Genomic DNA, 288358 nt, shown 5'->3' with positions numbered 1-288358 from the left:
GAACAGAAAAAGGACACTAGGTAAAAAGTAAGGAAATCTAAGTAAAATATTGACTTTACTTGAAAATAGTGTATCTGTATTAATATTGTACAAATATTTCATACTTGCAAATTGTTAATAATAGGAGAAACTGGATATGGGGCATGTGGGAACTCTCTGTACTATCTTTTCAGTTTTTCTGTAATTCTAAAACTGTTCTAAAAATAAAGTGTATTAAAAATACATTAATGTAATTTACCATGTTAACAGACTGAAAAAGAAAAACACACAATTACCTGAATAAGATGTAGAAAAACAGTTTGACAAAATCCAGTAGCCTCCCTTATAAAAGTTCTTAGGAAAGTGGAACTAGAAGAGAATTTTCTCAACCGGATAAAGAGCACTGAAGAAAATTCTACTTCTAAAATCATACTTAATGGTGAAAGACAAACCAATTTTCCCTTGTGATCAGGAATGAGGCAACGTCAGCTCTCACCATTTCTGTTCAGCCCTGTTCTCAAGGTTCTAGATAGTTCAATAAGGAAAGAAAAGAAATAAAAGACATCTAGATTGAAACAAAAGCTATAAATATATCTTTATTCATAGAGCACCTGATCATTCATAGAGAAAATCTTAGAGAATCCATAAATATGTTACTTGAACTAATAAATGATTTTTGTATCTTTGCAGGATAAAGGATTGATATCCAGAAAGTAATGTGTTTCTATGTACTAGTAATGAACAATTGGAAATTCAAATTAAAAAATACAGTGCTGTTTATAAAAGCATATAAGATATGAAATATTTAGGGATAAATTTGTCAAATTATGTGCAAGATCTGTAAACTATGAAACATGGTTGAGAGAAATTAACAGAGGCCAAATTAATGGAGAGATATATTGTATTCATGGATAGGAATCCTCAATATTGTTGAGATAACAATTTTCTCTAAGTCGATCTACTTATTCAATGTAACTCCAAACAAAACGCACTTAGGACTTTTTGTAGAAATTGACAAGCAATTTTCTAAAATTTATATCCAAATGAAATCATCTTAGAATAGCTAAAATAACTTTGAAAGAACAGACCAAATTTGGAGGACTTGTACTACCTGATTTCCAGACTTATTTTAAAACTACAGTGATCAAGACAATATGGTATTGGCATAAAGATAGACAATAGTTCACTGGAATAGAATAGAGTGTTCAGCTAAAGACATATGCTCAATTCAGTTTTTCACAAATTTGCCAGGCAATTCAATGGAGACAGATTAATCTTTATAACAAATTGTGCTTGAACAAGTGGATAGCCATACGCAAAAAAGAGGGCCTCAATCAAATACTATATACAAAAATTAACTTGAAATTGATCACAGACCTAAACATAAGAGCTAAAATTTTTAAAGTTTAGAAGAAAACATAGCAGAAAAAAATCTTAGTTACCCATATTCTTGGCTAAGATTTCTTAAATATTACACAACATTCACTAACTATAAATGGAAAACACAAATAAATGTATTTCATAAAAATTAAGAACTCTTTGATCTTCAAATAGCATGGACAAGAAAATATAAAGCAGGCCACAGACTGGGAAAACACATTTGCAAAATCTATATCCAACCAAGAATCTGTATCTAAAATATATGAAGAGCGTTTACAACTCAATGAGAAGACAATCAAGAAGCTATTTTTAAAATGGCCAAAGATTTGCTCAGATAGTTCACCGAAGAAGATATACAGATGGCGAGTAAGCGCACAGAAAGTTGCTGTTAGCATTACTAAATAGGGAAATGCAAATTGAAACTAAGAGAAGATACCAGTATACTGCCACTAGAATGGCTACAATTAGAAACACCGACCAACAAGAGCAACTAGAAGTCTCATATGCTGGGACTATAAAATGGTACAAACGTTTTGGAAAAGAGCTTGGCAGTTTCTTAAAAAGTCAATCATATGACCTGGCCATTTGATTTCTAGGTATTAACCTATGAGAAATGAAAGCATATTTTCATACAGAAACTTGTTCATAGCTTTATTTGTAGTAGCCAAAAAGTGGAAATAACCCAAATGTCCATCAATAAGTAGATAATTAAATTGATATATACCCATACAATAAAATTTTGCTTATGAATAAAAAGAAAGGAACTGACATACACGACAACATGGATGAATCCCAAGATAATTATACTGAGTGAAAGATGCAAGTATACATACCGCATAATTGTATTTATATAAAATTTCAGAAAATGGAAAATAATCCATCTTGGTAGAAATCAGATGATTGGTTGTCTGTGGGAGTGGGTGGGTTTGGAAGGGAAGGAGGAAGAGCTTACAGAGGCGGGAGAAAACTCTTGGGCATATGGATGTGTCATCTTGATTGCGGTGATAGTTTTAAGGGATACACATTTGTCAAAACATATCAAATTGTACACTTTAATATGTGCAGTTTTTATGTCAATTATTCCCTGACAAAGCATTAAAGAAAAAAGTAGAAGTGTGTTTTGTCTTTTTATAGACTTGTTATTATCAACTTGAATTCCTGTTACTTATTTGCTCAGTTTTCTCTTTTTTAGATCATAATATTCTTGAAGTCAGGAACTCATTCTATTTTTCCTCTAAGAGTCTAACACTGGGGTTATTGAATGCATATGTAACAAAAAACAAGCAAAATAGTATAAATCAATCAATGAGTAAATATTGTTGACCACTTCCTACAAACTCGTGTCTTTGGGAAATTTCTTCAATCTTTATTTGAGATGATCATGTCTTGGGAAATGAGAAAAGAAAAAAATATTTGTCTATAAATTTAGAAATGTGCACTAGAGTAAAATAAGCAAAAGTAACAATGCACTAATCTGAAAAACTTGACCATAGTGATATTTTAATTCCTAATGTTAGCAAGATTGAGGCTCAGCACAGTTGACTCTGCTTCCTATGTATGCACCTTAGATTAAATAAACCAATATGAATTAAGACCTCATTTCTGATGTCACCGCTTGAGGCAAATGGACCACTGAGAATCAGGCTGAATGGGTTCAGGCAAAGTAAGAGTACTCCTAGAAGATTCAATCTTAATAGTACGAATATCCTCATTTGAGTCTCGGAGTTGTCCTTCTTCGTTCAGTGGCTAAGTGATAGCCCTTTTCATTTTTTTAAGGCCCTGGAGTTTAGCATGTGCTATGACTGGTTGATGTGGTTTTACCCACCCCCTCACCCTCAATCTCTAACTGCCCCCCCCACCCCCCCCACCACACACACACACACATTAGTTTTTCTAGGTACCTCTCAGAAACACAAGCACTGTGCTTTGTGCTACAGGGGATATGAAGAGATACTGTCCTGAAGGAGTTTATCATCTAATTAGAGAGAGAAACTATCAAAACATGACAAAAGTAGCGAAACCACCAGGAAGTGATAAATACCAAAAGAGAAGGGAAGACAGAGTTCATAGTTGGGATCTGCCTCTTGTCTAGAGAAGCTTCAAAAAAAAGATGGGATTTTAGCTCAATCAGATAGGATTACAATAAGCTAAGGGGATGACAAAGAACACTGAGAGGTCGGGGACGGGGTAAGATGAGGAAATAGGATGGGAAAGAAAATATAATTTAACAAAAGTAAGCAAACTAATGAAATAAAGCTGAATATTGCCTTTGGCCAAACATCAAAATAGCATCTGATAGTTTTAGGAGGGAAGAACAGTTTTAAAAAACTGACTCAAAATTATTTCCTATCCTTCAAAACGACTTATATATGTATGTATATAGTGTTCTTTTACTTCATCAATTATAGCTTGAGCAGTGGTGTTAGAGTTCTCTAAAATTTAATTTGTGACACATAATCCAGAGGGTAGAGATTATAATACTTAAAAACTGAGTTCACTAATTGAGTTCTATATGAGGAGACTTTCAGTGAATCTGTTTAGGGAAAGACTTATGTCAAGCTGTTGAAAATGATTCTTTATTTAGTCATGTGCCGCATTACGATGTTTCGGTCAATGATGGACTGCATACACGTCAGTGGTGCCCATAAGATTAGTACCATATAGCCTACGTGTATAGTAGGCTGTATCATCTTGGTTTGTGTAAGTACATTCTATGATGTTCACACAATAATGAAATTGCCTCATGATGTATTTCTCAGAATATATCCCCATCATTAAGTGATGTATGATTGTATCACTAATGTTATATATGTACATACATACTAGGGCTAGATTTGTCAACTATATGGACATAGGACCATTAATACGACTGAGCAGTTAATGTTTGGCCCATGCTATAACTGAATCATAAATAATAATCTAATTCAAAGAAGAACCCTAACACTAGTATAAAATATATTATGAAAAATTAGCTACTTGAGATGCCTGAATCAGCTCATAGTAAACTTTCCTCTGTGCCAAGTTGAAGTTTAAGCCTATCCAACAATATACAGTTCCTTGGAGAACATCATCAGCTCAAGGTAGCTGACGCTGTGAGACAACCTGTCTCTCAAGAAAGGATGAACGGCTTCTGTAAAACTTTGATATCAGATTCACACCATCTTTCTGAAATTATCTTCCTGTAGCTATTACTCCTTGAAATAAAATGGGGCTTTCACAATGACAGTAAGATTTGGGGGGCATTCTGTCACTACAGTAACCTTAAAAATTGAAACAAATTGAACACTGGTAAAGAAAACAGTGTTTGCATTTCACATGGAATTCTACATTTCCCATGGGTCCACTAAGCTCAGAAAATATCTTCAGAGAAAAAATAGTTCTCTTTTTTAATACAGAGAATGTGAATTATAACTTAAATCAAATGGATTGGAGATGACAAGGTCATTTAAAAGTACTTCTGTGACTAAATAGTCTACACTCAAATTGTATTGTGATAGATTTTAATAAATGACACCTTGACTGAAAAGTGTTTTATTTCTGTCAAACTTTTCTGCAAAGAAAGCGTGCTGAAAGAACATAGTCTGGTGTCTCACTCCAGACTATGTTCTCTCTAGAGAAAACTAGAATAAGATGCATTCTTATACATGAGAGGAAATTATATAGTTTTAGAGCAAGAAGTGATCTTAGAGATCATCTAGTTCAAGCATCTTGTTTTACAAATGAGGAGACAGGCCTAGAGGTCAAGATGAGATTGATGTTTAAGGAAGATTAGTCTGGCAGCATAGACATGACACTGTGGGTATGGTCTCAGGGGCTAGTCGGGTAGGCCTGGGTCAGGCTGTGTTGTTTTCCCCAGTGGTTGGAAGTGAATATCATTAGAAGAATAACTGTAAATTGGAGCTCAGGTTAAGATGAAAGGGGCAAGAGTCTGGCATCAGCTCCAAAGGAGTGATGGAAAAGATGCCATAGCTGAGATAAGAACATTCTGGGAAATAGACTCCAAGGCTCTAAGAGGTTACAGGAGGAAGACCAATAACGACACAGCCAAATTTCCAAGGACACATTGTCTTATGAGTTTTGCTTATGATGTGGAAGAAGACTTGGCATCCAGTTTGGGGGCTCAGAGTTGGACTGCAAAGAAGGAGTGCAAAAAAGGTTCAATAAAATTGAGTAATTTAAAAATCTTGAAAAACCTGATAAACTCCATTGGCCCATTTAACTCTTCTTTTTCTAGATTCATGGAAACCACTCCCGGTTGTTGTTACTTTCCTTTGCGGGCGTTTTTGGTTACAGCTTTCTGAGAGACCTTGTAAAACTGGGAAGATGGTGTGCGACCTTAGAAGTTGACAAAGTGGGATTTGATTCCTGGCTTTGATGCTGACGAGAGAAATGACTTCGGACAAATTACAAGTTCTCTTTGAGCTTATGTTTTTTCATCTGCAAAATGGAGATGACAGTAACCTCTAATTCAAAGGGGTTTTTTGGAGAATAATCTATCTAAAATTCCCAGCACAGAATATGCCTTCAATAAATAGTGTTTTCTATAATACTAGATTTGTTTCACAAAATTATAACTTCTGGAGAATATACCCTAGTTTTGCTCTTCCTGAGAATAGCCTGATTCGTCCACTAAGTGGTGACCATATAATTTGACTCTCAGAGAGATACCATTATCTACAAGTTCTGAGGCATTTTACTATATCCCTCTAAGTACATGGCTATAAATTATAGACTGATCAGCATAATCTAAGGTTTGGCATACGAATTATTTTTACATCAGCATAGCTCTTAGTTCTTTCAATCCAATAACCGGTGTCTACATGATGATCCGATGCTAAGAGAATGTAAGAAACCAGCCAATAAGAAAAAGCCAAGGAGCTGTCTCCCTGTGAAAAGCACTGGGGAAGCTTAAACCCATGTAATGCACCAATCAATCTTACATTCAGGAAAATTTATTCCTAAAAAAAAAAGGTTAAGAGAAGATTATGATTGTATCTGTACAATAGCCCCATAGCATTTTGAAAACAGAGGAAAATTAAGGAGAAGGTTATTTGTTGATTATACTAAAATTCAGTGTGCCTTTCAATGGAGTTACGAACTTCCAGTTTTGCTGTCTCTTTTTCCTTTGGCTTAAGTTTCCAGACCTGCAATCGGAATGGATATTGGGAATCTAAATGGTGACAATAACAGAAAAAATCTTTGGGCTCCTAGAGCTTAGAGAGATGATTTTAATACAACTTTTCAATTTATAAATAGGAAATTAAGCCTGTAGAATTACCCACTATGGTGATAGGCAGTGATTTCTAGACTTGGATTTCACAAGCCAGTACATTTTTTTTTTTTAATTAGGAGGTACAGGTAAACTTGCTTTTTGTTGTTTGTCCTTTGGGTTTACCATCTAGTATCACCATTTCTTCATCCTAGGTGGCCACTAATTGTTGGTTGGGTGTTTGGGAACTACTGTTGTAGTTACTGAACAGACTTTGAATTAAGCTTTAGTAATAAAGGGAAGCATCTTTTCTTTTTGGTGAGGACGATTGGCCCTGAGCTAACATCTGTGCCAATCTTCCCCTCTTTTATGTGGGTGCCGCCACAGTGTGGCTTGATGAGCAGTGCTAGATCCATGCGCCAGGGATCCAAACCTGCAAATCCCTGGCAGCCAAAGCAAAGCGTATGAACTTAACCACTACGCCACCAGGCTAGCTCTCAGAGGCAAGTACCTTTAATACAATTGGACCCCATTGGGGCATCTATAAACTTTATTCTAGTGTAGGCCTAAACTGAGATGGGCCACTTACAGTGGACCATGTTAACTGAGAGGACAGTAATCTGGGATAAAAGAAGTCCTGGATTAGAATCAACAAAGACAATATCTGCATGCCTGTGTTTGTTTGTATGATCATGGCTAGAGAATTAAAACCAGCTCTAGGGCCTTAGACAAGTCATATTACCTCTTTGAACCTAATTTTCATTATGTATAATATGAAAGCAGCCCACCCACAGACAAAAACTATAACCTGGAAAATACAAGGCTCTGAGGAGTGAACAAAGGGAGGCCAGATGCTGAAGGGATGTTGAGATCTGGATGAAGGAAATGACAAAGCATTTTTTACTGCTTTTAGCTTGAGGACAGGATGCAGTTAGCATACATGGGGCAGCTAAGCTGCTATAGAAGCCTTTCATCTTTCTGGCATGAAGAACCAAAAGACAGAATTGGGGCAATCACAGCCACTAGAAAGGGGGAGGAAATCCTGGGAAGGAAAGAGCCAAAGACGGTGAGCAGCACGCTCTATGTACACATTCTGTGCAAATCTCTAACTCCACCCTGCACCATACATGTACAGGGCAGACTGCAAGCAGCCCATCTATCAATCAAAGAACTGAACAGATATTTGAGTTGCTGCCCAAGAGAGAGAGTTTTCAGTTTGAGGCAAGTCAAATTACCCACTAAAACAACAATAAAATAAGTAATGTTTGCAAAAATATAACATAATCCAGAGTTCCCACAAAAGAACTTGTAATATCCAGAATGCAATTCAAATTTAAAAATCTGGAAAATACGATCCGTTCTCAAGGGAAAAGACAGTAAGCAGAGACTTATACCCCAATTACTAAAAACCCAAATGTTGGAATTCATATAGAAGGATTTTAAAGCGCTTATTATAACTGTGCTCAATGACATAAAGGAATATCTGCTCATAAACAATGAAGAAAGATAAAATAAATGTGTTTATTCATTTGTTCAGACAGTCTGAAGCTATTTATTCAATGCCTTCTTAGATTTTATAGTCTAATAGAATAATCGATGTTGTATAACGTGACTTTAGCTGTACTATTTTTTCTATACATCTATGATCCCACAAATAAGGAATACAGGAGAATCCTCAAAACGTACACATATATCCAGACACCTCTGATTTGTACAGCAGGGACCCAGTGAGTTAAGGCCAGAGATATTAATTTTATGTCATAATTTGTACAAGCAGTGTTCACAAAGGCAATAACACACGAAGTCTGTTCCTGACACCTGTTGACAGACAATAACAACAACAACAAAAGCAGCAGCAATAATTCCAATAGTTATAAATAGCTCATGTTTGCATATCACTTAACGGTTTACAAAATGGCTTGCACTTTTATGAAATTTGAGCCTCCCAACCACCCTCTCAAATAGCCGGGCAAGTATTCACATCTGAGGGGCCATTTGGAAATAACAGTAAGGGGAGTATATCCACATAGAGTTTTTCTTTTCAAAGACAAAAATGGACTAAATAAATTGTAGCAGTCACCAAAATCTTCACTTTATAGGAGGAAAACAAGCTTTACCTGACACAAAAGCAACAATGAACATGTGGGACTATCAAAGCATTCTGGCAACTGTCTTTTCCAGAAACCTAGCTTAAGAATGAGTTGCTCAGTGATAATTAGAGAGTGAAACGCACACAGCTTCACATTTCAATGCTCCTTCCCAATTTGAATGGCATTAGAGTGAAAATGTAGCCGTATAATTGTATGAAGAATAGATCTAATTTTCTCAATGTCACTGCAATATCACCTTTTGGGACTAACAGCATTGAATGATTATGCATATCATTTGGTAATTGTATTTTTATCCATTCCACACTGGGAGCTGATTTTTAAAAGTGGACATGCAATTAGATTATAAATGAACACACATCAACCAGGCCTCAGAAGATAGCAATATGTCAGCATTAACCCAGCAGCATTTTTAACTACTGTCAGTGACAGTGTTTGTGGCTTGTCAACACTCAGCTGTGATGAACATAGTCAGGGATTCTGAGCTTGGCCTTTAACAATAAAAAAGAAAGTGGCTGAGAAACTCTGAACCCAGGGAGAGTGGCTTTCACAAATTGCATGCTTGGCTGGCTATTGGATGTAACTTTAAAACAAGCTGTGATAGAGGATCAAGATTAAATGCCCACCATTGCTGCTAGGTGCTAGTCTTTGAGAACTACAGAGACAGTGTGCGTTGATAGAGAGGAGCCTATCGTTCTGTCTTATAGGCTGCAAAACAGATAATCCCCGGGAATAAAACGAGCTCTGAAGTTCCAATTAATCATGGTGTATATTGCTGGAAATATTTCAGGTTAGGAGTAGAAATTTATACAGCAATCTGCATTTAAATAGCAGTTTCTAAAAGTAAAATGTATAGACGAAGGTGAAGTTGAGGCTGTAAGTTATGGCTTTGAGACCTCCTGAATACTACTCAACTCTCTAATGCACAATCATAAATTTTAATAAATACAATTATTTGGTGTGCAGTTGAAGTCTCATTATCATACTAACCAAAGGCAAATTTGTGGACCAGTCTGATCCTTGGACTTGATTGGGAGCAATCACAGGACATTTAAATGAGGGTATTTTTCACATGGGGCAAACGATGGAAAATAATTTTGATTTGCCTATCCTCACAACATGGCAGTTAGCAACACGCTCCCCCTCATTATGATGGAGTGTTCACTCCATGGGATGGAAATGTCTGTCAATAACTCCATTCTCATTACCAGAGTTGTTAATGCAAGCTGATGAAATGCAGCATTCCTGCATAAGACCTAGGCCAGAAATCAAAGCCTGTGACATTTCTTGTAGTTTTTTGTGAAGGCCTACTGTACTTTCTTTAAAGTTTCAAATGTCAACAGGTGGAGGAGCTGTGGCTGAATCTGCACATGCAAGAAGGATGCTTTGAATCATTGCCTTAAAGTGTCTTTCCCCTCCTAGAGGAACACGGCCTGTGGTGCTGGATGCAGTTCTACGGCATGTAGGAAGAGAATCTCCTACTTCTCTGGCTGCAGTGGGTGAGGTTCAGAGAAGCCCAAAAAAGGCAGTATCTGGGGAGAACTGTAAATTAACTCCACCCCAATCACCAGTCTATAAGGCCCCAGACAGAGCAGACACATGGAAATATGAAATAATGGTATAGAAAAATGGGGAAACCTGTTGGAGAATTTGAAGCAGAATGTGGGAGGGAGAGCCTGAGAAATTCCCGAGGAGGACTGAAGAGGTGATGCCTTTACTTCTGAACTTCCCTTCCTCACGGTTCCTCCTGCTTTAGCACTCAATCCCTTGTATTACAGTTGGTTACATCAAGGATGGTCTCACCTGATAGATTATATATGTCTTGAAAAACAGGATTATGATTAACATTTCTGTATCCATGGGTGAAGCATAAAATAGGGTCTCAATAAATATTTGGAAAGGCTTCTTTTTTTCATTTAGACAATGGTTTCCTACTGCACTTAGAATAGGACCGAAACTTCTTACCATGGACTATGATAGGAGTCATTCCTGCCTCTAATTTTTTCTCAACCTGCCATCTACTTTGTTGAATAGGACTTAGCTAAAAATACCTTTGTTTAATTTTCTGAATGCCCCAAGCTCTTTGTAAACAAACTATTTCTTTTGCCTGGACTTCCCTTTCCTTCCTCTCTTCGTATAGCTGGACTTTTATTGTTTTTCTTCTTATTTTTCAGTTCCCAGCTTAAATGATACCTCCTCAGAAAGGTTTCCAGGCTATGCAATATAAAGTGTATCCTCTGTGTTGTTCTCTTTTATAGCACCCAGCTTTTACCCCTGTAGAGTGATCAACCATCTCTGCCCAGGAATCAGAGGTTTCCTGGGATGCAGAGCTTTCAGTACTAATACTATGACAGTCTTAGGCAAACTATGGTGGTTGGTTACCCCACTTGTAGAACTAACTTAATTTGAACTGTATTTTTGTTCTCTTGCTTGTTGAGTATCTATTTCCCCATTAAGCATTGAGGTCCATGGAGGTGGAGGCCATGTCTTTTTTGTTCAACATTGTGTACCCTACACCTCTCATAGAGACAGACACTTAGTAGACACTCAGTAAATACTGAGTGAGTGGATGAATGAATAAATAAATAAAGCAGATCCTGGGAGTTCAGAAAAAGAAATTTACATTCGGAGTTGGCTTTTTGAAGTTGTTAGATGAAGAAAGTTCTATAAGGAAGTAGAGAGTCACAGATGCTTTGTTCTTACATATGGGTAGTGGGAAGTGGGGACATGGCCAGAAGAGAAAACAGTGATCAGAGGATAGGATCATGTAAGAGAAACTAAAGTCATTTCAAGAATGAGGTTGCTTCTAGATTTATTTTGTTTTTATCATCTAAAGGTCCAGGGATCATGCATTTTAAGGGCATTTGTCTGGGCACAGATTGATAGCTTATAAAGAAGCCACATTGGTCATATAAGATATCTAGTCAGAGACAATTATTTTACAGAAAGAAAGATTTGACAATTGTGTCAAATCAAGAAGCAATTTACAAGATATCGAAGACAAAAGAAGTTAAAGTGGGGAAAACCAGTTCATTCATCATCCACCCATACATACGTCTAACTATCTAGCTATAATATAATATATAAGAGGCAGTAGGAGAGTCATAACTATGAACATCTTGACATTTGCTTCACCAAGAAATATATTTCCAAATACGAGAGAATTTTGGATTAGAGTAGGAAGAGAGAAGGCTGGGGATAAAATACAGTCCTTAATTCACAGCAACATCAGCCCAGATCTAATCTGTGATTCTTTCTTCCTAGAGTGCACAGGGTCCTTGCTAGAGTAGTTGAGTTATAAGGAACCTTAGATACCCTCTAAACCATTGTTTCCCAAAGTGCAGCCATTGAAAAACTCTCCCACAAGATGTCCAAAGAAAGAATTCCGTGGTCGAAACCATTTGGAAATCGTTGCACAACATTTGGGGATTCATAATGCATATCCAACTTAAGCATGGCATTTTGAGAGATTTAAATACTTTTTGCCTTTCTGGTAGCTTCACATTTCTCTCGTTGAATAAGGTCCTGTGGCTCACTGCCTCAGGGAGGGTCGTGAAAGGTGGAAAGCAGAAATAACTCAGAAAGGGAGGAAGGCTTGGAGTTATTATCAAAACGCAAAAAGAGACTAATTTCTCTGTGAATTCCCCAGAACTTGAGAAGGCAGTGAAATGTGGTGATGGTGTTGGACACATTTAGAGGGATCTGGAGATCTTGTAAGAAAGAGAATCTCTGCCCTGTTTCCTGAATTGAGATGATGTTGTGATGCTAAGACCTCAAGAGGGAATGGCTTATGGGTATGTCTAGGCAGATGGGAGTATACACAATCTTGCCAAGGTTCCTATGACATAAGAATGGCACAGAAGCATTGAGGAACCAGTCATTTAGACCAGAGGGTGGCGAACTATAGCCTGCAAGCCAAATCCAGTTAGCCATCTGTTTTTTGTACAGTCCACAAGCTAAGATTGGTTTTTACATTTTAAAGTGGTTAAAAAAAGAAGAAAGTTTTGTACAAACTATATATTGTGTATGGCTACTTTTATGCTACAGTGACAGAACTGAGTAGTGGCAGAGTTGAGGAGTTGCAGCAGAGTCTGAATAGCCTGCAAAGCCTAAAATATTTTCTATCTTGCCCCTTACAGAAAAGTCTTGCTGATCCCTAATGTAGACAGTCCCAGAAACAAACTTTGTGGATTGATGACTCAGGATGAGATGGGCTACCCATAGCCTCTGCCTATTGAGATTCTAGAATCAACACGACTGAAGAGAAGATTCTCACCAGTTTGGCAGGATGGGGTCTAGAAAGTGTAGTTAATTTTATTGTACACCAGGATTTGCATCTGAGATTTGTATTTATTAAACATGTTAAGATGATAAAGGCTCTGTGATATCTTGCTCTCAATAAACATATTTAATTGATGTTTTCCAAAGTTATTTAATAATGAATTTTTGTTAGATCTGTTAATGTCCTATGAAAGAAAGTATTCTTTTCTAAAGAATACACTTTGGAGAATGCTGCTATAGTCTAACTCCCTCATTTTATAGAGGGAAAGACTGAGAATCCAAGCTGGTAACTTGGACAAGGTCACACAACTGGTAGATAGCAGAACTGAAACCCAGTATTTCTAACCCCAGTGCTTCCCCGGGTATATTTTTAAGCCTCTACAACCCATTTTGACTTAATCAGGCAAAAATTCGTCAAAGTTAGATAGTTGACAAGTGCAATAGGGATTTCTGGATGGATTTGACTGATTGACTGGCAAATCAGTCAAAGCTACGTAGTTTTTATGGGATGCAACAAAACTCACAAGCAGCAGGGTTTAGAGAGATTCCACATTTTAAAACTTTAACCATTTTGAATAAATTGATCAGTCAATCCAATGGAAAACAACATTCTGCTAAACAATACACTGGATTGAATTTTGATGGAATTGGCCATCTGTTTAAACTGTCAGGCCAATTCAGATTGTGTCTAGAGGACAGTCCAAAATAACTTCCAAGAGTAAACAGAAAACTTTTTTAAAGTGCAGGAAAAATTAAATTTTCTGATCAGGCAGGAAAGGTATAAACTTAGTCAATCTCTGCCTTCAAAGCTGTCCCTTTGCTGAAATTGACAAATTGGTTACTTTCATCAGTTTCAGCCTCTGTCAATTTCAGCAGACTGGAATAGTCCCACAAACACATCAATTTCAGCCCTAGAAACTTGTCTCTTTTGAAATTGACAGGAACTAAATTGAAGGAAAGCCAAAGTGTCAGGTTCTCTGGAGGCTTTGGGAAGCCACTGATATTGAGTGACCTCTTCAGCAGGCCTGGCGTTCCAGAACCCTGATCCTGCCAGCTTGATGTGTTGGCTCCACACCAAGTCACTGCTCCTAGGATACTGTAATGAAGGTAGTTCCAAAGGGGACACATCCTCAAACTTAGGTCTTAAAGTCAACTGCAGCTCAGAGTAAAATTGACATAGTACAAAGTGTTATGGTTTCAGAATTTGAAATGAGAGTTCTGGGGCCACTGCTTAACAGGCAATGAAATTGTTTAATTTTTGAGGTTCTTTTATGATCTGTAAATTATAGTTAGTTATATCTATGCTACTAAATAATAATAGTGACACTAATAATCATTAACATTTATTGAACATACTATTTCCCATGCATCATCTTATTTCCTCTTTGGCCAATCTTATATGATAGCTTTAGAAGAGAGAAGGGAGAGAAGTTAAGTAATTTTACCAATGTTACGCAGGTAATAAATCCTCACTCCCAGATTAATTATCCTGTTAAGGGTTAAATAACTGGATTAATTTATCCTGTTAAAGATTAAATAATGATATTAAGTTGTTCTGGAAACTATTAGGTGCTGTGTACTTTAGGTGTTATTATCATTGGTCATTGTAATTCCCACAGAATTTACTGTATCTACTGGTTTACTTTCACATTGCAAATGTGTTATCACTGCCTTGTATAATCCTGCATAGTCAGTATGCTCACACTGGATTTAAGGAGGGGCGTGACTAAAAGAGTGATCTGATCCAAGTTAAATGTCCTGCACTGCCAAATGTAGATCCTCATTCCAAACACCTGAGGTAAGAACTACAAGCTGTTCAAAGAATTTTAAGCTCTCTGGGTATGGCCTCTGAATAGGCTAAAACTCATTCTATTTTGCCTGAAATATTTCCATTTCCATTGTCTCTTTATGAAATGAATTTCAAGACCAAGGGTGTGCATACCTGTCTATTCAAATGTCCTTAGACACCATTCAATGACATCCTTCCAAACATTGTCAACATAGATACATTCTCTTCTGCTTCCTCCTAACTCTTTCTCCTCATCCTTTTTATGTAGTGTAGAAATTGTTTAGACAGCTCAATAAATTTAAGCTATCGAGGCTTCTAAAGAAGACATACAGAAATAGAAAGGTGCTAAAGATTATTTCTCCTCTTTTGGGTCCTCTCTTTCTCTCCTTCCTTCTTTTCTTCCCACATTATTTATCTCTCTCCTTCCTTCTTTTTTCCTGTCCACAAATATTTACTGAGTTCCTACCATGTGACCGGTATTTTGCTGAGTGTTGACGCAAGATATATCCAGCTTCTTTCTTTGTGTCACTCAGAATTTAGTGAGGTCTGACGGACAATAAATGAAAATTATTTACAAATGACAATGCTATAAGTATGCAGAGAAAAATGCAGAAAGTTTTGAGATAGAATAACATGTTCCTTATCTAGACTAGGCAATGAGGAAGGCTTGAACTGGATCCTTAGATTGTTAATGCTCCTTTGATGTGTATATAATTTCTATGGTTTTAACATAAATACCAGTCCACACTCATTTCCTTCTTTTGATGACTACACACAATGAGTGGGATAGTCAGCCTTGGGTTTCCAATTCCATCATGAAAATGGACAGGAAAAAATTAAAGTCTACCATTTCTTAATCTAGTTGTCTTAACAGCCAAGGCTAATAAACAGTTTGGCAATTCAATTAGTTTATTGGACAAAGATCTGGAAAGAGCTAATCTTATCAATTGTACAAATTTAATTTTAAACTCTGTGCTTCCATTTCACTTTCATTTTGAAGTTTCACAGTTGGCTGTGTTACAGATTTGGAACATTAACAAACTCAGGCTTGGAAAGAAAGAGAAGGGAAGGGAACGGAAGGAGGGAAGAAAGAAAGAAAAACCAGCTGATACATGACAAGGCCCCAGAGCACCAGTGTTTACCATGCCTAATGCGCTATGGCTATCTAAGCTGACCCATCAATTCAGCTGCCTCTTCAAAATTTGGCATTTTTTCTCTGAAAGGAAAGAGGTGAGTGTACTCTCATAGCCTTCCTGAGACTGATTTGTTTAAGAGCTAATTTGTTACATTGAGAATTCTCTTCATCACTGTCCCCTTCCACCCCCCCACACTGAGAGCCTGTGGCCCTTGGCCACCTTGATATATTCGCAGCATCTGTATTCAAATAATTTATTCATGGACTGGAATTGCTAATCCCGGTTTGGGTGGAGAAATGTTTACTTGCTCACTCACACTCTGTTAGGCTGAGGCGTTGAAGCGAGGGTCACTCACAGCTGTCCTTCCCCATACAACTTTTGGAGCCACGTATTGCAAACCGTTTTATCAAAGAGCCACGGGTAGCAGTGTGTGAGTACGTATTGGGAATCAGCTAATGGACAGAAAGTACTTGCTCTGACACATTAATTCCCTTCCCTGTCAGCCTGCATCATTGTAGAGCATGCATGATGGGAAGCAAGGTCCCATCACACCATGGCACCTGCTGCTTTTCCATCTGCCGAGCGCAATAGCTCCTTTGATTGCCCATTTTTCAGCCTAATGGCTTATTCCTTTTCTTTTTGTAAAGTTTTTACATTTTTTATTGTGATTTTAATAGTCATTTAAAAATTTTTCTCATCTCTGTTTGGCACACCAAGGATGTTGATAAAAGAATAACACAAATACTATTCTAAACCATACCCAAATTGAGATCGCTCCAAGAGCCGCATTTCAGTGTTTAGTCTGATAAAGTTGTCATGGCGATAATGCCCCTGAGAATAAAAGTGCCATGTGCATGGTTGATTAAAGGAAATAGCTCAGATGGTAAACAAACTGGTAAATATTGAACCTATGAACTATTATACTGGCCATATTTTCATTTTGCTTCTTTTTCTGCTTGGATTTTTTTTGAGCTATGCTGTGCTCAGTTTTTTGGAAATAGTCTGATGATTCACATTTCTCTCTCTCTCTCTTTTTAATTTGAGGATTTATATTGTTCAAATCCCTTGGAATAGATGTTGGCTGTACTCCCAAACTGGCCTTTGGATTCTGTCTAAAGCTGTTGATTTGGCTGGGTTAGTCAAAGCAGCAGATCATTATTACATATTGAACATCTGTCAAAAATAGCACTAACAATTATCAGATACATTCTCTCTCATGAAGATTTGGACTTGAGTATTTGAGAAGAACTTTCTGTAAGTCGAAGTCAATAGGACTATTTTTACTCAAGACAAAAAACAAAATTAGAACTGTCTTTAATTAATGTGAGGATAAAAGGATATGCAAGTTGTATGTGGGTATTTAAAATTAGGATAGATTGAAGTTACTGTTTTCTGAGGGGTTGGAGCCAACCCATCTTCCTATGTCTCAGGTAAATGGGAGAGAAGAATGGGTGATTTAGGGGGGAAATGTGAGTCCTGATGTTACCCGGAATTTATAATTTTTCTTTGTTAACATATTAATTTGATAAATTACCTATAGGAGACAAAGCTTTGTGATCTATAGGTTTACATGTGACACTAAATTCATTGGTGGAATGAAACCTCAGGATGCTGCAATATAGGGTAGGGGGATCTCATAGCCTGTGGGAATGAGAAGATACATAGCATGCAAACTTCTGGGAGAACCAGTGTGGGAAAGCACTTCCTACACTTAATGGTGTCTCTACTAACCTAAAATCTACTAACCTCACTGCAGGGAGGGAATCCTATAACTGTGAGCCATGTGGCTATAAAGATCAATAAGATGGCAGACATTATAGTAGGGCTTAGAAGGAAGCCGGAATACAGCACCATTACTGATGGACAAAACAACAGCAATCTGCAGCTCAAGGGTTCCCGAAAGTTCTAGACCCTGCCAGTGGGGAATGTCTGGAAAAGGGATGTTAAAAAGGCCAAAGAGATGGAGGAACCTCAGTACAAGCAAGGGGAGAATTCTTCATTTTGCAAATGTTTACTCTAGCTGCTCAGTGTTCAGACATTGGGCTAGGTACTGTAAGGAGAAGGAGAAAGAAATATAACTTCATCCTTATCAATAAGGAGCTTGCAATTAAACAGAGGAAGGCCATGTATATACAGCTAAACAACGCAAGAGAATAAATGAAGGAGCAGGCAAGTAGAAGTGCTGTGTGTGTTGAGCCTAAGGTGAGCTAACTCCAAGCTTCTTGGAGTGGAGGGGCCAATGTTAATGAACCATCATGTAGGTGTCGTCAGTCTAAGCAAAGTTTGTCCTGTACTAGAAGCAGGAGGGCAGGCTCTATGGTTAAGTAAAAAACTTAATAGCGTGGAAAGCCAAAGCCCAAGAGAAGATCTAAGCAAAATTCCTAAAGACAACTGGAACAGATTGAGCAGAAACTTCTTTCCCAAATAGAGAAATGGAGAAGTGCTAGGGACAGGAAGGTCTCCTTTGAGCAATACATCAGCATCCGCCCCAAATTAAAGTAAAAAAAAGAAGGGAATAATTAAGGGATGGAAAAAGAGAAGAAAGGAAAAAGAGAGAGAGGTAGGAAGGGAGGGAGGAAGAAAAGAAGGAAGGAGAAAAGTTCTGCTTTTCACAGTGAAAAGTAATCTTCCAGAACAAGTTGCTCTAAGTTGGTATGGGTTGCTTATGTTGTGTGTCCCAATACCGTAAAAGTATTTGCATAGGGGCTGGCCCTGTGGCCTTGTGGTTAAGTTTCATGTGCTCTGCTTTGGTGGCCTGGGTTCATGGGTTTGGATCCTGGGTGCAGACCTACACCACTCATCAGCCAAGCTATGGTGGTGACCCACTTATAAAGTAGAGGAAGATTGGTACAGATGTTGGCTCAGGGCTAATGTTCCTCAAGCCAAAAAAAAAAAAAGGAAGATTAGCAATAGAGGTTAACTCAGGGCTAATCTTCCTCAGCAAAAAAAAAAAAAAAAAGAAGAGAAAGCAAAAGAAACAGTGTTTGCATAAATTCATGGATGGCAGATCCACATTCATTTTCAAGAGAATCCAAAGTTGAGAGAGGCAGGATGCTCTAGTGTAAAAAGCACTGGGTTGAGCGTCATGAGATTTAGGACGGAATCTGCCTCATAAACTATGTTGTATGACTTTGGGCAAGTTACATTACCTCAGTTTTCTCATTTGCAAAAAGAACATATAATACCTATTTCACAGGATGGTTAGAGTAAAGGAGACAATGGATACGAAAGACTTTTAATAAACTTCTTGTTAGCAGACACACATTCGTTGAGACTGATGTTAGAAAGGACAACTTTATCTTTCCGTTAAACGGTTCCCCTTCTCCTGTGTGGTAAATTCCACTCAAATTTCTAAACAGTGGTTTTGGTGGGAAGCAGAGGACATGTAAAATGGACACCAAGGTTTTTGTTATACCTGATCATAGTGCACGACTGCCTTCCCGTCTTTAGACTCTGCTTCAGTGCAAATTCATGCCTCAGGCAGTGACGCAGGCATGCTGCCCAGCAGAAGTCAGAGCACTCAGGCCCAAAGCACATGCAGGAGGCAGGCCAGCTTCGTGTGCTACACGGAGACTTGCGTAGATTGGCAAGGCCATACAAAGTCTCTTCCTTCTAGCCCTCCTCATTTATAAAGCAACTTGGTCTATGTATAACAATTTGACAAGTTTATATATTATACCAAAAATAGAAAATAAAATAAAATTTAAAAAACTCCTAAACTACAGACAGGGACTAGAATTATCTCTAATGGACAAAGACAGCTATGACCCACTGTGGTACTGTGATGGAGAGCTGCTGGCTTGACAGCTCTAGGCTGTTTCAGATACACTGACAGGCGTGACAGCAAATGACTCCTTGGCTCCACCTTTCTCAGGCGGCAGAACAGCGAAAGGAGGAGGCTGAGGTGCTTCTTACTGTGCACAGGGGCATCCAAGAACAGCAGATGCATTTATGCCATTAATTGTTAGAAAGACAATGGCAAAGGGCTCCTCCTCCCCTTATGGCTACTCTTATGTATTCTTTGATTAAAGGGTAGAAAAGAGGGGAAGTTTTCCCCCAAAGAGCTATGCATTCTCTGGGTGTGCAGCTGTATATGAAGGCGATGTTAGATTGGTCGGAGTGCAGTATCCCGAAAACCAGTGCTTTTAGACCTAACAGGTTATTCTCCCACCAAATGTTCCATCAAATCATCAAATTGAAAGGTTTATCTGGCTTCCTAAAGAAATTTTATACCAATTCATTGATTTTCCTTGTTTCGGATGACAGACACTTTGAGTTTTGTTAGCTGGCTATCACTAAAATCAGATCCCTGGAAAGAGATGGCTATCAGTAGTTTAAGGCACAACTCAGCCATAGCCAAGCCCCTTCACTCTGTGTGGCTATAACTGAACTCCAAAGTGAGCACCCGGTATATTTGGGGGAAGTATTTTTGTTCCTCCTTAACAACCTACACGACAATTAATTTAGGATATTTCCTTAAATCTATTCTTCCAAGGGCACCTGAGCCAGCTTTTGCTATCAACTGGGCACATTTGCAGCTGCTCAGGATTAACTCTAAGAGGGGAAACTACTGCTTTCTGCCTTCTAAGGAAGGGCAGGTCATTCAGTGAACAGGCATTTTTGCAAGCTCCCAAATGAGGCGGTATCTACCCATCATGAAATCTCATCCTTTTCTCCTACTTTTCTTTTCTGTAGCACCATCCTTCGGGATGTTCTCCTGTGGTCCTCACTCCCTAGATGAGTCAAGGCTATGTCCCCTGCACTTGTCCTCATTCCATTTCCAGGAACAGAATAAAAACTGTGTAACTGACTCTTAAAGCCTAACCTGGAATTGAACTAGATCTTTGAGGAAACCTCAGAATGTCAAAAATTCTCCTGATGGATAGAGGAACGCCATTCTAAATCATGAAAGGCAGGCACCTATAGGTTAGCTGGGCTGGAAATTGTGGGTACACATAAATGGAGTTGAATGCCTAGAGGTTGATAGCTAAGTTATGCACAAAAAATTACCTTAAACTTAGCTTAAAAGAAGATATAGAGATGGCAAATAAGCATGTGAAAATATGCTCCACATCATATGTCATCAGGAAAATACAAATTAAAACAACACTGAGATTCCACCATACACTTCTTAGAATGACCAAAATCCAAAACTTAGACAACATCAAATGCTGACCAGGATGTGGAGCAAGAGGAACTCTCATTCATTGCTGGTGGGACTGCAAAAATGGAACAGTCACTTAGGAAGATAGTTTGTCAGTTTCTTACAAAATCAATCATGCTTTTACCATACAATTCAGCAATTATGCTCCTTGGTATTTACACAAAGGAGTTGAAAACTGTGTCCACACAAAAACTTGCACAAGAATGTTTATAGCAGCTTTATTGATAATTGCCAATACTTGGAAGCAACAAAGATGTTCTTCAGTAGGTGAGTGGATAAACTGTGATATATCTAGATAATGAAATATTATTTAGTACTAAAGAGAAATGAGATATCAAGCCATGAAAAGACATGGAGGAAACTTAAATACATATTACTAAAGGAAAGAAAAAATCTGAAAAGATTACATACTGTATGGTTCCAACTATACAGCATTCTGGAAAAGGCAAAACTATGGAGACAATAAAAAGATCAGTGGTTTCCAGGGTCAGGGAGAGGAAAGGGTGACCAGGTGGAGCACAGAGGATTTTTAAGGCAGTGAAACTACTCTGTATGCTACTATAATAGTGAATACATGTCACTATACATTTGTTCACACCCATAGAATGACAACACTGAGAGTGAACCGTAATGTAAACTATGGACTTTGAGTGATTATGATGTGTCAATGTAGGTCCATCAATTGTAACAAATGTATCGCTATGGTGGAGGATGTTGATAACGGGAGAAGCTATGCATGTGTGGTGGAAGGGAGTACATGGAAATCTCTATATTTTTTGCTCAGTTTTTCTCTGAACCTAAAAACTGCTCTAAAAACAGTCTCTTTTTAAAGAATATCTTACAGTAAATATTGATATTTTTAAAGCTGCAAAAGATAAAGGCCAAAAATGGAAGTTCTGTAGTGGAAGAAACCTGATGCATCTGGGTTGGCTTCAGAATTTACAAAGAAGGTGGAGCTTAAACTGGTCCTAGAAAGATAAATAAGTGGAGAAGAGCTAGTTGGAAAAGCATGGCACAGGCATTGGAGTGGAGAGGTGCCATGCGTGCTTTTGAAATAAGTGAACAAACCAAACTATTTTCAGAGGTGGGAAGAATTATTATAAGGGAACACAGCATGCTTTTGAGCAGGTGAATGGGAGAAGCAATCTGGTCCCTCTGAGTTTGAGTAGGTTTCATTAAGGATGGAGAAGAGGAATGGCAGCAGGAGGGATTATGAAAGATGAACTGTCAGACTTCTCAAGTGGACTGGTTGTGGGGCACAAGCAGCAGGGACTCTCAAGGTCAACATTTTGTGGAATATTAATAAGTCATTCACCCTTCAGTGGGATAGGGGCATGCTTCATCCTCATTGAAGTTAAGAAAGGCTACTCAAAGATGCTACTCAAGGTAATTTCTTATTCTTGTGGACATTTTTTTGTGGTTTGAAAATAAATGCCTTTTTTTGAAATGTTAGATTTAGTGACATCATGGCTATTGAATGAATTAAAACAATTTTTTACTTTTTAACCATCAAATTAGCATATGCTTATTAAATAAAATTCATAAAGTATGGAAAAATAGATTAAGGAAAATTTTCCCACTCAGGCTTAGCCCTTAAATGCCTTTTTTACAAAAGCATTTTATCATATTTGTCTTTAATCTTTTCTCTATATGTATTTTGGTTATATACTTCTAATCATATCACATATGGAATTCTATATACAAATTTTAAACTGTACTTTCTTATTTGTGTTGGATCAAGTGCACATGGAATATTCTCAAGGATAAATCATATGATAGGACACAAAACAAGTCCTAGCAAATTTAAGAAGATTGAAATCATAACAAGTATCTTTTTCTACCATAATGGTATGAAACTAGAAATCAAAAATATGATGAAGGCTGGAAAAAGTATGTGGAAACTAAACAGCACACTGCTAAACAACAAATGTGTCAAAGAAGAAATAAAAAGGTAAATCAAAGAATATCTCTAATGAAATGAAAATGGAAGTGCAACATACCAAAACCTGTGGGACACTGCAAAAACAGTTCTGAGAGAGAATTTGATAGAGCTAAATGCATATATTAAAAACTTAGAGATCCAGCCCTCATGGCCTTGTGGTTAAAGTTTGGCACTCTCACCACTTTGGTGGCTCAGGTTTTGTTTCCTGGTCATGAAACCACACCACCCAGTTGTCAGTTGCCAGGCTGTGGTTGGGACTCACATAGAAGAACTAGAAGGACTTATGACTAGGTTATACAACTGTGTACTGGGGCTTTGGGGTGGAAAAAAAGAAAAAGAGGAAGATTGGAAACAGATGTTAGCTTAGGGTGAATCTTCCTCTGCAAAAAAAAAAAAAAATCTAACTTTACACTTCAGGGAACTAGAAAAAGAAGAACAAGTTAAGCCCAAAATTAGCAGAACGAAGGAAATAACAAAGATCAGAAGGAAATAACAAATAGAAGCCAGGAAAACAATAGAGACCAAACAACTAAAAGCTGGTTTTTTGAAAAGATAAGCGAAATTGTCAAAAGTTTAGTGACATTAACAAAAACAGAAGACTAAAACAAAGTTGGAAATGAGAGAACAGAAATTACGACATACGCTACAGAAATACATAGGATCATAAGAGATTACTATGAACTATTATATGCCAACAAATTAGATAACCTAGAAGAAATGGAAAATTTCCTGGAATCATACAACATCCCAAAACTGAATCAGGAAGAAATAGTAAGTCTGAACAGACCAATAACAAGTAAGGAGATTGAATCAGTAAGCAAAATCCTGCCAACACAGTGAACCCCAGGGCCAGGCGGCCTCTTTTGGCAAATTCTAACAAACATTTAAAGAAGAATTAACACCAATCCTTCTCAAAGTTTTCTAAAAAATTGAACAGAGGAGAACACTTCAAATCTCATTCTATGAGGCCAGCATTATCCTGATACCAAAGTCAGATAAGGACACCACAAGAAAACTCTAGACCAATATTTCTGATTAACATAGATGCAAAAATCCACAACAAAATACTAGCAAATTGCATTCAAGAACTTTTTATACACAGTGGCCAAGAGAGATTTATCCCTGGGATGCAACAATTCTTCAACATACGCAAATCAATAAATGTGATATGCCACATTAATAGAATGAAAGGTAAAAGTCATATGATCATCTCAATAGATGCAGAAAAAGCATTTGAAAAAATACAACATCCTTTCGTGATAAAAACTCTCAACAAATTGGATATAGAAGGAACATACCCCAACATAATAAATGCCAAATATGACAAACCCACAGCTGACATTATACTCAATGGAGAAAACTTGAAAACTTTTCCTGTAAGATCAGGAGCAAGATAAGGATGCTCACTGTCATCACTTTTTAATATTTTTTTGGTGAGGAGGATTGGCCTTGAGCTAACACCTGTTGCCAATCCTCCTCTTTTTTGTATGTAGGTTGCTGCCACAGCATGGCTCGATGAGCAGCGTAGGTCCGAGCCTGGGATCTGAACATATGAACCCTGGGCTGCCGAAAGGGAGTGCACCGAACTTAACCACTATGCCACCAGACTGGCCCCTTATCACTATTATCAACATAGTACTGGAGGTCCTACCCAGAGCAATTAGGCAAGACAAAGAAAGAAAAGGCTTCCACATCAGAAATGAAGAAGTAAAATTGTCAATATTTGCAGATGGAATAATCTTATATATTGAAAATCCAAAAACTCAACTAAAAAACTGTTGGATCTAATCAGTGAATTCAGTAAAGTTGCAGGATATAAAGTCAATACACAGAGATCAGTTGCTTTTCTATGTACTGAGAATGAAACATCCAAAAAAGAAAGAAACTATCCCATTCACAATAGCATCAAAAACAATAAAACACCTAGGAATAAATTTAATCAAAAAAGTGAAAGTTTTGCATAATGAAAACCATAAAACTTTGTCAAAACAGATCCAAAAAGACACAAATGGAAATACATCTCATGTTCATTGGTTAGAAGAGTTAATATTGTTAAAATATCCATGCTATCCAAAGCCCTCTATAGATTCAATGCAATTCCTATAAAAATTCCAATGATATTTTTCACAGAAATAGAAAAAAACAATCCGAAATGTTGTATGGAACCATAAAAGACCTTGAATAGCCAATGCAATCATTAGAAAGCAGAACAAAACCAGAGCCATCACACTTCAAACTATACTACAAAGCTATAGTAATTAAAACAGTATGGAACTGGCGTACAAATAGACACAAAGACCAATGGGACAGAATAAAGAAACTAGAATTAAATACCTGTTTGCACGGTCAACTAATATTCAATAAAGGAGCCAAGAGCATCTTATGGGGAAAGGATTGTCTGTTTAACAAATAGTGCTGGGAAAACTGGATATGCTGAAAAAGGAAATTGGACCTTATCTTATGCTATTCACAAAAATTAATTCAAAATGAATGAAAGACTTAAATATAAGACCTGATACCATAAAACTCTTGGAAGAAAACATATGGAAGAAGCTCCTTGGCATTGGTTTTGACAATGATTTTTTGGATAAGACACAAAAAGCACAAGCTACAGAAACATCAAGAAGTGAGACAACATCAAATTTAAAATCTTCTTCACTGCAAAAGAAACAATTAACAAAATGAAGAGACAACCTATGGAATGGGAAAAAATATTTTCAAACCATGTATCAGATAAGCAGTTAATATCCAAAATTTATAAAGAACTCACACAACTCAATAACAAAAAGTTCAATTAAAAAGTGGGCAGAGGAACTAAACAGACACTTAAAGAAGACATCCAAATGGCCAACAGGGACATTAAAAAGTGCTCAACATTACTAATCATCAGGGAAATGCAAATCAAAACCACAATGAACTATCACTTCACACTTGTAAGAATGGCTATCTTTAAGAAGTCGAGATAAGTGTTGGTGAAGATGTGGAGAAAAAGGAAACCTTGGACACTGTTGGCGGGATTGTAAACTGTTTCAGCCACTATGGAGAACAGTGTAGAGGTTCTTCAAAAATTGAAAATAGAACCGCCATACCATCCAGCAATCCCCCTTCTGGGTACATCTTCAAAGGAAAAGAAAACAGGTTATTGAAAAGATGTATGCACTCAGATGTTTATTGCAGCATTATTCACAATAGTCAAGACTTGGAAGCAACCTAAATATCTGGCAATGGATGAATGGATAAAGAAGATGTGATATATATATGCACACACAAATACACCGAGATGGAATACTATTCAACCATGAGAAAAAAGGAAATCCTGCTATTTGTGACAGCATGGATGGACCTTGAGGACATTATGCTAAGTGAGATAAATCAGAGAAAGATAAAATACACTATAATATCCCTTATATGTGGAATCTAAAAATCTCGAACTTGAAAAAACAGAGATTGGAATGGTGGTTACCAGGTGCTGGGGGTGTGGGAATGGGAGAGATGGTGTTTAAAGGTACATGCTTGAAACTAGTAGAATAGTGAGCCTTGGAGATTTGATACACAGTACAGTGACGATAGACAGCATGTATCATAAACATTTAACTTGCTAAGAGACTAGATCTCATTATCCCTACCACTAGAAGAAATTATGTGATGTGACAGAAGTGTTAGCTAATAGTACAATGGCAATGATATTGCAATATAAATGTATCAAATCAATATGTTGTACACCTTAAACTTACATAATGGTAGATGCCAATTACATCTCAATAAAAATAGTTTTTATCACACAAATGCACACATATGTATACATATATTGTGTATACATCAGGTATATTCCTAACTATATTAGGTTTGCATGAGTGATTACATTTATTTTCTCTTTTATTTTGCCTTCTATGAGTCTGGAGGCTATATTTTCCATATCCATTATTTTAGTAGTTCCTCCAGACATTTTCACATGGATACTTAAAAAATCCAATGTTAATCAATATCTTTGCTCTTCCCAAATATAAAGATATCAGAATGCTTTGCATCTAATCAATCTTCTTTCAAATTGTATGCTATTGTTGTCTAATATTTGGTTCTTTTTTAACTTGACAAACTAGACATTATTATTTTATATAGTCAATATTTGTTTAGATTTGCCTACATATTTACAGAAATCTTTGCTCACCACTCCTTTCTGCATCTGTGACTTTCCATTTGTATTGCTTCTACCTGAAACTCATTAGTGAGAATCATCTTTAATAAGAATCTATTGGTAGTAAATTCTGGTGTCTTGTTTTCTTTTAGCCTAGATGTGTTATTTTTTCCCTCTTATTCTTGAAAGATAATTTCACCACATAGTCTATTGTAAGTTGACAGTTATTTTTTTTGTCTCAGCATTTTAAAATATCACTGTCTTCTGGTTTTCATTATTGTAGAAAAATCACTCAATCGGGCTATTTATAATGCATTTGTAGGAACATCTTTACTTCCTAGCTGCTTTACAGATCTTCTCTTTGTCTTTAATGTTTTCCACTTTCACTGTCATTTATATCTAGATGAGAATTTCTTTTTATTTATAGTGCCTGGAATTTTTTGGACTTGCCAAATCTGAGGATCAGTGTTTTTTTTTTTTAAACATCTGGAAACTTTTGGCGTTCTCTCTTGAATTATTGCTTCTAAGTCATTCTCTTTATTATTTCCTTCTGAAACTGCAATTGACTTATGTTAGAACTTCTCACTCCATCTTCAGTGTCTCTTAATCCTTCTCCATTTTTTTCCTTTTAACACTGTACTGCATTCTGCATAATTCATTCAGATCTGTATTCTATTTCTCTGATTTTTTTCTCAGTCACAGCCAAGAGTTAACCCATCCACTGAATTTTTTACTTCAATGATTATATTTCTATTTCTGGAAATTTGATTTAGTTCTTTTCACATCTGTTGTGTTGATTTTTATGATTTTTTGTTCCTTGCCCATATTTTTAAGCTTCTTTTATTTCTTTAGATATGTTAGCCAAGCCTTTTGTATACTCTCTGATAATACCTGAATTCTTTGCAATCCTGATTCTGCTGTTAGTTTTTTCCAGTTGGCAATTCCTCATGGTGTGTTGTGATGCTTGACTGCAAGTGCATATTCCTTGGAACTTTATTTGCAGGAATTGTCTGAGCATTGGTTTGAAGTTGAGTCTCTTCAGATAGAAGTTGTCTTTGCTTCTGATGTTGGCTGGGAGACCAACAACCAGCAACTCAAATGATTGCATTTCTCAGCTTGACGTTTTTCTGACCATCAACCTACGTGAAAACTGGCTTGTGCTTATATAACCTCAATGGAGATTTATTTGCCCTCTACCTTGCTGGTATTTTTTTTTTTTTCTGCACAATGGTTTGTTTCTCATTTACCCTCACACTGTGAATGTTGACCTTGGGCTTCCAGCTTAACATTGGAATCTCCCATTAGATTTTCCTGCCTAGGTGGGTCTTAGGCTTCATATGCTGTCTCTCATGAAGGGTGACCCTGAGCAGCTATTAAATCAGAAGCTCAAGGTCAGGAGGATTTGGCAGGTGCCACTAGAGCAAACACTAAGCTACACATTGGCTTACCTAGCAAAGATTGCCTCTTTCACTAGTTTTGGTATCTAAAGATTCATTAAAATAAAAAATTTGCATTTTTATTGTTTTCAGGAGGAGGGTTATTAAGAAAATCTAATGCACCCATACTGCCAGAATCAGAAGTCAGATCAGAAGTCAGTTTTTGGCTTTTTAAATTACTCAACATTATATCAAAAGTATTTCACATAATATTTATAAGCATTATTGTAACAGCAAGTGGAGATGCTTAACCGTTCCCTCAGGATTCGACATTTACATTATCTTCAATTTTTTACTACTATTTTTTTTTTTTATTTATTTATTTTTTTAATTTTTTTATTAATGTTATGATAGATTACAACCTTTTGAGATTTCAGTTGTACATTTTTGTTAGTCATATTGTGGGTACACCACTTCCCCCTCCGTACCCTCCCCCCACCCCCCCTTTTCCCTGGTAACCACCGATCAGATCTCCTTCTCAATATACTAATTTCCACCTATGAGTGGAGTCATATAGAGTTCGTCTTTGACTGACTTATTTCGCTTAACATAATGCCCTCGAGGTCCATCCACGTTGTTGTGAATGGGCCAATTTCGTCTTTTTTTATGGCTGAGTAGTATTCCATTGTGTATATATACCACATCTTCTTTATCCAATCATCAGTTTCTGGGCATGTAGGCTGGTTCCACGTCTTGGCTATTGTAAATAATGCTGCGATGAACATAGGGGTGCAACGGACTCTTGAGATATCTGATATCAGGTTCTTAGGATAGATACCCAGTAATGGGATGGCTGGGTCATAGGGTATTTCTATTTTTAACTTTTTGAGAAATCTCCATACTGTTTTCCATAGTGGCTGTACCAGTTTGCATTCCCACCAACAGTGTATGAGGGTTCCTCTTTCTCCACACCCTCTCCAACATTTGTCGTTCTTGGTTTTGGATGTTTTTGCCAATCTAACGGGGGTAAGGTGATATCTTAGTGTAGTTTTGATTTGCATTTCCCTGATGATTAGCGATGATGAACATCTTTTCATGTGTCTATTGGCCATATTCATATCTTCTTTTGAGAAATGTCTGTTCATGTCCTCTGCCCATTTTTTGATCGGGTTGTTTTTTTGTTGTTAAGCCGTGTGAGTTCTTTGTATATTATGGAGATTAACCCTTTGTCGGATAAGTGGCTTGTAAATATTTTTTCCCAATTAGTGAGCTGTTTTTTTGTTTCAATTCTGTTTTCCCTTGCCTTGAAGAAGCTCTTTAGTCTGATGAAGTCCCATTTGTTTATTCTTTCTATTGTTTCCCTCAACTGAGGAGTTACAGTGTCCGAAAAGATTCTTTTGAAACTGATGTCAAAGAGTGTACTGCCTATATTCTCTTCCAAAAGACTTATTGTCTCAGGCCTAATCTTTAGGTCTTTGATCCATTTTGAGTTTATTTTGGTGTGTGGTGAAAAAGAATGGTCGATTTTCAATCTTTTGCATGTGGCTGACCAGTTTTCCCAGCACCATTTGTTGAAGAGACTTTCTTTTCTCCATTGTAGGCCCTCTGCTCCTTTGTCGAAGATAAGCTGTCCATAGATGTGTGGTTTTATCTCTGGGCTTTCAATTCTGTTCCATTGATCTGTGGACCTGTTTTTGTACCAGTACCATGCTGTTTTGATCACTGTAGCTTTGTAGTATGTTTTGAAATCGGGGATTGTGATTCCGCCGGCTTTGTTTTTCTTGCTCAGGATTGCTTTAGCAATTCGCAGTCTTTTGTTGCCCCATATGAATTTTAGGATTGTTTGTTCAATTTCTGTGAAGAATGTTCTTGGGATTCTGATTGGGATAGCATTGAATCTGTATATTGCTTTAGGTAGTATGGACATTTTAACTATGTTTATTCTTCCAATCCATGTGCAAGGAATGTCTTTCCATCTCTTTATGTCATCGTCAATTTCTTTCAAGAAAGTCTTGTAGTTTTCATTGTATAGATCCTTCACTTCCTTGGTTAAGTTTATCCCAAGGTATTTTATTCTTTTCGTTGCGATTGTGAATGGGATAGAGTTCTTGAGTTCTTTTTCTGTTAGTTTATTGTTAGTGTATAGAAATGCTACTGATTTATGCACGTTAATTTTATACCCTGCTACTTTGCTGTAGTTGTTGATTATTTCTAATAGTTTTTCTGTGGATTCTTTGGGGTTTTCTATGTATAAGATCATGTCGTCTGCAAACAACGAGAGTTTTACTTCTTCGTTACCTATTTCGATTCCTTTTATTTCTTTTTCCTGCCGAATTGCTCTGGCCAGCACCTCCAGTACTATGTTGAATAGGAGTGGTGAAAGTGGGCACCCTTGTCTTGCTCCTGTCCTCAGAGGGATGGCTTTCAGCTTTTGTCCGTTGAGTATGATGTTTGCTGTGGGTCTATCATATATGGCCTTTATTATGTTGAGGTACTTTCCTTCTATACCCATTTTACTGAGGGTCTTTATCATAAATGGGTGTTGGATCTTGTCGAATGCTTTCTCTGCATCTATTGAGATGATCATGTGGTTTTTGTTTTTCATTTTGTTGATGTAGTGTATCACATTGATTGACTTGCGGATGTTGAACCATCCCTGTGTCCCTGGTATAAATCCCACTTGATCATGGTGTATAATCTTTTTGATGTATTGCTGTAATCGGTTTGCCAAAATTTTGTTGAGGATTTTTGCATCTATGTTCATCAGTGATATCGGCCTGTAGTTCTCCTTCTTTGCGTTGTCCTTGTCAGGTTTGGGGATCAGAGTGATGTTGGCTTCATAGAATGTGTTAGGGAGTTCTCCATCTTTCTCAATTTTCTGGAACAGTTTGAGGAGAATGGGTATTAAGTCTTCTTTGAATGTTTGGTAGAATTCTCCAGAGAAGCCGTCTGGTCCTGGACTCTTGTTTTTGGGGAGGTTTTTGATTACCGTTTCTATTTCCTTACTTGTGATAGGTCTATTCAGATTCTCCATTTCTTCCTGATTCAGTTTGGGGAGATTGTAGGAGTCTAGGAATTTGTCCATTTCTTCCAGGTTGTTCAATTTGTTGGCATATAGTTTTTCATAGTATTCTCTTATGATCTCTTGTATTTCATTGGTATCTGTTGTGATTTCTCCTCTGTCATTCCTGATTTTATTAATTTGCGATTTCTCTCTTTTTTTCTTGGTGAGTCTGGCTAGGGGTTTGTCAATTTTGTTAATTCTTTCGAAGAACCAACTCTTTGTTTCATTGATCCTTTCTATTGTCTTTTTTGTTTCAATATCGTTTATTTCTGCTCTTATTTTTATTATTTCCCTCCTTCTACTGACTCTGGGCTTTGTTTGTTCTTCTTTTTCTAGTTCTGTTAGGTGTCGTTTGAGGTTGCTTATGTGAGCTTTTTCTTGTTTAGTGAGGTGAGCCTGTATTGCGATGAATTTCCCTCTTAGGACTGCTTTTGCTGCATCCCAAATGATTTGGTATGTCGTGTTCTCATTTTCATTAGTCTCCAGATAAAATTTGATTTCTTCTTTAATTTCTTCAATGATCCATTGTTTGTTGAGAAGCGTGTTGTTTAGTCTCCACATTTTTGCACCTTTCTCTGCTTTTTTCTTGTAGTTGATTTCTAGTTTAATAGCATTATGATCAGAAAAGATGCTTGATATTATTTCAACTCTCTTGTATTTATTGATGTTTGCTTTGGTTCCCAAAATATGGTCAATCCTTGAGAATGTTCCATGTGCACTTGAGAAGAATGTGTAACCTGCTGTTTTTGGATGAAGTGTTCTATATATATCTATTAAGTCCATCTGGTCTAATTTTTCATTTAATTCTATTATTTCCCTGTTGATTTTCTGTCTGGATGTTCTGTCCATTGGTGTTAATGGTGTGTTGAGGTCCCCTACTATTATTGTATTGTTGTTGATGTCTTCTTTTAGTTCTATTAAGAGTTGCTTTACAAATTTTGGTGCTCCTGTGTTGGGTGCGTATATATTTATAAGTGTTATGTCTTCTTGGTGGAGAGTCCCTTTTATCATTATATATTGTCCCTCTTTATCTTTCTTTATCTGTTTTGCTTTGAAATCTACCTTGTCTGATATTAGTATAGCGACACCTGCTTTCTTTTGTTCGTTATTAGCTTGGAGTATTGTTCTCCATCCCTTCACTCTGAGTCTGTGTTTGTCTTTGGGGCTGAGGTGTGTTTCCTGGAGGCAGCATATTGTTGGATCTTGTTCTTTGATCCATCCTGCCACTCTGTGTCTTTTGATTGGGGAGTTCAATCCATTTACATTTAGAGTGATTATTGAGACGTGGGGGCCTTCCACTCCCATTTTGTGTCTTGTTTTCCGGTTTTCTTCAGTTTCCTTTGTTTCTCGTCCCATGGTTTAATCTGTTCTGATGTAGAGCTGCTACTCTCTGTTGTTGTCCTTCTACTTATCTCCTCTGCTCTTGGTTTTGTAGCCCCTTTCCTTTTTTGGATTTTTCAGGAGTGAGGGTTTTCCTGAGGATTTCCTGAAGAGGAGGTTTTGTGGCAATAAACTCCCTTAATTTTTGTTTATCTGGAAAAGTTTTTATTTCTCCATCGTATTTGAAGGATATTTTCGCTGGGTAGAGAATTCTCGGCTGTAGATTTTTGTCCTTCAGATTTTTGAATATATCATTCCACTCTCTTCTAGCCTGTAAAGTTTCTGCCGAGAAATCTGCTGATAGCCTGATGGGGGTTCCTTTGTAGGTTAGTTTCTTTTGCCTGGCTGTCCTTAATATTTTCTCCTTGTCGTTGACTTTTGCTAGCTTCACTACTATATGTCGTGGAGTTGGTCTTCTTGCATTGATAAAGTTTGGAGATCTATTGGCTTCTGTCACCTGCAGATCCATCTCCCTCACCAGATTTGGGAAGTTCTCAGCCATTATTTCTTTGAATAGGTTTTCTGCCCCTTTCTCCTTCTCTTCTCCCTCTGGTATACCTATAATCCTTACGTTGCATCTCCTAATTGTGTCTGATAATTCTCGGAGAGTTTCTTCATTTCTTTTAAGTCTTGCTTCTCTCTCCTCCTCTGCCTGCAACAATTCTATATTGCCATCTTCCAAATTGCTAATTCTTTCCTCCATATTATCGGCCCTACTGTTCAGAGCATCTAGATTTTTCTTAATCTCCTCTATTGTGTTCTTCATTTCCAATATTTCTGTTTGGTTCTTCTTTATCGTATCAAACTCTTTTGTGACATAGCTCCTGAACTCGTTGAGTTGTCGGTCAGAGTTCTCTCTTAACTCATTGAGAATCTTAATGATGGCTGTTTTGAAGTCGTCATCATTTAGGTTATATATCTCATTTTCTTTGGGATTGTTTTCTGTGTATTTGTTACCTTCTTTCTGTTCTGGAGATTTAATGTATTTTTTCATATTGCTTGATGTTGTTGATTTGTGCCTCCGCATGGAGATAGAGTTTAGTTGCTCCTTTCACTTGTTTCAGCTGCTGTGGTGGGGGGGGCCGCTGTTTATACTTCACCTACCAGGAACCCTGTCCGTAGTTGCTAACTGGGCCTGGGCCCCTCTTCGTAGCCACAGTGGCCCTTTGTATTCCCTCCTCTGCCGTGGGGGCCGTCACAGGGGGGCTTCAGGCTGCAGGTGCCTACTGTTGCAGCCCACCTAGATGTGCTCTCTCCTTGGGGTCTGCAACGGTGTTATGGGCTTTTCCAGCGGCCAGGGGTGGGATCACTTATATTTGTTGCTCCGTTGCTCTCTGCACCCACCAAAACTCACTTGTCCTCTATGGGTCGCAGGTGAGCTATTGGCATCTTCTACAGTCTGTGGTTAGTACACCTAGCTATGCTGCTTTTGCCCTGGGGTCTTCCAGCCTTGTGGCTGGCGGCTGGGTGCCTTCTACAGGTGCTGTGCAGAGGCTTTCCCTAAGGCTGCTGTGAGCCTGTAGGGTTTCCCACTAGGCTACTAAGCTGGGTCTCTGGAACTCTCTCCAGCCCCAGTCCTCTCTGAGATCTCCGGCAATCCCTAGCCTCACGGGGCGGGCAACGGCAGCTGGGGGTTGCCCCGCCCTCAGGGCTTCTCTCCCGGCCTCTGCCGGAAGCCCTGAATGCTGGGCGTGGCCCCTCTGCTAATGGCAGACAGAGAGTTTTGTCTGCTGCCTGGCGGAGCTCCGGCGCTTCCCCTCCGGGTCGCAGGACCGGCCTTTGAAACTTCCCCCCGCCCCGGTCTTCTCCGAGATCTCCGGCAATCCCTAGCCCCACGGGGCGGGCAACGGCAGCTGGGGGTCGCCCCGCTCTCTGGGATTCTCTCCGGGCCTCTCCCGGAGCCGTGACCGCTCAGCGTGGCCCCTCTGCTAACGGCAGACAGAGAGTTCTGTCTGCTGCCCGGGCGGAGCTCCGGCGCTTCCCCTCCGGGTCGCAGAACCGGCCTTTGAAACTTCCCCCCGCCCCGGTCCTCTCCGAGATCTCCGGCAATCCCTAGCCCCACGGGGCGGGCAACGGCAGCTGGGGGTCGCCCCGCTCTCTGGGATTCTCTCCGGGCCTCTCCCGGAGCCGTGAATGTTCAGCGTGGCCCCTCTGCTAACGGCAGACAGAGAGTTTTGTCTGCTGCCCGGGCGGAGCTCCGGCGCTTCCCCTCCGGGTCGCAGAACCGGCCTTTGAAACTTCCCCCCGCCCCGGTCCTCTCCGAGATCTCCGGCAATCCCTAGTCCCACGGGGCGGGCAACGGCAGCTGGGAGACCTCCGTGCCCTCCGTGTCTCTCTCTGGGACCCTCCGGGCGCCCCGAGCACCAGGCTGGATCTCCCCGCCAATGGCGGGGAGAGACTCTCCCCGCGGGCTCAGGTGTGCAACTCCAAAGTTTCCCTCTGCGTTTAGGAGTAATTGCGGGGGGTTTAGGTAGGGTTCTGGTCACCTGTTTCCACCGTCGCTCCTCTGTTGTGTTCTCGCTCCTGGCCTAGATGTGTGTGGATCCTCTGGGGGCGTCCGTTGGAAGAAAGCCGCTTGCGGGTACTAGGCTGCCCGTCGGGGTCGGAGAGTTTTCACCTATTTCCACATCCTCCCGGAGGAAAGTCCATTCGCCTTCCGATGTATAGTCGCGTGGGTGTCTCAGACGTCCTGAGATGTTGTCTGGATATCCTTTGTCAAGCGATAAGTGTCCAAATAATTGTAGACTCGAAGGGTGAGAGACAAAGAGGACTACTCACGGCGCCATCTTGGACCAGCCTCTCTTACTACTATTTTATAACGAGTGCTACTATTAACACATTTTTAAATAATGTCTTTATGTGTTTAAAGTTATTTTCATAGTCCATATTGCCAGTGTAGCACTGCTGGACGAAAGGGATGCCGACTTTTAAGGTTGTTGATACAGTTCACAAAAGTGCTTTTCAAAAGGGTTGTAGCAATTTACGTTTTCATTAGTAAAAATCAGAGTGCTCTATATCCTCATCATTATTGGGTATTATTGTTAATTTAAATTTGACCATTTGATAAGGGACTTTTCTTTAAAAGCATAAACACGCTTTTTGCCTATTATAGCTATTTGTGGTAAAATTTTTAAAGTTTAAAAAATCCTATGCTTTCTAAGTTTGCGTATTTATACATATAAGTCTACCATTGGGAATAAATACAGAAAAGATAATCTCCTGAGATAGGTAATAAAAATAAATGTTTATCAAATCTGAACTATTTTGGTTCTTATCTCTCTCTCATTATTTCTCCCCACCCCCACCCCACTTCCCTTCTGGTGTTTAGGAAAATATTTTTAAATGTATAATATGCCTCATCTTGAGAGTGACTCCTTCTGGAGTGTCCAGAGGCCACCCAGTGTCCCCATGTCATTCCTGGTGAACTCCTCCCTTTAATCCACTCCATGCTGGGAAAAAGCCAGTTCACTCCTGGTCACTCATTTTTCAGCTTAACAACAGCAACAAAAAGGCAAAAAATGTAAGAAGACACATATCTTATAAATGTGAAAGCTCTATTTTGCCTTTGGGATTTTTTCTTGCCTCTAAGGTCAACATACTTTATGTATACACAGAATACTTTGCGCAGGTAGACGACAGCCTGAGAGAGAAGACTGAGTGATCAATATGTCAAATTTTTGTCAGAGAATAAACAGACTTTTTCCTTCTTAGAATAACTTTTATGTGCAGACAGTGTGAAGCCTTCCCTCGAAGGCGAGTCTTCATGGCAGTAGCAGAAGGAGGAGCCCGCCTCTCTGCCTTCAGCTCCAGCAGCATTTACAGCCTTGGCCTTGGCTTCCGGAGGACCTGCTTCCTCCACATCACCGGAACCTGTCTCCCCACAGCCCCAAAGCTTTGTTTCCAGGACAGGTGCCTCTTGCTGCGTATCCCCTCCCACATGACTGGGTGCCTCTCAAGCAAAGCCGTGGGCAGTCCTGATGGTGCTTCTCTCGGAGAGCTCTCCAGCAAACCCGGCTGCCGACAGCTTTTCAGCTTTGTTTCCCTGGAATAACTGGTTTCAGATCAGCAGCTGCCTGCCTGGGCTTGCATTCCTTGTGTCCCAAGTGGGCCAGCCAGGCTCAAGGATGATCCCCACACAAGGTTGCAAGAGGTACGACAATGACCACCGTGTCTCCTAGCATCGCTCTTTGAAAGAATTGTTATTTTCTATTTAAATTCATTTTTTAGAATATCCTTAAGGTTGTTCTATTCAGATTCTGACAGATAGATTAAAAAAAAATTTGGTGATAATTAGCCAACTGTTCTGTTTTTAAAGGTCAGGTTTGGCCGATTTTACACAGAAGGATCTCTGCATCTTCTGAGGGAAATTATTTGAAGTTTGAGTTGTTAGTAAGTGTCCAGTTTATCTTCTGACAGCCACAGCTCCCTACCCACAGCCATTGGCTGTCCTTTGGATTTTATAACTTCTCTTAGTTCAGGATGAAGAAGATTATTTCAATTCGCTCCATCTGAGACTAAGTCAATCACTTTAGCAACTCCCAGTACTGGGAAGGGCAAACCCAGCTTCTCCCTCAGGTCTGGGTTCATCTCCCCATGACATTACTCAGCACGTGGGTTCTATGCCCATCTGTGACTACATAATTTAAGAGGGTAAGCATTAGGCATTAGGAAGTCTCTAGGCTTCCCAGCTGGACTCCCCACTCCATACATTTTACCTTTTCTATTTCTAACTCTTCTCCCCATAATTATAGCCAATCGAACATCCTATCTTTTATTTTTGAAGAGGAGAGTAAAAGTTTGTTTCCCAAGGAAGTATAGAAGTAGGAGAAGGTGGTCATTCAGATTTCTGACATGCTTTGAAGCATGCTTTCTACAGGATAGGTCACAACACACTCAATGTAGCCAGAACCCATTAGCGAAGGGCTTTTAGCTGGACAGAGCTGAGTTGAAGTTCTAACCCTGCCACTTCTTAGCTGTGTGACTCTGGGCCTCTGTCTCCATCTGTAAGATGAGATGGTGGCTACCAGGTACCCGGCCACCATTCCCATCTGCAGAAGTTATGGTCACTGCTCCACATGTTAGAGAATTATGTTCTTAGGAGAGAACACTTTAAGATATTTTCTCTTATAAAGGTCCTTAGAATATTAATTAGCATTCTCAAAGTGCTTCTTATTTTCTTACGCATTTGGAGAAACTTGTAGTTAAAACTAACAATTTTTTTTGCATTAAGAAAAAGGCCTTTAGGTTATAGGTTCTTTCCATTTTTCAAGCGCAATAAAAAGTCCAAGTAGAATATTCTTATGAAAAGTGATCTAGGTCCAAAGTCTGGGAAATTTAAAAGGGAAAGGTGACTTGGGGAGTCACAGGCGAGCATATGAGGACAGAATATATATATATATATGTAACTTCCCTCCTGTGATTTATTTTACTTAATGTATTTTCATCTCAACTGTCCAAAACATACAAAATCTTGCTTTTACCTCCATTTCCCAGAGTCTAGTCTCAGTGTTAGAGCTAGAAGGCTGTTTTAAAAACATTGTCAGTTCATGTCACTCCCCTGATTAAAACTCTCCAAGAACTCCCATCCCCTCCAAATAAAAGCCTTTACAATGACATACAAAATCCTAGGGGACCTGGCCCCTGGTAAATGTCTCATCTGTCTCCCCATGATGTGTTGAGCTGTAGGATCTGGGCATGAAATCTTCTCAGGGCCTTTGCTTCTACTATTCTCTCTGCTCAGATCACTCCCCCGCCTCCTCCAGGTACCTGCATGGCTCCTTCCTTCTTCTTCATTTGTCGCCATTACAGTGAGGCTGTCCCTGATCACACCATTTAATGTGAGCCCCCTCCCCCTCCCCAACTCCCCAGTCTCCTTCCAGGCTTCATTTTTCCCTGCGACTTTTATCACCTTCTAATACACTGTATAACTTAATAATTTATGATGAGGATTATTTTGGGCTGGTTACTTTTGAAAACTGCAGATAGGAAAGAGGCTCTGAAAAGTGGAATTTACTTGCCCTTTGTTAAGAGATATTTACATTTGTAAGGGAGGTCTCCATCTGTGGGGATGTCTCCCTCTCTGCACCGGGAAGCGGGGGATGACCTTATCTCTAGCAACGCAAGGACATCCTGACCTGATCCGATCTGATTCTTATCTAAAGTTATAGGACTACCCAATAACCAGACCCCACCAGCACTGATACCATTTTAACGAGGTTTTTTTTACTACTCTTTCCTTTGTCTTGTAAAGAGATAACTCACATACCTATGCCTTAAATTTAGCCCTACCCTCAACCGATGCCTGCAGCTCTTCACTGTCCTGTCCCCATGCTATTCCACACTATTCTCTGAATAAAAGAGTGCTACTGCCAGACCGTGAGAGTCCAAGAAATCTTTCTTCTGACTCCTTGACTCACCGAGCCTGCATTAATTTATTTGTTTCGTTATTTGCCCTTGCCTTGCCTAGAGGCAGGGGTTTGATTGATTTTGTTAGGGAACAACTCCCCAGCTTGTAGAACTGTGACTGGAGCATAGTAAGCCCTCAAAGAATATTTGTTCAATTAATAAGGGAGAAAATTTAGAAGCATATGATGGATTTTAGAAGATGAATTTTTTCGACCTAGTCAGACAAAATAATTCTTTTTGTGAAACAAGGTAAAACTTCAAAAGGGATTTTACTTAATAATCAAAGGAAAAAGAAAGGATGTTGATTAATAGGGAAAATACAAGCAACATACAAACGGTTGAGTTTGTAAATAAAGGGTTTCTGAAATGACAGAGGCCTAAGACCAGGCACCCTCTTCAATTCTATTTTCACCGTATGTGAAATATGGTGCCTAGAAAGACGCCCTTCTTCGATTGTAAGCGACGCCCAGTCTGGGTTTTGTCCTCTCTCTTATGGTAAGGGGTTGGGGCAGAAAGTGCCAGTAGAAATCCCGGTTCCCTTAAAAGGACAACAAAACCGTCCACATCCTGTGAGTCCTATACAATTTCCAACAAACCAGGTCTGCCGTGAAGCTGAGGAGCGTGCGAGCCTAGGTTTGCCAACCCTGCATTTCCTGTGTGAAGGGCCTTCAGTCTGCATGCTTTCTCTCTGTCCGCCTGCTGCCACACAGCAGACTCACATTGCCTACCTCACAACGCCGCAGTTCCCACGAGGGACCCCACACTCAACGCGCTGAGCGGCTTCCAAGTCTGCCTCCCGTTTCCAGGAAATGCCATAGCAGGGGCTGCTGCTCCTGGTCCCGGGAGATTTTTTTCTCTCTTTGACAAAGTGATCTCAGCTCACAAAATAATTAGCTCCTTAGTGCTAATCCATGTGCATTTACAAGAGTGCTTTCAGGTTAGGAGAAATAAAGCCTTGATTAGATCTTTATCACTGAGATGTAACACCAGGGAGCTCTTACCAGCTAGTTGTATTGGCAATAAGGAGGCCCAAGGCTCCTCAGGTTTGCTCGCTAACCTGCTCTCCTTCCTCACTTTTAAAAACATGAAAAACATGTGGAACTTGCAGAAAACCCTAGAGTCACTGGTTGATTTTCTCTAGAATGTTATTTAAATTACTTTGATTGGGCTTTTGGCATCTCTCCCTTTGTTCTTAGAAGTTCTATAGGCTGCAGTTAAGAGCCCCACAATCCTTCCAAATATTTTGTGACCCAGACACTTTACTTTGTCATCTAGGCCCCTTCTTTCCAACTCTTCCAATCAAAGAGACTTGGGTATGGGTCCCAGGCTCTCACATATTAAAAGAGGAACTGAGAACGCAGAAATAAAGAGAGGACAAATTTATGTCAATGAAATCCCGTGACAACTTACTTGCATTTAGAGATCATGCACACTTTTTCCTCGATGAAAGGGTTTTTTTAAGCTGTTCTGAAAATGCTAATGAGACAAGTTTCAAGAAATTGACAGTAATGGAAAACTTGAATGTTACAATGATATCTAAAGAGAAAGAAATTATTTCACTCATCTTAATCTTGCTGGAGAGGAGAAAAAAATGTGAGCAGAGAAATGAGACAGCTGGCAATTGCAGCCTTGGGATTCCGAAACCTTCTCTTTTGTGCTCCCAAATGAACAAGGTTTAAGCTGCCTTCAAGAGAAAGTCAATCTAAAGTCCAGGATGACTTTTCAAAATGAAACCTTAGGGGGCTTTTAAAACTACAAGCTTCAGTTCAGCAAGGTCACTTTCTAGAGTGAAAATTCTTTTTAGGGTAACAATTCGGGGGTAGGAAAAGGAAGGAGGGTGTGGTGGCATGGCTAGGTTTGAGTTAAAAGCCATATCATGGATTCCTCAGATGTAGAAAGAAATGCTGCTGTCCTCCCTGGACGGATCACAGGGAGGTGCACTGCCCAGCTAGGTGCCAAGCTCCCTGTGGGCTACTTTTGCTTTCCATCTGCTAAAAGAATCCATGCTGCTCACTGGTAGTTGCTGATCTCTATTGAAAGTTAAAGCTCTGGCCACTGGACAGATTGAATTGCCCTGGGACACTGTCAGCCAGAGGAAAGCTCAGCTGTCACCAGCCGTCCTAGAAAATAGCCCAGATTTATGCTAAACTCCTTTGCACTCTCTCTGCCTCTTTGTTCAGTCTTTACACACATTTTTTTGCTTATGAGCTGTCATGGTATTGTTAGCTGTTGTTTCACAAATGTGTGTTTTGAATTCCTGGTTACACTGAGAGCTTCTAAAGGAAAGAGGTCAACTTTCAGATGCTACTTCTCTGTCCTGCCCTGCAGCTGGGAGGGGAGGGAGCAGTGGCCCAGGGCTGGACTGGAGGCTGACCGGGCAATGTGAGCATAGATATCTGGAAACTGGGAAGTGAGTGGAGGAAAATCTGGGCTAGCACATCGGAGGGCTGGTTTGTCAGGGGAGGTAGAGAGGAGCTAGGAAGCCCAAGCAAGTCCAAGTTCAAAGTTGTGACAAGAGCAAGGGAATGTGACAGAAGGCTACAACGAATCCTGCCAGATGTATGCCACAGCTGCCTATATCTCTGCCCTCTCCAAGGAGGGTATCTACCTGCCCTTCAAAAAAATTGGCAGCGAGGAGGCATCAAGAGGCTCCCTCTATTAGCATCCATCTCTTGTGTTCCTGTTGGTGTCCATGTCCCAGATGGTCCCTGGATGCTGGCTCCATTACTTCCTGCCAGAGCGACCTTAGGCACATTCCTTAACCTCTGCCTTTTTATGTCTACAAATAAAACAATGAAATAGGAATCCAAATAGGGATAAAACTGTCTGTCATTAAATGTAAGTTAATGCTATAGGTTTGCAGTAGGGACTTGTTTCTTCCCTCCAACATTTCACATGCTCAGAGTAAGTCAGTAACAAATATTTGTTAAGAAACGTTAAGTTGATGTTGAGTGGAGTGTAGCAGCAGTGGGGCTGGAATGCCTGGGTTCAAACACTTTCGATAACCGGCCGTGTGACTTTGCACAAGATGTTCAGACTCTCTGTGATTCAGTTTTCTCAGGATGAGAAAATAATAGTGTCCACTTGATAAGGTTATGGTGAGGATGCAATGACACGATGTATGCAAATGTTCACATGATGATGATGAGGAGGAGGAGGATGGTAGCTTTCCGGACCCTCAGCCTGGCTGGGTGCATCTCCCATCTCTCCCTCACCTGCGCCACATGTTTCTATTGTTCAAGTCCAGATACGACACATCCCTTCCCCAAACAATTAAATGGACTCTAGTTTTCATGGAAAAAAAAAGTGAGAACAGAAAAGAACCTTTGAAACAAATGTCACTTGATTTCATAGATGACGTGTTTTTAATGTTACCTGGGGAGAGGTTGTCAAGGTAAAAAGCCGACACTGTGGAGTGTGGGAATTCTTCCAGAATGGCTTTACGGGAAATAGACGAGGACTGTTGAGTTGTGTGCTGCTGAAATCCTCCCTTTGCACATTCCATAAAACCTGCAGAAGAACGAGCTACGTGCAATCCAAACACTTCTGGAATGAAGGTTAAGATCTCAGAATCCCTGCTCTGGCGGGGCCCCACATGGCACCTTCCAGCAGCTTCATGTGTCCTCTAGAGCGCTGACCTCAGGCAGACCGTTGTGTTTGTGCAGATCTGCCTTGTAAAGTGTCTTCTTTGTGGAGGGGACATTCTGGGGAAGAGTGTTCACTGGCTGGAAATTGAGGTCTGTGATGGCTGCTCTGAGCAATACTTTCCATCTACTCCATGTGTAGTGCTGTCTGTGGCAGTTTTGCTGTGCATTACCAGAGAGGCCTAAATTTCCTTCCTAAGAGCTCTGTGCTGCCACCTGAGCGGCAGGCTCTTTGATTCTGAAGGTGGACAACATTCATCCAAACAATGCTCACTTTTAGGGACTGCAAGCAGTGCATCCTGAACATTCGTGTTGTTCTTGCAAGGTGTTACCTGGCCAGGTGACAGAAGGGAAGCCTCAGGGACTCACGGGGGAGAATGGACCACAGCATCTCTAGCCTTAACCTTTTCAAACACAGACAGTCACGTGGAATTAGGATAGAAAGGAGGGTGGGTAAAATTGAGGAATGGGAAATTCCATTTGGGGTCTGAGTGTATGTGTGTGTCTCTTGGAATATAACTTCTGTGTTAGGAAAAAAAAATGTATAAATGAATCATATGTTCTAAAGAACACTAACCATGGACTATTGTTTTCCTCCAAAGTGGGTGTTTTAAATTTATAAGCCACAGAGCTTTAGAGAAGCCAGGAAATTTAAGTGTCTCTGTTTAGGAAAGAGTGTGTGGTTTAGAATGTGGACCTCAGAGCCACCTGCCTGGCGTAGAATTCCAGCTCTTCTACTTACTGGACAGATTGCCCAACTCCTCTGAGCCTCACTTTTCCCATCTGTAAAGTGGGAATGACAGTAGTACCTATGTCATGGAGTTATGAGGATTAATGATATAACACATGTGAAACCTTTATAACAGTACCTGCCATACAGTTAGCACTAATAAGTAATAGCTATCTTTATTGCTGTTTTTCTTTTTATTACTATTTTTAGTTACATCTATAACCAAACAAAGTTCAGATTTACTGCTCTAGAACTTAATGCAACAAAGATGAATTTCTGTAACATCACCAGTTAGCATTTTAACACACTAGCCTGGTAGCATGAGGCAAAACCGATCGTACCCTGCACTTAGTGACTGAGAGTTTACACAGTCCTGTCGTAGAAATGTTCCTCAAATTTGTCCTCGCAGTCACTGAGATGGAGAGCATTACCCCCGTTTTACAGATGAGATGATTTGGCTCAGGGAGAACAAGTGACTGGCCTGACGTTGCCCGGGAGGAACTGCAAAACCCAGGCTTGTGCTAGTTCTTGCATTGGTGCGCTTTCCTTTACATGATGCTGCCTTCTGTATGCGAGAGATGGACATTCTCGTAATTAGACTATTGGCTGCATATTATAAACAGTGTAACTAATTTATTAGGGAAAACTGAGGGATTTACAAGCAACACTGCAGGTCCCTGGAGCGGTATCGAGTGAACCTGTACGTGCCTGCCATTCAACACCGCTCACGTTCGCTTGCCAGGCTCTCATTAGCTCTAGATTCCATGGAACGCTCCACACTGAGCCAGCTGAACGTGGATTGCTGTCTGGAGAGCTCTTGGAAATAGATGCTTAGAGAGAGCATTCAAGAAATTCATCAAAAATGGAGGACAAGATGACAAACTGCAAATTCAAAGAATTTATTTATAGTCTGTAAAACCTAAGTATGCAGCAATATTAGACCTTGAACATATTGCTTTGGCCCAGCCCCCAATTTGACCTTTAGGGTAGTTCTGGAACCCTGTAGCTGCCTGAAAGATTTACTCACTGCTCCCCAAACCTCACCATGTTTCCTCCCCATTATTTTCCCTCTATTTAGCTGTCAGGATATATTCTCCAGGCCATGGACGATTTGAATGCTACCTATCTTTCAGATCCACCTCAAATTTTACCTCCCCAGATAGAGCCCACAGGTATAATACCTGCTTTTGAACAACTAGAAAAATAATTTTCTAAATTAGTTAATTTGCCTTTAGCTTTAACTGCTCACATATTCTTTTCATATACATGTACCCTATCCTTCCTGCTGAACAATTTTTTCCTTGAGGACCAGGAACACATTCTTCACTTCTTTGTATTCCTTGCAGAACCTCAGATCATGCCCTTCACTACTAGAAACACAGCAGACCCTCGGTTGTCAATTGATGACATTAAAAGTTTGATCTATACATACATATCAGCTATGTACCCAATTAAAATTGGAAAAAAACAAGAAGATGCATAAATCTGCAAAAAACCAGAAACAACTAAAAAGTTGTTTAAAAAGTGCCTATAATGGGATAATATTTTTTCTCCTAAAGTTTCACTGTTTCTGCTATCACCCAAGATCTGAATCTTGGCTCTTTTTCGAGGACCTATAGGTGCCCGGGATATAAAAGGGGTATGTGAGCTATCAGTTGGTTGGTGCCGTTATCTAATAGAATAAGACCAATAAAAATGAGAAGTTCATCTGTAACCTTTACCTGCAAGGACTAACATTCTAAAAGAAAGCTAAAGGAAAGGGCCCAAAAGGAAATGTGATTGTCGCTCTTACAACTTTTCCAAATGCCTCTCCTGGAAAGTGATTTCTGATGGGCAGGTTAAGGTGAGAAGGGAGGTTAGGGAAGTTGCTAACTAGGGGGAGGGAGAGTCCCCTCAGAGGTTCACTTCATTGGTAGGGGTAAGGGGGCATCCTGTGCAGAGCCCTGGGTCCTCATAAAGAGGAAGTGATAGAGGGTGAGCTTTCATATGCTCTGGGTGGGAGGGAGGTGAATGAAAGAAAACTGGGCCTGGGCAAGGATTGCCTTTAGTGCTGGCTGGAGGGAAGCTTTGCCTGCCTGAGTCATTGAAACCCTGACTTGCAGCCTCTGACATCAGCACAGATCACGCTCCGAGAACTGTGTCTGGGGTTTCAAGCTATCTGAAACTGGATCATCATTTTTCTTCCATCAGATTGTACCCACTTCATGGATAGGGACTCTATTTCTTATGCCTCAGTTTCTAGCCTGGACTACTTTGTGTGTGTGTGTGTCAGCATATATATACATGCAATGCCATACTTTTAATTAGCATTATGTGTACAACCCCTCAAACGTTCACTGCTGGAAGCCCTTTGTCAATGAGAATGCATGTGTAGCTGGTTGCATCGTGGCAGTGGTGACAGCGGAGATTAGTGTTCAAAATATAAAACCTCAGCAGTAAAGAGAAGGAAATATGATTGCAGAGTTGTATGCTTACAGTGACGCTGGAAAGCCAAAACAACGGCAGCAGGACTAGTCCGCCTCAGTAGTGCTCCTGGGCCCCGACATGAGTGTTTTACACACTGTGGTCCCAACTCATTAGTGACTCCTAAAATCAATGTAGGGGGCTACATCCAGATTTAAGGAAATAAATATAATAGCATATTCATTTAAACTAGAACAGAAAATATCAGACTATATTGGACACTGTAAGAGTGCTACTTTGGGAACTTTTGGTTATATAAAAGTATGTCCTGATTTAAAAAAAATTATTAATTTGGGTCATGGTCAAAAAAGTTTAAAACTCACTGCCCTAAAGTATAGAGAGGCGCTCCTTGATTTAATTGTACAATAGCAGATGAGGGATGGGCTTTAATGGACTGTGAATGGCTACTTTCGCCTGGTAGAAACAGATTTTAAAAAGACATAAAAACTACTGAGAAAAGAGAAAGAGCTTTCTTCTCAGAAAAAAGAAGTGGAAGTGTGATCAGTCAAAGGTGCTGTCCCGGAGAAGCTGTGGGCCAAGACGGGGAGACAGTCAAATAAATAAGCAATGACCCTCGGGGTACTGGCCATTCAAGATTGCCTATAACAGCAAGCTATTGGAAACAACTTACAGGACCCACAAATAGAGGCTTGGATAAATTAATTAGAGTACATATTGACAATCAAACATATCCACCCATTACACATGAAGGTAAGGATCTACATTCACTGGCTTGGAAAGAGGAGACATATTGTTGAGTAAGAAAACAAAGTAGACTACAAAAATAGTATAGTAGCGGATGGTGCTATTTATATCAAATTATGTGATTGTGTTTGTTTGTGAAGAAATAAACAATTGTCTGGTAAGATGTTTGCCAAAATAGTAAAGACGCTGATCTCTTTAGGTGGAGTGACAGTGCATTTTTTTCCTGTTTAAGTAATATCCATTCTATAATTACACATTAACAAATACAAAAGAAGAATGTTATAACAGAGTATATGTAATGTGCAGTGGGAGCAAATAGAGGCAAATAACTGTTGAAAAAGGATCAGGGAAGAGATATCTCCTGAACTGAGTCTGAAGGAGAAGCTGCGTTCATTAGTCCTAATGAGGAATGATAACCCAGTTTGCAGCTGCACAAGCAAGCGAGTGGCGGTGTGAGAGAGTGTGACCTCTGGGATTCAGAGGTAGAAGACCATTTTCCAAGGATGGGTGAAGGACAGAGTTTGTAAGCTAAGAGGAGGAGTTTGCATAAATCCGCAGTTGGTGAAAAACTGCAGAAAGATTTTAAGCAGAGGAGGATCAAGCAGATGCTGTTAAAGTCTTGCCTATTTCCCACTGCAATCTCCATTCTACGTGCCAATGGCACCTGTAACTCTCAGCCCAAAAGCTTTCTTGGGTTATAGGAGTGTACTTGGCCCACATACAGCACAGATCGGAAATGCCAGGGAGTTAACCACCTGGGAGCAGCTCTCAGCTAAATATGAACAAAAGAGTTGGTGGATAAATACCCCAGCTTTCTTGCCCTTTGGGTGAACTCAAATGCATTCTATATAGTCTCCCATATATCTCTGGTGGAATTGAGCCCCAGTGCCCATGGCAGTAATTTGCTCCTTAATGTACCCCTTTTGGCTCTTTTCCTCTCCTTCGCTGACATTCCCTGGCTCATACTGGTGCTTCCTAGAATAACCTCCCAAATAAAATACTCCTACTCGAATCTTTCACTCAAAGTCGACTTCAGGGGGAACCCAACTTAAGGCACCAGCTTGTGTTGTGTAAATTTCTTTCTGTATGAACATCAAAATAGCTGGTAGTTGTCTCTGGGTGGCAGAATTTTAAGTGGTTTTTCTGTTTCATTTTTAATCTTTGTTTTCTAAAATGTCAATTTATTTCCATTACTCTTGTAACAAGTAAAACCAAAAGCTATCTATTTTCTAAAAAAATTTTGTTTACAGTGTGGAACTCATTGAGGTAGCCATTGACATAATTCAGATGAGAGATAATAAAAATGAAAGCTTATACCATAGAGGTAGGAATAGAGATAAAGGGTTAGATTTGAAAATTCTAGAGATGGGAAGGGGGAAGAAGAGCCAAGAGGGGTCAAGAATCAAAATGCTTTGGGGAAACTTTAGCAAATATTGATGACACAAAACAAGAAACGTGTTAACAGAGGATGATAATTTTAGTTTGGGCACACTGAGTTATAGTTTTTAAAAATCATTTGGGTGTGGGGCTGGCCCTGTGTCCAAGTGGTTAAGTTTGTGTGCTCCACTTTGTTGACCCAGGGTTTCACTGGTTTGGATCCTGGGCGTGGACCTAGCACTGCTCATCAAGCCATGCTGAGGCAGCATCCCACATAGCAGAACTAGAAGGACCCACAACTAGAAGATACAACTATGTATTAGGGGGCTTTGGGGAGAAGGAGAAGGAAAAAAATGATCCAGGTGGAGATGTCTAGTAGAAATTAGAAATATGAGTCTGGACAGAAAGTTGAGTGAGAGATGTAGAACTGGAAGTTATTGGTTTGTGTGTGATAGAGCAGTCCATCAAGGTGTTTAAGATTGTCTTGTAACATCTACAGAGTGAATAGAAAGCAACATGAGAATGCTAACCTGGGGACATCGATGTTTATGTTCTGGGAAAAAGATAAGAAGCCATTAAGAAGACTGAAAAGAAATGGTCAGAGCTATAGGAAAAGGATCAGGAGACGGAGGTGGTGTGAAAGTTAAAGGAGAAGTGGGAAACGTTCTTCTATGTCAATGATTTAGCAAAGGTAAGTGCAAGCTATCCAAGCTGCCTACTCTGTCTTTTCCTTCCCTGTCATCACTGGTCCTGCTTGATCTGTTTCCCCATAGGCTTGATCCGTCTTGGTTCAACCTTGGTTGGGTAATTCCAAGAGCAAAGCAAGACATTTTAATAGAATCAATTCCATGCCACCATTTAAAAAAGATAATTGTTTCTAATTACTGAAAAATACGCCCAACAAGCATCCCCAAGCTGCACATCATCTCTAAATAGTGTTAGAGTAATTGGACAAGGAGGCCATTGGGCTGATATGGTTCTGATGCCTTTGCAGCCTATGCAGGCAAACCAAAACCTAAGCCAGAGTCAATACACTTAAGAACAACCTATCACAAACAGCCAATTAGACTTTCCCAAATAAGGCAACTGCTTAAGCTATAGCCAATCAAATAATTTCCTTGCTTTGCTTCCAAGTCTTCTCTATAAAAACCTCCCCTCAGCTCCTTCCATGGAGCACTCAACCACTTTCAGTTTGGTACTGCCCAATTCACATTGGTGTTTGCTCACATACACTCTTGAAAATGTTAATGTGTCTCAGTTTATCTTTTAACACTAGGATGAGGAAGGAATGATACTACCTATTTAAACACAACTGAATATTTAATAACTTGTATTTTTTAAAATCTTGCATCGCAATGTCTCTGAATCGAAACAGGTGAATCCCAATGGGCTCATCAACATGAAAGGCACCCTTCTAAATTCTGAGTGGGACTTCCTCTCGTGGTTACCCAACTCATGTTCCTCCCTCAGGGAACCTTGTGGTGCTACAAATGGTCCTCAGTCTATAATTCACCCAGATAGTTCACCCCCAGGAGCTCCCAAACTCTGTGCTCTTCTTATAGGTAATCCCGGCTCTAGCCTAGTTTGGCTCACAGGTGGGACTGAGTCACAGTTAATCTTGGGAATAAAGGCAGCCTTGGGGTCTCGGGAGGAAAGACAGAGAGGTAAAGATCTGGCTCGTGGCTCGCCCCCTATTTGAAGTAGAAAATTGCTTCGTATTTAAGCCTTCCCAATTCCTGGAGGTGTCTGTTTAGTCCAATATAGTTTAGGAGCTACAAAACCAGAGGAAACACTTTTGAATTAATATAACTTGAGTGAGGAAAAAACTGATTTTACTTGGAAGACTCAGAAAAATAAATCATTAAAAAAATTGTAAGGAGTTAGGGTTTTCTAAATTTGAAGTTGCTCCTAATGATTTAACTTAGCTGGAGGGAAAATGAAGTCTTTCTGTCAACGACAAGTTGTTCAGCCAGGGAGGATAAAAAGGCACACACAGAGAAAGAACAAAGTCTAACGTTGATGAGAAGTGATGGTCTTTTCCCAAATGAAGTTCCAGCTGAAATGTAAGAAGTCAGCTAGAGGCAAGGATTCCAAGAGCTGTTGAAGGAGGCATCAGAGAAGAGGGCTAGAGGTGCAAATTTCAAGCTGTCTGTACAGCTTCAACCGACAAGATCTAGAGTGAAGAGAAGCTATCTCCTCTAGACTTCAGAGCCTGTCCATCCGGAAGTTTAAAAGAAAAAGTTAGGCGGAAGAAATAGACAGCCCAATCTGGTGGATATTTTGAGCTATGGCCAGAAAAAATTTAGCCAACTCCATCTTCCCTGACAAAATCCAAAGAAGTTTCTCCCTTGCGCCTTACACTCACCTTCACTTTCTCCCTCAGGTAAGTTAAGTCCTCAGACAGGGTCATCCATCACCCCTTGGTTTGTGAAGGCAGGCATTTTCTAAGGAATTCCCTGTAAGCGTAGACAGTGTGTGAAGTAGATAAAAATGTATCGCTCTCTCTCTCTCTTCCTTTATATGTTTGAAATAAACACACTGTTCTTTTTCTTTTTAAGGGTTTTATTGCAAAACACTACAGAAAAATAGCTAGGGGAGTAACAAAAATAACCACACTGGCAAAGTTAATCTTCAAAGAAATCTTCAGATCCTTATTGTCTTTGTCCCTGTTCTGAAGTGAAAAGCAGAGGCAGCCAGGCAGCTTTGGGCCGTCAGATACATGCCAAATTTTACTTTAAGAATTAGTCCCATTAAACCCTTCCTGCTAGACAGATGGTTCCCATCCAGTGTTGTGCACTGTTGCAACTACTGATTATTGACTCTCCTGTTCATCAGTAAAGTGGCCTTACCTCTAGTTAATTAGCTGTTTGGGACCTTCTACTTGGCCAGGGTTCCCAGGCAAGGATCCAGGCATGTTCTGGGTAGAGTTGAGGGTTAGAGCACTGTCTGGAATGTGAAGATAGCCCAAGGGAGGAGGTGGGAAGCAAATATGTTCAACCATTGAATGAGAAAGTCTAAATACACAATACAAGCACACACACACACACACACACACACGTATATGACAAGAACGGAAAAGAAAGGAAACTGCTGTTTCTCCATTTTCCTCCCCCGGGACTTTCTCTTAGTCTGAAGTCACACTTGGGGCTACGGGCAAGTGTCTACAAGTATGTCATGCTACGATCCAGGAACTCTGACCTGTGCCTCTGTCCAATTGCTATTTCCTTTGAATTCTTGAAAATGTCATAACCCTAGACATTTTTATTTACATGTTAAATGGCTTGCTGGTGCTATGACTTTTGATCTTCCCTGCTTAGACAAAACCTATGTAGACTCACGGGTGATTAAGCCATTAATAAAAACTAGCACTTATTGAGCACTTACTATATACCAGGCATTCTGCTAAGGGTTTCATCTGTAATAATCGAATGAGGTAGGTTTTGTTATTATCTCCATTTTATAAAGGTTAAGTGCCTGAAGGTAGTTAATAATTGGCTAAATAAGATCTAGATATAGGAAACCTGAGCCCACAGCTGTGTCTTCCACACTCTATTCATGGCCTTCCCTACACACCTCCCATGACTTCCTCTCCCGAATTTCAGTTTGCCCCGAATTGTCTAGAACTTCCCTCCCCTCACTCCTCAGGACATTCTAACTCCATCCCGAGCTCTGTTTGCTGCATTTTCTTTATTTTTCCTGTAACATATTCACTATGCGGCTATTTTTCTTGGCTTTAGCTTCTATTGCTCTAAGTCAATGGCTCAGTCAAATACAACATACTGCAAAATTTTAAAAAGTGCCTCCAGAGCCACTGTGTCAGTTTTTTCATCTGTAAAATGGGATTAGGATACTATCTATCTCCTGTGAATACTATGAAGATTAAAGACGAAACATATGTTACACTCAGCACAGTGCGTGGCACAATATGAATGCTAACTATTTTTGTTAATTTCTTACTAAGGTAGCTCAGAGGTAATATATTCATTTTGTGGATGTGAAAAATGGAGCATAAGTGGCTAAACAACTTGGCGTAAGGAAATAATCCTCGTAACTGGCAGAGCTGGTGGAGCCTGTATCTTATCTGTCTCCTCCGTCATCTGCCTGCAGAGGAGCTCCCTGCACAGATCTATCAGCTTCCCACATTGCAAGGGGTCCCATCACCTTTCTGTTTATGGTTTGGGGGTCCCTTTATATTCTCAGTTAATCTGAAGAGCAGAGATCACTGGTGTTCCATTTCAGATGATCAAATTCTCGGGTTCATCCTAAGATCATTCGGGGGCCGTCTGACTTGGGAGTGGGATCATAGGGAGAGGAGAAACACAAAGGCTGACTTTGGGTGTTCCTGGGACGGTGTGTCAGTGTTAAAGGACATCAGAAGAGGGCGACAGAGAGCCTAAAGGCAGGCAACATTTGAGGATGTTCGCTTGGTTGTGTGGTTCACTTGGATGATAGAGGAAGCCAAACACCCGGGAGTCGGGGAACCAAGACGCATAAGAAGTAAACTGTTAACAGAGAAACCTGGAAGGTTATATCAGCTCCATGCCACGGTCGCAGAGCCGGGGTTTTCCTGGAGTCGGGCAGCTTAGCCAGAATCAGATATATCCATGAAGAGAGTAGGTAGACACCCTGTTCCAGGATCAGGGACAAGCTGTAAAGGACAAGAATTTTAGGTAAGAAGCATTGTGGAGCCAAGCAGAACAGAGCAAGACAAAGTGCACCACCTCCACCCCTTCTGGAAATGCACCCTGGGCCAATGCTCTGACTGAATTTAAATACTGGTGTTCCTAGAAACGGCTTGGGATAGGTGGGTTTTGCCCTAGGAGAGCCTTTGTTTCTACCTTAAAAATGACTGGCAACATTTCCGTGCAAGGAAGAAAAAGTGACAGTGCTTCATATAAGATTCTCTAAGGCTTAGAGTTTTTTCTAAAGATGAGGAAAAGCAAATTATTTTCTTATTTACATTTATGCTGTCACCTACACACCCAGCAGTAGTTTAAAAATGTAAGAGGAACTCAGAATAATAGGGTAAAAATCTGCTGCAACGCCTGATTAAAAATGCAAATTTGAATTGGCCAGTGATCTTCTAGCTAAGCAGAGTAAACACAGGGGAGGAGAAAGGGCAGCTTGAGGTTGGTTAGATCTTTGAAGTGATCCTATGTGCCGAAGGAGGAAAGAAATGTGTAGTCTGGCCTCTGAAGAATGCCGGGAGACTGGGGAAGCCCTGGTGAATGCGGGGAGAAAAAGTGAAGACTCCCAGAAGGATGCTTAGCAGGGTTTGGATTTGATTCCCATGGACCAAAGCAGTGATGCTTGGAGGAAATCCAATCAGCAGATGCTAACTGAACACTGACTACGTGCAAGACGTTATGCCATGCATTTCCAGAGCAATTAAGGAGACTAAAGAAGATGAGATGCCCTGGCAATGTAACAATTAAACATATAGAAAGTTAATGAAGATAGAGAACTTATACACCCTGAAGAAAATAAAAGTATGCATGTATAATTACAAAATAATATAAATGCAAAATAATGGTACACCGGAGAAACACTGGGGAACTTTGAGCAAGAGGTGGCATGGTCAGGAAAGTCTTTTGGGAAAGGGTGGTGATTCCATTAAGTAGAGTACAAATAAAGGATGGGAAAGATCATGGCTGAGACAATCACTTTTATAGACTCAAACATTATAGAGGCAACATTAGTGGTGACAACAGTATCAGAGAGTCCTGTCATGTCACTTGTTAGTTTAACTCCGGTTGTTTCCCCCACCCCACCCCTTCACTGTCTGGGTCTCCCCAAGGAGATGGGGAACTTGCAGAGGGGGTAAGGCATACTACTTGACATGCGTGAAGCTGGAGGCGCCTTCCCTGAGTTAGTCTGAAACACTGCTGGGATGGGATGCAGGGGCAGAGCACAGTGAGGAAGAGCCGTTTATCCTGTCTATGGGTCACCATTGAAGCTAGAGTGCAGAACTCCTAGTGAGGTGAAGGCTGAGCAAGTCTGGAGATATGAGGTCCAGCCTGAGAGCAAGGTCCATTTGGGAGGTTCAGGAACTGCTGGCTTAAATGAAGGTGTAGACTTCTATGTGGGGTCTGCTGGGGGCAGCTCCTTAAAGGAGACTCAAAAATTATCTACAAATTACAAATACGTCATTTAATATTTTCCATAACATGACCCAGGTTTTAGTTCACAAATCTTACACTTTACAGTCTAACGAAGGATCTCTTATTCACTGGAATCACCAGGAAAGGTTGTCAAAAGTGTAAGTAATCAGGACCACCCAGAGAGATTCTTATTTAGTTGGACTGGAGTGGGATGCAGGGAACAATATTTCATACATCCTTCCAGCTAGCACTGGGAACCACTGGTTTGGCCAAATTGGGATTCTCTTTCCTTTTTAAATAGGTTCCGTCCTCTACGCTTGTTTCATGATTTTCATTCTGTTAGCAATGAAATTCTGTTAGGGAGGTTCTCCTTCGATGTCTCTGTTGAAATCCCCAATTAAAAAAAAAAATATAGGCAGTAGATGCCCAGTTCATCTTACTAGTTCGATCCACCTCCCAGGGTTCTTAGGTCATGCCAGGTTTGTGATGATCTAGAACTGGTTTTGGTGCTCCAAGGGCTGATGTGAGCCGGTGCTAACGGATGCCAGGAGAGGGCAGCAGAGAGCTGGGAAGCCCTTTGCTACAGGCGAAAGGAAGCAGGCTGAGCAGGAGAACGCTGGCAGGTAGAGAAGAAGGAAATATTTGATCCTTTATGAGGCGCGGGGTATGCCAGTTGTCTGTGTTCCATAAATTAGCCGAAGACCAGAGTCATTACTCAGAACAGAAACTGAAATCAATAGGGGATGCAATAGGGAGAGGCAGGTTTAAAACAGGAAGAGATGAAAATAGGCTCTGAGATATTGCTGGGAGCCTACAAAGGCAAGCCAGCTTGGGGAGTGACGGTGGACCCATGAGTGCTGGTGAGACCCAAGGCCCCAGTGAGTCTAGGCCTCGACACAAACCCAAATCAAGAGAAAAAACCCTTATTTAAGGTCTGATTCAGTCTTACCAACCTGGGGATACATGTGAACAGGAAAGAGAAGAAAATTTTAGGATAAGATTCCATGGAACTGGAGCGGTCCTGACATTTAGAAAGGGCATGAGAGATCCCTGCAAGGTCAGTGCCTATGCCATAAGGAAAGAAGTTTCAGAAGGCCAGGCCAGGACCTAGGGGTGTTATGTGGACAGAGGCATACAGGAAGGACTTAAGGTACAGGCCAGGACCAGGGAGGGTGAGCGAAAGCACCACATCTAGAGAAGGTGTTTCAAAGTAAGTTCTTCAAGGATTTCAAAACCCCACAAGATTTTATTTCTGGTAGTGCCAATTTGACTCTACCTCAGGCCAAAACTTCCAGAATGGGGTTTAGCACCTTGTTAGTTCAAGCATGATCTGCAGACCAGCATTATCAGCATCACTTGGGAGCTTATTAGAATTTAGAATTTCAGGTCCCCCTTCAGACCTATTGAATCAGAATTTGCATTTTAATAAGATCTCTAAGTGATTCTTCTGCATATTAAAGTTGGAGAAATACCAGTCTAGGAGCAAGTCCGGGTAGGGCTGGGTGGCATTGATGCCTATAGAAGATTAATAAGGGCATCCTGTAATAAGGAAGTGAGGGAGATTAGCTGCATTTGAATGAGAGTGGGTGCACCTGTTACCAATAGGTAACCTTGGTACTTTCATTTGGCTTATTTTTGTTAAACTCTATTAGATTCCTTATAGTTGCACATGGAATCAACTAACCAACCTCTTTTTCAGTGGCTTGGTGGTGGGGAAAACTGTGTCCTCTTGCAGTCTGAAAGAGGATGCGCATCAAAATTGAAGGCATCACCAGAGGTGAGCGGGGGATTTCTCTAATGGTTTTTGCTATCTCCGGTCCAGGGTCTGCAAGTCCAGAAACTAGAGTTTAATATATTTTTTAAGCTAGCTAAAAGCAATTAGTCTATTAGACAAGGTATGATTAGTACTAACATTAGAAGGCAGTTTATGTTTGTATTATTTTCTTATTGCTGCTGTAACAAATTACTACAAATTTAGTGGCTTAAAACAACACAAACGTATTCTCTTACATTATTATTACATATTACACATTCTTTTGCAGTTCTGGAGGCCAGAAATGCAAAATCAGTTTCACTGGGCCAAAGTCAAGGTTTTGGCAGGGCTCCCTCCTGGAGGACCCAGGGGCGAATCTGTCTTTGCCTCTTTCAGTTTCCAGAGGCTGCTGCCGGTGCCCGTTGCCCTCTCTGGCCCATGGCCCTTTCCACCATCTTTGAAGCCAGCAGCATAGCGTCTTGCTTCTGTCATCACACTGCCTTCTTTTGTGTCAAATTTCTCTCTGTCTCCCTCTTCTAAGTACACTTGTGATTATATTTAGGTCCCACCTGGATAATGAAGGATAATCTCCCCATCTCAATACCCTTAGCTTAGTCACATGTGCAAAGCCACTTTTTCCATATAAGGTGACCTTCATAGGTTCCAGGGATCAGGCCCTGGATATCTTTAGGGCCCATTATTCAGCCTACCACAGTGTTTAAATCAGAATGTTAATTAATTAAGAGAGAATATAAAATATGCTTTCCCATTGATTAAAGCAGCCTAACTTCTTTCTTGGTATTGGGCAGTCAAATTAGTGTCAGAAAATGACTTGGACAATAGAGGAGGAGGGCATGAGGAAGGGTCATTTCATGTAAGCCAGAGTAGCCTTGCAGCAGCACCCCTGACCACAGCATTCTGTCCTGAGTGATCACGCCTGTGAACCCGAGCCTCTCTCCTCTGCCCTCCCATCTTATATTGTCAGGATTTGCTCTTAGACTTCCATGTTCTGCACTGCTCCCCCACTTCAGATGGCAAATTCTTCCTTTTGGTGTATGATATGATAGATGAGCCTCAGGTTTGGGGCTCATGGACCACTTCAGAGTACCCTCTGCCCTGGTCCAGGGAAGAGAGCAGCCGGGGCAGGAAAACAGGTAGTGGAGGTAAAGTGCTAATGGCAAAACTTGAGAAGATTCTGGAGCTTGAAGACAATTTAGAAATTATCTAGTCCAACCCTTCATTTATTGATGGGAAATAAGTCCCAGAGAGACAGTCGCATGTCCAGGGTCACACTTTGATTTATTACAGAGTCAATGAAAATTCATAAAGCAGCTGCCATGTGGAAGGGGTACAAAGAGGAATAGAATGTGAAAGAAAGAAATAAAGGATGGTGACCACGGGTCTAACTGGCAGGAAGCCCCAACTTGTCCACTGGAAACCAGGCTTTGGGAATTTCTAAATTCAGACTTGAATGCTCTGTAGGTTATGGGCAAGTCTGAAACCTGGTGCTATTATTCCATCACTGATAAAGTAGAAAAGTAGTATGGGTTTCCCAGTACATATCAGAAAAATAAAGTCTGGCTCTCTCTTTTTCCAACTAGAGAATAAGTTTTCTTACCTCCCCAGAGGCAAGCTCTCTCATGGCTAGGTAGCAACCTGCTGCCAGCCTGGCCTTCTGGGAGCCAGTAGAGTAGCAATAAGCCAGTCCCTTCCACTCCCACGGGCATCCTACAGGGATGCGTATCCGAGCTGATGGATGTGATTGCTACAGTGATGTGGATCAGCGTGGAGGAAGCTCTTCTTCCCTCACATGGAGCATCAATGTGCCTGAGCTGAAGCGAGAACTGAACTGACTGTACCCCAAGGGGTTTGGGGCTGAACAAATGATACCATTGATTCTATTCACATGCACCCATACATATCGTTACCATATGTCTGCAGGCCCGGTGTTTCTTACTCTATGTCAAACACATTCAAAATCTTTTTTGCAGCTCTCGGAATAATATGCTTGGGTACAATATGATCGTGGTGGCAAAAAGCTGTGAAGTTCTGATTCATCAGTCTTCTGTTAATTAAAGTTATAATCCAGTGATTTTAGGTTTAAATAAGGAACATATACATATGTTTCAAAATACCTCAAATAGAAAGGGACTTCTTGGGGTTTGTTTATCTGAGGAACTCAAAAGAGATTAGTCTTTTCATAGTAACCATAAGACCATCCAGGTAGCCTAACAGAATCCACAGGCAAATATGAAAATGTAAGTTATTCACCTTTGTCTGGGGGTTGAAAATGCAGGCTTTGCATGTCTCCTTTCGGGAACAGTTCTAGCTAGCTAGCCTGCTTTCTATTGTGATTAGAAGGACCTCTCTTAAGAGTTACAAGACTGGCTGACACATCTCCTCAGCACAGATGGCTCAGGAGGCCTGCAAACCTTGGCTCAGCTTCTCAGAGGTGCTGGAACAGGATGGCTCTCACTAGTCCCTCAATCCTCATATGACTGTGCCACACATGGTCCCTCCAGTCTGCTCATCTGCTCACCTCCCCACCCACGACTTGTCCCAACTCATGTCAGCCCACCTCTCTAGTGACCCTCAATCAGACTTGCAAGGGGTAGACAACTCTGATCTCCCATTCTTTCCTCAATCGATCGTTTTCTGATAAACTCTATGCTTAGCTCCCCTCAAGTCTTCTGCTTTCACTTTAACTGCTGTTCATCGGTCAAGCAGACTGAAGTTTGCTGTTTACTGTGTCTTTACCTTCCTGTTATAAGAACCCCAAATCTGCTGGAGGCCATGTGGATTTCTCTAAGGAAAGACTCAAAGATAAGAAAGCACAAGAAAGGAAAGCTCAAGATATTACCAAATGCATAAAGGCAAAGAAAAAATAAGTGTAAAGCCATGTATCAAAATGTTAACAGTAGTTATTGCTGAGTGTTGATCTTTTTTCTGTGTAATTCTCTATATTTTTGAAATTTATTTTTATCACAAACCATGAATCAGAAAGAAAATGATATATGTTGTCAGTGAGAACAATTATGCTTCTCTTTGTAACTAGAAGGTAGAGTGTGAAAAGACAAACCACAGAGACTTCTTAGGTCATTGCAATGGGCCAGGATTGTGTTAGGTAAGTAAAGGCAAGAAATTTCCAGATGCCTTTTGAGCAAAGCATAAAATCAAACTAAATTTGATTTCGTAAACAAGATGCCCCAAGGCCAACTCTACTTAGTTTTACTTTGTATTACTTCACATAGACATGGCTAAATGGGTCCTCAATCACCCTCTGGACTAATTACACTTGATTAAGGGCTTCCTTAAAAGCTCTTCTTTCACCGTGAATTTAAAATGACTGCTAACCTCCATTGACAGATGCCGTGGGATCACCCATGAATTGATTAGGTAGTGCTGCATTATCCCCTTGGGATACCAGTTCTGTGGGGCCTCTGGAACCCTGGCTCCATAGATCAATGGGTGAGGATGGTAATTACAATATTCTCTTGCTATTTCTGTGCTGTAGTCCCCTCCATGTGGTGTAGTCACTATTTTCCCTCAATCCAAATCGGCGGATCCTCTGCTCATCTGGTTTTGCTTTACACTTCTCAGTGGTATCTTGTTCATAGCTGTTTGTTCAACCTAAGGCCGTTAGCTCCCCTGTGTTTTATGCCAGAGGGTTTTATTTTATAGTTTTATGCCTACAGAATGGGGTGGCAGGAGAGGGTAAGGATGGCTGAAAAGCAAATGGGTTGAACTATTAGAAATGTCAATTAAAAAGAAAGAGAAGTAAATGTCCAAGAGAAGTCTGTGGCCGACTACTCAGAATTTGTTTTTGAACAATGTTGGAAACATAATATGAATTGCAAACAGAATGTGATTTCTGGGAATAGTATTATATATATATATATATATATATGTATATATACACACACACATATTTCAAATACATTTCAAAAATAAACAAATGCTTCCATCTAACAGTCTTTGAAGTAAAGAGGTCACTTTTTGGTATGTAGATCTTAATCTAGATTTAGCTTTGTCTCTCTCTTAGGTCTCTTGCTCCAGCTGTGACTCACACAAAACCCGAGAAGAGAGAAGGGGAGAATGGGAGAGGGGGGAAAGAAACCAAGTCTCCCATCAGTAAAGCTCACGGAAACATAAGTTTCAACTAAAGAATCCCAAAAGAAAATAGGCTCTGGGAACGACTATGCACCCAATAAATGTGGTCCTCTGTGAGGAGGAGAAAATTTAATTTTACTTCGTTAGAAGAATAGAATTCTTTTAGAGGGTTTAGCTGTTAACAAGCAGGTTCCACCGCTTTATGCCTGTGTTTTGATCCTGGCTCCTCTACAAACTAGCTGTATGACTTTGGGCAAATTACTTAACCACTCTCTTTTCATCAGTAAACTGGGTTAGTTATAGTACTACCTACCTCATAACATTATTATTAGGAGTCGATAATCTAATAAGTGTAAACTGCTTAGAATCGTGCCTGGTTCATAGTAAGTATGCAAATAAATGCCAGCTCTTGTTATTTTTATGCCCTTTATCTTTAACCAAAATTTTGTCAAAACTTTCTTAAGATAGGTTAAGTGTTGGTATTAGACATTTTGTCTTAAGTTTGAAATTATTTTCCTTTGTCCTAGGTTTATAGCTGTTACCCAGATGCTGCACTATATTTTGAGATTTCTTTTACGAATTCAAGATATTCTGGCTATCATCTTTTCCAAACATTAAGTCATTGTTATTAGAATAATAATAATAATAGCAAATATTTACTGAGTGCATTTACGTGCTAGGCAGAGTTCTAAGTGCTTTACATGGATTAATGCATTTATGCCTCATAACAACCCTATAGCATTATCCCCATTTGACAGGTAAAAATCTTGAGATACATAAAGGTTGAAGTATCTTGCCAGAGCTTGCCCAGCTAGGAAATGGCAGAGCCAGTGGCCAAGCTGGGCAGGCTGGCTCCAAAGGCACACCTTCACACTCTCGACTGAAACTACAGCTACCGACCATCAAATTGACTGCCTTAGGGTATCCTTTGGCTAGTATAAGAGCTCCAGACTTACTGGGGGATTGGCAACTAACCAGAATTTTTGAGTCATTGGCTCATCAATGACGTTAAGAGATATATTAGTAGAATTGATCAAAAGCATGATTCTTTCCAATAATCAAATTAACTAGAGACACAAATGTTTCTCTAGTAGTGGTTCTTGCTGGTGCATCTCCATGTGATTTATCTGTGAGCTGCTTTCTTTCTGTGTTAATGGCTTCACACATAAGAAGGGAACATAGCTCACATTTTTAATGCCCCCTGGTGCCTACTATAGGCTTAGATGAAAACATAACATTGGAACCTTTGTTTCTTCCATTCCTTTGTTTTCCTACGTTGAATTAACTGCTGAATATTCTCAGTTCATCTCCTTATTTTGTGTAGGACAGACTTGCTAACTTGCAGGACCTAGGTAGAAAAATTGGCTGGAATTGTGCCATTGGAACTATTTGTCAAATGTGTAGAGAAGCCTAGGTGTTGGAAATGAAAGCCTTCTTCCTAAAGGACAAATCTCTCAGGTTTCCTTACCCCACTACATTTGCCCGGCACCCCTACTCTTGATGGTGGACCCTCTAGAGTGAAGTCCAGCCTGAGAAGGAAGATGTGTAGCAGGGTGACTGCTGGAAATCAACAAAGCTCAATTTGTCCCAAGGGTTAACTCCGAGCTCGGCAGGACTTCTTCATTTTTCTATCTGGTTTTAAAGGGTGTTCTTTCAGCTGAATTCTTTAACCTTAAAAAAATTATATTCTTAGTGTACTCATTTAGTCAATGTTTACTTATTTACTTTAAATTTCTTTAATCTTTTTGTTTTATTGTCTTATCTTTTTACTGTATCTTATATAGCCTGAAGTTTTAGTTTGCTATTTTATCTTGTTTATTTTGTCCTATATTGTCTTCTTTTATTTAACTTGTGTGTATTTGCTTTATATGTGTGGTTTCAATTTTCTTTACACTTTATTTTATCTTTAATGGCAAGACGAAGTGCAGGAATCAGGTGAGCCGCTGGAGGACAGTCCCTAACCTAAACAAGAGCAACTGGATTCCTTGTTTTTCTGAATACCTTGCTAAATAGCCCTTTAAGTTTCCCATTGTATGTTTTTTCTTCTTCCCAATAATGAAATTTCAACAGAAATTATATCAAGCTAATTATGGAGATTCATCTGTCAGCTTCATTTTCTCTTATGTTTACCCTATCGTCCCAGGATAATAATTTTTAATTTTAGTGCCAGTAGCTTGGAGTTAGAATTGTGCCATCTCTTCATGATATTGGCCCGAACTTTCTAATTGCTTTCTGATCTAAATTTACAGTTTCTATATTTTACAACTGCTGGATATTGACTAGGCCTTGCATACAAATTGTGAGCAACTGAGAAAAACACAGGTGGGAGAGTCCTTCAGGATAGCCTCCCACTGCATATTTAATCTTCCTCTAACATTACAGCTGTTCCCTCCTTTATTTCTCATGGTCTCAACTCCATTAAAAGCCTTCACTACCACTTTGGACCCCTGTAAGTGCTGGATAACTGGACACCCCAGCTCAAGTCTCTTTCCCCTTGTTTCTTCCTGGTGAACGTCTTCCACATTGTTTTTCTTGAAGTACAGCCCTTTTTTCAAATGCCTCCACCAGTTCCCCATGGCCCATGAATGAAGTCCAAACTGCTCAGCCCAGCATTCAAAGCCCCCAGGTTGTCCCCAGCCTCCTTTTCCAAACATCTCTCTAATTCTCTCCCTCATGTTGGACAAAATAACTAAACCTGATGGTTTACGAGTCTTCATTTATGGCTCAAACGTTTCCACTTGGAATGTGGAGTTCAAAATTTCCGTTTGAAATGTTTGAGCCATAAATAAAGTTTATGGCAAATTTGGCCAGTACTGTGTTGTTTCTGTGCTCACTCTCTTTGTTTTTTAATGTATTTTTTCCTTAATTTGTGAATGTCAATACTGCCCTCTTTAAAGCCCTTTTCCCGCTTCTTGACTTCTCTAGATGAAAATAATCAACCTTTCCATGATGTTCCCAGGAGAAATACTCTTTTATGGATTTAGCATGGGTTTTGACCCTAGATGGACCTCAGTCCAAATCCTGGCTATGCTATATACTAATTATTGGACCTGAGGCAAGTTATTTAACTTTTTGAGCCTTGTTTCCACTCCTCTAAAATGAGGTTCATACAACCCATCTCACAGGGCTGTTAATAAAGAATAAATGGTATGAAGTATGAAGTTCTGAGGTCTTTTTTAGTTAAAAAGCTTGATGGTGTGATTCAGTAGTTGAGGAGAAGGGAAGGAGAGGGCTCCTCTGTTACAGTAACAGTTATAGAGTCATGGGTTTTGGAGTAGGGGGGTGTGAGACACACACATACACACACAGACAACCCCTCCCCCCCCCCAAGGGGTTTCAACTCCTGAAGCTGGAATTCTCATTTGATATAGTCAGGTTTTCTAGCTTTTCTGATTCTACCTGGGTTTAAGAGTCTTTTTATATATGGAAATACACTTCTTTTTGTCTAAGAAATGCCAAGGTAATCCTAGATAGACCATTTTGAAAACAAGTCAATTCACATAAACATCCTTTCTATTATTGAGGTCTGTTTGTATCTGGAGCAATTTCAAACTGTGCAAATATACTGATACCAGGATATCAAGTATTTAAGATAAGCTAAAAACATTGAAGTATACAACTAAAAAAAGCCTTGGAAGTGATGTTACCTGAGCAGGAAATTCCAACATGTGGAGGGAAATCGAGGGGACGGGGCACTTTTTATGGGAGATGTAGAGAGGTGAACAGTTAATGACAGGCTTGTGAATAAACACATCCATCAGTGCAAGGAAAGCGAGGATAACTTTTCCTGATTATTCCATTTTCATGATGGGGCTCTGTCATCAAAGGAATTCAGCTAATAGGGCACAAATTGACAAGAGCACAGTCGTTCCAGTGACAGCACAATCTGCCTAAAGCTATAAAGGCAGAGTGAAGTTTGAAACTCACGAGAAAGAAGAGACAGTGGTATTTCAAGTGAGGACTAGTCAGGGGTGAAAGCTGATTTTAAGTGAAAAGATACCTCTCTCTGATCTTTCTAAGTTAACATCACTTTAGGTTGAATAAAAACAGACTGGAAGGGACAGACATATTCTGAAACATATTTGTTCTTCACAGGATGTATTAAAGAGTGTGGAGATTTCTCTGCTTTCCTCTCTTCCTTCCTAGGAACTGAGGGACCAGATAGGCTGTCAACTTCCTTAGCAAAGGGAATGTAGAGGAACTTGTTATGAGCTGAGATGAGGAGGAGGAAATGAGGCAAAGTGACAGAATGTCAGAGACTGTGGCTTTGTGGGGAAAGTCCATTGTTTCATTTGGAACATTTCTTTAATATCGTTACTGAAACCAAAGTGGATTTGCCTCTTGACAAGTAAATCAGACTCTCCACCAGAAGCAGTTGTCTCACAAAGTACAGTGTATTTGCAGCAAATAGGAGACCATGAAGGATCATTTCCAGAGTCATGGCATCCCCAAATAAAGGGAAGCAGAGACATTTATTTCGGATGGGGAATGAATATTCAAAAGGGAGAGGTGGGTATTCGCTTGCACAGGCTCAGTTGGAAAACATGCTTCCACATACACTGCAGGTATAGTAGTAAGGCCTAAGCTCCTCCTGGAGAGATCTTAGAATTAAAAATAAGGCAAAGGTCATAGGTGTTAGCTCTTTTGGTGAGGCTTGGTCTGGTTCAGGATGGCTGGTGATTGCATCTCCTTAACATAATAAAAGGAAAAATAACAATTTGGCAAAACAGTTAAATGCTTCCAAACCCAACCTTCAGTTCCTTGGTGGTGACAAAATCACTAATTATGGTGTTTTATATATGTCTATACGTAATCAGACTAATTATAAGAATGCTACATATAGGCCTACTTACATATATGGTATGCTATATAATTTTAGTTTAATGATAGTAAATATATTACTGAGTGCCTAGTGTACACTAGATTATTAATGTTATCTTAAATGCTTCAAGTGACTCTGTAAGGTAGATATTATTTCAGTTTTAACAATGTAGAAACTGTAGCTCCGGGTGCTTAAGTGACTGAATCAAGCCAGCTCTAAGTGGCAGAGTCCTAACGCAGAGTCACTATTGTGGGATCTCTGATTAAAACAAACAAACAAACCAAAAAACCAAAACCATGCACTTTGCACAATACCTAATCATCCAGAAAAGTTTAAACAGTGTAAACTTTATAAATATCATGTGTACCAGGTAGTTTTGCAATTCTTATCACTTGACATTTTAGGCTTAATTATCATCATGTGGATCCGAATAGTGTTGGTTTGTAAATTGTCTAACTTTGGTTTGTTGACTGAAACTATTCTCTCTTTAATTCGTGTTTTCCTTGTGATTCTCGTTCAGGCAAATGCCGAAGTCGCCAGGCTGCTCTCTCTCTGCTCCCGGAGCACCCGGCTCCTCAAGCCCCTGGCCATGGCAATAACCAAGGGGGCAGGTATTGCTTTCAGTTTGGCTTCTGAAACTTTAGATAACGATAAGCACAAAAATGGTCAAAACAGGACTAGATGATGCAGTCGTTGGCCCTGTGGTAAGCAGTGCTGAGTCTTAAGGACTGAGACTGAAGGCCAGGGAGTCTGGCCCCGGGGCGTGCATTGTGCTAGCTCAGCAGTCTCAAGCTTGCGCTGGAAGAAAACACCCATAAATCTAGAACCAGACAGGTGGTGAAAAGAGCCAAGAAGGGGAGGGCCGGCAGCAGGGAAAGAAAGCTGAGTGAAGTGGGGAAGCTAGAGGAAAGCAGAGACTCCAGGGAGAGGAAGAAACTGTGCGGTGGGGCCCGAGAGGATAACATTGCCACACCTGCAAACGGTCATGGACATACCACAGCTCCTTTGTGTCCTTAAATTGGCGGGGCCGTGACACGCACCTCTGAATGAACTGTATGCTTTCCTGGCTTGATTTTCCTCATAAAGTCAAATTATTTTGTGAGTCGAGACACACCCTTTCTATAACATACCTGTGACACGAATATATGCTATATTCTCCAAAATTGAATAATTCATCCTTTTTAGGATTGGTGTCATTAATTTTAATGTTTGTGTTTGATAGAACAAACATGCTTTATCTTCATTATATTGAAATGCCGTTCTCCCAACCTTTATCAAAAACACCTATCCATTTATGTTTTCAATTTACTTTGTGCCATTTTTCAAAAAGTCGGGTCAAGACCTAATTACTAAAGCAATCTTAACAGTGTTTTATCGTTCACCAGTGACTTATATGATTAAGGAATCCATCAGGATTGTTTTTGTTCTTTCTATAGCATCTCCTTTGCCAATATCTCATTCTCTGTGGTTTGCAGTTCAGCATCTTGAATAAAAATTCATACAAGAAATGGTGCTGTGCTTTAGAAAACGGCAGCTCTATTTCAACAGCCACATAATTTCTTAGAATTTGTGCTTTCTTATTGTGAACTTCAATCATCTAAATATAAAAAAGCATTCAAATACTTAAATATAACATCTACCTGAGATTAATATGGCACCATGATTTTCTTTCAGTCATAACAATGGTACCCAAACATTCATTTCTAAAAAAGATTAAAAATTCAAATAATTCATCAAAAAATAAATGAGACTGAAAGGTTGATACTCAACTACTAGATTATTGAAAAGCCACTTTGGTGGGAACACTATGGAAGTTACTAAGATGTGAGGAAAGAAGGCAAAGACTGTGACACAGCCATAGCTCCCATCTGCTTTTAGAATGCCAATGAAGAGCAATTCAGTTCCAGGCTTAGAAAGTAAAAATCTTTTTTAAGTCCTCAGTTTACTGGTTGCCCACATGCCTTGCAGCAGGTTTAGAAGGGAAAATTGTGTTCTTAACAGGGCAGTAAACGGACAGAGGAAATGGACTTCTTATTAAGGTAAATGACATTCATTTAGCATGCATGTTAATGGCACTAGGACATGTGGAATCAGGAATGACCGTGATATCTGTCTTGTTATATCTCATGTGCTAAAGCAACACTGACGTGGAAAACATGAGAATATTCTCACAGTGAAGCAAACAACCCCCATGATATACAGATTGAAATGAACCGACTATAAGACTTTACAGGTTAATATTTTCCTCAATTTCAAATATTGTCTTAAATCATATCATGTAATAAGCCAAAACTGAGTAATAGCTAAAAATGAAAATATTTTAAATTTGCTGTAAATAAAGTAAAGGCTACAGTTCCATAAATTGTCAGTGCCTAGAATTGACCTTCATAAAGATAATGTATTAGTTGAACTAATTCTGTTATGCTGCTAGGTTAAAGAACCGTAGACCACTGACGTGAAAAGGTTGAGTGTTAAACATATATACCATCAAATATAATTTTTTATCATGTCTTTTACAAAACATTGTTCTAAGTGAAATAGATTAGATAAAATAATCTCAAGTGACTAAGATTCTTTACTATTAATAAATGAAGTGAGCAGATATATATTTAGCATTAATAACAGTATAAATCAGTCATTTACAATTGGAGTATTCATTTGGAAAAATGCCTATTAAATTTGTTTGCTTTTCATTCATTCATTCATTCATTCGTTTGTTCATGTATTAACGTCTTTCTGTTTCAATTTTTTAAAATAAATATTTCTGGTAACTTATAAGACTATATATCATAATTTGGAAAAATATAATTCATTGCCCATAGAAAGACCAGAAAAATTTAGAATAGGGAGAAAAATATTTCTACAATTAGTTTTTAGAAGTAACAGAGCTTCCAAGCGGCCAGAGGAAAAGAAATGAAGATGTGTTTGATTACATAATTTGTATTCTTAAGGCAAAAAGTCATATCAGTTTCTGAGGAGAAAGATTTTCCCCCTTGGACCTCGGTATGAATTATACTTATTGAGTGCATGTTCTCAAATGGTCATTGAGTCACGTGTGGGTAAATACCGTTAGCTATTTAAACATGGCACAGGCAGTACCAGTTTATCTAGCATCTAGTGATTTGATCTCTGTGTGTTTCAGCATAGTCCTGGTCCTGTGGCCACTCTTCCCTAGTGACATTTATCACTTGTCCTATGTCTCCCATCTTTAGACAAGATATCAAGTCCTCTCTCACATTGTCTCTCTTTCTCTAACTTTTCCTTAAAAATTTGTTCATTATCCAAAGGTTATATTGCAACTCATGAAATGCATGCTAACTTTTCAAATGACAAAATGACATCAGAGAATGTGAAATCTCTTCCTGACTGTGAAAAGGTGATTTTACTATATAATTTAATTAATCAAATTGTTACATTATTAATAGCAGATTCCTAGAGAAAAAGAAGTATACTGATGATAGAGGGAATTAGGTCAGCTTTAGGTCAGCTGGGCTGGCAGTTGGGAAGGAAAGCTGGAGGTGAAGTGGAAGGAGTGAAGAGAAGCAGGAACCCATGAAGACAAACTGGAACCCACATCTGTCTCTCTTCACTTCCAGCTTAGTGATGCTGGTGACCTATGGGAGAAGCTAGTGTCTTAGGATACACTATTACACACGTGTCTGGACCAGGACTTGGGGAGCTGAGCAAAAAGATCTGCAGGGAGATAGAGGAGTTGTGGGTTTGGGTGCTGACCACATCAACAAAGGGAGCCAGTAGATGAATGAAAGTGTGCAGACGTGGCCATAGTGCCTACTGTTCTGCACTAGCCTTCAGAACATAAAAATTACTGCTTCTTTACTTCTGCTTTCCAAATCCTGGATAGATTATCATACGAGGTAAAATATTACACAAGGTAAGTGGCCAAGCCTAACCCATAATTGCATACAGAAGAGAAGTCTGGAACATTCAGTTCCAGTTTAGCTACAGTGACACAGCACCAAGCCGTCACAGTCCACTCTTTGTCAATTTGGCGTCTCTCTGCACCTCTTTTATTCATACTTCAATTCCTTACTAGCCTTCTTACAAAATAAGATATAAAGTCCCTCTATCTATATTTGGGGGATGTTCATTCCTCTTCTAGCTGAGCATACCTGCATTTAATTACCGAAATATAAAGTTAACTGCTTTTAACATACCTAAGCGAAATGGAAAAAAGGAAGAAATTGATGAATATATCCACACATTTGTTCATATCAAAATAAGGAAGACATTAATAACAATTACAGTTCTTGTTTCTATCACTGGTCACTTGGTCATAGCTGGAATTTAAAACTATCTTCTCCCATTATCCATTCTGTATTCCCTGTGTTCTCAGCAAGCACCTCAGCTGATAGTGGTTCCCTGACTAGTGGGATGACCCAAGACTTAATTCTGGAATGGCATGAGCCAGTAGCAGTCTGACTTATATTGGATTGTTGTACTGTTATGGTAACTTTTATCACAGGACATGGAATTATTAAGATGCTCCTCAGGGCATCACCTGTATTCCAAACATACTCATTCATATTCCCATTGTGGAATAGCAGCCCAGTTGCCCCTTGAAAGTCAAGATCAATCATTCCAGCTGACAAGATAACTCCTCTCTTTGCCTGTTGATAAATTGGCATGAGTAGCCCAAACTGGCCTGGTGGCAGTGTCAACTTCCAGTTTTAAGAGAACCACAGCTGTGTCCTCTGGTGGAAGCATTCTTCCCTTGGGAACTAAGCCCTCTGGACTAGCAGAGCCAAAGTTGTGGGTTTGGAGTGAAAATATTTTGCTCGCTCATCACTAGGGAAATTGAAAGGAGCTGCTTCATTTTTATCCTTATGCTCAGAGATGTAATAAGATAGATTTCTATATAATGATCTCTAGGATTTATTTATTTAACTTTAATAGGTATAATTTATATAGAATAAAAATGCATAAATTTTTAACTGTATATTCTGATGAATTATCACAAATTTATACACTGTGTATCAACTCCTACAATCAAGGTGTAGAAAATTTTCCATCACTTTTCATTTCCTGAAAGTTCTCTTATGTCCTTTCCCTGAAAATTCCCCCACTCCCTGGCCCCAGGCAACCACTGATCTATTTTATATCATTATAGATTATTTTTGTATTTTCTATACTTTTGTAAAAATGGACCATAGAGTATTTGCTCTCTGGCATCTGAACTTTTTCACTCAGGAATCTTTTTTTCGTTTTTAAGATTCATCCACCTTGTGTGACACATCAGAAGTTCTTCTTCTTTTGAATATTACTTTTTTGTATAAAAATATCACAACTTGTTATCCATCCCTCAGTGTATGAACATTTATGTAGTAACCAGGTTTTGGCTATGATAAAAAAGTCACTATGAGTATTCTTGTCCTGTCTTCGTGTGGACACATTTCCATTTTTCTTCAGTAAATACCTAGGAGTAGACTTTATGGGTCATATAATAAGTCAAAATTTAACTTTTTAAGAAATTGCCAAACTTTTCTTAAAAAGTTGTTTATTATATTACGTTCCTACCAAAATTTTATGAGCATTCTAGTTGCTCTACATCTCTACCAACACTTGGCATTATGAGTCTTTTTTGTTTTTTCCATTTTAATAGGTTGACAGTGGTCTGTCATTGTGGTTTTAATTTGCGTTTCTCTTGTCACTGATGATGTGCATTTTCCTGTGCTTATTGGCTACTTGAATATCTTGTGAAGTGTCTGTTCAAATATTTTTACCCATTTTTTTATTTTTTGTTTTTGTTTCTTAATACTGAGTTGAAAGAATATTTGATATATTCTGGATACCAATCCATCGTGTATGTATGTATATATGATATACATAATTCTTTGGCTTGCCTTTCCATTTCTTAACCATGATGTTCCAAGGGCAAAAGCTTTTAATTTTCATGAAGTTAAATTTATCAAATTTATGATTCATGATTTTGGGTTTTTTCCTAAATAATCTGTCTATTCTGAACTCAGATTTTCCTCTGTAATTTCTTCTTGAAGTGTTAGAGTTTTAGTTTTACATTTAGTTCTATTTTCAGATAATTTTTGCTTATGGTGTGAGATAAGAATTGATGTTCATTTTTTTTTCCATAAAGATATCTAATTGTTCCAACACCATTTACTGAAAAGATTCTTCTCTCCTTATTTTGTCTAATATTGATGTTGCCACCTCAAAATTCTTGTCTTGACTATACAGACTTGTTTTCTTGCTTTTATTTTCAACTTCTAGGTCTTTGTATTTAAAGTGCATTTCTTATAGATGGAATACAGTTGGTCTTGCTTTTTGAGCTAGTCTAACAATATCTGCCTTTTGACTGTAGTATTTAGTCTAACAGTAGAAATTTTTAAGTAACATTTACAATAGCATCAGAAATATAAAATATTTTTGAATAAATTTAAGAAAATACCAGTAAAATCTGTATAATAAGAACTGTAAAACTAAGCTGAGAAAAAAATGGAAATACTGAAATTAATATGCCATGTACATGTTGAACAGAAATCATGTTTTGTGTGTGTGTGTGTAAAACAAAAAGAAAAATTCTTATCTCCATAGAAGCAATTTTTCCACGGTCTTATACAACAGTTAAATGGTAGATCTGTAACCTGAATCCAGGTTTGTCAGACTCCCAAGGCCGTATTATTTTAAATACATGATATTACCTTCCTGTACCTACTTATCATGCTTAAATATTGCCTAATTTTCAAGACCTTCTGGCTTGTTGAGCTGAAAGAGAATGATTCATTGGTCACATAACCTGGATCAGTTGGAGTTGGCCCAATGCATTGACCTTTGCCTAATTCTTGCCTAACACCATGTACTCCCAGCTAGATAAGAGATGGGTAAGGATCATTTCACATCTACCTGGGATTATACTTTAAACTGATTTTTTCATATTCCGGAAGGATCCCAGGAAGTCTTCCTTGAATCATTTACCACAAAAATCAAGAATTATAAACTAGGAGACATGAAAACTTTGGAAACCTCAGAGATATCTGTGACTTCAGCACATCAGTTACAGCCGTCACTCCCAGTCTGTTTCCACATAGAGTTAGTGAGAAGCATTTCCCATGAGATAGTCCAGCAGGCCTGTTTCATGGATCGCGATGGCAGAGGGAGCTGAGAAAATGGTCTCCTACTGTGACGCTAGACTTGGAAGGAAATAACCTAAGCAATAGTATGAAGAACAGCTTTAAAAAGCAGAAGAAAGGGGCCAACCCTATGGCATAGTTGTTAAGTGGCAGCCTGGGGTTTGCAGGTTTGGATCTCGGGGGCAGACCTACACGCCACTCACCTAGCCATGCTGGGATGGCGTCTCACATACAAAATGGAGGAAGACTGGCGCCGGTGTTAGTGTAGAAATAATCTTCCTCAAGCAAAAAAGAGGAAGATTAGCAACAGATGTTAGCTCAGGGCCAATCTTCCTCACAAGAAAAAGCAGAAGAAAATTAGCTTCAGAAAAAAAAGGGAAAAGGGTACAAGGTGAGCCAAGATGGGACTGAGGACCCACTTTAGTTTTGAGGTGGACTCTTATCTAGGGACGATTTATGATTATTTGGCAACTTGAAGAAAATTCAGACTGTCAAAACTGTAGCAGGACTGTACATTCCTCAGGCTAAACTGTAGTTCTTAATTTTTTCATCTCTATAAAAAATGGTCAAGTGAAGAATATTATCATATTTTTTTTTTTTAAGATTTTTATTTTTTCCTTTTTTCTCCCCAAAGCCCCCCGGTACATAGTTGTGTATTCTTCGTTGTGGGTTCTTCTAGTTGTGGCATGTGGGACGCTGCCTCAGCGTGGTCTGATGAGCAGTGCCATGTCCGCGCCCAGGATTCGAACCAACGAAACACTGGGCCGCCTGCAGCGGAGCGCGCGAACTTAACCACTCGGCCACGGGGCCAGCCCCAGTATTATCATATTTTTTATGGAAAAAAGATTAGTTGCTTTTCATTCTACAAATACTATTTGACAGCCTACTAAAAATTATCTTGGCAAAATACTGAGGGTAAATAAATGATTCAGTCATGGTCACTGCCCTCAAGAAATGTACTGTTTATGGAAAGAAATACACAAAAAGACATTTATAAAGTAAACACTATATCAGGTTATGCTAAGTTATGCAGTGGTTAAACAACAACCCCAAATCTATGTGGCTTTGCGTGACACGTTTTTATTTCTTTTTCATGCATTGCCTGCTGTGGGTCTGAGTGCCTCCGTGCGTGTGTTCATTGTTCCAGCTTCTTCAATCTTGTGGCAATCCTACATCAACAGGTGATTTCAGGATCACCATGATAGAGGAAGAGAGAGCCAGAGAGTAGAGCATCAGAATCAAGCATTCTGTTAAGGAGTGGCACTTGTCACTTTCATTTGTATTTCATTGACCAAGTAAGGTGTATAGCCATTCTTAATTTCCTGGCGGGGAAATTCAACTTCTCCATGTGCCTGTAAATAGAGGAGAATCAGGTATTAGTGAAAAGTGCTGGCAGCTACAGTATCCTATACAACAGAGGTTTGGTCAAAGGATCATGTGTCACTGGTCAGTTAGTAACAGAGGGTAAAGTGGCCATTGCTTGTATTTTCCTCTAGTTGTGGGATGGAAAACTAAGTTGGTAAGTTCTGACATATATAGTAAAGGGAAAAGATAGGAAATCATTAAAATGAGGGTCTCTCTGTGCACTCTAATCTCTAATCTAGACATCAAAAAATATGAAATTTGCACCCACTTGTGTAAAGTCTGATGCAAAGTGCAAAATAAATAGAAGATATGATTCTGGCTCTTAAAGATCTTACAATATAAAGGGGCAAACCTAAAGAAATGCAGTAAAAGCTGATCGATCTGATAACCTGTGAGCTCGAAATCTTTATTACTTCCCTACATATATAGGACAATAATAATGATAACCTTGAGACTCTGCAAAACCCTAAAGTGCTTTCAGAAGACTCTGCACAACCCTAAAGTGCTTTCAGAATCATTAAAGGAAGATTAAAGTATTTTCAGTATGGTTTAGGTTTGAGGCTATTATTGAATTTTAATACAATTGAATTCAATACAATTGAATAGACAATTAGTCATTCATGCACAGTGTATATTATATATCTCTAGTAACTTGAACTAGAGTACCCCATTCTCTGATCATTTATAAACAAAATTAGAGAAACAGATAAACATTTGCTTCTAGCAACATCTGCACAGAATTGCTTATGCACATTGAGCAATCATGGTGATTTATAATGGGAGTGAGATGGAAGTGGGTTAAGTAGGAGTTTGTATAAAAAGTCTATCTGAAGAAGATGAGTATGTTTTTCAGGAGAGGCAAGAGGTACTTTGGTGCATAAGGAGATAAAGGTGGGGAAAGCATCTCAGAAAAAGAAGTGAGGTAGTTTAGAAACAGATATGAGGCTTGGTCACAATAATTGTGTTTGTGCAGCCAGAAAGGAGTATATAATGGAAAGTAGCAGGGGGAAGAAAGTCGTAATAATCAGTGAAGTCTTAATGCTTATGACCAGGAGTTTTTTCACGGTTCAAAGTGAAAATTAAAATCCATTCAGGTTCTCATTAGGCAGGTTTGGAGATACAGTTCCTGGATTTGTTTGTAAGGTAAGTTGGATAGGGAGAAGTTGCCAAAATGGTTGGTGCTGGAATACAGACATGGATGCCCAGTAACTTCCAGAACAGAAGGTGAACCTTAAAGACTATAGGGAAGAGCAGTAGATTGGGTATTCCTTAGGTTTCTGTCTGAGATTCTCTTATTTCACCATTTCAGTGACCATATCCATTGCAGAGATGTCAATTACCATCTATATGCTTATAATTCTTATCTAGAAATAAAATAGAAAAAGCATCATATAGTAGTAAAGCGTGTACTCAGTAAGTGTTAGCTATTATTATGTCTGCCAAGATCTATTTATTCTGAACCAAATTTTGTATATCCATCTGCATTTTGGCTATGTCTATTTGAATACCCAAAAGAAAGCCCAAGCTCAACAGGTCTAGAAGTATCCCCTCTCTTGTGTTGTGTTCCTTTTCATTTGGCCTACTGAATATATCTTCAACATGCTTATCATTGTATATGCACATTGTTTACTACATAGTACGTGCCCCAATATATTAGTATGAGACTATTCCATGTGAATAAAGACTAGATAAGAACAATGAAGGAGCTGAATTTTGAGTACAACTCTAAGGTCATAAACTTAGGTAGAAACGCAATTGGGAGTTGTAGGGAAACAATGTGGACATGAGAGTCATGGCTCAATTGTTGATATTACTCGAAATCTGCTTTACTTAGCAAATGCTTTATATTAGCAAAGCACAAATCATCAAGAAGCCCTTAGAAAAGGAATTTTTTCAACAAGCAGTCCTTCATTGCCTTCAAACATTTCCACACCTCACTGATTTTCTCTTCCTCCATAAAACAACACAACATTGTGGCAAAGAAGAAGGTGAAACTCTCGTCCATTATGGAAATTCAGCATCTTCTTGGCTTATATTACTCTTAAAAATAAGAGGTGACATCCTCTGGAAAGATTCCTGAAGGACACAAGTCAGCATCATTTTATAGGAGGAAAAAAGGGCATGCTTTGATGGATAGATAATAAAGCATGGGGGAAGAAGAAGATATTTCAGATGAAAGAAATGACAGACAAAGAGGGTTAGTGAAGGGTCAAAACAATATATGAAGATATCAACATTTCTCTCACAATCATTCAATAAAAATGTCAACAAGCAAAAGGCTGGCTGGCAATAACACAACCAAAATGGGTAATTTAAGTGAAGAGAGTAGGCTAACTGAGCTCAACATGGCTATTAACACTTATTTACTGGTCTCAGTGGAATAAAATACTGAAAGACAAGAGCTTGGAGTGAATAAAATTGTACCCAATTTACAATCAAATGAAAAGATAGTGGGCTCAGAGCCAAACAATATTCTTCAATTAAGCTTCTCTTCAATGGCTTTAGTTTAAGCAGCTGGGTTTTTATTTAAAGTTCTAAAAAACTACTATCATATTCAACCTTTTGAAAAGCATGATTTTCCTTTTAATAGGTAATCTATTTCTTTTACTGAAATGAAAGTCAGCAATAACTGTTCTGCACACATGGAAACACAATGAAATTGACACAGAGAAATGGAAGGTGCAGCCCCTATTCTCAGAGACATGATAAGTCTATGAAGAAGAAATATATGGCAAACAAGATATAAGGGCTTGTAGGTCACGGGCATGCACGGGCCTGCCCCAGGTTTTAGTGCAAACGTACTTTGTTGTTTGCCAGTCAACTTAGGTTATAAGTAATAATTGAGATTCTATGTTTAATATAACAGCATGATTTTGAGGATGACGCCTCAATAAAAGCCTAGCTTAAGGTCAAAATGTTCCAATTAAGTAGTCCTCTTGCCATATACTAATATATGCAGTATAATTTGGTAAAATTTCCATTCCCAAATATATAAAAATCATTCAAAATTCTGGTACTTGAAGAGGTAAGCTTTTATCACCTGGAAAATTCTGTTTCACTACCATGCTGAATAAGTTGAATGGTACTATACTAGGAAACATATTTTATCTTTCACTTTGCATTTAAATTTTAAGACAAAAATCACAATATGAATATATAAATATAACCATATGTGATGTTCCTGTGTTAGGATATTCCATATAAAGGGATAGTTTAATAGGTAAAAGTTTGGATTCTTTAAATGTCAAGTAATCAAATGTAATGTTTTATTGCTACACATGCAAATGAAGTTGAAAAACTGTGAAATCGGCAGATAGTCCAATCCAATCAACAAATGTTTGAATCCCTGCCACAAACAAGTGTGAATTCTGCAAATGCCGTAGAGTGGAGTGATATAGAGTCTCTGCTCTCACCAACTGCCACTGAGATGGCCCTAGAAGGAGATAAAATAATATCAATGTATCGATAACTACTACCAAGCAAAGTAAACTGGGAAGCAAAGCAGGGGGAAGTATATTTAATTGGAGAAAATTAGCAATGCCTCCATAGACAAGATGGCATGTAAGAAGGGCTTTGAAAGATAGGGAGAATCTACCTATAAAGAGAAAAGGGAGTAGGGCATTTTAGGGACTATAAAAGCACGAGCAGGTGGTAAAGAATGAGATGGATTTAGGAGAAATTCTGAGTAATACAGTTCTTTCTTATCAAAGGATATTGAATAGGGAAACTGATGGATAAGCTTGGGTTAGGTTGACATTAGGTAACATTGTAAGGCTCTGAGTGCCAGACTAAGGCTTTCGTACACCTTTCAATTAAAAGATGCTTGTTTTGCCATGCAATCTGCCCTAAACCAGAGCGTCACTTTTGAATACAAATGGCTGGATCTCAAGGGCTCCAGCAAAACAAGATCAGAAGATCTGTCTGACCAGGTTTCCATGAGATCTTAGTTTTCTTAAATGCATGTGGGAAATTCTTTCTTTCCTTGATGATTTGTGTCCTATTCAGCAGTTGCCCCAGTGACACTCTTTACCACTGTTTATGAATGCAAACATTTTTATAACAGTTTTATTAAATATAATTCATAGACCATAAAGTTCATCCTTTTAAATTGTACAGTTCAGTGGTTCTTAGCACATTTACAGAGTTGTGCTACCATTGCCACTATCTAATTTTAGAACATTTTTATCACCCCCAAAAGAAACTCCATACCTATTAGCTATAACTTCCCCATTCTTCCTACCCCCCAACCCCTGGAAACCAGTAATTGACATTCTGTCTCTGTGGCTTTGTCTATTCTGGACCTTTCATATAAAAAGAATCGTAAGATATGTGGCTGTATGTAATTGTAAGATATGTAAAATATCAGGGTTCTCCAGAGAAATAGAATAAACAGGATGTATATATAGTTGTATATAAGAGGAAATTTATTATAAAAATTGACTCACATGGTCATGGAGGTGGAGAAGTCCTACAATCTGCTGTGTGAAAGCTGGAGAGCTAGGAAACCCAGTGGTATAATTCAGGCTGATTCTGAAGGCCTGAGAATCAGGGGAGCTGATGATGTTACTCCCAGAGTAGGGAGGCCCAAGAACCAGGAGCACCGATCTCCAAGGGTGGGAGGAGATGGATGTCCCAGCTCAAGAAGACAGAGAATTTGCCCTTCCTTCACTTTTTTGTTCTGTTTGGGCCCCCAATGGATCGTATGATGCCCACCCACACCAGTGAGGGTGGATCTTTTCACTCAGTCTACTGAATGAAATGCTTATCTCTTGCAGAAACCCCCACACAGACACACCCAGAAATAATGTTTTACCAGTTGTCTGGGCATTCTTTAGGCCAGTCAAGTTGACGCATAATATTAAACATCACGGTGGCCTTTTGTGTCTGCCTTCTTCCACTTAATATAAGGTTTTCAAGGTTCATCCATGTTGTAGCATGTATCAGTACTTCATTCCTTTTTATGGTAGAATAATATTTCGTTGACTGGATACCACATTTTGCTTATCCATTCTTCAGTTGGTGGGCAGTTAAGCTGTTTTCACTTTTTACCTTTTATGAATGATGCTGTTGAGAATAATCATGAACACATTTTTGTTTGGACATATGTTTCATTACTCTTGGGCATATAGCTAGAAGTGGAATTGCTATTGTCATGGTAACTTTACATTCAAAATTTTGTAGAACTTTCTACTGTTTTCCAAAGTGGTTGTACTATTATATAATCCCACCAACAGTGTATGATTTATGAGGTCTTAATTTTTTTCATATCTTTACCAAAACATGCTATTGTTGGTTTCTTTTTCAGTCATCCTAGTGTGTGTAAAGTGGTACCTTGTTGTAGTTTTTATTTGCATTTCTCTAGCGATTAATGATGATGAGTATCTTTTCATGTACTTGTTTTCGCCGTTTGTATATTCTTTCAATAAATGCCTTTTCAAAATATTTGCTTGGCTTACTTGTCTTTTTATTTTTGAGTTGTATGAATTATTTTTATGTTCTCCATATAAGTCCCTTTTCAAATATATGATTTAAAAATATTTCCTCCAATTCTTTGGATTATGTTTTCACTTTCTCTGTGATGTCCTTCGAAACACAAAAATTATACATTTTGATGAAGTTCAGTTTATCTTTTTTTTTTGTCTCTTGTGCTTTTGGTATCATATCTAAGAAACCATTGTCTAATATAAGGTAAGAAAGGTTTATGTTTTCTTCTGAAAGTTTATAGTTTTGGCTCTTATATTTGGAGCTATGATTCATTTTCACTTAAGTTTGTATATGGTGTGAAGTAGGGGTCCAACTTAATTCTTTTACATGGTTATCTAGTTTTCCCAGCACCATTTGTTGAATAAATTATTCTTTTCCCATTTAATTGTCTTGGCACCACAGATACAAATGTGTTTTAATGGTTACCATACATGTTTGAGCACATACTTACCCATAACTAAATTCATAGAGTTTTAGATTAAATATACTACTTTCCAAGTGAATGTTTATGGGAAATATGGAAGGCTTCATTCCTTGTATGTAAGTGTGGTGGCCTTAGAAATTGACATAAAAATTTGGTCTTGTCTGCGAACTAGGAAAGAGGACTCCTATTCAAATCCTGCAGGCTACTCTCTGTTTCAGAGTCTGCTTCTCAGACAATCCACCTGAGACATCTCTAATAAGGGGACAGGGCCTCTCAGTAGAGAGACTTACTCTTGGGAGAGCACCATTTGGAGCCCATGATCTCTGTGGACAGGCTGACTCAAAAAAGGGGAGGAAGGCTCCAGTTATACCTGCCCAGTTTCTCCTTCCAACCTCACTAATGACAGTGGAGTGAATGAGAGGATGTAGGCAGACCAGGATTGTAATGTTAACACATATTCATCTGTATGAAAGGAAACATAAGAGGTGGAGAATAAGTATTTTCCCCAAAACCATGTACCAAATACATCTGGCAAGGTGCTGGGCTCTGGTGCAGGTCTTAATTCTTTCCTGCCCACGTCCGCATCCCACCTTTCTAAGTTATTCAGTGAGGAGAATTGATATTCATCATGTTTACTTAGAGCTTTAAGATGAGGGTTTACCACATACACTCTATCATTGCTTCTTTATGTATTGTGATGCCTTTCATATGAACAGTCAGTCACCCCAGGTGATGAATGTTTCATTTCCTTTCACCAAAAACCAATTGACTCTTGAACAGACTCAAAGTAAAGGATAGCTTTGCTGGGAAACTTTGTTCTTTCTGTTTTTTGACCACCGTAGGCAAAAAGACCATTATTGCTGGATTTTTGGTCTAAATATACTGTAAATTTTGGATGGAAATTGATGGCTGTTCTATTTTCAGCCAAGAATTCGTTTCTGGGCCCTACGAAATGACATTTTTGGCTTTACTTTATATGGAGCCAAAGGGAATTGTTCATTAACATTTGCAAGCTGTTTCTTTGCATTCATGGTTTGATGAAAATGACTTGGGAGCCAGAAGATGTGAATTGCATTTCCATTTCTTTCATTGACTCCATGTGTGACCTTGGACAGAACTTTTAACTTCCATGAACCTGTTTTCTTCTCTGTAAAATGGGGATAGAAACAACAGTGGACATTGGCTTCATTGCTTTGATTCCCATACAAAAATTTTATAAAGATTCTGTCACTCACTAATAAGGATATAATCAAGTGGCTCATATGAATAAAAATTGAAAAATAAAAGTTTCATATAAATGCAAGTTTTGATGGCTTGACTCACTTTAAGGAACATATACATTTCTGAAAATTTGGTATAAAGTATAACACATTGGTTTCTTTTCCATTTTTAGAATGATGTTGTATCCACATTTAAAACTGTTGACTTGAGCGTGTAATAGTGATCATTAAATTATGTTTTTAGTAACATGGTTTCCTCGGAAAGCAGATGTGTCCTTTTTTCAACAATTTTGGTACAACGTTTTCTAATAACTCTGGGTTACAGTAGACTTTTGTTATGTATTGCTTTGTGTTTCAGAGGACAACATGATACCCAAGCCCATGTAATGACAAGCTAGTTATTAAATAGTCCCACAGTATAAAACTCAGATAAAACAGACATATTCAGAGGTGGTTTTAGAAACTCTAAATACTTTTTAAAACAAAAAAATAATTCATTTCATGTTTTCTTTAAATAGCAAGCTCATCATTTCAACTACTTAACAAATTCAGAGTTTGCAAAACATTTAGGGAACACATCTGTCGCCAGAACAAGGCACATTCTGCTCTCACATCATGAGATGAGAACAGCATTCAGATTGCTGCTGAGCCCTTGGGAGCAGGAGGGTCTCTTTAGATGCAGCATGTGGCTTTACTTCTCCCAAGTAAACTTTCATGATAAAGACAACCAGTGAATAACAGGAAAGCTCTTGGTTATTTCCTAGACCATACTGTAGCATTGACCTATTGAATCCAAAGAGGTTTATTTCAGCTTCTCTTCCATTTTGTGATCTTCCAGGATCGAGCACAGGATTGAGTTCTATCATTCTGCATATTACTTCAGTTGCCTTAATTGTTTAATTAATTAATTAATTGTTTAATTAATTAATTACTTAATTAATTGTTTAATTAATTACTTAATTAATTGTTTAATTAATTAATTGCATGTTTAGGTTAACCTTGGCTTTGCTAAAATAATGGCTACTTCAAGGGACTTTGTCCCTCTCACAAAGTGGCTCACAGAGTAGGTGAAGGTCAAGTGGAGGTTAAGTCATCTGCTCAGTAGTCGCTATCAAATATAAAGACAGATTCATGGGTGCCCTCCTTGGTTATTTTATTTATCTGGTTGGAGAGGTGACCAAGGAATGTGAACTGAAAAGAAAAAAAAGAAAACTTTCCCGGTGCTTCTAACATCCAGCCACGTATGAGAATGACTGTCTTGAAGGCCTCCATGAATTCAGGGTAAATGTTGCCTAAGAGATGGAGTGTCATCCTGTAGTCAGCACTGACCTTTTGAATCCCCATTCAACTTCATGTGGGCTTATTTCCTACTCGTGGTTCTGGTATGCAGCTGGTGCTTGGCCTCTTGACTTCTGTTTTGTATTGTACGCTATGAACACCATGTTTATACGTTTCCCCCATTTATGCCCTAACCCAAAATAATTTGAGAATTAGATCTGTATCCAAGTGCTTAGGCCATTTATTAATTTACTCTTTGAACACCTATTGAGTATATAACACGTTCCAAGCAGGTACATTTATTGCGGACATGAGAGGACAAAGGAGGGGGGAACCCCCAACCACCGCAAGTCTCTATGCAGAAGGGGCATTAAATGGGGATGTTAGAGTGGGTAAGGTGAGAAGGGCAAAACAAAACAAAACAAAACAAAAAAGGCAGGATATCAAAAAGGTGAAGTTTTATTGACTCTTTATCCTCTTAACCTGTCGCACACTTTTGCACCACTTTAGATTGTGCAAATTCAGCAGTTCATATTGTCTTTCTTATTTTTAAAAAATTAAAGACTATTGTCTTGGTTATTGGGGATTACTTCAAATTCCTAATTCAAAGCTCTTAGGAAATATCAACATCAAGCAGAGCTTTGAAAGGCAACCCTTGAAAACCCTACCAGACTGAATAGCTCTGACGTTACTGTTATGTTCTGCTGCATCCTTTCTAAAATAATAATGAAGGACATTAACCGAAGATTATTTTCAATCTGTGCCATCCTTTTATGTCTTCAGAATGGCATGCTCACATAATAGTCTTATTCTATAATGTTGTTTCTGCCATAATAGGCCACTCTTCCTATTAACCGTGTCACCGACTGTAATAGCAATGGCAGTGATTGAGCTCCAAGTGAAATGTAAATCGGCTGACCTCTGAACTGGAACTGGTTTCTTGTTAGGTTAAATTAGCTAATATATTGACAAAACTACCCACAATCCAGACTCCTAGGTAGCTTTTGCAACGTCAGCCTGAGAGCTGAAGGCACTCTGGTCAGCAGGCGGCCGTGAGGGAGGTCTTAGGTTCTTGTCTTCCAGTAGCTGTGCCCTCGCGGAATTGATTGGCACTCCCATTATTCTGTGGATAATGAGATGAGATGTGCTGATCACAGCGGTTTATTGAGAACAAAAAGCTACACATTAGCAAACCACAATTATAATTAAAGGAAAAAGAGAAGAAAGCTTTGCATAAATAGTGCCAAAATTTCAGGGGACCCATCCTCAGAGGACAGAGACATCAAGATTCAAATTTGATGAGTAATTTTTCTAGGCCATGCGGCCCCAAATATATCATCTGACACAGATCTTCTTTTGATTTCCACTTAGGTTTAATGGTTGAATAATCATGGCTTATAAGTTTATCTTTAATAACAGTCACAGCAGACAGTTTATTAGCAGATTCTGCGGGCTGCAGGGTTGTCATTTGCTGTTATAGTGATTGTCTGTTTTAAATATCACAGCTGTTGGTGTTTTTATTTATTTATTCATGATTTGATTCCTGCCTCTCCCACATCTCTGATGCTCAAAGGCAGGCTATTTTCCCTTTCTCTTTGAATTGTGAAAGGCTGCTGTGACAACCCCTAGCCCGGGCCATGGAGTGTCACACAATGTCCTGTGGTGACAAACAAAAAGCCACGTCTTCCCAAATCCGGCAGGGCTCTTTATGAGAGCTGCGACTTCTTGTGGGGGGGCTTTCTCTGTCAGTGAGTGGCGGGCATGAATAGAATCCTATCAGGGCCTCTGGGCCAGTGAAGACCCTTCTTCATGTGTTTCTTGGCCAGGAGAGTGGAACCAGTAGGAGAAATGTAAATGCCCAGGCCTCCACTTTCCTATGCAAAATTAGATACCACTGTGAATAAACATAAGAAGCACTGTAAGCTGCAGTTTCTAAATTCAGCTGAAGAGAAAGCTTGGTCATACGTAATACATAGCATCTTTCATCGAGTTGTGGGGGGACAGGCTTGTATTGAACAGCTGACATTATTTCATTTGTCTTCAGAAAGGCCCTGTGAGGCAGAATATATATAGTGATACGATTTTGCAAAGAGAAACTTTGGGGCCTCACACATTCTCAGCACGACTGGAATTAGGCATGGAAATTAGAGAAGGCTGCTGCTGCTGGGTGGCTGATTTGAGGAGCCTGAACGTGCCCCAAATACCCAAATCCTGCCCACTCCCCCAAGGAAATACACCATGCTCTATAAATCCCCTGAGGAAATAAAGCAATGTCTCCGCATGGTGGATAGGAGGTGGACAAAATCAGATGTTCCACAACGTAAGCCCATAATGTGATTCCCCTGGACGGAGAGCCCATGGAAAGTATATAACTCATCTCAGTTCATTTCCTTTGAGCAGGCTTCCATCCCTGGTAGGCCAGTAAAAGCAGAGAAGAAGGATGTAAGAAAAGAGTTAGGAAGGAAAACAGAAGGCACATCTCACCCATTTCTTGATCTCAAGAGGGACACGTTTTGCCCTCCACATACTCTAGAAGGTATCTACCAGTTTCTTGCCAAGTTCAGCAAAAAGGAGAATCAGAAGACTTCTGTGCCTGCTGTTGCTTTGGGAAAGGGGATACCACAAACTGCAAAGAGGCAATCACCCTCTCCTTTACTACCAGCAGCAGATTTTTGTTTTAGCTTCCCTGACTTTCAGTAAGTGCTTCTGTAAAATAACAGTAAAAGCTAACGTGCAATAATATTTCAGAAGTTAATGGTGGGTGCTGAGGATTATGGAGCACTTTAATTTTTACTGTTGCTTTGCTAATATCTTTATCAAAATAATGAGCACCAGAAAGTGGTATCTATTGGTAAGCAGAGCCAGAGCCAGAACTCAGCGCTGAGAGCCTTTCCACCTGTCTGGCTCCAGATGCACTCCCCAAAGTCAGGTTGAATTCAGACCCTTTTAACAGGTGAGAAGTGCCTCCTACTACCCATGAAAAACCCATTTCAGTATCAGCATCATCATTCCTCACATACGTGCGTCATAATGATTCTCAAACTCTGTCTCTAAAAATCTCTGGGAGTCTGCAAGCGGGGTGCCAATGTTCTAAGGCTCAAGTCCAACAATTAGTCATTGTGGACATAATAGAAATGTAATAGACATAATGTTAATGTAGCAGATATGGTTTTTGTTTTATTTTAAGCTGCTTTGCCCATAAATGTTTATTAAGTCTTTGGCACTTGATGATGTTTGCTTACTAATGAACATTTGCCAGTATTTACCCGTTTAAACAATTTGTTGAATGCATCATAAAATCCTGTTGACTCTACTTTATTATAGCCAGCATTCAACTAATTTTCCTCATGGACACACCTCCTACTTTGGTCTGAGCCACAAAAACTGTGGCAATCACCTTCTAACAGGTCTTTTTGTTTCTGTCTTTGCTACTGCATAGTCTATTCTCCACATAGCAGCCAGAATGAGCCTTTGAAAATGGTCAGCTATGTGACTGTTGCTCACAATTCAGCAATGGCTCCTCATTTCACCACAGAGGAAAGCACAAGTCTTTATAATGCCTTACAATGCCCTACATGGCCTGGCCCTCCCTGACCTTGCCTCCTCCTCTTCCTTTCACACACACTGCTCCAGGTTCTTTGGCCTCCTGGCTGCTCTTTGTATGTGCCAGGTAGCCTTGCACCTTTGGGCCAATGCCCTATTTTTCTGCCTGGAAGGCTTTGCCCGTGAATATCTGCTTGCTTCAAATAATTACTTCTTTCAAGTTTTTGCTCACTTCTCACCTTCTCAATGCAACCACACTGTTTACCATCGCACCTGTTTCCCTTTCCAACCCTCCCTCCCTCTCACTCTGCTCTGCTTGTTTGCCATCTCTTCTATTCCCTTCCAGTATTTTAACCCATTTGAATTGGAATGTCAGTACTGTGAGGACTGGAATCTTGGTTTTTTACTGTATTCCTGACTTCTAGTAAGAGCTCTAGAAATATTTATTGAATAAATGAAGGTCTATTATGTGCCAAATCCTATTACATTCTGAAGATACAAGAATTAACAAGACATACATGCTTGCTTATAGTTAGTGGGGAAGACATATAATTAACAAGCAGATACAGGAAAAAGAAGAGAACAAAATAGCAGATGAATAATAATGGAAGAAATCATCAAGGAACAATTAGGCTGAGTCCAAGAGTTTTCTGTGTGTCTATGTGTACGTGTGTGTGGCACGTGCTCATAGTTGTGATCTCATTCTGCATTCACTTGTTATATTTTCTCCCGTAAAGATGGTTCCTCTAATACAATTCAACACATCAGTATTCACTGGGATCTCTAAGGAGCACTATGACTTTCAGGTGCTCCATACTTGAGGAAATTTAAAAACTGCTTTTTGACTGTGTGATGATTTTGAAGGGTGTTCACATATTTTTCTCATCTGATCATCAGAACAACCTTCAAAATGCAATTCTTATGTGTTATCTTCTTTAATATGTTCTCCCTGTTTTGACTTTCAAGCTTTAAGCGATGACATTTAAGGTAAATTAAGATGCCTACAGCTTCTATGAGATTCTTATATGTTGCTGTTGGTGCTGTGGCTGCCACCCTGTGTTCATTTTTCTTTTCTTTTTTTCAATTTCGGTCCATCATTATGGGTCTTTCTCTCTAAGTGAGATTAAATTCTGCAATAATTGGTAGAACTGGAACAAGTGCATCTTAATAGAAACTTTTGTTTTCTTCCTGTGCAGTCAGCTGGACCCCAGACACTGGATCATCCTCTCTTCCAATTCCAGGGGCATTTATGCTGTAATGATTGTGTAAAAGGCATAGTTTAAGTAGTCGTAGGAAATACAAAGATGAATCAAATAATATCCTTGTTTCAAGAGCTTGTGGTTGAGGAGAGGTGTCAATGGTGTCAGCAGTGGTGGAATACGCTGTGTACAGGTTCCTTTGTGTGTGTGTATAATTTTTAAATCAACTTTCCATTTTAGAATAGACTTAGATTTATATAACAGTCATGAATATGGAATAGAGACCTCTGATATATCCCACACCCAGTTTTCCCTATTATTAACATTTTGCATTATTATAGTACATATAGCTAATGAACCAATATGGATACATTATTATTAAGTGAAGTCCACACTATATTCAATTTTTCTTTCTTTTTTAAAATTACTGTCTTTTCTCTGTTCCAGGATCACTTCCAGAATACCACATTACATTTAGCCATCATGTCTCCTTAGGATCCTCTTGGTTGTGACAGTTTCTCAGACTTTCCTTGTTTCTGATGACTTTGACAGTTTTGAGCAGTACTAGTCAGGTATTTTGAAGAATGTCCCGCAACTGGGTATGATGTTTTCCTCATGATTAGACTGAAGTTATAGGTATCAGGGAAGAAGACAAAAGAAGTAAAGTACCACTTTCATCGCATTACATTAAGAGTGGCTTGCTATCAACAAGGCGTATCACTGTTGAGGTTGACCTTGATCACCTGACTGCAGCAGTGTTTTCAAAGTTTCTTCACTGCAGTTCCTGTGATTTTTATGTACCCTTTACTTTGACCAAATCAGGATTGTGTAGAAGCTTCCTTGGACTTTCTGTTTCAAGTCTAGCCACTTCAACTCCTGAACCAGCTCACCTTCCTCCCATTTCCAAGATTTTCTATAGATTTTTTTTGTCTTTTTTGTGGGCCAGATACTTGTTTGATGTCACCCATGGAGAAATATCCATTTTGGAAGTGGAGGGTGCTTTTGTTTTGTTTGTTGTTTTTAATTAGTGACTCAGGTTATCTTTGAAGTTAAAAATCTTAGTTTAAGAGCAACCAAGCTAAGGAACGCGAAAAAGAAGACTAACAATTAATTTTATGGATTCACAAAATTGTAAAATAAAAGTAGCTTGATTTCAAGTTAGAGATGCAATGCACATGTGTTGTTTAAAAAGTTAGAAAACAGAATTTTAGAAAAAAAGAAACAAAAACCACCTGTAATTACCAAGAGATAATTACTGCTATCAATTGATTACCTTCAGTCATTTCTTTTACATTTCTATATGTGTGTATATTTATCCGTGTACCTATATACCAATTTTATTTTGATTTTTTGGGATGATCTTATAGGTATAGTTTTGTATTTTGTTTTTTACACTGAATTATTTTCTCATTAAACTCTGTTTTAATGAATGTCAAAGTTCTGTAACATATTTTTGGTCAAATTGTTTCCATTAAAAAGTACTGATTATAAAAACTAATAACTTAAAACTGCCACAGAAAAAAACTAATGATCCACAAAACATCCTCTTTTTCCTGTGAAGCTTTTATACTACATTGTTGTAATTAACCAGAATTTTACTATTAAACTTAAACGGCCAATTGAGACAAACAGTTCTGAAACCTTCTTCCGCCACTGAGGCGGTCTAGGGTGGCAAGTACTAGGAATAACATTCATTTAGCCTACTGAATTTTATGGGCAGACTTGGCGACCTTACCAGCGCTAGCAGTCTTTTTTCTCCACTGATTTGATGACACCAATAGCAACAGTCTGTCTCATGTCACAAACAGCCAAATGACCCAGAGGAGGATAGTCAGAGAAGCTCTCAACACACGGGATTTCCAAGAACCATATCAACCATGGCAGCATCACAAGATTCATGAATTTGAGGCAGGCCATTTTCCAGCTTCTTAGAAGAATGGTGATCAATCTTCTCCTTCAGCTCAGCAGACTTGCAAGCAATGTGAGCTGTGTGACAATCCAGCACAGGTTCATAGCCAGCACCAGTTTGGCCTGAGTGTTCAGGGTAATCACCTGAACAGTGAAGCCAGCTGCTTCCATGGGTGGGTCATTTGTTTTTTTATTATTATTGAGTTCATAATAGTTTACATCAATGTGAGATTTCAGTTGTGCATTCTTTCTTTCTATTTTTCTTTTTTGAGGAAGATTAGCCCTGAGCTACCATCTGCCTCCAATCTTCCTCTTTTTGCTGAGGAAGACTGGCCCTGAGCTAACATCCATGCCCATCTTCCTCTACTTTATATGTGGGACACCTACCACAGCATGGCTTGCTGAGCGGTGCTATGTCTGCACCCAGGATCTGAACCAGCGAAACCCGGGCCACCAAAGTAAAATGTGTGAACTTAACCGCTGCGCCATGAGGTCAGCACCCCCCCACATGTTATTTCTTGACTGTCACCACATAAGTGCTCCCCTTCACCCCCTGTGCCCTCCTCTACCCCACTTACCCTGGTAACCACTGAACTGTTTTCTTTGTTCATGTGTTTGTTCTTATTCCACATATGAGAGAAATGATCTGGTGTTTGTAATTCTCAGTCTGGCTTATTTCGCTTAGCACAATTCCCTCCAGGTCCTTCCATGTTGTTGCAAATGGGATTAATTTGTCTTTTTTCTGGCTGAGTAGTATTCCATTGTATATATATACCATATCTTCTTTATCCAATCGACAGTTGATGGACACTTGGATTGTTTCCATGTCTTGGCTATTGTGAATAGTGCTGCAATGAACATAGGGGTTATATGCATATGTTACTTTGGATTGTTGATTTCAAGTTGTCTGGGTAGATACCCAGTAGTGGGAGAGCTGGGTCATACGGTAGTTCTATTTTTAGTTTTTTAAGGAATCTCCATACTGCTTTCCATAATGGCTGCACCAGTTTGCATTCCCACCAGCAGTGTGTGACAGTTCCCTTCTCTCCACATCCTCTCCAACATTTGTTAACTTTTAGTCTTAGTGATTACAGGTGGTATCTTAGTGTAGTTGTGATTTGCGTTTCCCTGATGATTAGTGATGTTGAACATCTTTTCATGTGTTTATTTGCCATCTGTATATCTTCTTTGGAAACGTCTGTTCATGTCCTCTGCCCATTTTTTGATCGGGCTGTTTGTTTTTTTTATTGTTCAGTTGTGTGAGTTCCTTATGTATTATGGAGATTAATCCCTTGTCAGATATATGATTTGCAAATACTTTCTCCCATTTGGTGGGTTGTCTCTTTGTTTTGATCCCAGTTTCTTTTGCCTTCCAGAAGCTCTTTAGTCTGATGAACTACCACTTGTTTATTTTTTCTTTTGTTTCTCTTGTCTGAGAAGACATGGTATTCAAAAAGTTCCTTTCAAGTTTAATGTCAAAGAGTGTACTCCCTATATTATCTTCTAGGAGTTCTGTGGCTTCAGGACTTACCTTCAAGTCTTTGATCCATTTTGAGTTTATTTTTGTGTATGGCATGAGATAATGGTCTACTTTCCTTCTTTTTCATGTGGCTGTCCAGTTTTCCCAACACCATTTTTCAAAGAGACTATCTTTTCTCCGTTGTGTGTTCTTGGCTCCTTTGTCAAAGATTAGGTGTCCATAGATGTGCAATTTTATTTCTGGGCTATCAATTCTGTTCCATTGATCTGTGCACCTGATTTTGTACAAGTACCATGCTGTTTGATTACAGTAGCTTTGTAGTACATTTTGAAGTCAGGAATTGTGATGCCTCCAACTTTGTTCTTTTTTCTCAGGATTGCCTTAGCAGTTAAGGGTCTTTGGTTGCCCCATATGAATTTTAGGACTTTTTCTTCTATTTCCATGAAGAATCTCATTGAGATTCTGATTGGGATCGCATTGAATCTGTAGATTGCTTTGGGTAGTATGGACATTTTAACTATGTTTGTTCTTCCATTCCATGTGCATAGAATCTCTTTCCATCTCTTTATGTCATTATCAATTTCTTTCAGTAATGTCTTATAGTTTTCATTGTATAGGTCCTTCACCTCCTTGGTTAAATTTATTCCTAGGTACTTTACATTTTTAGTTGCAATTTTAAATGGAATTGTATTCTTGAGTTCTCTTTCTGTAAGTTTGTTATTAGAGTATAGAAATGCAACTGATTTTTGTAAGTTGATTTTGTAGCTTGCAACTTTATTGTAGTTGTTAATTATTTCTATTAGTTTTCCGATGGATTCTTTGGGGTTTTCTATATATAAGATCATGTTGTCTGCAAATAGCAAGAGTTTCACTCCTTCTCTCCCTGTTTGGATTCCTTTTATTCCTTTCTCTTGCCTAATTGCTCTGGCCAAAACCTCCAGTACTATGTTGAATAAGAGTGGTGATCGTGGGCATCCTTGTCTTGTTCCTATTCTCAGGGGGGTGGCATTCAGATTTTTCCCATTGAGTGTGATGTTGGCTGTGGGTTTGTTATATATGGCCTTTATTATGTTGAGGTACTTTCCTTCTATCCCCATTTTGTTAAGAGTTTTTACTATAAATGGCTGTTGGATCTTGTCAAATGCTTTCTCTGCATCTATTGAGATGATCATATGGTTTTTATTCCTCAATTTCTTGATGTGGAGTATAATGTTGATTGATTTGTGGATGTTGAACCATCCCTGTGTCCCTGGAATAAATCCCACTTGATCATGATGTATGATCCTTTTGATGTATTGCTGAATTCAGGTTGTCAAAATTTTGTTGAGGATGTTTGCATCTATGTTCATCAGCAATATTGGCCTGTAGTTTTCCTTTTTTGAGTTGTCCTTTTCAGGCTTTGGTATCACAGTGATGTTGGCCTTGCAGAATGTGTTAGGAAGTGTTCCTTCTTCCCTAATTTTTGGAATAGCTTGAGCAGGATAGATATTAAATCTTCTCTGAAAGTTTGGTAGAATTCCCCAGGGAAGGGGTCTAGTCCTGGGCTTTTATTCTTTGGGATGCTTTTGATTATTGCTTCAATCTCTTTCCTTGTGATTGCTGTATTCAGAGTATCTGTTTCTTCTTGATTCAGCGTTGGGAGATTGTAAGAGTCTAAGAATTTATCCATTTCCTCAGCATATAGTTCTTTGTAGTCTTCTCTTATAATCTGTTGCATTTCTGTCGTGTCTGTTGGTATTTCTCCTCTTTCATTTCTAATTTTGTTTATCTGAGCTTTCTCTCTTTTTTTCTTTGTCAGTCTGGCTAGGAGTTTGTAAATTTTATTTATCTTTTCAAAGAACCAGCTCTTTGTTTCATTGATCCTTTCTACTGCTTGTTTGTTTCAATTGCATTTATTTCTGCTCTGATTATTTTTATTCCTCTCCATCTGCTGACTTCAGACTTTGTTTGTTCTCCTTTTGTAATTCAGATAGGTGTAATTTAAGATTGCTTATTTGGGATTTTTCTTGTTTGCGAAGGTCTGTCTATATTGTGATGAATTTCCCTCATAATACAGCTTTTGCTGCATCTCATATGAGTTGGTATGTTATGTTATCATTTTCAATTTTCTCAAGGTATTTTTAGATTTTTCCTTTAATTTCTTCAATGATCCATTGCTTGTTGAATAGCTTATTGTTTAATCTCCACATCTTTGTACCTTTCTCAGCTTTTTTCTTGTAATTGATTTCTAGCTTTATAGTATTGTGAATAGAAAAGATGCTTGTTATTATTTCAATTTTCTTAAATTTATAGCGGCTTGCCTTGTTTCCCAACATATGGTCTATCCTTCAGAATGTTCTGTGAGCACCTGAGAAGAATGTGTATTCTGCTGTTTTTGCACAGAGTACTCTATATATGCCTATTAAGTCCGACTGGTTTAACTTTTCATTTTATTACACTGTTTCCTTGTTGATTTCCTGTCTGGATGATCTATCTATTGATGTGAGCGTAGTGTTGAGGTCCCCTACTATTATTGTGTTATTATTAACATCTTCTTTTAGGTTTGTTGATAGTTGCTTTATGAACTTTGGTGCTCCTCCGTTGGGTACATAGATATTTATAAGTGTTATTTCTTCTTGATGGAGTGTCCCTTTGATCATTATATACTGCACCTCTTTGTCTCTCTTCACCTGTCTTATCTTGAAGTCTACTTTATCTGATATAAGTATTGCAACACCTGCTTTCTTTTGTTTGCCATTAGCTTGGAATATCATCTTCCATCTCTTCACTCTGAGCCTGTGTTTGTCATTGGAGCTGAGATGTCTTTCCTGGAGGCAGCATATTGTCAGGTCTTGTTCTTTAATCCATCTCACCACTCTGTCTTTTTGTTGGAGAATTCACTCCATTTATAGTTAGGGTGGTTATTGATATACGAGGGCTTAAGGTGCCATTTAATTTCTCATTTTCTGGTTCTCCTGCATTTCCTTTGTTTCTCATCCAGTGTGTTTTGTTTTACCCATTGAATTATGTAGTTTTTTATGATATGTTTGTTTTCTCCTTGTTTATTATTTGTGTTCTGCTTTTTTGTTTAGTGGTTACCATGAGGTATGTATTTATAATCTCGTGTATAAGATAGTCCATTTTCTGATGGCCTCTTATTTCCTTAGTCTAAACTGATTCAGTCCCTTTCCTCTTCCCCTCCCAAGTTGTTTTTCTCACATCTTATTCCATCTTGTGTTGTGAGTTTCTGATTCAAATGACAAGATTATCTTTGTTTTTGGTATTTTTCTTCCTTTTATCTTTAATGCTATACTTGAGAATTTGCTATCCTATTCTGATTCTGTCTACATATCTATCTCCTTATCCCGTGCCTTGTGACCCCTTTCTCCCTTTTTCCTTTTTCCAGGTATGAGGGCCTTCTTGAGGATTTCTTGTAGGGGGCCTCTTGTGGCTACGAACTCCCTTAGCTTTTGTTTGTCTGGGAAAATTTTTATTTCTCCATCATATCTGAAGGATATTTTTGCTGGATAGAGTATTCTTGGCTGAAAATTTCTGTCTTTTAAAGATTTGAATATGTAATTCCGTTCTCTCCTAGCCTGTAAGGTTTCTGCAGAGAAATTTGCTGAAACCCTGATTGGGGTTTCTTTGTAGGTTACTTTCTTCTGTTTTGCTGCCCTTAGAATTCTTTCTTTGTCATTCATTTTTGCCAGTTTTACTACTATATGCCTTGCAGTAGATCTTTTTACATTGATGTATCTAGGAGATCTGGAAGCTTCTTCCACATGGATTTCCCTCCCTTTCCCTAGGTTTGTGAAGTTTTCTGTTATTATTCCTTTGAACACACTTTCTGCTCCATTCTCCTTCTCTTCTCCTTCTTGAATACCTATAATTCTTATGTTGCATTTCCTAATTGAGTTAGATACTTCTCAGAGACTTTTTTCATTTCTTTTTAGTCTTAGTTCTCTCTCCTCTTCTGTCTGGAGCATTTCAACATGTCTATCTTCTATTATCCAGATACACTTCTCTATGATGTCCACTCGAGCTTTCAGGGAATCTATATTTTGTTTTATCTCTTCCATTGTGTCTTTCATCTCTAATATTTCTGATTGATTCTTCTTTATAGTTTCAATCTCTTGATAAGTAGCTCCTGAACTCGTTGAATTGTTTCTCTACATTCTCTTTTACCTCATTGAGTTTTTTGATTATAGCTATTTTGAATTCATCGTCATTTGGATTAAATATTTCTGTGTCCTCAGGACTGCATTCTGGGTACTTGTCGTTTTCCCTCTGGTCTGGAAATTTGATATAATCTTTGATATTGATATGGAATCTGGTTTGGATCTTATGCATCCTGATATTATTATCCTGGTATATTATGATTATAATATATCCTGATATATTTCAGGTACCACCTATTGCCACTTGGTGGGGGTCAAGAGCAGTGTATTCTGAGCCCTCTGCCTTCAGCTGTGATCGCAGGCAGTGGAACTGGAGCAGGCAAGGGCCATGAAGAGGAGGAGCACTTTCTCCTGAATGCACTCTGGTCTTTCTTACTCTGCTCTTGCTATCTGCTCTCCTGGCATATTAGCTTGATGATGTCACCCCCCGCAAAAGCTCTTGCCCAGTAGATGTCTTCCCTCTAGGCTGCATAGGAAGGTAGGGCCCTTGCCTCTAGGATCCTCAGGGGCCCTTGATGTTCCTACGAACAAACATCCCCTCCTCTGTTCCTTCTCTCTCAGAACCTCACATGGTCCTGGATAGCAGTCTTTAGGAGAGGGAGTGAAATTCTCTCTTACCCTGTTCCAGCTCCTCCAAGGGGGACTCCAGTCTCTCTGCCCTCCATCTTAAGGCTGCGTGTCTCTCCAATGTTTTTGTGCTGTGTTAGGATGTCCTCTGTTGGAGTATGGATGTTCCTTTTCATTGTATGTTGGAGGGGAGAAAATCCCAGGCAAGTTCACACTGCCATGATACTGACGTCACTCCCATTGGTGGGTCATTTTTGCTATCACCAGCCATGTTGCCACAATGAACATCTTTGACAGACACTTTCTTGACATCAAAGCCCACCTTGTCCCAAGGAAGAGCTTCACTCAAATCTTTCCATGGTGCATTTCAACATACTTTACCTCAGTTATAACATTGACTGGAGCAAAGTTGATGACCATGCCATGTTTGAGAACACCAGTCTCCACTAGGCCCACAGGGACAGTATCAATACCACCAATTTTCTCCATATCCTGGAGGAACAGACCGACGGGCTTCTCAGTTGGATGAATTGGTGGCAGGATGCAGTCCAAGCAACAAGCAGTGTGGTTCCTCTGGCATTGCCATCTTTATGGGTGATTTTCCATCCCTTGAACCAAGGTATGTTTGTACTTGGCTCCAGCACATTGTTACCATTCCAACCAGAGATTGGCACCAATGCTACTGCATCTGGCTTGTAGTCAATTTTCTTAACGTAGGTATTGACTTCCTTAACAATTTCCCTCATGTTTCTCTGGCTGGAGTGAGGCTCAGTGGAATCCATTTTAACACCAACAATTAGTTGTTTCACAACCAGTGTGTAAGCCCAAAAGACATGCTCATGAGTCTGCCCATTCTTGGAGATAGTTTCTTCAAATTCACCAACACCAGGAGCAATGATCACCACAGCGGAGTTAGCTTGAGATGTGCCTATTATCACGTTTTTGATAAAGTCTCTGAGTCCTGAGGCATCAATGATGGTCATATAATACTTACTTGTCTCACACTTCCCCATGGAGATATCAATAGTGATACCATCTCACATTTAGCTTTCAGTTTATCTAAGACCTAGGCTTATGTGAAGGAGCACTTTCCCATCTCTGCAGCCTCCTTCTAAATCTTTTCTATGGTTCTTTTGTCAATCCCACCACATTTGTAGCTCAGATGGCCAGTAGTGGTGGACTTGCCTAAATCTACATGTCCAATGATGTCAATGTTAATATGAATCTCTTCTTTCCCCCATTTTGGCTTGGATTTAGCAGTGGTTTTCATAGTATCTGTGTTCTGGAAGCAAATCTGTTGCCGAAAAGCTATAATAAAATTATACATGGAGAATTTCCCCCTATTAATTAAGTTAAAAAAAGGCCAACTCCCCTATAAGCATTTAATCATACTCTTAGTGTTGGGAATTTTAGTTAGGGAATTTACAATTATTTCCTCTGTAACAAATTCTGTGATGAATGACTTTGAAGCATCTTTTGAACAATCCTTGACAGCATTTTTGATTCTTTCCTTATTGTAGTATCTATGTCAAGCTCATTAGAATCCACATTCTTGGAGGTGGGCAGGATTATACACTCCAAGATCACAGAATTTGCCATCTTCCTTTTTTGAAAACCAAGGTAACTAGGTGGCTGCCTCTGAAGGCATAGAATCTGGCATGATGTTCTTCCGTCTCTAAGATTCCATGATTCTATGATTATTGACTACTCTTAGAAGTTTTTTAATGGATTATATAATATTTTATACATATATAAATATAAGGAATGTATGCATACTCTCTCTACATATATATGCTTTAATGTATATATATATATACATTATATATATATATACACTTTAATATGGGAAATACAACTTAGACTAGGATCCTACAGAAATTAATTAAAATTTAAATGTCCTTAGAAATTGGATAAACTATTAAGCTTGGTATTTCAATTGATATGTTCAGTATAATTCACTCAGGAAGAAATAAGAAAAAATCAGAACACTATTTTGGGGCAAGTAAGTAGAACTTAAGAATGAGCTGGAGTGATTCTTTCAGTCAGATTCTATACAAATAGTTGAATAAGATCTAGATTACAAGGTAACACAGAAGTCAAAAACATGTGCTCACTATTTAAAATCAAGCTCTAAAAGGTGGGCATTGGAAATATGTAGTGATTCTCCCAGTATGGTTCATGTGGTTCTAGTCTTAACTGCTATTGTAGTGAGATTCATTTTAATCCTATTATTGATCTAAAAAATGAAGAATTTGGATATAGTCCATAGAATATGAGAGTAAAAAAAATAGCGATTAAAGGGTTGACTGGGAAACACTGAATTCTTTGGGGTTATTGAGTTTGGAGCAGACTAAGGAGAGACTTTCAATGTCAGTTTCTGACTGTATAGGCAAGACTGTGGTATGATTAACTGTGTGTAACTGATTTCAGCTTCCACAAAGGAAAAGGCATATTTACACAAGCACGAACTGTTCTGGTCATTGAGAAGATGTAATAGGCTAGGAGACAGCTGCGATTTCTTATCAACTCTAAGAATCATTGTAGCTAGGAGAAAGAAGGCTCACTGCTTACTAGGAGAGGCCCCACAAAATGAACGGAATTGCAGAATAGAACAGTGTGCAGACAGGAGCTGTTGTCTGCCTCCCAGTCACACCGGTTTTAATTGGTACCACAAATAATGATGAGGAAACCATCTGTCCGTGAAAACCAAACCTCCCAATACTGAGCCCCACCCCATCCTGAGTCCTTTATAATTGGTTTGGGCCATTGCCTTCTCTGTTATTCTGTGCTTATTGTACATTAGCAGGAACTGACTGGCATCCATTCCCTTTGTTTATGTAGATGGCATCTGTGAACTGCAGCATGACATTTTTAGCTCATGTAATATAAATGCAAAATCCGTATGTCTATAAGTCACACTGATTTAGAAAGAAGTTCTACTTTCCCCCAGTGTAACAAGGTATCCCTTTGGAGTATGTTAAGCACTTTTGGGAACTTCATTTGGTCATTGGATCAATAATTCACTATTTGGAAAATTAATGCCTTAAATTATGTACTAAGTTCAAGTTGGTGGGTTACACAGATCTGAAACTCGGGCTACTGGTATTGTTAATTCCTCCTGAAGTATCTTGAATGGAGTTTTATAAGGATAAAAGAACAGTGATGAAAATGCAGATTTCCTTAATAGTCAGGGGACAGCTGAGTCTGGAATTTAGCTCAGGGCAGTCACAGCCCCTCACTTCATCTCTATCTTTCCTTATTGCTCTCTGACTCCAACCATAACCCCTCCACTCAGACCTCGTTCTCGGACTCTGTTTATTTCCTCCTTCAAATTTTCACTGAATTTGTCTACTAACTTCTTCTTTTGAAACAATGTAGTGTAGTGCTAAGACCTAGGGCTTTACAGTGACCTAGACATGAATTTCAAAGCAGCTCCATCTCTGTCCTAGTTCAGAGCTTTCACCAAGTTTCTTAACCTCTCTGAGACTCAGTTTCCTCAGCTGTGAAACTAACATAACAATATTTATAATGTAGGGATATTGGGAGGATTAAATGCAATAATATTTGTAACAGGTATACCCCATCTGGCACATACTAAAACTAAAAATTTCTAGGAAAAAATAGCTGTTTTTTTCTTATATGATCAATTTCTTCAAGTCTGGCACACTACTGATTATTCAGCAAATATTTATTGAGGACTTATTATGTTACAGCTTTGTGCACAATACATTGTGCTGAATAAATAGTTAATAATAATGATAAAAATAGACATGGTTCTCCTACATTCATGGAACTTACAGTAGATTCCCCATTGATCTAATAACAGCTTTTCAGGAAGAATGGGAAATGATACACATTCAACTATGTTTAATTTTAAGGTTCATCGTGATTTCAGTAATGTGAAATTGTGAGAAATGTATATACCCTATCATAAAAAATATTGCATAATTATTGTCCCACTCTAATTTCTGATCAACTTCTGAATACTGGTCATCATTTTGGATTTTCCTCTGGTTATGTGTTCTATTCTCCAGCAGGCCTATTTCTCCTCAGTGTCCACACAGGTTCCACCCAACCCTGTGGTTGTTGGTCAGCAGTGTGTCAGGCCTTACTCCTACCTTTGTTACCCATTGTTGTGCTAATGCTGTGCACTATGCCTGAAAATTCCAGTCCTGCTGAGGTGTCGCATTCAGAGAAGCACAGTCAAGCGACCAAAAGTAATTTAATACAGTACCAGCAATTGCTTTTTGCTTCTTCTTTTGCAGAACATGAAAGAATATCCAATCCTTCATCCCCAAGGCAGTGTGTCTCGATACGATACCCCATTCCTTCCCTCCCTCTGTCTCTCTCAAACTACTCAGCCTCTCCAAAGCCTCTCTATCTATCTCTCACATTCTTAATAGTCTTCTTGTTGGTCTTTCACCCCTGTGATTAAAATCAGAGAAAAAGGAAATGCCAATTAGGCAATGTCAGGATTTTTCCTTATTGGAGGCAAGAAAGGAGAGGCTGTGAATGTTGATTTATACATTAAGAATTTTGTTTCTCTCACGCAGCTATATCCTTTTGTTATTCTCACCTAAGGATTGGGCACAATGAGGCAAATCAGGATAAGGGGTGAGGATGGGATCCGCTGAATGTGGGGAAAACTGACAGAGTTGGTCCCTGCAAATGCCTAACTCCTTTTGAGCACATCTCTGTAACCTTAGCAATTGGGTCTCCTTAACTCTCCCATATAGACTTTAGGGACAACCCCGGGCTTCGGCAGGAGCAACATAAAACCCTGTGGAAGCTGCTCATTGGTTCAACAGGAACTTAGTTTTACTGTTTATTCCATTGACATTTGAACCTCATTTCTCTGATAACACTGTGTTTGCCTGATACCCCAGGTTCCATTGATTGAGTTCTAAGTGCTAATTCTTTAAGAATTTTCCAGACATTTAGGGTTAATGTAGTAGCCACAAAACAATCATTTAATAATGTGCAAGGCTAGCAAAACACGAGTCAACATCCATATTAAAAATACCCATAACTTACTATGATAATTTGGCCTTTACTATTTTGTGATCTTGTAATTTATCATATGTGCTTATTGATGTTTAGTCATGGGAATGTTTTAAATGGGGAATGTCAGCATAGTGGATTCACTCTATTAGAATAAGTACTGAATCTGGGGGAAATTGGGCCTCTAGGTCAGGGAAATGTGCTTTAGAGAGGATTGCATCTTCAGATTTGTCTCATGTACCTTAGATCTTACCTGTAGGTAGGAAAGCTGCACGAGATAGAGTAAATTAGGACAGTGATATTATTGGATTAAATCATGACTTAATTATTCCGTTACTTGGGGCTACATAATCACTGAGCCATATCTTTTGATAATGTTTCTTTAGACTCTCTGGGAGTAATCAAATTTAGAGCGATGTGCTGTCATGCTACTTCTAAGAAACATTTTGCGTGCCTTCCTTGGTGATTGGTTAGTGATGCCTCAGAGAATATTGTTTGTGTAACTTTCATTAATTATTTTACTTCAGACATGATGAAAGTGTTTCTAAAATATTCAGTTGAGATCTAAAACAAAACCAGACATAGTTTGGGATTCAGAGCCACAAAGGATTTGTTTCAGGAGCAAAACTGTTTCCGTGGAGTTACAAAGTGTATCTGAAGTTTATAGTTTAGTTAAATTTATCAAGTATTTATAAAGTTACTGTTTAAAATATGCTAAACAGTTTTGTAGGGACTCTCAGACATTTGGTACTGGAGAAAGTTAGGTTTAAAGGCAGCCATCTGTTGAAACTGAAAGTACTAGTTATTCCATGGCTGACACTCAAAGTTTCACTGCGTAATTACGCTGGAGTTGCTACAGCTTCCCAGGATCCGATTCAGCACCGTACATTGCACCTCTAGATTTATTTCCACAATCCTACAAGCCATGGGGGCCTTGGATAATCCCTTATTTACTTATGTTATTATGCTTGACATCCAGCTATAGTATTTGTGTTGTATTATTCAGGACAATTGATATTTCCTCAGAGTTTGGGGTTTTCCGAGTAAAGACATACAATTATTTTTCTCTCTTTCCACAGACTATGTCTGCAGTCTAGATAAATGATCAATAGGGGCATAGTGATACCTGTATAATAACTTCATGGTCCAAATGAACAGTTACAGCCACAGTTAACTGAGATTGCCATTAGAACTCACACTTCCTTTCATTTACAATTTTTATAAATGCAACCAAAAAGTGCATGTTAAATTGTAACTGTGAACCAATCTATAATGAATAATGATAGTGTTTGAAGACAAGACTACAAAATATAGACACCTAAGTACAATTGTATACTTTCTTATTAATCATCAATATCAATAATTGCTGCTTTAAATAATTTGTAGTTTTACCTCTGAGGTTGGGTAAGATAATTAACCCTCAAAATTTTATTACTGTAAAAAGCCAATTTGTGAAGATGTAGCTCTGATCCTCCAGGGCTTCTGCTTGGATATTTAACTCTTCTGATAATCTCACTATGCAAATTGGTACTCAGTCCTCCTATCTTCTTGCTTCTCAAGATGAAAAATTCATGTAGATTTCCCAAGTCGCATCCTCTACTTGTAGCAAAGTATAAAGCGAGAGGAAACTTTAAAAAGGTCTGTTTCCTGAAAAGCATATCTTCCGTTCCGTGCCAGTCATCCTCTCCTACCCAGGTCCTCATTCTTAAGAGCTAATACTGTTGTGAGTGAAATTGTGTCCAAATTCAGATCTTTACTATTGGTATTAGATTTCATTTTCCATTTCTAGCCAAAGATTGTAGGAAGGTACATTGCTTTCTCTTCTTCGCCATCCATTTTTATCAAGAAATGAAATGTGTTTGCCAGTCATATTTCAGGGCCTACTTTAGATTCTATCTATTTTATGAAGATTTTCCTGAAAATTCTGTCACGGCATACTCACTTTTCTGAAATTTTGCAATTTTTATTATTTTCATTATGCATTTGGATCCTGACTACTGTTAGTACTCTACTTTCTCTATAAATCCTTGAATATGCGTATGGAAGTTTAGTATTGAAAGATGACTTTTCTTTTAAAAGGATGAGATATGGTTTTGTTTCCAGAGTGCTAAATACGTTATAAAATTTCATTTCGTACACCGTATATTTTAGAAGTAATTTCCAGTTTCCAACAATATATACTGAGACTTTCTTGTCTTTATAAATCTTATCCTTTTCAGGTACAATTGACCATACAATTGATAAACTGAGACCCAACAAGCATCTGATTAGGCTTTTATGCCTATTGTCATTCATATTTTCTCATTAGTATTAAAACTATGAAATGACTGGTAACAGCATTTTCACTTCTATTGACAAACCAGCTTTGTATCATCTTAGTAGACACTGAAGATGTAATAATTCATTCTTGACTATTAAAGTCTAATGCAAATTATTACTTTTATGCCAAATGTGACACTGCTTGAACCTCAGGTCCTTTAAACTCTATTTATTTCCTCCTGACTTTTAAGTAATTTTTGCATTTTAAGTAATTTTAACATTTTAGTTTTTACATGTGTTTTCACTGCAAAAGACATTATAATTATAATTTTATATAGTCAATATTCCTTTAAAATGACCCAATAATGTTTTTCTTTTTCTTCTGCCTTGTCAAGTATTCAATAGGGATGAATTTCCATTTGCCTGAAGAATTCCCTTTAGATTTTCTTTTAGTGTAGATCTTTTAGTAAAACAAAATTCTCTCAGATTTTCATCAGCAAATGACTTTATTTTACCTTCACTTTTGAAATAAATTTTTATTGCATATGGAATTTTAAGTTGGGAGTTATTTTCTTTTAATGGTTAGAAAATGTTATTCTGCTGTTTCTGGCTTTCGTCAGTTCTGTTGAGAATTCAGCTGCCAGTCTTAGAATTACTACTTTAAAGGTAATATTTTTTTATCCCTGTCACTTTTTAGGATTTCCTTTTTGTCCTTGATATTCTACATTGTTACTATGATGTGACTGGATGTGGTTTTCTTTGTGTTTTTCCTTTTTTGAATTGAATTTTTCCTCATTGGAATTCTTTGGGTTGATGTTCTTTGTGAGTTTCAGAAAACATTCAGCCACTGTCTCTTCAAACATTATTTCTGCCTCTTTCTCTTGCTTCTCTCCTTCTGGAACTGCAACTATAAATGCGATTGAGATGTTCCCATGTATCTACTTCACTTGTGCAGTGTTTTCCATTTCACTAACCCTGTGTCTCCAATCTGCTGTTAAACCTATCTGATATGGTTCTACTTTCAGATATATATTTTTTAAATTTTTTTTTTGCTGAGGAAGATTAGGCTTGAGCTAGCATCGATTCCCAATCTTCCTCATTTTTTCCATGAGGAAGATTAGCCCTGAGCTAACATCTGTGCCAATCTCCCTCTACTTTATGTGTGGGTCGCCACCACAGCATGGCTGACAAGTGGTGTAGTTCTGTACGTGGTATCTGAATCTGTGAACCCAGGCTGTTGAAGTGGAATGTGCCAAACTTAACCACTACAACATGAGGCTGGCCCCTATTTTTTAATTTTTAAGTTCCTGACTATCCACTTGATTATTTTTATAGGTGCCAATTTTATGTTAAAACTCTCAATATTCTAATTCATTTTGTACACCTTATCTTCTTTTTTTGGATATACGAATCATAGCTATTTTAAAGTCCTTGTGTGTTAACTCTGATGTCTAGATCATACATGGGTCTGTTTATATCGTTGTTGATGTTGTTTCTCTTCTTCTTCTATGATGTTTCCTTGTCTATTCTCATTTCTAATTTTTAAAAATTGTATGCTGGACATTGTGTACTAAAGAGCTTTAGAGAATCCCAGTGATGTTGTATTATACCAGTGAGAGTTTCCCCTTTCCTGTGTTAAGCGGATGGGATGAGGGTCAGACATCTCACTTCAACAAGAAATTGAGCTGAGTCAAGGCATGGTTGCAGGTTTAGAAAAACTCAGCCTAACTCTTGTTCATCTTCTTCTCTAGGTATGTCCTTCATGGGATATGTATTAAGAACCTTTCAAAAATACATCTTCTCAGTACCAAAGACTTTCAAGAATGCAATTCTATCCTTCAGAGAGTCTCAGCAAAGCTCCTTAGCTTCCTGCCCGATGAGCCTTCCAATATGGTAAATGTCTTTAGAAACGGACCAGGGAGGTTTTTCAGGAAAGCAAAGCACCTTGTGAGTACATCGGATTTCACTGTCCCTTCTAGAATATTTCACCCAGCTAACCAGACTCCCTCTCGGCACTGGAACTCAGCAAGTATCCTTATGGGAAAATTGGATGCCTTTCAAGGTTTTAGTTTGTCTCTTACTCACAGAAACATTCAAAATAATGTTTGACCAAATATCTGGGCACCCTGTGACCTAGTCAAGTTGATGCATACAATTAACCATCATACTATTATCAAATTTATAACAATTTATATTATTATTAATGATATTTTGTAACATATACATATACATGAGATATAATTTATTAAACGTCATATCATGTAATATATTATTATGTGAACTACCTAACTTGGCATCCAAGGCTGTGAAGTATATTGTATGCACTCAATTCATATTCATTAATTATAAAAAATACCAAATTCAAATACCAACGCTTTTACGTAGAAATATAGCTGAACACTCATATTTTGGAACTATTCTGCCTGTGTTAAAATCCTATCTCTATCACTACTAGCTGTGTGCTTTTGGGTATCAATTGCCTTATCTATAAAATGATGAAAAAATAACTATCTCGTTAGGTTGGTCTGAAGGTTAAGTAAGATAATGACTAATCAGTGACTGGCACCTGATAAACAGTTAATAGTATATGTGAAATACAATCCTTGGCATCATTTTCATTGCTATTGTTGTAATTATTTGCAATTTTGAGTCATATTTCCCATTCCAATGAGATGTGCTCTGCTTTCAAACTCTCTTAACTGTATGTATGCATTTCCCCAATGGCTTTAACATAACCTAAAATTGTAGCTCTTTAGATATATGATTTATTGCTGAACACTTAATTTTAAAGTTATTTTTCTTTTCTTGACCAAGGATTGTACAGTATTCATCATCATCATCATTATCATCATCATCTGAAGTAGTTAATACATAGCAAACACTATTTGTTGAATAGATGAATGCATGAATGAATGGAGAGTGGAATAGTATTTTCTATATCTGCTAAGAGAATGAAATAATAAAACATACTACACGCTATATTCAGCATCTGAGTTTATGTTTGTTTTAGTTTTATTCAGATCAATATTACTACATTAATGACCCAGGACCAATAAGAGAGAACAAAGGTTGGCTTAATACTCAAATGACGTATTTAAATGCAAATAAAAGCCAAATGCCCTCACTGCATATTATAGGAAGGTCGGTTTTGCATTAGTTAAATAAAGAAGAATGATGGAGAAATGAATCACCACAAGGTACACAATAGTTTAGGCATGAAAAATTCTACAGAATCTGTATCATAGTAGCCAATATCATATTCTGGGTTTTGAGTGGAGATTCGTTTTCAGCAAAACAGTATCATCCATCATATTAGTTTGAATTTTATTGGTTTATTGTTTGTATTTATTTTATAACCTGTCTTGTTTTTTAAATTATACCCAAATTAATAAGTGTAAGAATACATATTTAAGTTCATAGCTTTCATATGTATCAATATTTAAGTAATATAATAAAATAATTTCAGACTTGGAGTTCATGTCACTTGTTTTCCTTTAAAAGGAGACCGTGACTGACTTAAATTTGTGTAAGCACCATATGACCCAAGTACTTACTCACTAGAACTCTGTCTGAGCACAGCTTGTTAGCCTGTAGATTTGAATATATGTGCCCTCAGAAACATCACAGCAACATACCAAAGCCCGATATATCAGAGTTAATCTGTGATGCAGGCATCAGTCCAGCTGGTACATTCTACTGCTGTGAGTACTTCAGTCTATTTTTACTGGTAATTTATTTGGCATTCAGATTGAGATCTTATGTGGGAATAACAAAATCGACTCAAGTCCTGAGCTGCCCAATTCCCCTCCTAAGTGCCACTGTGTGAAGATGCGCAGTCTTGGGCCTGAGACAGTTGGTAATTGCCTCTTCCTCTGCTTCCTTCTACATTTCTATGAACTCTCTTGAATAAATAATAAATGACTTCTCTCCACCCCCCACTCCACAACTAAGTCTCATAATTAGAATTTGCTACTTCTTTTAATACATTCAATTATCTGCTGATTCAAGCATCTTCAGGTCAAATGTGTTAGAAAACAGCTAATTATGCTCTTTCCCATAGGTAAGAAAATCTTTAAATTTAATTAAAAGAGCTTAACTCCACTCCTTCACATTACGGTCTACTTCCCAATGGATTTTCCACAGGGTGACAAAGAACCAAGCTCAATATTAAAATTAGCAACAGCTATTACTTGTTATTTCTTTTTCTTTAAAACAAATTAATTTTCATTGAAAGATACTTTGATCATTAATTTCATTCTCTCAACTATTCCTCTGCATTCACTCTTAAAAGCATAGATTAATTGAAAATGTTTGCTTGCCAGTTTTAAAGTTGTTTACTTTCTACATCTTATGCCAATAAAGCACCTTAAATGCAGACTACACTTTCTCAGTCTCAATATTCTCTTTGACATACTAATCAACACACAAGCAAAGGTGGCAGAAAAAACAACCTTAAAAGAAGAGAGAAAGATGTTAAGCACCACATCTGAGCCATGTAGGGTTCAAATATACAGGATGTTCTGACTTTTATGAGAGAAAGCCACAAAAAACATTTTTCTATTTTCCCTTTCTAAATTGGAAAATTGGAACAGAGAGTGCTATCTTGGCTTTACATCTTCCAGGAAAGCATAAAAGTCAAGGCAAATCATGTGTTTTTTCTTTAGTTTCATGAGTTTTACTTTTATTTTTTCTTGACTTGGAACAAACTTGTTTTTTATTAAAAATTGGCCTTACACAAAAAGAGAAATCCAGATGTTGAAAGGAAGGAAGCAATATGGAAAGAAGCAATTATGTTTTATCCTTAGGTGAGTTTCTTCCTTTCTTCCAGTCTTTCTCTGTCCCTCTCTTCTTCTCATCCACCCTCCCTCCATTTCTCTTCTTCTCTTTTCTTCTCCCTCTCCTTCTACCTCCCTTATACCTTTCTTCTTTCCCTGCTTGTTTGGCAAAATACTTCTAGAAGACAGTTAATTATGTGAGCAACGTCTTGATACCTTAAGGTGCTTGTGAGGAGCCAAACTCACATCCACTCTCATTCCTTACTTGTTTGAATCAGAGTCATTGGAGAGTAGTTAACGATACTAATTGTTCTTATTTATCCAACAAGTAGGCATTGAGGAGCCTTTGGAGATTTTTGAGCAGAGAAATGGCATCAGGACAGTGACTTTTGGGGGAAGATTTATCTGTCAATGATGGGCAGGAAGAATTAGAATTGGAGGGTGGTAGACTCGTTAGTAGGGTTTGTAATTGTCAGGCAGAAGGTGGCAGAGTTTTGAACAACCTAGCACAGTGAAATGGAAAGGACTTCATATTGAGACATTTCAAAAGAAGAATAAACCAGTGATAGACTGGTTATAGAAAATAAAGAATAGAGATGAGTCAAAGATTGTTTTAGTCTTTGAAGCCTGAATGATTAAGGAAAATGGAAGTGTTATAAATGGGAGTTGATCAGGAGAGCAGATTGAGTGGAGGGGGTAAATTCAGTTTTAGGCATATTGCCATTCAATGTTATGAAGCTACTTCTAGGTGGAAATGACCAAATCAATTGGGGAAATTTGGGGAAAGTTGGAGCAATTAAGAAAAAACAAAAACTTCAAAGCCTTGCTGGCATAAACTCCCTGAACCTCTTAATACCTTATCCATTGGTTTATCTTCATGTGAACTAAAATCTCATTCCTCTGCTTTGTGTGATTGGAAAAATAGCAATTCTAACACAAAAATGTACTATTTATAGTTCTGTATCTGTTTTCCAAGACAGGTGGATCCTAGTAACTGGAGAATCTTTTGTAAACTCAAGGATTTTATTAAAGAGGGCTTGGAGATGCATGTTTGGAGGAGGAAAATATGTGAGTAAAACATGGTGAGTGCTATGGAGAGGCCAGGAGGGAAGGAAGGCGCATAGGACTGTGGTCAAGAGAGCTTGAGAAGCTATGGAAACTATTGCAAGGAGACAGAAGAAGAGTGAGTGGCAGGTGAGGGACTTTGGGAAGAGACATAGAAAAATCTGGTTATGAATTTTGGGGTGAGATGCTGCATATGTGTTATAATACAACTATTTCTTACATGCCCCCATAATCCCTATGGATTTTGAATATGTATTTCTCATTACTCCTAGTGGTGTAGAGTTTTTTTGTGTGAATAAAAAAATATTGTGCATCCTGCCTTATGGTTATGCTAGGATGGGGAAAATATGCTATCTGTGGAGTCAGTCACATGTGGTTGATATTTGTGTTTGTGTGAGTGTGTGTGTATGTGTGTGTGAAAGAGAGAGAGAATTAGGATATGAGCATCTAGGGGGGGTCATTTACTAAGGAGGATGGGTTGTTGCCCATTTTGTTCAATGGGAAATTGGAAATTCCAAATGCGAAGCCTATTAGGTGGAACAGTAATGAGTGCAAGCCCTGCAGTGTGGGGTGGGCTTGCTGAAGAAGAGTTGAAGCAATGGAGGACGTGGAACGCCGTGATGACGGGTGAAGTCTATGATCAAAAGTAGGTGAAACCACTCTACCACGTCACTGGACCTTTACGGAAAACAGTTTTTACCAAAATAAAGCAGAGCGTTGGGAACCAGAAAAAGGACTTTGTTCTCTCAACAACTAAGACCTTTGGCCTTAGAATGATAGGAAATATGTGCAAAGAAGGAGAGAGGAACCTACAAGTTTAGAGTATGTTACAGCTTCTTTCCTAATGTGAGACAATCTGAGAAACTGATAAACCTCCAGAGCACACCTGGGGCCCCTGTTCTCACTTTATCAGAACGTGGTTCAAATCAAGAGATTCCCTCATATTTTAGAATTTCTGGCTATGCTTTGTAGTATTAGTCACCACAGATAAAATTCAAAATAGAAGAGATGAGACTCTGTGTCCTGAGAATACAGTCTTTTGTAAAGAAATACATTTGATCCTATAGTGGTCACAAATGCCTAGATGTTACCTATGTCACAAAGGGAACTGGCAGGGGAGTTGCTGTTTGGGAACCAGAGGACCTATGGCCAGGTCCATCCAACAGAGGAGAGGGGAGTTGAAAAGCAGTCAGTGATTTGAGGCTATTTTTATAGTTCAGCTAGGCCTGGAAAGCCCATCATACTTCAAGGGGATATTGAGGTTTGAGGAGTTCAGACCTAGGTTAGCCACTGCTTCAGTCTATGAGAGGAGGTGTGAGGATGGGAGCAGAAAACTGAGCCATGATACTGTCTGAACAAGTCATACGCTTTTATGCTTCCAAATGACTGGTCCCTCAATCTGGAATTCCCATTCTTCTCTTAACCACCTCTGGATTAACAATGCTGGCACATTTTGAAGGGGGCATCCTGGGGAAATCTCCCTGATGAAAGGAGGAATAATTGTCAAAGAAAGCCTCAATAATATTACTATTTATAATACCTAATATTTGAGGCAGAACACTATTCTTTGCAACAACTGTATGACGTCATTGCCTTTATCTTTATTTCACTACTGAAACATAACTTGCCAAAAATTACGTAGTTGTAATTGGCAACGTCAGGATTTCAGTCTAAATCTCCCAGACTTAAACTCCTTGCTCTTGAGCATTATGCTTTTAGGAAACCACTTCTCTTCTCAAATCTGTTGGTGAATATATGAAATAAGAAATGCTTAAACTAATCACAATTTTATTGGCTAGTTTGGGCATCCTCTCTACCTGGCTACTAGAAATACACTGTATGATCTAGAGCCTAGAGGCAAGGAGAAAATAGTGATGATTTTCTTTCTCACCAGACGCTTAACACATGTTTTCATTAAATCAAAAATTTTAGTGAAGGAGTTTCTTAATCAAAGAATTCCAAATTTTCCACCCTATAATATAGGATACAATTCAGGTTAGTTTGCCATCCAAGAGGTTTTGTAATTTGGTTCCACTTTACTAATACATATTTGTTCAATTTATTTCAAAATCCACAGACATTAATGGAGAGCTGGGAGTGTGCTAGGCACTACAATGGGGAGAAGAAACAAAGATGAAATGAACACATTTCTCCAGGATCCCATGGAGTTGTTGTTTGCATTTAAAGGTAATATTCTAAGTTCTATTTTGAAGGTATATTCCAGGTATGATAAACACAGAGACAAAAATGATAAATTGCTTGGAAAGACAGGATAAGGTAACTGAGAATGTAAAATTTGAGCTGGGCATTAAAATATGAGTAGAAGTTTATCAGGCAAAGAAGAGATAGAAGGGCATATCAAGGAGCAGCAGAGCAAAGCATGAGAGTGTGAAACAGTATAGTGTGTTCAAACAATGGCAAGGAGCTCAGTGAAGTGCTAACCGGTTATGTGTATGGAGGAAAATAGAGGAAGAGAAGGATTGAAATGTGGCATAGGGCCAGATTATGAAGGTCCTTGCATGCCGTATTAAGGATTAAACAATAATTGTGGTTTTTAATTTTTTTAATTAACATTTATTTTCTTTTTAACATTCACTTTCAAGTATGTGCTTGACAAATAAACAGAGTATTTTAATTTATCTGTGTCCCTTGACTGTAGTGCAATCTCTTGTTCATGCATGGTAAGGGCCAGAGAGAAATTTTCTCCTCTCGGCCTTCTATGTGATTAATTTTGCACATCTTTAAACCTGAGGTGAGTACTTATGATTTTATCTCCCAGCTTTTTCTGGGAGGAAAAAAAAAAAATTAAATCGTAAGTTTTAGGAAGGGGAATTTTGTTTTTAAAAAGCTTACTTCCTGAAGGGAATGTAAAAATGAAAAGAAGAGACATTTCTCCTTTTTCTTTATATAATTTTTAATCCAGCCATATCACCCCCTTTGTTGCACTCCAATACACCATTCCAGTTCCTGACTCCAGCCGGGTCCTTTACTCATGTTGTTAATTCTGCCATCTTAGGGATAGAGTGCTTCTCCCTCCTCGCTTCCAGATCCAATACCATCTCTCGTTCAGGCAGAAACAAGTCCTGACTCCTCGCTAAGGTCTGTTAGGTCACCTTCTTCAGAAGCAAGCCCTGTGACAAGGATTCCTGAGCAGCTGATTTATTAAGAAGTGTCCTCAGGAAAAACTGGCAAGAGAGTCGAGGAAGCAGGACAGGAAATAAGAAGCCAAGCAAGGGTTCAAGCTTCAGCTTGATCCTCTGGAGAACTCTGCAGTGTAAATTGCACCTCAGGTCCTGCCTCCACACGAGGGGGCTGGACTTTCATACTCCCACACCAGTCAATTATTGGCTGTTGGCTCCTCCCAGGAGGGAGGTGTTGGCGGTGTAACCTACTAGGTGCTTCTGATTCTCTGCACCTGCAGGCAAAGCTGTTCCCCTAGCCCAAGGCAAGCTGAAGAGAGCTGCCGGTGGAAACCATTAGAAGCCAAGCACAGAGAAGCTGGGGTTTGGATGCACAGAATGGATGGGTAAGAGGGATTCTCAGGGGCCTGGATGGAGCAATGACAGGTTCTAATAGAATAAGGCATTCCTCCCCTGTTCCAGCCAAACTGGTTTGCTCTCTGCAATTCTCTGGAAGTTATTTTGCCTGCCACTCAGATAGTGAACCTGTGCTTCTTTTGCATGTTCCTTGCTGACTAGCCTACTACTTTGCACATAGAATGAAAACATTTTTTTCCCAAGTAATCGTGCATCTCTAGGAAGAATTTCAAACCAATTCACCTCCTTGAGATTCCTTCATATCTGAGGAACCAACCAAAGTCCAGCGGTGATCTTTACAGTATGAGTATTTGCTTAAGTGGGCCCCGGGGCCCATTTCACTCCTAATATGAACCCCATGCTATTCCTCAGAGTCTATAACAACTCGTAGAGTTCAAGAGTGAGAGGTAATGCATCCATCAATCCAAGTGTAAAACGATAGGAATGGAGACTAATTTAGTCAGCTGATGGTAAAGCATCAAGGGACCCTTGGTGACTCCAAAATGCAGTTTGCCAGCGTGGAATATGTTCAAATGTAATAGCTGTCCCAAGTTAATGCATTGGAAACTGGCTCAATAAGAACATTTTAAAATGAAAAGTATAGTAGAAAATTGACTGTCAGTCATGTGAGGAGACAGTAGGCCTTTTCCTTCTTGCATTTCTCTATTTTTCATAGACAGATAGCAATCTGAGGCGTTTACATGTAGAATGAGACCTGGGAAATTGCTTAACGAAAGCACTTTTCAGCCTAGGCTGGTAGGAACAGTGATGCCCACCGATTTCTTTGAATCCACATCCAAAACGAATACATTGTATTTATACATGTATTTCCTCCCTTGTATCATGTCACCTTTTTTGAGGGGAAAGAAAAAAGCTTGGAGAAAAGTATGTTGCTAATATGTGTAGTCTTCCCTTTTGTCTGTTGTCTAGATTAAAACAATAACAAAAACAAAAACTTCCTTTTTGAGAAAGAAAATGCTACTCAAGGGGCATATAGGCATTTGCTGTCGGCTACAGTGCAAAAGAGCAGGTCACAATATATCCTGTAGCCCGACTTCATTCAAATTCATTTCTAACCTTGTCTTCTTACCTTGACTGTTTCTGATCTAGAGATCTGAGAGGCTGGCTTCTTAATGCTTGTCCAAACTTTTCCGGTTGGAATACTGAGGAAGGGCTGCTGGAGCCATGAGATATCTTGAATTATACTTGCTTAATTATTAATCATTGAACTTGAAAGACAAGGAATCTTGCATGTAAATATCAACTCTCAATAACCTATAAATAATTTCTTTACTTCCTTCTTGTTCTGTTATTATCATGAATCCCCTTATTTTTTCAGTTGTTTACCTTTCTGAAAATATCAGAAGCAGAGTTGACATATTACAGGTTTTAGATTCAAGCAAAGTTATACACAGAGTGCTATACAGTTCAGAGTGAGTCACTGTTCTTTAGCTGATGGAGGTTATAGTCTGAATAATTAGTAAAATTCCCAAGGTCAGCAGCAGGAAATGTCAGGGAGTTGAGAGCATAATGAAGGTAACTGTGACAAATATCTTAGCACCAGGCAGGAAAAATAAAACAACCAAAACACAAACCAGATAGATACCAAGTCTTATTTTCTTAATACAAGTCTAACATGAAATAGTTATCTGAGATAAAATGGTAGAACTGCCTGACATTTGTGCAAAATATTACTATTTACTATTAGGATCATATTAGTATCTTAAAGCTATTCTAGTTTTAATCTATTAGTTATTGTTTTAATGACTTGAATCTCATTGCTTTTGTGGCCAATAGATTTCCTACGATCACTTCACCACTTCCTTTATTCATAAAATAAGCATTTATTGAGCACTTCCTGCCTTCTAGGCCCAAGGTTGGGCACTCTGGATTCAGTGACAAGAGGTACAGTTCTTTCTCTCAAGTCATTCACAGGCTAATCAACTGTGACAGTCAGGGAACTTAGCTGCAAGCTACATAAGCTATGTTGTCTGAGTGAAGCAGGAAAAGAATTTCAGTAAAGGACATGAGGTAGCTCAAAGAATCACCCATAAAGCAAGAGAATCAGATTTAAGTCGAAATAGCCAGAAACAGTGTCCAAAATGGCACCACTATGGAAGCAGCAAGGGCATCTGTGCCACAGGCACAAGCAACAGACCCTGCTGCTCGCTCTGGAAACACCTCTGCTGTGGGGCACTGGAGGCTGCTGCATTCACCTCTGCCCATGCTGCCTGCTCCTGAGTGCACTGACTTTGCTGCAATTGCTGTCTTCACCCCCTGAAAGAGTTCCTTCCAGTCTCCGATTCTTTGCATTATTACTCTTGGTTTAAAAGCTCCTGTGGGTCTGTCAACTGTGAGCCTAGGTTCTGTGCCTGGAGCTGGGTAAAAGAGAAGCCAGGAAAGTGAATAGCTGATATTTCAGCTTCTATAGTGGAATTCTCCAAATTTAAGGATGGTATTGACATATAGGACAACCACAGTGACAAATGTCCATTATAGTCCCTGATTTTGGTTACCTGAAATCAATGTGTTCTCTTCTTTCCTTACTTACACAGCCTGCTATGGTGTGTCTATAAAGACACAATTCATTGATAAGGCAATGATTGATAAGGGAATGATATCATTGTAACACAGAAGTTGCGTTGGTCTGTTTATGATTTTTCTCAGCCTACAGATGTTTTGTGTTATCAAGTAACAACTGGTGAATGCTTCCTCAGCAAGACGTGGAGGAGCGCAGTCTTCTACACGGTGCCCGTTCATGCTCTCCCTCCTGTTTTATTTAGGGCATGCGCTCTGCACAACAAGTCCTCCTTGTATGGTTCTGCCCAATCTTTTTGCATTTTGCCCTTGTCTCCACTGATCAGCAGCTTCAACTCTTCAGCAGATTTTTTACATGCAACTTACTTAAAAAAGATAAAGCCCAAGATATTCTGTAATATTTTTTAGGAATTATAACATCTTTTTTTTAAAAAAAGAAAAAAGTAGGCTAGAAAATTTATTATACTTGTCATTTCTCTGGTTACAAAATTGCATAGGTTTTGAATGTTTGCCTCAATCTATTTTTTCTGTTAGATTCTGTAATTGTTTGTGATTTTGCAGGACATGAGTTTTCCAGGAACATGTAAATTTCTTACAATAGAAACACTTGAACTTTAAAAAGTACTTTCATTGACATGATGCAAAAATCTCTCATACCACAAACACTCTTACCCCCTTCCCAAGAGGAGTAAAATTCACAGTTTTGGTGCTAGCAACAAGCCAAGATCTCTGGGCGGTGTCCATTCTCCTTTCGTTCTGTCACAAATCTAACTATAATGTGTGGACTAGACTGGAAGGCTCAACACCACCCGGCTCATCTATACAAGTTAGTGGAGAAAGGGAAAGAAGAAGAAAATAAGTTAAAATTTATAATTACATACAACACAGAGCAAAAAACTAAACATGGATGAGAGCCATAGTTTTCATCTCTGAAGCCGATTTATAGGCTATATTTGGTCATTATTTCCCTCTTCTATCACTCTTCTTTCAGCCACCACCTCTCTTGGTTAGGGTTCTCTGACCAATCTGTTATCACTGAAGGATCTGAGTGCTTTGTGGTACTCCTATACAGGTTTGCTATTATCTTCCATTAAATTTTACCACCGAAAAGAGAATTATGGGGGATTCTATAGGTCCTATCCATTCCCTCCTCTTTCCCATTTTGCAGCAGCAAACCTATTGATAGTTATTCAAGACAAGAGCTCCATGTGTGCTGATGGAAATGTTCCTTCATTAGGGATTGAGAACTCTAAACCAAAGTTACAGGGCAAGAGGAGCAAAATTTTTAAGTGGGTTATTAGAACACTAGGTCTAATATTAACAGGAGGCTCTCCAACTTCTAACCTTTGGTTCCAAGACCTGTATATTCTGATGATGGGAGAAATATATTGGCTAATAGTTCAGAGAATTTGCTGCCGGTGCAGTGCCTGAGTCTTTAATAGGCCATCTCATCAAACTCTAAAGGCCATCTCTAAAAAACTGCTTTTAGAGAATTCAGTTCTGTCCATTGTCACCACCTCTGTTTTCATAAAGTGAATGTTCCTTAGTTGGAAGCATGTTTGTAGTGCACTGCAAAGTTTAATAAGGCGTTCTGTGATTCCTCAGATGGTGACGCTATATGAGCATGGTGAGCAGGGAAAGCAAAACTATCACTAGATAAAAATACTCAATTGCCATTTCTTCCATGATTTAAGGATCCAGTGCAATTGAACTTCAACTGGATGGCTGGCTCTCCTGAGATATTATCCCATATTGGGAGGGAGGGGGTCACTCAACACTGGCTCCTGCTGCTAAATGATTGATCACTCATCAGTGGAAGTAAATAGGTCAGCCTTGGGAAGGTGAGGTCCATAATGTTGAGCTCCCACATAACCTTCATCCTTGATACAAAGACCACTTTGTTTTCCAGCCTATTGAGTAGGAGTTAGAGAGACTGTGGAAAGAGGCTGATCAACATCCACAAAGACAGTCACCTTGTCCACCTGATTATTGACAGCCTTATCTACCAAAGAGGCCTTTTTGTTAATGTTTACATTGGAACCAAGGTTCTTCCATTTTGATCCCATTTCAAGGGGTCCAGTGATGCTTCATCAAACCTCCTTGACAGCAATCTTCTGATTTTGTTATCTCAGAATGAAGAGCTTTCCTTAAGGTCATATTTCCTTCCAGGAAAAGTTAACAATCAGATAGACCACTTAAAGTTCTGCCTCACTAGGAGGATTTTGTTAATCCTCTAAGAAAGGGCTAGTTGCCTCATCTGTCATCAGACAGGCACCGGCTGTCAGCTCCTTTAGGGTTTGCCTCAGTGCCCAAAGCCACCTTGCCAAAGGGCATAACTTTCCCAGGGCAGCACATACCCAATGACTGATTGAGGTAGAAGCGTAAATGCCTGGCCATTTTGGCCCAATGGAGGACAATGCTGATGAATATGCTCTAGAGTTTCCCATGGGATTGACCAAGTTTTGCTGATCTTCCATCATCATTTGACTTCTTCTCTTCAATCCTGCTTTTCCTCCCTTCTTTTCTCAGGTGTTGATTCCTAATAAATGTTCTGTACTCCAAACTACATCTCAGTATCTATTTCCTGAGAATCTAACCTGTGACATCATGTGTAAATCAAGCTGGAATGTTTTCCTTCTTAGTCAACTAGTATAGGAATTGATCCATCAATAGAGGTTGAAGAAGGTTTGTCTATGTGGCAAGATTAGCTGCACTGGACTGAAAACTTCATGCTCATGTAAAATAATTGTGCTTTCAGGACTTGCTTAAGCCTGAATTTCTATGTACCACTTCCACCTGACAATGGAGTGATTAAGGGCCTTCCTGAGTTTATAGCTAGTGTATTAGGTAAACCCAGTTTTTTTTTTTAAAAAGATTTTATTTTTTCCTTTTTCTCCCCAAAGCCCCCCAGTACATAGTTGTGTATTCTTCGTTGTGGGTCCTTCTAGTTGTGGCATGTGGGATGCCTCCTCAGCGTGGTTTGATGAGCAGTGCCATGTCCGCGCCCAGGATTCGAACCAATGAAACACTGGGCCGCCTGCAGCAGAGCGCGCGAACCTAACCACTCGGCCACGGGGCCAGCCCCAGGTAAACCCAGTTTACAATAAATTGTTCAGATCATATGATCACCAATTAATCCGCAATCTGGTGTTTAGTTAGAAGAGTAAGAGCTGACTCTGAAAAAGAGTCTAGTAACTTTCCCATATAGGTGTGACTTCGTTCCCAAACTCTGCCCACCTTCCCTGAAATTTTCTTTTCGGGGAAACTCACTCCAGGCACATCCAAATCTTCCAAAGTCACCGTGAACACAACGTGTTTACTGCATAGCAGAAAAGTGAGGTCTACTTTTCACCAAGTCTTATAAGGTGAAGCATTTCCCAAACATTGAAAAAGAGCTTTAGATCCAGGTGACAAATGACCACTGCTAGACCCTGCTTAATATTACAGTTCAGAAAAGTATAATAGGCTTTATCATAGAGCAAAACGTATTGGATTAAGAATGCCCATGGTGGTGACAGTGGCACATCTAAGCCAGCTTGGAATAGAAAATGATTCAAATAAGGATCCCTGGAGCCAGGGACATCTGGGATGGAATTTGAAGACTGTGTCTGAGTAAAGGGACTAAAGGGACAAAGATGCCAGGGCATGCTCAGCCCAGGGAGCATCATTTATCAAAGCAGTAAGGTAAGAGAGTACAAAGCATATTCACTGTACTGTAAATTTTGAAATTAACCTTGTATCTCATCTAATTTGCAAGAACTCTAATATACCTGAGGAGACCTCTGGTCTACCCTACCTATGTAGATAGGGATTGTTTAATATTAGTGGAAGAAGCTCCAAAAAAGTGTCCAAGGGTTACAAGTATTTTTATCCTCTCCTAATCCACTGCATGGAGAGAGATTTGTGGCAATATTGCATAAATTTTACAAAGGAGAAAAAGAAATTGGAAGAACTTCTCCCCACCTTGCTGCTTTTTAATCCTTGGGGATTTGCCCTGGAAAGAGGTTTGTGCATGCATACAATATGTCATAGTGGTTAATGTAGGCTCCAGCTTGAGGGCTTTGTAAGTTAATGGCTATGAAACCCTGAGCAAGTTACTTACCTAATCTAAATGTCAGTTTCCCTGTGTGTAAAATGAAGAGAATATCTCTCTAACTAATGAAATTATTACAAGGATTAAGTGAAATGAGGACAAAAAAGGGCTTAGAAAAATGGTGGGATATGAAAAATGCTTCAAAATTAGCTATTATTATTATTATTACTTGAAATATTTGTATGATACCCTCCAAATATCAGAGACTTTTGATAAGCATAATAGGATGGTGGGCTGATTTTGGTTCTCTTGTCAGTTCTCTTCACCATGATCTTGACTCTCACTTCTTTCCCATAACTCAGGATGGCTCTAGACCAAGTTTTAAGTTCATGTTCATGATTATGGTCATAGAAAATCCGTTCTCTAATACCATCAAGTCATTTTGTTTATGTATGTATCTAACACCGCCAAATCCTAAATAAAGGTTAATGTTTATGGAAGAGAACAACCATTTGAAAATTTATGAATTTGAATTCCACTTAGGTTTATTGACAAAAATAATCATTGAAAACGAAAGTAATTAATTTATATTAGTGTCAGGGATACCAGGTATATTTGTGATATCTTGACTAACAGACAGACATTTGTCCTAATTAATCCATAAGCTTTGTTTCTTACTGAGAATCAGGAAGAATGCTATGTAGAAAACAAGAATCAAAATTTCTCACACATTGCACCTCATATTTTTCAAAGTGAGTTTTGAAAACTACTAGTTGTTGGAAATTATGAATCGTTTTCACGTGCAAATGGGTTCCATAGTCAAAGAGGTGTGGGGAATATAGAGATTTTTTCCAGTTATATTTAGATATAATTGACATATTGTGTAAGTTTAAGATGTGCAATGTGATGATTTGACACAGGTATGCATTGTGAAATGATCGCCACAATAAGGTTAGTTAACACATCCTGCATCTCATGTAATTACCTTTGTGAGAGTGTGTGTTGAGAACATTTAGGATCTACTCTCAGCAACTTTCAAGTATACAATATGGTATTGTTAACTCTAGTTACTATGCTGTAAATTAGATCCCCAGAACCTATTTATCTTATAACTGGAATTTTCTACCTTTTGATCATCATCTTCCCGTTTCCCCTACCCCCCAGCCCTGGTAACTACCAGTCTACTCTCTGTTTCTAGGAGTTCAGCTATTTTAGATTCTACATATAAGTGAGATCATACAGGATTTGCCTTTCTTTGTCTCACTTATTTCACTTAACACTCAAGGTCCATGCATGTTGTGTCAAATGGCAGGATTTCCTTCTTTTTTATGGTTGAATAATATTCCTGTGTGTGTGTGTGTATCATGTTTTCTTTATCCATTCATCTGTCAATGGACACAAGCTATTTCCATGTCTTAGCTATTGTGCATAATGCTGCAATGAACATGGGGATTGTACATATCTCTTTGAGATAGTGATTTCATTTCCTTTGATATATAACCAGAAGTAGGATCGCTGGATCAAATGGTAGTTTTACTTTTAATTTTTTGAAGAACCTTCAAACTTTTTTCCATAATAACTGTACCAATTTACATTCTCACCAACAATATACAAGAGCTTCCTTGTCTCTACGTCCTCATCAACACTTATCTCTGTCTTTTTGATAATAGCCATTCTAACAGATGTGAGATGATATCTCATTGAATTTCCTTGATGGTTAGTGATGTTAAGCATCTTTTCCTGTATGTGTTGGTCAGTTTTAACAAAGTTAAACAGAATTTTTTACTGCAAGACTTCTCAGAAATTTTACTATGTACTTATAATTTGTAGATTTCTAAGAGGGGTTAGAGCAGTGCTAGCTAACGGAAATATTATGTGTGCCATATATATAATTTTTAATTTCCTGGAAGGCACGTAATCCAATGTATCCAAAATATCACTTTAATATATAATCAATATAAAATTATTAATTAGATATTTTACTTTCTTTTTTTTCCCCATGGTAAGGGTTTGAAATCCAATGTATCTTTTGAACTTGCAGCCCATCTCAATTTGGACGAGCTGCATTTGAAGAGCTCAATAGCTGTGTATGGTGAGTGGCTACCACATTTGACAGTGCGGGGCTAGGCTATACAGTATTTCACAAACTTGCTTTCTCAAGGCTTCCTTTTTATGGGACATGTTGAGGGATTATATTTCATGAAATACATTTTGAGAAACACTCATTTATGGAGGATACTGATAGAGATATCACCAGAAGAAAGAGAAGAGTGAGGAGATGGAAAATGTCATCAAGATATGAGATCTGAGCAAACATGAAGCCTGCGTGGTGGTTGTGAATATTAACTTAGCATCACACAAATATCACACGTTGGTGTATTGACCTATATGCAAGAGTAGACTGATACTTAGTTCGATTACCCTAATGAGCAGGCAGAAGGAAAGTGAAAATGCAACATATCAGCAAATATAAGGAAGTGAGTGGTGGTCAGAGCAAGAGCCTGGAGAGCACACTAGAAACAGCCTTGCAGGGGAGATCCTGGTGTTCACACACGAGGACTCTCGAACTCACAGGCTCTAGGGGGGATAGTGAGTCCTAAATTTAGTCATTTTTCCAATCAAAAGGAATCCTAAAAAAGAAAGTATTCAGTTCTCAGAACTCCTTATACATTCTGAGTCACTCCTAGACATTTTAGGTGAATCCAATAGATAAGAGTTGCTAGAAAGGGATGCTGAATTTTTCATCCAAAACAAAGTTTGGCTTGAACACATAAGGATTTATTTTTTCATCTTGAAGGATCATAGACCCAGTTGTTTTCCCCTACCCTGTGGTAGCTCAATGACTGCCTTGGCATCAAATTGTGTCCTCCTGGCCTAAACGAGTTTGTTGTTTGCCTCCTCAAGCACCTAGATTGCTTATAGGGCTGTAGGACCAAAGAGGATTTATACACAAAAATTGAAATAGATTTAAACACTGTCCACATTTCCATCCCAAATGGGGATTACAAGATAACCTTATTCAGGGAGCAATCCAGAGCCTTTCTCTATTGAAAACAAGGCAAAAGAAAACAAAATCCTGCTCAGAACATTTGCTCAGGGGGTCTTGAATTCAAACCTAAAGAGGAGAGAAAAAGGGGCAAAGTGAGGAAAGATCTAATGTGTCTAATTGTAGTGCCAGGGACGGGAACACCAATACTGCCAGATTTCATTATTCCTTTCATCTTGCCTTATTTCACTCTTGAAGATCAATATGCTTGTTCTCTTCTTAAGTAGCAACGATTTCTGAAATCTAAACATAAATTTAATCATGTGCTGCCATCCCAGTGTTTATAGACTCTGTCAAAGACATGGCCCATTATAATTATTTTTTCGATCATTCGCCACAAGAGAAACACTTCAGGCAACACTAAAACTTAACTTAATCACCAGAAACAATATCAGTTCAACAAATAGATCTTATTAGATGGCCTTTTTAAAAAAGGAGTAAAGCTCATTTCCCAATCCTTTAATTTTCTGCTAAATTTCAAAATGTGTTTACATACAGAGATTGAACTGTGGCCATATTTTATATACACCGTAAATGGAATAGTAGCACAAAGATTATTATTAAAACTGATTCCCAGTGTGGCATATGCAAATTTCTAAGTCATAATCATTGAGGGTAGTTTATTTACTTCTACTCTAAAAAAGAACAGTGTGTTAATGCTAAAAGTGAGTAGTAAGTGTAGGTTACAGAAACAGCTGAAAAGAAATAAATTGAACTATTAGAAGACAAAATGCTTGTGAGAAAAGTGGCAGCTCAGATGACCTCCAAAACTTTTTCAGGTCCAAGAGATTTCAGATTCAATATAAATTACAAAAACAAATGTGGAATTGTGAAAGAAGGTAATAATGTTTTAACTATGAGCACATGATCCAGCAATACCAGAGGCAGGCCTCACGGTACCTCTGTCTTACAAGATGAGTCTACAGCATAAATATGAGGAAACTCAGATGAGTATATGTCTTTTAAAAGTAAAAGCATGACAGTTATTCAAGCATTAAAATCACGTACAATGATAGCACATGACTATGGAAAATTAGAAGTATGTGTGTGCATGTGAGTGAACGCATGCAGAAGCATGTGTGTGTGTGTGTGTGTGTGTGTCTGTTTCGTTCATGTGGATGTGAGGCTGTATGTATAATATATATGTATGTTTTGAACTTTGCTCTTGCTCTTTATAAATAAAATGGATAAATATATTTCTCTCAGGGAAAAGGCAACTTGCTTAAAGTTGTTTTAAGGACAAAAGAGGATCTGTTATAACCTCAAACATTTTGTTTTAAAAATGAGAACTAAACTATATATAAAAATTTGTGACAAAATCAGGTAAAACTCTCTCAATTTTTTTTCAAAATAGTAAGGAGAGATTTCTGATTAAAATCACTAGAAGCAGCTCTAAAGAGTGCATTTTATTGTTTGGTTAATTTTTTTATTATGACATTTAAAACTCACAAAATATTTGTCTAGAGAAAAATAAAACAAATGCCCTGTAGCTACTACCAGATTTAGTTAAATCTACCATTTACTCATATTAACTGTTTTTTAATGTTTACATTTTTAGTAGAAGATCTTGTGTACTCTTTTACAAACTCATTTCCTTCCTTGTCATGCTACAAGTAATCACTGTCCTGAAGTCTTGTATCCTTTCCATTCATGATTTTGTACTTTTAATGTTTAATCATGTTAAATACACAACACATTATCTCCGTGGGTTTTTTTCACTTTATGGAAATAAATTTCTATTGTAAATATCATTCCATGTTTATCTTTCTTTGCTTAAAATTATGTTTTTGAGATTTACTTATATTGATAATATTCATATTGATAGCTCTACTGAATTAATTTCAACAGTTATGCAGGATTCATTGGAAAAGTATAACATTATTTTTATCTATTTTCAAATTTATAGACATTTAAGTTATTTCCAAATTCATCATACTTGTAATCAATCAAGCAGCAATTATTCTGGTACGTGTCCCCTTCAGCACATATGCAAGAAATATGCCGTGGAACTTGACTAGAGGTAGAATTATTGAGTTGCTGGAAAGGGCATCTTTGACTTTTTTAGATCACCAAATTGCTTTCATTGTGTTTGTACAATTTAAATTGTGGAATATAAAATTTCACATTATCCAACATCCTCATCAAAACTTGTTATTACCAGGCATTTTAATTTTGTCAGTGTGAAAGATACGAAATGGTAACTCAAATTTTGTCTTAATTTGCACCTTGCTGATTGCCAATAAGCCCATTGTGACATGAGTTCCAAATATTTTTCCAGTTTATTATCTGCCTTTATACTTTGGTGATAGTGTCTTTCCAACCATTGTTTTCCCATTAATTTTTGCTTTCCTTTTGTAATTTCTCGTTATCTATTTTGTTTGTGTTTACCCTTTTGTCCTTTTTCTCCAGACTCTTAAGGTGAATCCTTAACGCATTTTTTCTGGTCATCCTTTATCTTTTTTTTTTCTTTAAATATAGATGAAAATCTTCTTTGAGTCTCAAGACTTTGCTGTGAAGACAATGATTCATCTGATGCAGTAATTTAAACAGTGGGAATTTTAAGAATAACAGGCAGAGGTATGTAACAATTTTTTAAAGCAAGATGATTCTTTTGGGTTCCTTGCAATCACATAATATGGGTGGCTAGCTAGGCTGCCTAGGAGATTGGGGCAGGTTTTGCCTACATAGTACAAATTTAATTGTGTTTAAGCTGGCATGCCCAGTAATTATGAACGAGTGCTTTTTCCAATTAAGAAGCTTCAGCTTGTCTCCCTTTAGGTTGTCTTATACATAAAGGAGTTAGAATTCTGTTTAATAAGGAGATCAATGAACCCTAGTCAGCGGAACAACTTCCAGAAACATGACTGTGTCACTAGGAAGTTATCCTTAGATGCTTTCAGTTTAATCCAGTATCCTCTAATTCTGCCTTTCAGAACATTTTGTTGTCCTTGGAGGGCATTCAAATGCCTTAACTGGAAACCTCCTTTTTGTGTGCATGAAAAGCCAGAATGGTTTAAAATATATATAGGTATATGTAACTTTTCCCTCTTAAAACATGACTTATTGGCAGGGAATTACGAGCTGATTCTATGGGGTAGAAATCAGGTCCTTCCATTGACCAAACTTAGTTTTTTCCCTAACTAAAAATAGTATTGAGACCTGAGGTGTATCAGTAAGACCATTTACCTTATGTACTTACCACTTGGTGATTTTTCTAGCGAGTTTTTGGGCCCTTTTTCTTTTGGTCTTTCAAAAATATTCTAAGTTACAAAACCTTCACCCAATAGACCGTTAGAAATCTTGCCCACATCCCTTGCAGATGTGATAGCCAGGAATTACAGCATCTTACAGAGTGCTGTCTTTGCAGATTCAATCACGTTGCTATTCCATTTAGATTGGTTTCCATTATTATGGTTTCCTGGGTTTCAAATCATTTTAGTCTTTGGTGTCTTTGTCTATCATTGTGTTCCAGAAAAATATGAAAAAAAAATCCTTTATTATGAATCGAGAACCATTTCCTTCTGTTTTTTAAGTCTACAAACATGGATAACACAGAGAACAAAGCCACCTACAGAACCTCCATTCTGTGGACCCCACACGCAATTTCTAAAGGAGAGATGATGAATCTAGAGCCACGATTCTTACTAAAAAGAGGAAATATTGTGCCTTTTACTCTCTCTTTTTTGATTTCTTTTTTTTAAGAACCTAGATGAGTGCATTTGATAACTGATAGTTGGAAATACAGTTTGTAGGACCAACTATGGGAATGACTGGTCAGTTTTCATCACTGCATGTTTTAATGGTCATTGGGAAGAGAGTCATAGCAGTGCACTATTATATATGTTTCCACCATACAGATTCATTAGATGTAAATAACCTCCAGAGCATAGATGATATTAAATTAATTAGAAAGTAATGAGGTCTGAGTGTATATTACCTTTGTTTTTAATATAATTTATTTACTTGTAGGTTTATGTAATTACTTTTTAATTAATGGCTGTCCTTAAAAATCGATTCTCAAAATTCCTGGAAATTTATTTTGGCTCTTGTGAGCCAGTAGGAGTATCTGCATCATATCACTGTTTGAGTCTTTCTGAGACTCTTTGGTTTTATGACTTGACTTTATAAACAATTTCTAAGTGAAACATAACAGTTGGAGTTTTCAGGGAAATTATTCATTCACCTGGGAAGTAAATTTCCTATTTCTTTTAGAAAAATAGATATAAAGAAATCTTTTTTTGCTATCATTCCATTAATTTACCATACTTTCTGATCAATTTATGTTGTATTTTCATTAAAAATTAATTAATTATAATTACTAGTACTGAAAGAGAGAAATTTTCCTGTGGCTGAATTGATATTCAATTAAATCTTTGAAGCAAGCAGATTTTATCGTAATTAAATAGAAAAGGTAAAATTGAGATCCTTTGTTGTTCAAATTTATTTCATTTTGTGAAGTTACTAGAACAGTTTCATTATTTCGTTTTGGATTTTGAAAGGAAAATGATACAGAGTAAAACATAAGGGCTTAGAAATCAAACTGTCTTGAATTCCAATCCTGCCTCCGCTATTCAGCCGCTGTGTGCCGATGAGCAATTTAGTTAGTTCTCCGTCTCAATCCCTTTTCCAAAAAATAGGAACAATAAACCCACTTTCGAGATCGTGTAAATAAGATTGATAATGATACATATTTGAAACATTTGATCTCTAAACAAATTTTGGAGGAGCTGATCAGCCTGTCTCCCTCTCTCTGAAATTCTGCACCTAATTTTTCATTTATTTATTTATTTTTAAATTGAACAAAAAGCACACAATTAAACAAGAGTATAAAACAAAAATGTCTCCCTCCTGCCCCAGACCCCCAGTCTCCCTCTCCAGAGGCATGTCTTCCTGCTAAATTCTTCCCATTTCTTATTCTCTTTGCAGAAATAATCACAGCACACGCAGACACATCTACCTATGGATGACTGTTCTGCACCTTGTTATTTTACGTAACAATGTATCTTCGCAATTGTCGCATTAAAGTGCACATACAGCTGCCTCATTCTTTTGCCCAGCTGCATAGGACGCTACTCTAAGGATGGGCCAACATTTATTTGACCAATCCTTTGTTGATGAAAATTTAGGTTTCCAGTGGTTTTTAAAAAAAACATTGTAATGGTAAACATCTTGGTACGTGCATCATGGTCCATATGTATAACAATACTAGTATAACAACTTCATAGAGGGGAAATCACTGAGTCAATAATTTCTTCATTTATACCATGCAGAGTTACTGTGAGAATTGAATGGTATAATTCAGATAAAGTGCTTCATATAGGATTGAGCATACAGTGAGCACTCAGAGAACATTATGTATCATTAGTAGGACACTCATAGTTCCCAATGCCTGCAGGTGAAGCAAGATCCAGCAGCCTCAGGGCGGCTCTCAAACAAGGAGAGGCAGGTGCTGGCTGTCAGGAGCAGGAGCACTTGGGTGGGGGGAGGGGGCAGGTTAGATGAGAATAGCAAAGGGGTCAGAGAGGACATGGCAGAGCACTGACAGGGCCTGCGCCAAAAGCAGTCATTATGTTGTTTCATTTTCCTTAAAGAGTGACATGGATGTAATTGGAAATGGTCTTACTGGACCCAATAATTAGGTTTAACACTTAAATGGCATGATCATTTTTGTTTTGTGTGATTGAAAACAACTAGTATGACTTAATTTTTCATGTTTTAGCTGAACACTTTGGCAAGTTTTAGACATTTTTGCATAAGCATTTAAGGCAAAAGGAGTTTAGGCCTTATTACTTAAGTTTTTTCAGTAATATTTATTACTGAAATTAGACATTAGACTACCTCCTATGGTGAGAAAGACAATAGACTGGAAAGTGGCTTATAATCTCTACTATCAGGCTTCTATGCCTTTGGCATTAGAGCTGATGTATCATCTCTGCTATGTGCTTCATGCCAAAGCAGGGCCCTCACAAATCCCACTTTTTAATTGGATTTTTTCCCTTTTTGTAACAAACAACTCTCTATTTCTCTATTAGGAAAAATTCTTCTTCCCTGCTGAGTGCTAAAAGGTTCAGCATTCGAGAAAGGAGGCAGATTTATTCTGGCTTTTAATTTTCACGTATTGGATTGCTTTCCTAGTATTTACTGAGCATTCAAAATGCGAAAGGTTCTGAAAACTAAGATACCTTGCTTCTTGTCCCTGGAGCTCATCATGAGAGGAAAAGAAAGCATGAGAGCTAATTAGATATTTATTTATATTTAAAGGAGGGACAACTGTGTGCTCTTTTTTCAGGAAAAAAAAAAAAAGTCAAGGTATTTTAGCTCCTTATCCTCCATAACAGGCATACTGAAGGTCTGCAGTTTCGCTGCGAGCCTCGCTTGGAACTATGCAGCTTTCTGGATGCCCTTCTATGATGTACGTAAAGTATGTCTATCTCACAAAGATTATCCGAATCTCAGAACCCAGATCCTATTTATAGTCCTGGCTGCCCAAGCTACTTCTGCTACAAGACGGTTTAAAACATTTTGTGAACAGTTAATGTTTCCAATGACCTGGGTGCTTGTGGGTAAACAACAGTGAAAATCAGTACCAGAAGGCAGGAGGAGCTTGAGGAGGAGGAGAGGCGGTGTTTACCTGAGTGAGAGGCAGATCTGAACTGCACTGATCTATTTCTTCCCTTTTCACCCTTCCCCAACTTCTTTTAAATCCCTCTGCCCTCTCCCACGGCTTCCATTCTCATAACTGTTAACCAGGTATTATGGACTGAATGTCTGTGTCCCCCTAAAATTCATATGTTGAAACCCTCTCTTCCAATGTGATGGTATTAGGAGATGGGGCCTTTGGAAGGTGATTAAGATAGATGAGGTCATGAGAGTGGAGCCCCTCTGAATGGGGATAGTGACCTCATAAGAATCATCCTTGAGACAGCTTGCTTCCCCTCTCTACTTTCCACCACGTGCAGACACAACGAGAAGTCTGCAACCCAGAACTTGACTGTGCTGGCCCCTGATCTCATATTTCCAGCTTTCTGAACTGTGAGAAATTTCTGTTGTTTATAAGCTACCCAGGCTATGGGATGCTGTTATAGCAGCTTGAACAGACAAGACACCAAGAGAATTTCTTTCACCAAGGCTGATATTATTTACATGAAAAAGTAAATGAGTCAGAGCCCAAGGACCTTAGTCATTCAAGGGAACATCTGCATTTTCAAAGGAGTGTTTGCTAATGCCTTTCCAGCTGGGGTATTTTAGGTGCCACTTCTGATACTTCCTGCCTGTTGCACAGGATAGTGCTGCTTGTTCTTTCTCTTAAAATCCATTTATAGAACAAAATGGGAGAAATCTCTGGTGGCATCACAACGCTATGGCCCTGTGGTTTCCTGAGGTTGAGGGGGAAGGGAGTCCAGTTCTCACTGAAATCTGAGTTCCCACACCAAGCATCTGCCCAGTGCTCTTCCTTTAGGGTTCTTTTTTGTGCTTTCAATTTTACTACCTCTATTTGCTGCAAACATGTCCAGTTGAACTTCTAGCTACAGCTTTTTGTCCTTGTTTTCCTTAACAAATTTCTGGAATGAGAGTCCTCCACCCCTTTCCTCTACCTCCTCCGGGATCACCCCATGCACTTGCTCATTCCTCCCCCCTGGCTGCTTTGTCTGGTCTCTGTTCCCACCACTCAACTCTCCAACATCACCAACAGACCAATCTCATTGCCTGTTTAGTCAGCAACCTGACCGTTTAGAATTTTTGCCTCCACAACCCGCTATATTTTGACCTCTGTCCCGCCTTTCCACTGAAACTGCTCTTGATGTGGATTAAGGCTGCCCCAGCTAGAGAAGCCCAAGGTGACCTGGCCTACATGCTGAACTATATGACCCAGTGGACTTTTTTTATGGTATGAATTAAGACTGCCCCAGGGAGAGAAGCCCGGGGCATCCTCACCTGCATGCCGATCTATATGGCCAGATTCGTATCTAAAGTTATATGACCACACAATAACCAGACCCCATCTGCACTGAAATCATTTAATGACTTTTTACATCATCTTTTCTTTTTTCCAGTAAAAATAAGTCATGTACCCATGCCTTATAAAATTAGCCCTAACCCTCAACTCGGGGCAGCAGCAGGAGCTCTGACCGCCCGTGGGTCCTGTCCCCACGCACCAGCTCTGCTTGCCCATGGGTCCTGTCCCCATGCCAGCGGGGGCAGCAGAAGCGGCGGCAGCAGAAGCTCTGACTGCCCATGGGTCCTGTCCCCATGCTATTCCACACTATTCTCTAAATAAAAGAGCACTACTGCCAGATCTTGAGAGTCTAAGAAATCTTTCTTTTGACTCCTCGGCTCACCGACCCCGCATTACTCTTGCCTGAGACACCAATGACCTTTTTTCGTGATATCCAATGGCGACTTCTCAGCTGATCTCTTGGCAGTGTTTGGTTTTGGCTTTAGTATAGTTGACCCCTCCTCCTTGTTGACACACTCCTCCCTTTACTCTTAAACAGAGAACTTTTCTGGTTTTCCTCCTACTTCTCTGGCAACAGTTCCCCAGCCTTCATTGTTGTCTCCTGTTCCTCCACCTACCCCTTAAACATTGATATGATTCACAGATCCATTTGGGGCCCTTTTCTGTTTTTTCCCTTGGGAATATGTATAGTAAGCTTGTTTTCTTCTGAGGTTCTAGTTTTCATCTGCTATGTGGTAATGACTTCCACATTTATATCCCCAGACTCGACCTCTCTCATCACCTCAAACATATTTAACTGCCTACTAGACATCTCTCTTTAGATATAATCTCAAACTTAACGTGGCAAGACTGAACCTCTCCCTCATCAAATTGAAGTAAACCACGCATGCCTACACACACATCCCCACACCAACACCCACCCACACACACACACAATCCCTAGCTACTTTTGTGTTTTGTACTTAGTGAATGGTAGCACGAACCACCTGGTGGTCAAGGAAAAACTAGATATTTCTCTTGACTCTTCTCTCCCACTCCTCCAGCTGCATCAAGGCAATCAAGTCTTCTACCTCTGCCTTTTGAGTCCATTCACATTTCTCGGTCCCCATGGATGCTGTTCAAGACCAGGTCTCCTGAATCTCACTGCCCTGTTTTTCCCTCTCTTCTCTATTTCCACATTGCTGCCAGAGGGATTTTAATAAAATTAAAATCTGATAGTTCCTCAGCTTAAAACCCATCAGCTGCTTCCTATGACTCTCTGGACAGAGTCCAAACTCCTTAATGTGACCCTCAAGGCTCAAGATAATTGATCTTATCTTTGCAGCCTCCTCTCTCGCTGTTCTCCATCCTGTGCTCCGGTGTATCTTGCTCTCACTCTAAGTTGGATTTTCACACTGCATGGAAATGCTCATTCTGATTCCCTACCCCCAATCTCCTGCCACTCAAAGGTCACTTTCTGCTAGAATTCTTCCCCCAACCCAACTCTAAGTAAGGTGTTTTGGAATTTTTCCAGATGCCATAACAGCGTGTGCTTCCCTCCTTCCTTCATAGCAGTTATTACCTTACAGGGGACTGGTGGGTTTACCTGTCTGTGTTCCTCACTGGACTATAAACTCTCTGTGATATCAGAAGCCATCGACCGTGTTTATCTCTGTGACCCTGGTACCTCACCTCACACAGTGCCTGGCACATAGTAGGGTCTCCGTAACAGGTTGTTAAATCAATGACTCCCACTATGATGTCTTAGCCCTGGCCTATTTCCTAGAATTCAGCTGCCTGCTGTGCATTTCTGACTCAGTTTCTAGCTAGAACCTTCACTCCAATACATCCCAAACTGAACTCCACTTTCTCCAAAACTCCAAATTTGTTTTCTCTCCATGGCAACACTATTATTCCAATTCCTTGGGTTCCAGACCCTGGCGTCCTCTCTGACTCTTCTCTCCCCTGTGCCAGCCATATCAATCAGTTGTCAACTCTGTAGATTCTGCTTTTGCAGTCTCTCCAGTCTCTCTCTTTTCCTATTCCCACTTCCACCATCCTAATATAAAAGATTTATTATATTTTGACTAGATGACTAAAATAGACAGTCTCATGTGTTTCAGTCTCCAATCTCCTTCCAATATGTTGTATTATTATATTAATTTCTGTGAAGTATAGTTTCAATTATATTACTTCTTTATTCAAAATCTTCAAAGATCCCCTATTCTCTATTTAGTTAAAAACCAAATACTCAGTTTAATACTTAAGGTCTTCACTAATATGACCCTGATCTGGCTGTTCATCCTTATTTCTTACTATTTTCCCATAAGAATGTGATGCTTCAGTCAAATCACACTATCCATCTGCAAGTCCTGTGCTTTCCTTCCTGGGCGCTTTTGTTCACCCTCTCCGCCATTAGTGGAATGTTCTTCTTTCCATCCTTTTTCTTCACGTGTTGGAAGCCTCCCCATCCATCAAGATTCGTCGTCAAAGCTGCCTCCAACATTAAGCTTTCCCTGATTTTACTTGAGGAAATACGATTTCTCCCACTTTTAAACCCTCAGAATTCTTTGTTTCTCTCATATGGTATACATCAGTACCATATCAGTACTTGTCCCTTATTTTAATCCTATTGATGTGGATCGAGGCTGCCCCAGGTAAAGTAGCCCATGGTGTCCTGGTCTACATGCCAACCTATATGACCTGATGGATTTTATGGTGTGGATTAGGGCTGTCCCAGGGAGAGAAGCCCAGGGCATCCTGACCTACATGCCCATCTATATGACCCAATACATATTTAAAGTTATATGACCACACAATAACCAGACCCCATCTGCACTGATACCATTTAATGACTTTTTACATCATCTTTCCTTTGTCTGGTAAAAATAAGTCATGTACCCATGCCTTATAAATTTAACCCAAACCCTCAACACATTGCGGCTCTTCACTGCCCATGAGTCCTGTCCCCATGCCTGCAGCTCTTCACTGCCCATGAGTCCTGTCCCCATGCCTGCAGCTCTTCACTGCCCATGGGTCCTGTCCCAATGCTATTCCATACTATTCTCTGAATAAAGGGGCACTACTGCCAGACCTTGTGAGTCCAAGAAATCTTTCTTTCAACTCCTAGACTCACAGAGCCCGCATCACTATGACTAATACTCTTTTTCTCTTCCTGTAAATTTATTGAAAATGAGAATTATGGCTTACTTATTTTTGTTATCAACCCATCCCAGCACCAACTATAGCTCCCCTTATACATGGAAATATCTACATACCAGAATGCACAAGGTACATACCAGAATGCCCAAGGTCTCCTACACTCTCTGCCTCCGTGAAGAAAAGACTAGAGAAACATCAACGTCTCTGCTCTCTTTTTTGCACGTATTCATCAGGAAACATATACTAATACACTAATCATCGCTATGTTTTTATATTCCCGTGGCATCTAAGACATGTCTCACTCCTTCAGTTCATAACACTTTTATAAACTAATTAAGAGCAAAGACACAGCTGGGTCAGCTCTGTGCTGTCCTGCGTATGGGGGAAACTCCCTTTACAGAGTTATACACCTGCTAAAGGGGCATCTCCCAGAAATCACCTGCAGCTCTGTCTCCCGGGACTTCAGAATCCTAGGCAGAGCCCAGCCCTTCCCAGGTAGGATTCCCGTTCACATTTCCAGATTAAGTGTCCAGCCCCTCTGAGACCTGGGAATGAGGGGAGGTTGTTCCTAGCCTGAACAAAAAGGACTTCATCCCTGACTTGTTCCCCAGGGAGAACAAACAGCCGCGTTTGCCCTCACCAGGGCACATTTGCAAGCTGAAAAGGACAGGGCATATTCATCCCTTTCCTGTTTAGAGTAATGGGGAGCCCAGCTGGGGTGGTTACCAGGTTTACAAAGAAAGAGGCGAAATTTTGGCAAGTCTTTGGGAGACTTAGCAACCAAAGCCACTTCCCCTACCCCTTTTCCCATCCGTTTGCAATGCAGGTTGCTTTAAAGCAGCATGGAATCCCTGGGAATTTCTTGTGCCCTTTCAACAAATCAGCTCTCTGAAGAGAGATGACTCACTCTTCTTTGCCCCTGAAAGCCGGAGCCGGACTCTGGCTACCAGCAGTCTTGGCTTCACAAAGGAACAATTTACCCCAGGTCTCCTCACTGACTCCAATCAGTCTCCTTGCTGCTTCAAATGGCATCAAAGAGAGTGTGTGTACTCTCTTTAGTTATCGCTGCTGGAAATACCTTTTGGATGGCCTGTATGTGGAAATGTGCCCATTTACAAATGGACACCTCTACTTGCCAAGAGAAGAGGCCAATGCAAATGAAAGAACTCTTCTTCCTTTACATGGAGTGAACTTTCTTTGCAAATGGGGCAGATCAGCTCTGGCCAATTACAAACTGGATCTGCTGACTCTCAGCAATTTAAGTCTGTTAATTAAATTGGGGACTGCTGGCTTTCTGTGGTTCAGTAGAAAGGATTTATAAATTGAGTGTGTGTGTATATATAAATATATCTATATATATATTTTGGTAAAATGTGTTTACTGGCTCTTTGTGTTGGTCTGTAAACCAGTCCTGAGTCGGCCTGGGGCAAGATCGCTGATGGAAAATTGAGACCCAGAGACATATTTCATTGCCTGATGGATGGGAGAAGCTGCCCAGCCATGTTGCCTCATTTTTCTCAGAAGGAGGAAGGGTTGCCCCTCTGCTCAGAGGAAATAAATCACAGGGTCAGAGGTCAGAGGTCACTAGTCTATAAAGCTTTATGACCTGTAGCTGACGGTTATTTTTCCTGGATGGAGAAGCAGGAGAGAGAAAACTGTGCATTATTCTCTTTTTCATGTCCTATCTTTCTCTGAGTTTAATTTCCTTGTTACATTCAATCCCAAAACATTGCTTTCTCAGCATTTCTATTATTTATTCTTCCCTATCTCATTCCTTTTTACTACTGTTTGCTCCAGTATTCTATTTATCTTTTCTCAGTCGTGTTATTACTGTTTTATTTGTTTCAGCCAGCTCTTCATCTTTCTCTAGGAACTTACTGTTAGCGACATCTTGCTTATTGACAAATTCCTACCTTCTTGAAGAAATGCTGAATTAAATTATAGAGATAAACTCTTTGTGCTCTTGTAATTTTTTGTATTATTAAGTTTATTTTCTTAATTTCATATGTATTTTTATATTTCTACATTTTATTTTGGCTTCGATGAAGGGATATAGACACGAGGAATAATACCTATACTATCTTTCTTTTGTCACCTTTCCAATTCTTGCTTTCTATTTTATTTAAAAATGTAAAAGCTTTAGATGAAAATTAGGTCAAAAAGCTGTTATAGATTTCCCAGCGAGTTTAAGAACAAAATGAACCTCTGTGCACACATCTATTGGATTCATTTGGAAGAACATAATTCGAATATGAATGGAAAGATGAACAGTTTTTGGTTGTTTAAAGAATAAAAGGAAAAAGAATGAAATAAAAGAGTAGAGCAGCAGAATTTAACAAACCTCACACATACTTCAAAAATATAAAAATAAAATAATGACTCTGGGGGCCGGCCCAGTGACACAGTGGTTAAGTTCACGGGCTCTGCTTCAGCAGCCCAGGATTCACCGGTTTGGATCCCAGATGCGGACCTATGCACCTCTTCACAAGCCATGCTGTGGCAGGCGTCCCACATATAGAATAAAGGAAGATGAGCATGGATGTTAGCTCAAGGCCAGTCTTCCTCAGCAAAAAGAGGAGAATTGCCAGCAGATGTTACCTCAGGGCTGATCTTCCTCAAAAAAAAAAAAAATGGGTCTGGAAGAGAAGTAAAAGAAATCAGAGGCAGAGAGACTGGTATAGAATGAATTTGGGATGAGTCATATGCCCCCCCATGTCCATCACAAACCTCCTAAACTGTCAGTTTACTGCTGGGACACCTCAGCCGAATGGAAAGCTCCTGTAAGGCAGCTCTGTGCCTTGTGTGGAGTTCTGTGTCTAGTCTGTAGCACAATTCGTGACATGAGTGCTCATTATGTGTGTACTCAACAAATCAACGACTGAAGGAAATTATCAAAGACCTATGATAATGAGGTTCATATTGCAGAGTTGTCCTATCACTTATCTGTCCTCCTCTATCATGCCATAGCCCACATCATATCTCTTGTGGTCCTTGTCGTGTGCTGTGTTTTCTCACTTCAGAGTTCACACACTGTTCTTTCTGACAGGAGCAGACCCCTTCCTCCACCTGCTTTCACTTACTTGTTCCATACAGTGTTCAGTTTAGATAACTGTTCTCAGGGAGCTGGGTGAGGTGTTGTAACACATAACATGCATCAAACGCTATTGGGGTTGTGTGTTTGACTTGCCTGTACCTCTCTCTAGACTACAAGCTCCTTGAGGGTAAAAAGAGTGTCTTACATATTCCCAGTGGCTAGTGCAGAGCATGAGGCAGAGTAGAAGCTCAACTACATGTTTGTTGAATTAATAATGAATGACTGAGCCTCAAAAACAATAAAAAGAAATGGGAAGGAGAGAGAAGCAAATCATGATGAGAAGGAATGTGCTATTGGAAAGAACTCATCTGCGCTTACCTTGAGAATCTAAAGCAGGATCTTATCAGAAAATTGCACTGATTTTGATTCTAGTGCCATCCTGTGTGGGCCATGTGCTGAATATGTCTTCTGTTCTGGGAGAATGAAGGTAAGTAATGAGGTTGGTGTGGATAGAGTATTCAGCTGGACTACAAATGACTAGAAGACACATGACAATTAGTGTGTAGGCATTGTGCTGGCCATGAACGGAAGACAATTTGGTGGGTTGTCCCATTCTGCCTGCTGGAACTTATTCCTCACTACCTTCTCACATATTCCTTCTCCTCTGGTTAAATCTTTATTTTTATTGACTCCATACAAAAACTTTATTCATTTCTACTTCACTGCATTTTCTCGCAATGCCCCCTTTCTTGTTTTTTCTTTTTCCCTTCCTTATGCCTATAAAATCTGCCTATAAAATCCTTCAAGGATCAATTCAAGTTTCTCTGTCTTCAGGCTAATCGAAGACTTCCAAACTAATCTAAGCTTGTCATCTTCAGAACACCTACAATAGTCCCACCTACATTACACAACCAATATGGGATATAATTATGAGTAACATTGTATTGTTCACTGCTTTATCCACTCATTTTGTCTCCCAACCACACTATGAACTCCTTCAGTACAGGGATTACAATTTAGACTTTCTGTAATCCTTCAAAGCTCTTGGCCTGATAACATGCTATTTGCTCAATGAATACTTGCTGATTGCAGAAAATGGGTTTGTAGATAACTTTAAAAAATATATGTTTATGAAGTAACATGGTTCTCGCACAGTTTTCTCATTGTTCTCCCCCAACTTTTGCCTTTGTCATAGAATTTAGGGAATCCTGGTTCTGTAATTTTATATGCAAATATGTATAAATATAGTTATAGATATAAATATAGAGGTGTAGAAATAGTTATTTCACTATTTTACTGGAAACTTCAGATTCAAGAAGTTCTTATACTTGCAAGCTTCTTTTCTCTTGTTCATTCTTAAGGGTGTATGACAAATAGTTGTTTACTGCCCTTTGAATAATAGGCTGTCACAAATGCTACTTCTGGTTTTCTCCTTTCTCATCTAAACAACCTTAGCCCCTTTAGACATTTAAATGCCATAAACAGATGCTCAATAATATTATCTGATGGTTGGGCATAATTTATAGTGCTTATTTATGGAAGTAGATGAAAATAGAAGCATTATGTATTTTTAAGGCTTCACATATGGCATGCTGTATAGGGAGTGAGTATTTGGATGAATGGATAGATGAATGCAGCTAATATTCTCATTTCAGTCTCATCTAAAAAAGGGGAAATATAGAAAACATCAGAATGGAAGCTAAAATGCACAAGATGCTATTTTACTATTAACTCAGAACTTTCTTATGCCAGAAAGAAAATTGTTGGAGAAAATCTTATGTTGGAGAAAAGGTTTTGTTTTCTTGATGATGGGCATCTGCTTTGAATTTTGCTAGCCAGACACGTTTTCTCTCTTACCTGCATTCACAGACACTGTGGCCTTCTTTAACGCACCTCTTAGATGCAGTGGCTGGATTGGCATTTCTAGGCATTGTATGCCCTTCTGATTGGTTTCTGGGAGGGAAAATTATGCTTCTTGATCTATTAAAATCAAGAAAAAAAGATTCGGATAACCATGCGTGCTACCACAACACCCTATAATAGCACTCATCACACTAAAATGCCATTTATCTATTTTTCTATCTCTCCAAAACCCATATTATGTACTCCTAGTTATAAAGAACTCTTTCTGATTCTTTATATTTTAATCTAGCATATAGCAGATGTTTACTAAACATTTCTTGAGAACAAGAACAAATGAAGACCAGTGAATTCAAATCTTAGATATTTAAAGGGAGTCTTTATACTTCCTGGAGTTGCATGGGACAGAGGGAACAGGCTTTATAAGCAGATGCCTATGCTGTTTCTGGAGCACAGCAAATGTTACCTCATTTAATTCTTTCAAGAAATTCATGAGCTATTCTCTGTTGATTATTTACCTATGTGACATACATTATGCCCTGTCTTTTAAAACATCTTCTCATTTAACATTTTTAATGACCTTATAAAGCAGGTATTACTGTCCAATTTCTTTTTTAAAGATTTTATTTTTTCCTTTTTCTCCCCAAAGTCCCCCAGTACATAGTTGTATATTCTTTGTTGTGGGTCCTTCTAGTTGTAGCATGTGGGACGCTGCCTCAGCGTGGTTTGATGAGCAGTGCCATGTCCGTGCCCAGGATTCGAACCAATGAAACACTGGGCTGCCTGCAGTGGAGCGCACAGACTTAACCACTCGGCCACGGGGCCAGCCCCTACTGTCCCATTTTTAAAATAAGGAAATTGAGGCTCAAAGAGAATACAAAAGATTTGAATCCAGATTTGCCTAAGTCCAAAACTCAAATATTACCTACTTTACCATCATGGCTAGAGATGAAGTGGTTGAGACAAATAGGTTATGTGACTTTGCTGCTTTCTTCATTTTTCTCTGATATCTATATCTTCCACCTTCTCCCTGTGTATCTTGCATTGACTCTCTCCTAGACAGAAGACCTTATTACTCACTATCAAATGTAGAGAGACCATATTGGCCATCTAGTAGGCTGCTAGTCCAATGTTAAGTCTATAAATACATTCCTTTAACTAACAATCCTTGGTCCAATCAGTTTTGACCAGATTCTTAAGTTTACATTTCAGAAAACTTGGCTACCTTTGTATAAGGACCTGCCTTGTCAGCTTTTCCCAGAAGGGACCCATAGATCTGATAATTGCTCAGAATTTCATGACTGGTCCAGTCACATATGGAAGATGCTCCCAGGGGTAAGCATGAGACATTCATCAGTAGAGTAATTTTAAGTGTAGCTTTACTAAAGCAGCATCAAGTTCTAATTGGATCTACCAGAGTTAATTTAAGGAGCCATAGTGGACTAATGCCAATGTACTGTTACATCCAAAATATCAGCACAATATTACACATAACAAAAATATGTGTGTGTGTGTGTGTGTGTGTAATGTGTATAGTTGGGGTAGGGGCATGGATGTGGGAGCAGAGTGGTAGACTGAAAACATTATTTTAACTTTGTTATTTTTTTTTCAAGATTTTATTTTTCATTTTTCTCCCCAAAGCCCCCTGGTACATAGTTGTATATTTTCAGTTGTGGGTCCTTCTAGTTGTGGCATGTGGGCTGCCACCTCAACATGGCCTGATGAGCAGTGCCATCTCTGTGCCTGGGATCTGAACCGGCGAAACCCTGGGCCGCCAAAGCGGAGCACGCGAACTCAACCACTCAGCCATGGGACCGGCCCTAACCTTTCTTTTATACCATAAGAGACAGATCTTGTACTGTCCCTCAAGAAAGACAAAAGAGTAGAGAAAGGGAGGGTAACTAAGAAAGCAAAAGAAAGAGGTTGCCATGCTAGTACAACTAGATCCTGAGATGGAAGGAAACTTGGAGGTCAGCTAATACAACTCCCTAATGCCTGGGGAATGCCATTTCCATGGTCATCATTGAGTATCAGCTATCCTCAAGAGGCTAGAATAGAATATTATCATTCTTCATTTTACAAAGATGAAGACCAAGAGGGGAGGAATCAAAACTGTTTACATGGCAAGGGTTGGGCCGGGTATACGCAGATGCATTCATCTTATAGCAGAATAGCAGACTGAAAGGCACCCCTTAAACTGGAGAGATGGGTGCGTGCTTGTGGCCTTAGCTTGGCAGAGATGGAATGTGAACTGGACTTCTTGTCATGAGACCTGGATTCCAGTCCAGACTCCATCATTAGCTGGCTGTGTAGCACTGAATCGTACACATCATTTCTCATCTGTGAATGAACAGATTTCTCATCTGTAAATGAAAGGATAGGATTAAATGATTTCTTCATTCTTCTCCAGCAATAAATTACATGATCCTAAGGAAAATTTTTACTTCTTACAGGGGATCAACTGTAGAATAGGTTACTCTAAAGTTGTATTGACTAAAAATAAAAATAGTTTTCAAGGATATGCATCTCAAGCTTTCTATCACATTCTCTTCTACTAAAAATTATGACATCATTATATCTTCCCCATAGGCCTGCTCTACATCTTCTCTGAGCCCTACGTTTTTCTTTATAAGATCAACTTGCTTGTTCCAGGCCCCTCCCACAGACTCATTTTTGGGTTAGAGAGGTGTTAACATTCACAAGGATGATACCAAGGCTATTATGTACCTAGTACAGGTTGTGCACTGCACAATGGCACCCAACTGAAGAAGCAAGTGGAAGCTGCAGGCAGTGTGCCTCTGAGCAGGTGTATCCACCTAAAGGCAGACACACCTTTTCCCAATTCACTCTAAGGTGTAGTATGGGCTTCGGGGTTCTGGGAGGTGGCATTCACCCATTTGTTCCTTGATCTGAAAAAGTCTGAACTATACCAACGCTATGAACATCCATTCCCCAATGCCAAACATATACCACAAAACTAATGACAAGAGATTCTTTGTTTGGGGCTAAAAAGAAATGATACATGTCAGTTCCACTTAAGGGCCAAAATATTCCAGGAAGCTCAGATTAAACTTTTGCATCAGACTATTTTGTTGGAATAGCAGTACATTATCGTGAGAGGGACGTTTTTTAAACAAAATTTATTGGTCAAAATTTCCCTGGGACTAACTTGCACTGAATCTCTGATGAATGATCTCAAAGGACTAAAACAAATTACACACACTGCATTAGGCCTTAGCACACATTGTACAGTCAAAAGCAAATTCAAACACTCTCCGTAGGTGCCATGCCGGACAGAGAAAGGAAAAGGTCATTTAAGCGCTTGTTGATATTCCTTCTCCCTCATGAAGAATTTGGTAGACTTTTCTGCAGATACTGAGTAACCTATTTGTGGTTTGGAGTGCAAAGGTGATGTGTAAGGAAGGCTGTCCTGGAATTTCATGGAAAATGTAAATTGTCCAAGCTCCCTTCCAAATCAAATCAGACTGAAAATGGCTCGCATAGCTCTCCCTTCAACCATAAGATGTTCCCATTAGTGCCAATTAATGTGGAGACCCTGGCAGTCTGTCTGCATGATTCATTAATGAGAAGCCTCATTTACAGCTGAGAAAGTGATGCAATGGAGTAGCTGCAATAATTCCTCACCTCCTCTACAGAGACCGTGCCCTGCAAACTTCTGACCTCTTACCTCGGATAAGCGTCTCTCCCTCTGATCGGCGGTGTGTGCTCAGGGGACGGTGCACAATGGCAACAATGATGGTGAAATCCTGCCTAACATCCTAGCTTCCATGTTTACTTGATACCAAATACAAGATTGACTCTAACCCTCCCTTCTCAAATGAAATTCCTAGTTCAGTTAAGGATGGTACAGACAAGCTGAGACCTCTATTACTCTGCATTATGTCGCTTTTCTACAAGGTACCCAACTTCATCAACACCCTCTAAATCTGTATAATATCCTGCTAGTCTCATTACTAACTTGACTCCAGTAATCAAACAGGCTCAACTAATTTATAACCAGGTTTTCCAATCTACATATACATATATTTAATTATGCCTGCGTATTTCATTGCTATGACTTCAGACACCATAGTTATCTATTAAACAGTAACAGCCAAGCCACTATCTTTTTTTTTTCTATCCAGCTGCTTCCTTCCTATTCTCCAAGCTAAATGGAGGTACAAACAAGAAGTGATCAGGACACCGGGTGCCACTCATAGTCTTGCAAATCTGCCACAGACTGAAGAGTAGGGAGAAAGTACCCCCAAGTCCAAGAAGTCAAATAACAAAAATGTTCAAAATGAGAACGGGGTTCCATCTGCCTTTGAGGGAAAAATACTAAAGCCCAGCAATCTCTTTAATCCATGACCTTGGCAGGCATCTTTCTCCCCATTCTCACAAGACATTCATCAGCAGAGTTGTTTTAAGCCCTGCTTTACTTAAAGCAGCATCAAATTCTAAACAAAAATCTTTTGATTCTCATTTTAATTTTCATTTATTTCAAGTGGGAGCTGGGTTGAAACATAATTTTGTACTTTCTACAAACAATGGCATAAGTAACATCAAAGGTGAAGTGTTTATGCTACTCAGGAGAGTCAATGTTTTTCAAACACCATTAAGCCTTTTAGAAATAGCACATTTGATCAATATCCCAGATGAGCTACTAACAAGCATGTGACCTCAGACAATTCCCTGAACCTCTATGGGCCTCAGTCTGCTCATCTGTAAAATGACAGTGTTAGATTAGATTTAGATTTTCTCTGTGGATCCTTATAGCTCTAAGAGGCTATGATTCTATATGTTAATTGCAAATAATTCTTACCTGGGTGATAAAAATCAGTGGCCCAAAACACTCTTGGAATAATGGCTGTTTCCAGCTTTTTTCCTCCTGGATGAAGATGGAAATAGCAATCATTACTTGGGGCCTTGGGGGCTACCTGCTTGTACTCAGGCTTTCTGAGAAGTTGAGATGCGTTAATTGGCTATCTTCTGGGTCTAAATGTGCTTCTAAATTGATTGGGGATTTTCTATTTTCCCTGTGAGATCCAGTGATGGCTAGGTACTCAAAAGAAGTTATAGTTAAACAAGGAGACTTAGTCCTGCTCCCCCGAGGGCTCTCACTAGAACAAACCTCAGTCCTGCTCAAGCATCTGGTAGTTTTCTAGAGGATGGAGGGACCAAAAATTACTCAGGCAAGTTATACATTTCTGATATGTTTAAACAAACTGAGGCAGAATTTTATATATCTCATAGAGTCAAAATTATGCCAAGTAAACCATATTAACTTAAGATTTATTATTAACTATCTGCACCCACCATGGTGAAGGTTATCCATGAAGCTATATATCCTTTCTATGTTTGTGACTTGTCATTTATTTTAAATATGTATTAATACCTGGAAAGATTCAGTGGCTATAATGCTGTTTAATTTTTATATGGCTATGTAGTCAGATTAGGCAAAGGTTAATAACACCAATATGTTCTTTTCAGACAAAAGCAAAAGCCCATGGACAGAAGCGGCACAGAGTCAGCTATATCCTTACAAACCTCTATTGCAAGGGATGATGGGACTTTGGCTTCATTCTCTCAATGGCTGTATCAGTGGAATAAGTGTTATAATTTCATTTCTTGTGCAAACTATTCCGATAACCCTTCACACAGAATTATAGCCTCCATTAAAAATGTGTATTCTTTCCCAAAGCCTTTTTCCTCTCTTGTTTTAATATGAAACAATTGAGAGTTATATTAGCACATTGGGAAAGAATTATTATCTTTGTCAACATCCTTAGGGGGCCTGATTAATATAAGAGCTGCTTCCTCCTGACTAATGGTAGTACAGGCTGCAAGAGCTTTCTCCAAACAATTGTATAATTTAAGTTCTTTGTATCTAGTGTGTTTTTGACAGACTGGTCAATAGAACCCACTGAAGAAAAGTATTCCTCTCAATTTCAATCACAAAGCAAACTCTCAGGAAATTCTCGACTCTGATAAGTAAGTTAGACTTAAAATATCAGCCTCACCTGTGGCACTTGCCTCACTAGAGATGTTGAACATGAAAGAGGAGGCTGTGCAAGGGAATCTGGAGTATGAATGACAGTGGAAAATCCACGTAGTACTGTAGTACAGAGGAAGACAACCAGGGGGACACTAAAACTCTTAAATTTCTTCTTTTATATGGTAATACCAGAAAAAATAAAAGTTATCATGTATTGAATGCTTACTTAATGCCACAAAATCTTCTAAGTGCATTACATATTGACAAATGAAAATGGCAAATAATAGGATATATTGGAGTATATGAGGAAGCCACTTTGTGTAAACCTAATTCGGCCTGACCTTGTTTTTCCAAAAGGGCCTGACCGTGGCTGTTGAGCATGCCTTGTATATCTGCTTTAGACATTCCCTATGGCAAGAACAAAGGCCCTTGAGACAAAGGTGCAACTTCCCTCCCCCTCCCAACGTTGGCATTTCCTTAAGGATTAAGCATCTTTCCTTAGGCTAGAAACTGATTGCTGTGCTCACCTGTGACCGCCCAGCTGGAGACAATAGACTTGCCTCCTGCTACGCCCACCAAGATAGCAGACCCACTCACTACCTGCTGTGTCCATCAAGTGCTGTGCCGACAGGGCAATCTTGTGACTGTTGTGGGAGGGACATTTCAATCATATGTGAAACACCCTGTTTGGGGGTATATAACCACTCTGTGCACCCCACTTCTTCGGTGCCCTTTCTTCCTTTGGGAAGAAAGGCCCTGGGCCATGGTCCTCAGATTTCAGCTCAGAATAAACTCACCCAAATTTTCATTTATAGATTGGTTATGGATTATTTTTGTTGACAATATATTAACTAATTTAATCCTCATATAAACCTTATAAGGAAGTTAATAGGACTATAATATGTAAATAGTTGTGTCTTGTACTTATTTTACTTAAAATTGTTTTGTTTGCATTTTCCTACATCATATTTTTTTAATTTGATTTTTAAAAGCTATGGACGTTTCATCATCTGGGTAACCTAGGACTTTATTTATTCCAATATTGCTAACTTGGCTTGTAAATGTTCCCTTTGGCAAGAAAGTGGAAGAAAAATTCAGAAGATATTGCAGGGGACAGGTAAGCAACGAGAATAAATTGTATCATGCAGTTTCTCAATGGTCTCAATTATATATGTGCCTTTTCTGTGATAGATCTTTAGTTATGTTTGTGATTGTGCCAAAATGGCTGCTGATAGATTTGGCGCCTGTTACGGGCTATATTATGTCCCCCTCCCAAATTCATAGGTTAAAGTCCTAACCCTCAGTACCTCCAAATGTGATGGTATTTGGAGATGGGGCCTTTAAGGAGGTAATCAAAGTCAAATGAGGTCATCAGGGTCGGCCCTAATCCAGGTGACTGTATTTGGAGATAGGGCCTTCAAAGACGTGAGTCAGTTAAAGTGAGGCCCTGAAGCTGGGCCCTAATCCCATCTCACTGATGTCCTTATAAGAAGAGGAAGTCTGAACATGGAGACAGAGCTCAAAAGCAATGGTACCTGTCCAGAGGGACAACCATGTGAAGAGGCAGCAAATGATTGGCCATCTGCAAGCCAAAGAGAGTGGCCTCAGAAGAAACCAATACTGCTGGCACTTTGATCTTGGACTTCCAGCCTCCAGTACTGTGAGAAAATAATTTTCAATTGTTTAAGCCCCGCGGTCTGTGGTATTCTGTTGTGGCAGCCGGAGAAGCCTAACCCAGTGCCATAGAGCAAAAATACAGGTGTTGGCTATCTCCAGTTTCGTCATTTCTCCTTTAATTAGCTCAAAGACATTTTCACTAAGGAAAAAACAGGTCTTAGTAAGCCCTTAGGACATATGTCTTGAAAGTGGTCAAAGTCACAGACCCAGATCCTATTTCCATGAGTAATTTAACCCTGGTTATGTGGTAACAAGACTAAAAGCCTGTGGAGAGTGTCTAGCAGAAAAAAGGTGATTTTTACAGATTTACCTGAGCAGCATTCACTGTTCCTCCATCCTGGAACCACTGGACATTGTAGCATCCATGGCCATGGACACCCTTAGGCCTGTCCCCAGTGTGAGTCAGAGCAGTAACAACATAGAACAAGCTTTCAATCGCCCTGCCTTTTGATGGCAGAGTTGGGTATTGGAACAAGCTCCTGTGATGCCCAGTCTTTACCTTTTTAGTACATAGGCTTAAACAATTTTAGAACATTCTGGCACTTGAATATTTATTAAATACTAATTATGTGACTAGAAAGTACTATATTTGGGGTAGTGGGGAAAGGATCTGAAATAGTAGTGACACTTAGTTGAACTTATCTTTATTTTGAAGGGATCCAAAGTCCCAAAGAACGGAGATGAGTGACCCTGCCACATTATTGTGCTGGCTGCTCCTTATGCATCCTGGACAAAAGGGCCTATTTTTAAATGGCATCTTTTAAATATTTGAGACACTCCTTTATGACAGTGCCTTGATTAAAAACTCATGAAAGATACAAGCATACGCTATTGTTTTTAAACACAGAAGAGATACAGTAAATTGCGTGTTCACACCCACACATACACACACACACACTCACATAAACATTCCCTCAGATGCTGCCGTTGGCTACCCATTGAAGGGTTTTATCACTTTCAATGTTGAGAAATAGTCTCTCGTTATAGCTGATCTTAATCTCCAGCGCAGCGGTTTACCTATTTCTTCCTTTTAGGGCCTCAGTTCAAAGAGGGAAGAGCTGGTCCCAATTCTTTTTATGTCAGTTTTTCATATACTGGGGGACTTAAAGTGTTGAAATAGGTCATGCCTGTCGATTACAATAACAGACTTGAATGTTATATAACCTTGATTCTTTTAACTCCCTACACCTGGGAAATAGAAGGTGGGGAATAACTGGTGTTTGGCAGGATTTCAAACATTATCCATAATCTTTTTTTTTTTTAACAAAAATTTGTTCTCATCAGATTTGTCCTAATTCTTTAGTAAAATGTCTAGGGGAAAATACACAGAATAATCAATAAAATTTCCTCTGTTATTGAAGAAAACTCATGAAAAAGAGATGACCCCAGTCCCTCAGCCTCTTGCTGTGTTGTTCACATTTTGTTAAACATGTGTTAAACACTTGCTAAACACATTTTGTTAAACACTGGTGACCCTTGTGATTCTTGAATTGTTAGCCTTTGGATTAACAATAAAGGATTTGGGGGTTTGGCTTGGATGGAATGACTTAGTTAGACCAACCCTCCCATTGGTAACAATTATCAAACCCAAACAAAGCTTAAAAAACAAATAACTAACTATCTGAAGGCACTGAAGAGTGACTAAGAACAAGCAGAACCTGGAGTGGAGACTCCTTTTGAAATAGATGAGACTTGCCATTTTGTGGTGCTTTGACTAAAAAAATATCAAGTATAGCTGACACAACTTTACATGCTGAGGTGTTGGAGAATATAGGTTTAGTTTGTCAGGGCAGTCAGGATGTTTGGGAAGAAATCTTGAAAAGTAGGGGACTACAGTGAGGATGAGCCCCAAAATAAGTGTGTAAAATCTACCCAGTCTTTTGGCTGACCACTAAACTAATTGCAGGGAGGCCAGGGGGTCCAGAAAAAAAGCAGCGGGTGGAGGCTGAAATTACTGAGTGTAGAGTTCAGCTACCACCAACATAGAGGTGGCGGAGTTTGACCGTCAAATTGACTGCCCGCTAAAATTTTAAAAAATCACTCCACTGGATATGTCTATTACCTTGATTGTGGTAAGGGTATCACAGGTGTTTGCATATGTCCAAACTCATCAAATTATACGCATTCCATGTGTGCAGTTCTTTGTGTATCAATTATATAATAATTGCTGTTAAAAAAAACACTCTGCAGATAAACATAACAGAATTTGGAATCTTTATAACGTATCATTCATAATGTACAGTATCCAAATAAAACTCAGCAGATATGTAAAAATAAAGGAAAATGTGACCCAGGCTTATGAAAAATCAATGGAAACAAACCCCAGGGTGATCCAGATGTTACAATGAGCAAAGACTTTAAAACAACACATACAAATATTTTTAAGTTCTTAAAGAGAAATATGTGCACAATGGATGAACAGATGGAGAATCTCAGCATGGAAATAGAAACTATTAAAAAAAGAACAAAATGGGAATTATAGATCTGAAAAGTACAATAACTGACATGAAACATTCACTGAAGGGGCTTCAAAACAGATTTGAGATGGCATAAGAGTCAGTGAACTTGAAGAAACATCAATAGAAATTATCCAATCTAAAGAACAAAGAGAAGTGAGAGATGAAAGACACTTGAATTTATTCAAGCACCCTCAGAGGTCCCTGGGACAATAATGAAAGGTCTAACATACATATATTTAGAATTCCAGGAGGCAAGATAAGAAAGAATGGGTTAGAACAGCACAAAAACAAAACAACTTGAGAAAACAATGGCTGAAATCTACTCAAATTTGCTGAAAAACATCAATTTATAAGTCAAAGAAGCTCATGGACAGCAAGTAGTATAAATACAAAGAAAATCACACACAGGTGCATCTTAGTCAAACTGCTGCAATCCAAAGCTAAAGAGAGAATCTTGGAGTAGCCAGAGACAAAAAGGCTCAGTGCCTCTGGGGTAAAAAATACTAAGGTAACTTCTTATCAGTCAAAATGGAGGAGAAACAATTGAATGATATTTTTTAAATGCTAAAAGAAAGGTATAAACAACAATCCTGCTAAATCAGAATTATATATAAGAAAAAATGTGTCACAAATTAAGGCGAAATAAAGATATTTTAGTTTAAAAAAACAAAACAGAATTCATTGCCAAAAGACCCATACTACAATAAATGCTAAATGAAGATATTCAGGCTGAAGGAAAATGACATCATGTGATAGGTAGGATCTATGAGAAAGAATGATTTTCTCTTTAAAGTGTAACTATGTGGACAAATATACAAAATTTATTATATATATTATGTATGTATGTATCTAGAGCTACCTATATAGCTGTCTCTGTATATGTTTCTTTAAAAGACATAGGTTGGCTTAATGCAAAAGTTACGATACTGTATCATATAATTTATAATATTTGTACACATGTATGCAAAATATAATTGCATTACACATGCAATTACATTACACATGATAGCACCGTAATTGGTGGGAAATAAATGTAACAAGACTGTTGCAAGGTTCTAATAGTTCATGTGAGTTAATACAGGAGTAGCTCAAAGTAAATTATAATAAGTAAAAGATGTATATTTTAATTCTCAGAGCAAAGAGATATAGCTAAAAAGCTAATGGAGCATTAAATTTTTGGATAACCCCCTCAAAAAAGCAGAAAAGGAGAAATGGAGGAACAAAAATTGATGATGCAAATAGAAACAAAAAAAGCACAGGTGTCAACCTAAATCCAATCATATCATTAATTACATTAAATATGAATATAATAAACACTACAATTAAAAGGCAAAGATTGTCAGACTGGATACAATTATAAGACCCAACCACATATTATCTACCAGAGACACTCTTTAAATACAAAGAAACAAATACACTGAATATGAAGGATGGAAGAAGACAGTTCATGCAAACATTGCTCTATTTATATCAGTCAAAATAGACTTCAAGACTAAGTATATTAACAAAGATAAATATGGACATTTCATAAGGATAAAAGGGTCAATACATCAGGAAGATATAGCATTTATAAATTACTTTGTACCTGACAACAATAGCTTCAAAGTACAAGAAGGGACCTGAGAGAATTGAGAAACTGAGAGCAAAAGAAGGAAATCAACTAAAGAAAAATCATTGTTGGATTTTTTAGTAGCTCTCTCTCAATAATCGATATAGTAGTTAGGCCAAAAAATCATTAAGAACATATAAAAGATACATAAAATCAAAATGGCATTATCAACCATCTGCTCCTAGTTGACAATAATAGAAAACTACATCCTATGACTACAGAATCTGCACTCTTTTCAAGTGTGCATAGTTCACCAAGATAGGCATATGTTCCCTATAAAACAAGTATCACCAAATTTCAAAGACTGAAATCATAGAACAACTGTCCTGTGATCATTATAAAATTGAATTATGAATCACTAAATATTTGAAAATTAACAGTATACTTTAACCTATGAATTGAGAAAGGAATTGTAGGGAAAAATATAAAATATTCTTAACTAAATTATAACAAACAAAATACATCAAAATGTGTTTAATGCAGCTAAAAAACTGTTTAGAATTTTTCGTTGTATTTTGCTTTAAATATTTATATTGAAAAGCTTTAAAGGCTTAAGATAAACTATTGCAGTTTCCAGTTTAAGAAGGCAAGCAAATTTAATTTAAAATTAGTAGAAGAAAAAAAGTAGAGAAGAGAACAGAAACTGGTAAAAGTATAACACATAGAAACAGAGAAAATGAACAAAACAAAGAACGGTTTCTTTGAATAATGTTAATTAAACACCTGGAAAAACTGATCACATAAGCAAAAAGAAAAACCAAATTACCTAATCAAGAATAAAAGAGAGAATATCCGTGCATATACTAAGAAATTAAAAGGACAATAGGAGAAAATTATGAATAAGTTTATGCAAGTAAATTTGACCACATTCATGATGGACGAGTTTTTTGTAAAGCCCAACTCTCTAGATAAAGGACACAGAATCAGATATAAATCTGTGTAGACTTATACCTATCGGAGAAAATGAATTTACTATTAAAAATATCCCCCAAAGAAAATTCCAGGCTTAGAGAAACTTCACTAGTGAATTCTATCAAACATTTAGTGAAAAATACTAGTCTTAAACAATTTCAGATAATAAATGAGGAGAGAATATTTCAAAACTCATTTGATGAAGCCAACACAATCCTGACAGGAAAACCTTGCAAAGACTTACAAGAAAATTACAGAGCAATAGCCTTCATAAACATAGCACAAAAATCCTTAACAAATCAAATGCAAATTAATGTCTAAAAGTGATAATTCATTGTAGCTGTATTATTCAAGGTTCTCCAGAGAAACGGAGTCAGTAGGATGTAAATGCATTTATTATGAGGAATTGGCTCATGCTATTATGGAGGCTGGAAAATCCCAAGATCCACAGGGTGAATTGTCAAGCTGGAAACTTGGGAGAGCTAATGGTTTATTTCCAGTCCAAGTCAAAGGCCTGAGAACCAGGAGAGCTGGTGTTTGGTTAAAGTCCAAAGGCAGGAAAAAAAGCTACTGTCCTGGTGTGAAGGGAGTTAGGCAGGAAGAATTCTCTCTTACTCAAGGGAGAGTCAGCCTTTTTGTTCTATTCAAACCTTCAGCTGATTACATGAGGCCCACTCACATTAGGAAGGACAATCTGCTTTACTCATTCTATAGATTTCAGTATTAATCTCATCCAAAAACATCCTCATAGAAACATTCAGAATAATGTTTGACCAAATATCTAGGCACCCTATGGCCCAGTCAAGTTGGCACATAAAACTAACCATCACAAGTCCAGCCCTTGTCAACTCGGCACTTATGCACCCCCTTAAACCATACTTAATCTCCAAGTACAGACAATTATGAGGTCATAATTCTGCCTAACATGATACAACTATTCTGCATACAAGTGAAAATGCATTAACCCCTTCCCCAGAAGAGGAGATAAAATCTTTGAGTGATGTTTACTCTACTCCTTGATAGCCTGTAATTTAAATACTAAGGTGTGATGTTAACAATACTTAAATACTATGATGTGAAGTCAATGCATCTCATTACATGATAAGGGAATAAGAAAGGGGAGAAAACAAAGATGTTATACACATATGCAAACATATTTATAACAAAATAAGGAAAAATTGCTCATGACAAATGTAGTCCTCATTTCTATAACTGGTCATGTGGTTATAGTTGGTGTTTATAACTGCCTTCTTCCACTACCCGTTCTTCTTCCACTACCTCGGCTGATTGTGGTTCTTTACGTGGTGGGGTCCTCAAGCCTTCATTTCTGAATAGTCTAGGCTGTTAGCAGTCCTGCCTGGATTGGGTTGTTGTAGTTTTCCATTGACCTTAATCACAAGGCATGATAATACTAAGAGACATCCAAAGGATCTCCTGTATTCCAGATATACTCTTCCCTTCCTCCACATGGAGTGGTAGTCCAATTTCCCCTTGGTACTCAGAATCAATCATCCCATCCAGCTCAGTAACTCCCTTCTTTGCCTGTTGATTCATCCAAAGTGGCTGGGGGGCAGTCTTAAATTTCAGTTCGGTGGAATCATTGTGTCTCCTCATGGAAGCATCCCTCCCTTTAAAACTAAGACCTCTAGGCCAGCAGAGCATAAGATCACAGGATCAAAAAGCAAAAGGAAAGTTGCTGAGAGTAATGGTGAACGGTGCTACTCTCATTTCCACCCCTTGATTCCTGCACCCATGAATCCTGACTATGGGAAAAACATCACCATATATTGGATGCTAATTCAAAGCATATAGAGCTTTCTGGAGAACCTTGCCCCAGCCCTGCAAGATATTGCCACCCAGCTAGTGCTGTAAATGAGTCTTCAAAAGGCCATTTCACCATTCTTTTGGGCCAGCTGCTTCAGAATGGTGGGGAACATGGTAAGACCAGTGAATTGAGCACGGATCCATTGCTGCACTTCTTTTGCTGTAAAATAAGTTCCTTGATCATGCAATGCATGTGTTATTCACTGTCATGCTGTTACCATGACAGTGGATAACACATTCTGTAAGTCCATGGATTGTAGTTTTGAGAGAAGCATTGCAGGCAGAGATGGCAAGTCCATATCCAGGGTAAGTGCCTACTTTGGTAAGAACAAAACACTGCCTCTTTCATGGAGGATGCAGTCTAATGTAATCAACCTGCCGCCAGGAGCTGGCTGATCACCCAGAGGAATGGTGCTATATTAGAGGCTCAGTGTTGGCACTTTCTCACTCAGTGATTGGGCACTCACCAGTGGCCATAGCCAGGTCAGCCTAGGTGAATGGAAATCCATGTTGCTGAACTATGCATAATCTCCATCCCTGCCATCATAGCCATTTTGTTCATTAGCCTATTGTGTGATGACGGGGGTTATGGGGAAAGAGACTGACTGGTATCTACAGAATGGGTTATCCTATCCACTTGATTATTAAAATCCTCCTCTGCTGAGGTCACCCTTTGGTAAATATTCACTTGAGACACAAATATCTTTGGGCTTTTTCCCCACTGAGAGAAATCTATTGCATATCTCTTTCTAAAATTTCCTTGTTGCCAATTCTCCAATCACATTCCTTCCAAGTCTCTGACCACACATTCAAACCATTGGCCACGGCCCATGAATCAGTATCTAATCATACATCTGCCCTTTTCTCCTTCCAAGCAAGTGAGCAACCAAGTGCACTGCTCAGAGTTCTGCCCCCTGGAAGGATTTGCCTACACCATTGTCTTCCAGAGATTTCTCAGATTGGGGCTGTAGTGCTGCAGCTGTCCACTTTGTGGTGGTGCCTGCATATTGTGCAGAACCATCTGTAAACAAGGCCCAACTCTTCTCTTCCCCTGTCAATTGATCCTGAGGAACTCCCCATGAGCCATAGGTGCAGGCTAAGAGAGAGAAAACAGTATAGCAGGAGCGGGGACCATGGCATTTTGGCCACTTCTTCATGTAACTTACTTGTGCTTTCAGAGCCTGCTTGGTCCTGATGACGTATATACCACTTCCATTTGATGATGGAGTGCTACTGTGTGTGACCAATTTTATAGCATGGTGGCTCAAGCAACACTCAGTTTATGGTGGGTAGCTCAGGTTGTATAATAACTTGATGGCACATGATTAAGAGTTAATCTCTACTAAAGCCAGTAGCAGGCCTTAGTAGAGCTGCTTCTCAAAAAGAGAGTAGTTTCCCACAGAGAATGGCGGGGCTTTGCTCCAAAATGCCAAGAGCCTGCATTGCGATTCCACCATAGGGGCCTGCCAAAGGTTCCAAATAGCATACCTATCTGCCATTGACACTTCAAGTCCCATTGGATCTGCTGGATCACATGGCCCAAGAGGCAGAGCAGCTTGCACAGCAGGTTGGACCTGTTACACAGCCTTCTCTTGACCTGGGCCCCACTTAAAACTCATAGTTTTTCAAGTCACTCAGTGAATAGGCTGGAGTAACACTCAAATGAGAAAAATGTTGCCTCCAAAATCCAAAGGGGCCCACTTTGTGCTTTTTTTTTGACTGTAGGAGGGACCAGATGCAACAATCTTAGAAGGGATATCTCTACATGACCCATACCAAAAAATTTTTCTGAAGTATAAGTCTCTTGAATTTTTGTTGGGTTTATGTTCCATCCTGTGACATGCAAATATCTCACCAATAAGTCTAGAGTCATTGTTACTTCTTGTTCACTGAGTCAAATCAACATAATGTAATCAATACAACAAACCAGTGTGATATCTTGTGGAAGGGAAAGGCAATCAAGGTCCTTGTGAACTAAATTATGACGTAGAGCTGGGGGGTTGATATATCCCTGAGGTAGGACAGTGAATGTATATTGCTGGCCTTGCCAACTGAAAGCAAATTGCTTCTGGTGGTCCTTATTAACAGGTGTAGAGAAAATAAAGCATTTGTCAGATCATAGCTACACATCAGGTACTAGGAGATGTGTTAATTTGTTCAAGAAATAAAACCCACATCTGGTGCAGCAGCTGCAATTGGAGTCACCATCTGATTAAGCTGACAATAATCTACAGTTATTCCCCCAAACGTGTCTGTCTTCTATACAAACCAAATAGGTGAGTTGAAAGAGGATGCGGTGGGAATCACCACCCCTGTACCCATGGTGGTACTAGTCTCTGCAATCCTTCTAGGAATAGAATATTGTTTTGGTTTACTATTTTCTTAGGCAGAGGAAGTTCTAGTGGTTTCCATTTGGCCTTTCCTACCATAATAACCCTCACTCCACAGGTTATCGAACAAACATGGGGATTTTGCCATTTGATGAGTATATCTATTCCAGTTATGTATTCGGGAACTGGGAAAATAACTGCAGGATAGGTTCAGGGACCCAGAGGGCCCACTTTGAAATGAACCTGAGCTAAAACTCCATTGATCACCTGACCTCCATAAGCCCTTACTCCAACTGGTAGATCACAGTGATGTTTTGGGTCTCCTAGAATTAATGTCAGTTCAGAGCCAATGTCCAGTAGTCCCTGAAAAGTCTGATTATTTCCTTTCCTCCAGTGTACAGTTAGCCCAGTAAGAGGCTATAGGTCCCTTTAAGGAAGGCTGGAAGAAAGATTAACAGTATAAATTTTTGGCAGTGTACCTGGGTTCTTCCTTAAGAGAACCTGGCCTCCGCCTCATTCAAGGGGTTCTGGGTCTATAAACTAGCTCAAGTCTAAGAATTGGTTGAGGGACAATGACTCTCTGGTTTTATGATTCAGATTAGACTTTTCTTCACTTGACCTAGAGCTTTTCTACTTATACAGATTAAGTAAGAATTTAGTAGGTTTCTTATCTATTTCACTTCCAGGAACACCATGATCAACTAGCCAAACCCATAGTTTTCATGAGTCAGGCTCTTTTGATTGCTGCTTTGACTCTGCTGTCCAGTACGTTAAGCACACCCACCTTGCCTTTGGTGTTTGAGTGCCGCTACTTAGTCCCTGCTACCCCAGGATCCAAGTACTCCCACTGCATTCAAGTTTCCCAATTCAGTAACTGCAGTTCCCACTGTAAGGTCTGGCCTACAGAGAAGAGCAATCACAGAGTTCTACAAGGATGCTGAGACTCCCCTCACAAGTTCATTTCTCACAGTCCTGGGGAAAGGTTTGTCTTTTAGACCCTCCTAGGGTAGAAGAGGAGGTCTTAAATGACAAATTCACTCTAACGTTTCAATCTCCCTAAACCTTTGAATCTCTACCTCTACATTGAACCAAGGAGGTCTGGCATTTCTAACTTGCCTGCTGTGGGTCACCTTTCAGTTCATGTATCAGCCAACCAACCAACCAAACTGTTACAGTCATTTCTAACTCCCTGAAATGCAACATTAGATGCAGAATCTCCACTTAGTGAGCCCATATCAATAAATTTTGCTTCATCCAACTTTATGTTCCTTCTACCATCATCCCAGACCCTTAGTATCCATTCCCACTCATGTTCCCCAATTTTTGTTTGTTTAAATTAGAAAACTCAAGTAGTTCTTTTGGAGCGTAATGCACTTCCTCACAGGTCATACTTTGTACTTCATCTTTAGGGGACCTGCTGTGACTTGAGTCTAGTTAGGTCTAGAAGCAAAGACAGTGTCAGGGGTGTATCCTGAGGAGAATCGGCATTGTTTTGAATGGTGACTGCCTCAGGTGGCTGTTACTGTTGTCTGAGGCAATGCAGAGTTAATTCCCTCAGACTAGGTGGAGAGGCCACTTCCACTGGGGGTGGAGAGCCTGCTTCCGCTGGCAAGGAAGACTCATCAGAATTTAGGGCTCAATGTCTCCGTCTTCACCAGGTTCTTCCCATACATCCCATTCCAACTTTAAGGATTCCATTCCTTGCCATTAATATCCTCACTTTAATAGCTGTCACCCTTGAATTGTAATTCAGCCAGTTGCAGGATGAGATTTTGGGTTTCATTCTCAATAATTTCAGTTCTAAGGTACAGGAGATAAGAGTCTCCTTCAGGGAACACATAGAAGCTTTCAGGTCATTTGTGCAGCACTTAAGCTGGGAATTTGAATCCCTGAACTCCTTCCTCACCTCCACCCCGACCCTTTGTCCAAGAACACTAGGAGCAACTGGACAATTTCATTATATTTGTTAGTTTGGCCAAAATGTTTGAAAGTATCATACACACAGATACCCAGATACTTGCTTCTTATAAGCGGGTGATTAGGAGTATTCAGTGGTGATATTTTGTGTATCTATATTGCCAGATCACACTGTAGACTACCAGTGCTCTCCTCACTACAGGAAACAAAGTCATTAACATCTTTAAATCTAATCAGACTAGAAAGCCACTTCCAGAAACCCCAGAACCAATTTAGGAAACTCATCCTTAAAATTCTGTTGGTTGGGGCTGGCCCTGTGGCCTAGTGGTTAATTTCAGCATGCTGTACTTTGGTGGCCAGGTTAGGATCCCAAGTGTGGACCTATACCACGTGTTAGCAGCTGTGCTGTGGCAGCAACCCACATACAAAATAGAGGAAGATTGGCACAGATGTTAGCTCAGGGTGAATCTTCCTCAAGCAAAAGAACAGGAAGATTAGCAACAGATGTTAGATCAAGGTGAATCTTCTCCAGGAGAAAAAAAAATTTCTTCCTCTAGAACCACTATCTTTACTAAGATTTCACTAGTGAATTCTATGAAACATGTAGCAAAAAATAATACTAATCTTAAGTTATTTCAGATAATAGAGGAGGAGAAAATGTTTCCACACTAATTTGACAAGGCCACCACAGTCCTGACAGCAAAACCTTACAATTACAAAATAATTATAGAGTCATAGCCTTCATAAACCTAGGCAAAAATCCCTAACAAAATATTAGCAAAGCAAATGCAATAATTCTAAAAATGATAATGCATCATGGCCAAGTGGTATTTATCCAAGTAATTCAAGATCATTTTAACATTTAAAAATCAATCAATGACAGCCACTATAGTGCCAAAATAAAGGAGGAAACCTCTGTGCTGTGTTGAATATCATTATTTTAACATATAAAGCCAAAACATATGACCAAATATAAAACCTATTCATGATGTAGAAAAAGAAAATCTCTTAGCAAGCTTGGAATAAAAGCAGATTTTCTCATCCTGATAAATGGTTTCTCTGAAAAATCTACAACTTACATCATACCTAATATTCTCCCTAAAATTGGGATTTATGCATGGCTGTCTTCTCTTACCACTTCTATTTAACATTTTATTGGAGGACCTGGCCATTGCAATAAGGGAGGAAAAAAATAAAATGCATATGGATTGGAATGGAAGAAGTGAAACAATCCCTATTCAGAGACAGCATGATTGCTTTTTGCTGGAAAAAAAACCCTAAGGAATTAACAATGATTAAAAAAAAAGCTTCTCAAACTAATAAGTGAGATTCATAAGACCTGAAGTTATAAGATCAACATACAAAAAAAATTATATTTCTATATACTAGGAGCAAACAATTGGAAAAGAGAAATTTTTAAATTCCTTTTACCATTATATACAAATATTCATAAAGTATATAGGAATAATTTTTTGAAAGTCATGCAAACCCTCCATTTTTAAAACCACAGAACATTGCTGAAAGAAATAGAGAGACACGTTCATAGCTTGAAATACTCAATAATTTAAAGATGCCCATTTCCCTGAAATTAGTCTATAGATTACATCAATCAGAATTCCTGCAGACATTTTTTATAGAAATTGATAAGTTTGTATGAAAATGTATATGAATATGCAAAGAATCTAGAATTTTCAAAACAATCTTGAAGAAAAAGAAAAAAAGCTGAAAGACTTGTACCATCTGATTTCAAGATTTACTATAAGTTATATTAATCAAGATAGCATGGCATTGTCATAAAGACAGACAAATAGATCAATGGAATAGAACAGAGCATCCAAATGAACCCATATTAATGTGAAAATTGACTTTCAATAAAGGTGCCAAATCAATTCAAAGGGAAAAAGACAGTTTCCCAACAAACGGTGCTGAAACAACTGAATATCCATACTGAAAAAAAAAATTAGCCTCCCTTTCTCATACCATGCACAAAAATTAATTTGTGATGGATCATAGACCTCAAGATAAAAACTAAATCTATAAAGCTTTTAGAAGACAACATACAAGAGTATTTTTATCAATATTAAAAACATTAAGAATATGAATAGGCAAGCCATAGAATGGGAGAAAAGTATTCAAAAATATATATCCACAAAGCATAGTGACAAAAGACTTATACCCAGAATATATTCAGAATTCCCACAACTCAGTAATAAAAGTCCACCCAATAAAACATGTGCAAAAACAGTGAACAGACACATCACAAATTGTTACTCAAATCGTCAATATGTACATGAAAAAGCACTCGATGTGATTAATCATCAGGGGAATGCAAATTAAAATGATTTATCACTAAATACTCAGTAAAATGGCTAAAACGTAGATGACTAACAACACTGAATGCAAAAACCTGGAGTAACTGGAACTCTCATATTCTTGGTAGAGATGTAAAATGGTATAACCACTTTGAAAAAAAAAATGGCAGTTTCTTTTAAATTGCCTGCTCTCTGATCCAGCATTCCACTCCTAGGTATGAAAGTACATGTCCACACAAAGACTTGGACCAAAATGTTCACAGACGCTTTAATCACAATAGCCAAAAGCTGAAAACAGTCCAAATTTACCTCTGCAGAAAAATGGACAAATGAGCTATTGTATAGCCATAAAACAGAATACTGCTCAACAATAGTAATGAATGATTTGTTGATTCACTCAGCAACACAGATGACTCTCCCAAACACTGTGCAGAGTGAAAGAAGCCAGACATAACCAGCACATGCTGAATGATTCCATTTATGTTAAGTCTTAGAACAGGCACAATTTATCTACGGTGAGAAGAAAATCATGCTACTTTTTGCTTGGGTTGGAATGAAGGGAGTATGACTGGAACAGAACACAATAGAACTTTTTGGGGAGACAAGAATGCCCCATATTATGATAGAGATACGGATTGTGGGTTAGTCAGTTGTATCCATTGTACATCTAATATTTGTGGAATTGTGTGAATTTTACCTCAAGAAAAAAGACATTAAAATACTACTACTAATAGTAATAGGCAAGTGTTGGATGGACAATGGGTGAAAGTATAGAGAAAATAAGAACGGCAGAGTGTTGACAGTTGGAGAAGCTAGATAATAGGTCCATAGTGTATCAGTATACTATTTTGTTTACTTTTTTTGTTTTAAATTTCCTATAATTTAAAAATAATTTCATATGCAATACAAACAGTAATATGACAATGATTGGAAAATGGGGTCGTCCAGTAATCATTTAAGACTCTCATCCTTCTTATATTTTATCTAGGAAAATAAATCTAGTTGCTTATGTACACAAATAAAAGATTTTTTTGACTTAAAAAAATCATTTGGGAGCCAGCCCTGATGGCTGGTGGAATGTCAATAGCATTGTGTTAAGTAAAGGAAGTCAGAAACAAAATATGACACATTCCATAATTCTGATCATGTGAAATTCTATGAAAGAAAAAGAATGTAGTGATGCAAAGCAGACGCTGATGGCTGCCGGGGTTCAGTGGGTGGGAGGAAGAAATTGACTGCAAAGGGTCATGTGAGAACTCATTGGGATGAAGGAACTATTTTGTATCATGATTGTAGTAGCAAGACCGTAGCTGTATAAATTTGACAAAACTCATGAAGTCAGACACTTTAAAAGGGCAGATTTTGCCAATTTAAAAAAAATGTATTGAGAATGTGTTTTTACATACTCCGAATCTATCTTCCGTGGGAAGTTTAATTTTCTTCCTAACACTGTTTCTGACAAAATGACAAGTATGATCACAGAAACCACAGTAGTACAAAACCCATTAAACATGAAGATGTAGAATGGAAACCAGCCTCATACTGTGGCTCAGGCACTGAAAGGCTCATGAAACACCAAGATCTATGGAGACTCAGTCCTATGACTCAGTCATAGTAGAACATCCTCCCACTGAAATTGCTAATAGACTATGTGGCTTTAAATACACAGTTCCCAAATCAGTTCTAAGTAAAGGCCAGCTTCTTATACAATATCCTTACTGACCGGACCTTATGGTCACAAAGTGCTTCTGCAAGAAGTTGCTTCCTAGTGTTACTTCACAATCTTCCGTCATCTTTCTGAGTCAGAGGAGAAAGAGCTCAGTTGCTGATATTTGAATGAGTGAAAATGAGGCACAGAAAATAACTTGTCTATATTGAGACACAAGTGGAGCTAAAAAGACAATCATTTCTCTGGTGGTGGTATCAACCTACTAACAAAGCTTTTTTGACAACTGTTTCAAGGATAAAAAATTCAAAATGTATCGTAGTAAGATCCCTGGGAATTTAGAACATGAAGAATCTACCTGACGTCTTCTTTAAGCTTCTAGTTTCTATTTTTGGTACCAGAGGTCACAGAACGCAAAAGGGACAATGGGCATTCATGGTTTTTATTATAGCCTCACTTACGGAAAGCTGGCAATTCCAAGCTGCTGACAGTTTCCTAACAGTGTTTACAGCTAATTAGGATAGTTTGGCAGCAGTACAGGAAAGATCTGACAGAGAGGATCTAGGTTGTGCCCGCTGCTAAACTCAATGCCAAAAGTCGCCATTCTTGGGCTCCTTCTCAGAACTGTGTCCTAGCAACAGGTATTCCTAGAAACAAGAATGTGCATGTTTGTGTGTGTGTGGGCGGGTAGGGAGGTGTTGAAAGGGACATTGGGGAGAGAGCGTCTTGATGTTTTCTATATAGCACTTGGCTGGGTACATCAACCATATTTATTAAGTCTGACTCGTAGCCAGATGTCAGAATTTTGGTGGGAAATCTCTCACTTTCCCCTCTTGAATCCCAGTGTTCTCCCTCACTGCATCGTTTTGCCTCCAGCTGAGGCAGGGGCTGTGTTGAGAATGGAGTGGCAAGGGAAGGGATAGAACAAAGGCAAGAAGACTTCCTGGCTATTGCAATAAAGCAGGATAAACCAAGCAAGAAGTGACTATGGAGATGAGAAAAAGTTGAAGATACAAGGTGAATTTAGGAGGCAGAATTGAAAGATCTTGGAAACCTAATCAGCGTGGGAATTAAACAGAATTCTTGCTCGAGTAACTGGGTGGAGAGCAGCATCATTCATGCAGCTGGGAAAACAAAAAAGTGGCTAGCTGGGTTGGGAGTAATTTGGAAGTACAGCCACATAAGAGATATATGTAAAATCGATCCCTTATCCCCCAACTGGAGTTTTAAACTCTGGCGCAAATCTTGTGACCCCATTGGTTTTCATTTGTTTGTGTAATATTCTCTGTGACTCTCTCTCCAGCCTTACTTCTTTCTCTACACTTTCATACTGACGTGTTTTGACTCCTCATTCCCCTAACAGACTTCTTTTAGTCGCTTGAATGCTCCTTGCCCTATCTCACCTCTGTGACTTTGCATATGCCTTGTTTCTTGAGGGCTCCTCTCCCTCAGTTTAGCCTCTTTCCTTGGCTCACCGCTGTACGCCCTTTAGTTTTCCACTAAGCCATCACTTCCCCGGAAGCCTTTCTTGCACCCTTGCCACCCACCCCAAGCTCACCATACGTAACTCTTTGATGTGCTTCTACTTTATCATAGTGCTTATCATCAGTTTTGAAGTTGGCCCCTTAATTGCCTGTCTTCACCTCTACATTATAAACTCAAGTAAGACAGAAGAAATGTTTGCCTAGTCAATAATTAAGCCCGAAGAGTCACAATAAAAGTTAAATACATGTTGCTAGAATCGAATATTTTTTAAATTAGCTAGCAAATGTAAAACGAAAGCAAATGTACAAGGAGACCCAGATTCTCAATCTTTGTGTTCATGTTCATTATGACATATCTTCATTTATATCAATTGCAATTTGTAATAATAAATAAGTAATTATATGTAATATATCTAAGATATAGTTACATATTATGTATTACATTTGTATGTAGATAGAGAAAGATAAGTAATGGACTGAGAACTAGGAAATGGAGTTCTATATAAAATTCTGCCCTTAAAGCAGATTATGCCTTTATACATGACATTTAAATACTTTGAGCATAAATTTTAACATCTGTACAGCTAAGGATAAAGAAAGTTTTCTTCAGATTTAAAATTATGTGAATCCATGAAAATAAAAAACACAGAGTAATTTAAGGCTTATCAATTGCCAAAGGTTGTAGACAGAGATTTTCAAAAATAAAGTAAGAGTTGGGTGATGTCTGATAACATGGGGATAGAAATGGATTTCAAATTTCTGTCAAAAACTAACAATATAAGTGCCATGAGTAATTTTTTTAAAGAATAATTTTATGTCTGGATTCTCCAAGTTTGACTTTGTACATTATAAATATTTAGTTAAGCCCAGCAGTAGACTTCCTCATTAAGATGGTTAAGGCTCACCATAATACGAACTGAATCGCATGCAGCTAGTCTGTACTGGTAAAAATGTATTAACTAACATTTAATATTAATGAGGGGCACATGGAGACTGTAGACACAAAAGAACTTAGATACTTGCAAAGATAAATTACTGGTATAAGAGTACCTCATTTCCAAATAAAGGGAAGATGTTTAACCAATACTAGAGACAGTGGAAATCCTTTCAACAGTTCTGGAACCAAAGAAGTACAGGTAGGTTGGGAAAGGCCCTCAGAGATCATGTGCCCCAATCTCACTAGAGTCTTTGATCTTCTTGGAACACCCCGGATAAGTGCTGTCCCACTTACTCTCGAATATCTCTGAGAAGACAGTCTCACTGGAAGCAACTCATTCCATCTTTGGACAACTCTATCTATTGCAGAGTGTTTTCTTCTATTGTGCTCCCCAAAGTTTTTATTCATTGGTCTAGTTCTGCCATTGAGATCAAGCAAAACACATCAAATATCTCCTTCACATGACAGCTTTGAATTACTATTACAAATTTAGAAGGAATTTCCACTTTTGTATTTCTGGGCAACGTAAAAATATAGTATGACAATCAAAACCTTTTTGAACTAGATGTAAATACAAGTTTAATTTCTTTTTTAGTCCCCAAATTAGAGTTTAGTTTAAATTCTGATTCATGTTGTTTTTAAACTAAAGCTATCCTCTTTTAAAAATATCTCACCACCTCCTGCCTCTTTTCGTTAGTCTGACATCGATCACCACAGTCTAATTGCTCTTGTTCTTGCTTCTTGGTATGTGGGAGGTGGGTGGTCAGTTTGTATGACATCTGGCAGTAGATGCTTGCTGAGTTCCGTCTTTGGTAGAAAGAGCTTGATGTATTGCACTGTAATTGCACTGCCAGCTAATGTGCCCTGGGAGTGGAATGGCTGTGAGGATGGCGTGAGCTGAAGCCAGTTCTGCTTTCAGACAGTGTGTTGTAAGACAGGGGTAAGAAAATAGCAACTATAAAACAACGAATACTTTGAAGTAAGACCAGACCTAATTTTCTAACTTGGCCTAGAAAGTTACTATCTATATAACCTTCATTAAATGAGTTAATTTCACACAGCCCTAGGGTCTTCATCTATAAAATGGGAATAATATTGACTCTGCAGTCCTGTTGTGATAATTAAATGAGGCACTTGAGCACACTTCATCTAGTAAAATGCTGGGCTCTTGCTTTTCCTGTTTCAAAGCTAGTGCAGAGTTAGAAACTTTCTCTCTCAGCTTTCCATGGCTTCCCCAGACCCCTACCCCTCCCACACAGCACAGTAGTGCTGCTCAGGACAATCTCCAGTCACACATTCAGGCCAGGGAGCTCTTTCTGCTTTGAGTTCTTACCTTCTCCAATTGTATGATTCTAAAATGAGAGCTCCTCAGCACCGGTGAAAGCATCAGATGTGAACTGAGCTAGCTTATTCTTACTCCTCAGAATAATAATGGTGCTTGTAATACACAGACTGATGAGGAATTGAAGGTTCCGTGACCCAGTTTGGTATGTCCCTGAGTAACCAAGGCTGCTTTGCCTCTAAAAGTCCTCTTGTTGGTTTTCTCAGGATGGCTTTGGATGGCAGTGGCCTATGGCTATTGGCCAGTGAAACAAGGGCAAGGAAACATGTATGGAATACTGAGCACGTGCCAAGAATTGTGCCAGGTCTGTGCCTCAAAACCTCTCACTGAGGCGTTCATGCATTCATTCATTTATTCATCAAAAACTATTGCAAGCCACCTCTGGGCCAAGCTGTGTGTGACAGTCTCAGAGGAGAAGTTACAATATAGTAAAAAGTACCATAAAATGTGTAAAATATAGATAAATTATACAGAGAAAGGAATCTCAACTCTCTGGGGTTGGAAGATTCTGGAAGAAATGAGGAACTGAGGTCTGAAAGAGAATAGTCTTTCAGAGGGAAGAATAGTTCGAGCATGGGAAACGCGCCTTTGAGGTACAGGAGGCCTGACCTTACGTAGCCTGTTATGGAAATGCCCATATGTTGATATTACAGAAGCTTGACATGCAAAAGGAATTGCGAAAATAGTTTAAGCTAGAAAAGAGGGCGTTGTGCAAAATAACACCATAGCCATAGAATTTAATCTAAAACTATGTTGCTTACCAAGGAAGGAAGGAAATCTCACCAGCTCAGGGCTGGGCTGCTATCACATTTCATTTCTTTTGCATATTGAAATCACAGACTTTCTGGTCAAAAGGTACAAACTTCCAGTTCTGAGATAAATAAGAATTAGGAATGTAATGTCCAACAAGATGACTGTAGTTAACACTCCCATATGGTATATATGAAGTCGTTAAGAGACTAAATCCTAAAAGTTCTCATCACAAGGAGACATTTTTTTTTGTCCTTTTTTTACTTTTTCTTTTTACTGTATCTGTGTGAGATGATGGATGTTAACTAAACTTATTGTGGTAATCACTTCATAATATATGTAGGTCAAACTATGATGCTATGCATCTTAAACTTATACAGTGATGGATGTCAATTATATCACAGTAAAACTGAGAAAAGAAAGAAATCACAGACTTCCTTTTATAGAAGAGTGCAATCTAAGATCCATTTGAGATTTGAATTTTGTCAGCAGTGGAGTGGAGATTTTGTGATACACAGGTGATGGGGGTATAACTTGTGATGCAGGGGCAAGGGGATTCTTGGAAAAAATAGGGGGATTCTTGGGGAAAAAATATGAAAAGCCCCCATCAAAAGGCTATTTGTGAAGAGTAGTAAGAACTTAGACTTGAAAGGGGCACAAGAGTTGTCTTGCAAACATTAAGGTCTCCTCATTTTGCTGAGACTGTAGACTTTTCTAAGAGGAAGTTTCGTAAGATGAAGTCCTGTTTCATAAGGAATAGTTGACTCATTTCCACCAGGAACCTGGACTTGTGTACTGTATACATTTTGCAGGGCTAATGAAGAATTTTAAGCATGTAGAGTCATGATCAGATTTGCATTTTATAAATATTATCTTGATCACAATGCAGAAGATGAATTTGTGGGGGATGAGGCTGGAGGCAAATAAATTAGTAAGGAGGCTATGGCAATATTTCTGGGGAGAGGTAATAAGGGATTAAACTAAGAAGAGCCACTGGGAATAGAAAGGAGATGATGAGGTTATCTAATAAAAACCTGCAGAAAATAGCAACGATAATGGAGAAAATTTAGATGCATTCTATTTAAAGTTGGAATAAGCCATGCATCTGGCTATCACTGCTACTTTTCAATATAGCACAGAGATTCTGGTCAATTCAGTAATTTTAGAAAAAGAAATAAGATGCATATAGACTGGAAGTCATGAGACAGTGGGTGATTATTTACAGATGATGTAATGAGATACATAAACACACACACATGAAAATCCACAAACTGTTAACTAAAAATAGAGTCCATCCATATGCTAAATATAAGATCACATTAAAAATTGACACACAAAGGATCAAGAAATTTCCTCAAAAACTATTGTACCAAAGGCCATGTATTCACTCAGAGATTCTCCCCATACAGTTTTCTCCCTTTTTCTCCCTTCATGTCTAAGACTGGCAAACCTCCCTGACTCCTTCGTGAGGACCCCATAACTAGACCCAGGAAACTGTACTATCCCTTGTGGTTTCCCTCCATTGTCACCACACTTAAGCAACATGTCCTGTATTAAACTCTCCTGCTAGGACCCTGACAAATACTATCCCTTCTCAAGATGGTTAGTATTAGCCACCAGAGAATTTCCATCCTTCTTGTCTGTCATTGGTCCAACAAATATTTGTTGACATGTAATCCAATTTGGGCCAATTAAATGGGACAGGGGATCTACTGATTAGCTTCTAGGGCAAAGTTTATCCATTCACTAAAAAGAATCAGAGGAAAAGATGGTCCTCTTTTTGCCTTTGAACATTGTCCTACCTGAATAAGGAAGTTGAAATTTCAGAATCATCTTCCTATCAGCATGTGGATGAAGTAACCCCAAAGAATTTGTTCAACAGTGAGGGAATGAAGTGAGAGAAGAAGAAAGCGAAGAACCAGACTCGGGAGAGCTTCCACACGGATAGGGGGTGTGAACGAAGAGTCCTGGAAGTGACTGAAACACCAATCAAAGGGAGAGGAGAGGAACTGGAAGGAAAGATCACTACAGAAATTAAGAAAGAAAGATCTTGAAGAGAAAGGGTGTGGCCAATATCATCAGGCTGTTGAAGGGGCTGATGAGGTAAGGTCTGAGAAAAGACCATCCCATCTGAAGCAAAAGCAGTCGGCAGTGAAGCAATGGTGCTGAAAGCCAACTGTGAAGACCTGAGAAGTGAAAGAGGAGTTAGAACATGGACGTAGCACATAAGGAGAAATGGAGTCCATTTTCACAGTCTTCCAGGGCAGCAGGGCATTAAAAGGGAGGAAGCGATTTGTTAGTCCTTTTTTTAATATACGTAGATACATAGGAGACAATTCGGGGTGAAATGAACCTGTGGGCAGAGAGTGAGAAATTAAAACTGCAAAAGAAGATTGATCATCATAGAACTTTCATCAGTTTGAACGATTAGGCTATTTTTGAACAGCTAATTGATTTTAATCAAGCCTCCCTTATGCGTTTGAACATTGTATCTATTCCCTGAAGTGGTGTAGGATCCGGATTCCTACTCATGCCTATCCGCCCTCAAACCCCCGGACCTGCCAACTCCCCATTCCTAGTGCAGCCACTTCTCTTCAGGCCTTTTACACACTGCCTCAGCCTGATCTCTGTCAGGGCTGCTGCTTGTGGCCCTCGCCAAGGCTTGAGCTGCGGGTAAGTGACTCTTTAGTGAAATCAGCACCATAGAAGAAAGCAGGAGTGCTGATCAGAGCCAGAGCACATGGGCACATGCTCCTACTTCTGATGATCTTTCTGGCCAGAGGTCATTTCACTTATGTCTCAAATCCAGATGTTGCAACAGGGCAAGGGGCTTGGGGCTTGGAGAAAGGCAGATTAGAACAGGGATCTCCCTGGGAAGGAGTCTCAGAGGAAGGTCTGGAAAACGTACTGTCAAAAGAGAAAACAGTAACTTCTTCTTCCTTGCTCTCTCCCTCCCTACCTTCTCTCCCTCCCTACCTTCCCTCCCTCCCTGCCTTCCCTCCCTCCCTGCCTTCCTCCCTCCCTCCCTCCTTCCTTCCTTCTCTCCCTCTCTCCCTTCCTCCCTCCTTCCTTCTCTCCCTCCCTCCCTCCTTCCTTCCTCCCTCCCTCCCTCCATTCCTTCCTTCCTTCCTTTCTTGTTAAATTACTAATGCCTTTATAACAGCTATATATATTCAGAAAAGAATCTAAGCTTTCCTAAAGTATTTTGCACTTCTTCCCCCTCCTGACTCTCCTTCCTCTTTCCTATGAATGGGACTCCACTCCTGCTGCTCCACTCTGCCTGCTTTCCTTTCAGCCTCCAGTAATGAGTCTCTGGCACTCAGGTTAATTTTCTCTTTATTTTAATCATTTTGGCTTTCTCATCTTGACCTTTCCTTCATTTCTTATTGACACCCCCACACTGCTGTGAGAAAATTAAATCACCCATATTCATTTCAGGCAACCAAAGTGTATTGGTCAGCCACAAATTCTCCATCTCATTTTCTTCCATAACAGAGGCCCATCTAGATGAGACAAAAAGAGAAAGAAATGGGTGACCTATTTGTCCGTGGTAGTTAAAAATTTAGCATACAGCAACAGCACATTTATCCCGTTTCCTAAGGGTATGAGGCCTTCCACAGAAGTGATTTTTAAAGATAATAGAAACTTGCTGCTTCTCAGGCTCCAATATTTAAAAGAAATAACTTTACTTTTTAAATGGAATCTTTGCGAAGACTGATTATTGTGTAATGCACTTGCTAAATAGCAGCCTTAATGCAAAATGTTGCAAAAGGGAGGCAGTGTGGTGAACTCTGGCTGTCTGGATTATTTTTTTAACTCTGACAGCCTCTTCAGGGGAAGCTGTGTCGCTGTGGGCAGTTACTCAACTTCTCTGAGACTAAGTGGTTTCATCTAAAAATGAGACCTTTAACTCAACAATGCATTTCTAAGGTCTCTTCTACCTCTGATATTCTTGGATTCAATTCTGACTTTTTCTTTTAAATTGTTTATAGTTATGAACCTCAGTTATTATTATAGGGATGTATTTAGATATAGAGATTATGGAATAAATTAAACTTTTCAATAAATAAATAAATGAATACATGTCCCTCCATAATATGGGACCAGCATGCTACCCTTTGGAAAATACTTGTATCTATCTTGGTATTTTTTTACTTTCTGATTCAGGAATCATTTATGTCTTTTTTTTTTTTTTTTTTTTTGGAGGAATATTAGCCCAGAGCTAACTGCTACCAATCCTCCTCTTTTTGCTGAGGAAGACTGGCCCTGAGCTAACATCCGTGCCCATCTTCCTCTACTTTATATGTGGGATGCCTACCACAGCATGGCTTGCCAAGCGATGCCATGTCCGCACCCAGGATCCAAACCGGCGAACCCCGGGCCACCAAAGTGGAACATGCACACTTAACTGCTGCACCAACGGGCCGGCCTCTCGTTTATGTCTTTATGTGGTTCTCAGTTTGCCTTACTAGCTCTTTTGTCTCTTTTCTAATTTGAGTTTTTTAACCTGCTGTGAGTTGGGAAGTCAAAAATCACTGTACTTGCTAAAACTATGGATAAACTAAGTGTCAATGAGTTCTGGATAAGGAAGTGTCTTACTGTCTTATGAGTAATATGCTTTTGTATCATTCATTTGATACCATTTTTGCTAATTTATTTGTTCTTGAAAATATTTTGGATAATTGAAGTTGCCAAATAAGTATAATATTATTGTATGAAAATATTGTAACACTGCTGCACATAAGCAGATTAATAGAACCTGGCTAGTTTAATTTTAAATAGAAACTAAAACTAAATTCCAAAAATATTCAAAGAACATGTATAGTATTTATTTTAGAAAATGAACATCGTAGCCACAAAATATTGTATCTGTCAACCAGAAATGAAATCCTAACCCCATAGTGGTAGAGTAAGGAGAACGTGGTTTTAGGAATCAGGCAAGATTGTATTGAATCCCAGACACACGTTTCTGACAGGGATTATCCTGGGCAGTTACTGAAGGCTCTGGGATTCCAAGATATCACCTGTGAGGTGGGGACGAGAGCATTCATCTCCCAGGGTTGGTGGGTGGATACATTAATTATCTCATTTACTGACACATAAAAGCTTATCTGGAATATATTAGTTTTTCCTCCTTTCCTATTACTATCTATCAAAGACATTTTGGTTACCTTGAAATTTCTTGCAGAAAGAGAGAGTCATAAAGTTGTTTATGAAAATGAGCATACTACCAACAAAGGGAAATCCATTTAACACAGAATAAAAAGTGAGAGGTTATCTAGCCAATGTGAAGGTAATCAAACCAACAGAAAATCTAAACAAGCTCATAAACCAATGTTCACTCAGCTTTCAAGAAAGCAGTGTAGGGGCCGACCTGGTGGTGCAGTGGTTAAGTGCTCACATTCTGCTTCGGTGGCCCGGGGTTCACTGTTCAGATCCCGGTTGTGGACATAGCACCACTTGGCAAGCCATACTGTGGTAGGCGTCCCACGTATAACATGGAGGAAGATGGGCATGGATATTAGCTCAGGGCCAGCCTCCCTCAGCAAAAAGAGGAGGATTGGAGGCGGATGTTGGCTCAGGGCTAATCTTCCTCAAAAAAAAAAAACAAAAAAATACAAAGAAAGAAAGAAAGAAAGCAGTGTAGTATCATGGGAGAAACTTGGATGTGGAATCAGACTTGGATTTGAACCTGGGCCAGACAACCCCTTACTAGCTGCATGACATTGGACAAGCACATGACCTGTTTGTGTTTTGGTTCCTCGTTTACGCTATAGAGAAATTAATACGTTGTATCCTCTTCACCAGCATATTATAAGGATGGAATCAGGTGAAATAAGTCACAAGTTTCATAAAGTGAAAAGTGCTATGAAAATGTAGGAAGTCATTATTACAATTACAGTCTACCTCAATCAACCAGCATATTTTCTAAATACTTAGTCTTAATGGTAATTTCTTTGCCCTACTTTTACAATACTCTGAATAGCTTACAAAGAATGTTCACAGTTTTTTAAGTTCATGTGACTCCTCTGTGATATGTGCCTAGTTCTATATTACACATTGTGGATGATTCATAATAATACAGGATACAGAATGCTTTTATGAAATTTAAAACATAGATGAGAAAACAAAATAAACTTGAAATAGAGAACAAGTTAGCCCCACAGTGTGGATTCATGGTCTCTCACCTCATTTTACACCAAGACAGACCCCTATTTAGCTCAAGGACCACATGGGGTCCTGAATGACGCACAACTTGGTTTTCTAATAGGTAACGACTTTTAAAGAGGGACCAAGGAGGAGTTTAAAGTTTTCTTCCTCTTTATGGTTCATTCTTTCCTTTCATTCTCTGTGGACAATATAGTAGGCTCAAATATCAGAGAACTTTCTTCTTAGATATTTCCCAACTTCTGGAGGGTCAGGGGTCATCAGTTTAGGTAAAGAGGAAAGGGGGCACATGGTGTATGACAGAGGTCAGTTCTGCTCTTAGAGGGAAGTACAACACCGTGGTTAAAAAACATGGTTCTGGAACCAGAGAGGCCTATGTTTTACTGACCTTATGTGAAATCTTGAGTAAATACCTGAAGAGCTCTTAGCTTCGGCTTCCTAAATGAGGATAGGATGGTTGTATTAAATGAGGTGATGCATGTCAAGCTCTTGCCTGGGGCACTGTAAACATCCAATAAATTACAGCTGTTAATAGCTGCTGAATTTTGGAAAAGATGACCCTCTCTTCCTTTTCTATCCATTACAGAGGCAAGATCTGGAGGGGATAAGCAGGACTTGGTGAACTAATGAAAAAGAGGACATGGACTAGGTAAATTAAGTCAGTTCCTATTCTGGGCCTTAAGCTTCATGCCTTGCACAGTCTAGTTGCAGTGAATAACTTTACACATGCAGCATTCTTTATTTTTGCCAGAGTATGTTTGGATATACCTCATAATAATTGTTATTATCTTTGTTTTAGTGTAGATAATGAATTATCTTTTCAAGAAATTAAAAATATATTTTCAGTCCTAGAATTTTTTTTTTATATTTTACATTTCTTTATTAATTTCCTGTCATCTTTACATTGTTGAGCTTGTGGTCCATATTTAGAATCTCTGTTTCAATGTTCTTTTCTACCAATTCCACTGTCTCTGCCATTTGGGGGCCTAGTCTATTGATTGATTATTTTTTCTGCTTTTGATCCACCTATTCTGCTTCTTTTCTTTCTTTCTTTCTTCTTTTTGAAGAAGATTAGCCCTGGGCTAACAGCTGCCACCAATTCTCCTCTTTTTGCTGAGGAAGATTGGCCCTGAGCTAACGTCTGTGCCCATCTTCCTCCATTTTATGTGGGACGCCTGCCACAGCATGGCTTGATAAGTGGTGCATATGTCCACGCCAAAGATCCAAACCAGAGAACCCCAAGCCATGGAAGCGGAGTGTGGGAACTAAACCTTTAAGCTACTCGTCCAGCCCCCACATATTCTGCTTTTTTTGCCTGCCTTGTAATTTTTCATTGGATAACTCACATTTTGAATTCTACATTGTCAGGTGCTAGATTCTGTTGTGTTCCTTTACACAGTCTTTGCATTCTGGCACATTGCTTGGAAACATTTGGGTCATTGCTAGATTGGCTTTCAAGCACTGTTGGGGCAGTTTGAGTGCCACTTTTCTTTCCACATTATTTTAATCCCACTACTAAAGTGATGCCTTTTGGAACAATCTATTTGATGCCTCCTGTATTGCAGAGTCTCTTCCTGCTGGCTAGTCATCTGAGAACTCAGAATTGTTTAGCTGCTGTTTTTCAGTGGTTCTTTCCCCAACCTCAGGCAGTTTCCCCTCATGAATGTGCATATTGGGACTCAAAGACTCAAAGGGTCCTTGCCATAGATCCTCCAGAACTTGCTGCTTTCCGTGCAACTCCGTCCTCTCCAGCACCTGCCCCTCAAATTAAGCCTCCTTGGCTTCCCAAACCCCAACTTGTGTGTCCTCTAGTCAGAAATACTGCTGGGCCCTTTTTCGTGTCATCCCTCCCTGCACTGAGGCCTAGACACTGCCTCTAGGCAGAAAGTTGGCAGTTCTTGGCCTCCTCACATTGGCTTCCCTTCTCTCAAGGATCACAGCCCTGTGCCACCTCCTGTGCAAAGTCTGAAAATCATTGTTTCATTTATTTTGTCTAGCATTCTGGTTGTTTAAGTTAGGAATGTCAATCCATCCTCTGTTCTACCATCATGGCTAGGAGCAGAAGTCTATACCTCTGCCTTTGCTCTTGAACGATCAATTAGCTGTTTTCTTTCAGCACTTTTCCACGTATTATTTATGCACTATTGCGGTTGAGACATTTGCTATCAATGTGTCATTTATTTATAAGTAATTTTTCTCATTCTCTTTTTTTGCAACTGTAAATGAGAGGGTAAGGGAGCCCATTGATATAGTCCATACAGGTAGGAGAAACACGCATCCCTGTTTGCCTGAGATTGTCCCAGTTTTAGCACTGAAAGTCCTGTATCTGGTGAAACCCCTAAGTTCTAAGTAAATTGGGAAAATTCGGTTACCCTACAATACAGGTCAGCATCACAGGGCAAGAAAAAGGATGGAGAAGGGTATAAAGTGTATCTAGAGGGCCAATTAGAGGGTATCCAAAATACGTTGTCTTGGTATTGTTTTCATATCTATTTTCCTTATTCCCACTAATTTTCCTAATTTTCACTAATTCTCTCTTCTGTTGTGGATAGTCTGCCATTAATTACTTCCTTTGCATGTGTTTTCCCTGACCACATTTTTCTTTTATAAAATTCCTATTTAATTACTTTTCAGACAGGATGTTTTATGTGTGTTTTTTCATGGTTCCATGGTATCTCGGATTGGGTTCCTCAAGAAGCAGACTCTAAAATGTAGGTGAGCAAGCAGGATATTTTGAAAGTAATGCTTGGGATCAACATCTGTGAAGGAGAGAGGGACAAGGCAGGGTTGAACAGAGCAAGAAGATGAACTGCGTGGCAGTAGCAATGAAGGCTTCAGCTGATTTCACTGGGAGCTGGAGAGGGGGTGGCCTTCTGGAATTGTCCTGTGTAGGGCCAGGGGTCATGCCTTTGATCTGCCTGATCAGTCATTGGATGTGGAGTGGCCCTGGAAGGTGGTGTGACATTGGGTGAAGCTGTTGGCTTTTTCTGAGGCAACCTACAAAGAGAATTTACAGCTGAAGACTATCCTGGAAGCCATCCATTCCTGAAGGATCTGTGTAGTCCCTCACAGCAAACACCAAACATTATCCTAAGTTTTCTTGAGAATCATCTGGTTCTCAAGAATGTGATACCCTGGACCTGAATCTTACATGGGTTTGGAGTTCAAATGTTTTCTTGTCTTTCTTGCATGTCTTTATTCATTTTAAATGTAAATACTTAAAACACTTTATGTTATATAGTTTAATTATCTGAATTTCTTGGAGGTCTAATCTTGGTTTATCGAGTCCACTGACTCTGTTAATGCTAATGACACCAGGTCCAGGGTATCACATTCTTGAGAAAGTCTTTGATGTTGTTCTTATTCCTCCAACCAGAGCCCAAGTGCAGAAAAATAAACTTATTTATTATTTCCTTGTGCTGGACTTTTTCTTGTTTCACCATTTATAGTTTATGTGAGCATTATTTGTGGGTCCTAGATTTACATCTCTTTCTCACAAAGACCCATGGTCTCGTCTCCTATTTTTGTGGGAAAATTAAACTGCAAGTTTAGATAAACTTGTACGTCAGTAATCAGTGCCAGCTGCTATAACAAATGACTCCAACGTCTTAAAGGCTTAACAAAATAGAAGTTTATTGTTTACGAATAATCTAGAAAAGATTGAGCACCTTACTTGGGAGCTTTCCTCTAAGCAGTGAGTTAGAGATCCAGATGTTTTTCATCACATGGTTCCCCATTTTCCTTTGCTTCTAGATATGTGGATTAGGGAGAAAGAGGTTGTGGAAGAGTGCATAGTATGTATTTAGGGGCAATCTCTCCCACCCACAGTCCACTGCTCAGAACTCAGGCGCATTGTCAACCTAACTGCAAGGGAGGCTGGGAAATATAAAACACGTGAATATGGATGTTCACTAATAGTCTTTGTCATAGCTTGACAGCAAATCACCACAGGGTAATCCTAGGTTTATTCATAGGCTGAATGCTCTGGTTTCCAGTTCTCTCTTTTCTTTTTTGGGATGAGCTCAACTAGGCGTTTTCATTGCTCTTAGCCTGTATTTCTAGGTGCTTTGTTTCTGGAAGGCTTTCAGGTTGTCCAGTTCACCATATTGCAGAGAACAGAAGTCCTCACTTGCTAATCTAAGTCAGCTGTCTACACAGGATATCATCTGAACAATAATAGAAAATGTTCAGAATATAGCACAGTGCCTGACAAAGAGGAGGTAATCAGTAAATGTTGGATAAATTGGAAAATAAGAAACCTAGAGCTCTGCAGAAATCTCTCTGCGGCTCAAGAATCTGTGAATTGCAAAGCCCTATAAAGGAGTGCGCCTGAGCTGTGATCAGAATCCCTTGCACGTTATGGCAAATGGAGATATCCGCTCCGTCATTCCATGAAAGATAGACCTCTGCTCCCGTAGTGCTGTCAGTGCTAGACAGATCTTACCTTTCTTTAATGTTTGTAGTTTCACAACACGATCATTATGAGTGAGATTTTGTCTTAATCATCTTGCCTAACATCATAGGAATATGGTTTTAGGTTTGTGTGTCTTCAGTTCTCCTTCTGGACTTGCCCTTTGTTGGAGGGTTAAAGCACATGGAGCTTGGTGCTCTATGTCCAGATTGCAAGGGACTAGGGTTCCCTTTTCATCTGCCAATGTCTTTTTCAGCAGGCAAATGCCATATTTTCTTACTAGACTACACCAACATTTTGCTTCATCTAGAGATTTATACAGGGTACAAAGTTGGAGATCTGTAGAGGCTGGGCACGGAGCCCTGCTCTGCACCCCCGCACTGTTGTTGCATTCTCAGACTTGTACAGTCAGTATTTATGTGTCATGGAGAACCAGGTTGGACGACACCACCTGAGGAACATTTTTGTCTTCTATTTTAGTTTCATTTCCTGGTGTCATGACCTATAAATGCATGTTCCTTTTGCTGTTGGCAGATGTCGTTAACCACGTTCAACTGTATTTTCCCTGTAATTTACTTCTTCTGTTCTTGAAGTAAATGTCACTCATGGTTTCCTGTAGCTCCCATTGGTATAACGTGTGTAAAATGCAAGCCCAAGTCCTGAATTGCTGACTGATCTGAGGTTATTGTCAATGGGACCATGACAGAGCTGGGGGAAAACTTGGGAAAAACCTTGGACAAACTCATTAACCTGTTTTGACCTCAGCTTCTTTATTGGTACGATGCACATGTTAACCTATATCATCCCTTCATCTGTGACATTCTGAGATTCTAGCTCTTGTTGATGTTTCTATTAATGATTAGTTTCTGCATTTCTTTGTGAGTTGTTTAGAGATTTTCCTTACATGCATACTTAATGATTGGCCTAGGCCATTAATTAACATTTCATGTATCTATTTATATATTGGATTTTAAAATCTGGATGGATCATTACAAACCCATATAATCCAATTTTAGATGGTATTGCATTAAGGAAAATATAGTCTAGCTTCTACAATGAATTTAGAAGTAATCCAAATATTTTCTTGAAACCCTCAAAACTAAGAAATTCTCCAAATAGTTCACAGAAATATTTCTTAACATCCCCTTTCTTCTCTTCAATTCCTTATCTTCATAAAATTCTCTGGAGACTCTTCCTCCCCAAAATGCAGAAGATTCTATCACCTCCCACCTCCTTCTTCCTCCCATCATTTCTTCTTACTTATTTCCTGTTTTACACAGGTTCTTCCTGACTTTCTCAGCCTCCTCAGAAGTATAATTTATCTTCTTTTCCCAGTATTTTCCTATCCCTGTCCTCATCATCTGTCCCCATCCAGTTTTGGGGCAAAGGGTAAAAAGGCGGGGAGGCAGGCAGTGAGTGTTCATCGTATTGCTACATTCATCTATAACTGAGGGTTTTTTGCAAATGACTATGCAAGGTCAGGAACAATAATTCAAGGGAGTCATGATGAGAAATGAGAAAAGAGTGCAGCTCAACTCTTCACCTGTAGTCTCGGAGAGACAGAGAGGAAACAAAAGAGTAAGCTTTCTAGTAGCAGCCCTTCTTTTCTTCCATATTGTGTTCATCAAGGGCGAGGGGTAACATATCTTTGGAATATCTAGCTGGGCACACTTCCCATTGCTTCTCCTCCCAAATACCAGAACACTATGAGACATTCATGGGCTAAGTCCAAGATAATGAAATTTTTAAGGGCCTACTTTCAGCAATAATTGCCCTAAAGAGCCCATCCAAAGACAAGTTATTTATGAGGTAAAAAATGTAGACAGGTAATCCAATCTTAACAATTCCAACTTTTTCAGAGGGTCTTAAGTTGGTCCGTTCCTGATCAAATTTATTCCTATCTAGCCTGAGTGTCCACTGATGGGTATACATTATTGAATTATCTGGACTGGTCTCCCAACCGTTTAACCCTTTAAACAGAAGGCATCCTGTATCGTTTAAGAACTATTTGGCTACTAAGATTAAATAATGAAGGCTGTTTCTACATGCAGACTGTCTCGAGGGATGCAGCTGATTGCATTACTTTTAGTGACTTATGACATCAGAGCTCGCATCTCTGTGATTAATCTGGCCATCTCTTAATGTTTTCACATTATGACCACAAGATGGTTGTTGTAGTGTTAGCTTTGTGTCTACATTCAAGCAGAAAGAAGGGGAAGGGAAAAAAGGTTACGTCAGGAGTTTTGTCCCCTTTAGTTAGGAAAACATAAACAAAAGCTTTCCCAGAGTGCTACTTCACATCCATCTCCGCAGACGCGTCACTGAATCGAACTGGATCCCACGGCCAATCCTAACTGTAATAGAGGCTAAAAAGGATGAGAAGAGGTTTGATTCATGAGCCATTGCCTGAGGCTGTGAATATTGCTTCTCTGAACTGATTGGGTGCTTCCCTCAAGGAAAATAGGAGAGTGGCTCTGGAGGAGCCAGCCCCCACTGGATCTGCTACACCTTTTGGGGAAGTAGAGAATCATCTCTGAAAGAAGTTTATTGAAAAAGCAACAGGCTATGTTTTTGTAGAAATGTACTAGTAAGTGTTGACCAAATAGTCTGTTCAGTGTATGGGAGCAGGAAAGGGAAGGAGGAAAGGGATAAGAAGGCAAAAATATCTGAGAAGGAAATGGAACTGAGACATTTTTCCCAGTGGGCCTAGAGTTCAAATTGATATTTCTCTGTGCAATTCATCATCCATTCTACTTTGTATTTTACGTCAGTGGAATTATTCATCCATGCCATCTTGCTGCTTCTAAGTATTATATTTTAATCTGAGTTCCTTGGTACCAACATCACTGAGAGGAGTACAGAGTGACTACCGGGGTATCCCTTTTCTTCAGTTTTGTAAAGAGAAGTGAAGGACTGAATGCATAATTCTCTGAGAACTCGCAGGGCACAGATGTGATGCAGAACAAAATAACACGGTCCCTCTTTGAATGTGGGAAAGTTTTTGTCTCTTGGGGGAAGTACAGTTTCCGGAATACTGAAAAACTAGAGGTAGAAATGTAATCAGAAACATTTGGCCACTGAATCTTCTTTCAAACCTCAGCTGCCAACATGGCCTCTCTGCCTTTGAGTTTGTCTGAAGAACTGCAAGAGCCCAATGTTTAAAACCACTCCTTTAAACTGTAGTGAATAAATTAGTGTAACTTCTTGTAGCTGGAGATGTAAGCCTCAAGTATAAAAGACATCGGTGTAGCGAGAACAGAGCTTTTCACATCAGGTAAGACACTGCTTTGTGTGGGCAATGCCACTGCAGCCTTGTGTCCCCATTGGGGACTCTGAAGTTGAAGAAAGTGCTGCTAAAATATGTTGTTGTTGTTCCAGCCCTGTGTGTCATCTCACTTGCATTAAAATGTTTTACCTGTGAGGAATTAAATGGTGAAGTGAATCTAACCTTACAGTAATCTATGCGTGTGGTTCTTTCCACTCGCTAGTGTCCAGAATGCAGGTTCCACAAGTGAGCTCAATGACATGGAAGACTGTGGTCCTGTCCTCACTTTGCAGTGCTAGCTTTTCTGGTCACGCTATAATGGAGTTATTTCAGGGAAGGACCAAACTAATGAAGAACAAGTCATAAAACTGGAAGGATGCCAGAAAGCATCTCATTGACTGAAATGGTCTATTGTGCCAGCCTCAGCAAGTAGATGAAATGGGTTTAAAGGAAAGACAAAAAGTGAGAAAACTTGGGAAGTACCTGCTAGAGCACTGATAGCATATTTATTCATAATCACCCACCAAAATCCTAGTAAGAATTGATAGCCTATTTACATTGTTGGAAGGTTAAGAGAAATCTTTTGGGAAACATTGAACTAAGTACTTGTTTGCAAAGATATAGTCCTGAACCCCAAAAGGCAGGCCTGTGTAGACAAGCTGCAGAAGTGATTTCTGGGATCCTAGGCTGCAGCAGGGGTAGGGGATATATGGGAGAATCGTTATTGAATCCTAGCAAAGTGACTCTGTCCTCCCAGGATGGTTTCCTACAGGTAATAAAGGCACAGCCAGTCTCTATATGAATGGCTTTAGCACTCACATAGCTGTGAAGTTGGAGCACAAATACGAGGAAGAATGTAAGAAATGTGGGCTTTAACCAAGGGATGCCAAAAGCCTGTGGGAATAACATGAGATCAGGAGCCTAACCAAGCAGAAAGCAACAATCTTTATTATAAAGCAAGGAGCAACTGAAAATTGAAAGGCATGAGCTGTATCGACAGTTATAGATACAGCAGGAAAGGAAGCCACACAGAAGGACGCCATGTGGAAAATATTCTGTGAGCTTCTTAAGGAAATGCAGGGCCGAGAGCGTGGTGCAGAACTAACATTGCACAGGCTAATTCTCGCTGTCAGGTTACAATGCCTTGATTTGCAGTGATTGTCAGAGACATGAGAGTCACTGGAGTTCATCCCCACCCTGCAGTTCAGATGCAGCTGTCCTAGTAACTTTGCTGACAGCAAACATGGCAGCGGTTGCCGCCATTCTGGGTCCACTGCATTGGGAGAAAGCTCTGCCACTCTGTCCCCAAGGGTCTGAAGCTTTGCCGTTGAATATGGTGGCTTATCATGGATCCTTGGCTTCTTCCCTTTTCTGCCACCGAATCACTTGGGGCCTCAGTTTGAATGACAGCGCAGCCTGGCTGGTCAGACTGAGTCTCAGGAACTCGGGGTACCACAGCACAGTGTTGTGGGTAGACAGAAGACTAGGTCTCTTTAGGTGGTGTTCCGTGAAGAAGTGGCTTTCTGACTTGATTAGAATTCCCTTTTTAATTGAAATGTTATAAAAACCCAAGTACATCAACCAAACAGAAACAAAAGCTTTTAAAGTTTTTATTTTGAAATAATTCTAGACTTACAGGAATTTGCAAAAGTACTACAGAGAGGTCCCGTGTACCCTTCACCCAATTTCCCTCAAAAGTAACATCGTACATAACTCTAGTATAACCTCAAATATCAAAACGAGGACGTTGGCATCCTTACAATCTACAAGACTTAGTCATTATTACATTTTAGCTGAAACCTTGTAAATGCTGGCTTGACTTGGTAAAAAAAAGATCTTGTATATTACTGAAAAAATAATTAAGGTGCATACCATGTTGTGGTCGCTTAGTTTTGAAATATTTTGATGTCTATCATGATGCTTCCATATTATCCCTTAGTTAATGAATGAGGGAAAAAATGCTCTTGGAACAAAGTTCTTTATTTTTCATAATGGATATAAATCCATGTTTCAAAGAATCTTATAGATAACTTTGTGTTTTTAGGATGATGTCTTGTGCAATCTGATAAGATAACCAGTTGTTTTGGTTTTTGTGTGTTTGAGACCTGACAGCTGTCCTAGACTTAGGACACATCCCGGTCCTCTCCTTTGAGTGTTTTACACGAGCGCATGCATCATTAGTGTCATCTTCAGCAGCCAGTGGCTTTCACAGAATCCTGGAGGGGAGCTCTTCGGAGGGCCACTATGTGTGGTGTGCTACACGGTGTGCTCAGCTGTGGACCCGAACGGTCACTATAAATACTTTACTCCACACTGTTCAATTTCCCCTCTTTATAAACACCTGGAAGGGTGCTTTTATATGAGGCATTTACAAAACATTAAAAAAATTGTCAACATGAGTGAACCCTTCACACTATGGTGTATGTTTAGCATACATAATTTTTACATAGAGTCAACTTACACCTAAATATATTCAGCAAGTTACAGGGACCACACAGATAGCTCTATTATTAGAGATGGAACCTTAAAAATGCCATAAAAAACATTCCTTAGGAGTTTGCTACGTGCCGTACATTATCACATTTAGTCTTCCTAGCCTCTCTATGGAGTAGGTATTAAAATTTTCCTTTTACAAATGAGGAAATTGAGCCCTTTATTGAATAAATTGTCTTATATCACCATAAATGAAGAATCCAAGATTTGAAGTTAAGTTGAATTTAAAAATCAATGTTTTTAACTGCTATATAGTGAATCCACACAGGACAATGGGGAACCCCTTATTCTGGAGGGGCAAGCAAGTCTTGCTGAGACCCACACAGGGTCCCACTTATCAGGGGACATCTGGGTGTGCATACTGTCATACTAATCACAGTGGTCCTCAAATTCTCTTTTTGCAAAACCTGTTCAAAAGTCAGACTTTAATTTCAGTCTTCTCCCCCAACTATCAATAACTCCCCTGTATTTCTTCTTCTGTTTCTAAATGCTACTGCACATGACAAAGGAAAATGAGGATTTTAGAAATATGATCTCTTTCATATTTTATTCAAACTGCAATGCCCCCTACAAATATTATTGTGGTATCATAGAAGCATATTTGATTTTTGTCCCCAGTTCCTGTCACGGAGCTCCTAAAACCCTTGGGATTTCCTGAGTGATAGGAGCCTCTTTTGTTCTAATGAGGTGAGTCTTGGCAGCCCCCAGATAGCTTCGGGATGAGGGCCAGTCACCTGCAAGACCAAGCCTTGATTAGGAGCTGGAACTTTCAGCCCCATTCACCTAACCTCTGAGAAGAGAAGAGGGGCTGGAGATTGAGTTAATCACCAACAGCCCATGACTTAATCAATCACGCCTACATAATGAAACCTCCTTCAGAACCTCTAAACATTGGGGTTTAGAGAGCTTCTGGGTTGGTGAACACGTTGGTGAGCTGGGAGGGTGGCATGCCTATAGAGGGCATGGAAGCTCTGAGCCACCTCCGCCATACCTTGCCCCATGTATCTCTTCCATTTGCCTTTTCTTGACTTGTATCATTTATAATAAACCAGTAAAGAGTTTTTCTGAGTTCTGTGAGTCATTCTAGGAAATTATCAAACCTGAGGGGGATTGGAAGAACCCCAAATCAGTAGTAGACGAGGCAGAAGTGTGGGTAGCCTGGGCACCCCATTTGTGGCTGGTGTCTGAGATGGAGGCAGTCTCATGGGACTAAGCCCTTAACTTGTGGGATCTGAGCTAACTCTCGGTAGTTAGTGACAGAATTGAACTGAATTATAGGACACCTATTTGGTGTCAGAGAATTGGAGAAATGGTGTTGGAAAACATACCTGGTATTTGGTGTTGAGGAGGAAAAAAAATCTCACACATTTAGTGTCAGAAATCTTGAGAGTAAAAACAGTCCAACTGTCTACCTAGGAATGCTCTTTGTTTTCGGCTTTGTGGGACTTACCATCTTCCTGTGTGGAGTACTGTAGGCATTAACTAACTAGGCTGAAAGGAAAGTGTGCCCCTTATACTGAGCGGTGCTCTTCTTCCTAGTGTTTCCAGTGTTCTAGCTACAGCAGGTTAGGGGTAAGAGGTGGGTGTTTTACTCTTTCATGTCCTCTTTCTGTTACACAAGGGTGGACCCAGCTTTTGTGCAGCCTGAAGCTCATACAATTAACTGGGTGCTCTTCTGGAAATGTAGTGCAAATACATTGTACATCTGCACAACATGAACGCGTTGGTGAGGCTCCTCCCAGGAGTTAGGAAGAGGCCCAGGAGGAGGAACTGGGCAGCTTAAACTTCAATAGCTTCACGGTGTAAACAACCTCCCCCTCTCTTGGGTGATGCTGATCTTCTGAAGTGATAGAGCAAAGAGAACATGGCACAGGCAGAACATCTGTTTCTGAACCAGAGAAAATTCCCCAGAGTACTGGGAGGGAGGGGTCAAAGGGAAGCGTAGGAGGTCCCAGGGGAAGGCGATATCCAGGCTCTAGCAATGTCCCTGGCATCTAGCAGGCAATTTGATAAATGTTTATTGACTCAATAAATGCACACAGACGATTTCCTTGAGGGGTCTCACAGGTAGATTCATTTGATCTAATGATTCAGTGAATTAATTCTGCATTGGTGAATTATGTAGATTTTAAATGAAATCCTTTTTTAAAACCCTGTATTTCTCTATTTTAAACATGAACCTAGGACTTTGACTCTGTGATCATTCTCTACATGCAGGATGCCAGATTGGTTGTCCTGCTGCTCCAGAAAAATCAAGTTCATGATAGAGATGTGCGAATCCATATCCACATATGGTCAGACAAGCCTGATCTGCAGAAGGGCATGGTGAGCTGGGAGTGCATCTGTCCCGGGAAGAGCGCACGCCCAGAAAAAGTGGATTGTGTCCGAGCTTCAAGAAACTGTGGTGTCCAATTTATTTATAATATGTTTTCAAGGCAAAATTCCAGGGATGTGCAAGTGTAAAGAAGAGGAGGAACAAAAACAACATTTGAAACTCAACAAATTCCAGATGATTTTAATCAAAATTATTTCCAGTCACTGTCACTCCTGAGCAGCATTTTCTGCCATGAGACACCAGGCCAGTCAGGTTCCTGACAGTTTTCTTCATCAATCCAGGAAATATATAGCGGGCCATTTGCACCATCTGCTACCCAGGTGTCAGTCGTTGGAAGGCAGCTAGGAACCCGGGAAAACATGCTGGAATACCATTTGGAAAAAACCCTGAAACCTGCTCTGGGAAGAGACGGGGAACATATTGAGCCTGAGGAAGAAAGAGACTCCACAAAAAGAGCATGAAAAAAGCAAGGATATATGTTAAAGCTCTGACAAAGCAAAAGAAATTCTTCTGTCTCTTCTTAGCCAATTTGATATGATTCTTGCTTCTGGGAATCATGAAAAATACAAATATTTCCTGGGCATTTTGTAGTGGTTGATATTACACTCTTTATGCGTATAAATATCTCCTTGTAATAATATTTGTGCACCTGTCTTTTTTTCAGAATGGGAACATAGGGGAAGAAATCCCTGTTACAGGGCATCCAAATCCTCACCTCATCTCAGGCTGTAATAAAAATCTTCACTGCCGTTACCCTCCTGAAATAATTACCATCTTTATTTTGAGACAGGTTAAAGTGCAATCTTGACACAGTTGGTGTTAGAAATGCTGGCAGCCTTCATCTCCAGTGATGCGGCCATTTCATATGCCACAGAATGAGACTGTCTTCCTTCTCAGTTGGGAACACAGTACAGAGCACTGAGAAGATTTTAGGCAAGGTGGGCTTAGCATGGAATTGCCTCCAAGCGCATAGAAGGGGCGTGGTTTTGTCTGTCCTTGTTACCGTCCAAGCACCCAGGTAACTGTTGCAGTCCTAGGAGTCAGTAATACTCACTGTACCTTCTGCTTTGGAACAAGACAAAAATGTGTAGTTGGTAAAATTTTCCCTTAGTTTCATCACACCAGTTTCTTTAGTGCTGCTTCTGCTTTTAAGGGCACTTCTCCATCCCTTTCCTCTACGTCTTCCCTCCCACGGAAGTTGCTTATCTGTTGGTTTATTCCAACGAAAACTTACTTAGGGCTTGGGAGAGCTCATAGGGACCTAGGCTGTGCTGAGTAGAGTAATGTATGTCCCTTTTTAAAGAATACAAAAAATACTCCTGGATCTTGAGTATTAACTTATGATTTTTATTATAATATTACTTAGTATTTATGAACATAAAATTAGGTATAAGCTCCATCTGCTTATAGCTCTTATACATGAATACATCCAAGATAAATTTACATATTAAATATGAAGGAAACTACAAAACCAATAAAAGTCAAATTAACAGCATTAATTTAATGTGACAGATAAACCTGTTTTGCTAAAATCAAATTGACTCTCACTCGTGCGTATTTTCCTCAGTGCTACAGTGCAAGTCCTCTCAAATTTGGCATGTGCATAACTATTATAAGCTCTGGGTGACTATACAGATGTACGGGGGGAGTAGGACAGCGGGCATTTTGACATTAGGACTTGCCAACACCAGGGAAGTCAGATGGGCTTGCCAGCATATTAAATGCATTCAAAAGATTCTATTATATTTAAAGCCCTTCTTTCTTTAATTTCTAAAAATAATCCTGGAATTAAAAAAACATTACACTTAAGGCAACAACTCCATTAGTGGTTACTTATAGGTTTTCCCACCGTACACTATTATTATTACCACTAAAGAAAAGTTATCAGAAATTTATCTCCCCGGTTCATGTTTTATTTTTACCTGAAAAAAAGTTCTACGTATATTTAACTATTGAAACAGAATTTAACAAATATCGAAGCTAAGTCCTTTATAAACACCTGCATTTTTTCCAACTCCATTGTAAATCTTGCTCATTGTACAATTTATTCCAAGTTTTTTCTTTACACCTTCAGCAATATTTTCTATGAGTCTTCTCGACATCTTTGCTGATAGAAGAACACACTTTGTTTATTTCCATATTGCTTTTCATGTATTATTTCAGCCATTTTTACTCTATCAAGAAGAACAGGTATTGACCCAATGGTAAGTGTTTTTTTTGTTCTTTTTTAGATTTTTTTTCCTTTTTCTACCCAAAGCCCCCCGGTACATAGTTGTATATTCTTCATTGTGAGTCCTTCTAGTTGTGGCATGTGGGACGCTGCCTCAGCATGGTTTGATGAGCAGTGCCATGTCCACACCCAGGATTTGAACCAACGAAACACTGGGCCGCCTGCAGCGGAGCGCGCGAACTTAACCACTTGGCCAAGGGGCCAGCCCCCTCAATGGTAAGTTTTACTTTGTTTTTGTTTTCTGCTATTAAATAAGAACCTTAAAATCAACCTCCAAATGTTTATCATTGGTTGATTTTTTAATTTTTAACTTTGAAATAATTATAGGCTCAGAAGCAATTTTCAAAAATAGTCCAGAGGTCCCATGTACCCTTCTCTCAGCTTCCTTCAAAGATAACATCTTATATAACTCAAGGATAACATCAAATATCAAAACTAGGACATTGGCATTGGTACAATCTGCAGGCCTTATTCATTATTAAAGTTTAGTGAAGCTTTGTAAATACTGGCTTGAGTATAAAATGGCCTCAAGTACTACTGAAGAAATAATTCGGGTGCCTATTATGAACTGGCTACTTAGTTTGTGAGTGTTTTGCCTCCAAGGTGTCCATTACCTAATCAACTGAGGGAAAATCTGTGCTTGGCAAGGTTCTTTATTTATAATAATGGATATAAATCATGTTCCAAATAATCTCATTGAGAATTTCTGTGCCTAGGCTGACGTTTTGTGCAATCTGATTAGACACTTTTTGAAGAGTTTGATACGTGGCTCACAGTTTTCCTGGAATTAGAAAATGCATTAGTTCTTTTTGTTTTATACTGGTGAATGCACTAATGTATTAGCTTCAACCTAGTTTCCTTTTTTAGTCACTTTTGTTTTGAGTATGTAATTGAAATTAGATATTTATGCAGTAAATCTACTTATCTGGGCACACGTAAGCTACATAAATTGCTTAATATGAAGGAATGATTAAGAGCCCTGTTAATCTCCCCTCACGTTTATGTTGAGGAACTCTCTATTCCCTCAAGATTACCTCATATATTTCATGTGATATCCAACTTATGTAACTTGTGAATAGATTTTTAAAAAAAATAGGACTTGAAGGGCTTCGCCTGGTGGTGTAGTGGTTAAGTTCACATACTCCACTTCAGCAACCCAGGGCTCACTGGTTTGGATCCCGGGCATAGACCTACACACTGCTCATCAAGCCGTGCTGTAGCAGCATCCCACATACGAAATAGTGGAGGATTGGTGCAGATGTTAGCTCAGTAACAATCCTCCTCAAGCAGAAAGAGGAAGATTGGCAACAGATGTTAGCTCAGGGCCAATCTTCCTCTCCAAAAAAATAAATAAATAAAAAATAGGACTTGAAGATTAAACACTTAATGAATCATCTTATGTCTCTTTTGGAGGTAATGAAATCCACTTAAAAACACTAACACACAACATACAAAGCCCTCACTGTTTCTTCCTTCCTTTCTAGCCTCATTCCTTTGTGTTTACAAGCTCACGATACCAAACCACTGTTACCTCATCACATATGTTTTGTTATTTCACAGCTCCTCTCCTTTGTAAATACTTTTCCATCCATCTGGTGTTCTATTCCTTCCTTTGCTGAACTGGAGAACTCCTATTCTTTCTTTGAAAGCCAAGCTCAGATTTCCCTTCTCCCAGAAAGCTTTCCCTTTTCTTTTCTCTGTATTACTTATTTGTTCCAGGTGAATTCACTGATCTCACCAGCCTATAATTTGTTATTACATCTCTACTCAGTAGAGAGTAAGAGCTATGTCTTATTCTTCTTCCTCAGACTTCAGTTTCTTGAATCAAATTGATTTTAGACTTGATCTCTTCCCAAAAAACAATGACTTGCCTTTATAGAATCCTGACTACTTGAACCACATGGAACCCACCAGAAAAAGTATAATGATGGAGTGAGAGTATTTCACATTACAGTTTTTAACTATGAGGAGTTTCAAAACTGATGCAACTAGAGAAAAGAATTAACCTGTAAAAGAAATAACAAATTTCTCTATGATGAGTTCAGTTATATTGCTATTATGAAAGGATTCTGAGGACAATAAACAACTTTCCCTCATAACATTCAGGATTATTGTCTCCACTGTGAATTAAATGGCCTCATTTTCTTACTCATAAGGATACAGTGAATATCTCCTAGGCATTTTGTGACCCTACCTCCACCTGTCCACCCCTCCCTAAACTGTATTGCAGCCTCCAGGACTGTAGAGTATGTTATATGGAGTTGGGGGATGGACATGTCTCAAATTAGACTTTAAAAACCTGTATGCTTTTTGTTCCTATATCCTTCCGGAAATGAACCCCAGGGTATACATTTCTTATTTCTTTTCCCTCAGGAGGGTGCCAAACACTTGCTCAGGCAAAGGGGAGAGAAGCTGCTTTGGGCTCTCCTTTCTTCTCCTCTGAGATTTGCTTTATAAAGGAACTGTTACTGGCCTGCAGCTAAAATTCCCCCCTACAGTATGCCTGAGTGTGTAATATCCATTTGTTGTAACTCTCCTCAAATGCCAAGTCACCTGCCAAGTTTTATGGTTAATTGTTATATTTTCACTGCTTTTTATCTGTAAAGTATTTATCTCAATGTGCACAGAAGAGATATTAACTCAGACATCCCAGTGACCAAAAGAGTATAGAAAGAGGCAGTAGAGAGTTAGGGCAAGAAAGAAAGGCATAACTTAGCTCACTAGATGCTTGGGGAGTTATGGTAGATGAAGCATTGATTTGATTATCCTCAGATAATCCATCCCAGACTTGGAGACAAAACAGGGAAGACAGGATTATTTCTTTTTCTTAAGAGCTGGTTGTTGAACATTTGCTAACTTATCATTGGGAATAGATTGAATTAAGATGACAAAAGATGTATCCAGCACCAAGACTGTCTCTCTTATGCTATTGTGCCTACTATATATACTATCACTTACTAACAGCATGATAGTTTGTGCCTTTACCATATTTAGTACCAGTGTCAGCCAGGATCTTGGAAGGGGAAAATAGCTTACTCAAAAAGCATATTTTCATCAGGATTTAGGGCATAGTGAATAGAAACTAAAAGGAACAGTGCAAATAATAGTGGAGAACTCTTGTTATTTTTAGCCTTAAGAAGAATGGGAAGGGATTCATTTTCAGAATATTCCAGATGCAAAAGCTAAAGGCCTTCATCACCACTAAATCAGCCTTACAAAAAAATGTTAAAGGGACTTCATTAAGCTGAAATGAAAGGGAGCTAGTTAATAGGAAGAATACACATGAAAGAATAAATCTCACTGGGAAGGTAAACATATAGTAAAAGTGGTGAATTAATCACTTAAAAAGCTAGCATAAAGGTTAAATAACAAAAGTAGTAAAAATAACTACGATTACAACATTTGGTTAAGGGATACAAAAGATAAAAAGATGTAAAATGTGACATCAAAGACATAAAATATGCATGGGGAAAGTAGTAATGTTGAACTTTACAATGGGATCAAACTTAAGTTGTTATCAACTTAAAATAGACTGTTATAGATATAATTTGCTATATGTAAGCCTCATGGTAACCACAAAACAAAAACCTATAGTAAATACACAAAAGATAAAGAGAAAGGAATATAAGCATACTCTAAAGAAAGTCATCAAACCACAAAGGAAGAGAGCAAGAGAAAAGGAAAGGAACAGAGAGGAGCTACAAAAACAGCCAGGAAGCAACAAAATGGCAATAAGTATATACCTATCTATAATCACTTAAAATGTAAATGGACTAAATTCTCCAATCAAAAGACATAGAGAGGCTGAATGGATAAAAAATGCAAGACTCATCTATATCATGGCTACAAGAGACTCACTTTAAATGTAAAGACACACACAGACTGAAAGTAAAGGATGGAAAAAGATATTCCATGCAAATGGAAACCAAAATAAAGCTAGAGGAGCTTAGATCAGACAAAATCGACGTTAAAACAAAGATGGTAGTAAATGGCAAAGAAGGGCGTTACATAATGATAAAGAGTTCATCCAACATGAAGATATAACATTTGTAAATATTCATGTACCCACCATATGAGTACCTAAATATATAAAGCAAATATTAACAGACATAAAGGGAGAAATAGCAATACAGTAATAGTATGGGACTTTAATACCCCACTTACATCAATGGATAGATCATCCAGACAGAAAATAAATAAATAAACATTGGCCTTAAACCACACATTAGACCAGATGGACTTAGATATTGACAGAAGCAACAGAACACACATTCTTCTCAAGTGCACACAGAACATTTTCCAATATAGATTATGTGATAGGCCACAAAACAAGTCTTCATAAATTTAAGAGAGTTGAAATTATATCAAGCATCTTTTCCATCCACAAGGATATGAAACTAGAAATTAACTACAGGAAGAAAACTTTAAAATTCACAAATATGTTGAGATTAAACAACGTGCTACCAAACAACCAAAGGGCCAACGAAGAAATCAAAAGAGAAATCAAAAAATACCTTGAGGCTAATGAAAATGAAAATCTAACATACAAAAATTTTATGGGATGCAGCAAAAGTAGTTCCAAGAGGGAAGTTCATAGCAATAAATGGCTACCTCAAGAAACAAGGAAAGTCTCAAATAGACTAACTTTATACCTCAAGGAACTAAAAAAAGAAGAACCAATGAAATCCAAAGTTAGCAGAAGGAAGGATATAACAAAGATTTGAGCAAAAATAAATAAAATAGAGACTAAAGAGTCAATAGAAGAGATCAATAAAACCAAGAGCTGGTTCTTTGAAAAACGATAAACAAAGTTGATGAACGTTTAGCTAGATTCATCAAGAAAAAAAGAAAGAAGACTCAAACAAATAAAATCAGAAAAGGAAGAGGAGACATTACAACTGATACCACAGAAATACAAAGGATCATAAGAGACTACTATAAATAATTATACACTAACAAATTGGATAACCTAGAAGAAATGGATAAGTTCCTAGAAACAGACAGCATACCAAGACTGAATCATGAAGAACTAGAAAATCTGGACAGACTAATTACTTGTAAGGATATTGAATCGGTAATCAGAAACCTCCCAACAAACAAAAGTCTAGGACCAGACAGCTTCGCTGGTGAATTCCACCAAACGTTCAAAGAAGGATTAATACCAATCCCTCTTAAAAATCTTCCAAAAAATAGAATAGGAAGGAACTCTTACAAACTTATTTTAAAAGGCCAGCATAACCCTATACCAAAACCAGACAAGGATGCCACAAGAAAAGAAAATTATAGGCTAATATTCGTGATGAACATAGATGCGAAAATCCTCAATAAAATACTAACAAACCAAATTCAACAATACATTGAAAGGATCATACACTATGATCAAATGGGATTTATTCCAGGGACATAAAGATGGCTCAACATCTGCAAATCAGTTAAGTGATACACCACATTAACAAAATGAAGGATAAAAATCATATGATCATCTCAATAGACGCAGAAAAAGCATTTGACAAAATTCAACATCCACTTATAATAAAAACTCTCAACAAAGTGGGTATAGAGGAAATGTACCTCAACATAATAAAGGCCATATATGACATGCCCATTGCTAACATCACACTCAATGGAGAAAAGCTGAAAGCTTTTCCTCTAAGATCAGGAACAAGATAAGGATGCCCAATCCAGCCACTTTTAGTTAACATAGTGTTGGAAGTCCCAGCCAGAGCAAGTAGGCAAAAATAAATAAATAAAACATATCTGACTTAGAAAGTAAGAAGCGAAACTGCTACTATTTGCAGATGACATGATATTACCTATAGAAAACCCTAAAGACTCAAAGAAAAAAAAAAAACTGTTAGAACTAAAAAAAAAAAAATTCAGTAAAGTTACAGGATACAAAATCAATACAAAAAAATCTGTTGTGTTTCCAAACATTAATAATGAACTATCAGAAAGACAAACTAAGAAAACAATCCCAATTACAGTTTCATCCAAAAGAATAAAATATCTAGGAATAAATTTAACCAAGGAGGTAAAAGACCTATATATTGAAAACCACAATATGTTAATGAAAGAAATCGAAGAAGGCACAAATAAATGGAAAGATATTGCATGCTCACGGATTGGAGGAATTAATATTTTTTAAATGTCCATACTACCCAAAGCAATATACAGATTTAATATAATCCCTATCAAAATTCCAAGGGCATTTTTCACAGAAATTGGATAAACAATCCTAAAATTTGTATGGAACTAGTAAAAATCCTGAATACCAAAGCAATGTTGAGAAAGAACAACACTGGAGCCATCACACTCTCTTATTTCAAAATATATTACAAAGCTACAGTAGTTAAAATAGTATGGTATTGGCATAAAAACAGACAAATAGATCAATGGAACAGAATGGAAAGTCCAGAAATAAAGCCACACATATATAGTTAATTAATTTCTGACAAAGGAGCCAAGAATATACAACAGGGAAAGGACAGTCTCTTCAATAAATGATGTTGGGAAAAGGGGACAGCCACATGCAAAAGAATGAAACTGGACCACTATCTTACACCACACACAAAAATTAACTCAAAATGGATTAAAAACTTGAAGATAAGACCTGAAACCATAAAACTCCTAGAAAAAAACATAAGCAGTAAGCTCCTTGATATAAGTCTTGGCAATGATTTTTTGGATTTGACACCAAAAGCCAAGGCAACAATAGCAAAACTAAACGAGTGGGACTTCATCAACCTAAAAATCTTCTGAACAGCAAAGGAAACAGTCAACAAAAAGAAAAGTCCACCTACTGAATGGAAGAAAATACTTGCAAATCATATATTTGATAAGGGGCTAATATCCAAAATACACAAGTAACTCATGCAACTCAGTAGCGAAAAAACCAAACAATCCAATTAAAAATTGGCAGAAGATTTGAATAGACAATTTTCCAAAGAAGACATACAGATAGCCAACTGGTACATGAAAAGATGCTCTACATCATTAATCATCAGGGAAATGCAAAGCAAAATCATAATGAGATATTAGCTCACACCTGTTAAAATGGCAATCATCACGCAGAATAGAAATAGCAAGCATTGGCAAGGAAGTGGAGGAAAGGGAACCCTTATGCACTGTTGGTGGGAATGTAAATTGGTGTAGCCACTATGGAAAACAGTGTGGAGGTTCCTCAAAATATTAAAAATAGAAGAAGCATATTGATCCCTCGATTCCACTGCTGGGTATTTATCCAAAGAAAATGAAAGCACTAACTCAAAAAGATATACATACCCCCATATCCATTGCAGCACTATGTACAATAGCCAAGATATGGAAACAACCTAAGTGCCTATTAGTGGATCAATGGATAAATTGTTCTGTGTGTGTATATATATATATATATGTATATATATGTGTGTGTGTGTGTATATATATATATATATATACACACAACATATATGTTGTATATATGTTCCACACAATGGAATATCATTCCGCCATAAAAAAGAAGGAAATCTTACCATTTGCAACAATATGGATGGACCTCAAGGGCATTATGCTTAGTGAAATAAGTCAAAGACAAATACTGTATGATCTATCTTATATGTGGAATCTAAAAAATGTATACATATATAAACAAGCTCATTGATACAGAGTACAGATTGGTGGTTGCCTGAGGAGGGGGATGGAGGATGGGAGAAATGGGCGAACTACTTTTGGTTTTGTTTTAGTTTAAATTAAAAAAAAAAAACAACAACAAATAAAAATCACAGAGGCTATGTAAGGAGGGACACTTGACAGGACCTGTGACCTCTGGAGGAAGGATGCCATCAGCTTAAGGCAACCTCTGAGAGGGAGTCAGAAGAATACTTTAATGTCACTGTTTTCCCTTTGACAACCTGCTCATTCTCCCTATTGTCCAAACCCCCTTGTAAGTCAGAGGGCAATGAAGCCCATTGAGGTACTTCCTGTAAGTCAGACTCATAGGGCATAAACTAGAGTGGAATAACTCTGGTGGTGTAAATGGAGAATATCCAACACAGAACACATGAATGTTGGTTTTACATGTCTCTTTCTGGTGTGTGTGTGCCTGTGTGTGCAGCATGCAAGATACCAGACCTCAGAGAACTGCTTCTGTCGATTCATTCTGAAGCAGTAACTAGCCATAAGCCCTAGGTTGCCCCAGCAAGGCCCTAAGCAAACATAGGTGCTAGGGTTGCTCTGGGTCCAAGATCTCAAGTCACCATTCTTGCTGTTTCTTGTCATTTGGCAGGATAATGACTATAATTGGATACAGTGAACACTAGATGCGGGTGTTTCCTTCTTCAAGGAACCGTCCGTAGTAAATGGTTGACGGGAGGAAGTGGTGAGTTTTTCCAAGCGGGTTCTTCTGTGCTCTTGTCCATGTCATGGAGGCCTCTGCCCAGTGGTGTGCTGCAACCGGTTTGTACCAACTCACAAGAGCCAGTTGCTTGCATCGCTTCCCAATTTCAATTCAGAAAATCACGTTGGTAGCTTGAAATTGACTGTGGTGTGAGAATTTATACCCTGGAAATTGGCAAACTCTATAAGTCACTTTATTTGCTTCTCCTAGAGAGTTTGCTTGTAAACATTGAGCAGCACACCACTGCCTTTGCGTATGGAAGTTCTCTGAATAAATTATGGAGGAGAGTTCTAGGAGATAGAACTTTCTGCTGAGTCTCATAAGGAAGGATTTACCCTCCTTGTTTTATCATTTTTCTCTCAAAATTTGATTTCCAATTTTCCTAAAATTTTCCAGTGTTTGAATTATCTTCCCCTTAACCACAAAAGTACCAGCCCACCTGAGTGTTAGGGAATTTATAACTTTCATATCGGCTTGTAAAAAGTCTTGAATCAGTCTGCATATACTCTTTTTTGTATTATTTTTTAGTTACATCTGCATGACTGTTTACCTATTTTATTGTGTATATATCAACCCAGCTGAGTTACTCCAGGTCAGTTGGGATGGGGAATTTTGTTTGTCATTGCTATATCCTCCTGTGACTGTGTCAATATTTCCATTCAATCAAAATGATGGACTGTGATGTATAGGATGCTGTGGGCCACTGAGGGAGAGCTGGGGTGCAGCAGATAACCTGAGGGGTTTAGGAAGACATTTGTATTTATCACCTTCCTTCTTGGATGATTGTCATTTTTAGGTAGGGAAGGTGTCCTGGTAGTGCCATGGATGTTCAAAACACATCGTTTTCAGATGTGGAATCAGTAACAGAAGGGCATTAGAGATGAGATTTGCCTTCGAGAGCTTATTAACACTGATCGAAGCCAAAATTTATTTGTTCTGTTTGTCCTTCTAGATCCCTTCTCCTCTCTTTTCTGCACTGCTGTGAGCCCTGGGAGGCAGACTTCCGTGGACTATGTCCTGAGGTTCCTTTGCATTCTACTTCCTACTGGATTTGCTCAACAAGGGGCACCAACTGGAGATCAGAGGAAGGAGAAGAGATAAATCAATTTAGCCATGACTCTTTCTCTGCCAATAGCAAAGGCTGTCTCAAATCCCCATAGTACCCTCCTTCCCCGACGGCCCCTGTCTCTTTATGTTAGGGGTGGTAACAGCTCCATTCTGGTAGATGCGTAACAGACCCTGGGTGCATCACCAAAGCCTGTTGGTTCCCTTAACTTCCTTAAAAAAAATCCTTTATGTAACACTCTTCAATCACCTCATTACATTGGACCATCTATCACCTGTTAGGACCCTGACTAATACACTGCTATAATGGTGTTTTAAATACGGATTTTTGGCTAAGAGAAAACAGGGAGAGATGTTTTCCATTGCTGGTGGGACTTTCTTGTGTACCAGCCCCAAACCAAACTACAGTACTTTGTTGGCTCCCAGATTTCCCTGGGGGATCTCAGTCTTCCTAGGAGGAATGCCATTCCTTTTGGCCTCACCAAGTTATTCTAATGGCTCTCTGTTTTTTTTTTTTTTTTTTTATTGCAAATGATACTTGGTTCGTGACTTCCTTTCTCTTTTTATTGCACCCCAACCTCATGCCCATCCTCTTGTCTGTTTCCCTTAATACAACAGTTACTCCTCAAACTCCATTAAGTGTAGCAATTTCTTCTAGTCCAGGAGTATTTCTGCAGTTGCAAATAATCATGTGAATGTACTAGATTTATTAAAGCATTTGGAAATATCACTATGGCTATAAATGTCTCTAGCATTTCCAGAATATAGAAAGGCTACCGGCAAATCTGGCAGACAACAGTCTCTTACCAATCCTTACACTAGCACTTCTACATCTGTTATGCTTAAAATTTTTAAACTAATGTATTCATTCCAGGAACAGCAGAACAAAAAGATATCCAGCTAGGAGATCTATTTTCATATCAATATTTAAAATGCTTTCAATATTCACCATTTCACACTTACTAAATCTCCCACGACTTTTTGCTTTCAGGAAATCCATCAATTACAAACTAAAGCAAACATATAAAGGAACCTGTAAAATGCAATACACATTGGCAGGCAGGGAGTCCAAAGCTCACTAGAGAGTGCAATTAGCAAAATCTCTCCCAATTCATGCAAATGAATAAATTTGTCACCATCTTGAAAATACATATTTATTATTACTCCAAAGAGAGGCAGTCAGAGTCTAATTTTAGAACCTGGCCTCCAGGGGAAAGTATTCTATAAAGTGATGAACATGAATAGAAAATTCACACTAAAAAAATAAAATGTAAAAAACAAACGTATTAAGAACATTAACAATACTAATGAAATTATGGAAAATAAAGCAATGGCTTTTTTTGCTTTTTAAACTGGAAAAATGTTTAAAAGATAATATTGATGAATGCTGTGGGAAAAGAATGTTATATTGTGATTAAAATCATGATATTCGAAGTCACACGCTTGGGTTTGAGTCTCTACTTCATTTCTAACTGAGTAACTTTGGACATTTAACTTAATCTGTTTGTGCCACAGTTCTTTAATCTGTAAAATGGGGATGATTATAATGCATCTTACAAAGTTATTGAGAATATTTAAAAATACAACATCTGTAAAATAGAACAGAATCTGCCACATGGTAAGGGCTTAGTAATTATCTGCAATTATTATTACGGCTATGATGAATGATGACCTGTGGTGAGAAGGGCAGTGGATTGGGTATCCAACACTTCTTTGTACTGTAATGTGAGTGCAAATTGGCATAAACTTTCTGGAGGGAAGTTGCATATCCACCTTTAAAAAGTTGGCTTTCTCTAATACCTAAAACCATTTCTAAGCATTTATCATAAGGAAATTATCACAAAGATGTCTTTCCAAGGATGTTCATTTTAGCATCATTTATAGACAGTCATTAGACATGATGTCTAAAAATGGCAATATAAAAATCTTTCAATGGAATATTATGTAATAAATAACACTTTTGAATATTATTTAATGCTTTAGAAAACATATACGTAAAAAAGCAGAATATAAAATGTTTATGTAGTTGGACTCTAATGTTTACTCTAAAATATAAATTTTTTAAATTACATGTATGCACAAAATTGTATATATAAAATGAAAACTTCATATATATATATGAAAATGTGTAAAGAAATTCATCAATTATTGACTTCAAATGGCATTATTGTGGGTGATTTTTGTTGACTTCTTTATATATTTGTGTTTTTTAAGATTTTTATTATGAGCATTAATTAGTTTCAAAATTGGAAAAAAATCTGATAAAAGTCTTCTTAAGCACGCTATATGTAATGAACAGATGTTCAAGCTAGAGAAGTCCTTGATCGTCTCCCACTCATCTGTCTTTTCCTGACAGTTGCATGCTCAGTTAGATGCATTTACAACTTCACGCACAATTGCTAACCTTTTGTCATAAGTATGACTGCAATTACCTGGGCAGCAACCTTGAACCAATTTAGTACCCAAACATAAACATAACTCATCTCCATTTTCAAGGTACTTAATAACTAACATTTACCTGTCATTTATTGAGAAGATACTCTATTCCAGACATTGATATTTTGCATGCATTCTCTACTTTAATCTTTGCAATTATCCTGTGAATTAGGTACAATATTCGCTATTTTATGGGAGAAGAAGAATTCAAGACTTATTGAGATTACCTTGTCCTCCACAGTTGCGCAAATCCCAAAACTGGAATTTGATGCTGAATCAGTCGGACTCAGAGACTAAGCTTTACCCCCGTGTATGCTGCCTCTCCACAAACGCCTCCTGCATTACCCAGCTTCTTTTCTTGTCTCTCGCTATTGAGAAGAAGAGGAAAAAATTATTCCAATGTGTCATCAAAGATTTATTGATGTCTGGAAAGTGATTATAAAATAACTTGAAATTTAACAGCTGTGGCTAATATGTAAACTAAATAAGCAGACTAAATTGGAGATTAGTTGCAGACATTTTCCTAAAGACAATATATTTACCAAAAAATAAAAGAGGAAAGGATTAATCAAATATAGGAAATATTTGGCAAACCATAGTATTATTTTTTACAAGAAAAACAATCTGCTTTATATGGACATTAATTTCTTAACAGTGAAAATATTTCTTGTCTTGTTCTGTCTTCGCGGTGATGATTTTGGTGGATGAGTGGATTTTCTTTCCCATCTTTTTATCATAATGATGTTCATATGATCCTTTGCAGTTATTCTCAGGCCACGTTAATGTAGTCTTGGTTTTCTAATGGGACAATTAAGGCAAGAGCAATGATATATTTTTCACATAAAAATATATGAACTAAAGTAGAAATTGATTCTGTTCCTGGTTCTACCACTGATTTTCTGTAATTGCCTATTCAGGGAGGATAGAGTTAAATACCATCTCCTCATTTGTGTAATAAAAGGGCACTTCATAATCACAAACTTGTCTTTTGTGTCATTCTATGATTCTGGTAGTACTAGAACATCATTAGATATACAGTAAATATAGAATGAATACATATCTTTAAGTTACTTCCTAATCCTATCTATTCTTCAAGGCCTAGCTGAAGCCTCACCTCCTTCATGAAGACTCCCCTAAGTACTCAAGCTGCCGGAACTCATAAATAGTCAGTACAGTAATTACATGCTATCTTTAAACACTGCTTAATAAACTCACATATGGAAGTCCTTGTTTTAAAATAAGTTGTAAATCAACTTGACAGAGACAGGTTTTTAACTCATAATTCTATACACTCCTTGGGTTCAATCACAGTGTTGGTCTCACCGTTGATGCTTAGAAAATTCTTGTTAAATGTGGAGCAAATTTGTATCAGCAGCTAGATTCAGAATTTTTGATGTCAAGACATTTCTCTTATCAAAGTGATGCTCCTCAGATTGCTGTGCGGGTCTTCCTCTATGCCTGATGCTGTTTGATCACCATCACCATCACAATCATCATCGTCATCACAATCATCATCATCATCTTCATGATCAAGAAGCATTTATTTGGTCATTCTGGAATGAATGGGAGCAGCCCAAGCTTTACCTTCGGGTGAGATGAGAAATAGTTGGCTATCATTCTGTATGTAATAACCTTTCATATGTTTAAAGACTATTTCCAGAGTCTAAGATCATTAATTTTAAAAGAGCCTCAAACTTTGGACAAGGGCAATTGCTACAGAGGATGGAATGAGAAGAATGATGGAGAACATGTTATGGGGAGAGGAGGGAGTGTGTATGTTACCAGCTTACTACACATCTCTCCACCCAGCATAATGCAGCAGGCAAGTGCAGGAGAAGATGAGCTGTCAGTCTCTTGGTTCACATCATTTGTCATGAGTCCTCTTGTGCCTGCAAAGGCGGGGATGACTCTGTTAGTATGCAGAGCTTGTCACAGGACCAGTAGTATCTATGCACACTGAGTGCACTTTTGCTCTTGTCAGTTAATGTCACTGAGAATGGCTGTATGACAGGATGGCAATTTTGCCAGTGCTCTTGGCAGTTGAAATTAAAATTAAATTCCCTAATACAGATTTAAAGAAGATAGATGGTTTTCCTCACTCTCCAAAGAGGTGGAGGATAAATTTAGAGCACTCTTTTGGCAGTCATGGTTTACATTTAAAAACTCACCTAAAATCTGTAGGATAGCCTTGAAACAGGACTAAGTTTTGATGAATTAGATAAAGGATTAGAGACCACCTTGAAAAATATGCATGTGATTTCCACATTGAACTGCAAGCTTCTAGGATTAATAATTTTGTGTCATTACTCACACACCTATTCGCAAAGAGGTAGTTGTTTCTGGAAGATGGCATCGAAAAAGTAAAGCCCAGTTTGAATAGAAATCCAAATTTGATCACCCATCCTCTGAAGAGAAGGGAAACCACATAACTTCAGCTTTCAAAATCACCTCTTTTCTAGTTTTTTTTTTGTCCAAAGTCTGAGTTACATATTTCTTGACTGTATTTCATTTTCAGTTCTTTTTATGTCTCCTTTTTATTTGATTCAAGAGGATTTCTCTCTCTATATATGATATCTTCCTTGATTTTTGCTTTTTAGTCCAAGGAATTCAATTAAATTCGTCTGGAAGATGGAAAGCTGAGCCCCATACAGGTAGTAACAAATATTACAAATATTGAGAAGGATGTAAAAATATCCTGATTTGAGATGCAAGGGATTTAACAGTACTCAGAGGTTTTAATTAATTAATAATTTATTTTTTTCTTAGTAATCATTCCTCTTCTTTTTCTAATTCCCTTTGCTTGGGCACTGGAAAATATTCTTTTGCCAGAATGCTGAAGCCGACGCAAACAGGCAGGCTTCCTCATCCCCTATCTTTCTCTAGTAACTGCTCACTGCTCCCACAGCCAGAATTGGTGTCATTGAATATATATACTTATATAGAGATGATTCTTATCCTTACTAGCTCCATTCTATGAAGTTGTTGCAAACATTGAGTTAGCAAACACCGAATCAATACAGAGTTAGGCTCCTGTGAGCCTCTCATCACAACATTCTTGTGAACTGATCAGTACATAGCCTTGCTTTATGTGTGTTTCTGTTTAAAGATACCTTATTTAATATATATTGCCAAATCATTAACATTGAACTCAAGACCAACAGCTCTATAACTCATGCTTGAATGATGGGTATCTAACACATATGTTTCTCTGGAAGGCATTTCACAGCCTTATTGCACTTTGTAACACTAGACAGCACTTCAGTCCTGCAATTGTGGTCATTTTAAACAGCGAAATCAACAAAAAGCACAAATTTTTAAAAATGTGGCACTTAATGGACCACAAAAAAGACACTTGTTTACAGTATGAGAGTTGAAGCAAGAAGACAGTGTCACCTTGTTTGACTTCAGCTGGGAATGTGCATTGGGTGATTCAAATTTTCTTCACTCTCCATATGTCTGCGAATGACCACGAAAGCCCCCTAAGTATTGACTTTATCCTTATGAATGAATTTTAGCAAGTAGGTGAACTTATAATGTGGAAGCCACAGATAATAAGGGTCAATTGTGTCTGTGTGTGTGTATGTATCTCATCTAAATTAATTGCAGAGGAGCAATTTGCAAAAAACTTAACAAATTTAGCAGCCTAAATTGGCAACATTAATAACTTCCTGGGCAGTCCTTAGATGGGGAGAGACTCAGTCCTACCGTTCACCTTCTGTGTCTCCTCTTACCATTGCTCACTAAAGGTACTGATCCACAGAAGTATGACACTGAGACCTTCAGTTCCCCACAAGAGAAAGCTATAATCCTTCCACAGGATTTCTCTGCCCATTCATTAACGTTATGTCCTAGCCTGGAGATTCCCAAAAAGAGAGAGAGACCCCACTTCTCTCTCTTCTGTGTCTTCTTGACATTTAGTACACTTCCCTCGATCATATTACATGTTACAGAAGCACCACTGTTATGTACATAGCATTGCTTATACTTGCGAACTTTTATTTAAAAAAGGAAGCTACATTCAAGTTAAAAACCAGTCAAGCGTGACTACTACTAACAGATGGTGTTAGTGTTTACTTATATAGCACTTTGGTCCAACCAAGAAATTGAATTTGAGGAGAAGTTTTCAGAACCTAATATGTATGTCCGTAGAGCAGCTTCTGTACTTGTGAATGCGTCCATCTCCTCCATTTGGCTGTTTTGAAGGCAGCAATGGTGTTTTATTGATTTTTGTAGCCTTCATGTGTATCATAGTGTCTGATACTGGATAGATACATCTCAACAAAATATAATTTGTTTTGAATAGAATAAGGTATCATCACTGAATTCAAGAAACTTTCATTTCAGTCAAGTTTTTTTCAGTTCAGAAAATGTTCTCCTCTCTATGAGAAGATGGGTTGAATTTTAGGTTCACCAATTTGAAAGGGTAGGAAGTTTTTCTGTTTTTTCCAGGTTGTTCTTTTTAATTTTTTTTCTTATTAAAACAATACCATGTTTATTGTAAGAAAGTTATAATATATACAAACAAAAAGAAGAAAATAAAACTCATCAATAATTCTTCTTCTCAGTTATAATAACCCTTAATATTTTAGTACATCTTTTTTTTTCACATATCATCCATCTAGAGTAAAATCTACTCCTTCCCCGTCCTCTACCCTAGACTGAGAATTAGAGAGTTACTGTTACTTTTGTGAATGTGGCTTATTTCTCTGGGGTGTAACATAGTTTAAAGCATTTCTTATTAAATTTTCCATTGAAAAAATGTTCTAAACAAAGTTCTTTGTTAATAGGCAGAAGATCCACAGGAGAAGGCACAAATAAACATGCAGGTTATTGGAGACAGCCACAGCCTACAAGAGCAGTTGTATTTACACTTCAAGTAAAAATTGTAGAAGCCTTCGTCAGAGGAGTTTCCTGTCCTTGGAAAGGAAGGGAAGATTTCTCAACTTTACGTTTGAAATAGTATTGAATCAACTCTTGATATCTGGTGTCATAATCTCAAGGCAGGGCTCAATATAGGTGCTGTGTTTAATCATCCATCAAACATTGTGATTTATGTTCTCAATGCCACACTTGTTGATTTCTTTCAAACAAAACCTAGAAGGGGAACTCAGATCACATTTAGAAAGGATAACTTCACTGCCAGTAAAAATAATTCAAACAATTACATAATTAAAATAACATCAATAACAACAGCTATCAAAACAGACAAACACTAAAATTCAGGAAAGAAATAAGTAACCTTAATCAAGGCAAGTCGATTTTGGGCCTCCTTGAAATGATAACTGTGTCTGACACAATTATACTCAGTACAAACTTCTAGCAGAGCCTCCATGATAGTTTTTAAACAGCTTTATTGAGGAATAATTGATATTCAATAAGCTGAACATGTTTAGAGTGTACAATTTGATAACTTTTACATACACATGCCCCTGTGAAACTATCCCCACCATCAAGATAATGAGCACATCCCCAATCATTTCCTCACGATCCTCATGATACCTTCCTTCCACCACTTCATGCTGCTCATACTCATCTCCACGCAAACACTAGGTTGCTTTCTTTCACTATAGATAGTTTGAATTTCCTAGAATTCACGCAAATGGAACCACACCGTAGGTACCCTATTTCTCTGGTTTCTTTCATTCAGAATGATTACTTTGAAATACATCTATGTTTTGACATATAGGAATAGTTTATTCCTTTGTATTGCAGGATATTATTCTATTTTATGGATATACCACAATTTGCTTATCCATTCAGATGATGACGGGCATTTGGATTGTTTCATGTTTTTGGCTATTACAAATAAAGCTGCTATGAAAATTTGAGGGTCAGTCATTTGCAGACGTATGCTTTCATTTCTCTTAAATAAATACCTAGGAGTGGAATGATTGGGTCATATAGTAAATGTATACTTAGAGTTTTAAGAAGTTGCTGAACTGTTTCCAAAGTGATTGCACCATTTTATATTCCCACCAGCAGTACTTGAGAGATATGGTTTCTTCACATCCTCTCCAATACTTAACATGATTTGTCTTTTTAATTTTAGACATTCTAATAATGTGTGCTGGTATCATATTGTGGTCTTAATTTGAATTCCCCTGATGACTAATTATAGTGAATATCTTTTCATGTACTTATTTACAATCTGCGTATCTTCTTTTCTGAAGTATCTTTTTAAATTTTTTGCCCAATATGTTAGTATAATATATTATACTTTTTTGTGTAATCTTATTATTGAGTCTTGAGAGTTATTTATATCTTGTGGGTATATATTATATATATATATATATATATATATATATATATATATATATATATATATGTATATGTCCTTTGTTAGATGAATAGTAGGCAAATATTTTCTCCTAGCCTATGACTTGTGCTTTCATTCTTTTTTGTTCAAAGAGCAGAAGTTCTTAATTTTGATGAAGTCCAATTATTAAATCTTTTACAGGCTCCTTTTGGTATTGTACATAAGAAATCTTTTCCTACTGCAAGGTCACAAAGATTTTCTACTATGTTTTCCTTCTAGATGTATTATAGTTTTAGTTTTTAAATTTAGTACTTGGATGCATATTCAGCTAATCTTTGTATGTGGTGCAAGATATGGATTCAAGTTAAATTTTTTGCATCTGGACATCTAATTTTTCCATTGTAATTATTGAAATGACTTTATTTCACCATTGAATAGCCTTTGAATATTTGTAGAAAATTACCTGAAAAAATATGTATATAAAATTTCTGGGTTCTCTATTCTATTACATTGATCTATGTGTCCGTCTTTATGCCAATACCAAATTGGTCTTGCTATTATAGCTATATAATAAGTAGTGTCAGAGCTCCAAATTTGTTCTTTATTTTGAAGTTGTCAATTTTTATGAAATACCTGCTGGGATTTTTATTTCATGGCATTGAAACTATACCAATGTGGAAGAAGTGACATATTAACAATATTCAGACTTCCAATTCATAAATATGGTATGTCTCTCAATTTGTTTATATCTCTAATTCCTTTCATAAATGTTTTGTAGTTTACAGTGAACAGGTCTTGCACATATTCTATCAGATTTATCCCTATTTTTTCATATTTTTGCTGTTATTTTAAGTGGTATTTTTTTCAATATCCAATTGTTTGTTACTGGTATTTAGAAATACAATTGATTTTTTTTATATTGATGTTGCATCCTGAAATTTTCCTAAATTCACATATTAGTTCTAGTAGGTTTTGTAGATTCCGTGAGATTTTCTCCTTATACAACTATGCCATATGTGATTAAAGAAAGTTTTGTTTCTTCTTTTCCCATCTGAATGATTTAATTCCTGTTTCTTGCCTTGTTGTACTGGCTAGAATCGTCACTATCTTGAATAAAAGTAGCAATAGCAGGCATTCTCATCTGGCTCCTTATCTTAGGAGGGAAGTATTCAAATTTTTACCACGTATTTTTTTGAAGTAAAAACTATCTAAAGTGACTACTAAAATATTTGAAATTGCATATGTAGCTTGAAATATACACACAGATACATATACACACATATTTGTCTTTATTGTGATATAATTTACATTCCATATAATTAACTTATTTAAACTGTACAAATCATTAGTTTTATTAGATTCCCAGAGTTGCTCAACATCATCACAAACAATTTTAGAAAATTTTCGTCACTCCCAAAAGAAAGCACACACCCATTAGCAGTCACTCCACATTTCCCTAAAACCCTGCCAGACCTAGGCAACCACAAATCTCCTTTCTATACTTGTAGATTTGCCTATACTGGGCATTTCATACAAATGGAATCATATAATATGTGATCTTTGTCACTGGCTTCTTTCACTCAGCATATTTTCAAGGTTCATCCATGTTATAGCTTGTATCTGTACTTCATTCCTTTTATGGCTGAATAATATATTATTGTATGGATATACAACATTTTGTTTATCCATTTGTCAGTTGATGGGCATTGGGTTGTTTCTACTTTTTGGCCTTTAGGAACAATGCTGCTATAAATATTTGTGTACAAATATTTGTGTGAACATATGTCTACGTTTCCCTAGGAGCTCCATACCTAGGAGCGAAATTGCTGGGTCATATGGAAACTTCATGTTTACCTTTTTGAGCAACTGCATATTTTCCACAGTGACTGTGATACCGACCCTGATATCAGTTTCCCCACATTAAACCCAGCATATATGGGGTTAAAACCAAACACTCGTTCCCTGCTTACTCTCCGGCTCCCTAGTTCCAGAATCCACTATCCTCCATGGAGACAGACACAGCCAAGGACAAGCACCTGGATTAACTCCTCCCCACAAAGAGATACAGGCTAGTGGGGAAGCAGCTGACCAGAAAGGTCATGGGCTCCCTCCTCTCTGCAAGAAGTCTCAAGGCCAAAGACAGGCTGTGGGAAAGCTCCTACCAGAAAGGCCATATGCTCCCCGTCCCCTACCTAAAACCTCAAATAAAAACTCTTCCTTTTAGCTTTTTGGGGTGTTTGGGATTTCAGCGTTAGCTGCCCTCTCTCCTTGCTCAGTGCTGTGCAAAAATAAAATTCCTACTTTCCTCCACCACCCCCAGTGTCAGAGGTTGGCTTGCCGCACAACGGGTGAGCGAACTCACTTCAGGTTCGGTATCAACTGCTCCAATTTGTATACAATTTTTGGAGAAATGTCTATTCAGATTCTTTGCTCATTTTTTAATTGAGATTGTCATTTTGTTGTTGACTTGTGAGAATTCTATTTTCTAAGTCTCTTGTAGGATATATAATTTGAAAATATTTTCTCCCATTTAGTGGGTTGTCTTTTCACTTTCTTGATGGTGTCCTTTGAAGCATAGAAGTTTTTAACTTTTATAAAGTCCAGTGTATCTATTTTTTCTTTGGTTGATTTTCTTTAGGTGAGATACTAAGAAACCATTGTCAAATATAAGATCATGAAGATTTATATTTTCTTCTAAGAGTTTTATTACTTAAATTTAGAACTTTGATCCATTTGAGGCAGTTTTTTATATGATGTGAGGTGAGGAGTCCAGATTCACTCTTTCACATCACAATATCCCATTGTCCCTGAGTAATCTTTTTATATGTTTCTGGAAGTGCTAGTATTTTGTTGAAGATTTTTGAATCTATATTCCTAATGGATGTTGTTCTATAGTTTTCTTTTTTTATTGTCTTTATTTGGTTGGTATCATGATAATTATGGTCTTGTATAATGAGTTGAGAAGTAATCCCTTCTCTTCTATATTTTGTAAGAGTTTTTCAAGGATTTATCTTAATTCTTCTTTAAATGTTTGCCAGAATTCATCAGTGAAGGCCATCTGGGCTTGGGCTTTATAGTGGAAAGTTTTCTAAATTACTAATTCAATTTTTTACTTATATGTATTCTGGTTTTCTGTTTTTACTAAGTCAATTTCAGTAATTTGTGTCTTTCTAGAAATTTTAAAGTTTTGTCTACATAATCTACTTTATTGGCATACAAAATAAGTATTGTTTTATAAACCTTTTGATTTCTGCAAGGTTGGCAGTAATCTCCTTTCTTTCACTTCTTATTTCAGTAATTTGAGTCTTCTGTACTTTTTCTTGGTCAGTCTAACTAAAGATGCTTCAATTTTTTGATCTATTCAGAGAACCAACTTTTGGCTTCACTCATTTTCTCTATTTTTTTTTCTATTCTATATTTAATTTGTTCATGGTTCCTCTGATGTCTATAAGACTTTCCATTTTCTTATTCCAAATAGTCTTTCATTTACTGGTAAAACATATTTTAATCTTCAACTGGACAGTAGGCACTGTGCTAGGCTCTGTGGATATAATGGTGAGAAAAATCAGACATGTTTCCCAAGCTATGGATTTTGTATTTTAGATAGATGATAATCACATTATCACACAAAAAAATGTTTAAAACTGAGAACAGTCTTATGGAGAAAAGGAAAGCACTTCTAAGGGAAGATATAAAAAAGCTACCTAACCTAGACAGAGAATAGCTATTCTACTTGAGTGGAAGTAAAGCGAGGAAAGAGTTAATTAATCAAGATTAGATTTGAGCAGGTGGAGTAAGAGCATTATGGACAGAAGATGCAGTATTTACAAAAGCTTTGCATGTGTAAGGAAGTGGAAGGAGGAGAATGCTGCTAGAATAAGGGAAAGAGAGGAGAGAGATAGTCTAGTGCCTCCCACAACACACTGTGCCTGCCACAGTGGTGGATGCCTAATGGGTTGGATAGCAGAGCAAGGATTGGTGAGAGAGAAGAGAGGGTCAGGAATGTCTCCTTAGCTTTGGCTTGTAAAATTGGACGGTTAGTGGTGCAATTCATTGAACCAGGTGCTCTTGAGATGTTTGTTTGAGAATGTCCTAAATTCAGCCCTGATATGTTGAATTTATTGGCCTTCAAATAGAAATATAGAGTAGGCAACTGCATAAAATCATAATAATAGTAACAATAATAAGTAGCACTTAATGTAGCCCTTATTTTTTGCTGGGCATTATTCTAAGAGCTTCATATAACAATTCATTTAATTCTTCCAACAACCCTAGAAAGTTTATTATTAGTTTATTTTTACAGATAAGGCACAAAAATATGTGTGTGTATTTCTACGGAGTTCAGCAGCAAAACTGTGGGGAATTTAGAGAACAGGAGACCAGAGAATCGAGTAGGATTGCTAAACTGATTTGATGGCTCCTTTGAGGCTAACGAACTCAAATTTATAATCACACCAATAGGCATGTTATGGGGCAATTGGCCACGTGGGTGAAGACAGAGAGAAAGCGGAGAGTGGGCTGCATGAGGTGTAAGCTTGGGCTCATGAATTGTGATGAGAAGACAGAAGAGCAAAGGAGTTTAAGGTATGGCTAAGAATATTGTTGAAACATTGCATGATAATAAAAAGGAAAAATACTGGAGTTGGGTATTAGCAGAAATTAAGGAGTCAGTGGATTTCCTTTTAGCCAGTCTAGAGCCCCTGCAGGATCTTTGAAGATCCAGAAATAAGATCTCCTTATGCAATGCAAGCCTGTGGTCTGCCTTAGCTTAACCTCATAAAAATACTATCAACATGCTTGAAATCCAGAACATTGGTGCTTGTTCTCAATCACTAAATCCTGACCCATGTGTTTCTCTTTAGGCGCCAAGGATAATCTTAATGATGTCCAATCCCCAGAGGTCTGTGCTTTGTTATCTCAATAAATCTAAACCCATTAAATCTATGCACAATTAAGATACTTTCTCATATTTATTAGCCTTTCACTTTAATTAAAGGTTTATTTCTGTGTGTGGTTTTTAGAAAAATTGGAAGCTGAAACTATAAATCTAAACTTTAAATAAGAAACCTTTTCTTTAGGTTGATATATTGGCAAAAATTATTGCTGAGGTAGCTTAGCTAATTAATAATTGCTATTAACAAACAGCTCTGGGCAACACAATCTCAGAGGACACCTCTGTATTTTCAGCACCAGTGGCCTATCCCTATTGAGATACCTAGAAAAATATTTGAGGACAGACGGGGGAAAGAGAGAGATTGAGGTCCTCAGGCAGAATGGCACTGAAAGGAAAAATGTCTCACAATTTTGTGATTGTCCTATTCTTTGGATTTTCTTAGGCTCCACAAATCAATGTGAGGAAGAACATGCTTCACCTAGCTGTGTAATCAAAGTTATTTACTTGCACATTTGGGGAATTGTAAATGATTCTGACCTTTGCTAAGGCATTATGAGCAGAAAGGAAACCTGTCCCTTTAAGATTTGCCTCTTCGTGTTAATAAATTAGGGACCTCATGCAGTTCCATGCTGGGCTCCATTTATTGTAATGTGAACTGAAGTTTCCAGGTGAAATGAGCAGCTGCCAAGCTAGCCTTTCAAGACGCTGCCTTTGGGAACATAACACTTTATTATCCGTGTTGTGCCATTCTGCGCTGAGTAGTAGTTAAAATAATGAGAGGTCTGACTAAGTGATCTATTTCAAGGTCTATTTTCTCCTTAACTAGTGGAGCACCTTCAGACTGTTCCATCCATCTGTTTTTTCCTCAGGGCACAAGTAGCAAGCCAGTTGGCTGGAACTGAAGTCTTTCACCTGTTTTTTTTAAAAAATAAACTTGTAAACTGAATTCATTCTCTAATATGTTTATCTAAAACCAAGATTTGGCTTCCCTGGAATCACGTCTTCTTTCCCTAGTTAAGAATCTTTTCCGTTTGTTTTGGGTTTAAAAGTTTGCCAGTTTCCTGTTCCTGCTAATTAAGGACAGTTAGTTCTTTTTTTTTTTTTAACCCTTCCAAACTCCAGGCCTTGATTGATAACAGAACAAAATTTACTATTATTCACAAATCCAGTTCTTTCTGGCAGAACATAATTTCCTCTTAAAAGCTGTTTGAGGAAAGATATAATAATCTTCAAAATTTGGCGTGGACATCAAATGGTTTTTATTAAGCAACAGTTTGAATTGAGTACAAATGAATCAGAAACATATTTCAAATAATAGGGGAAAATGTCTTTGGAAAACAATACATTGGGTCTTTCCAAAAGCAAAAGAAATGAAAACTTGTTGTCATGCTTGGCAAAATTAAGGACATGTATGAGTCGTTAAGAAGAAATGGAATGAATCCAGTTTTTTGGGAAGAAAACATTGAGTTATGTCCTGTCATGAAATAGGATAACTTGTTAATAGCCTTCTTATCTCCAGGAATAGTTACCAAGAAGGTTATGGGAACTCACCTCCCTACATGTAGAAGAGTTGTATTCGTTAACTGTAGGCCAATTGTCTTTTTAAAATAAATTTCCTGTAGTATCACACAAGAGTGGAGGGAATGGAATAATGCTAGAATTCTGGACACTCTGACAGGCACTGGGAGGACTAATTGGTGTCAGGGGCCTCATCCGATACTCCCACACACTATGTAATGCATCCTATATTCATCCTTGTCACTGGAAATGGGTCTTTACCCTTGCCCATCCTGTTCCCTTTCATAGCTGTAGACCGTTAACTGGAAGAGCCCTTACAGGTCCTCTATCATGAGTGTAATTTGATCTTGGGGTACAGGTCAGTTTCTCAAAGAGGTCTTCTTCTGATTCCCTTCATCCAAATTGTCTCCCTCTCCACTAGTTTCTTTCTCACAAAACCTGTTTATTTTTTCTCAACATTCATTACAATTGTTGATTTACAATTTATTTATGCTTGTCTAATGTCTACTATCCCATTAAACCATTAGCTGTGGTTGTAACATATACCTTCGGTGCCCAGACTAATATCCACACAGCCTCACCTCGGATCCAGCCACTCATCTCACAGTGCTGACAGTTTCTTGCCTTCAGGGGTCTTTCATTTTACCCCTTGAGCTTCTCCTATGCTGCAGTCTCTGTGGGACCCACCCATCAAGCAGGCTTTTGCAGTCTGGAATGCAGGAAGTTAATGTCCCTGGGGACAGTTTTCACCCAATGGGGTCCAGAACTGATGGAGACATTGGTTTATCCTTGGGTGGACAATGTTGAACTATTGGACTCACTCATTTCTAGAGTGTTAGACTTACATTGGCTCTACTAAACGCTACATAATTGTGAATGTAGCCCATTTGTCCAGGTATCTTGAGCAAAGTGTTCACATGCATATGGAAAAGGTCTGATTTTTCTTCTTAAATGTAATTAATGTAGGTCCTGGGGTTTGTAGAAAGTTAGTCATATGGTTGAATTTTGAGCTCAGACAGAGTGTGTCAAAATGGTTTACCTTGCACTGCACCTAGGGTTCTTTTGCCCTTTGTCAACTGATTGACTGATTTTCACGCCTCATTATTGCCATTTACTGGACTCCATCTCTAGATTCATGCTCAGAATTCTCCTTTTCTGACAACATCAGAGCTAGTTCCTGCTCCTTGCTCCCAGGTGGGGTCATAGAGATGCAGGAATATGCCCCTTTTTCTGGAGGTAGTTCATCCTCCAACTCTGAGTTCTGGCCAGACCATCAGTCTCCAGCGCTCATCTGTTTTGTAAACCTCTTTCTAAAGGATCTTGATTTTTTTCTCAAAATTTCACAACAAGCTAGCCTCTAGGTTTACACATAGCTCTCTAATAAATTGTTGTGTCTCCAGAGCTTGGGAATTCAAAACAGCTGACTTTTGAAATTAGTTATTTCTATCTCAGGACCTAAATTGCTTAGAGATTTTCAAAACCCATTCGACCCTTGGAATTATGACCTGAAGCAGGGGAGTAATCAATGTGCCTGGCTTGAGAACCTGAGGGTGACTTGCTGCTGCCAGACAGCTTAGATTTCTGAGGAAAATAAATGACCCTCTGGTGGTCCCAGGAGCAAAGCTCAGCACAGCGGACCTAATGGGAAGCCATTTGAGTTTGAAGTTCAAATCCAAAGCCTCTGTGTCAAGCTTAGAAGGAAAAACTATTCACCAGCTCATGTAAATTATAATAAGCACTGGAGAGTATAAGTTATTTTTTCAAAAATACTTTTTCCCTGTCTGGCGTGGAATGATTCGTATACTTATCTGATCTCCATTTAACATACAGGAGTGTGGAAAATTCCATTTACAATGTAATAAAGTGGGGATTATCCATATTTTATTGATGGGGAAATTGAGGCTCTAAAGGGTAAATATCTTCCTCAAAATCAGACAGTTAAGAGGTGGTAGAGGTGGGATTCAATCCAAGGACTATTTAATTTCAAAAGCCTTACTTTTGCTACAATACCATGCAGCACCCCTAGCCAAAATAAACCAAAATGATTATGTTCAAATGGATAACTTTGAAAGGTAAAATTTTACTTATGAGGAATATCACATATCTTCCAGGCTGTCAAGTTAATGTCATATTGGAAAGCAAAAAATATCTCCCCCATTGGAATGGCATACATTTCTCTTTATATCACGCACCTGAAAAGTTTAGCACAGACACCTAAAAGTGGATGAGGGAACAAAGTATCATTTGTGCATAATTTTGATTTCTTTAGTTATGGTTCTTCCCCATCAACTTGGTGGTGAGGTTTTACCTTCAATTCCTAAACTCCAGAATAGTAATGTGGGATGATGGTGAGGTGAGTAGGCGTGGTCCCTGAATGTGTTTAAGTCCGATTCTCTGGTTTCCTCACATAAGGGCAGCAATTTCAACTACTGATGAGAAGCATGGCGCATGGATGGTAACCACAATGCACTCTTATTTCTATTTCCCATTCTCCGTTTAAAATGTCATTTAGAGAATATATTCCTCCCCTGCTCTTCAAAGAAAACTTGTGCAGGCTCATGATTTTTCTGTTCTCATTTAGATTAAAAACAAACAAAAATAGTCATTTTTAGTGTCATAATTTAGAAATTCAATAAACCTAATATCCAATCTGAAATAAGAGTTAAACTTCTAAACTTGAGTCGGTGGTAAATCTCTGACTTAATCTACTTCGGGCGGGGAGTTGGGGGGGGGGGGGGATGGTGGTCGAATGGAACCAGCTTCCAGTTATAAGACAAAGAAGTCCTGGGGATGTAATGTACAGTGTGATGACTAAAGTTAACCATACTGCATTGTGTATCTGAAAGTTGCTAAGAGAGTAGATCTTAAAAGTTCTCATCACAAGAAAAAAAAATTTGCAACTATGTGAGGTGACGGATGTTAATTTGTGTGGTAGTCATTTTGTAGCATACAAATATATCAAATCATGTTGTATATCTTAAGCTAATAGACTCTTAAATGTCAATTATATCTCAATAAAACTAGGGTGACAAAAGTAATATAGTTCATTTAAAATTAAAAAAAAAGAATCACCACAGTATCTTTGGGGTGTGTGTTGTGGAAATAAATGAAAAACACCAAAAAAAAAAAATCTCTGATTTAACCTACCCCAGGCAGAAACCCTGCTAGGGAAGGGTGTGAGGTACTTCTATTCTTTGCTTTTTTCATGCTCACATTCTCCACTTTCCTGCCAGAGCAAGGGTTGAGGAAAGTGACGGTGTAGGCCAGTTCTTACTTGTTTTAATGTTAGCAATATGGGTCTGGCAGGTAGCTAAAGTTAGTGATCCTGAGTGGGCTGAGCTAATGATGAAGGCTAGATCTTTCTCTGTGGATGCTTTTCTTTTGTTAGTATTTCAAAGGTTGGCTGAGTGGCCCCTCTTTCCTGCAGTCGTCATGATCAGAGAGATACATCTATCTTCCAGATGGTCTCCTGTCACATCTAACTCAGCCCCTGGGCATCCAGCAGCAAACCCCGAGCCTTTCTCCTGAGTCCTTGTGCCCCTCCAGAAGACCATACTGGTTAGGACCAAGAGGACTCTGTACTTACTCTCTCAACCACAAAGCCCAGACCTAGTCAGTAGAGAACAGTCCTACAACGCTTGGAGTTTCAGGATTGTGATCTCAGTGCAGTAGTAAACTGACTCTAGTACCAAGAATGTTAATCTGCCAGACTGTTGCCATCTGGATTTCCAGGCATCTGATCAGCCCCCAGCTGTAGTACATTTTGTTTTCTTCAGGCAGGAGTTAGCCACTGCTCACTATCTCTGGACTGAAGGGAATATATCTCAAAACTCTCTGAGCGATCTCCTTATCAAAGATGTTATCCAAAACCTACAAATAAGGCAAAAACAATTGTCACGTGTCCTTTCAAATTCATACCAGAGCATTGTCTGACTACCCTGTTCAAAGGTCATCTGTTATTATAGAAAAAGATAGCATTTTTTACTTACATTTTCTAATAATAGGGTTTCAGACTCCGAAAAATTAGATATCTTATAAAATGTTGATCAGTTGCAAACTCTTTTTGATCAGTAGAGATACAAATGATTTTTTTCAGTAGAGAAGATGATTGATTTCTATGGTTATGATTTTGTTTTTTTGTCATATAAGACACTACACAATTTTCTACCCAACTTTGAAATCTTATCTGTCATTTCTTGTTTTGTTGAAAAAAATTATATATATATATTATACATACGCATTCTTGTTTTGGCCTCAGGCTGGTTTACTCATTAATGAGTTAAATAAGTTATTGACAGAAACTCATTGTTTACTTCTGTGAGAGTTGACTGTTTGAAAATTATGTTTTGATGCCCTTGAAGCCCCCTTTCTAAGCTTCAAATTATAAGGTGGTGCCTCACTTCTCATCCCTTGAAAGCAGGCGGAGAGAGTTCAGCAAAGTTGCAGCTCTCTCTGAAGAACTGTGTTCACTAATCTTTTTCCCAAAATCCTCTACTCAAAGTCTGGCCCCTTATTATATTCATGAAGTGGATGGAAAGATTCAGTGTTCTGGGACCAGGTTGTGGATCATTTGCTTTGAAAATCGGCATATGGAGGGTTTGTCTCTCACTTAAGTTTGACTCTCTGATAAACTGTCATATCAACACCTCAGTTCATCTGAGACACAAAAATTCACCCTCTAACAATTTGTTTTACTACTATTAAAATACAAGAAAAAATTGAGTGAAAGGACAAAGGCAAATGCGGCTACTTTTGACCTTTGACTCACCTGTAGGAAATTAAGTTTTCACGTTTGCAACGCCTTTTTTAAAATAAATCCTTGGAGGTGGGCAGAGCAAAATGGCGGGGTGAGCTGACCCGGGACTCTCTCCCCTCAAAACTACAACAAAGGTTTGGAAAAAAACTGAATTTCAGCCAATAAACCTAATGCCAGACTGTCAGATACCTACAGCACCAAAAAGACGGAGGACGTAGAGGCTGCAGCCGTCCTCAGAGGAGCTGGAATGGGGTAGGAGAGAACTTTTCTCCCTCCCCTAGAGACTGGGATCACTGCCACGGGTGCGGGAAGGAGCAGGGGAGGGGCCGCGTGACCGGGGGATCATCCAGGACCCCCGCCACCAGTACAGTGGAAACCCGCTGACGGGGGGGAAGCTTCCGTGTGCGGGGACCCCATAAACCCAGGGCCCCAGGAGTCCAGAGAACAGAGCTGATCTGAATCCAGATTGGTGCAGGAGAGAAACTGCCCCTTCCCCCCAGCAAATTGCGCTGGGTGCTGCCATCTTGCCTGAAGGCAGAGAGCTCAGAACACGTAGCTCTCGACCCTCATCTAGTGGCGACAGGCTGTAACAGCAACCAAATTCTACCATCACGCACAAAAACTGCTCCTCTACCATCCAGCAATTTATAAAAGCTCCAGACCAGAAGGAAAATAATAAAAAGACAGAATTAAGTCCTGAGGACTCGGAAATAGGTAAACTAAGTGAAAATGAGTTCAGAGTAGCTATAATCCCAAAACTCAATGAGATAGAGAGAAAGATGGAGAAACAAGCCAATGAGTTCTGGAGTTACTTCACAAAAGAGATTGAAATTATAAAGAAGAGTCAAACAGAATTACTAGAGATGAAAAACACAATGGACCAGATAAAACAGAATACGGATTCCCTGTATGCCCATGTAGACATCATAGAGGAGAAAATTAACATAATTGAAGATAGACAGGCTAAATGGCTCCAGACAGAGGAAGAAAGAGAACTAAGAATTAAAAAAAAAAATGAGGAAAATCTCCAAGAGATAGCAGATTCAATGAGGAGAAACAATTTAAGGATCAAAGGAATTCCTGAGAACGTGGAAAAGGAAAATGGAGCAGAAAGTGGGCTTAATGAAATTATAGAAGCGAACTTCCCAAATCTAGGGATTGAGGGAGAAATGTGTGTAGAGGAAGCTTTCAGATCTCCTAGATTTGTCAATGTAAAAAGACCTACTGCAAGGCATATAGTAGTACAAATGGCCAAAATGAAAGACAAAGAAAGAATACTCAGTGCAGCAAGACAGAAGAAAATAACCTACAAAGGAACCCCTATCAGACTTTCAGCGGATTTCTCTACAGAAACCTTAAAAGCTAGGAGAGAATGGAGTGACATATTCAAAACTTTAAAAGATAAAAATCTTCAGCCCAGAATACTCTATCCAGCAAGAATATCCTTCAGATATGAGGGAGAAATTAAATCTTTTCCAGAGAAACAAAAGTTAAGGGAATTTGTAACCAAAAGTCCTCCACTACAAGAAATCCTCAAGAAGCCTCTCATACCTAAAAAAAGAAAAATGGGAGAAAGGGGTCACAAAGCAAAGAGTAGGGAGACAGATAAATAGAACCAGAATAGGATAGCAAATATTCAACTATAGCATTAAGATAAAGGTAAGGAAACTACCAAAGCAAAGATGATCTTATCACTCTAACTACAAACTCATAACACGAGTTGGAATAAGAAATGAAAATAATAATTTAGGAGGGGAAGATCAAAGGGACTAAATCAGTCTAGGCCAAGTAAGTAAGAGACCACCAGAGAATAGACTATATTATACAAGAGATTCTAAATACAAACTTCAGGGTAGCCACTAAACTAAAAAACAGAACAGAGCCAGAAAACATAAATAAGGAAAAATCTAAGAAACCCAGCATAAGAAATTGCAGTATTCAATGGGTAGGCTAAAGCACACAGGACGAGAAACAAAGGTAATGCAGGAAGTCCAGATAACGAGCCACAGATTGACAGCATTAAGTCCACATGCATCAATAATCACCCACAATGTAAACGGATTGAACTCTCCAATAAAAAGACACAGAGTGGCAAAATGGATTAAAGAACAAGATCCAACAATTTGTTGGCTCCAGGAAACACACCTCAGCCCCAAAGACAAACACAGGCTCAGAGTGAAGGGGTGGAGGACAATACCTCAAGCTAATAGCAAGCAAAAAAAAGCGAGTGTTGCAATTCTTATATCAGACAAAACGGATTTCAAAATAAGGCAGGTAAAGAGAGACACAGAGGGACAATATATAATGATCAAAGGGACACTTCATCAAGAAGAAATAACGCTTATAAATATCTATGCACCCAACATAGGAGCACCAAGGTTCATGAAGCAACTATTAACAGACCTAAAGGAAGCTGTTAAAAACAACACAATAATAGTAGGGGACTTCAACACCCCACTCACATCAATGGACAGATCATCCAGACAGAAAATCAACAAGGAAATGGTGGAGCTAAATGAAACACTAAAACAATTGGACTCACTAGACACATATAGATCACTTCATCGTAAAACAGCAGAATACACATTCTTCTCAAGTGCACATGGAACATTCTCAAGGATAGACCATATGTTGGGAAAAAAGGCAAGCCTCTACAAATTTAAAAAAATTGAAATAATAACAGGCATCTTCTCCAATCATAATGCTATAAGGCTAGAAATTAATTACAAGAAAAAAGCTTAGAAAGGCACAAGGATGTGGAGACTAAATAATACGCTACTGAACAAGCAATGGATCACTGAAGAAATTAAAGAAGAAATCAAAAAATACCTGGAAACAAATGAAAAGGATAACATGCCATACCAACTCATATGTGATACAGCAAAAGCAGTATTAAGAGGAAAATTCATCGAAATACAGGCACATCTTAACAAACAAGAAAAATCCCAAATAAGCAATCTTAAATTACACCTAACTGAACTAGAGAAAGAAGAACAAATAAAGCCCAAAGTCAGCAGAAGGAGAGAAATAATAAAAATCAGAGCAGAAATAAATGCTATTGAAAAAGGTGGTAGAAAGGATCAATGAAACAAAGAGCTGGTTCTTTGAGAAGATAAGTAAAATTAACAAACCCCTAGACAGACTTACAAAGAAAAAAAGGGAGAAAGCTCAAATAAACAAAATCAGAAATGAAAGAGGACAAATAACAACAGACTCTGCAGAAATACAATGGATTATAAGAGAATACTATGAAAAACTATATGCCAACAACATGGATAACCTAGAGGAAATGGATAAATTCTTGGACTCCTACAATCTCCCAAAGCTCACTCAAGAAGAAGCAGACAATTTGAACAGAACAATCACAAGGAAAGAGATTGAAACAGCAATCAAAAACATCCCAAAGAATAAAACCCCAGGACCAGATGGCTTTCCTGGGGAATTCTACCAAACTTTCAGAGAGGATTTAATACCTATCATTTTCAAGCTATTCCAAAAAATTAGGGAGGATGGAACACTTCCTAACACATTCTATGAAGCCAACATCACGCTGATACCAAAGCCTGACAAGGACACCACGAATAAAGAGAACTATAGGCCAATATCACTGATGAACATAGATGCAAAAATTCTATACAAAATTTTGGCAACCAGAATTCAGCAATTCATCAGAATGATCATACATCATGATCAGGTGGGATTCATACCAGGGACACAGGGATGGTTCAACATCCGCAAATCAATCAATGTGATACACCACATCAACAAACTGAGGAATAAAAACCACACAATCATCTCAAAAGATGCAGAGAAAGCATTTGACAAGATCCAACAGCCATTTATGATAAAAACTCTGAACAAAATGGTCATAGAAGGGAACTACCTCAACATAATAAAGGCCGTATATGACAAACCCACAGCCAACATCACACTCAATGGGCAAAAACTGAGTGCCATCCCCCTGAAAACAGGAACGAGACAAGGATGCCCTCTATCACCACTCTTATTTAACATAGTACTGGAGGTCCTGGCCAGAGCAATCAGGCAAGAAAAAGGAATAAAAGGAATCCAAATAGGGAGGGAAGAAGTGAAACTCTCACTGTTTGCAGATGACATGATCTTATATATAGAAAACCCCAAAGCATCCATTGGAAAACTCTTAGAAGTAATCAACAACTACAGCAAAGTTGCAGGGTATAAAATCAATTTGCATAAATCAGTAGCATTTCTATATTCTAATAACAAACTAACAAAAAAAGAACTCAAGAACACAATACCATTCACAATCGTAACAAAAAGAATAAAATACCTCAGGGTAAATTTAACTAAGGAAGTGAAGGACCTATATAATGAAAATTACAAGGCCTTTCTGAGAGAATTGGACGACAACATAAAGAGATGGAAAGACATTCCATGTACATGGATTGGAAGAATAGTCATAGTTAAAATGTCTGTTCTACCTAAAGCAATCTACAGATTCAATGCTATCCCAATCAGAATCCCAATGACATTCTTTACAGAATTAGAACAAAGAATCCTAAAATTCATATGGGGCAACAAAAGACCCCAAATTGCTAAACTAATCTTGAGAAAAAGGAACAAAATGGGAGGCATCACAACCCCTGACTTCAAAACATACCACAAAGCTACAGTAATCAAAACAGCATGGTACTGGTACAAAAACAGGTGCACAGATCAATGGAACAGAATTGAAAGCCCAGAAATAAAACCACACATCTATGGACAGCTTATCTTCGACAAAAGAGCTGAGGACATACAATGGAGAAAAGAAAGACTTTTCAACAAATGGTGCTGGGAAAACCGGAAAGCCATATGTAAAAGAATGAAAATTGACCATTCTTTTTCACCATTCACCAAAATAAACTCAAAATGGATCAAAGACCTAAAGGTGAGACCTGAAACCATAAGGCTTCTAGAAGAAAACGTAGGCAGTATACTCTTTGACATCAGTATTAAAAGGATCTTTTCGGACACCATGTCTTCTCAGAGAAGGGAAACAATAGAAAGAATAAACAAATCGGACTTCATCAGACTAAAGAGCTTCTTCAAGGCAAGGGAAAACAGGATTGAAACAAAAAACAACCCACTAACTGGGAAAAAATATTTGCAAGTCATATATCTGACAAAGGCTTAATATCCATAATATATAAAGAAGTCTCACAACTCAACAACAAAAAATCAAACAACCCAATCAAAAAATGGGCTGGAGACATGAACAGACATTTCTCCAAAGAAGATATACGGATGGCCAATAGGCACATGAAAAGATGTTCATCATCACTGATCATCAGGGAAATGCAAATCAAAACTACACTAAGATATCGCCTTATACCCATCGGAATGACAAAAATATCTAAAACTAATAGTAACAAATGTTGGAGAGGTTGTGGAGAAAAAGGAACCCTCATACACTGCTGGTGGGAATGCAAAGTGGTGCAGCCACTATGGAAAACAGTATGGAGATTCCTCAAAAAATTAAAAATAGAACTACCATACAACCCAGCTATTCCACTACTGGGTATCTATCCAAAGAGCTTGAAGTCAGCAATTCCAAAAGTCCTATGCACCCCAACGTTCATTGCAGCATTATTTACAATAGCCAAGACATGGAAGCAACCTAAGTGCCCATCAACAGATGAATGGATACAGAAGTTGTCGTATAAATATACAATGGAATACTACTAAGCTGTAAAACAGAACCTAATCATTCCGTTTGCAATAACATGGATAGACCTTGAGGGAATGATGTTAAGTGAAATAAGCCAGTTAGAGAAGGATAATCTCTGTATGACTCCACTCATATGAGGAATTAAAAATGTGGACAAAGAGAACAGATTAGTGACTACCAGGGGAAAGGTGGGGTGGGGGGTGGGCACAAAGGGTGAAGTGGTGCACCTACAACACGACTGACAAACATTAATGTACAACTGAAATTTCACAAGATTGTAACCTATCATTAACTCAATAACAAAGAAAATAAATCCTTTTTTTCCTCAATGTAGATTCAGCTGGCAGTAGTCTTTGAATCTCACATTTTCACAATATTTATGTCTAGAAACTTCTGAAAGAGGTCAATATGAATTGGCCTGGCTTCCGTTATCTGTGAAGCTGAGAATTATTTGCTATTTATGTAGAGTAGGTACAAGGCAGGTGCTGAGCAGGGGTGCAGATTACAGAAAGTGACCTCATTCAATTCTTACATATATAACATCATCAGTTTCTTTAATGAGAATTTGAAGAACATCAGATTTCCTACATAAAACCGATATGAAAAAATACCTTCTGAAATCATTTATAAATGATCAGCTGGGGAAACATTTATCTGATTGAGGTTATGTGAGTTTCTGTACAGTTCATGACCTCTCACCTTATTTTAATGTCAATTACGGAGATGGGCTGCAGGAACAGAAAAGGTTCCATGATATGTGCCTGCGTGAGACTTGAAAACTTGAAGTCAAAATAAATGCAAGATGTTTCCTTTAACAGCCTCTGAACAGAGTAGAAGTCTTCGCAATTACTGACTACGTGGGACTGACAGGAACTTGCAGGTTGGGATTTTCTTTGCTCATTGCATTTCACTTTCAGATGATTAAATCTTTAAAAAATGATGAGATCAGCACAGGCAAGCCCAAAGTGGCTGAGATCTGTACTAACTTTTTTAGGGCCATAAGATGAAGTCAGCTCAACAATTAGGTGATTTCTACAAAGTTTCAGGCTTTTTCTTAACAGTAAAAATATCTGTTAATTGCAAATATGAGGATCCTCAGTTGATTATTATTATAGGGCTGCATTTTCTGGGAAAATACTAAACACAAAATGATTCCCCATTCTACCATTTTATGTTCAGGCTCTGAAATCTTTGAAATGCTTAAAATGCAAGTTGTGAAATGCAAGTCTAAAAGGGAATTCATTGTGCCAGAATTGACAGAGGGCAGCAGAAAACTTACAAGCTGTCCTCTATTCGATTCAAAAAGTTATTAATTGCAGCTGCTGTTTTTCAGAAAGCTGGGGAAATGTCACCAAATACAGAAAACTCCAAAAAGAATGACAAGGCCTTTCTGTAATTTTCCCAGCCTAAACAGAAATGAGACGAATGTATTGTGACTGCTGTAGGTAATGAGACTTTGTAAGATTATTATAAATAGGGTGCATAATTAGTGTTCTACAGTTCAGTAAGCATTTTGTGTTGTTTTTGTGAATTTGGAGCAGGCCCCAATGGCTTGACAAAACATTCTCTCTTCCTAAACCAGGCAAACATCTTGGCTTCAGACACTGCTTCCAAATACACTGACTGTCAATTACTTGTGAAGATGAATTTAGAAAAGAATCAAAACATTAACTACAAGGAGAAGAATTAACACTGAGTGAGTGATTACCATGTTTTGGCAATGTTCTATTCACTCTACAAACTACGCATTACATTATCTCATTTAATCCACATAAGGGCACCATTGCTACTCTCTTTCACAGATGGGAAACTGAGGTCTGGAGAGGTAAACTTGGCAGTAGACATAGATACCAAATAATATTTGAAGCCAGGTCTGTCTAATTTATAATCCTTGATTCTTTCAATTAGACCATCTTACTTTTCACAGATTCTGCAATGTATGAAAATTTATACTGTGGATTTTTTCCTCTGAGCTTCTCTTTGGAATGATGTTTGCTATGCATTTTAGTGAAAAATGTTCCAAAGGAGCAAATGAATTCACTATGGAGAGGCTGGTGAAGGCAGCCACTACAAAGGAAAAAAACCATGTTGAAATTGTTAATGGATGAGAGTCAAGCACCATCCATCACTCTGCTCACTTGCAAAGGTAAACTCATAAATATCCAAAAGTTTTCATTTATTTTTTATAAGAATTAAAAATAGGAGGACTACAAGGAATATGACTACCTTCGATTTTAAAATGAAAGGAAGGCATCATCAGCTTAGAAGAACATCAGTAAACAGGAAGGAATACGTATCTCTTTTTACCTATAGATAAAATGGTACTTTAGCTGTCAAATGTATCATGACCAAAGACATTTTGAAATCTATGGTGTGAACTAGGATCCGTGTAAGTTGGGACTGTGTAAATGGGGAAGTACAGGGAAAGAGAGTAGGCCAGGTTTCTGAGGAACCCTTTCCCCTGTATTGTTCGGGATATTGTCTAAACTGATGTAATGAAGAGACCCAAGACACATGGCTTAAGCAATAGAGAAGCTTACTTTTCCTTCACATAATAATTAAAAATAAAAAGTCTATGGCCACTAGGGAAGCTCTGCTATCCTTAAGATACACTTTCATCTATGGATCCCTGGCATCTGTATCTGCCGTCACATCTATATGCCAGCCAATGGCATAGATGGGAGGGACAAGGAGAGAGCAGAGTTTTTCCATTTACGAGCAAGATCCAGAAGTAGCACATATACCACTGCTGCTTAGAACTTAGTCATCTGGCCACAAGGGGGCCTGAGGAATGGAGTCTTTGCTCACTGACCATGCGCTCAGCTAAGACTCTGGAAGGAGAGTATGAATATTGGTGGACATCCAGCCAGGGAAGGAAGGAACCTAGTGGCTGAACCCCAGGAAACATCACGGTCCAATGGTCGAGTTAGAGATTTCTCTTACTCTCCTCAAATTCCCTCCACTTTTTCTGGATACTTCTCCTCTTTGCTCTGACTATTGCTGGAGGATTGCAAAGCAGGGGAAAGAAATACATAGTTGTTAAGTACGCAAGGTGGGGATTTGGTGCTGAAATCCAGTCATTCATTCTTCCACCTTTCTGGGATAGATGACATTCAAAAAAACAATAGCTAAATGGGAAGTAAAGGGCCAACATTATTTATTGCCAGCCAAGCATATTAAACCAACAAGTGCAGGGCTTCTCTGGGTTTCTTTTTTTTTTCTTCAGCAAACATCAGCCTGCAAGCCAAAGTGCGCTGTCCTCCTCCTTTGCATTTTAGGGGTCTGTGGAGTTGACTCTGAATCTTTTTATGCTACAAGTCACATGGACAAGAATGGGAAGTGTGCCTCACACACGCCCCTCCTTCCCCAATCTGACGTGGAACTGAAAGCGTGAAGAGGCTAGTGGGTCCTGCCAAACGTGTGCCCACCTCATGAATTCCAGACACAGAAGAGAGAATGCTGCACTGGGGAGAAAGAACTGGAAGCAAAAGGCCACTGATGGTTGGGTGCCTTTTAAATTACATCCAGTACTTAGGTCTGACCAATGACTTCAGTTTCTCCTGCTTTTGGGGAGGTAGTAATGGGTTATGAGAGAAAGGAGTGGTAAAGGCAGAATTTTCCTTCTCTTAGGGCTGATGTATAAAAACAGGATGAGAAAATAACACACTAGTTACAGTGGAAGAAAGGACAACAAAAACAAACCATACCTCCACTAGTTGATTGGTCCCCTTCTGCTAAAGTGGTAATTCAAAGAGAAATGTTTAAAACCGAAGGACTTTAGGATGATATAAAGTAGACAGGCCCAGCTGTGGTTCTATATGTGGGAACAATCTAAAGGAAACAAGACACAAAGATGGAAACACACATCCATACCTTCTCTGTCCTTGGACATAGGAGGAAATAAGTTAGATAAAACCTGGGTATTAGGAACTTAAGGTCTGTGTGCACTGCTTTTTCTCTAGAATGAAGAATCCCCTGCTACCAGCTATCATAATGGTCATGCTTCTAAGTTCAAGAAAGGCTGTTGCTCCAGCCAAGCATAAATTGCTTCACCTGCTGGTATGTACCCCACCTTAAGCATTATTTCTGGGGACCCTCACAGGATTCTGAGTCTTTCCTTTATATACATCTCACTACTCAGATGCTGCTGTTGGAACAGAAGCGAAGCTAAACTGAGGTTTTTGACCAGGAAGGGGCTTCTTCTTGTTGGTCTGAATGTACAGCCTAAATTCAGTGTGTGTGTAATTGTAAGATTCAGTTTTCCCATTAGTAAAATGGAAATAATAACAAAGATTCAAATCATTGGGTTCTTACGAAGATGAGCAAACATTATGAACACCAAGCATTCAACACAATGCCTCATATGATATGAGTTTAATACATTACTAAAATTGTTGTTATTATGGATTTGGTGTGCCATACAGTATGCTAGGTTTGAGGGATAATACAGCAACTAGCATTTGTTTTTGCTTCACAAGGTGTATGACCTAATAGAGATAGATATGAAAAGAAATTAGAACAATAGAGTAATGGTTGTTCCGTAACAGACATATTTACAGAGTATGTTACCTGTCAGGAGAGGTGTTATAGAGGAGGCCATACATTTTACCTAATTCAATTCAAGAGGAAAGAGGAAAATTTTGAAACTGTTTTGCTCTGTAAATCCCCACGCAAAAGGAGTCTCACTTGCAATTTCACCCATGTCGGAAATTGGATATTGCCGATTTAGTTTGTCTCCACCCTTCCCCCGACCCCACAGCTGCAAACTTTATCTCTTACTTCACAACTTTATGTTTAAAATTTATCTCCATCCTCACCTAACTTTTGAAGAGTGAATGACATTTCCATGTGTAGTGTTTTAAACACCTAGAAATAATGTACATAAAGCAGCTAGTAGGTGTTCAATACATTTTCTAACTCACTGAAAAGGACTTAGTCAAACTAATAGGATCTGTGAATGACAGAAATGTTTCCACCTGGAAAGACTTTTGTTAGTTAGAAATGCCTGTGCTCCAACAATGCCCTTCCTGCTTTTCGTTTAAAGGATGGAGGGTCCAGCCGGGGATTGAGAAAACAGAGTGAGCGAGAGCTAGGTTAGGGGCATTAGGAGGAAAGCGTGGAGGGTCTGGGAACTTGCTGCTCACAAGTTTAAAAGGACAACCATTTAGGGCAATCATTGAAAAAATGCAGTTGACATGCCAAGCATCCTTCCCTTCTTAATAAATATCTGATGAATTCTCTTGAATAGCAGTTTTAAGTTGCTTGTAAGATTAATGGGAGACAAAATTTGGGGAGATAGGGCACAGAGTAACATGACAGTTGCATTGAATTTATACCTGCGTACCATGAACAGAATGACTTTTATCATAGGAGTCAGTGTGGCTAAGTACATGACCTGGCACATTAAAATTTGCCAAATGCATGAGAGCAGGATTGAGAAATTGGTAGCCCTCTGTAGTTCCCAGGAAATGAGTACTTGCAACAGCTTGGACTTGCATGCCTGTGTTGTCTGTGCTTAGCACATGTTCAAGTTCTGCCCCAGCCACTGATGCTTTTCTAATTTCCGATCACTCCTGGGACTGGCTTCCCAAGCTCGGTCACCTTTATTGCTCTGAGAAACGTGTGCTGAGGTTCACAGGCATTCCTATTTCCTCTGACATTTATGTTTCCTCTGGTGTCCCCTTCTTGCATCTCCTGAAATAGGATGTGTTCAGTGATATGAAATGTGTTGTCTGACAATGTAATCAATAGAGCAGAAACCTGCCTCAAGATACCCTGGGACCTATGTCTCATATTCATAAAAGGAGTTATTACTTTGGGTGCTGGTAGGCTGTTGAGTCTCTCCATTTTTATTAATTGTATATCTCAGCTGCACTGGATAGAAAAGAACTACTGCTTTATGAGTTTTCTCATTTCCCCAATCCTGCAATGTTTTGGACTCCGAATAGGGCAAAAAAGTAATCCACCAAAGCAACAGTTGTTGTCTCATACAATTAAATTCCTAGAATTGACTCTAGAGGTGATGTTTTGAGGGGAAGCAGGGTATATTGGTCATAAATGTCTTTGCCATTTGTTGAAATTGGAGTTCGATTTGGAGATGAAATCTGATAAAGTAAACAGAGAGCCAGACTGGAGTCAGGACACCTGGGTTATTGCCTGACTACTCCGGCTGACTTCCAGGATGATCTACCTGGACACACCATGCTTTTCTGAGCTACAGTTTCTTCATGTGCAAATGTTGATAGCTGTGCCTGTTCTTCTAGAAGATGAAAGATTTTTATTTGTATTTATATGTATATAAAAAGATACTTGACATAAAAACTCTAAATTATAGCCAGGGCTTGAAATCTGTGCAAACACACAGTGCCCTATGCTTAATTTAATAATTTTGAAACATTTTAAAGTTTTAATAATTTTAATCAAGGGCCCCCATTTTCTTTTTGTATGAGACACTGCAAATTATGTAGCCAGTCCTGATATGACATATTCAATTGTAACTAAGAAAGCTTACTAGATAGACGTATAGACATAGATCGCCGCATTATAAATTTTTTCAATGATGTGAATTGACAATTCATGCAGTGTTTTCAAGGACAATTTGTTTTTAGTGTTTACCTCATAAAAATACTCAATATTAGCTAGTTTATTATAATACTGACAGAAATGATTTCTGTTTGATTTTATAAGTTACAGCCATCATTATCTTTTGGGAAAACTAGTAAAATCCTCTGGGACAGATGAACTTGTAAACCCTTGAAAAATGTTCCTTAGGCCAATGTCATTTTGTTGTTGTCTTCAGCACCTTTGAAAAGACTGTAATTTTTAGATAGAAACTGCCTTCTATCACCTAGGACCCTGCATGGCTGACACTGTCATGGGGAATCCTAGACACAAGTCAACTCAGCAACCCCTAGCAGAGGGGCAGCCACTGCTGTCTCTCTCATTATAAACTGTAATTAGTCAATTTTTTCTGAAAATACCTTATTGAGTGTGATGAATCAGTGACATTAACAACATAGTCAGGGAGGGGACATACTTTGACTAACCAATTTACTTAAGATACATTTCCTATAGAGCCGTTGCATTACTTTTGTTCTTATACATTTTTACCCTTGTCTTATAGGACTAATAAGTTTGAAGTTGATTTTCAAGAATTGAGACTTTTTTCTGTGTTTTTTTATGGTGCGGGTGGAGGAGGAGTGTGGGGTTGTTATTAGTTCAAGTCCATATACATATACATGCAATCTACACATGAACTGTTCATATGCAATATCCTGCTGCATTCCTAGTTTTAGGCTATCAGCCTTTCACTTATTTAATTGGCCAATCACAAGATTCATGGTTTTAAGATGGCGTATGGAAGACAGCCCCTCCCCATACTATATGTGTGTTGTCATTGTATTTCTTTTGTCATATACAAAAACATATGTTTGCCTCAGGGAGCTTATAGTTTTGTTTGGAATATAAGCATTGTAAACAGATGATGTAAAACATATTTTTTTTAAGTGCTATGGCATTAAAAGTATAGGAGGGCCACCTAATTTGGACTGGAAGAGTAAGGAAGGAAACCACATTTAAGCTATACCTGAATGACATTAGGAGCTAGCTTGAACCCATAGTTTGACCTTAAAGAAAGCTTGGAAGCAGAAGGGATGAACCAGAGAACAGATAAGTGGAAGGTGTATGATGAAAACTATAGTTTGGTCAAATATGAGGAAAACTAAGCAATTAAAGGTGAGGAAACACCTAACCTTTAAAGAAAAACGTAACCAATTGTAGTTAATGGAAGATGACCTGTATTTAAGACCAGTGGATGATGGATGTGGAATCTGAAGATGAGAAGACAAATTTAGAGTGGCAAGTGCTTCTGGAGGATGGTTTCTTTTCTTTAAGAAGTGCTACACGCAAGCGTCATGAGGACATAGACTCTCTTGTTCACTGCCATATCATAAGGTATGTAGACATTCTCCTCAATAACAAGCTCCCTACATCATGTGTTGAGTAATGGAATGAATTATCTAGCTATCACGTAAGTAAAGAAGTTGAAGATGAGAAGCTATATTTGTCCAAGTGTAATCAAGCTGAAATCTGTAACTAAGCTGTACACCTATAAATTGCCTTCCTGGACAGAGTCCCTAAACTTTACTAAGACACTTTTTGCACATGCATGAGGATTATACTTCTCAACAGAGAGAAAGAGTACATTAACAGCTTGTGAATGGAGTGAAAACATTCTTAGAACTATTAGAGCTCTGATTCTACTTTTATAAGAGATCTAAAGAGATGTTTCAGAGACTAAAATATCATTTTTAACTCATTCCTCTGTCTCTCATTGTTCTACTACATTGACTTCTCCATTGGCAGAGTTTGTGGGGATACTAAGGGACCAAGGACTTCCTCCTAATGACAATCTAGAAACATTTGTCCCTTGAATAATGAAAGTGATTAAATGAATACACAGCATCCAGAATTTCTGTCCAGGTCACTTGAAAACACATAACCACATCTAGGAAATAATAACTTCTCTTACGATTGATTTTTTTGGTAAAATTTGGGACTGTGGATGAATGTCCCATAAATTTCCATTTTTTCCTTATATTTGAGTATTTTTTATAAAAACCTAATTCTAAACTCTCAAAAGGTGCGTTTACGGGTGTCATTTTAACTATAGAGAAACTATACCAAGGAAAAGCTATTTATTTAGCTGATGATAGAATGTTAATATAAACCAGTGACTTGCATCATGTCAGAAACCATTAAAATTAGATCAATTAAAGCCAATGCCTTGAAGAAATAATAGAATTCAAATAAAATATTTCTTAATAAAAACATTATAGAAGAAACTCAATGTAATTAGTTTTAAGTATATTTTGAGTATTGATTTTTTTTTTAAGGTATTTATTTACTATGGGGAAAAAAGTAATTAGTGGTTGATTCCTGAGGCAGAGTAAAATCTATTGTTATGGAGAATATTTTTTAAATTCAATGAAGAATGTGAGCTAGAATCCCTTATATTAAGATGATTAAACGAATCATGTTTCATGTATTGGATCAAACAATACTGTCAGTAGAGTAAAGGGTGTTATTTTGATTCCCAGGCATGTTGTTGTGCTGATTCCTGGATTAATATTTTGTGACCTCAGATTCCTCTGCCAACAACAGTCTCACAAAGATTTGCTGTTTGCCATAGTGGGGCTCAAGAGAGGGCATGTGGGTCATTTTCGGAACCACTCAGGAAAACAAATTTCTCAGATGGTAGGCCAATATTTTATTTTTCTTATGTGAACAGTGCATTTAGCAGGAATTACGAGAGTCAGTGAAAACTAATAAAGAAAAGGCAAGTTTACTATTCTATTTTTCTTTTTTTTCTAATTTTTATTATACCTCTCTTCTCAAAGGAAAAACATGAGATACTACTAAGGGGTGAGGGATCTATTTCATCAGAGTCCCATGAGCAGGAAAATTTACAAAAATTTGCAAGTGTGTTCTGTGCTGGAATGTCTCTTTGAACTTTGGTAGAACAGTCAGGTCCTATGTTTGATCAACAGAGCTTGGGTATCTCTGCACCAGTAGGGTCCACGTCGTGTGAATGGAGGCCCCACTTTCCCTGATGACCATAGTGTGATAAACTCAAGGTCAGAGATTTGAGGAATGTCTGATGGACCTCATTATTAGTTTGGACATGACTTGCTTATTTTTAAGATCCATAAAGAACATGAGTTCTAGGGTCTCTGTTAGGTATTTGAAAGCCTGTGCCTTCCCTCCCAGGTCCACAGTGCCTCAACAATAACGTCTGCTGGGAGTTTAAATTCTGACTTTGTTCCAGAACTCTTTCACCTTTGGCTGAAATTTGACCTATTTCAAGTTCTTCTAAATTAATTTTCTTATCTATCTATGGTATGTAGATCATTTTCACCCATTTAAGGATTTCTGAAAATAAGAAGAATAATCTGTGGTAGATTAAAGATGGCTGCAAATTTTTTGCCTCTCTTCCAATTAAAGTGTAGGGTCTAATCCCTCCGCCCTTGATTGGCACTGCCTTTATGGACTCATTAACCAACGGAATACAATACAAGTTACATTCTGAAATTCTGAGGCTAGTTCATAATAATTCTTGCAGCTTCTGCCTGGAGCTCTTGGAACATTTTCTCTTGGCCCCTAAGACAAAATGAAAAGAAAGTCCCAGATAAGCTCAGACTTTCAGTCCTCCCACCGAGGCACCAACCATGTGAACATGGTTACTTAAACACTTAGTCTAAGATGGATGATGGATCTCCCAGGCTGAAAGAAAGAAGATAAGAAAAGCAATATGGTGACCTTACAAAGGAATAGAGATCCAGCTGGAGACTACGAAGAAAATAGGAGATCAGAAAACAGACTAACCATCGCAAAACAAGATAATTCAGCAATAGAAAAAGACGGTTTCACCATAAATAGAGAAACTGCGATAGGGAAAGCAGATATGAAAATTGATGAATGAAAGTACAGTTACTGAAGAGTCGAAAGGAGAATTGAAGGTAGCCACAAATAGGGAGACGTCCCAAAAACAGCATATAAATTCTCTGCAAGTTCTTGACTGACTCCTGAGCTCCGGCATCCAATAATCATGGGGTAAACAATAGCTGGAAGGCTGACATATAAGACAGTTATCTTGAAAGAGCTTTCTTATAATCGGCCTACCCAATAACTATTGCTTATATTTTATTGGCCACCTTGAGCTATAATGAAGCTGAAAATATATAGTCTTCTTTTTTTCCATTGCAGTTTATTGTCAGAAGAAAGAAAATAGAATTTCTATTTGTAAAGAAAAAGGGAATTCTAGTTACCTGTCTGGAATCTGATAGGTAACTATAATTATTTGCCAAAAAAAGCTAAACACTTTCCAAGGATGGGAATGCTGAAATGGATTTATGAGTTGTGACTGTGTCCTAATCTTTACCCCCTCACTTTTTCTTTGCAGAAGATCCAGATGATATTCTCTTCACAAAGACATTGAAAAATATTTGGTGGAAGGAGCAAGAACATCTTTGGGAAGAAATGTAGTGGCTATTCTCTGTACTAAGAGATGATAGTAAGAGATGATGAAATTGGAATAGACTCCTGGGTTTCTACTGTGATTATAAAAATAATCTCACCATAGGGATCTTTGGCCATGGCAAATTGTTATGAGGTCTCTTAGATTGAAATACCTGGACAGACCATTAATAAATTACCATTAATAGATGTTTCTTAATAGCCCCAGAAGTGGTGAAGAGAGGCATGGCCACTATGAGAGAAAATCTCTACTTAAGTCAGTTCACAGGATCTTCTCCAGATATACAACTTTTGACAGTTCTACTTATTTGACCGTTAATCATATTGCTTCTTAAACTTTTGTATTATTAACTCATATTAGTATTTACCTTTGCGTAAATGTCTTATCTCCCCAACTAATCAGTATCTTTTTCCAAGCAGGAGCCATGTTTTTTGCTTCTTCTCATTTCCTGAAGTGCCTAGCTCAACAATGAACATATGTTATCCACCTGTAATTACTTTACTAAATTGACTGGACACAATGTCTAGACAGGAAATGACTATTAATTTTTGCCAACAGTGCCTTCAATCAGAAATCCTTTCCCTATCCCCTGGACAGTGCCTTGGGAAGATAATAGTTTCTGGTTTTCTATTCACTTTTGGACATTCAAGTGTTTTCTAAATGTAATTCTATGTTTATGTAGCATAAAAATATCAGCATATATTTTAATCTTTCCACATATCCTCCAATAACACATACTAATCAATAAGGAGATACTACGAAACCTCCTATTATGCATGCCTACAGCATAACAAAGAGACAGAAAATAGTAAAAACTTTAAATTATATGAAAATGGGGAAATAAACATCTTAAATTAGTAGAGCCATCTGCAAATCCCACAAAAGATTGGGGACCAATTGGAGTCTGAAAAAAATAGGAGTTCAGAAAGCTGTTTAACCATGACAAGACAAGGTAAGTCAGCATAGAAAGAGAAGATTACACTCTGAGTATAGAAATGAAGTAGGGAGAACAGGTCTGAAAACTGATGAATAGGAGTACTAGTTACTGAAAGGTTAACATGTGGGGAATTGGAGGCAGCCACAAATAGAAAGGAGTCCCAAATCAGAATATAAATTCTCCCTAAACTCTGAGATGACTTCTGAACTCTGCAAGAACTAGAAGAGACTAAAAGTAATTACCAAAGTAAATGATAACTGGAAGATGGAAACACCTGATCTGACATTTTAGCAGCTGTCCAATGAAAGAAGACAGAGTGTGAAGTTCAAGTTTTTTCAAGTTAGAAGGGCTTGGTAAACAGCTTGGACTTTCATGACTTAGAAATAAATACTCACACAAAGGAAACCATCAACAAAATGAAAAGACAACCTAACAATTGGGAGAAGATATTTGCAAACCACATATCAGATAAAGGGTTAATATCCAAAATATACAAAGAACCCATACAGCTCAACAACAAAAAAACCCAACAATCCAATTAGAAAATGGGCAAAAGATCTGAACAGGGATTTCTCCAAAGAAGAAATACAGATGACCAACAGGCATATGAAAAGATGCTCAACATCATTAGCTATCAGGGAAATGCAAATCAAAACTACAATGAGGTATCACCTCACTCCGGTCAGAATGGCTATAATTAACAAGACAGGAAACAACAAATGTTGGAGAGGGTGTGGAGAGAAGGGAACCCTTGTTCACTGCTGGTGGCAGTGCAAACTGGTGCAGCCACTATGGAAAGCAGTTTGGAGTATCCTCAGAAAATTAAGGATAGATCTACCATATGATCCAGTGATTCCACTGCTGGGTATTTATCCAAAGAACTTGAAAACACAAAGGCATAAAGATACTTGCACCCCTATGTTCATTGCAGCATTATACACAATAGCCAAGACTTGGAAGCAACCTAGGTACCCATCAAGGGATGAATGGATAAAGAAGATGTGGTATTTGTTCATGATGGACTACTACTCAGCCATAAGAAATGACGAAATCCAGCCATTTGTGACAACATGGATGGACCTTGAGGGTATTATGCTGAGTGAAATAAGTCAGAGGGAGAAAGTCAAATACCATATGATCTCACTCATAAGTAGAAGATAAAAACGACAGAAAAAACCCCACACACATAGCATTGGAGATTGGACTGGTGGTTACCCTTGGGGAAGGGGGGAGGGGGGAGGGCAAAAGGGGTGATTAGGGTCACATGTGAGGGGATGCACTGTAATTAGTGTTTGGGTGGTGAACATGATGTAATGTACCCAGAATTTGAAATATGATGTACATCCAAAAAAAATAAAAAATTAAAAAAAAAGACATAAATATTATGTCTAAAGACTAAGGGATTTGTCCTAGGTTTAAGGGCAAAATTAAAAAATGACACATCCTAAAAAAGACAAAAATGAAGATTCCATAAGATCGAGGTTCTCTGACTGTGATTTATCTGACTGGTAAACAAACTCCATGTACTTTGGAGGAAATAAAACCATAATCTAGAGTCCCTACAAAATAGCATCCCTCATGCACAGGGATTTAGATAATTTTTTTTAAAGTATTACCTAGGTAAAGTAACAGAAAATTTGACTGAGAGCTAAGAGAAAAATCTATCAATAGAAACAGACCCACAGACAAGATAAATGTCGAAATAAGCAGGCAATAATTCTAAAGTGTTAGGATACGTTTGTTAAGACATTTCCAGAAAAATATATATAATTGGTGGAATGATGTGGAAACCTTAATTAAGATACAAATGAACATCTTAGAAATAAAACATAAAATATCTGAAATTTTTAAAAAGTCGTGCACTGAGATTAACAGAATAGCATAGTTCCAACAACCTGTGAAATAAAATCATCTATCTAATATATGTCTAATTGCAGTCGCAGAAAGAAAGGAGAGAGAGGAAGTGGCAGACAAGATAATTTGAAAAAATGTTGCCCAAAACTATTTCTAAATTAGTAAGAGATCCAGGAGATTCAGCAAACCTTAAGCAAAATAAATTCAAAGGAAATGGATTTATGCATATACGTCAAAATCCTGAAAACTGAAGGTAAGCAGAAAATTTTAAACACAACTGGGGGAAAATTAGGTACATTACAATAAAAGGAACAATAATACAGATAACAACTGGCTTATCTTCAGAAATAATGGGGGCCAAAAGCAATAGAGTCATTTATTTAAAATGCAGAGTTTAGGAAAAAATCTGTTAACTTAGAATTCCGTATCGAGCAAAGAATCTTTCCAAAATGAAGGCAAAATAGGAATATTTTATATAAATGAAAGCTGAGAGAATTTATCACCAGCAGATCAATACAGTAAGAAATGCTAAAGAAAGCTGTTTTTTTAGTTGAAAGGAATTCTAAGTGAATGGAATTAAGGAAAGAATGAGGATCACTGGAAATGGTAACCGTGTGAATAGATATAAAAGACAATTTTTATATTCTTAAATACTTTTAAGTCAATAGACTATAGCAAAAAAATCATATAGTGTGGAGTTCATAAGATACATTAAATGAAGACATGGACGAGAATAGCACAAAGAATGATAAAACTGAATTGTAATTATTAAACAAAATACCAAATATCAAAAGGTATAGGTAAAGCTAATGGGGGGGAAGGAATGGAATACCAAAACGAAATATCTTTGAAAAGAGGACAGAAAATGAGGTATAAAAGAAGAGAGAAATATAGAAAACAAATATTAAAAAACTAGCTAGAGAGTAGACTTAGACTCAACCACACAAATCTTTACACTAAATGTAAACATATCTAAGTCTTATTAAAAGGCAGAGACTGTCATAATGAATAAAATCAAAAGATCCAAGTATATGATGTTTACAGGAAATACTTTAATTTCAAAGACACACAAGAGGAATTTTGCTTCAGGTCATTTGAAGTAACAGGGACTGGATGTACCCTGCCACTAAAATAACTTAAAAAAACTAAGAAAAATCTATGAAATGCTAGCTTTCAGACAGTAGACAACAGCCAGAGCACGACTGTGATCCCTGAGAAACAGCAAGCAAACAAGATGAGCTCTATCAAGGACTAGTGACAGTTTCTGGGCCATAAGTCAGTGACAGAAACAAAAACACAGGCTACTATTCTTGCTGATTTGAGGAGACAGAAATTGAGTTGGGGGAGGAAACACAGGCTGGAATTTGTGGGGCAGAATGTTGGAGAGTCGGCACTGCAAACACAGAAAACACAATACACTGGTGATCCTAGTCAGTGCAATAAGGTGAGAAAAAGAAGGAGAAGGACTTAAGATTGAAATTGAAGATATAAAGCTGTCTTTATTTGCTAACTGCTACTAGAATGCATAAGTGAGTTTGGTAAGATTCTAGGGCATAAGGTCAATAAATGAGGAAAATCAACTGTATATTTGTGTAATTGAAAAAGTATGACTGGATCTAAAAAATTTACAATAACATCAAAAAATATCTCTGAAATATTTAGGGATACATTTTGTGCATGGCACATACACTGAAAAGCACAAAACATTGCTGAGAGAAATGAAAGAAGACCTAAACAAACGAAGAGTGATACCATGCTTATGAATCAACAGACTAAATAGATTTAAGATGCCAATTCTCCTCCAAAGTAATCTCTGTATTCAAAGCAACGCCAATCAAAATCATAGCCGGGTTTTTTCTTTGATAAAAATTGACAAGCTGGTCCTGAAATTTATATGAAAATGCAAAGGATCTAGAATAGCCAAAACAATTTTGAAATAGAGCAAAGTTGGAAGACTTACACAACCTGATTTCAAGGCTTACTATGAAACTATAGTAATCAAGAGACAGGGGTCTAAAAACAGATCCATACATACAGATTCAGTTGAAGTCCAATAAAAGTTTGAAGGTCATTCAATGGGAAAAGCAGATTATTTTCAATCAAAGGTGTTGGAAAAACTGGACATCTAGTGTAAAATAAATGAATTTCTACCCTTACCTTACAACACGTGCCAAAATTGACCTGAAATGTATTATTCACATATGCTTAAAAATGACAAAATAAGACTTTTAGAAGGAAATATAGGAGAAAAACCAAGATCTTTCAGATAAGACACCAAAAGTTTCAACTATAAAATAAAAAATAAAAGAAATTGGACTTTATTAAATTAATAAGTGTTTTTTCAAAAAACATCATTTCAAAAATAAAAAGACAATCCACAGCCTTAGGAAAATATTTTCAAAACATGTTTATAATAAAATTATACATCTCAATAAAAAGAAGACAGCCTCCTAAAATTGGGGGAAATTTTTGAGCAGAAACATTACGAAGTTACATAAATGGCTAATAAGCACATTAATATGTGTTCAACCTCATTAGTTATCAGAAAAATGTAACTTACTATCCCAATGAAATATCACTACACACCCATCAGAGTAGCTAAAATCAAAAAGACTGATCATGTCAAGTGTTGATGAGGATGTGGAGCAACAAGGATTCTCATTCACTACTGATAATGCAAAATGGCACAGCCACATAGGAACAAGTTTGTCAGTTTCATATAATGATGAACATAAATTTTTCATGTGACCCAGCCACTCCATAATAGTATTTACCCGAGAGAAATGAAAGCTTACATACATAAAAAGATATGTACTTGGGTATTAGTAACAGCTTTACCCATAGGAAACAAAACCTGGACAAAGTCAATCAGCAGGTGAATGGATCAACACATTGTGATATACACAAATGTGTATGCAACTGCAAAATATAAATGAAATGCAAAAAACAAATGGAATGCAACTGCAAAGAACTGCAAAGATATGAAGTGAACTACTGATACGTACAATCATATGGATGAATCTCAAAAATACTAAGAAAAAGAAGCCAGACACAAATGAATGCGTATATAATGTCCTATTCCATTTATACTCTTAAGAAGACAAGTCTAATCTATAGTAACAAAAAAGCAGATCAGTACTTACCCTGGGAACTGGAGTAGGGTTGAAGATTTACTGGGGAAGGGTACGAGATAACCTTGTTTGTTTGATGCCTTCATAATGGCAGTTATACAGATGTATATATCTGTCAAAACATATCAAGTTGTATCTTTAAAACTGATGCTTTTTTATATGCAAATTACACCTCAACAGAGTCGTGGGGTTTTTTTCTCAAAAAAATTAAAAACTTAGAATTAAATTTAACAAAAAATTCACACAACTACACAAAAACCTATGAAATCTTATTGCAACAAATTAAGAAAAAATAATCAGATAAATCAATGCATATAGCAAGCTCATATTTTATGTCTCAGTGTTATAAAAAGAAACAATCTTCTCCAAATTAAACTATAGATTTAATTCAAGCACAATGAAAATCCCAACAGATGTTTATTTATTGATTGATTTTGAAAATTACAGGCTGATTCTAAAACTTACACAGGAGTTCAAACAGCCAAGAATAGCTTTCAAGGCAAATCTTGAAAAAAGAGAACAAAAATATAATATCATAACATCAGCTATTTAGACCTTTTATATAGCAATTCCAATTAAAACAGTGTACGTGAATTAAAGGCAGACCAAAAACCAATGCAACAGAATAAAGAGTCCAGACACATAAATACTGTAATCTGATTCATGTCAAAACTGACATTGTTGAGTACAGAAAGGATTTCCTGTTCAATAAATGGTTTGGGGATTATACTTATGTATAAAGAAAGTGAATCTTGATCTCTAGTCACAGTATACACAAAATTTAATTCCAAACTGATTGCAGATATAAATATAAAAAGGAAAACAATTAAACATTAAGCATTTAATTGGAAAAAATAGAAGATCTTTATGATCTTGAGGTCGGTAAGATCAAATGTAGTCTAATCAAAAAGAAAAAAAGATTGGACCATATCAAAATTAGGAACTTTCTTCTTCAAAAAGTAATATTAAAAGAATGAAAATATAAGGTGTACAATGTAAGAAGATATTTACAATACATATACCCAATGAAGAAGTCATACCCATAATATGCCAAAAAAAAAAAAAATCCTACAAAGCAATAAGGGAAATATAGACGATCCATTAAAAAATTGTCAAAAGCTTCAAGAGTATTTCTCAAAAGAGTATATCCAAATCGCCAATGAACATAAGAGTGAACAACTTCATCAGTCATTACAGAAATGCAAATTAAAATGACAATACTTACCATTGTATGCCAACAGAGAAACAGACAAGACAACAAGAGAAAAAGACAGAAGATACCAAGAGTTGGTGAAGAAATGCAGCAACTGAAACTCTTATAATACTGCTGGTGGACGTATAAACTGTGACAAACAATTTGGAAAACCATTTGGCAGTGTTTACTAAAATTGAGCATATAGCCCATGGTCCAGCAATTTTATTTCTTGGTATACCCCCAACAGAAATTTACTTATTTTTTTACCAAGATATTTTTACCAGAATTGTCATACTACCACTGTTCAAAATAGGCCAAAGTTCACTTATTTATACACATTGTGAGGTACTGGCATAATAGATAACTACTCACACATTTAGAAAACAAAATGAGAATCAGAATATATACTGTGTGATTACATTGATATTAAGTTAAAATATCCAAATATAATCTATAGTGTTAGAAATCCATATAACTGTCACATTTGGGTGTTGAGTAAAACTGGAAGAGGGCTCCAGGGGCTCCTAGGGTGCTGGGGATCTTTTTTAGCTGGATGAGTAGGTATGAACATACCTGCTCAGGTATGCCCATTTGGTACAATCCATCAACATGTACATTCATGGTTTATATACTTTATTATGTGTATGATATACTTCAATTAAAGTTTATATAAATGAAAATTAGGGGAAAAGTTCAATCCTAATAAAATCAACATTCATTGTCTTCAGCTTTGGTGATTCAGCTCCAATTCTGAAATTAAAGAAAAAGTTTCTGCTACACGCTCTATAAATATACTTTACATTCCTAATCCTTTATTCTTAGATTCATAAAGGTAACAAATTCTGGCGTAGGACCAAGTTAGAATTTAAGCTATTTAAAGTTGGAACAAACTCATTTCAATATTTTCGTAAAACTACTTTGAATGTTCTGGCTCTGAGACTAATTCGAAGAGAATGTTACTTTCCATCCCATGTGGAATGAGGACCCAAGTAAAATTAACTCTTCTGTAACCAATACTTCAGTTTCATTAACATTTCATAGAGTCAAAGCAAGGAGAAGGCCAGTAGGACTTTAAGCAGGGTACCAACTGCATTAGTTTGCTAGAGCTGCCATAGCAAGGTATCCCAGACTGGGTAGTTTAAACAACAGAAATTAATTTTCTCACAGTTCTGGAGAATAGGGGTCTAAGATGAAGGTGTCATGAGGGTTGATTTCTTCTGAGGCCCCTCTCCTTGGCTTGTGGATGACCATCTTCTCCCTGCGTCTTCCCGTGGTCTTCCCTCTGTGCATGTCAGTGCCCTAATCTCTTCATATAAGGATGCCAATCATATAGGATTAGGGCCCACCCTTATGATCTCATCTAACTTTAATTACCTAGTTAAAGACCCTATCTCCAAATACAGTCACATTCTGAGGTACTGGCTTGAGCACTTCAACAGAGGAATTTTAGGAGGAGGCAATGCAGCCCATAACACCAAGTAATTTGAAGATTGTGGCAGAATACTTTTTTCACACCCAAGAACTATTATAAAAAACTTCCCACTTCCACACTAACAGCACCTGATTTCGTTAGGTACCAGTTTTTCCTAGGCTTCTCAGACCCTTCTAAGACCTCGGGATTGAGTGATGGAGGCCAACCATGATTGGTCCACCTCCCTTTGCAATCATATCTCTAGGCATGGGCAAGTGATGTTACTCTGGCCTATGAGATATAATGGGAACCGCAGATGGGAAGTTTCTTGGAAAGTTTTCCTGATATTTAAACAGGCACAATGGAGGAACAAGCCTAATTCCTGACTTTAGATTCTGCTACACAAGGATTTGAAGCTTGGAGCTAAAGGGGATATCTTGTAGACCTGAGAGTAACATTTCATAAACTCCAAGAAAGGTAGAGAAGAGTGACAGAAAGTCAAGGAAATCACAGTGAAGAAGCTGACCCATAGCTCTGACAGCAGTGAGTTGAATTAACTTTGGAATTGCCCTGCCTCAGACTTCTTGCTGATAATATGGATATATTTTCTTCATTGTTAAATCGATTTGAATTGGATAATTAATTTCTTGCAGCCCAAGGCAGCTTAAGTATAAGGATGATATAATCTGTACTGTGAGTATTTTTGTTGCCTATTTTTACAATCACTCCATGGGAAATGGAAGGAGAGAATTCTTTTTTTTCTTTCTTCCTATGTAAGAGCTGAGAAAGTCCAGTCACTTCCTATAAATGAAAATGAGGTATCACACTTCCATGGTTTTGCAGCAATAAAATTTTATGTGGAAGAAATGTTCATGCTTAAGGAATTAAATTTTCTATAATTTTCATTAAGTTATTATCTTTGTCCCAGTTTACCTCCTGAGAGCCTTGGATGTCAACTTTAGACTTGCCAGGACTGACAAGATGACTTAGGAGGGTTCCTGACTCTTGGTCTTGTTCAATGTCATGAAAGCAATAAAATGCTCCTGGGTTTTCATTTTGCACAACAGATTTGTCAACAAATCTCGCTCAAACAGACATCTCTTCTGAAAGGCAAACTTCCACTTTCAGTCTAATAAATGTGGGCCCCCTTCAGGTTTAAAAACTGTCCTCAAAAACCCCATCTGCCATGAATTCAACAAGTTCTTCAAGGATCCCTTTGTGCCATAATTGTAATCCGTTACATCCTGTGACCAGAAATACACGAAGTGCCCTTCATTTCTCTGTCAAATCTTTCATACATATAATTTAGGTGAAATCACCTTACACATTCGGTGCTAAATAAAGATAACTTTGCGCTTCAAGAAGTACCCCTAACAACTTTCTTTTAAGATCCACAGAGGGTCTGTCACAAATTCCACAGAACTCTGAATTCTGTCTTTCTAGATAGAGAGTTCTGTTTCTTCACTGCTTCCAAATTTCTTTCCAGTGCTTTTCTTATATTCAATTTCACACTGAAGGTCAGCATCAAGGCAAGCATTTCAGACTTTATTTGGCTTCAACTCGTATTCAATCTGATACAGATATGACATTTTATGTTTCCTGGGGACTACCAATGTTTTTCCAATTTTTCAATCTACCCATTACTCAATCTGATTTTGGAATGAAGGTAAATAGATTTCCACAGAAGGAGGACACTCTTTCACTGAACTTTGAATAAAGCAGCCACTGTGTACTAGATTTCTACTATTAAAATTTTGTCTAGAAATGCAAAGAAAAATGGTGCCTAAAGAAACCCATGGTCAAGTTGTCAGGTTGTTTATTCTGAGCCATTGGTCCCCGACAGATTTCAGATCATTGGTATCAGATGGTACTGTTAGGCAAGATCAGAATTGTCAATGCTCATTTTGACAACCTTTTAGTTATCTTTTTCATCTTTAGCTCTTCCTATGAATTTCGTCACTGACATTGATTTGATTAGGTGGCACACCAAAACCAAGTTTTTTACTGAGATTAATGATTAACCGTGTAAGCTGTGATTAAACCTATAATTTTAGAATGTGTTCCTGGAACAGAATTTGAGACACAGAACTGGGTGAAGGTTTTGGAAGGAATTCTCACAGGATATGAACTTACAAGAAAGGCAGGATTGGGAATGAGGAGAAGGTGACCTGCAATGTGGTTGCACCTGATACCTCAGTAGAGCCTGCAACTTGATAGCGGGGAGGTTATTCTGAAGCTGGAACAGCCCCTTGGCGTTGTCTTAAATTGAGGGGAGGCCTTTGTAGCTACGCACAAATCATTGGCTGCCAGCCACCCCAGAAGGGAATGTAACCTTAGGATAAGCAGTTCCTTGATGATGACAGCAATTCCTGGTGAGTGAAGCACTGATATTCATAGCAGCGGGGAGATGAATGCCTCACTCTGAAGAGGGAATAGGGACAGAGCGTCACTTGCTTTTTAAGGTAATTCCCTCCATCTGGGAACAACTTCTCCAGTACTTGGCTTGTTCTTATTTCAGGGGTCATAGTGATAAATACGATAGCCCCCACTACTAATACTGGTCTTGGAGTGACAACTGATGCTCATCCCTTATCTCCTCCTCTATCCTTTTTAGATTCCCCTCACATTCAACTAGCCCCTCTCCTGGTTTAAATGACTTGTCTGCTGTGCATGCCAAGATTTTCATCCCTAAAGGATACGAGCCATTGTTTACATGTTCTTCTCAGCCTATGTCTGCTGCACTTATGCATTTACCATTAAACTCAAGCATGAAAGCACCTGGAGATAACCCTGTGTATCACCTGTGTGCCAAACATATTCCTACCTACCAACTCCTGAGGATAAGGGACAAATGTCCCTGCCAGAATTGTGACTCCTTTTCTTGCCTCCTGGTCTTTAATAGAGATAACTGAGTGGTAGTCGTAGCTTAAATTTCAATGGAATTGTATTAAATTCCCTGGTTGAAGTGATCGTCACCTGGAACCAGGTGTCTAGATGCATAAAGCCTAAAATGTCACGTAGAAAGCGCAATCCAAGTAGAACAATGGAGGTGATATTAAGTGGGGCCATCCCTACTTGTACATGTGGGTTGCCAGACCCATGCATTCTGCCTACTGAGGACATGGCACTTAATTTATGGAGATTACCAAATCCTGGAGGATGGTGCCTCATACTGTTAGATTATCATCTCTAAACTGATGCCTGAGCAGTATTTTCAAGAGGCTGTTTCAGTGACCTCTCAGGCTGGGAGCTTCTGGGTGGTTACAGTGTGTGAAGCTTCACTGTAGAAGCCATGATCATTTGGCCACTTCTGGACCTCCTTTGCTATGAAATAGATTCCTTGGTCTCAGGAGACACTGTGAGGAATCCTGTGTTTGTGTATCAGATATTCTCTAAGCCCTTAGAAGTTGTCTTGGCCCAGGTCCTGAGGCAGAAAAGGCAAACCTATACCTTGGATCCAGTCAGTCCCAGTTGAGATGAATTTCCACCCATTCAGGGTGGAAAGTGCTCAATCCAGTCAACTTGTCATCAAATGGCTGGTTGGTTTCCTCAAAGAATTGTGCCACACTTGTGAGGCAGGCTTGGCCCTGTGGTTGGCAGTTTGAGCCATTTGGAAATGGGAGTAGTTAGATCAGTCTTGGTGAATGGAACCTATGTTATTCAGCCCACGCATAGGCTTCATCTCTTTCTCTCATGCTGCTCATGGGCCCATCAGCCAGCAATGGGGTGGCCCATTCTGTCTACTCAGATATTCTGTGATTATTTTGTAGTCAATGTTTTTGGATGGGAGTTAACATGTAATACAAAGATCATCACATGTTCTACCTACCCTATTCGTCCATCCATATGCCTCTTCCCCAGACCTTCCTGACCTTGATCTTTCAACATTTCTCTTTCAACCTCCCTAACCACCAAGGCCATTTGCCACTGACCATTAGATGTTGACATTCTTGTTTTGGGCAATTTCTCTACCTACACAAAGTGCTTAACCAGATGAATTTACCAGGGGTCTGCCAACTGGGAGGATTTTTCCCTCATTGCTCTTTCAGGGACATGTCTGAATGAAGTTTAGTGTAGCAGCCTTCAATTTTTAATTCACACTGTCATACCAAGCCATTCTGTCCAGAAACCGAATCTGGACTTCTGCTTTCCCTGTCAGCTGGTCATTAAGCTACCACATAGGCTATAGATGTGACATGAGGGAGAAGCAGCCACGCAACAGTAGCATAATACATGGGATCATTCCATGTACACATGCAGTTTCCTTCTTATCCTGGCTCTGCTCTTATCCAATCCAAATACACCATTTACAACTCAAGATACATTGCTGCTGTGCTTCCCTAATCTTGTGACTTGAAGAGTCTCACAGATCTGACTTACAATGGACTGTTGATGTTTCATGGTTAGATGCTCTATCTTGAGAACCATCTAGCAACATATCAGAGAAGCTGCCCTTTTGAGCAGGTGGTATGTTCTTGCTCCAGAACCTCACGAATCTACATTCTGATTCTCCTATTGGAGCTTGCTGTAAACTCCGCATGGCATCATTTAAATGCTTAAAAGTCTCCATCACAGATGCCTTTAATATCATAAGATCTGCCAGGCTATATGGCCCAATTGCTAGAAATGTATGCAACACAGCTTGGACTTGTTACACAGTGCTTTTCTAGTCTGGACCTTACTCAAATTAAGAGCCTTGTTGTCTTACCCAATAAATGAGTCAGAACAATATTTCTTTGTGCAGAAGAGATAGGATAGGATAGGATGGGATGGGATAGTCAACTCATGGGATGGTCAACACAACAAAATAAATGTATCAAGTATTCTGGCAATGGCAGGGAGCCACCCTTGAATCACTGAAACTGTGAACATTGAATCTTCAAAGTCAAGGGCTTGTAACTGAAGTGCTGGGTACAGTACATACATTTCCTGAGTGAACATCTAGTTTCCATTCTGTCAATCATTTTCCACGTCTTACTTTGTTTTCCTTTCTTTGACAAATTAAACAACTGGGAACTCTTGCATTGCCAAGGGCACTATTTTGGCTGGAAACAGAGGGCATTTTTCTGGCATCTATTAAAAATTTACAGAAAGAAAACTGCCTAATTTGACTGCTATTACTACTGGCTTTATGCCACATCCATGTTTATTTATACACTCCAGGCAAAAATAAAAGTAAATTAACTAACAAACAAACAAAACAAAATAGATTGTTCAAATGCTTGGAGATAAGTAGTATGATCAATGAGCTGAAATCCTTCATCAAGTCATGGAACTATGAGAGCACAGTGTGTCTTGGAAAATGATCTTTGCTGTAGGTGGGGCATCCATGGGAGATGTAGATAAGGCCTGGTCATGAAAGAACTTTGATGCATTTCTGAAAAAAGATTTTTTGTCATTTTGGGCAAGGATAAGTCATTAAAAACGTTATCTATAGTTGATTATTTTTCTTTTTCTTAACTCCGAAAGTAAGACTATTTGCTAACGACTTTTTAAAATTGAGGTAAAATTTAGATGCACTAAAATTTACCTTGTCAGGCACAGTCCAGTGGCTGGGTGGTGGGGTTCAAACGCTACACTTTGGCAGCCTGGAGTTCATGGATTCAGACCCTGGGCACAGACCTACACTGCTCATCAAACCATGCTGTGGCGGCATCCCCCATAGAAGAACTAGAGTGACTTACAACTAGGATACACAACTATGTACTGGGGCTTTGGGGAGAAAAAAAAAAGGAAGATTGGCAACAGATGTTAGCTCAGGGCCAATCTTCCTCGCCAAAAAAAAAAAAAAGGAGAAGAAAAATGATGGCTCAGGACACTGAGAGTTCTGTCTTAACTTTGATACAAGGAAAATAAATTTAAAAAAATTTACCTTGTAGCATACAGTTCTATGACTTTTGACGAATATATATAATCGGGTATCTACCACTCAAAATCAAGATACAGAACATTTTCATCACCCTCAAAATTTCCTCTATGCCCATGAGTAGTTATCCCCTCCCTTGACCAGTAGCCCACAGCAATAACTGATCTCTTTTGGGTCCCTATAGGTTTGCCTTTTCCAGAATGTTACATAAATGGAATCATACAGGGATTTGTTCATGTTACACCTTGGTTCAGAAGTTCATTCTTGTTATTGGTGAGAAATATTCCACTGAATGCATGTACCACAGTGTGTTTATTCATTTGCCAGTTGAAAGACATTCGAGTTGTTTCCGGTTTTGAGTGATTATAAATCAAGTGGCCATAAACAGTCATGTGCAGACTTTTGTGTGAACACAAGTTTTCATTTCACTTGGATAAATATCTAGACTTGGAAGTATTGGGCTATATGATAAGTGTATATTTAACTTTTTAAGGGACTTCCGAGCTCTTTTCCGAAGTTGCTGTACGATTTTTGCATGCCCACCAAAAAAATGTATGAACTTCTGGTTGCTCCTCATCCTCACCAGCGCTTAGTGTTGATTGTTTTCTTTTTCTTTTTCTGCAAGTGGTTTGCTAATAACGTTGAGGATATTTTCATGCATTTATTTGTCAAGCATATATATTCTTTCATGATATGTAGGTTCAAATTTTTTGTCTATTAATTCTTTTTTATTATTATTATTGTTATTATTATTATTATCATTGAGATTTGAGAAGTCTTTATACATACTGGATACAAGTCCATTGTGAGATATGTGATTTGAAAATATTTTCTTGCAGTTTGTGCCTTGTCTGTTCATTCTTTTACCAGTGTCATTTGAAGAGTGGGAGTCCTCAATTTTGATGCAGGGCAATTCAGCGTTTTTGTTTTTTTTTAATAGATCTTGCTTTTGTTATCACTTCTAACAAATATTTTCCTATCCCAAGATCTCAAATATTTTCTCCAATATGCTCTCCTAGACTTTCGTATTTTTAGATTTTATATTTACACCTGTGATCTAGCCTTTAGCATTTCTTCAAAACTTTTAACTAATTTCCTTTTCCCTGCTTTGCGTGTTTCTCCCTTCCTCTGCAGCATGTGTGTCAGTGCTCATGTCTCATCTCATTGGAGGGAATCTGTGTGTCTCTCGATTTCAAGCTACTTGGTTGCCAGGTGACATCAAGTCTCTTAGAGGATCAAGAAAAATTGTGATTTTGCAGTTGATCCATCTTTGACTTGTTTCCGAAAACAGGACTCCTTCCAGCTTTCTAAATCCTAGGTATAAGTAGAACTCTATTGATTATTATTGTGTTTTTAACAGCTTTATTGAAATGTGATTCAAATACTGTCAAATTCATCCATTTAAAATATATAGTTTAGTTATTATTAATATATTCACAGAGTTGTGCAATCAACATCACTAATTTTAGAACATTTTCATCGCCTCCAAAAGAAACTCCATACACCCTAGCAGTCACTTCCCACCTTTCTCTCTCAGCCCTGAATAACCACTAATCTACTTTCTGTCTCTATAGTTTTGCTTATTCTGGACTTTTTAAATGCATGGAATCATATATGTGTGGTATTTTATGACTGGTTTCTTTTACTTAGCACATTTTTAAGATTCATCCGTGTTGTAGCAAGTATCACAACTTCGTTTCTTTATACGGATGAATATTACATTGTATGGATATACCACATTCATCAGTTGGTGGACATTTGGGTTTTTCCACTTTTTGGTTATTGTAAATACTGCAACTATTAAAATTTGTGTACAAATTTTTGTGTGGACACATACTGTCTCATTTCCCTTGGATATATACCTGGAAGTACAATTGTTGAATATATGGTCACTCTATTTTTAACATTTTAAGGAACTGCCAGCTGCATTCCAAAGTGGTTTTATCATTTTTATTATTTTTCAATGTACCTCAAGTGCAGATGATTATGATCGTTATCTTCTTTTCATTCATGCCTCCAAATCACCATTATTCCGCGGATGGATTAGTCTATTGATGGACTGAAGTAGATGAGGCTTTTCATGGATGAGCATGTAATTGTCCAGGCCAGTGATCATGAGCCTGAACTAAAGAAATAGCAGTGAAAATTTTACTTAAAAAATAAGTAAATAATGCTGCAATGAACATAGGGGTGCATGGGACTTTTGGAATTGCTGATTTCAAGAAAATCTCTGTATCACTCCACTCATATGTGGAAGTTAAACATGCAGACAAAGAGAACAGATTAGTGGCTACCAGGGGAAAGGGGGGTGGAGGGTGGGCACAAAGGGTGAAGGGGTGCACCTACAACGCAACTGACAAACAGTAATGTACAACTGAAATTTCACAAGGTTGTAAACCATCATAATCTCAATAAAAATTAAAAAAAATAAGTAAATAAAAATCTGGAATTAATTAAGAGATATTGACAAAATTACAGGCCCATTATATGTGAGAATGAAAGAGAAAGAGGAATCAATAGTGCTTTTTATATAAAGCGCACACACACAGACATATTGGGGCAAGTTAGGCCATTGCTACACTGTACAATCTATTAGATATATTCTTGATTTATATAATAAACATTTTATTTAGTTAAACGTTTCTTTACCTTATTTTTGTCATTTTTAAATTAAGAGTGGCAATGAAATATTTTTTAAGAATTTACATTATGGTTTTATTAAACATATAGTTATATTTATGTGTATTTAAGTAACTAGATTATCAGTTACCACTGAACAAAGTCACCACTTTGTTTATGCTTTAAAGAAAACTGCTAATATCATTCGCTCATTTTTGATGCTGTCAGTAACAAAAACAAACAAAAACACAGAAGGTAAATACCGCACTTGTCTTGGTTCACAACCTCCTAGGAATTTATCTGTCCTGCTGCATTTTTTACTTCAAGACTGCGTTAGCTGCTTTGGTTGTTGCAGAAGGTCAGCGTGGATTCTGGTGCCTTAACTCTATCATTTATCAGAGATAATGTGCTAATTTGCCTTTTGCTCCCAGCTCTAAAAGTAATCCAGTGCTTCTTGTACTTGTTGACTTATGTCCCAAATTATCACATGGGCTTTTCTAGAACATTTATTTGCCTTATGTCCAAGCAGCTAAGATAATAGCCCCAGTCTATTGAATGACTTCCTGATTCCCTGTTCCGTAAAGCCTATAATATTCTTCAACTAGTAGAAAAGCTGGCCTTGGTATTCACACTTGGATCATCATTCAACCATGCTTGCCTCCCAAGAAGTCTAGCACTAAGATATAATAGCGTTACTTTGCTAACCGCTTTGCTCTTGATATTTTGCAAATTTCCATAGAGCTCTTACATAGTTTTCATTTTTCTTAAATATAACAGCGCAGTTAAAAAGTTATGCAATTTTTACTTTATAACATCTGTTTCAGAAATCATTATAGCTCAAGTTTCTTCATGGCATAAATTGCCTTATTTTGATTTCATCACCTTTTTATGTCATTTCTTTTCCATGTCAATATGATTAAGGCTATATTTAGAAACAATATTTTCAGATAACCTTTGCTTATCTAGCTGCATTTCTTGTAGCTTCAATTTCGACTCAGATATACCCTTTCTCTTTACAGCTTGCCTTCCCTGTTCCCTCTCCCTACCTACACACACAATCCAAATAGATTTAATTATTCTTCCATGTTTTTAAGTCAAAAATGATGGAAAATTTTTATTTTTCATTGATATTTGTTTTTCCATTATTCATAAACTTGACTAAAAATCACAGAATCTCAAAATTTAGTTTAAATAAGATTTCTTTATCTTTCTTTATGTGGTTGACTTTGAAGAATAGTACAATTGTTGTCATCCAGAAGGATCAGGGAGATAGGTAAACCCCCAATGAGATCCTGAAGGTCAATGGTAGTGGACCAAGACATACAGGCCATTCTCCTGGTGTGCATCTCCCAGCCAGTGCAGCCCAGCAAGATGGGCTTTGACGTGTATAAGTCCAATACACTGACTTAATGACACGGTGGACTCATATCTATATAATATTCTACATCTTATTGGTTGGGCTGCAGTCCTAAAAATGTGTCCAGAATAAAGGAGAGAGTAAATGGACAATGATATATGTACTAAATAGTATTTTCTTTTTCACCAAAACGAAATAGAAAAAGTTAATTTTAGCTCTGTTCTATCTGCATTTTGTTCATTTTTTTGTTGTTGGTTGAGGGCGTTTTTGGAAAGTTTATAAGTCTACTTACCTCCTTCCAAATAGTGATGTAGAAGGGGAAATTACTTCTATGAGTTCCAATGGCTTTTGTTGTAAGGAATAGAAAAACCATTAGAAATCAGGGACTTAGAGAAAGATCTAGTAAAAACATACAAAATGACACACTTCATTTGTTATCGGCTCTTGAAAAGCTCTCCTCCTCCTTTGAGCTTTGTAGTTAGGACTACCTCTAGCAGCAAGTCATGAGTAACAATGCTCAATAAGAGAGCCACTGTCAGAACCTGCCTTCTGGGCTGGGGGAATAATAGAGCTGCTCTACAAGATGAGACGGGAGAGGACAAAAGGCAGACACTTCCCTGATCCCCTCCTCAAATGCAGGCTTTATTACATCATAATATCTCAGTTTCCCACAGTTCAACCTTTCTTTTTTTTTGGTGACTACAGAATCTTTGGAAATGTTAATTTCATCATTAAGAGCCAATCTTTATGGGCCAATCTTTAAGAATGTGGGCCAGATAACCCAATCCGCTGTGCTCTAATTTTTGCTCTGATATTTACTACTGGAAAGATGCTTAATCTTATCTCTAAGATAAAGACTTAATCTATAAGAAGTCTTCTTATCTCCTAAGATCCCTAAGAGGATTAAATAAAATATTCATACCAAGTTCCTAAAACAACTCCTGACACTTAGTCAGCACTCATTAAATATTAGCTATTAATATTATCTAAGAGGGGAAAACATTTCATCACTAATCACCAAGCACTAACTACTTTGATAGAATGTATTTCTCATTCTAGTAGGATTCTGCATTGGTGAAGCAAAGAACAGACTAGGGAAAGGTGAGGATACATCTTGAGTACTAAAGTCTGTTAGGAGAGTGTAGTCTTGTTTTAGATTTTATATATATATTTTATATTTCTATGTATTTTATATATATATAAATTTTATATTTTTATATATATAATTTTTCATTGTTCTACAGATAGTTTCCAAAATCATATAAGTTTCAAGCCCCACAAGACATGTATCCTTTCCTATTAAGGCAAGCAGTGCTTCTCAAAATTTAATATACATATGAACTACTTGGACCTTTTGTTAAAAGACAGGTTTTGATTCAGTACATCTAGGGTGGGCCCAAGATTCTAGATTTCTAAGCAATGCTGGTGATCTCTCAGGGAGCACATTATGAGTAACGAGGACAGCGAGCATTTTGAGCAAAGATAAAATTGAACACAACATCGGACCCTCCCTTCCTTCATCATGTCGTATCAACACTGCCACCACAGTTACCCTGGCCAAAAATCCCTTAGTGCACGTGTGGCCACACATCTTGACCTACCTTTTCACTGGGTAATGCACTGTGATGTCAGAACATACTCAACACACTTGGGGAGTGGAAATGTGACCAGACTGTCATTTGGCTGTTTGAGGGGACAGATCCTATTGTTTTTAATTGAAGTCGCATAGGATTTCCTGCTTCCAAGTCAGATCCTCTGGAGACATAATGGAAATGGGGTTCATGAAGGACTCTCTAGTGCCTCCATAGGAGATACCCCATTACCTGACGTTCTGATAATGATAAGTCCTGTATGAGGTCACAATCACATTATCGAACACTTATAGAATGTTTGCCATTTGACACTGGATTGTCCAAAGTTCCATGAATAGTGTCACCAAGAGAACTTAGAGACTCTTTAAGCCAACTCTCTCTACTCACAGATCCAGAGGTCCAGAGACATTAAGTGACTTGTGCAAGACAACACAGCCAGTTAGGAGCAGAATTGTCTCCTCAACCTAGTTTTCCTCTAAACCACATTGTCCTCAGGAGGACAGACGATAAGCTTTCTGCAAGAAAGGAATGCTACTAGCCCAAGGTAACCTATAATATGTAGGATAGGTGTGCTTCTACCAAGTTGTTGGAATAAGAACTGTCATAAGGACAGGGGTGGCTAAGGAAAGTTTCAGAGGATATGTGGGACTAAAGATGGACTTCGAAGGAAGAAGGAACCAGATTCAAGTTCAGTTTTCCAGTAAGAGAGTCACCTTAAAAGGGACTATGCTCTGTGGTATCATGGAACCCAGGGAGTGGCAATCATGTTGACGCTTGGTTTCTGGAGATACAGTCAAGTAAGGAATGCCTGGGACCTGGAAAACCGAGACACTGATGAACACATCCCAGACGTAGGACAGGAGATCCAGACAGGTCGGGGAGGTCCTGAAAGTGAAACTACTCCTGGAGACTGGGATTTAGGTAACAGGAATTAAATTCCCAGGAGGATCGTTGGAGTAAATGGGACCTAGAGAACAGAGGACCAGAGAGAAAACAAAGGCATGGGTTCAGGCATTAAGGAAATAAGGCATGTTGGAACTTGGATATGAAGAAGAGAATTAATTTCAAGGACTAAAACATGTCAGAGGTTTTGGTACTCAGGGGCATGGTCAGAGCAGGGCATGGCTAATATGACAGTTATCTACCAGCCCAAGGATTTGAGAATTCTCTTGACTGAAAACAATTACCTCCAGGTAGAGACAGATGAATTAACAGATCACGATTTGGATTAAGGCAATGGAATCTAGGATTAAAGCATTTCACCATCAGCAGCGACAAGCTTTTCTCTCTGAGGGTCAGCTATGTTAACGTGCAATAGCGTGCCATACAGACAAAGGTATTACAACAGAAAAACTAGGGAGATCAAGCTGTGGACTCTGGATCCAAGTCATTTTGCTGCTCCCATGTACATAGAGATGATGTATTTGGCCTGTGAAAAGATCACTGGAATTGGAAGTAAATCTCGGTAGAAATTTGCAGTCTGACACTGATCTATTGTGTGAACTAAGTCAAGGCATTTACACACTCTCCTGGAGCCAAATTTGTTCACCCATAAAATGAGGCAGGGGGACTGCCTTGCTCATGTCACAATTTTTAGGGTATATTTTTAAAAATTTCTACTTCAAAATAATTTCAAACTTACAAACGCATTGCAAAAATAGTACAAAGGATGACCATGTATACTGTAAACCCTTCAACCAGATTCCCCAAATAATAACTTTTGCTAAATCACATTTGCTTTATCATTCTGTGTGTGTATGTAACTTTTTTCTGAGCCATTTCTGAGTAGGTTACAGACATGATGCCCCTTTACCTCCAAATACTTCAGTGTGTATTTCCTTCCAACAAGAACATTCTCTCATACACACACAAATAATTTAAAAATCAGGAAATTAATTATCTAACCTAAGAGAAATTCAGATTTTGCCAATTATCCTAAAATACCTTTCAAAGGAAAAGATTCTTTTTTTTGTCTGGTGTAGGATCCAATCCAGGATCTTGTGCTGTATTTGGCTGCCAAGTCTCTGGTATCTTTGAATATGGGCAGTTCCTCAGTCTTTTTCTTTCGTGACCTTAACACTTTTCAAGGGTACAGGCCAGTTATTTTGTAAAATCTCCCTCAATAGAGATTTTGATGTTTCCTCATGGGTTAATGCAGGGCATGCATGTTTGACAAGAGTAATATAGACTTCATCTTTATTGTCAGAATTGAAAGCAACAATGTGCATGAAAGTGCTTTGGTAAAATATAAAGTTTTATCCCAAACCTAGAGTTGAGGATTAAAAGGGTTATTACTTCTTTCAATCCCCAGTCCCCAACTCTGCCCTTGTCCTCTAGCCCACATGGTATTCTCAGTGAAAAGTAGCACCAGGAGACAACGCCTCACTTAGGTACAGTGACGAAGCTGAAGGATACAAGTGAAGCTACATCGTGTTCACTGTGAAAGAAACTTTAAACTTCTGTCCTGCTGTGGCTCCCTCCCTACTTCTTTTCACATATGCATCTCCCCTTGTAAAATCCTTGCACATTTAGTTCCAACTTGGTATCTGCTTCCCAGAGGACTTGGACTAACAGAGGGGACTACCTCTCTCCTGGACACTGTGGGGACAATAAGAAAAAGAAAGAAAGAAAAAAAAACCCTCATCCCTGCCTGAAAATCAGGGCACATTACTGAAATACACAAGTTGTCTGGCAAAAAACATCTCATGAATACCTCTGCCTGCACCAGTACAAATCATCAGGCTTTGAAACCACAGTCAAATGTCACCAAGTATTTGCATTCCAGGCACAGCAGAGAATGTCAACTCCATCCCAGAATGAAAAACCAATTGGGTCAGGGATAGAGTGGTGGAACAGAAGCCTCAGGAAAGGAAATGAGAATGGAGGATACCAAATGTGGATCCAGTAATTTACCATAATAACAAGTGTCCCCTTAAGCAAGAAGAGTGAGGTTTATTGATTTTATATTACTTGATACTAAGAACAATGATTAAGAATGAGAGAAAAACATCCCTTCCCCCGAAGGAGCTTCTAATAGGTCTTCTAACATTTCCAGCTCTTAAATGAGGATGGGTAATGATCCTCGTATTTCATCCTCACAGTGTCATGTAAACAACAAGGAGACCAGACTGTCTGGAGTTGCAGCCAATCACAGCAGTTTTTTGTAGCAAAGATTATATCTGTCTTGTGAAAGGCACATCAGCCTTTCAGAGCTGGAGGGGCCAACCTTTCTTAGGGCTTCTTATTGGCTTGAATCTTTGGTGATGCTCAGAAGGCGGGTGCTGCTTTCAGAACCCCTCACAGCGTGACTTGCACAGCCTCAGGGGACAGGCTTGGCAGCCTTTGTGAGGAGTCAAAGTGCCTCTGGCAATCCCCAAAGTACTGAATGATCATAATGGGAACCAGGGGGTGAAAAAGAGAGAACATTTGACTATGTCTGCATTTATTGCAAACAAAAGAGATGACGTGTTCAGTTATGAAGACCACAAGAAAACATCCTCATAGGTCTAATTTAAAGCCATACCAGCTGGGCAGATAAATGATTATATAAACCGTGTCCCTGCTATCAGAATATTTTAAGGAAATGAGGAAAGACTACGTATGTTTCTATTAATGAATTCCTCCCTTCCTCCACACATGCACACACACACACAAATGCTGAATTTGCTGTAATTAGTTTTGTTCTCTACAGAAAGCTTCATTTATTGGGGATGCCATTAAGCAAGTGAAATACAAATTACAAGTGACATTGATATGATCATAATCGCTCCTTCCTGGCTGCCAGAGATATTTTTTGAGAGGAACCTGCATTTCTACAGATGGCAGGAAAAAAAAAATGAAGCCTGCAGAACACACCATTATTCCTGCGAGGCCCTCCGTTCATTAGTTGAAGCAGCCAAGTCTTCATGAGCCGCAACTGATCAGCAAATGGGAAATGAGCAAGAGTATAAATTCCCAGCAAACCAAATCATTAACATTTGCTGCCTGCATCCTGGAAACACAGTAAATCAAATGTGTCATCATTTATCAAGACAAAATATCATTACTAATTGGGATTAATTTGCTGCTGTGGGATTGCTGACCTTTGCTGAAAGAAAATAAAACTGCTCATTAGCTGTCTTCATTTAATTTTCCTTGAAGGAGGGAGAGGGGGAAAAGGCAGTCTGTCTTGGGGAGGAAGCAGGGAGTGGGTGGGGCATGCCTATCTTCCTAACAGCTACACATTCTAAAGTCACAGAGCAATGACAGAACCTGCTGATATGCGATTGCCAATCAATGATTCAGGAACTCTGATAGGCGCCCAGAGATCACTGATGCCTCCAGTTGTCGCTGTCTGTGATTTAGCACAGTCTTCAGAAAAAATAATTAGAAAAATTGCCAGGGTGGAATTCTATGTGGTTTCACTTACAGATAAGAAAAGGCAAGCACAATTGCAACGGAGGAGTCTAGGATTTATCTGTGGGCACTAATATTAAAGGGGTTCAAAAGAAATAACACATATGGTTGAGCATCCCCAGGGATCCCACATGTGGCCGGGGTCTGCATGGAACAACTGACTTAATAAGGTGGGGGTGATCTTCTGGCGGCTACCAATGCTTTTTCAGGGCTGATGAATATGTGTACTTTGCAAGATGGCTAGAAATGTCTGGGTCAGGGTTCTTGTCTTCTTGCTCCTCAAAAACCTGTGGATCTTGAGAATTCAACTGTACACTCAAATCAAGTTAACCACCACTGACCTTTTGAGTTTTTAAAACATTAAAATATTATTTATCTTGATTACTGAGGTTTTTGGCGCCCCTTAAATTTCATGCCCGAAACAAGGACCTTGATCACCTCACCTTAACAGTGCCCAGCATTGTTTAAGGTTAAATGATTAATTCGTTATGACAACTAGTGAGAAAACTCCCGAGGTAACAAACCTGTCAAGCAGTGGGGCCAAGTTTCAAACTGAGAACACCTATGCCTGGCTCTAGCATCCATACTCTTAACACTGCCATTGCCCTTTGCTACCGCTAGTGACTTGGAGAGGGTTCAGAAGTGGACCATGCCCCCAAGCATTATATGATGTCATGGAAAGTTTATACACACACACCTGAAACAATTAGATGCCAGACAATGATTAGTTAAATGGAAAAATGTGTGGATGAGCCAATCTGTGATACGGGGAAATTGAAGGTAAAAATTAAACCCTAAATGCTTTATTTAAGAGTTGTACTGAGCACTGCATTAACATGCCCATAGGTCAGTGCTAGCCACTTGCTAAGAGACGTCAAACACGAAGTTCCCAGTCAAAGAAGGAAAAAGGTTTGGGCCAAGTGTACTGTCCAGGCCTGGATGAATCCTGTTGCCTGTCAATCTGTTTGGCGAGTTTACCAACCTCCAATTCAAAAGTGCTTTTGCTTATTTTCCTTTCAACATGAGCTAATATTTGCAGTGGTAGGAAGCATATTAATGTTTGTGCTAAAGTGTTTTAAGACAATTTTCTCCTCTTAATTAGGGAAAACATTCTTCCTTAATATTTTGGCACTATGTGTGTGCTTAGCAAACTTTTTGTGTGACTTTTTAGAATGTATGTGAGGTGACACATTGAAGCTGGGTGGAGGAGTGTGGTGGGGGTGCCAACCCAGGCCAATTACTTTAAATTATGACTTAAATAAATTTTAATTTTACTACAATTTGTGCTACTTCATAATTCAGTGTAATGGAGAGTCTTGAATACATGTGTCTCCGAAGCCCTTGAAAAAAGTGATGATGGGTGAAGAGGCTCCAGTGAGGAAAGGCTGTGAGTAAAGTCACTTGTGTACTCTGCAGAGACCTGCAAAGAAATGCTGAGAAGGAGAGGTTTAAGAGACCCACAGCCCCAGCATAAAAATTGTTCTTGCAAGCCATGTCCAAGGGCAACTCCAGGAAACTGAGCTGATGACTTTGCAATGCTTATTAAAAAATAAGTTTCTGTACCTGGATTTTCTTTCAGCTAAAGAAGATCTCAGATCTCATTACTGATTCTCTTCTTCGTACTCACCGGAACCCACGCTTGAATCTTGATATTGGAATCTTCAGGCGTCCAACCCCAGTCCAAGTGGGCCATCTGGTTTTAACCACGCTATTTCAGTCTTGTCATGGACAGCTCCTGGTGTTTTTATCCTGTCCTGAACCCACCATGGGACAGCCAAGGATTTCAGGGTTTTGATTTGCTAGGAATCAGATTCGACTTCCCAGAAAACCATTGTAAGAGTTAATTCACATTCATATGCAAACATTTAAAAAATCTCTCTTCCCTAGCCCAGTTACTCATCTCCTCTACCTGGCAAATAGAAGTAGTTTTAATCACAGGTAATATCTATAGAGACATCAATTTTATAACTTTTCCCTTCGAGGACTTGGAAGGTTTTAGTTAACAGCATCATAATGACCAAATCGTCTGTTGACTCTTCATGAGTTCCTGTAGTACTACCCTAAATATTATGGAGAAGCATTTCTTATTTAGGAATTGTGAAATAAAGATATCATTTTAAAATAACCAAAGCACACTATGAGGTAAAGTGTATACAGTTTTACTAAATCCCCTAACATTCCAGGTTATTATAGCTATAGCTCCAAAATTTTATCTGTCAGCATCTTTCTAGTGAGGATTTGCTAGTGATGCTGTAGCTAAGAACTAGATCAATGCCCTGGTGCCTTCAATCCTTCGAGTGGGGCCAATTGGATGCAATGTATGGAAAACAGAGGCTGATGTTGCTCATGGAATTTTACCAAAATGTATTGATCTCATGTTGTGTGGCTCAAAGAAGGAAGCCTTGACAAAATTTTATGCAGGCTCAGCCTCTCCGTACTGCAATATCATTCACAATCCTCTGCAAGTTAAGCACCCCGGCTCCTCTCTCCACAGTACTCTTATGCCGGCAGAGGAAGTAAGGGTCTGTAAGCACTGCTCTGTGTCTGGGGGTATTTGATCTAGTGATTTCAAGGCACTTGACAAGTCTGAGGTTAGTAGATCCCCGTGCTCAGATTCTGAAGACCTTTTTGATTCTGGATTTTTCAGGTTTCTTGGCAAAAAGATACTTGCTCAGAGGCACATGCTACCCCCACCACATACAACTTAGCGCAAATAAATAAGGCAATACTAGATGGCATAGGCCCTCTAAAGAAAATATTGTGAAAGTCTACTGCAACTCTAAATACACCCAATTCCCAAAGGACTCGACAAATGCTTTGAGGTTAAAAGAAATGCAGGATCTTAGAAGATAGCCATACACATCACAAAGGAATTATTTAAGGAAGAGATGTGGGAAAGGCACAGGGCCAGATGAGAGAGTCAGGTCTTCCATAGTCCAGCCTCTCTCACTCTTTCAGCTGGGGGTTGTTTTTAGCTCGGCACCCCTCTTCCGCTCCAGCAATCTCCCATGCCTTAGTCTGTCCAGTCCAGTGTGCCTGTTTCTCTCCATTCATGCTGCAGGTCCAGTAGTGTCCTTCTGACTCTACTCCATTCTAGCCATTTTATGCCAAGGGTTTTCCATTCTAATGAGAAAAGTCTCTTTTGGTTGTTATCTCTGTGATCATTGCTAGTTTTATTTTTTTATTTTCCAGGTCATGTTCATTGCATTTCTGATTTCTCTTTTCCATATTTTTGCTTCCTCATATCCATTCTCATTTGTTCCCATGTCGAGTTCTGTATCTAGTAGCCAAGCAATTTGTCCTCTTTCTCCATCAGCCCCCTAATCGACAGAGCTCAGGGCATCTAACATGCTCTCTCCTGGTCTCACTGTCATCCAGATCACACCATCTCCCACTTCTCTCAATGACAACCCTGGTCACCCTGGACCATCATGGGTTCCTGTCTTTGTGACTAAACTGCTTGTTCACAAACAGTCAACCTCCTCTCTCACACTTTCTCCATAAACATGAGAGTAGTTGCTCATCTATTTCCATAGTTTTTGGAAAGAAAAGACTCATTTGAGAGGCTGTAACTCTATCAGACCAGAAACAACAACACAAACCCACAAATCTCATTCTCTATGATCTTTTCAACTTACCTAATTTAAATATTCCCCCTCCCAAACACCACCCCTACCACCACCCCCACACACATATATCTCACTATGGCTGACAAGATTCATAAATACAGTAATGCTGACTCAGGATAAAAGCCATAGCTGACCATTTCCTGTCTGGCACATCTATTTATACTAATTCCCTTGCATCTTATCAGTAAAAAAGGAGATCGTTACACATAAGTAGTTTGCAAACACCTTGGAGACTGAGTGCATATTGTATATTTTTTATTTGCTTGTTTTTGTTGTTGTTGTTTTGTTTTTAACCTTAAGTACCAGACACTGTTAGGAACCTAGCAGCCCTCAAGGAACTCTTGTTGATGAATTGGAGCCCAGGAAGAGAAGACCACAAATTCCAGTATGAACTTGTCTCCCAAAATCATCCTCCCACCTCTGCAATGGATGTTTATACAACCACGCAGATGGGTAGCACACACTTTTGACTGAACAGTTTGTCAGTGTCTTGGTGTAGACAATCTCACATGTTTTCTTTTTTTCAACTCTCTCTTCCTTCTTTTCCCTGCTTTAAGTTAATGATCCCTGAATTCAAACACCTCCTGCCTCAAGGTAATGATCCCTGAATTCCTATCTCTGCCTGATTTTACTTATTTTTCTACTACATGCTTTCTTGAAAGGACTTTGCAGTTTTTTGTTCCCTTGTGTTTATTGCTACTTGTATTCTCTTTCATTTAGCATAATTGAAAATTAAAATTAAAAATGTTATTGATGATTGGGCAAATAACTCCACACTTCAAAAAGTCCTAGTTAAATGTTGAGACCCTATTTTTTCTCTAAAACCGTTCTTCTGCTTTACTCCTGAGATAGCCCACAGGAAACTGATAAACTGATGAGAAGAGATTGAGCTGCCACTCAAGCACGCCCACCACCACACCCACTTCTTCCGCCTCAAGGAGGAAATGACATTATTTACCATGTTTTGTAATAACTCTCCAGATACAGCCCCAGAGGGCTGAACTTTATCTAAATAAGTTCTTTTGTCCCATGTTCGTGTTTATGGTGGCATAAAGAGCCTGCAAAAGCAACAAGAAGGCAGCAAACAATATCTTTGAAATATCATAGGGAATCTTGGCAGTAGTAAAATGTAGTCAGTCTTCCAAGCAGATGTAAAGCCGTTCCTCAAAGAAACTGACAGATTTACAGGGTTAGTAGACACTGATTAGGCTTTAAAAAGGGAGCTACTCAGATAGAATCACACAGTGCTTTCCTGAGCAATACCTTAAAGGACAGAGGTCTCGAGGAGTTGAAACAAAGCTTGGCCTGCATCCTCCTTACTTTTTTCCCCTTCTTGAGGGGCTTTGGAACATTATAGCAAGTTATATATTATTGGAGGTTGAAAACTAGTGATGCAAGAACTCAAGCCAGGCTGAAGAGGGGTTTTGTTGTAAAAATAATCACAATTCATATCAAACACCATATTTTTCATTTTTCCCGTTTTTTGATGAAAGGAAGATGTGGCGGTACCACGTCCCCATTCCCATAGGGCAACAATGGTTATTGCTGGGCAATGACTTCCTCACTTGGGTAGTTCCTGTCTAGTTAACCATATTACTCACCATCTCTTGATGTATTTCACTTCATTCATTTAAGTAACTTGATTAGACTCTAAAGACATTTGCAATTTCTGCCTTAAGTCTTCTGAGAGGTAAGAGTTCATTTATTCAATACTGATCCCTTGCAAGCTGGCCTCCTCAAGTTCCATAGAAACTAGAGACAGCCCAGTGCTTATGGCAATCGATGGTGGTCTGGACCCTAGTCTACGCCCGATAATACTGAAAAATAAGACTGGTACTTCCTCAACCATGGATACTGACGTGATGAATTGTGCTACTAGCTTGCCAAGTCATACAACGGCTACTGAAAGGCTTGAAACCGGTCCCTTGATGATGTCAGAAGAGGGGCTGGTTCTTACCCTCAACCATGAAAGTGGAGCTGGCAAGATATGGTCAAAGACATGATTTTACTAGGCTATGTGATTATATCCTGGCCCCTCGTCACACTAGCATGGGTCTGGTGCTATTTTTGTCATGCAAATTAAAAGCTCCATAGCCCAAGCTTTAGGGTCTCCTGCCCAGAATCTGATGCTCAGTCTTGTTAGATCTCTGTGGTTAACCCTAGCATGTAATAGGCAATAGGGGCTCACGTAACTGCTATTTCTCTTGTCTTCTTGGATTTTACCCAGTAACATTGCTGCACAAGGCTTTGTGAGAGTGCTCCTTGGATATTTGCCTTGTTTCCATGACAATTGGTATGAGGCATCTGACTAAGGATCCCCCAAAGTCTTCTAGTGTAAATAAAAGCATTAGAGATCAAAATCCCACCTTGCACATAGGATAAGTCTTAGGGTGTCGACTTTGGGCAGTATGGCTGGCTATTGGGATGGCTGGTCATTATTCATTGGAAACCAGTCTGTGACATTCTGAGAAATCTGCAGGGAATAGGAAAACCTTTATTAAATTCCTAAGTTGTTAATAAGGGCCTTGGAGAGAGTCACTCAGAAAGCAGTGAGCTCCATTGAGGGGAATATTGAACCATGTCCCTTGAGAACCACACAGATTCACTCATATGCACACACAGACAATGGAGATTAACCCACCAGATGTTCACTGAAGGACTGACTAGTTGGTAGAAGATAGAAGAGATATTAGGGAAGTGTGAAGACCATCTATAAGACAGAGATCAAAAGGCTCCCAAATAGAATCTCTGGGAGGCATACTAACCAACCACTTCCTTGACACTCTAGAGTCAAGTGACTCAGAGGTTGATGGAGAGACACGGGCTGCAGATGCCTCTGCTTACAATTCATATACTGGATGGACAACTCTGTTTCCAATTCAATTTGGTGATGTAACACCAGAAAACACAAGATTGTGCTTCCATCACAGTGATGAGTTTCCTTCACTAACATGTCGTGATGATGGACTTGCCATTCACTACCAGAAGTGATAGGGGCAGAGACGGCAGCCATTTTAATGTCTGCTAATGGAACTACTTTGCTCCCAGTCCTCTTGGTCTCTTGCTGAACTCTATCAAGGTATACCACCAATACAGGCCAATGAAAATGATGGCCAGCAATGGGTCCATAAGAGGCTAGGCAAGGCATAGAGTATAGCTATTTCTCCCTTCAAGATGACACAGGTTCCTCAGTCATGGAAAAGACTTGGAAGTCATGATTGACCTTTGCTTAACCTTTGAGCCAAAGCCAAGGATGCCAGTCTTCTTACTTTCTCTGGACTTGACGATGTACTCCTCCTAGGCCATTCTTACAAATGGCAGTACCCTGTCTGCCTCGGGTGAATATGATCTGCACCCTGGGATTAGTCACCTGGTCAATACTGACCATCTTTTAGAGTTTCCCATAATGACATCAAGGAGTTGCACTGACTCTCATTGAAAATGAGTACAAGTTTAAATGGTACAAGTTGTTAACATAAAAACTAGAGGGCATCTTTGGGAGGTGGACTGAGTACTAAGAAATAACTTGTCTAAGACTGCCTACAGGGTGGTGTCTCAGAAAATGAGTTGATTCTTTCAAAGTTCAATGGAAACTAACATACCCAAGCAGTACTCACACCAGGCCTGATTGATTTAGGAGGGAAAGCTCACAGTGAAATGAGCAGTTGTGTAGGTCTTGAATTGTCCGTTGCATTCTACAGCAGCACACAGAAATCTATCTAGCATGACTGAATATAAGATTCCAAGAACTGGATCCCCAATCTTTGCTTGTAGGACTTCCAAAATAGATGAAAGGGAGCAGGAGTCTCTGCTCTGGTGTGATCCAGGGCAGAGGTATAAGCCTTGAAATTCTAACCATATGACTTGGCAATATGACTTTGCCAATGACTTCAGAAAATGGCTCTGCCATCCGACTGGCAAGTTAGTAGCAAGATGTCACCATGACAGCAGCAAGACGTCACCATGTCAGCACTAGCCATGTTCCTGCATAATGTGGAAGCCACTTTGGGGGACTTGATTCCAAGCTTATTTGTTGACCAGGAATCTTGGGCTGTACCTAGGGTGTGTATCTTCATTTGCAAGACATCACCTGAGGAGTTTGCTTTTGAGCCTTTTGTTTTTCCTGGAAAACTTCTGTAACATCCTATATTTTCTTATCTATATATTATACTGAGTCCTTCAACATTTCCCTATTTGTATGTGGGACAGTCTTGTGTAGAATACTAATTTAGAATTGGGGGATTTTTTTAATGTAGAAATACTAGATGTTGGGGAAACGTGGGTGGATTTAAATGCTACCTTTGCAGCCAAATGCTAGATGCTCCTGTATCTTGTGGGGATGTTTATAGTGCTAAAGGGGAGGTGGTATTTAACACAAAATGCCAAGAGCCCACAGGAAATGCAAGAGGAACACTGAAAGTTTCACCTTTTCTTTTTGTCTTGAAAATAGCTTCTTCATCAGGGCTAATTGAGTTCCTGCTCTCCAGGCAGGTAGCTGCAGGATAGCCATGAGAAAGCTGATTCTCAGGCCCCTATAAATACCTTGAGGGTATAGTAAGAAGCCCAGAAAAAGGGGATTTGAATATAATATTCAAATGATAATATAATCTTCAATAATATAATTTGAATATAAAAGGATATTTTTCTATCTTATTCCTCAAACTGGTGAAGCAGGAAATATCAACAACATATTTCAAATGTTTAATGAATTTGTATAGCTGATTCAATTTACCTAGCAAATTTTAAGTAATCAAAATTAAATTCTCTATAAGCCAGAAAAATGTGAGTAATAAATTCTGAGAAACTTAAAAGAAAAATATGCAATAATATTGAAACTCTTATATAATCTAACTAAATTCCCTTTTGCATCTAAAAATTGCTTTTTCAATAACTCTATCAGCCAGTGTCATTTTCTTATTGGTTCTTAAATTGTAGTTTCATATTCTTAGTTGTTTTCATAATAGATTAGGTAAAGCTTAAAACTGGGGCACTCAGTCCTTTCTTTGGCTTGTCATCTCCCAGTTCAAAATACGTGTGTCTCTTAGCCCCATATTCATGAGTTTATGGGTAGGCTCAACATTGGGGAGTGGCAGCACAAAATTCATTTTAGAAAGTTCTTACAATGCCCACCTTCTCTCTGAACACACACACAAAAAAAAAGAAGGAAGGAAGGAAGGATGGGAAAAAGGAAAGAAAGAAAGACGGAAAGAAAGGAAGGAAGAGAAAAAAAGAAAGGAAAACATTTGCTGCTTTTATAGAAACCTCTTTTGCAGAGCACAAGTGTCACTTTTCCTTCTTGTCTTTACCTAATATTAGAATTGGGATTACCACACCTATTCATCAGTGCTAGAAAATCAAGTATTAGAGATCAGAAGGGGGAATGGTCGTAAAATTGCTTTCATGGTCTTAATCATATCCAAAAAAACAAAGTCAGTGGTTTCAGTTAAAGCAAAATTAAATGTTTTGTAACCTGAGGGCCACCACCATTTTACTGTTGCCATTATCTTCTTTTCATTTCCAAGGTATCTGAGGATTCATTTAGATAGTACAGATATTACTAAGTGGGAAGACAAAGAGAGAAATCAAACAAATGTGCCATTTTATTTTAGCCTTGCTAGAATTCCCAAATCCTTCTGATTTTGTTTCTCTTTTGTTTTGCAGAGAGCCTCAGTGAATTAGATCACAGCCAACCTCTTGAGACTGAATTAATCATTCATATGGTTTTTGAAATCTATTGAGCGAATAAGAGAGGGAGGAAAAGCAACCAAAATGCCTGCTCAGTTCTTAGTATCTGGCCATCTGCCAACTATATCTGAGGTCATCCTTAGTGGCATCCATAAACCCTTTGGAGAGCTTTCAGTTTCCATGTTAGCTCTCAAGTACCCCATTTAATCGTCTACAGATTAATGTTCTACTTTGTTCTCTGCTCCTTTGTGTTTCCTGGGCCATCTGATCTAACCACACAGGTTACAGAAACTGTGGGCTGAGAGCCTGAAAGAAATTGTGAGAGGCTTGTGAAGAAATCAGGTGTGGCAAAATCATAAACAGGAGAAACAAAAGAGAGACCTTTCTCCAAAAGTAACAGTAAATTGAAAAAAGTTCTAGAGAAGATGTGATGGATGAAAAGAACATGCTATTGTCCTCTTTCAATGCCGCAGCATATAGAAATTAAATGGATACTCTTCAACATGACAAAGTACCCAGAGTACCTGATATTAGTGTTGCTTAAGCAAGCTGATGTCGTCTGGCAAGAAAATAAAGCCATAGGAGCTTTTAGAAGCCCTGTAGCTTCAGAACTGACTGATAAGAGAGCAAACTGGAACAGAAGTCTGGTGGAAACACATCTTGAGCAGAAGAGGAAAATGGAGAGTCGGGGGATGTGGGATTTCCATCTGGAGCGGCTCAGTGTTCTCAAGGCCCTGTCTACTCCTGTGTACCATCTGGGCCCTTCACACTGTACCTCAGCAGGCCCTGGGTGATTGGGAATGGATTCTCCACATCTGTAGGCTCTTTCTCTTCCATCCTTGGCTCCTCACCTGGCCTCCTCATCCCAGCTTTTCCCTGATGATAGCATCTTCTATATTCCTGTAACCGTACCCCTGAAAGATGGGGGAGGGGATGGAGTTGGAGGCCTCAGTGTTCTTATTCTTGCTCTTTGCTACTTCTGCCAGGCCATTCAAACGAAGAAATTTTATCATAAAGGTAAGTGGAGTGAAGTCCATATTATCCATATGACACGCTCTCCATCCTAGTCATCTTTGAGTGCAGTCTTAGGGCATTCTAGCAGGCAGCTGTGCTTGCTTGATTTATGTATCAGTTCTACCACTTCCCTGTCTTTTGACTTTAGGCAAATCCCTGGAAGCATCCGGCCAGTTTACATATCTGTACAATGGAGATCATGACACCTATTTTAGGAAAATTTTAAGAGAAACAATGATCCAATATGAGAGAAACTTAACTGTAACTTCCTGGAAATGTAATACTTGGTGGTGATTGATAAAATTGTCAATATTACCGAATTTCTCAAGATTTTAGTGTCTGTTCCAAATCTTCTTTTCCAGCCTATCCTTTAAATCATCCTCCAGGACTTCAATATCATGTGTTGGTGGCCATTATACCTCTCTTGCCATAATACTCTATTATACCTCTAAACACCTAAATTTCTTCCATTTTTCAGATATACATTTTTCAAATGTTTCAGTTGGGTGCATTTTACAATTGATTTTTAAAATTTTCAACCACATTTTCCCCTTAAAATCTTGCTATTTAAATAATTGTGCTTCTTATAATCGATGACATCAGAACTGAAGAAATGGAATAATTCCCCTTGATCTCAGCTGATATCTTTACTATCTCCTACCCACTCTGTGTTTATAGCACTTCATCAATTGCTTCCTCCCATTGTAAATTGTTGCCTCAGAAGATCTTTCCAGCCACCCCCTCCATCCCGTTCTCCCATTCAATCCTGGATTTCCCCAATTCTACGAACATGCTTTTCAGAATTTTCCTCAAAGCTATCTGTCTAACTCAAGATAAGCACAAGAGACCCCTTTGATTTCGGTGGCCATGGATCACCTTGCCTGAAATCAGACTTCATTCTTCTATGCTTTCCTCTGCTGCTCTAGCTAACCAGATCCAGCGGAGGCTTCTGAAGCCTGGTCCACTTTCCCAGCCAGACAGACATCAATTCCTAGAGAAGAGGTCAGAAAGCTTTTTCTGTAAAGAGTTAGATGGTAAATATTTAAGTCTTTGCGGACCAAATGGTGCCTGTCACAACTATTTAACTCTGTCATTGTAGTATGAAATCAACTATAGACATATATGTAAACAAAGGAGTGTGGCTGTGTTCCAATAAAATTTTATTTACAAAAACAGGTGGAAAGAGGTGCTGGCCTGGTGGTGTAGCAGTTGAGTTCTCACTCTCTGCTTCAACAGCCCAGGATTCGCTGGTTCAGATCCCAGGCGTGGACATACACACTGCTTATCAAGCCATGCTGTGTCCAGCATCCCACATACAAAGTAGAGGAAGATGGGCACAGATGTTAGCTCAAGGCCAATCTTCCTCAGCACAAAGAGGAGGATTGGTGGCAGATATTAGCTCAGGGCTAATCTTCCTCAAAAAAAACAGGTGGAAGGGAATCACTGGACATGTTACATTGCTGATAGGAATGTAAAATGGTACAGCTACCCTGTAAAATAGTTTTGTAGCTTCTCATAAAATTAAACATGCAATTACCATGTGACCCAGCAATTGCATTCTTTAGCATTTACTACAGAGAAATGAAAACTTATGTTCACACAAAAACCTATACACAATTCTTCATAACAGCTTTATTTATAATAATCAAAAGCTGAAAATAACCCAGATGTCCTTCAACAGGTGAATGGTTAAACTGTAGTAGATCCATGCCATGGAATATTACTTACCAATAAAAAGACATGAACTGTTGATACATGCGATTTGGACACATCTCCAGGGAGTAACATTGAGTGAAAAAAGCCAACCCCAAAAGGGTACATACTGTATAATTCCAGTTATACAACATTCTTGAAATTACAAAATTACAGAAATGGAGAAGAGATTAGTGGTTGTCAGGGCTTGGGGTGGGGAAGGAGGAAGCTGAGTGTGGTTATAAAAGGGCACTGCAAGAGATCTCTGTGTGATGGAATTGTTCTTTATCGTGACTAAGGTGCTGAATGCATGAACGCAAATTGCATAGAACTGAACACACAAACACACACACATACACAAATGAATGCAAGGAAAACTGAGGAAATCTGAAAAAGATTGGTAGTCTGTTATTATGTCAATATTTTGGTTATGATATTGTACTACAGTTTTATAGGATGTTACTTTGCAGGAAACTAGTTAAATGTTATACGCGATCTCTCTGTATTATTTGTCATACATGTGACTCTATAATTATTTGAAGATAAAAGTTTAATAATGATAATAAACAGGTGGCAGGCCAAATTTGGCCCTGGGTGGTAGTAGCTGACTCATGTCCTAAATCAGTACATTCCTCATTTATTTTTAAAACCTAGTCTCCATGCATATAGTTCCCAATTTTCTATTTTTGGTCCTTGCCTGTCTCTCTTGATCCAGATATTCATTTTCAATTTCCTGCTACTTGGGTGACCTTCTTATACTTCAACCTCAAAAGCCACAATTAAGTTATCATCATTCCTGTCCCAAACCCCCAAAAACTACCCTTTTTCCCCCTCTCTTTGCAAGTCCTTGCTCTGTGAATGGCAGCTGGACTTCCTCTCGGTCGGACTTGGTCCAAACCAGGGAATCACCTCTGATTCTTCCTGTACCTTCCGTAGCCAATTATGTGACGAGATCTATAGATTCCATCCCCCAAGATGTCTCTTCTACTGATTCCTACTGCTATGACCTGGGTCAGGCTTTTCTTATTTACTGTTTAAACTATTGCCAGAGCCATTTATATGGTTCTTTCTTGCCTATATCACTACGTCAAGCCGTTCTGCTCTGGCCACTGCTCTGAACAGGGTGTTGCCTTGCTCAAACCCACTCTCTGACCCTCCTTTATTTAAGGAGGGAAGTTCAGGCGCCTCAGCCTGCCATCTGGGGCTCTCTACATTTTCTCCTCAGCTAGTCTTTCTACTCTTGCTATTTACCTATGCATATACTATGTGCTAGCCAAAATGGAAGGCTCTCTATTTCTTACACATTTGTCTTTTGATGTCTTTGCTCTTTCCTCTGGCTGCATGCCTACATTTCCATCTCTGTCAGTCAAAATTCTTTCAGTTGGTGATAAAAATAAGCCAAGCTGTTAGTAAACAACACAACTCTCCATGGACATAATGAATATGGATATTGGGAAAAATTTCCTTTCTGAGAGGCAATGGCAACAGTATTGATTTACAACATAACATTGCCCAGAGAAAACCCAAGCCTGGCAAGAGGAATGCTTGTATGTGCTGGTGTGCAAGGCACACATTATGTTTAACTAAACAGTTGATTTATATTTGCAGTGGGATGCCAAGAGCAAGGGAAAGACAAGTCAGAACTAATCAGATACTGCTTTCACCAGGTTAATTGTATTTAAGATCACATCAACATCTCTCTTGTGTGTACCCTATTTCTGTACCACATCACAGCAGGATAACCTTCTCAGGGCCCTTCTGCTCTCCAAACACTGATATATGTAGCAGATTTTTACTGTCAGTGGGGGGTGATCAAGATTCAGGGATGGCTGAATCCAGTTGTGCAAGTCCTATCTGTAGGAATCTCCTCCTCTCTTTGATGTTGCTTCCCTTTATTTTGACTCTATTTCCAGGTGAGTTTCCCCCTCTGGTGACAGAAACAACCCGTAGAAGCTTAAGGCTCTCATATTCCTTCTTCACGATTCCCTCAACTGAATATCGTCATTCTTGCCTTTGATTCCCAACACCACCCTGTTTAGACAACTTCTATGGCACTTATCTTCTTCCTTTAATTATAGCTTGGGCAAACTTGTAATTTTATAAACATTATCTTATTTAACCTTACAATGAATCTTTGATTTAAGCACTATTATTCTTCACATTTTGCCAGTGATAAGTCTAGTTTTAGAGATTCTCAATTAACTTGCTTAAGGATCCTCAGTTAGTAAACAGTGAGTAACAATGTGCACTGAGGTGGTCTAGTCCAAAGCCCATATGCCTAACAAGTGCTCTCCTGACTACCTGAGACTTGGTTTATTCCTTCTGAAAGGTAGGATAATTATAATTACCCTACTTTCTTCACAAAAACTGTGCTTATCAAAATAAAAAAAGGTATATCATTATGCCATAAAAATACTGTTGGTGGTATGGGATTATGGGGTTATAATTTTTCAATAATTCATTTGAAACTTCATCTAATATTCTTCTACTTTTTTTTGTGAAAAATGGAAAGTAAATGTTTTTACTTGTATCCAAAATATATAAAGAATTCTTACAACTCAATAAGAAGACAACCTGAATTTTTTAAATGGGCAAATAATTTGAAAAGACACTTCAGAAACTACAATGGATGGGTGGCCAATAGGCACATAGATAAATGATCAAAATCATTAGTCATCAGGGAAATACAAATTAGAACCACAGTGAGATACTATGACACACCCATTAGTACAGCTAACGTTAAAAAGAGAGACTGGTGGGACCTCATTGGGATGACCACTTTGGAAAGTTTTGGCATTTTTGTAAAAAAGTTTAACATACGCTTTCCAGCCACTATACTGTTAGATATTTAGCCAATAGAAATGAAAATATATGCCTCCACAAAGATGTGTATGTTATTATTCATAACAGCTTTATTTCCAATAACCAAAAACTAGCAATAATTCAACTGTGCACCATAAGTGAATGGAAAGACAAACTGTGGTATATCCATACAATGGAATACCATTCAACATGATTGATATACACTACAACATGGATGAATCTCAAAATCATTATCCTGAAAGAAGCTAGACACAGAAGACTACTGACTGTATAATTCCATTTATATAAAATGTAAACTAATCTGTAGAGACAGAAAGTAGATAAGTGGTTGCCAGAAATGGTGTGAGGGGTTCCTTACAATGGGCACGGTGGAGGTGATGTATCTTTAATGTGGTTGGTGGTTTCATGGGTGTATACAATTGTCAAAAATCATTGACTTGTACATTTTAAATGAATGCAGTTCGTTGTATATAAGTTATTCCTCAATAAATTTCATCAAGGGGAAAATAAAAACTATGAATGACAGACCAGTGTGTGATGAATTTAAACAAGATGTCCTAGAGGGGGGAATAATCAATGAAGGCTGCTGGCAGCCCATGAGAGCTGATGGTTCACATCTTTCTCCAACTCCGCAAACATTGGACAGTAAATGATATCTTGATAGGAGCTTGAAATCAGCCATGGTAGGAGCACTTATACCATGGAAATACATAAACACTACAAATTAGCATCTCCTTTTCCCCCAGGAACCTGTTATTCAACATTTACTAGCAGATCACAGAGCAGTGTCATCTACAATGTACATACTTCACACCCAACATTTCTATTTATAGCTGTGTACTTATCTCAACTTCTAAGAATTTAATAATAAAATGGGAAGTTGGTAAGAAATTTATATGCAATATAGTATGCTGACTGAAAGAATAAATTTAAAAAACAACAACTTTCTAGTTAAACTGTCTTCCTAAACTTGGAAAAAAGGAATGGGGCAGAGATTATGTTAGAACTAAAATGAAAAGAGCACTAGGTTAGGAGTTAGCACGCTTGAGGCTGATGTGTGTTCCACCCACCTAAAGGCTGTGTGACCTTAGGCACGTCCCTTTCCTCTCTAAGCCATAGATGCCTCATTTGTAAAAGTAAAGATTATAATACCACATGGGTTTAAATCACATGCTTGTTGTGAGGATTAAATAAAATCACGTCTGTGAAGGTGCTTGTTATTATCACAGTCTAATCTGAAGTTTACAGAATGTGTAAATGTCTCCCCAAATATATTCTAAACGTCTTGAAAGCAGACAACATAACAGTAATCCAGTCATCACTTATGAATTATACAAAGCATTTCCAAATACAAATACTAAGAGTCTTATTTCTATTTTGAGTTAGACTAGGAAGTTGAGGTATTTACCTCTCTTTTGAACATGTATATTAGCTTGATTCTGTCACTGTGTGTGTGATAAAATCAGTTACAGTCTTTTCTTTTACTGTAACACTTCTGCTCTGTAACTTAGCACTTCTCCATCTTAAAACACTTTGAAATAGAACCTCTCAAGCACAGAAATAAAACTGCATTTAGTTTTCTATGCTGAAATTTAAGCCTACGACAAAAATTGTAGAGACTTCTTGGAAAGAATAAAAGAATTAGAAATAAAGCACAAACAGCCTCAGCAGCAGCTAAGAATAGAAAGTCAGTGTGTATTTGGTGCTTCCTGAAAAGGAGGGAAATGTTCCTTGTGGCACAAAGAAAACCAGAAGTGAGGTGAAGGAAAGAGGCTTATGGAAGAACTCAATTATCTCTCCCTGAAACCAAAAAGTCAAATACGGGCTGTGGACTCTACTGGAACTTCTTTCCGATGGTTTATTAGGACCAAATGCAAGATTGGCTACCTTAAGACAAATAGGATCATGAAAACTTGAATCTGAAACCATGGAGAGGGATCGTGGAGTTCTGTCAGAAAGTGAAAGGATGGAAGTGGTGTTTTAGGAACATTTTCCTGGTGGCGCTAATGTTAATACAGGTCCAAGTGTAAACAGGGTCTGGTACTCGGATTCCCAAAAAGACTGGGAGGAGGGCAGACTGGGTAGCCAGTGACCAATAAGAAAGGCCGCTGGAAACTTCCATGAGTTTCAGTCAACAGTGAATTCAAAGTGAACCAGGGGTACTGTGCTGTTGTAGCGAAACTAAGACAGCCTCTGGACGTGTTGTTATAGAAATTCATCCAAGGTGAGGATGTTGATACCCCTGTTCGTTCAGCTAGTCAAACCATATATAAAGAATTATCTTCAGCTTAACTTAACACACTCTAAGAAACTCTGGACAAACACTACCACATGAAGAACAGGGGATATTCAAACAGGAGAGGTGAAGATTTTTGAGATGTGTAATGAGGGCTGCAGATAATAGCTGTTTTCAAAACTGAAAAGTTTACATGGAAGTCAAAGAAAGTACCTTTTTTCTTTTGAGGTTTAAATTATAGTAGGACAAATACTTAGAAGTTACCCTATAACTCAACTTCTGTATAAGTAGATGGAGGTTAGGATACATAAAATATAGGATACTCCCAACTTGAGAGTGTATGAATTCAAGATACAGAATCAAAGTTAATGAAATGAACACATGATATTGTGCCCTCTGTATATAAGCTGCTGCTGCTGCTGATTTGAATTATTTTATTGTAATAATGATGAGTTTGCATTGGTAGACCTCCCATTTAATTCTCCTACTTGCAAGTGCATGGAATTCATCTTGGAATGGAATATAGTGTGAGGCCATGGGACTCAAAAGGGACTCGAGACTCTGAGGCCAGCCTCATTAGCATTGAGCCAACAGAGCTTAGACATGCTCATTTTCACTGGGGTAGAACATGGCGTGCTTGCCTGAGTGGTTGACTTTATTATTGAGGAAGGACAATTGGATCATTATTAAAATAGGCTTCCTAGAAGATGAATATTGAGTTATCTTTTACTTATCAATGGCTGAATTAAAAGCAATTTTCATTATGGATTGATACATTATTCCAGCCTTAGAACTATTGGCTCAAGCATTTAATATACTATAAATATAGGGTGGCTTTCAAGTTATGAAAAACTAGCTTACCTGTTGAGCTCAAGCTGACTGCACTATTGATAATATCATTAAAAGCAGAAAGCAATATTTTATTAACGTAAAGGAAGGGTAACAATGCTATAATTAAATGGTATAATTCAGCTGAAAACTACAAATTTTCCATTTCTACTTGGTAAAGTGCAAGCGTTTTAATCTATTTCTGCACTACAGTCTCAGATAATGGGATTTTATACGTTTCCATACAATTGATCACATTTTCTAGTCATTTAAAAAAAATGACAGACAGACCTAATCATATTGGTATGTCACTGATGAATGTGTCTTCGGCCTATACAAGGGTATCTTAATTCATTCCTTTACCCCCGTCTGCCTACTATCTGCCAGATGTTTGGAAATAGTATAGAAAAAGTCATTGTCTTCATTGAGCTTATGTATATAAAGTCCCAAAATGTGCCTATAATATCAGATTTGTTCAAATCTATACTTAGCCAAAATATCAATCAATTATCAAGGCAGAAGAAAGACATTTTTAAATGTCAATGTCTCAAAAAAATAATCTCTGATATGCTCTTTTGCAGAAAGCTTCTAGAGGACGTGAACTGCCAAAATCAAAAAGTGAACTGTGGAAGAGGAAGACTTCGGTTTCGGGATCACATTTCCCAGACGGCACCAACACGCCCTGGAAAGCCACAGCAAAATCGCAGGTACCATGGGGTATTTCAGTCAGCAAGTGAGATACAGTGACAGTTGTTAGACACCACATGAACTACCAGTATTAATTTGTGGGGACCTAACTACTTAATGCACAGAACTGTCAGGTATTTCTTCAGCCGAGGAGTGTCATGAAAAACGATTAGTGCGGCATAAAGGGTATTATGAAGGGAGAACATTTGAAAATATTAGATCTACAAAATGGAGTATCTAACAGAAGAGAAAGGCAAGGAGAATCCTCAGGACGATGAAGAAAGGAGAGTCTTAATGACTAATGTTCAGCAGGCTAGAGATCTACCAGGCGACAGTGAAGCAGGTCAGGAGACTCTGGGAGATACTTCTTCAAAAGATAAAACAAAAAAACGTGGCAGAATGTCCAATGGGTTTAAACAAACTGAGAGAGGAGATTTGCATCACTTTGAAGGTTGTGGTACAATTTATGATAAATACATAGGAAAAGAAGTAAACTAAACTGACACAACTGCCAACATACAGACACAGAAAAAAATTTCAACAAGAGAAAAATAACCATAGTAATATGCATGGCTCATTACTCATAGTACTTTTTACAATGTAAAATAATGCAAACACTGAATATTTTTAAAAATTTGGTCTATTTTGAGAGAATATGGGAGACAACAAGCATGCAGATTTTTCAGTGCGTGTGTCTAAGAAAGAGACTAAATCATCATATTGCATTTGGAAAAGCGCAAAGATCATTCTTACCACTTAAAAAATTTTAAAGTGGCAATAAAATCTTTGCATTAAGTACCAAAAGAATCAGTGAAAAATGTTGAAGGTGACTGCCTTTGGGGAACTGATAATGGGAGTCCTCAGAATAATTAAATAATTAGCCTTATAGAAGCATTTGACTCTTAAAATTAAGACTGTAACTTTAATAAAAAATTTAAAAACTAAATTATTTAAATAAAACACATTTTAAGACACTGTAGCTCTTGTATATTACCTTGGGCTTTTGTTATTATCTCTGTTCTTCAGGGATTACTTTATGTGACCTTAGTGGAAGCAGGAGAAATGGGGATTGAGGATGGCCTCCTTTTCAGAGAAGATTTTTGAGATAAAAAGTGATGGAGTAGCACGTGGCAGTTCTTGAAAGAGAAGAAAGCCAAGCCAAGTTACTTGACTCTGATCAGTTCATTCTTTTTATTCAAGTATTTATTTTATTTTGAATTTTACTTTTTAAATTAGTGTACAGTAAAATTGCCTTTTCTGAATATAGTTCCATGAATTTTAGCACGTGTAAATTCATGTGCTAAAGTTCAGCACTTTAAAAATGTTGTTCCACTCGCTTCTTGCCTCCAACATGTCTGATGTGAAATCTTCAGTCCTTTGAATTGTTATTCCTTTAGGAGTAATGTGTCGTTTTCCTCTGGCTATTTTCCTGAGAGTTCTTTTCTTAATCTTAATTTTCAGCACCTTGGTTATGATGTGTCAGGGCATGGATTTCTTTGGGTTTATAGTTTTGAATGTTCACTGAGCTTCTTGAATCTTTAGGTTTATGTCTTTTACCAAATTTGAGAAGTTTTTAGCTATTATTTTAAAAAATATTTTGGCAATCTGATGACACCAATGTTAGACATTTGGTATCGCCACCCAGGTCTCTGAGCCTCTGTTATTTTCTTATTCAATCTGTTGTCTCTCTGTTCTTAAACTAGATATTTTTATTCATATATCTTCAAGTTCAATGACCATTTCCTCTGTCATTTCCATTCTGCTATTGAGACTTTTAAGTATTTTATTTTGATAATCATGTTTTCTAATTTTAAAATTTTCATTCAGTTCTTCAAGTCTTTTATTTCTTTGCTTATATTCTCTATCTTTCCATTCGTTTCAAGAACATTCGCCTTTATTTCTTGGAGTATTATCATAATAGCTACTTTAAAGTCTTTATTAGATAAATCCAACATCTGTGTTATCTTTGCATGAGTGGCTTTTTTTTCCCCTCATGCAAACTGAAGATTTTCCTGTTTCTTTATATGCTGAGCAAATTTGTATTGAATTCTGACACTTGAATATTGTGTTATGAGCTTTTGGGTCTTCTTCAAATCCTGTGAAGAATGTTGATGCTTTGTTTTCTATCAGGCAGGCAACAGATCTAATTAGGTTCAGGTCACGAGTTCTGACCAGAAGACTTCTGTAGGATGTGGTTTTAACGTCATCTCCATCTTCAAAACTTTTGTTATTGTGTTTGGCTCTTTCCTGGGTGAGTATCACCCAGTGGCTCATCTGGGACCTAGGTGGTGGTCTATGTTTTGATTCAGTTTTCAAAGTCTTTGGTGTGTCGTATAGGAGCACCACATGCACACCTTGAGGATACATCTAGGAGTTCAAAAGTAACTGCATGTGGTAACTTGCTCCACCATCTTCCTGGTACTCTCTGATTCCCAGGACTTTTTTGATTCTGTGACTAGAAAGCTGGGGCATTATTTATTTTACTCCATAATGCCCTCCCTCCTACCTCTATGCCCCTGTCTAGGGTCAAGCAGCAGAAAAGAAAGAGAGGAAGAAACAAATGTATGTTTCTCATGGTCTTTTGGGACCACAGCTACTCTGGTTCAGGATGAAGGATCCAAGGCCATCCTCATGGCCTAGTGGTTAAGTTCTGTGCATTATACTTTGGTGACTCGGGTTTGGTTCCTGAGCATGGACCCACACCACTCATCAGTGGCTACACTGTGGCAGCAACCCACATACAAAAAAATAGAGGAATACTGGCACAGATGTTAGCTTAGGGTGAATCTTCCTCAAGCAAAAAGAGGAGGATTGGCAACAGATGTTAGCTAGGGTGAATCTTCCACAGCAAAAACAAAAAAATTTCTAACAAAAAAAAAAATAAATGAAGGTTCCTCTGCCTCCCTCACAGTTTTAGGTGTTTATGGGTCTCAGATGCTGCCACTGTTGCTTTCAGGAAGACCATTTCCCACTTATTCAGCCTGAACTAAGGTGTTCTCCTGGAACTCTCTCTATTCATGCCCAGGCCCGCTTCTCCATTTCTGGTAGCCTTGAGAGCAGACTGGGGGATACTAGAGGTGAAAAAAATTATTAACTCATCACTCCTAGTTCAGGGGTACTTCAAATTCTAGTATTCTTCTCCAATCTGCCTGCTTCAATTGCCTTTTCTAAGTCTTCAAAGAGCTCCTCCATGCGTCTGTCCAGGTTTTATAAGTGCATTCCTTGAAAGAGACAAAGTGGGGTGTTCTGATTCCATCTTACCCAGAACTAGAACTCAGGGTCTTTTCATTCCTATTTATGTATGTACTCATGCATCTAGTTCTGTATTTTCACAATTACTAATATGTGTATTTCCATATTTCTAGTTTCGTTCTTTTAATGGTAAGCTTTCTGGAGCAGGGGACATTCTTTCTCATGACTCACAGGGCACTATGCTCCAAAACTAATGTATTTTCAGAAATGACACAGCTAAAAAAAGTTCAAATCTCACACTCACCCCATCCTCTTCCTTTTTCTTGCTAATTGAACAGTGTTCATTCTGACCTTGGTTTTCCAAGGGAGGGTTGCAGCCCTTGTCAAGGTGGGGTGGCTTTCTATATACAGAACACACGCTATTAAGTTAATAAATAGTAGTGGATGTTTGTTTTGCCCAAGAAAGGGGCAAAATCCGGAATATGAGAGACATGGTGAAGGTATATGCATCATTTAATCACTGCAGACAGATTTTTTAAGTAGATACCATTGACGTATTTTGTGGATAAGAAAAATAAAATTAGTGAGAACTTTGTCACCTACTCATACAATTACTCTGAAATCAGGGAAGAAAAAATAAGGCACCACTAACAAACCCCTTTACAGAGTCCAGTCACCTCCCTGAACTTATATAAAGGATGTGGAGACAGGAAACTTCAGAAGGCCATTTTCAGAGTAGTGGTTACCTATTGTTTTCTTGCATTGTCTTTGCTGCAGATCTTTCTGAGCCACAGTTAACTGTGAGGAAACTATCATTCTCTCTTTATTGTTAGTGTTTTACTAGATTCTCTAAGGGATCTAATGAACATTTGAACTTTTTAGGCACAATTGTCTGCTTAAGGAGTGCTGAAGATTGTGGGACTGGGGTCTGACTTGGAAAGTAGTGAGTTTGGGCTACAGAGTTAAGCATGAGATGATTTGATGTTGCCCAGGGTTTAGTCAAGCTGAAACATGTTCCTTAATCTGATGACCTGATAACAGATAGTTTTTAAGACTAAGTATCAAAGACTGTGTAGACCAGTGTTTGCAGTACATGCGTCTCCCTGTTCACCATAGACTGTCAAAGAAGACAAGAAAGAAATGGTTAATAGCCTTTTGATAGACTCAACTTAGATTACAGGTAAACCTAAGTTACTGTGAAAGAAAGCTCTCAAATTAATATCCATATGCTTTCTCTTTTTAAAGAATTCAATTGAAAGATTACTGCCCAAAATAACATTGTCTATAGTTATATTTCACCTGACCAGAAGGCCTGCCTGTTGTGGTCACTCGATCCTCACAATAATCCTATGAGGTTGGTGAGACATGGTTTATTATCCTCAGTATCATCAGTATTAAAAGGATCTTTTCAGACACCATGTCTTCTCAGATGAGGGAAACAATAGAAAGAATAAATAAGTGGGACTTCATCAAACTAAAGAGCTTCTACAAGGCAAGCGAAAACAGGATTGAAACAAAAACACAACCCACCAACTGGGAAAAAAAATATTTGCAAATCATATATCTGATAAAGGGTTAATCTCCATAATATATAAAGAACTCACACAACTCAATGACAAAAAATAAAATAACCCAATCAAAAAATGGCAGGGGATATGAACAGACATTTCTCCAAAGAAGATATACGGATGGGCCATAGGCATATGAAAAGATGCTCATCATCACTGATCATCAGGGAAATGCAGATCAAAACTACACTAAGATGTCACCTTACATCCATTAGAATGGCTAAAATAACCAAGACAAAAAGTAACAAATGTTGGAAAGGTTGTGGAGATAAAGGAACACATACACTGCCGGTGGGAATGCAAACTGGTGCAGCCACTGTGGAAAACAGTACAGAGATTTCTAAAAAAAATTAAAAATACAAATACCATATGACTCAGCCATCCCACTACTGAGTATCTATCCAAAGAACTTGAAATCAGCAATTCAAAGAAACTCATGCACCCCTATGTTCATTGCAGCAGTATTCACAATAGCCAAGACGTGGCAGCAACATAAGTGCCCATCAACTGATGATTGGATAAAGAAGATGTGGTATATATATATGATGGAATACTACTCAGCCATAAAAAAGGATAAAATCATTCCACTCACAACAGCATGGATTGACCTTGAGGGTATTATGTTAAGCAAAATAAACCAGATAGAGAAAGACATACTCTGTATGACTACACCCATATGTGGAAGACAAACAAACACATGGAAAAAGAGAACAGATTAGTGGTTACCAGGGGAAAGGAGGGCACAAAAAGTGAAGTGGTGCACCTGTAAGATGACTGACAAATAATAATACACGACTGAAATTTCACAAGGTCGTAAACTATCACAACCTTAATAAAAAATAATGAGCAGCAATCTTCAAATATATATATAAATTTATTGAGATTTTACTGTTTTCCAGGTGGTATTCTAAGTTTCAGAATGCAACTGGGAAAGAGAGAGAAAAAAAAGACCTGCCCTCATGAAATTTACCTTTGAGTGGACAACACGGATAACCAACAAAACTTGTTATATTATGTGATGTCAGAGTGTGACAAACCCTATGAAGAAAGTTAAAGCATTTGAAAAGAGTAATGGTTGTGATGTGTATATGCAGGGGGTAGGGGTGGGGTCGTGGAACATGCAGAAGACAGGTTAGTTCATCACAAGTGAAAGAGTCTTGATTGGCCCTGTGGGAAGGAGAGATGCTTCGCCAGGAAGAAAGGGAATTGGACTGAAGATCAAGAAGATTCCTGTTTTATCTTGCCTCTCGTTCTCGCATGTATTTTGGGAAAGTCCCTTAGCCTCTCTGGGACAAATGCTTAGATGATTTTTGAGGGAACTTTCAGGTCTATGGTTTTATCAAAGATCTTGGAAAGAAGGGGCAGAGACAGAGGGATAGATGAGACATAGAAATGTTGGGGGTTATTTATTGTCATCACTTAAACTTTACTATTCTACAGATCTTTTTAGGTTCAAGCATTCTCTCACTAGTGTCTATTGAGCTCCTACCAGTTGCCAGGCACTGTGCTAATTGCAAAGAATGCAGAGATGAATGAGTTCAGGGCCTTTACCTCATGGGGCTCACAGCCCAGCATATCGTATTTGTGTCTCTGATTCTCCACTGTTTGAGATGTGTCATAGTGCCTTTTTTGCCCTATCTTTGAAATCTTAAGTATCTCCTGTAGAGTATCTTCTGACACTCTAACAAAGACCCCTAACCAAGAGACCCTGAGTGTTTCTCATATATGTGCATACACACATATGTAAATAAGGTGATGCAGGCCATTTGGGAAGATTTTGAAAGGGGTAGAGAAGGATAGTGTGAGTCTTTTTGCATTGATCCCTGATACTCTCTGGTAACTTTTTGAAAATTTGAGGTCGGTTATCTAAAGAGAAAATACAAAGGTTCTCCAATTCATTAGAATCTATGTAAACAAGCCATTTCAGAGTTTTAAACAAAGATCTACAATAAATTACATGGGGAGGACTTAGAATGCAGATCAGGGAAATTGGGGGACAATAAACACATATCACTCAGGAAAACCACCTGTGATAGATATTACCTGTGTCCACCAATATCTGCTTCTCCTTTTCTTCTGGGCCCAGAGAAGACTGAACTTCTCAGCACCTTGCAATTAGATAGGGCTGTATGCGAAATTATAGCCAACAACTAACAAGGAGAAGTGATGTGTGTCATTGCGTTGCTGAAACGTCTAATTGCTAGAGCAGGACTCAACAGCACTTTCTTCTCCAGCCTCATCAATTAAGGGGTCCATAGTGCTAAATGGAGAAACTGTAGGATAATAGAGCTTTCATAAGCCTAGATGCCCTGCTTAGTACATCCTCCTAATACATAGAGGACAGTTTCCCCAGAACTCTGTATTAGAGAGAAACGAAATTTTTTCACATGCTAAATCACTGAGATTTGGAGGTTGTTTATTACCACAACACGACTTAGCCTCTCCTTAGTAATTTAACATCTATTTGAATGAACTTTTTGCCATGTTAAAAAGGATTTGTGATCTTGGAGAACTGTGAGGATACCCCAAAGTAAAGGGCCCATGTGATTTATGCTCATCATTTCCACCACTACCTCCCAAGAGATCAATAGGCAGTCTTACCTTTGTCCCTTCTTTTTGTGTGAAACAGATGCTCATCTTTCTTGTTCTCAGTAATCTTTCAATGGGAAAATCTAGAGTCTTTAGTTTGGTTGCTTTGTCTACTCCTGCTTTTCTTTTTTAAAATTTATTTTATTTAATTTTTTAAATTTAAAGACTATCTTTTTAAGACAGTTTTAGGTTTACATTAAAATTGAGAGGAAGGTACAGAGATTTACCATACAGCCCCTGCCCCCACCCATGCATAGCCTCCTCCATTATCAACATTATTCAACAGAATGGTATGTTTTTTTACCAAGGATAATCTAACTTGACACATCCTAGTCACCCAAAATCCACTGTTTACCGTAGGGTTCACTCTTGGTTTTGAATGGTCCGTGGGGTTGGACAAATTATAGTGACATAGATCCATCATTATAATATCATACAGAGTATTTTCACTGCCCTAAAAATCCTCTGTGCTTTGCCTGTTTCATGTCTCTCCTTTCCCCTACCCTTGGAAAACACTGATCTTTTAATGATCTCCACAGTTTTGCCTTTTCCAGAATATCTTATGGTTGGAATCATAAAATGTGTAACCCTCTCAGATTGGCTTCTTTCAGTTAGTAATATCCATTTAAAGGTCCTCCATGTCTTTTCATGGCTTGCTAGCTCATTTCTTTTTAGTATTGAATTCCTGATTTTCTTCTCTCTAACAGCATCTAGCCCTGGTGGTCTGCTGGTTAAGATTCAGTGCTCTCACCACCACGGCCTGGGTTCATTTCCTGGTTAGGGAACCACAACACCCATCCGTCGGCTGTCATACTGTGGCAGCTGCATGTTGCTGTGATGCTGAAAGCTATGAGAGCAGTATTTCAAATACCAGCAGGGTCACCCATGGTGAACAGATTTCACAGTAGCTTTCAGGCTAAGACAGACCAGGAGGAAGGACTCAGCCACTCCCGGAAAAAACTGGCCATAAAAACCCTGTAAATAGCAGCAGAGTATCTGATGTAGGCTGAAAGATGAAAGGATGGTGCAAAAAGACCAGGCAGGGTTCTACTCTGCTGTACACAGGGTCACTAGGAGTCGGAATGACTGGACAGCATTAACAACAAGAAACAGTAAACAAATTTCAGAATCTTCCCGGATGTGCTGACTGCATTGTTAGAGCCACCTTAAGAATTCTAATAAGGATGATTTAAAACATTTAATATTATGGGCTCCCTGATTGAAAAGTCTTATTTTTAAATATATTAATGCAACCATAAATGAGGAATTAAAATATACTGCTATTATTCCCTGAGCCCAAACTTTTAATGAACTAACAATTAATGTAAGGATAAGTTCTCTTCACAAAGCTCTGTTCATAACTGCTGAACCTGAGTTTATGGTCTGTTGATTGGCTGAGGGAAGTTAATTGAAAGTAATTACATACAGACAATTTGCAAACTGTGAAAAATAAAATAAATGTGAAAAAGTAAGTCTCTGTGGCACAATTCAGTGAGTCTTATGGTAAGAGCAAAAAACTAAAACTTTTATGTTATGTCTATTTAACAACCTTTTCATGGTGTTACTTGCAAAAGAATATAAACCGATTTTAGTATTCTTCTAAGTGGAAGAACCCACTTCTAGATTTGCTACATCTAAAATGCCTCTGACCATTCTAGACCTGGGCCTCTTCTCAAGAAGCATAAATTAAATACAAAGAATATTCTTTCATTATCCAACTAACATTTATTTCTTTGCTATATGCCAGGTAATGTCCTCACTACAAGAGATTAAGAGAAAATCAAACTGTTAAGCTGCTCAAAGTCCAGTAGGAAGACAGATATGTAAAAAAAAATCATTACAATGCACTGTGAAAAAATTTAATATTAGAATGCCATCAAAATATTACAAAAGAACGTAAAGGGACAACTAATTCTGGGAAAGCCAGGAAGGCTTCACAGAGGAGGTCATGTTTTGGTTCATCACACCAAGAAGGTGACCGGAGAAACAAGGTTATCTGGGCATAACACTTTATTTTCACACACACACACACACACACACCCACTACACAGTATGTTGATGGAGCTTATTGCAAGTGTCAGTAAAGAAAAGACTGTCCATTGTAAGATGGATAGTTGGGTGGATTTGTGTTACATGGGGCTGTGAAAATCTGCTCTGATTTCTTGCTGCACGGGTTGCGGACCTTAACACAGCCGAGTTGTTGGCAACACCTTCCAGACTCAAGTGAGTAGCTGGTGTACAAATCATAAAAGGTCAGAGTTGGCAGGGGCCTCAGTGGTCTTCATACTTAAGGCCCCTATTTTACCAGGCAGCAACTGAGTCCCAGAAAGGGGGGTAATTGTTCAGTGGCACATTTTAGTAGAAACAAACAGTATAAATATTCTACAAAGAGTAAATAATAACACCCTTTGCTGTAATAAGTTGACAATATGCACGTCCCTTTGGGGGATGAGCAAAATACAATTTTAAAAGCAGTTTCTCAGAGACCAATAAATGTTTTGCCTTGTTTTCAATCTGTTTTGTTCTTCCACAAGCACTCTTCAACTTTAAATATTCAAAATTATTAATCTAACTTAGAATCTTTTTCATGTTCTTTGGGAAAAAGCTGCAATTAAATAATCATTATATTTTCCCCAATGGGAAAGTATATTAGAAGGTATTTTTGTCTTAAATTTGGTTACAAGTCAGGAAATGAAAGATTAGAAACTCTAAACTCTAAACTGGTTCTTTCTGAATTGTCGCTGCTTCCTAACATAAGCCTTTACCTATTTTGTTTTCTTCGTGCCAGGAACCATGACTTTTGCCTCCTATGTATTCTTCCCTGATTGATAAATGATATTGATTAAAATCTGGAAGAAAGAGGGATTAGTCATTTCTTTCTGGATAAGTGGGGATATCTGGGATATCATATCCAGTTTTGCAGGAGTGGATCCCAGGAATCTGAGCTGGGTATAGAAGTTGGAAGTTTCAAGTCTGGATCATGAGGAAAGAAGGCCATGTTCAGGACTGAAGCCAGATTATGGGGAAGCCAAAGAAAGCCAAGAAGACTATCAAAGTGAAACAGCACAGAAGCAGGGCAGAAAAGCAGAATCACTGTTGTGGGGAAAAGGGCAAATGCAACAATGAAGAACAAGGCATTTTCACCTGAGAGTTAAAAATAAGGGCGCTAAATCTCACCCTGGGGGCTTACAAGGATGTCTTTGAATCCTGACTGTGGCTAGACAGGAAGATGTTAAAGATTGAGCAGATTAGACCAATAAGCTTGATGTTGACAACGTAAACTAGAGAGAGCTTTTAAACCTCTAAGTATAGATGAGATTTCTGCAAGAAGGAAGGTTTTAGAAGCCTCAGGATTTGAGGTATTTTGCTCGACAAGGAAAATTTTTCCCTTATAATTCGTTTTTTTGTTGTTGTTCAAAGATTGGCACCTGAGCTAACAACTGTTGCCAATCTTCTTCTTTTCTTTCCCCCTGCTTTTTTCTACCCAAATCCCCCCAGGGCATAGTTGTATATTTTAGTTATGGGTCCTTCTAGTTGTGGCATGTGGGCACCACCTCAAATGGCCTAAGGAACGGTGCCATGTCCACGCCCAGGATCCGCGCCCAGCATCCAAACCCTGGGCCACCAAAGCCGAGCCGCACGAACTTAACCACTCAGCCACAGGGCCAGCCCTCCCTTATAATTCTTAAATTTAAGAATAGTAAAATGTGGATCTTAGTATGCAAATTTTTTTTTTTTAATGCAGAGAATGAGCTACCATAGTACATAACCCATGAAATTCCAGGAGATTGTGTTTAAAATAGTGATTTTGCCTGGGTCAGGAAATGTTGACCCAATGGGCATCCCAGGTACTAGAGTCAGAAGAGATGCACTCAATATTCAGAAAGAGCAAGTACTGAAATAAAACCTCTGCTTGGATAAAGATCAGAGTAAGTTAAAATAGAGCTCTTTAAATGTGGAAAGATTGCTAAAGTGCGGAGAAAAGGAAATTCTCTGAGTGTATTCAAGTAAGGAAATAATCTCCTAAAGGTGAAACAGTAATTTGATGACTATTTTGTAAAAGGAATTCTAAGTGAATAATAAACTACATTTAAGTTATATAAGGTGGGGAGATGCTGATAATTCTGCTGTACCATGTACTTTAGGGATGAAAAGAAGATTATCAGGAAAAGTCAGTTGTTTCATCATTACCGACTTCACTGAAGTTGTTCGATTCCCACACCTCATTTATTCTTTGAAGCAAATAGGTCAGAAGGATTAGGAGTGTGAACTGTATTCTCACAGGGCCTTCCCAGATATCCTGACATTCTATACAGGTGAAAAAATACCCCAAAATAAATAAGTGCATAAATAAATAAATAACCATTTTACTCAGATGTATCCCCTGGAGTTGAAAGAGTGCAGTTACTGAAATGATGGATAAAAATGTATAATTTATAGAATCAGAGGTTACCATGCCCAATATTATTTGTGCTATCTGTGTAATGAAAGCAGAACCCTGTGCTACATTTTACAGCGAATCGAAGAATAATCTATGAAGATAAAAAGCCCCCAGGAAATTACCATACATGTATGAATGGTGCAGGGGGGTGAATTCAGAACCTGGCAGTTTGTTTGTTTGACATTTTGTAAATTCTGTCCTTCACTAGCAGTTCTTACTATATGCTAATGTGAACGGATTAAGGAGACAATGAACACAAAGCACATTCACTTTACAGTATTTCCCAGAATCTCTTTCAGTAACTCTTTTTGTCTTAACAACCACATTTGATTTGTGCCTCACTTTTTCAAGAGTCAGATACTATGATGGATGGATGATTTTTCAATAGTTGGATGATTAGGCCTAAAGTCTTAATCCATTGGAAAACATGCTTATTTGTTGTAAATGTGTAGAGATAGCCATACATCTTAGCCATCTCAATCTCTCTCTCTCTCTCTGTGTATACATGTCTTTTTAGAATTCTCTGAGATAGTGTAGCCAGAGCCCTCAGTTATATTACAGGTTTGACTTAAGTGTGTTGCTTTGTGAAAATTTGAGCTAAGATTACATTCTGATGCAAAATATTTGTAAGTAGTTATAGCAAAATTTGTATTTTGTTTTTCCTTAATTACGTCTGTTGATCTATTTTCAGATTGGGCCAGATGAAGTAAATTGAGTTGTCAACCTGACTGAGGACCATGTTCTTTCCTATGAAAACTAGCCAATTAGATTTTGAAAGGACATCCTCTGATGTTCATGATGGGGTGGGTAGAAGTGTGGGATGGAACCTCTATGACCTATTTTAGGTAATGATGTCAAAGGGTTAAAGATTGATTGTTGTCACCTTAACTTTGATTATATATGTTTTTCAGTTTGAACCACCCTAACATTATTAAAATGTAGCTTTTGTATTTCATTAAGAGCTAAGCAATTAGGTTTGCATTTTTGATGCACCGTAATTGTAATAGTGTGACATTGTTCTGATGATAATGTTCATTGATCATTCATAATGCAACTACTCACACCATGAATCAAGAATAAATCAACACCTTTTTTGTTTTACATGCAGTAAAGCACTTTATTTTCAGATTGATAATTTGCACTCACAGTTTAATCTTCAGCTGTCAGGATTTTTTTGGTTTAATTTCCGTCTGCTTTCTTATGGTAGATCTTTAAGCTCTTATGAAAAGTGTTTTAGAAATAAACCAAATACCATGGCAGAAGAAGAACAGGGAGAGCTTTTATCATTACTAATACAAAGTCTGTTTAATTGCTGAGTAAAAATTTGACTTTCAGGCATAAGACAGACTTCAGGTCAGCGAAATCTTTGCTTTTATGCAGAGAACAGAGCTGCATGACAACACATTCCAGCAACCTCAGAATAAGGAGATTCATGGCTATCTGATCTCAATACCTATAAGGTGCTTTGTGCTCCAAACCACTCTCTGAATTCCACAACTGATACTGTCCCCAGCATCTATTCAGATACCTTCCCTAGTTTCTAAATTTCTAACAGAAAACTGTCATAATTGCTGTTGCTTTATATTGTAACTGTTAGAACTATGATTTCCAGCATTTCTTTGTCTATATGGTTCTGGGTTAAAATGGGCTGTAAAAGAAATTTGCACAAGATTTGGAAGAAAGAAGAGGAGTAACAGTCATTATGATCTGAGGGTAGGTGTAGCATGACACGTGCGTATTGTCACTGATCTATCACCTCTCCTGACTGGGGAGGGCGAGAGTCTGACCTAAAACTCTTCCAGGTCCTCTCTGGCCACCTGCAGCTTAGGTCCTAGGCCAGGCATACATGTAGCTTAGTCACGAAGGGCACCAACCTCTTCTGCAAAGCACCTTCTCATTGAGATTGCATACAGATGTGGGTTTTATTCTGTCCACCTGAGTTCCAGTTTGTCATTCACTCTCTTTTGCTTCATGCCCAAGTTTTCCTCCCACTACCAACCATGCTGACCTACTTCAGGTCAGAAACTTCAGGTCCATCGCTAGACGCAACAAGAGCTTTCATAGACTTCTCAATCAACTTCTACAATGTGTACTCTAATCCCTATTATAAACTCCTTTTCCCATATAATTCTGAATGGTTTTGCTTCCCTGATTGAACTCTCACCAATACAAAAATGAAGGTAAATGCTAGGCCAGTGGTTCTCTTTCAGCTGATAATTGAGAAAGGAGCATGAGAATGATTCTCCCCTCTGTGACTTTCCGGTATATGTTGACATGCTTCTGTGACCAGAAGGGATAAACTTTCATTTTTATGTTTGTACACATGTATCCTCTTAAAATGCAGAAACCAGTCTCACACCATCCAGGGAATTTGTGGAAATAAAGCCAGAGGACCTAGACTCATTATGGTCAGAGTCTCTGCAACCCTTGCCTTTGCTGTGCTAAACCTCAA

At 38.5% G+C, this 288358-nt stretch overlaps 1 pseudogene; it reads right to left on the bottom strand.

Moving 5' to 3' along the window:
- Window positions 1–88369: 88369 nt before the first annotated feature.
- LOC106835031 (elongation factor 1-alpha 1-like) lies at window positions 88370–244233 on the bottom strand (annotated as a pseudogene).
- Between the last annotated feature and the right edge of the window lie 44125 nt (window positions 244234–288358).

This window comes from Equus asinus, chromosome 2 (genome assembly GCF_041296235.1).
Source record: "Equus asinus isolate D_3611 breed Donkey chromosome 2, EquAss-T2T_v2, whole genome shotgun sequence".
Taxonomy (NCBI): domain Eukaryota; kingdom Metazoa; phylum Chordata; class Mammalia; order Perissodactyla; family Equidae; genus Equus; species Equus asinus.
The sequence above is the reverse complement of the archived record's forward strand: the minus strand, read 5'-3'. Positions and strand labels throughout refer to the sequence as shown.